General features: G+C 39.9%; 8 protein-coding genes and 3 long non-coding RNA genes across 27 annotated transcripts; 4 read left to right on the top strand and 7 right to left on the bottom strand.

The window, feature by feature from the left end:
• Positions 1-6,977: 6,977 nt before the first annotated feature.
• On the bottom strand, positions 6,978-13,466 carry cdc45 (CDC45 cell division cycle 45 homolog (S. cerevisiae)). The gene is made up of 18 exons (XM_054773693.1): positions 13,287-13,466; positions 13,076-13,135; positions 12,749-12,841; positions 12,532-12,669; positions 12,301-12,450; positions 12,142-12,200; positions 12,016-12,064; positions 11,872-11,933; positions 11,742-11,792; positions 9,635-9,754; positions 9,413-9,544; positions 9,241-9,339; positions 9,002-9,163; positions 8,794-8,932; positions 8,625-8,708; positions 7,861-7,979; positions 7,617-7,693; positions 6,978-7,277 (listed from the first exon to the last, which is right to left on the bottom strand). Exons 1-18 carry the CDS (start codon positions 13,335-13,337, stop codon positions 7,213-7,215), a joined length of 1,710 nt encoding a protein of 569 aa, XP_054629668.1. The 5' UTR covers positions 13,338-13,466; the 3' UTR covers positions 6,978-7,212.
• A 3,267-nt stretch (positions 13,467-16,733) lies between these two features.
• Positions 16,734-24,562, bottom strand: plpp5 (phospholipid phosphatase 5). Of its 3 annotated transcripts, XM_054774905.1 has the most exons (9): positions 24,424-24,530; positions 22,547-22,946; positions 21,827-21,945; positions 21,632-21,740; positions 21,466-21,556; positions 21,322-21,385; positions 21,093-21,217; positions 18,794-18,964; positions 16,734-17,413 (listed from the first exon to the last, which is right to left on the bottom strand). In XM_054774905.1, the coding sequence occupies exons 3-9, from the start codon at positions 21,895-21,897 to the stop codon at positions 17,244-17,246; spliced, it is 801 nt and encodes a 266-aa protein (XP_054630880.1). In that variant the 5' UTR covers positions 21,898-21,945; positions 22,547-22,946; positions 24,424-24,530; the 3' UTR covers positions 16,734-17,243. The 3 variants fall into 3 exon arrangements, with proteins under 3 accessions (XP_054630880.1, XP_054630878.1, XP_054630879.1); XM_054774903.1 differs by lacking the exon at positions 22,547-22,946 and having other exon boundaries at positions 21,827-21,948; positions 24,424-24,562; XM_054774904.1 differs by lacking the exon at positions 22,547-22,946 and having other exon boundaries at positions 24,424-24,558.
• A 523-nt stretch (positions 24,563-25,085) lies between these two features.
• nsd3 (nuclear receptor binding SET domain protein 3) lies at positions 25,086-48,886 on the bottom strand. Of its 3 annotated transcripts, none has more exons than XM_054774215.1 (25): positions 48,670-48,886; positions 46,559-47,421; positions 44,845-45,090; positions 44,612-44,774; positions 44,370-44,524; positions 42,910-43,530; positions 42,676-42,838; positions 42,491-42,591; positions 41,702-41,747; positions 41,480-41,610; positions 39,594-39,719; positions 39,346-39,472; positions 39,060-39,263; positions 37,764-37,943; positions 36,729-36,875; positions 34,099-34,255; positions 32,279-32,481; positions 32,078-32,190; positions 31,840-31,986; positions 31,639-31,761; positions 30,627-30,743; positions 30,402-30,543; positions 30,017-30,123; positions 29,714-29,918; positions 25,086-29,089 (listed from the first exon to the last, which is right to left on the bottom strand). In XM_054774215.1, exons 2-25 carry the CDS (start codon positions 47,375-47,377, stop codon positions 28,791-28,793), a joined length of 4,842 nt encoding a protein of 1,613 aa, XP_054630190.1. In that variant the 5' UTR covers positions 47,378-47,421; positions 48,670-48,886; the 3' UTR covers positions 25,086-28,790. The 3 variants fall into 3 exon arrangements, with proteins under 3 accessions (XP_054630190.1, XP_054630191.1, XP_054630192.1); XM_054774216.1 differs by having other exon boundaries at positions 36,729-36,752; XM_054774217.1 differs by lacking the exon at positions 36,729-36,875.
• A 3,205-nt stretch (positions 48,887-52,091) lies between these two features.
• On the top strand, positions 52,092-66,437 carry letm2 (leucine zipper-EF-hand containing transmembrane protein 2). Of its 3 annotated transcripts, none has more exons than XM_054774966.1 (11): positions 52,092-52,334; positions 52,912-52,973; positions 55,178-55,685; positions 57,419-57,562; positions 59,178-59,312; positions 61,622-61,825; positions 62,196-62,315; positions 62,457-62,576; positions 62,791-62,871; positions 63,216-63,284; positions 64,528-66,437. In XM_054774966.1, exons 2-11 carry the CDS (start codon positions 52,927-52,929, stop codon positions 64,582-64,584), a joined length of 1,485 nt encoding a protein of 494 aa, XP_054630941.1. In that variant the 5' UTR covers positions 52,092-52,334; positions 52,912-52,926; the 3' UTR covers positions 64,585-66,437. The 3 variants fall into 3 exon arrangements, with proteins under 3 accessions (XP_054630941.1, XP_054630940.1, XP_054630942.1); XM_054774965.1 differs by having other exon boundaries at positions 52,093-52,334; positions 52,871-52,973; XM_054774967.1 differs by lacking the exons at positions 52,092-52,334; positions 55,178-55,685 and having other exon boundaries at positions 52,871-52,973.
• A 503-nt stretch (positions 66,438-66,940) lies between these two features.
• On the top strand, positions 66,941-74,517 carry prnpb (prion protein b). The gene is made up of 2 exons (XM_054774969.1): positions 66,941-67,240; positions 71,209-74,517. The coding sequence occupies exons 1-2, from the start codon at positions 67,236-67,238 to the stop codon at positions 72,416-72,418; spliced, it is 1,215 nt and encodes a 404-aa protein (XP_054630944.1). The 5' UTR covers positions 66,941-67,235; the 3' UTR covers positions 72,419-74,517.
• Positions 74,518-76,752: 2,235 nt separating this feature from the next.
• Positions 76,753-78,361, bottom strand: LOC129180468 (uncharacterized). The gene is made up of 2 exons (XR_008570154.1): positions 78,272-78,361; positions 76,753-77,035 (listed from the first exon to the last, which is right to left on the bottom strand). It is a non-coding gene; the product is annotated as an uncharacterized LOC129180468 (long non-coding RNA).
• A 51,899-nt stretch (positions 78,362-130,260) lies between these two features.
• Positions 130,261-132,090, top strand: LOC129180469 (uncharacterized). The gene is made up of 3 exons (XR_008570155.1): positions 130,261-130,927; positions 131,472-131,486; positions 131,911-132,090. It is a non-coding gene; the product is annotated as an uncharacterized LOC129180469 (long non-coding RNA).
• Positions 132,091-138,066: 5,976 nt separating this feature from the next.
• On the top strand, positions 138,067-141,204 carry LOC129180470 (uncharacterized). The gene is made up of 2 exons (XR_008570156.1): positions 138,067-138,126; positions 138,877-141,204. It is a non-coding gene; the product is annotated as an uncharacterized LOC129180470 (long non-coding RNA).
• On the bottom strand, positions 140,452-152,395 carry rassf2b (Ras association domain family member 2b). 6 transcript variants are annotated; one of them, XM_054774971.1, is made up of 13 exons: positions 152,072-152,381; positions 147,924-147,997; positions 147,761-147,836; positions 147,483-147,634; positions 147,068-147,183; positions 146,843-146,985; positions 146,605-146,758; positions 145,168-145,289; positions 144,987-145,084; positions 143,089-144,909; positions 142,516-142,629; positions 141,645-141,829; positions 140,452-141,532 (listed from the first exon to the last, which is right to left on the bottom strand). In XM_054774971.1, the coding sequence occupies exons 2-10, from the start codon at positions 147,974-147,976 to the stop codon at positions 144,840-144,842; spliced, it is 984 nt and encodes a 327-aa protein (XP_054630946.1). In that variant the 5' UTR covers positions 147,977-147,997; positions 152,072-152,381; the 3' UTR covers positions 140,452-141,532; positions 141,645-141,829; positions 142,516-142,629; positions 143,089-144,839. The 6 variants fall into 6 exon arrangements, with proteins under 6 accessions (XP_054630946.1, XP_054630947.1, XP_054630948.1 ...); XM_054774972.1 differs by having other exon boundaries at positions 141,645-141,788; XM_054774973.1 differs by lacking the exon at positions 141,645-141,829.
• A 670-nt stretch (positions 152,396-153,065) lies between these two features.
• On the bottom strand, positions 153,066-211,121 carry slc23a2 (solute carrier family 23 member 2). Of its 4 annotated transcripts, none has more exons than XM_054774961.1 (16): positions 210,845-211,121; positions 182,547-182,595; positions 180,515-180,735; positions 171,767-171,862; positions 169,221-169,337; positions 168,866-169,023; positions 167,564-167,652; positions 167,381-167,451; positions 164,720-164,901; positions 164,175-164,295; positions 161,099-161,255; positions 159,756-159,903; positions 159,575-159,680; positions 159,162-159,429; positions 158,502-158,597; positions 153,066-158,429 (listed from the first exon to the last, which is right to left on the bottom strand). In XM_054774961.1, exons 2-16 carry the CDS (start codon positions 182,593-182,595, stop codon positions 158,152-158,154), a joined length of 2,157 nt encoding a protein of 718 aa, XP_054630936.1. In that variant the 5' UTR covers positions 210,845-211,121; the 3' UTR covers positions 153,066-158,151. The 4 variants fall into 4 exon arrangements, with proteins under 4 accessions (XP_054630936.1, XP_054630937.1, XP_054630939.1 ...); XM_054774962.1 differs by having other exon boundaries at positions 180,515-180,732; XM_054774964.1 differs by lacking the exon at positions 182,547-182,595.
• A 1,806-nt stretch (positions 211,122-212,927) lies between these two features.
• On the bottom strand, positions 212,928-250,927 carry kcnip3b (Kv channel interacting protein 3b, calsenilin). Of its 3 annotated transcripts, XM_054773453.1 has the most exons (8): positions 250,768-250,927; positions 236,099-236,273; positions 217,833-217,957; positions 216,046-216,115; positions 215,785-215,963; positions 215,566-215,670; positions 215,403-215,465; positions 212,928-213,792 (listed from the first exon to the last, which is right to left on the bottom strand). In XM_054773453.1, exons 1-8 carry the CDS (start codon positions 250,771-250,773, stop codon positions 213,745-213,747), a joined length of 771 nt encoding a protein of 256 aa, XP_054629428.1. In that variant the 5' UTR covers positions 250,774-250,927; the 3' UTR covers positions 212,928-213,744. The 3 variants fall into 3 exon arrangements, with proteins under 3 accessions (XP_054629428.1, XP_054629430.1, XP_054629431.1); XM_054773455.1 differs by lacking the exons at positions 236,099-236,273; positions 250,768-250,927 and adding an exon at positions 225,051-226,222; XM_054773456.1 differs by lacking the exons at positions 236,099-236,273; positions 250,768-250,927 and adding an exon at positions 220,001-223,388.
• Between the last annotated feature and the right edge of the window lie 1,140 nt (positions 250,928-252,067).

Below are 252,067 nucleotides of genomic sequence, written 5' to 3'. Positions count from 1 at the left end.
CTTTGCTAAACTTGAGCAATTTCGGTGGTAAGCAAAGTCCTTACAATGAAGGTATACGACTCTACCTTTATTAATGGTACCAAGGGGGTGTTTTTGAAATGTACCTTTCCCCTTGAATGGACCGACAACTCTCACACACTTCCCCATTTTCACGTCTCCTCTCCGCTACTCGCTTGAATTCCCAACTACAATAGAAGCCTATCAGCTGATGCTAAAAAAAAAAAAAACCTCAAACACAATTACAACCAATCAATATTCACTTTAGGGTGTGACTGACCAGTTTCCCACCCCCCAACAAATCAAGAACAAGAAGCCCAACGTCACATAACCCAACAAACAGCTCCCATTATGATGCAGTACACTTTTACAATACAATGAAAATAATAAACATATCACGTGTCATTATCATCTTTGTAAAAAGGTAGAATTTATGGTACAGCTCTTGCGTTGGATTGCAGTGTGTGTACCTGAGGAAGTGACCAGTGTTAGTCTCTCTAGTGTTGTATAATCAAGTCGTCATGCAGATGACTCCCATGCTTAATAGAGTCTTAAGTCAAGTTTTTACAGATTAGCTCATGAGAGCTAGCAGGTGCACATACAGGCTTTCCTGCTGGACAAAGCTTACTCACAGATAGCAAAGCCAAGAGTCAGCAGGTGGTTCAACACGGAGGACAAATGTGGTATTGTGTCGCGTCTTTAAACCCCCACGAGCCATTTGTCTGAGAAACAATGTGAGAGGCAACACAGTTACTGATGGAGATCAGGAGGGGAGAAAAAAAGAATCCCCTTGACAGGTTTACAGTGTTTTACTGCATGGTGACTCATGGGGTTTTGTCACGGCCCAGTAACACCACTGGACTTCCTGAGCAGTGGACAGTGGAACAGGAAACAGGAAGGGAGCGGGAGAGGCCAAAAAGTGAGTGTGTGTTTGTGAGGACAAACTGCAGCGCGTAATTTGTTTGATTCAACTGTGTGACCACTCCCACAACTACCGTATGTACCAGGCGTGTCCAAACCTTTTCCACCGAGGGCTGCATACTGAAAATCAAAAGATGCGAGGAGGCCACGTTGATATTTTTATGAATTTTTAAATTTGGCAAAAAGGCTAAATTTTTTTTAAAAATCTATATACTTCAAGGTTTATTTCCATCCATCCATCCATTTTCTATACCGCTTCTCCTCTTCAGGGTTGCGGGGGCATGCTGGAGCCTATCCTAGCTGACTTCGGGCGTGAGGCGGGGTACACCCTGGACTGGTCACCAGCCAATCGCAGGGCACAATAGTGCCAACATTTCAGCTTCTTCTATTTACATTTTTGTATTTTGTATATATATTTGTATTTTTGTCGGGTCTTTTGGTTTAATTATATTTCTACAATGTGTCATGGGCCAATTAAAAACAAGCTGCAGGTTGCAAATGGTAGAAAAATGGTAGAAAAAAAGTGAAATAATTTTAAAAAGTGAAATAATTATAAATGACAAATGGATGGGGTGGCCTAATGGTTAGCATGTTGGCCACACAGTCAGGAGATCGGGAAGATGTGGGTTCGAATCTTCGTTGGGCATTTCTGTGTGGAGTTTGCATGTTCTCCCCGTGCATGCGTGGGTTTTCTCCGGGTACTCCGGTTTCTTCCCACTTTCCAAAAACATGCATGTTAGGTTAATTGGAGACTCTAAATTGTCCATAGGTATGAATGTGAGTTTGAATGGTTGTTTTTCTATATGTGCCCCACGACTGACTGGCGACCAGTCCAGGGTGTACCCCGCCTCTCGCCCGAATTCAGCTGGGACAAGCTCCAGCATACCCGCGACCCTAGTGAGGATAAGCGACATAGAAAATAGATGGATGGACAAATGGATGGAACTGTTAATGCAGACTTCCCATACATCGTGACAAGATTAAATTCAAGTGTATGTCACCTTCCCTATCAAAGTGCTGGCACACGCAACTTTCTTTGTCCCCATGACAGGTTATTTAACCGTCGCACTCACTAAAAAAATGCACGGACAGTGAGTCGGCAACACACAGGGTTTGATTTAGGGGAACGATCCAGTACAGGGCATACAGACTAGTTTGTTACGTGCAATACTGTATGAAAGTCAAGGCCAAATTTTGGTGAAAATTTTACGAAAACCCAACGTACAAAAACTGGGGCGTACAAAAACAGGAGGTTTGACTGTACTTTATTTAGCAACGTGAGAGGACCAGAATATTAGAAACACCTCTCAGTATGAAGCAGTTCAAACCACAACCACAATAACAAACACTATTAAAATCATACCGCTCTAATAGTTCCAACAAAACTGGCAGGACTCTACTGTATTGGTAAAGGCAAAACATTTGGTTAAACCTTGTGTGTTATAAAGATTTACTTTTCAAAAGTTAAATAGTTACACAATACGGTAAATGAAAAAAGTGATGAGTGTCTGGTACTGCAAATAAAAGAAAAAAAAAAGTGATAAAAAGCAGGGAAAGGTAACACGCGCAAGGCACATACCGGAAGCGAGAGCATGCAGACATAAATTCAACCGTAAGCTCAGTTTGTCTTAATATTTATAAAATGAGTGCTCCACCATTTAACTCCTAACATGCAATATTTGAGAATCTATGAAAACTGTCTGCAAAAAAAAGTTGCGAAATGGCACACACAAGGAAGGTTTTATCTGCAAAATATGAGAGTGGAGAGTTCAAATGTGGGGGGAGTGTACTCCTTTTTGCATGAGTCATCAGAATGAAGCACAGGTGCACACACACACACACACAAAACTGTAGTGTATACATTAGGCAGTGAATGGCAGCTGCCTGCTGAGGTGGAGCACTAGTAATGGGGGATGTCTGGCTAGGATCACAACACATTGCCAATTTGGCACGCTCACAAAATTCTTTCAACATATATCGCCATGCCAACAATATAAATTAGCACAGGCCAGGGAGGGTTTTTTTTTTTGCATCAGTGTCAACTCCGCTGTCAACATAAAACACACAGGGAGGACATACGGGCATAAATTCCACTTAAATTAGAGCTCAAATGACAATTCACTGGGGTGTTAAACATACTGCACTGTAATACGTGTTTCAGCACATCTTCATATCAGGTCTGTATACATTTTAAAATTGGTGTGTTTTATTAAAGCAAAAAAAAACAAAAAAACAAACACAATAGGGCTTACTAAAAGCACTTTTAAACTGGCTAGATTTTGGCCAACGCATTTGAAACACAATGTTTTGGGACCACAGATATTTACTTTACTTAAAATTGTTGACAAATACTATAAGATGGGGCCTTAAAGTACTGTATATGAGTGAATACGACGCAACAGGAGAGCTGTATCAAAAATTCTGACATGAGAAAAACAACAACAAATGTACAGTAGCAAATGGCCGCAAATGACCTGAAAATAATTTGAAGACCAGTTGAAAAATTGCAGGAATTTATATTTTGCACTGTTGGATCTTAACGATGTTCTAAGCAGAGCTTCAAAATGCAAAACTAAGAAATTGAGTGAGACAAAAAAAAATTTGAGTAACCAAGTTATTGCAAACAAGCATTAAAATGAAATAGGCTGTTGAACAGCTGATCAAAAGTTTAAGACCACAGCCTTTAAAAGCCAAAATCTTGGCAAAAATGTGGATTCAATGTCATGTTCTGTCACATATTCACACTGTCATGTTCTCTTGATGGCAAAGGCAAAAAAGCTTTCGCTCTTTGAACGAGGTGGGATGGTTGAGCTGCATAACAAGGCCTATTGCAGTGTGCCATTGCTGCTGAGGTTCGACACAGTAAGACAAACATTTTAAACTTCTTCAAAGACCCTGAGTGTTATGGAACAAAAAAGTCAAGTGGTAGACCCAAAAAATGTCATTGGCCCTGAGCTGGAGGATTCTATTGGCTGGCCATCAAGATATGAGACGATCCTCGGCCCAAATAAAGGTTGTTACTGGTGCCGAGCGCATTCTAATAACCATCAGACAGCAAAAACGTCTTCTAAGGCCTCGTCTCCTTCAACCCCACAAAATTGCCCGTTTGGAATTTGCATGAGTGCACCAAACATGGGACATTGAAAGTTGGAAGAAAGTTTTATTCTCTGATGCGAAAAAAATGTAACCTTGATGGTCCTGATGGATTTAAACGTTACTGGCATGACAAGGAGATCCCACCTAAGATATTTTCCATATGGCACAGTGGATGGGGCACCATCATGATCTGAGGTGCTTTTTAATCAGTGGAACAACGGAGATTCAGGTTGTGCAGGGGCGTCAAACGGCAGCTGGTTTTGTGGAGATGATGCAGGGCGCATTGCTCATGACTGAAGGCCCTCGTCTGTGTGGTAATGACTGGGTTTTTCAACAGGACAACGCTGCAGTTGACAATGCCTGCCTGACAAAGTATTTATTCCAGAGGAATAAAGTCACACTTTTGGACCATCCTGCGTAGGGATCAGGAGTGTACTGTATATCTCTGGGCATTTTCAAATTGTTTATGATAATGTATATGTACAAGTACCATAAAAGTTTAAATAATAAAGTCATCTTATTGAGCTGCATTACACTGTCTTTAATATAGCCCATGAACTGGATCCGATTAGACTGTGCAGGTGTTATATAACACAAGTAGGATGATTGATAAGTTTGGTAATTACACTCGCCGTAAAACAAGCCATGTCAAAAACAAAAAAAAAAAACAACAAAAAACACAGAGCCATAAACACCACAGCCACCCTCCTCCCTCCGAGCCCCCACTGTGCAACTGTGGAATAAAAGCAACAGGACAGTCTGAGAGGCTTGCCCAGATCACTACATGGCTGCATGATCTTGCCTTGTGAGGGTCTATTTCCCCCAAGTGTGTGTGCTGCATGCCACATTCCTCACATGCAGAGTGGTGGAAAGGGCAGTGGCCCCTCATCGGCAGAGGTGTATAGAAAAGGGGAGTGTGAGTAGAGTGGCATAGAGGCAAATGATTGACAGCTGAGGCGAGACGACCACATGATGAGGCAAACAGGTGGATTTGGAAATACTGTAACTACTTAATTCTTGATAGCAATCATTTGTGGTTTACTTTTAGTATTTGCGCCTCCCAATGTGTTAACCCGCTTTTTAAAGTTGTTTTTACTCAAGTACAACAGGAAATAGAGTAATGTACCCCAACTGCTTCAATTAATGCTTCTGTTTAATTAATTAACTGCCAAGTAGCCTATAGTCGTCGGGTATTTAATAAACATTTCTTGGGGGCATTAACAGCTGTGGCTGTAGGCAACCATCCTATTTTTTCCCCCCACAAGATGACAGAAGCTGCATTTGAAGTATCATGAGTGGTCAGCATCCAGCAGCTTTATGTACCTAGGCATGTGCTACTCATTTGTGTTATACTTGTTGTGCTGTTATTTTCATCAGCGGTATTAATGCTGGCTCAGCAGTGTGCAACTTACCGCTATTACATTAGTTCTGATGCTGCTGTGTTGTGTAATACCTGCATACAGGGCTGTCAAACGATTAAAAATTTGAATCAGATTAATCAGTTTCAAATTAATTAATCACGATTAATCACCATTTGCAACTACGTCTAAAATATGCCCATTTTTACTGACAGATAAAAGACAGGACTATATATATATATATGAATGGATTAACAGCTCAAAATTAACTGAAAATTTAAATCAAGCTAAAAGATAGCATACATGTCTGAAAATCTATTTACTCAACACTAGTTTCTTTAATAGTACCAGAACATTTGAATCACGCTTTAACCATGTTATTAAGGGGTTGTGTTCTAAGACACCACGTCATTTAAGTTGAATTCACGTTTTGAGTGAATATTCTGAGATTTCCGAGCATACTTAAATGCAGCAAATTGTGCTTCCGCATTAAGAGTTACAAAGTGAGTGACAATAAAAGACATTGTTGTGCTGTTCGGAGTGTCCCTGAATGCATCTCGCGGTCATCTACTGACAATGACGAAGTGCCTTTCCGAAGCTGAACGGACGAGAGACGTGTTTGTGAGCTGGTGATACATATATGGTGTTGGAATTGTTGGAATAAAGTTATAAAAGAGAGTCAGCCTCTGTGTGACTCTTTGGGGACACTACACCGTGTCTGTCGTCATAACACAGAGGTGGGCTTGCCATGATGCGTTTGCGTTACGCTTAAAAATGTAACATGATGGATCCTCTTACATTGGGACTATGGAAGTGTGTAACTGCATAGGACTTGAACGATTAACATATTTTCAAGGGTAAAGAGACAGATTTCTATAAAGTAACTGTTTGCTCTGCACTGCTGGATATTTTTTTTGGTCAATTTTATTATTAATCTTTCAATACCATTCTTTTCTTGTGTACTTTACTATGTGAAACTTCAAAATATTGGTGGAACATATATGCAAATTTTAAGATGGTACAATGTATGGGTGTTTGTGATGAAAAATAATAAAAATATTTTGGGAAAAAAATTACGTAATGAGAGAAATTATGTATTGCCACTATTTTTGACAGCCCTAATAATTACTTGTATTAGACTGTGCGGGTGTAGCTAATATTTTGGCCAGTGATCAGTACCGTGTAAATCAGTTTTAGCTTTGTCAATCTCGCTCACCCATATGGAAGAGCGATAAGGATCCCAATTACCATTCTTGCAGCTGTTCCCCCTCCTCCTTTCAAGTGGTGCTATGGGCCGACATCAAATCAGCACCGGGACGTCTGACCTGCATTCTCGCTCTAGTGTGCAGCAAGGATACATGCACTCACCTTCGGCTTGCGTGAGCCGAGCTTAGATCAAGTTCATTCAATTTCAGTAACTCTTTCTTTGAGGTCAAGGCGTAAAATGAAGTGTATTGAAGCATTGAACTGTTAATAATCATTTGCGGTCAGGATGGATGGGCCTCGTGGCAACTTAAGGAAAATAAAATAATATTTTGTGTGAGTTTGTTACATCAAGGACTTAAGTAAGATCTTATGATTTATTAAACATTTAAAAATGTTACATTTAATGAAAGTCTGACAGGCAGACAAGAACAAAGAATGGCAAATGTTCTGCATTTAGGAGCACAAATAAAGACACCCACACATGTACAAACCCACTGTACAATATACACAGATTAAAAACATTAAAAACTAAAAGACGGATAAAATATTCAGATTAGTGCTACTCATATCACACCAGACTAACAGCATTCAGACTTGTACAAACATGTCAGTCACACTCACATACACGAAAGTCTCAGGACAAGAGGGTGATTAGCGCATCCAGGAACTTGCTGCGGTCTTCTGTCTTCAGCTCAATGACTGCACAGGAACAAGGATCAATGAGTTGTAAGCTTAGTTTGCACATTTGTACAAGTAAGGAGTACATGCCACTTGGGCATCAACACGTTTATATGGTGTCTTTAAATGAGGATACTGATGAACATTCCGGCTATATAATTATTCACTTATAAATAGTCATAGTAATAAAATAGAGAGGGGGTATATGAGAATTTCCCTTATTTCCAGGAACATTTCCCTATTTTATAACGCAAATGTTGACAGGTATGCGCATTGCATTGCTTTACTGTGCTAGACAATGCTGCCCCCTAGTGTTCGATAAAGTCTCAAATCAGCAAGAAATGTTAGGTTTTTGCTTACTGGACGTGTCAAAGTGGTCATGGAGAGTTCTGGAGCTGGTGCTCTCTGCAGCTTTGTCAAATGCTCTGCCAAAGAAACTGAGGAAAGAGTGGAGAGATGAATTACAGTAATGCATTGACAGAAAAGGTAAATGTATACTTACACGAGCTAAATAGATCCTATACAAGAATTTTATCTCAAATTCTGTCTGAAGGCAACTACAACCACAGTTTTTTTAATACTTACTTGTCAATTGGAAACCTACTTTTTCTTGTCAGAGGTCTCTGACTCAGGTGGGATTCCCACAATGAGGATGGTCCCTTTCTCCACATCTTTCGGGGCAGCCATGATGAGAGGAAGGAGTTTGCATCGCTTATTCCTCGTCTGACAAAAAAAAAAGGGGTACAAGAAAAAGCACTGACTTTAATCACATTGAGAGGAATTCCCCTGAAGATGCACAATTCAGAATCAGACCAAAATTTGTCTTAAAACGGCACAAACTGAACCAGCATTGTGCATGATGCCACCCAAGAACTGAGCATATCTCAGAAACTTCAGCACAGGGATCCTCTCTATCAAAGATTAACGCCATAAATTTGTGTGATGCCGCCATAAAAGGAGAGTGGTAGACATGTCTCTGTCCTGGCTGATCAGTACAATATGGCGACATCAATCAATATTTAAAGAACAGAATGTTTCGTGTTAATGTGAAGAGACTCATCTTCCAGAGTTAAAAGTGAATAAACAAGCTGTTGTTTAAACCTTCATTAGAAGCTTCTAATAGTTTCATTTCTTTTTAAACTTATTTGAGTTGCGACTGCTAAAAAGCATGATGCATGACGTCACTCCATATTCAGAAGTTGCAACATGTCCAACATGCACACACAGATTTTATTGTTTAAAGCTTTTTATGCTGCGGTTAACTTCTTTTTACACTTGTATGACCGGAAATAACTAAAATGAGAGCTGTTTTTTCCAACCTTAGTGGTTCCAGTGTAGCTTTGGTATGGGTAAGAGTGAGATACTCACTGAATGGACAAATGCTTTAAGGAGGTACTTAGAAAGCAGAGTCAAAGCCATGGGCTTTGAAAAGAGCTTGACATCTGGGGTGCCCTGCACATCAACAAACAGGATTATTCAGTGGAGGTTGCTGTGCTGCTAGCAAACAATCACAGGCACGATGGTGGGTCAGGTGTACCTCCATGAGGTAGCAGTAGAGGAAAGGTCCCTGGGACAAAATGAGGTTGGTGCAGATGCAGCTGGCAACAGTCTGCTGTATGGCCATCAGCTTCTTCTTAGCCAGTTCCATGCCTGAGTGTAGACGTTCCAGGTTACTCCTACAAATACATCAGACATCAGTGGTGGGGCAATCATCTTAAATGAAGTTGAGGTCAACATATTCCTACCTTGAAAGAGAGTCCAGAGCCTTTATGAAGTTGTCTGTGTCATTCTCGTCCTTCTCCGTACTCTCCAGTAGCGCTGTGGTAGCGTGCACCATGTCGCTGGCCAGGAAACGGTTCTTGAAGCCGAAGTGGACACCAAATGTCTGGATACGGATATCTTTCATGCTGTCATTGTGATTGAAAAGAGTCAGTAAATGGATCCTTGCAGCACCAATACTGCTTCATCTTCACCACATCCCTACCCATATTTATTAGAAGACTCTTCAATGACGTCCCGCAGGTTCTCTTTGATGGACATGTCCATGGAGATGAACTTTTGCCTCACTTGTTTCAGAGGTAACCTGTTACAAAGAAGCACTGTCAGACAATATTGGCTTCTCTGGTGCATCAGCATTTTGTTGTGGACAACTTTACCCCATGTCAGCCAAGAACTCCTGCAGCTTCTTCTGGCCATTTAACGTCCAAAGCTTGAAGTGGCAGGAGGTGTAACATGAATTACAGATGCTCTCATACAAAGACCAGTGCTGGTAGAGGGTGAGACGCAGGCTGAAGAGGAAGGTTAAGTACTACAAAAATCTAAAAGTTGGGAGAAAAAGACTCATATGCTAAAATCCCCCTCAAATGAATCAAGGATACTCGTATTCAAAGGAGATCCTCACGCAGTCAATGGAAAGTGAGTTTTCCTCATCCTCGTTACGGTGGTTATGTCGGGAAACATGTCGCTGCATCGTGGCAATGTCGGTCACATACTTCATACTAACAAACAGAGCGAGAGAGCGAGAGAGAAAGAGACCAGTACCAAGTATCTGTATTATAAGACACACAGGTCAAAATACAGAGCATACATTTGCCATTCAACTATGAATTGCCATGGGGGGGGGACGACAGCAAAGAAACAGAAATAAAAAAAAAAAAAAACGAAACTTGGATATACTGTATTTATTTTTTTTTACATTTTTTAATTAACGATTAATCTGACGCTTATTGTTTTGATTGCGTAATCGGTTAGGCCCTAGATGGACCAAATCAATATGAACCAAACACAGTTAGTAGTTTACTCTGCGACATATCAGAAAAGACGTAAAAATGTACATCACTATTTTCCCAAAGTCAAAGTTGATGTGTGTTTTTGCCTAAAACACAAAGATAATAGGCCTGCTGTCATGGATGACTAAGGTAAGTAAATACTATTCACATTTGAGAGGTTGAAATCACAGGACATTTAATTTTTTTAATTAGAAAAAAAAACACAATAAATCGAATACCAAAATAGTTGTCGATTAATTGGATAATCGAATAATCATTGATTAATCAATTAACTGTTGCAGCTCTAGTTGAGTAGTCAGTGTAAAGCTTGTATAGCAGTGTATATTTACTATATACTAAAACTGACTTCACACATAGACATTATAGTCCAGGTATTGTCAGGCACAAGCACGCACACGCACATAAGTGGACGTACGCTGTGTGTGTGTGTGTGTGTGTGTGTGTGTGTGGGGCCCGTGCAAACGTGCACACATGCAGCACGCAGCGTAGCCGACTGTACTACAATCGCTCCACCAATTATATTTCACACCTTCATAACTGAAAGCAGTAGAAGACTGCAAATTAGTTCTAAGGAGTCAAAATAAAAAAAGTGCCATTTAATTAATGCGATCGCTCCTCTGCCTTTGGTTAGGGGTGTCCTGATTACAACTTTTTCCACTTCGGATCTGATACCGATATTGCAGGCTTGAATATCGGCCTATACCAATATCAGTCCGTTATCAGCACGAATCATTCATACTCGTATTACTTATTATGTAGTGTGGAATGTGAGAAAAGGTGTGATCAAGTGATATTACTCCGAGAACAATAATCAGCAACAGTAGCTATGAGAAAACTGACCCATTTACTTTAGTTTTATCAAAATTATAGAAAGTTGTTTCCAAAATATATTTGAGGCTGGGCATAATATAACAAGGTTTGAGGTGCTGAATGAAGTTTAAACCCACCTTGACTCACCACTGACAGGGGCTGGTCATCTTTTCTGTTATAGCTAATGACTTCTTGCCGCCCCGTGGGAGTTTCCTGTGTGATGCTGCTTGAAATGCGCACGTGCATAACAACTTTTGCACACAGCTTCAATGTCTTTTTCGGACTTTAACAAAAAAACACACACAGCCGACATCACGCCTACTTCTTTCTACTCGGTTAAGACGTTAGCACAGACTGTGATCACGTGGGCTCCATCTGGCCTGCTGGGGCGGAGCCTGAAATTGACTGCTTGTATCGGAGTGCCAATATCGGAGATGCAGGCCGGATAATACGATACTGATTTCTTTGCTGATATCGGCCCGATATATAGCAATATTGGATCGAGACACCCCTCCGTGATACGACAGAAAATGAGGAATTGTAAACACAACCATGAAGAGACAGAAATGGCATGCTGTTGTGTAGATAAGATGAGGCTACTTAGTTTGTTTAATAAAAGAACAATGTGTAGACTTGCGGTTCTGCATGAAAAGTATGCATGAAAGCTGCCGGCGCTGGGGAACTACAACGCATCGAGGGAAAACGGAAAATATAATAAAATAGTTGTGGAAATGTGAGGTGTCTACTAATAATTGCCATATCTCCATTTCATGTTGTGAGTTATCCTGCGATTCTGACCCCAAATCTGACTACCGCCATCTAATAAACTATATGGTACGCAAACACTACGCAGGTGTTTAATGTGGGAATGAAGAACATTGCTCACTGTGTGACTTTATCGTGAACCCACTGGTCCGTTAGTCCGATGACGGCCCACCTGCAAATCAACAAACAACTCTGTCTACATTTCTGTGCAATTCAGCTCACAGTAATTTATAATTCAAAAAGTGACTTACCAGAGCATGTCTTTAGTGTCTTTAGTCAACATCCAGGCCAGCTCAAAAAACATAATTGCTGCCTGACATAGGCAAGATGATTCAAAAGTCATATCTTGTTCTGAGCACATGCTGAAGAAATATGTTTAAAAATGGTTTACTCACAGAAGTCCCATGGTATTCATATTGCTCGTAGTCAAACAAAATTTCCCTCCTATGATTAAAGCAAACATTAATGCAAATATCCTGTGTTTGGCAGTACATTGTGCAAATACTGTACAAATGATTTGCCTTCGTGCTTCCCATTCCCTCTTCTCTCGCTGCCTCTCTATTCTTCTCTCAACTGCCCCCTGCAAAAAACACAACACAATGTCAAGCACATCAGCATATTTTTTTTAATGTTTGAGCTTGAATCTTGGTTCAATAACTGTCGAACCGCACGTACCGTACCTCATCAAATCTCCTCCGCTTGCCAGACGGCTCGGAGCCTTCGTCACTTTCATTTCCAGAATCGTCTCCTTCCTCATCGTCATCGTCGCGGAAGATTTCGTCATAGGGGGGCACACCCAAGTCGTCGTCCTGTTTTATCAGCAGTTTTATCTGCAGAAAAAAAGACATTTACACAAAGGCCGACCTAAGATGAATTGTAGTCCAACTCAAACAATTATTATTACCAATCACCTGAGTATCATTGTAGACGTTAACAACATCCACAGGCCGGTGAGTGTCACAAATGAAGAAGATGGAGTCGTCGTCTGGCTGTAGCATCTCCAGAAGGTCAACGTTGGCACCGCAGTTGATGAGAACAAAGTATTTGAACTATAACAGAATAAAAAACAGATATAATATTATTTATCATGAAGAGATTAAGTAATTTATCATCAGAAGAGCTTCATACTTGCTCTTTGTGTTCAAGGAAGGCAGTGCCAAGGTCCTGCCATCCTGCCACTGGCACAAGGGTATATGGAACCTGATCGCAGTGGAACAAGGCCTAAAGAAACAACCATAGACCAACTTTCACTGTGACCTCTTGCCAAAGGATGCAGAACGAATATGTATGCAAAATTGTAAAAAGTGCAACATGTAATTCCCCCGTATTAGAGAACTCTAAGTACTTCCCTGGCATTAGCTAATACTGTTTTTATTTTACTAAGTGCCAGTGTAAACAACCAGCCAAAACAAAGTACTTCTGACAGGAGCTGATGCTTGCTAGCCGCTAACTTACCTGAAGTATTTTACAGGCGCACAAAGCATCGATATCTGATGCCACCAGGAGTGCCACTCTCTAAGGAAGAATACCACAAAGTTAGGAAACCACAATGTTTGGAAAAGATTTGGACATTTCATATATCGTAAATTATATTTGAAATGAGCATAAAACGATGGCTGTATTAGCTAACGAGTAAGCTAACGTTACAGTTCGCTCAACAACATACCTGGTTGGCAACAACTTCATAAAATTCTTTCCGTATGTCCGTGACAAACATCGTGGCGAGCAACAACCAGGAGTGGAATACACAGTTTAATTGTTCAATTACGCAGGAAACCCGAGGATATATACCAAAAATCGTACTGAAGAACGACTTTTCAGGGTTTTGTGTCAAGAGTCCGCTGCTTCCCTTCTTGGAACTATGGCGCCAAATGTATGCGTCACACAGCTAACCAATCACTGAAGGAAATCGCATTTACGTCACACAAGTGAAGCCACTCCTACCAGAACTCGGAAAGATTCTGCCCAAAACAAGAAGGAATGTACCCCTCACTTAATGTTTTGTTTTACATTATTTATTGTATTAGTAGCTGTATTTATTTATGTATTTGTAAGTTAAGTTTTTTTTGGTCGCTATGGCTATACGTACTGTACTACCGTCATCGATTATTTATTTTCATTAAAATAAAAAACACGTTGTAACCAGTTATTTTGACCATGTCTTATATTTTCTTTGTTCTATTATTTTTAATGTATGATATATAATAATAATAATAATTATTATTGTTATTATTATTGTTATTATTATACAGTATAATATAATATGCAGTATTTGAAGAATAATTAAGGCTCGTAGGTTAAATAAGGAGTCTGACCGACTACTGTGTGAGTTAAGGTTTTGAAATAGAAGGTATGCTACAAACACACACATTTTGAGTTGTTTCAAACAGCTGTAAGTGCTTAAAGATTATCTGGAGTACATTTTGTGGAGATTTCGGCTTACCTCAGACTTTGTTTATGAATGCAAAATCAGTTAATTTTTTCTTTAAACATAGCTGGTTAGCTTAGCGGGTATGAACAATGGTTTTCTTCTCAAGCTGCTGAACCTTCCCAAAAGTCTTCCAGGGGAACCCAGCCTCACACTCACACCCCTGGTCTAATACACTGGGACATAATATACACGTCATATAGCCATAACCGCATTAGGCACACCTATACAGTCTAATGTCAATCAAAAATTAGCAGTCTTATTTGCTTTTATAAAGTACAGACAGACTGTGCATCGGTCTGTTGTGGTTAAGAAGGAACTGAGCCAAAAGGCAAAGCTCTCAATTTACCGGTTTGGGTAGTGACTGAAAGGACAAGATTGCAGGTACAAACGGTTGAAATGAGTTTTCTCTGTAGGGTGGCTGGTCTCTCCCTTAAGCAATAAGGTGAGAAGCACTGACATCTGGGAGAAACTCAGAGTAGAACCGCTGCTCCTCCGCATTAGCGGCACCAGATGATGTGACTTGGGCATCTGGCCAAGATGCTTCCCGGACAACTCCCCAGGGAGGTGTTCAGGGCACATCCGACCGGTAAGAGGCCTCCGGGAAGACCCAGGACACGTTGGAGAGACTATAGTCTCTCAACTGGCCTGGGAACGCCTCGGGATCCACTGGGAGGAGCTGGACGAAGTAGCCAGGGAGATGGAAGTCTGGGCTTCCCTGTTTAGGCTGCTGCCCCCGCGACCCGACCTCAGATAAGCAGTAGAAGATGGATGGATGGAAGTATAGAATCTCATTAGATAGTGCAAGTGTCCAGTGAGCAAAGTTCAAATCAGAATCATTTAATCATAAGTCACTACCTTTTGCTAGTATTACTACACAACCCAAATCAACAGAGCTCATACAAAAGATGGAACATGTATGTAGGAACATGATTTAGCTTGACCAAGACATCACGGCATAATTCAATCAGGTGAGTGTATCTGCATTAAATGGTTGCTACATGTTCCTACAAGGCAAACAAACAAAAAAAACACGCCTGACCAAAAAAAGCAAAATTGTATACGACTTAACAGTCAGGACAAACAATATACATAATAAACACCCACATAAAAACTTACTGAAAAGTACATCCTCATTGATGAGGAAACACATGTTTGTATATTGAGAAACATTCCAGATTTTAGAGCAGTGGCGATTAACAATCTAGCCAAAACACCAGTGTGCCTAACATGATCACATTTCGAGCAAACACTGAAAATTCAAGTACGGTAAAAGTCCTGCATGCCCTAAATGAAATACAACACTGATCACATCGGCTCATTAAAAAACTGGAATGCTAGAATTCAATAAAATCATCTATAAGGTCAAAATAAGGTTATCCCCTTTTCAACCCAAAAAATAATAAAATTTCTGCAGAAGTCCCATCAACATTAAAACGTACGCATGCCACATTTAAGTATCATGAATCCTCTTTACATCTGATTTATTACCACTGAAAAAACATAAAAACTGAATTTTTGCGGAAGAAAAAGCGACAACAGACTAACATTAACTAATGTTGTAAAATAAAAAGGCACTAAATCCCGGCCAAGTTTGGTCATTAAAGTCGCTGCGATCCAGCCGATTTAAGGCGGCTTCGCAGAAACCAGCAAAGTGCTTTTTACCCTGCAAAACTTTGGCGGGTTACACACAAAAAGGCTTGATTAATTATTTTCTTCTCACTGTTCTAATATGATTATGCAGAGAAACAATAACAGGTATCTACAACATACTGTCTGCTGCCGCTGTTAAATGATACTACTCACAATAAGTTAGCGATATGCACAGCTGTTACGTTTGAGAACAGCAAGTTGCGCGTTAAGCATTGAACATGTGCATTCAAAGTTAGAGAAGCTCAAATTAAGTTCACCTGTAAATTTTACATTTTAGGTTGATCCTAAGAATGTATCTGAGATATCCCTAACTTCCTGTGAGTAGTATAAATTGGTGAAAAATTATATGAAATATAAAATATGACAAAATATGGTACATACACAAATATAACAAATAATGACAAAAAAATGATATATATGAACTATATGCTGACAAATATGAACAGGATATGAACCCTGACCAGCAGGAGCACTGGGATGCTAGCACCATCACATGGAAAAGAAGTAACTCAACACAAACTCTGTATGTGTCCCAATGATCTTCTTTCTTTGTGTTAACATTGTGACAACAGCCACAGCTAGGCCGTCATCAGTTACACTACCAACAGATGGATGGACAGATGTGCAAACAAAACACTGGCGAAAAACATACAGCTCAGGTTATTACAGCTGGCTCTGCACAGTGACCCTGCTTTCTCAGGACAGCACATATTTCAGTAACAGTCCATTTAAACGACGGTTCTATTGGAAATAAGCAACAGGAAGACCATGATATTGAGGCAGAAATAAAAAAAATAATAATGCTAACAGTGCGATTTCACTATTTTTCAAGAGATGTTAGTTGTCATGTATCAGAGATGCACCAGCTGAAGGGCTGATTATGACTGCTTTTATCTGCAGTTTGGCAAATATTTCCCAAGAAAACAAAAATTCCCAAAAGTAAACATAACTTGTAAGTCCCTGACAGATGTGTGAAAGCAGCTGATTTTTCAAAGGACAGCTCTTCCCCCCCCCCCCCCCCCCCCCCCCACCCAAAATACTCATCTCCCACTATTAAGGTATGTTTTTTTTTTTTTTTTAACCAGTTTCTGTGGACACTGACATGTTCTTAATTGGCTCAAGTCCTACGCAAAACACTTATGTGCTTGCTGGTTTAGCCAAAACATTAGCAGACATTCATGTTATTGATCCACAAACCATTTCATAATTACACAAATGTACTGACATCATGATTTAAGATTAAGCACTGTGATTTAAAAAAAAGTATTATAACCTACTTTACTAATATGATCCAATCGTAATCATACAATTACTGATCTCAAATAAAAAGTAGCATATGGGATCAGAAAAAAAGAGATAGTGGGCTTGTGAAGTTGGTCCTGCTCTCTACGGAGTGGTTGTTTTAGCAAGTCTCCTACTCCAAGTGTCCATTTAGTGAAGAAAATAACCCATGTACCACCCTTACATATTACACATCCATGTTGGATGCTTCAAATGTTACCAAGCCCCCATTAACAAGGATGCAGTTCGGGCGGTCGTGTTTTACAGGGGCAGGATGTAGTTGGAGTTGGCCAGTTTGCGTTCCTGTGCGGCGGGGACACCCTCTCTGTGACTCAGGGGTCGGTGGCAATCGGGGTCGTGAAGCGCGGGGTAGTGCTGCCTGTAGCACAGCCAGGCGAACAACAGGCCCAGCAGGGAGCCCACCAACACATCTACAAGCAGGAGAGGCATTCAGCATTGTCATTATTTATCAATCAGGTGTGGGCCCATTAGTAATAAGATGCTTTCACACAGAAATTCTGTAAAAAAAATAAAAACAAATAAATAAATCCGGCCAGCAAAGCAGGGTATTACTGTAACTGCGTGCATTTTAACACAGCAACAGGGCATCCTGTAGTTAGATCATTTGATAAATAACAAGTATAAAATACAGGTCAGACAGTAACAATTGCTTCCGACAAAACTCTTCCGGCTTAGATTGTGTAAAGTACGCCCCGAGTACCAAACACACGTGTATTCGTTATGTTTGTTGTTAGCTCATGATAGCGATGTGGCAAAGTTTAGCTACTAAGATTAGCTATCACTGAATGTAATGTAACATGTAACAACATGAATTTAAATTGTTGGTCATCTCTCTAAGCCTGCTTTGGTGTGTGTATGTACTACGGACAGCCAAGAGTAACAGCCATGAACGGCAGTTATTTTATTTGGGTCGAATGGAAATTTATCTCACAATTGTACAATCTGTTCTTTTAAACCACTATTGGCAACATATGGTATCTAGTGCTGGTATTCTTATATTTTTTGGCTGAAAAACATTTACCCTTGAGCCAGTTGCATACGGTCCCTTTAACAGATTCCCTAACTGGTTGGCAGGAACACAAAAGTGAATCACGAACCCATTCTGCGCGGGTCACAGACATCTAGTCAAAAATAACATGAAAATATTTCATATTCAGCTGACATGTTTTTTTTAATGAAAAATCAGCAGTAATTTTACAAGAATAAAGTAAAAATATTAAGAAAAAAAGTGGTATTCTTTCAAGAAAAAAAGTCAGTTTTATGACAATAAACTTGCAATATTATGAGGAAAAATAATTTCAGTAGCATAGAGAAAAAATATGTTATTTTAAAAAAATCATAATATTATGAGGAAACAAATAAAATAAAAGAAAGTTGTATTTTTGGAAAATTAGGTTGGTGAAAAAAAAGTTACAATATTATGGGAATAAAGTCAAAATATTAAGCGAATAAAGATTTAATATAATGAAAAGAAAATTTCCAAAGGTTGTTTAATATTTTATTATATATATATATATATAACGTTGAAATATTTGAAAAAAACAACTGAAAAATCTGAAAAAAAGAGCAAAGATGGTACTAATAATAGGCTTTTTCACCTATATCAAAAAGCTGAGATGCAACTTTTTCTTGAACTATATTTAACTTCTCAGCATATCTACATGTGTTGCTTTGCAAAAATATCAAAGTGGCCCTTGCATCCTTTCATTTTTCACTATGTGGCCCTCCCCTAAAAAAGTTTGGACACCCTGCCTTAAGTATTTATGCTTAAAAAGACAAATATATGTGACCTTGCCAGTGGTGTTTGTAGTCGCAGGTTCTGGAGAGAGCGATGGTCAGCGCTACCATTAAAGGGGTGAGAAAAGCGCAGAGTCGCCACGCTCTGCCTTGACCTGCTGCATTGAAGCATCGCAACTTTCCGGCAATGTAGAAGGCGGTGAAGCCCAGCCCGGCAAAAGCAACTATAGAAAGACAACACAGAACACTGAAGATCACTTCAGGAAAAAAACACACTCTTACATGCTTCTACTGTATATTAAAAAGATGGATATTTTTGGGCTGCACGGTGGCCAAGCGGTTAGCATGTTGGGCACACAGTCAGGAGATCGGGAAGACCTGGGTTCGGATTTCTGTTTGGGCATCTCTGTGTGGAGTTTGCAAGCTCTCCCTGTGCGTTTTCTCCGGGTACTCCGGTTTCCTCCCACATTCCAAAAACATGCATGTTAGGTTAATTGGAGACTTTAAATTGTCCATAGGTATGAATGTGAGTGGGAATGGTTGTTTGTCTATATGTGCCCTGCGACTGGCTGGCGACCAGTCCAGGGTGTACCCCGCCTCTCACACAAAGTCAGCTAGGATAGGCTCCAGCATACCCCCACGACCCTAAGGCGGATAGGCGGCATGGAAAATGCATGGATATATATTTTTGCTCCCTGACCTGCTTTGTCTTGTTTCTGTGGACCAGCTAAGAACAAATTTAGAACTGAATTAGTGACTGCTGTGATATGAAGAGGGGGTAGGATTTAATTAGCTCTGCTTCTTCCTACTCCTTTTAACACATGTTGTTGAATGTTGAATTATGGGCATATGATGTATTTCTGTTTAACTTTGCATGCATGTTCAAAATAAACTAAACCAAAGTACATTAATTAATTAAAGATAAGTAGTAGCTGAGGAACAAGCATGATTTTGGAATGTGGGAGGAAACCATAGTAGACAAGCACTGGAAAACATGCCAACTCCACACAGATACAAGAGAGAGACAAGCTGATTGCCTGCCTGTAACATAGATGTGCTAACCCAGGAGTGTCCAAAAGTACGACTGGGGGTCATTTTCTGCCTGTGGCTGTTTTTTTTAATTTTATTAATTTTTTTTACTGGCCTTAAAAATACAATTAATCAAGAAAATGAAAGAAACCCAGCAAAAGGGAAAAAAAACAGCAGCAATAAATATATTTAAATGATGTTGAACTATTAGGAGAATAAAGTCATAATACTACATGAAAAAAAGTTACAGGTTTACAAGAGTAAAGTCATTATATTAGGAGAATAAAGTCATAATGAGGAAGAAACATATTTCAGGTAAAAATTAAATAACTACATGACATTAAAAACAAAATTAATTAAAATTAATGTTGAAATATTAAAGAAAAAAAAAAGTTATTTTCTAAAGTTATCATACTATGTGAAACAAGCAAAACAAAGAATGAAGTTGCAAAATTAAGTTGGGAAAAAGCTAGAATATTACGTCCAAATATTAAGTCCAAATATTATGGGGATAAAGTCAGAACAATACAAGAAAATGTAAATATTGAAATATTTGGAAAAAAACAAGCAAAAAAAGTTCAAATAAGGAGAAAACATTCATACTACTAATGTCATCCGTGAGTTAGCCAGCATGACAGTATGTTTTTCTTCCCTTTCGATGCCTTAGTTGCTGTTTCAGACCCTTATTTTGTAGCTACTTCCTGTTTTGTTCCAATCTGTGTTCATCCACCTTGACTTCCCTGCCCCGACGCACCTGCTTGTCATTCTGTGTTTGATTATTTAGTTGAGCCTGTGACGTCTGTCTGCGTCAAAGCATTGCCACCGAACTGCTCCTTTTTAAGATTCCTGCTGCTGCATAGCAGCCTTAAATAATTAAGACTTTTACCTGCCTTTGGGTCTCATCTCTCGTATCCTGGTGTCGTCACCACAACTCCACAAAGCCAGAACGTGACAAATAACATGTTTTTTCACCCATGTCACAAAGTTGAGTTGCAAGTGATTTATTTTCTTGAAATTGATTTAACTTCTTAGCATTTGTCTGTCCATCCTTGGAGTTTTCAGTATGCGGCTCTCGATGAAAAACGTTTGGACACCCCTGTACTAACCAAATGTGTTGCCATATTTAATATTTATTGTGGTTGACTTCCACATAGCCCAAAGTTGATGCTCATGTAGTTTTTTACATGCATTTTGGGAGTGTGTGCATGCGGATCATTTGAAAATAAACATTCATTCATTTTCAGTCAAAAAATGTGTTCTGTGAAACCAGAATTTGACACCTGCAGTGTAAATCAAGCCTAAGTGTCCATAAGAGGGCCTTACATGAAGAGTGCCCACTGGGAAAGCTCTTTCTACCCTCCATGATCACATCGGGGTCACCACTGCAGCGTAGCTCCAGGTTCATCTGCCCGTCTGGGAAACAGCGGTAGAAGAAGTCCGGCCTGGGCCTGATAAACAGACAATTTTTTACTACCAATTACTTTACTACTGCTAATTACTACTAGGCTTTGATTTGCGTTAAAGTAACATTAACCTATAACTGAACATGTACCTGCCCACAGCAAGTTTGATGGCATTGGTGAAAACGCCGTTCAGCACCAGAGTCAAAGTCACGCCTGGATGACAGAAGGAAGGAATGAGGAAAAAAAAAACACCGGCTAAACAAGTATTCTAACTAGAGAGATTTGTATCTCACCCAGTGACGCTTCCTTTGCGTCTCCTCGCTCTGACTTTGTCATGAAGGTAAAAACCAGGATGACAATCAGTGGTGTGAAGACAGTGATGCTCTGAAACAGCAAATAAGAGGCAGACCAAGATCATTAAGAGTTAAATATACAATACCTGGCAACTGCCTCACTTACAAACATGAGCGACGTGGGTACATGATCCTGCTCCACGCGGTGAAATTTATACAACCACATCTCCTCTGCCTGGATCTCACGGTAGAAAGGTGGAAGCTGCTCTGTCACGCTGAGTGAGTGAAACACAACAGTTTGGCTTTAACCCTAATCTTAAATAATGAATCCAAAAGGGATGCATATGGTGGACGCACTTACAGGAAAACCACAAAGAGGGCCAAGCGGATGGAGATCTCCGACAGGAAACCACGAATGAGCCGCCTCTTCATTTTGTCTCTCAGTCATGGAATTCAGGCAGCGCAACACATCACCTCTCCCTGCTTTGTTTGGAGAAGATATAGCTATACTGTTCCATTTTATATTGCTATTCAAAATGAAGTGTCTAAATGTCCCATATGATACCTATTTTGAACGATCAGTCTCAAAGTGGTCCCACAATAGTGTATTGGAAGTGTGTTGTCCTAAATCTAGCCTTGATGCTGGAATTTAGACAGTTTAAAAGTTCTTTTAGCAAGCCCTACTGGGAACCCACTATTTTGCGTGTCTGTAGCTTTAATGCTAATGAGCTGTGTTTGTCCACACCTGTCTCTGACAAGAGCTCCAAATAGCGCTACTGTGCACTTCATCCCCTTTCACATATACACTGTACCTCTATACTTGTCCAACGGATAGGTTCCCAAAATACCCCGCACTAAGTGAAATCTGCAAAGTCGCCAACTTCATTTTTTTTACAGTTATTATATATGTTTTAAGGCTGTAAAACCCCTCACCATACACTTCATACGCTTTTCCAAGACAGGCAATAACATATTCTCACATTTGTCTCTTGTTTAACCACTCTCAAAAAAGTTCAAACCTTCGTTTGAATTTGAACGATCAACCTACAGGTCGGACACAAGGAATTATTGAGTCACTCACATGTATTTCACTCCTGTGACCGTGCCTTTTTGTCCTAGCGCCGTTCCGCTGTACTACAGCGTTTTTGTATCCTAGTTAAAACATATTGCTGCACTCCTCCTTTGAACCGAAGATTCATTTACAAATTAGCAAGCAAGCAAGCCTGCGATGACACAGGAGACACGGCAGGGTGGCACAAAGAAGATTGATTGACAATGGTCTACAGCCAATCAGCAGGCAGAAAACAATGGGTGGTGCAGACAGACTTCCCACGACGCAATTCTTCTTAAAGGGCCAGTCTCGGCCTGTAACAGCGTTCATATGCTGCCATATAACATAATAGAAAAGAATCACACAAAAAAATCCGCAAAACATTGAATCCGCGAAAGGTGAACCACGATAGAGCAAGGAACCACTGTATCTGAAAAGAACAGAAAAAAGGTTTTCTGTTGATTTTTAACCAATATAATAGAACATGATAGAAGTGGAATATGTGTATTTAAAATGAATAAAAACAATAACTGAATTATTTCTAAATAAATAAACAAAATGCAGCTCTTAATGCAGTCTACAGTGGCTAATTCTGCGACTCATGTCACAAGACAACACACAATACACAATATTTTCTTACTAAAAAAAATGTCATTTATTACAGTACATTTAAAAGGTCTTAACATTTCAATTACAATATTAAATATTCTTGAGAAATATATATATATATTTTTAATACAGTGTACTTGCATTATTATGCCATATATTACCATCACATGAATGAAAAAATTGTCTCAAAATAATGTTGACAATAATATCGTTTATCGGCAATCACTTGTGGGACAATTATCGTCCAGCAAAAATTGTTATCGTGACAGGCCTATGCATGCGAATAACAAAGAAACCTATTGTAAATGGAGTAAATGTTCTAAATGTGCATCCCTTTGAACAAATCTTTCACGTGAGTAAAATGTATAGTTTGTCAATTACTGTATTTTTTTAAGATTCAACGTGTAGTGTCAATAAATGTTTGTTTACACCACAAGTGATTAATTGATGACATTTGTGAATTGGGACTTTATAGGTTATGATACTCGCATGTCGAAAAGGTAGTTAAATAGTGTCATGTTCTTATATGTTAGTTAGAGTGTCCCAAAGAAATACACGCTAAATCCACACGCTACGGGATGCAAAACTCTACAAGGGCACACGTCGTGCCACACCGGCGCCGCTTGATGCTAATGAGGCAATTATATAAAATTCTATGTAAAAAAAATGATTGTCCTTTTTTAATGTAAAATTTTTGACTATTGTTGTTTATTCACCATATTTATAAGTACAGTATTGCTTCAGACTGGAAGGCTATGGGCTACTACTATTCTTTTTTAATGTACAGTTACATCTTGGCAGCTGGTACTGCAATTTAAATTGTGTAGATGAGAGATGTTCATAAATACTTCAGTTTGAAAAGGTGAATTTAATTTTTTTTTTATCATGGTGTCGTGGTATCGAATAATAATGATAATGGTTACGACTATTGAAATTCTGGTATTGTGACAATCTTATTCTCTATATATGTCCATAGATATGCTATCATTGGGAGAAAATGAAGCAGTCATACAGAATTGTTTATTAAGGTGGCTTAAAACAACTGTAGATGTTGCAAATTGCATGTCCCCATGCTATGCCTTGCTATTCACTCCGATGTTATTGCATCTCAAATCAATAACTTCGACTGCAAGAGATATAGGAGAGCCATTCTAACTACAAATGACAACAATGTGTTACCATTGCCTGCCTGTGGACACAAGATGCTAACAGCCGAAGCTTAGCTAGCTAGCACATCTGTCAAACAAGACACCTGACACGCTGTCGTCAGAAACACAATTTGCAGAATAAAGACTCACCTTAATTGTGTCGTTCCTTTATCTGTCTAACTTCATGTTAACACGGCTTCTTCACAATTAGTCTGCGGCATCTTCAGCAAATTAAGACTATGTCTAGGAGAGAAGACGGCAAGCACAACAATAAGACAGGAAAAAACATTTCCGTTTATGTTTTCAAAATAAATGTATTCTGAAGCGTGGCGATCGTTTAGACTCTCTTACGGAAAATGTATGGTATCAGTCAATTGTTCTTTAATACTGCGTTGAATATTTAATCTATAAAGCCAACGTACCGATGATATAGCAGTACTCTATTGGCACTATGATACAAATGTTGATATATTTTGAAAACAAAAATGGTAATTAGGTAACTTTGTCTGTCTTGACACGTGGATACGAGAAGCCACGTCATGTTAATCGAACTATCAAAATAACTATCAACTACTTTTATTTGATTATAATCATACCTATATACTTAAATATGTTTTTGTTACATGAAAGAATTATCAATAGCTGTTGAATATATGTCGAAGTTCATATAATCACTTCCAGTGGTGGAGCCAGAAACTTTTCATTGGGGTGGCCAAGGTGAGACCATTATATGGCCACGTTGCTCCGCCACTGATCACGTCTCAACTTAACTGATGTAAAACACAAAAATGTATTAAACACACAACACAATGTTTCACTGAGACAAGAGTACAGCTTTATTAAAGTCAAACTTCAGGCATGTCTGAACTCTTCCAACTCAACCTTTGAATGAAAAAAGGACATAATCCATATATTCAAATAAAAAGACGGCCATGTACAAAAAGAGTGTCTTCCCAACAGTCACGCACATTTAGAAGCGGAATTGTACAAGCAAGAAAATTAAAAATAAAAATAGCACGCCACAGTAACATGATTCTATGCAAATACAATGCAAGACTATTTACAAGTTTGTCAACAATATGCAGTAACACAGGTTGAACAGCAATCGACATGGTGGTCGTGTTCATCCACGATTTCATTGAAGCAACACCAAGAGAGATAGATATGACCCCAGTTAGTAACTGAAAGTAATCCTACTACAAAAAGAATTGAGTGCTTTGCAAGTGAGTTTTTGTTAAACTACGACATTTTTGCTCCTCTGCCAATCAAAAAACCAACAGAAGTCAGCAAAGTTGCACCAAAAAAGATGTTACAGTGAACTGAAACAGTCTTTGAAGCACTAGAGGGGTTGTGGATGCTAACTGTAATATACAAAAACAAAAACAAACAATTCCTGGATGTTTTTTAAGGGTCACTTACATGGGAACAAACATGCTGCTGTTTTTTTCCACAAAAATGGCACCAATAAACAAAATACATTTGGGTTTTTTTACGCAAATGAAATGATGCAACACACAAATGAAGCGTTCTAACACAGTACTGCCAACTGCATCAACAGTGAGGGCAAAAATGGCACTGAGCGACATCGTCATGCAATCAGTGTGTGCAAATAAAATACAGGCTGTTTGGTTTTGCTGCCGTTATTAAAAAATGAGAATAAAGACATTTCAAAAAGGTGAGGCCTTTTAAGACTAACTGAGTGCTAGAGACATGATTTGTGCTGAAAGTATGAAGTTCAGCTGAAAAGACCAGTTATATGAGTCACCAGTAAAGCAAAAAACAAAGGCTGTGGTCCACAAACATGAATAAATAACATTCAAGTTTGGATGGCAACATGCATGTAGACCGATTTAAGGATGAAAATAAAAGTGCCTTGATGACAAAGTATTACGGTTTGGTAGTAACATTTGTGGATGCAAGGTGGCTAATGTGAGTGGCCAAGGTGAGAGGAAAGTGTTGGGACAAAAGCAAGTGTCTCACTGAAGGGACCTTAAAGACAGCACATGCAAATGATACATTTGCACTGAAATATGCAAGTTAAGTGCAAACAGAACATGGAAATATGGTCAATCTGGCTGGGTTGTTTTTGCCCATATATACATCCATACCTTGTTTTCCCCTCTTCTACATACTTTCCATAAATGCGCCAATTAAAGCCTTGATGCAATTAACGTCCGAGTCTCTATTGGCTGGGTGCATGGACTACAAAACCAAATAACCGCCATTCTTTAATTAGCACCAGGTTAAAAATAAACGCCATTAACAGATGTGGCTGATGGCAAAAATCTCTTCATATAGTGTGATAGTGAACAAAATGAAAGTACAGTAGCATTTCACCAAGATTGGTCAGCATCCTGAAGCTTTATCTGCCTCTGCATGCGCTTTAAAGTGTCGGTTGCACTACCGAACTGTTTGTGTGAAACTTGTGTATTACACTTGCCGTTCTGTTGTTTATAATGAATGCTGGCTGAGAAGTTTGCTGTTGGTTCAACAACATTGGTTTTGTTGGCGCTACGTAGTACAATATATTGTTTAAAAAATGATCACATGGTTAAACGAAGCTATGTTTTCATTCCACTTTCTCAAGCACTTACTCAAATACATTATCATATATACTGTAGTGAGTTTCCAAATTTCAAAAATAAAGGCCTCGCTCCAATTATTGCCTGCTTCCAATTTAACTCCCAGTACTCTTTGCGGTTTAGGTAAATATACACCGTGGTTATAATTAGAGCATTTATGGTAAACAACTCTCAGGTCGGAAGACTCCCCAATAAACTGATCTGTATTGGCACTGATCACTTTGGGTGGCTAAAAAAAACCCCAAAAAAATAAAAACACAGGAGGATGACAACAAAAGGCCAGAGAAGGGGGAGGAGCATCCTCTATCAGAACTAAACTTTCCAATAGTGAACTGCTTCACACTGCTTTTAACAACAAAATACAGTGAGTCATCAAATGTGGAATCATTACACTAATGTAGAAAAACAAAGATATAATACATTAACCCCTCCTATTTCCTGTCTTTTTTTATTTATTTTTTTTAAACGAGAGGGAGTCAAGATTACTGCACTGATGTTCGAAAAACAAACTGGTATAAAATGTGGTGCAATAAATACAAAAAAATTTGACAGATGAGCCATTAAAAACACTGTACAGTTTGTATTTTGTACATTATACTGGACTGTGGTATCCCCACTGTGTGTCACAATATCGATTCAAATAATTCAACATGATTTCTTAACACGAGAGGCTGGCAGTCATTCCTATTTTTACCCCAAAAAGCAGCTATGCTATTTTTTTGTTAATTTTTTTTAGACTGAGGAAAAATAAAAGATTACAACACAGTTTAAACTCTTCTGTCACAACCAGAGGAAGAGGTATCCATTTTCAAAACACTTATGTTCTTTTAATATACATTTCTGTATATGTATGACCTAAACTAAATAGTATAGTGACAAGGTGTGTGAAAGTGCTTTTCAGAGAGTTTTGGCAAAAATTAAAAAAATAATAATAAAAAAGGTCACAGTACACAAACATTACTGAATCTGGGCAGTAGTTCCTCCAGCCACAATGGAACCCTTAAGGCTGATTAACTTCCCTCTACATGACCACGCACAACGGCTCAGAGAAAATGTAGAAAAGTCAGTCAAAACAAAAACGTGTAGATGGCAGGCGACATACCTCCCTGCCTGTTGGTAAGTACTTTACAATATGATACCAATTATGTACACGTGAATGAGGAAAAATAAAAAGTCACAAGTACTTGTGTAATGTCATACCAGTACGCTATATATACCATTATACAGTATTTCACCTTAATAGGACAATTTTCACAAGGAGGTCTGCGCAACACCTAAACAAAGAAATACACCACTCACCGAGATGACGTGAGGAAGAATCTTGCCTGTAAACATTAACAAACATAGATACGTATATAATTATATTCATCTATACTCATAAGTATATTAAAAAACATGATTAAAAGGAATGTTGGAATGTAGTGTGGTCCTAAAAATTAAAATTGCACAAAAATGTTGCCCCTCCTGTTCTGCAAAGACCAAGCTAGATGATAGGTCACACGAGGAGTGGCAGTGGAAGTGTGTGTGTGTGTGTGTGTGTGTGTGTGTGTGTGTGTGTGTGTGTGTGTGTGTGTGTGTAAAAGACGCTCGCCACACAGCGTACAGCAGGTAAACAAGAGGAGCAGCAATGTGGCGTCCCCTCCCACCACCTCACTTCCTTCAAAGTGCCAGCGACTGACAATACTTATAATCCAAAAACGGAACAAAATGAGGTGTTGGTCCAGGATTTTGGAGCGGTTGGATTTGTTATATGGCGAGGGGGTGCACGTTCTCATCTGGTGGTGCTCCAATCGCACTCCGTTCGCCACAATCACCATCCAGGAGTTTGTCGTCCTGGCTCTGAAGGTCCGACACGCAAAAAAAGTGAAATATTCCCTTTAGTGAGCACAGGTGTACAGCAGCCCGGGCGGCAGGGTGGAGTGCCAGGAGTGCACTTTACAGGGAATGAGGTAACGAGGGCGCCACATCGTCTCTTTGTGGTTCCTCTTTGACTGTGACGGGGCTCAGAGAGGAAGGTGGTAGTGGCAGCAGCAGCGGCTGCTTGGTGGAGCCGGGGTTGGAGCACAGGGGACTGAGGGGGTTGTGGCTGGAACAACAGGGGCGGCCCTCCAATGAGGAGGCGGTGAGTGCCCCTGCCTCATGATCTTGGCAGAAGGAGCGAGGACAGAAGTCACAGAGCGACGAGGCCTGACCACCACAAATACTGCAGTCGTGCCATGGACACTCCCAACGCCCTGTTGACAGGAAGAGGTGTTGCAATTAGCGATTGGCATGAAAGAAAACTAAATGTCAAACTAATGTCAAATTTATGACCGTATTACCCAAATATTAGATGACCCTCTTTTTCAAGACCTGTTTTAATAATATTTTATTAAAATAATAATACATGTTTGTTATTATATACAGGGGGGTTGTACAGTCGGGCCAATACGGTAACTGAAAAATATTACTTCTAATGTGATAGGATCGTAATGTTTTGAACTCCTGTTTCCATACCAGTGTTGTATTGATCAGAATAATTCTGACCAGAGGAGATGCCTGCATGGATGTAGGCCATGTTGATGCTGTGTTAGTCTTCTATAGCAAACTAATTAAGACTTGTGCCTGTGGTGGTTGCAGCCAAGTAGTGCGCCTCATTTTCCAAAAGTCTGGGTTTTCCATGCTCCAAGTACAAAAATATTCCATTTATAAATAAGGAATCCCGCTTCACAGAAATTCACTTATCACGGCCGGGTCTGGAACCGATTAACTGCAATAAACAAGGGATGACTATATAGCCAAATGCGCTATTAATTCCGCCCACCTGATGAACACAGATTCTGCATTTAAAGACAGTTTAAAGACGGTTTTATCATCACCGTATGGCGGCTTGGTGAGGTTGAGACACAGCAGGTGGTATGCCTTGGGACAGTCCTTCCTGTCGCACATCACCAGCTCCCCACCCTCTCCACAGCAAAAACAGAAGTATTCGTGCATGTGTTTGCCCTCCAGCCGCAGCTTCCGCTTCTTCTGCTTCAGCTTGGCGTTCCTTGCCTTCTCCTCTTTCTCCATCACCACAGCACTCTGGCGGAAGGTTAACAGGACAGTGAAGACATGCTAAAAATATGCAAAAAAAAAAACAGACTCCAGACAGGTGACAGGGACTAGACAGATGCGCTTACGGTTGGCTGCACCCCGAGGAAACCTGAGCAGTTATCTGATCCGCAGTGGCAAGATGCTTTTCTGTTGCCCACACAATGCAGGTTGTAGTTGAACGTGAGCTCGGTGCCTGAAGGCCGAGACAAGAGGCATGTAATTTAACATCTCTGCACTGGAGCATGGACACACTTTATTAGGTACACCAGAACACATCTAATCAGACCCACTACAAGAGCTGTATCAAACATATGCAAATAATAATAATAATACATTATACTACACAAAAAAAAATTACCATCTTTTATTGGCATTAATATGGAAATAATGCTTACTTTTGGAGTATTATTGTAGATTGTAGTAGTTTGCTGTGGCTGAGAACGAGAGGTGCATTTCATTAGAATCACTCACCAGCCTCAATGTCGCAGAGAGCAAAGAGTCCGATGCGGACGTCCCCGTTAACCGTCCACTTCTGGGTTTCACAGTTTGGGCTGCAGCTGTGGTTCATGAACCGAGCAGAATTCCCTTTGGGACCAGCGTCTATCACACGATCCTGGAAGCAAAGATGGACAATAAGACAATGTAAGTTCCTTTGGTATATTTAGGGGGGGGACAATGTGTGTTTTTCACCATTACCTTTGTAAGCGTTAGCATGTAGAAGTTTGTTACATGGTTTTCATGGGCACGTTTGATTCGCTGCTGGCACTCCTCAGAGTCAATAACTTCTCCAACATATTCAGTCACAAAGTCACCCTGCAGAAAACATTAGCATTGTAATATTTAATTGTAATATTTACTTGAGATACGTGGAGTAATTTTATGCTGCGTATTATAAATTAGGGATGGCTTAATTTAATTCATTTAAAAGAAATGTTTTGTTAATTTTTACTTATTTATTTGAGGTTTTGTTACAAGACAAAAAAGTTGTAATATTCCTAAAAAAAATAGTCAATATTTTAAGAAACACTTGTAACACAAACAAAATGTCTTTTAAAAAAGTACATTTATGATGGTAATAATATAAATTAATTAATGTCAAATTCCAGGTTCTCTCTTATCACTGCAATATTTTTGTAAAAACATTATTTTTACATTTTATTCTAATTTTTTTTAATAATTCTTAAAATATTCAGACTTTACTCTTTTAAAATTGACTTATTACAGTAGACCTACAACTTTGTCATAATAAACATACAAGAATATTACCACTGTTTTTATTTATTAAAAATGCAAAAACATTAAAAGCGGAACAAAAAGCTCTGGGCAAAAACAAACAAAAAAACATCTTCCCAGTAAAATGTACAACATAATTTGCTCTTTTCCTGTTTAGTTCCTACCCCTGCCAATTTCTGTAGCAGCCCGTGTAGGTGGCAAACTAACTGCATCCTCTTCCGTTTTCTGCCAAGTGTGATGTAGTGATCTATTGTGGCTCCACTGATTCAAGACTTGACACTTCCATGCCATAATCTATAAATTAAATCCATCAAATTTCAAATTCTATGAAGTTACCTTTGCTCAAAATTGATAAATTCATTGGTCACTCTAGTAGACTACATGAATCAGCTCTACTTCACAACTCATTTAACCCATTTAAAGCTCATCGACAAGCTTTGATGGGACAGTTTGACAAGACTCCCATGACACCCACCTTCCTCAAAGCCTGATTGGTCCTGAGGCCCCATCCACAACCATCTGTCTTTATCACTTCAGTCTCAGTGTACAGACGCTTGGAAAAACACTGGTTCTCACAATTGTCTCCTGCAGGACAGACCTGTTTCACAAGGGTACAGACGTCAGAAGGGACTTTAAAATCGCTATAAAATGCCTCACAGAGCAATGACAAACAAACCTGAGGGTGACACTCATACTGCAGCATGCGGTTGAGACACTGAGAGTCCAAGCTACACGGACGTTCGTCTGTTGGCCGACAGTTGCAGCGTGGGATTTCGGACAAGTCTGCAACATGCATATGCACTTTCCCCACGGGTTTGTTGGACTGTCAGAAGAAATGACAACACCAGTGTAAGTAGGCTTCATGGGTACGTGGCTCAAATGTTGTTGTTTTGCTCCAGAAGATGTGGAATTACCTTGATACATTTATAAGGTGGAGGTTTGCGAGAGTTTCGCTCCTGTTCAAGAGCCTCCCTGCTCTCCCTCTGAGCCTTGAGCTCCTGAAATCTCCGGGCTGCTTCTTCCAGAGCTGAAACCACAGCAAACCAAACAACATTCTAGAAACCTATTCTGTGTTCTGCCTTTAAGTAAGCGATTCCTCACTTTGAGTTGATTACCTTTCTTGAAAGTCTTGTTGATGTTGATCTGACCCGTCACAAAGTTTTTGTCGTTCTCGACATAAGGGAAGACACGGCCCTGATTGATCCAGTAGTAGTCATGGGAACCGAAGAAAAAGACAGGAAAGTCACCGATGTCGTGGCGAAGGCTCTGGATGTTCGAGGGAACCAAACGAGGGTTGCAGATCTCTGCTGGCCACCACCTACAAGAGGAAACCACAAAGAGGATGGGGTGTTAATTGGCAGCAGACAATAATTGGAGAGAGGCTGAAATTTGAAAACTCATTAAAAACTCATGTATAACAACTGATGTTTTTTAACTTTAATAATGATTTGTATATTGTTTGGCCGCACGGTGGCCTACTGGTTAGCATGTTGGCCACACAGTCAGGAGATCTGGAAGGTTCGAATCTCGGTCGGGCATCTCTGTGTGGACTTTGCATGTTTCCCCGTGCGTGTGTGGGTTTTCTCCGGGTACTCCGGCTTCCCCCCCAGCACCCACATTCCAAAAACATGCATGTTAGGTTAATTGGAGACTGTAAATTGTTCATAGGTATGAATGTGAGTGTGAATGGTGGTTTGTCTATATGTGCGCTGCTATAGACTGGCAACTAGTCCAGGGTGTACCCCACACCTATCGTCTGAAGTCTGCTGGGACAGGCTCCAGCATACTCCTGCAACCCGAGTGAGGATAAGCGGCATAAAAAAATGGATGGGAGTTCATTGTAAACAACAGTACAACAAGTAATACACGAGTTTCACACCAACACCTGAGTATCACAACCAACATTTTCAAGCTATAACTGTCCAGCATTTAAGCACATGCTGAGGTAAAGAAAGCTGCCTGATGCCGACCACTCACTGTTTCCCTCGCCTGTTCCAATCTCCAGCAACAACCACACTTTCTCCTTATCCACCAATCACAGTCATATCATTTTAATTTTAATGTACTAACTGAGGATTAGGGTTGGCCATCACTTGAATTTGAACAATTCCGGTTCCGATTCCTTGTTTCAATTCCGGTTACTAACAATTTTCGATGCCGATGCTTTTTAAAGGCAGGGTCATAAAAGTTTGCATGGTTTAAATGAGGGTGCTAACCAGGGTTCTTTTTGGATGAAATGTCTGAACTTAAATTAAGTTTTTAATGATATGAACTTTTTATCAACTTTACTATGACTTTCTTACAGGGCTATTTTCAACAAGCATATAAATATCAAACTATTCAACTTGAATATAAATGTTATTCAGTTTCTTTTTACAGCAGTACACTTTCACAAAAGATGTTTACTTTTGAAAAGCAGTACACTTTGATTGCTGCCTCAATGTTGGTGTAAGCTATTTTTTATGAAACTTACACTCAGCTGTTAGTGCTTTGCCAGACTTGGGCCCAATTCCCCCTCCCTCTCCTAGCCCCCCACATCAAGATGCATTCATAAAACAGTGGAATTCCAAACACCGACATGTACAACACAACTACACGGTTATAGTACTCTTAAAATACTTTTGTTGTGATTTGGCTATATTAAAAAAAAATGTATTAAATGAACTTCAAATGCTGCTCCTGCTATTTTGTGGTGGTAATTAAAAAAAAAAATACATCAGGATGCTGCTTCCAGCCACAGCTGTTAATGCTAGTGTTTTTAATTAGTGACACTGGTGATTATTTGCTTTTGTGGACTGTGCCCCCGGCAACTATAGGTGACTGGCAATTAATTGAATAAATGCATTAATTTGAGTATTTACAGTATTAATACATAATATAGACATTCACATCACATTAGAAAGTCAAACCGTGTGCCTCTCTAATTTGTGCATACCTGTAGTTGCCCAGTTTGACCCAGACTATTTGTTTGTAATGAGGCTTCTTCCCGGCCCTACAGTCACTGCAGGACCATGGCCCCTCCGGCATCTCCATCTCCAGACACTCCGGGTGGAAGGAAGCAGGGCATGAGTCGCAGCACAGCAACTTGCCTCCTATATTTGTATGTGTGGATGGATGGACACACGCATGAGTGTGTGTGTGTGTGTGTGTGTGTGTGTGTGTGTGTGTGTGTGTTGTGGAAAATGAGTATGCAAAGAGAGGAGGAGGAGGGTATCATTAGGCAAAGGAAATTCATAACCTGGACAAACTCTGAATCTCATTTGCAGACAAGCCTAAGAACATTCTATAGTAAATCAAAAGAAAACAGCATCAAGTTACAGTAAACTATTCAAAGAAGAAGCTGCTTTGGAACATCTGATCCTTGTTATGAACTCATCAGGGCTCCTGTGAGGGCTCCAATGACAACTATGCTGCAGAGGAGGAGGCTGAAAATGGTTGCTTCATGTTACCACTTTAAATGCATCAGTTACAGCATGTCTGGCAATCAGATTCAGAGCACTGTACCAAGAGCCGGTCAATGGGATACACATGCAGGAGCAGCACGGGGCTCCAATCAGCCAGTGAGTAAACAACAGATCAGGGATTTATTATTTGAAAAAATCAAAAAGCAGGCATGCAGTCCTGCCAGTAAAGCAAACTGTCCCCATCACACATACTGCACCCTGCATAGACCAGCTTGTATGGAATCTTTAGTGCCAATTTTGTGCCAATATCACAACCACACTAGTGTCACTCTTTTTGTTCTTGACGACTCAGCATGCTATGTACAATGCAATTTAATTCCATCCAAGGCAGGTCAAAAAGGTGTAGAAAAGGGAAGTTGAGCCCAAAATGTCAATTTACCTGGCAAATTCAGTCAAAAATAAAACTTAATAAAAATTGGGGTCAGGGTAAAGAGCATGGGAAAGCTGGACATGGCCTTTTCGCATAAATCAAATAAGCCCACAGTGCTCAAGCAGAGAAGCAGTGCACCTTCACAAACCACAGACAAGAGCATGAACCAACGCAGAACATCCAGCATCAGAGAGCTTATGTACGGACCAATTAAGAGTCAGCAGAGACACATTCTTTCTGTGTTTGATAGCTAGTCTTACAATGGGCCTCATGCAAAAACCACATAGTTCACTGAGTGGTGTACGAGGACAACTTGTTGCATTCACCAGAAACAGCTACGAATCATCCGATGGAATCGAATAAATCCGAATGATTTCGACTTTCTAGCATGACTGCATGAGTGACCATAAATAGTGATAATAAATAAGCCAAATGTCTCACTCGTTTTTTGGGTGTACCACATTTTACTGAGTTATTATTTTTACGCTGGTACATGGCCAATATCTACCAGTATCGTTCAATTGATTGTCTTTGTATAAATGGATCAATTAAAATTACGCCACCTTTGTGTTTATTTGCTTGAATGATACGGATACAGTAATCCCTTGTTTATCACAGTTAATTGGTTCCAGACCTGACCGCAATAAGTGAATTTCCACAAAGTAGGATTCAAGATGAACAAACAGAATATTTTCTTAGTTAGAGCATAGAAAACCTCCTTATAAATGTCTTTTTACCATTATTAGAGCCCTGTAGAAATAATAATAACACACCTATCGTCACCCTTACACTCCTATTATTCTCTGTTTACACCACATTATGCAACACTAACACGCAGGCTACGGGATCACTGCGGGGACACGGCCGCCGCTCATAACATGCAAGCTACCGAGTTAACTAGTTAGCTTCCAATTTATTTATTCTAAATTTAAGAAAGTGTTTCAAAAAAAGAGTGGGAAAGAAGGACAAAGTAAGAATCCAAAAAAGTACCACTTCCACAGGAATGTAATGTAAAGTAATGTCTCATCAATGTAACATGACTGACACTTAGTGATCAGAATACTACATATGACTTGTCTTTCAATATTTTTTGACTAACAATGGGCCATAGCCAACCACAAAACAGCAATCACTTATTAATTATTTTCCTAAAAACCTGCTGTAGAGCGAGGGAGCGATGTTCGAAACGCGATGTAGAGAGGGATGACTGTACTTTTGACACTTTCCTGAGGAGTAAAGTATTTGTTATATTTTACTTTTATTTGTGGCGAGGCATTTATTTCTTCAAGTGAACAATATAATCGAGACATGGTGTCCATTAGGACATTTGTCACTATTGGAGGAAATACAGTAACTCTGTCTAGTATTATCGACAATGGTCAAGTCGTGATGGAAGAAGAAATGGAAATTTGCTTTTGGTGAATCCAACAGGCTGTTCTTAAACAAATTAAAAAAAAAGAATACCATTTTTTTTTGCATGCGGCCCAGTGTTATCTGTTAATTAAAAGGGATTTGGACTTGGGGTTTTTTTTTTTCTTTTTCTTTTTCCAATGCACAACTCTGCATGGCAATTAACTGCAGCTTGAACCAGTAAATTAAAATAGCACCTGAAGGCTTTTAAATTAAAAAGTGGCATTCAAAAAAGGGGGAAACTGATCAGGGTGGGAGCAGGCACAATACAAAACACAGACCAGTGGGGACAAAGGAGAAAGAGAAAAACTGTTCAGTTACCTTTCCCAACATTCTTTTTGGTAGCTGACGAAGGAGAGGGAATCATAGGTAATTTCAACTCAGCACGATTTGACTCAGTCAGAAGGTAGTGGGACTTATAGGCATATGAACTTAATATGGTGTCAGTAAGGTCTTGCACTAACAGCCCTACACAAGACACACAGGAAGAGACGGGGGTGAGCCGCAGGCAAACTCCAAAATAAATAAAATAAAATAAATAAATAAAGAGAAAGAAAACACACCGTCTCACACACACACGCACGCACGCACGCACGCACGCACACACACACACACACACACACACACACACACACACACTCACAACACAAGTAGGAAACAAGTCAAACAGTTTGGCCCAACACAAAGTGGACAATACACTCAACTTATTGTTTAGAAAGGCAACATTAGATGAGATTTGGACACATGATTTTAAAGGAGAATAAACTGCATTCTTTCCTTTATCAGCATGGATCTCATTCATCCTGACTGTAATTTTCTTGAGTAAAAAAACCCATTACATTTAGCAGCCCTGATAGTCATGTAAAACAGTACCAAACAGGAAACACAGCATGCAAGATGTCAAATATCGTGTTTCAACCATGCAGTTGTTTCAATTACATTGAAAGCGTAAGAAAATTGATGTGTACTACCCCACTTTTGACACCCTTCGGTCATATAAATGCTAGTATAGGGTAAAAGCCTTCCTTTTTATTGGTGGGTTAGACGTGTGTCTCATTGCTATAATATTGCACTATTTACGGTATGTCTACATACCAAGGATTAGAAACACAAGCTACTTTGTTCTAAAACATATCTTGGTGATCAAAACTGAACTGTACTGCATTGTGAAAACACGTCTAATGTATGGAAAGTTAAAAAAAAACAAAATAAGGCCAGGACCGAAAAAGAAACAAACTACAACCTACAATCATGGAGGGCAGTTGAAGTGAATTGACAACGCTGATTGTTTTAAAATCAGCCAAACAATAATAGGGAGGCTGCAGGTGCGTTTGTGCGAGTGGGGGCGGAACTTACCTCGGGCACACAGGAAGCACCAGCCCACGTTGACAGGGGAGGTGAGGAGGCCGTTCTTCCTGGTGCTGCCGTGGCTGCTGCAGATCATGATGTGATGTGTGAGAATGACGCTGCCCGCCGCCACGCAGCTGTCGCCCGTGTGATACGTCACCGGACAGCGGATGCAACGCATCAGGCGACCTGGGCAGGAAACATAGGAAACGAATAAGAAAAATTTAAAAAATTAGTTGTATTAAATTTGAGAATAGATTAAAGGGTTCTTAAAAAAAAGCGGGTATTAGTCTGTAATTGTTAACTTAAATTAGCTATTTACTTCTTTTATATTCCATACAAATTATAATTTATATTTATTACATATGACAAAAAGCACCCGTTTTGTGCAAGGTGGTTGCTATCATTAATTACTTAAGAGAAAAGAGATAGCATTAATTAAATTCCACATCTTTATTCCACACACGAATGCAGTCGCAGGTGAGTGAGCTTGATGTGAATTTGACTATTGGATGTTGAGTCTTTGTATTTTATTTCTATTAAGAATTGTAATCATTAATTACCTGCAAGGAGCAATCGTATTACAGTCTTTCTATGACTCTGCTACGTTAAACACGCACATGTGCGCGTGCATGGAATTGTGCCATGCCCTAGGACGAGAGCCGTGATACCTGAGGGCAAATCAGTGCACTCGCACTAGCCATAGGTGCTGGACTTGGGAAGGGAAGTGGGCCCAGGAAAACTACAATTGTCCTAGTGGGAGTACACCCTTATATTCTTAGTCAGAACTTTTCTAACTGTCACTCACCAGTGTACTGCAGAGGTGCAGGCATGACACAAAGACACATTGGAAAAAAGTGTCTCAAAGATTGTTCACAAGTTAGTAAACAGAGGAGAAGTTCTGATGCTAATTTTACTATAATGGTGATGAATGAAACAGAGTCATGAAACTGTTCTAAAAACTAAGAAATATGATATCTGATATCACTCATAATGTACAACATTACTTTGTAAGAAGTCATTTTTGGGTTTTTTTCTTGGTCTTAAATTTTTTTCCCCAAAAACAGGACAAGAAAAGAATCGCTGTCTTAAATTCAGGGTGGTCTTATATTTAGTTTTTAAAGAGACAGATGACTAAACAACCATTATGTCAAAAATTATTACAGTGGCATAAACCCTTCCAGTTATAAGTTTTCCTTCAAGATTTATGTCTCAAATTATCAAGTGCAAATGGAATATTTCCACCTTTCTACGCTAATACACTGTAAGAGAAGAAAAGAGACAATGCCATAGTACTGTATTCACCTTTGCTAGCTCGCTGGAGGTCTCGCTCCAGACAGCAGGTGGCACAGCTGTGCTGGGGGCAACTGAAGCCACCACTTGAGCTGCTGGTGGTGGTGCCTGGCAGTTTACGGACACAATCCTCATGGTAATGACAGCCGCATCCGCTCACGGAGCAGCGGGTCACCTCCTGGCCTGCTTTCTTACAGCTGAAACACTGGTGAGTGCCTAGAACAGAGAGTTACGGAGAGGCCAATAGTGATGACCAGAACGCAAGAAGCAAGATGATGCTGAAAAGTGATCTGCTAACCATTTCTACATTCCAGGCAGGTGAACCGTCCTTCAGGTAAGGACGTCAGACCGAGACACTCCAGATGAAACTGCCTGTTACAGTCACCTTCACACAGCACCAAATTCTCACCGTACACCTCACAGATCTACACACACACACACACACACACACACACACACACACACACACAGACACACACAGATTCCTCAAGTAAATACATACATTTGGCAAGAGATTAAAACTGCGACATGTGGATCAGTGCAGACCTGGCAGACGGTGTCCCTCTTGCTGGTGCTGCCGTCCTGACGAGACAAGCCAGAGTCCACAGACTGAGTATCTGAGGCATCTGCGTCTGCAGCTGCTGGACTATCAAGACTTTTCCCGAATAAACCCTGCGACACAGATCAAGACTGAGCACCATGATGTGTGTGCAAAAACAGCTAAAGCCCAACTGTCATAAGACAAATATTAAGCAGATATTAATAGTCAATGGCCACCTGTGACGTCAGAGAAACCTTAGTTCCACCTGAAATGAACTTTTCACCTTACAAAAAGGCATTTTGGACATTGGGTATGGATGCTTCCAAATTTAACAATGTCTTGTATTTCGGGTCATCTTATACACTCTTGATCCAAATTTTGAGACCAATTAAAAAATTGCATGGATTTACATTTTGCACTATTGGATCTTAAAAAGGTTCTTAGTAGAGCTTCAGATTTGCAAAATTAAATGGGAGTGAGACAAAAAGTAAGTGATTTATTGCAATACGCATGAAACTCAAATAGGTTGTTCGTCACCTGATAAAAAGTTTAAAAGCCAAAATCTTGGGAAAAATGTTTTGTCATTTTCTGTCAGGCATTCGCGCTGATCTTTTGATGGCAAAGGCAAAAAAGCTGCCTCTCTTTGAACACGGTGGTATTGTTGATCTGCATAGGCAAGGCCTCTCAGCGTGCCATTGCTGCTGAGGTTGGACACAGTAAGACATTTCAAACTTCTTCAAAGATCCTGAGGGTTATGGAACAAAACCGTCAAGGAGTAGACCCAAAAATATTTCACCGGCCCTGAGCCAGAGGAGCCGATTGTCTGTATGTCAAGACATAGCAGGATCCTCAGCCCAAATGAAAATTGTTACTGGTGCCAAGTACAGTCCAATATCCATCAGACTGCCTCTGTGAGAAGAGTTCAAGAACAAAAAACATTTTCGTCAATGCGACAAAATTCCCCCTTTGGAATTTTTATGACAGCACCAAACATGGGACACTGAAAAGTAGAAGAAAGTTTTATTTTCTGATGAGAAAAAATTTGTAACCTTGACGGTTCTGATGGCTTCCAACGTTACTGGCATGACAGGATGTTTTCCACACTGCACAGTGGAGAGGGTACCATCATGATCTGGAGTGCTTTTTCCATCAATGGAACAAGGGAGCTGCAGGTTGTGCAGGGGCGTCAAACGGCAGATGGCTATGTGGAGAGGTTGCAGGAGGCATCCCTCATGACTGAAGGCCCTTGTCAGTGTGGTAATGATTGGGTTTTTCAACAGAACAACGCTGCAGTTCACAATGCCTGCCTGACAAAGAACGTCTTTCAGAGGAATAATGGCACTCTTTTGGACCATCTTGCATGTTCCCCGAATGTAAATCCAGTTAAGAACATTTGGGATGAATGGCAAGGGAAGTTTACAAAAATGGACATCAGTTCCAAACAGTGGATGCCCTCCGTGATACCATCTTAAGCAACTGGAGCAACATTCCCACTAGCCTTCTGGAAACATGGAAACACTGGCATCAAGCATGCCCAAACCAATTTTTGGGGTGATTCACAAAAATGGCGCAGCTACTCATTGTATTTGTATTTTAAGGGGATTTTTTTTTTAATTCACACTATGATCTTAATCTTTTGACTAGCTGATGTACAGCCTATTTCAATTTAATGGCTGTTTGCAATGAATTGCTTACTCAGAATTTTTTTTTTGCCTCGCTCCCATTTCTTCTTTTTGCATGTCCACGGTCTACTTGGAATGTCCTTAAAATCTAACAGTGCAAAATGTAAATTCTTGCAATTTTTCAACTGGTCTTAAAATTTTGATCAGGAGTGTATTCTCATCAATACAGTAAAAGAACATCTTTGTCTTGTGTGTACATCTAAGCCTACCTGTGGATCATTGAGGCCTCTCGAGTCTGAATCCGATGTGTCTCGATACTGGGATGACGCCATCTCTACATCTGTGGACGCTCTGCTTCGTTTCTTCAGAGGTTTACAGGCATCAGATATCTCACTGGCTCCTGAACCACGGCAAGAAGAAATTTAATAATGGAAGGATTTGAAATTGAGGGAAAGAGAACTGTGAGGGGGCACAATGATCTTATCACCAACCTTTCTGGGAACCTGCCCTCGGAGTGGCCTCTGGAGCCATCTCCGCCTGGGATAAAGAGGTGAAATGTCAAAGTTGTACAGTTACACATCACAGTGTTGCAAAGAACACATGCAGTTAGTCAATTTTAATAATGGGCAAAACTAAATAACAGCAGTGGATGGAGTACACGTCTATTACTGAAAATTATCATCAAATTTGTATTTAAGGTGAACTGTTGCACACTGAATGGTTATCTACTTTGACACTGAAACAGAAGCTGACAGTAGAAATGAAAAGAGAAAAGCGTACAGGAAATGTGTGGTCACTTTCTAAAAAAAAAAACTTAGGCTATATTTACATGACAATGACCTATATAAAAAAAAACAAACAAACAGTAAGTTCCATGTACAACCCATGTTCATATAGACCTGCAAAAACAACTGAAACGCTGTAATATGCATGCCAGTCCAGTAGCTGGTGATGTCACTGGTTGGAAAAAGGATGCGGATGTGCTTTTGTGTCATTTGAATACATACTTTGGTTCGTAATGTGCCTCCGTTGGACACAGTAACTGTACACTTTCTGAATATGCAGAATAAGGACGAATGTTACAACAGTGCTTTGTTCCGCAATTGTTGTTTTGACTGTATCACCCTCATGCATCTTATTGACATAAACGGTGACGCTGTAAAAATATATGCCTTGCGAACAGTCTCCAAAACATCAATGTCAGGTGAGCAAGCCGCCAAAACACCACCATATTTACCACTTATAAAACAGGTATAGAAAGACTGAACATGTGTTGATACCTGTTCCTTCTTGGTTTTCTTCTTAGGCACGGGGTCATTCCCTCTCTCGGACTCTGACCTGCTCCTGATCGATCGTCGCTGCAGCTTCCTCTCCTGAGAACCTGAAGAATTATGAAAACATTCCATTCTATTCTATTCTTCCATATTCCTTTATTCATTAAATGTCTTGTTAATCTTCTACAAACCATGAGGACTGCTGTGATGAGAGCCAGGAGAAGATGTCGGCTGCATTCCTCCCTCCTCGCTCCTCCGACTTGCAGGTGATTCTCTCCTCTCCTCCCCCTCTTCTTCCATGTCATCTACATCTTCCTCCTCCTCTGGGCTGGGTTCGGGTTTAGCTCTGCTGTCCTACTCACAACAAATTGTGTATAAGAACTCAGAGGAAAAAGAATCATGAGTGAAGACTCTACTTCACCGACCTCTGGCGAGCAGTAGCCCAAATCGGGCTGCCTGCCTTCTCCCTCCACTCTCTCCTCGTCATCATCATCCTTGTCCATTTCTTTCTTCGGCGAAGGAGCCATTTTCTTCTGCAGGAGAGGCCAGTCACACTTTGTGATCTCCACATTCAGCCTCTTCATGGTGATGGAGAGAGGCAGGAGCTTCCTTGCTGCCGCAGTTTTCCACGCCTTGACCGGCGGTGGAGAATCCTGCTGCGCCCCTGCATCTGAATCCTGTTTAGGAGAGTCTCTCTTATTCTGGTCCCCCCTCAGGTTCATCTTCTCATTTGAGGCCTGAGAGTCGTCCGTGTTGGAAATACTACACTGCCGACGTGGTAGCTGTCTTCTTGGTGGCTGCTCTCTGTCTGGCGACTTCACTCCGCCGTCTTCCTTCTTATTGGTAGAGCCGCTGGAGCGTCTGCTCCGCTTCTCAGCCCGCCCGTTGGCTTTCTTCGCAGACTGCGCCTCGTTGGGTGTCGGGTCGACGTAAATGAAAGTGTAGTTGTCGATGCGCTCCTGGCGCGTCATCAGGAAGGCGTCCTCCGCGTGGCCCACGCCTACTTCCCACTGAGCACGCTCCCTCTGAGGGATAGGCTTCAGGAGCTGGAAACCAACAAAAAACAAAAAACGGTCAAAAAAGGTGCTGTTCCTCTTCGGCTTTTAAACGGCTAGCATATCTTACCAATAGTGGTTTAAAAGAACAGACTGAACAAATAGATGTCTATATTTGTCACAATTTGAAGTTAAAATTTTGTCTGACCTGAATAAAACGGCTTTCACTCACCACTATCTAATATTCACATACATATCCATCGAGTGTGCACACACACACAAAAGGGGTCTTAGATAAGCAACCGACAATGATAGCTAACATTAGTAGTTAACATTTGCCAAATCGCTATCATTAACACACAAACATAACTAATACCCATACGTATGTGTTACGGGGGCCGTGGCTTGCAACGTCAGAGCAGAAAGAGGTTGGAATATACACATTCGAAAGTTAGCGCCCTCAATGTAGTACATAACCAGGGCAGACAGCCCCTTTAATTGTGTGGTACCAACTGGACGCTTTGTTATGTATACTTGCAAAGTTAAGGGGTTGTAGAAAATTCTGCATTTACAAATATAATGCAATAATAATAATAATAATAATATCATGCAAATTTATGATTGACACTTTAATTCGTACTGTAAGTTTATTATTGAGGGACTAGTTTTAGGCAAAGTATTAGGAACACCTCCTGGTATGATGAACCGCTGCTAACTACAACCACAATTATAAACACAGTGTTAAAAGAACTATCGGGTGATGCATGGCAATCGATTGTGCAAGTGTAACTAATTTAGTGGTCAGTAAGTAAGCAGTAAGTATATATCTTTGACATAATAAAAAGTGTGCATCCAGTTTGAGGTGATACTGAACTACAAATGCAACATACTTTGTGTTTTTCCACAGGGTTTGTGGTCTTCCGTAGCGTCTCAGTTTGGAGTTCATCAAACTGTTCCTTGCCCTGGTACATGACGATCCTCTTCTCGTGGATCCACGCTCGCTCTGCTACGCTGCCAAAAAACTGGACGTGGTATTCCCTGTGACCTGAACAGCAAATCGGAAGCTGAGCATGCGCTCACTCTTGTTCTTCAAACTTGCGAAATTGAAGCTTGTTAAAATGTATGTGCTTACCTCTGGTGTTGATACGCGTGTGGACCTTCATCTGTGGGTCGGATGACACCATGCAAGGCCACCAAGGGTAAGTACCCACCTTGGACCACACTAGATCTCCAATCACAAACTCCTTACAGAATCCAGTCTCTTGGATCACAGAAGGTTGATTGACTTTCGGAACCTATAAAACCAAAATGTCTGTTTTAAAATGTTTGCCATTCAATCAAGGAAAAGGAGATAAGGGCTCGTGCCTTTGCTGTCTTTGGCTCAGTTTTGATAACGGCCTTCTGAGGCTTTTCTGTCTGGGTCAGTGGTACTTCTCTTGGCTGCGGCAGGACGTAGGTGTCTTCTGTCTTGCTTGCGGTAGCTGCAAGGCCTTGGACGTGCTCCAGACTCGCCTCCTGGATGTGTAGCTGGAGCTTGGTAGTCTTTTTCCTCTTCTCTTTCTTCCTCTCATGTCGGCGCTGCACCTGAGCCGCCTCGTTCTTCTGAGATTCCTTCAAAAGACATAAAAAAAAAAAAAATGATGAGAGAGAACGGAAAACAAAAGTGAGACATCAATTAACTTTTGGTTCTTTTGAAGCAAATTTGGCTCTGCCTCTCTGCACATATCAAACCTTCCTTTAGAAATGATTAGAAGCTTACAATTCAGCAGCATTTTAAAGCAGTCTGTCTCACAAATAGGGCATTTTATTACATTTCCTGGACTGACTATAGGGCATATTAACAAACTATTCATTGATTAATTGTATTTTGTTGTTACTGGAATTGAATCTCTCTGACTGTTTTGAATCTCTTTCGATGTCATATTGTCATTCTGCGCAGAATGACGTTGTCAAGAGGATGTCTTTATGGCTGTATAGCAACATCCCATAGCTTTATTTGTTTGTTTATTTGAATTTGCAATTATAAGCAATAAACTGGACTGTTTAATAATCATGTGTTGGAACATCCATCCGTTGTCTGTACAGCTTGTCCTCACTAGGGTCGCGGGTATGCTGGAGCCTATTCCAGCTGTTTTCAGGCGAGAGGCCGGGTACACCCTGGACTGGTGGCCAGCCAATTGTAGGACACATATAGACAAACAACCATTCACACTCACATTCACAGCTATGGACAATTTAGTGCTAACCACTAGGACACTGTGCGGCCCTGTGTCGAAACAAGTGAAGCAAAATGGAGTGCAGTACTTGGCTAGAACCTGTTGATTCAGTCTAGTTTAATCAATATAAATCATGTCAATAATCAATTCCACACAATTATCGTTTGGTCAATTATGTTACGCAGACAAGCTGTTTTGCTTATGTCCTGTATTTGGATGTATTACTGTTATTACTGTAAACAATAAACCAAAACAAAAAAAGTGTAAAAATATTGAGTCATTGGTAGTTAAGAATGAAATGGATGCAGAAGTGTCGAAGCAACGGAAGCAAAATGTACTGCACTACTCGGCTACAACCAACAGAGGCGCTGTTGACTCAGTCTCCAACGGTTTGCAGTCTAAAGATGTACAAAATGCTAGTTAAACTAGCTAGTGAAACTAAATCAACGCAGACCTCAGCTACGCCACAACAGCAGATCAATACATATAAATAATAAATATTAATTTAATCTAGTGGTACGCAGACGCCATCTGTTGGTAATCAGGAACAACAGATTTCCTTTTTTAAGTATTATTCAAATTAGAAAATACATACAGTACATTAAATATGTATGAAATCATTATTCAAATAAAAATGTATGAACCAACAATTTGGTGAAAGAATTTAAATTACATTTTCCTTTGCTGAAATATTAATGTCGAACTCTCCTCAGTCAATTACCTGCAAGTACAAGCCACTTGTTTTAAGCTGAAATGACGACAAAAATGGCAGTAGTTGCAAAGCAAATCATTCTGGAGGTGGTCGTTTGTGTAAAAGTTTGAGAACTTTACAAGTAATACTAAAAAATAACATTTTAGAGTACCTGCAGTTCTTGCAGTAAGTCTCCACACAGTGCAGATTCAAACAACTCTTTGCCATTCTGATACGTCTTAATGATCTTCAGCTTGATCTCCGGGGAGCTGGTTTTCTTCAGCACCCCTCCCGGGACGCTGGGTGTGGGGGGTTGGACAGGCTGCGAGGAGGGGGTACTGTCCACGAGAGAGGGGGGTGGGCTGGACGAGGGCAGGTGCAAGGATGGAGGAGGAGGCAGCGTGTGGGTCATGATGTGAGGCGTGTGGGGCAAGTGGTGCTGAGTGGGCAAAGGCAATGGCGGGGGGCTCTGCGGGTGGCTTTGGATGTGGGGCGTGTTTGACAGGAAGTGGTGTGCGTGGTGATGGTGGTGATGATGGTGATGGGGGTGGTGGGGGTGCAGGTGCGGGTGATGCGTGGGCAGCGGAGGCGAAACGGGAGAGCGTGGTCTTTCCTGGAGGCCAGGGCCCCTTAGAACTGTCCCCTCTCCAGGCATGAGAAGGCCGTGCTCCGCGTAGCTGCGTATGGCCCCGTAGCCGTTAGCAGAGCCGTTGGGGAACTGCGAGTACATGGAGAACTTGGACTGTGGCTCGTACATGCCCAGACCAGGAGGATAGCCGTTGGAGACATGTGGCAAGTCCTCTGACGCGGAGGACGGGTAAGAGAAGTCTGCATCCAGGGCCGCATCGTAGGAGGGACCACCATCCTCGCCCGGGTCACTGCCGGTGTCGCAGGTGCCGTCCTGTCTGATGTTGGCTGAGTCAATAAGCTGAGGGGGTTGCTGAATTGTATTTCCCATGATCCCTTGCATGAAAGAGAAGGAGAAATCCATTGTTGGGCTCCGGCATCCTTAACTGTCTTTTTCTTTGACTGGACCTGTTGACAGAGAAACATGCAATTAATCATTTTATAGTCATAGTGGCTGAATAAGTGACATATAAACAAAACACTAAAATGCCATATTGTTCATTATAATGCTCAAAAAAGCGACACCTATCTTTACTAGTTAATCATTTATATGCACTTGTCATGCATACACACTTAAAATCAAAGCCCAAATCAGCAAACCACTCAAACATTAATTTAAAATAATACCCTTTTCACAGCAATAGTATTAAAGCTAGGCAAAACATACACTCTAACAAGTGGCATTTTCCCACATTTGTAACATTTTAAACACTGAATCAACGCAGCCCTGCACCTAAATAGACAGCAAGCAAAAACGTTCATTATGATGAAAATTACGATCAAAACGAATCATAATGGCTTATATTAGTAAGTGTGGCCTCCTATTTGCATCTCCAACGTGTTTTTAGGTGAGTAGCACTAACACATGGCGGTCTGCTCCAGCCAAACAAAGCAAAGAGCAGTGGCCGGTACCTTTTTCACACCACTATTAACAATTTGTCTGTGTTCTAAAGAGTGTGAATGTTAAGCAGAAGCGTGGGAGATACACTCTATTTAACATATGAACCCTAGCAAAGGTACATAATGGTGATGTAAACATCCGTATAGTGCCGTTTAGCACTCACAAAAACATGAAATGTAGCCAAAGGGATTGTTTTTGAATGTTGCATAGCGAGTTAAACATTAAGATTTTGTTGCAGATGTGTGATCTGATTCGGAAAAAAAACATCTGCGCAGACACAATTGTTTCAGTCAATGATCTTACAGCCTTGTGGGATGCTAGCTTAAAAGCTACTTAGCTATAAATTGATTGTCCTGGCCCATTTGGGGGGCTTTAGAGCCGCATAAACACACACGGGAAACAGTGGTAACACATTTAATGTAGCCATGGGTGCGTTACATGCGTGTAATTGGTCTGTTTGAGCACATAATAAGCGGAATGAGATGAAAAGATGAGAATGCTAACGCTAGCGAGGCTAACGGTACATTGCCAATATGGCTGCCTGTCTGGCGTGATTATTCCTCCATCACTGGCGCTTTGGGAAGAATGTGGCTGAAAAATCAGCAAATAGTACACTGGCTATGGAAGGACAAGCGCATTCAGTGCATCGGTAACGGTGCAAAAGCAAAACATGCAACAAAAAAGGAAGAGGGCTAATGAGCAGCGTCAATTTTGACGCCGAGTCGCGAAATGCAGGCAAATAAAAATGTCAATACCTTCAGCGTGTCCCATTCTAAACACATACACCGGCCAGCGACGCGTCCTCGTTTAATATAGAAGTAAGAAAAACTAAACAAAAACAAAAAACTACTGTGTTCTGTTATTTTGTCAAAGCGCAGGGCCTTTCCTTTTTCGTTTTAACGCAATTCTCCACAGAGGAGGAGGGGGGATGTTACGCTATATGCTCTCTACCCAATCCCAAAGCTAGGCTCTTCTTTAGTCACTGGAGGAACTGGAGATTTGAATGACACCCTGCTCAAAAGAAGACGCTTTCCATTCCCGACTTTCTTATGCTTGTACCTCAACGACAAAAAGAGCACGTTTGAAGGCAGGGATGGTATGAACTCTGCAGGGCTCGTACTCGCAGCCGCAATTGTGTGTAGTTTGCTATTTCATTTGATCATTGCAGCTTCCAACACATCAAGACAGCCTGCGCTGAAGTGAAAGAGGAAATGTGAGCTACGTGGGCTGTCACTGCTTGACCTGTGGCCTGTGTTTACTATTTTATAACTAAAGTGAGCCGGTGGACGTTTTCTTTTGTTATTTTAATTGATTTGACACCCCCTGGAAGCACCCTGTAAGCCTCATCTCCATTGCTGGTCACCTTAATTGGGGTGGATGACACTGCAAATATTAAATACAGGGCCGGTATTGCTTGTACCGATAGTATTTACTTGAACAATTTCAAATGTCAATGATTTTTGCCTGTAAATGGTTGATCATGAATACATGGTGGCCAACAGAAGTAAACGCGCAGCAACATCCAAACACACAAACACCATAAGTCAAATGCCACTGAAACATGTTGCAATCACGTAAACACTGCAATGTCAAAAACACTTGCAAAATAAAAATTCCGCAAATGCCAAAACCAAAACCCCCAAAACAACTGCGTGAGAGAAATGCTGCAAGATCAAGCAACAAAACGGAAGTTAGCCAGGCTACCAGCTGAGCCAGACTTGAGGAATGCCCATAAGAAAGTTGTCTGAATTTTAAAAAGGCAAAGTCAAACGATGCATTTTTCTTTGTCTTTGTTAAACACTTGGCCTGATAGGTCTCAATCTGATGTTAACTATTAGGGGTGTCACGAGACACTCGATACATGAGAGCGGGTCTGCGAGAAAGAGACAAGACACGATTTTCACATTACTTTTAAGAAAAGTACAATATATGATAATATATTGCAATCTACTAATTTCATTTCTACTACGTTACACTCTTCCACAGTGTGTCTATGCTACCTACCGGCCCCACCTCCACCCACCGGGATATAGAGACTATATGACTGACAAAATGGCTCACCCCGTTCATGCTGTTGTTCTATGGAACAAACGTGCCAAGGTGTTGAAACCAATGCACAGAGTGAATACTGTTTGGAGGTGAGCGACAAGGAAACAGACACGCACGCACATGGCAATATATTGAAGCTGGCAAAATTATCAAGTTTGTTTACATTTATTATGTGATTAATTCAGTTATTTCTTATCGTCCCAGACCTAATGCCCACAAGACGAGAAATCTTGCCACGTTTTAATCTCGCAAGACACAACATACCCCTATTAGCCGTGTAAACTGTTTGGTCTTTTTTTGGCATTTGCAGCATTTTTCTTTCTTTCTTTCTTAGGGACAGTGCATACAGTGCATACATCTGCAATAAATGCAGCTGCAAATACAGTATGACAGAGTAGCACAACTGCTCATTTCTGACTGTTGCCGCTAGGCAGGTAACAGAGAAATAACAATACGGACACAAGGCTCAAATCAAGACATTTCAAACAGGCGAACATTAAAAATACGAGCTTAAAGGTAGTCACAGACTTGATTTTGTTCATCCACTTTTTGAGATTTGTCTTGAAGGTTGCATATGTTTGAGAGTCTCTTATTGTAAGTGTTGGGTTGTTCCAATAATTAGTCACTTTGAAAGACAGCACTGTTTGTCCAAATGTAGGTACTGTACAATGTAACAATATCAACAATATAATACAATTATTTCCTTCTTCCCTTACGTATTACATATAATTGTTAAAAAGAAGTCAATAGTGCAAAATAACTCAACTAAAGCAAAAACTACTATTGGTTCTCATTCAAACCCTTCAAAGCCCTCTTGTATGCAAGGACTTTTTCCCAGAGTTTGTAAACAATATGCTTGTACGGTACTTACAATATGATACTTACTTTTAATATATACAATATTAGCAATGTACCATTATGAACAGCACAACAAAAACACAGATATTTGCAAACAAAATAAACATAGAAGCCAACAGAAAAATGGAAAAGCCAACCTCATCACGTTTGTATCAATCTGATACAGATACGGCCCTTGGTATTGATACTACTCCCTACTCGAAATGCTTACCTTTTGTTGTTATGTACACTACTATATGTAAACATTATTACATGATGGTGCACCACACAATAAAATGTAATGCTTGCCCTACTGAAATAACTAATATTACTGGGGATTTATGTATGTAAAATTATATGTTATACGCTTGATACACAATACACAACAAAGTGATGAATATCAGAGAGGTTCCTCCATTTGTTTTTATGGAAAACGTTTGGACATTTCTGAGGAGGTTTCTTTTAAGAGTTTTTTTGTCTCGTAACCTGCCCAGTAAAATCCTTCGCACCCAATGTTAGTTTCTGTATGAGTCATTGTGGCCTTTTTGTTGCTCTAAACCTGCTATCTAGTACATTACTATTTACAGTTTGTTGTATATTGTTTTGGTGTGCTTGAATATGCTGCTGAACTACTTTTCAGTGTTCTACAACAGTGAACAGTGATTATAAAGTATAAAACTGTAAAGGATTCAAATATGGTATTAAACAGTCGTTCTGTTTTTTCTGTTGGACTTCTTTTTTTGCTAAATAAAGGACTCATATTTTCTTTGCAGACTGGAAAGTGTGGCAGCTTTTTACACTCGTAGTGGCGCATCATACACAACATCTAATTGTTTGCATTAGTGCGTGTATCAAATTTGTTGCAAAACAATTTGCTGCAACAATTCTGGTAAGAAGCTGTAAATGATCTGAATATTTGAGTTGTTTATTGTTTAAACCCTCAAAAAAGACTCACTTTTTCAGTTGTACTTATTTTTGAGCTGAATAAATAAATCATCCTTCCTTTTATTTTTTTAAAACCAGTAGATTCGTATCATACACAACAGCTATGATTGTTACTTTTTGTGAATTTAAATTGCTTGAATTATTATAAATCATTTTTTTAATTGAAGCCTTGAAAAAAATCATTAATGTCACAAATATTTTTCTTTTGTACTTACATTTGTTGGTAATTAAACAAATAATTCATTTTTCAGAATAGGAAGCGTGCCTGCTTTTTAAACGAGTAGCGGAGCATCATACGCAACATCTATGATCTTCGGCTCGCAAACCCACAACATTGACGCATGTTCAGTATGAGCTCAGCTCATCAGTGCAATCGCCTACGTCGGCCGCAACGGTCGGAGTCAGACGACGACGGTGGAGGAAAACACGACCAGAAAGCGATTAATGGATTTATCACCACTCCGGCTGATGACTTTGTTGTCCCTGTGTACATTGGCTGCATGTTGATAATGGATTATGTGTTTCACGCCTCACCGAGAAGCCTTTTAACGCCCAGTCAGCAACCCGAGTTCGGTCACTGACGCTGGAGGTTAGTGGGCTCGCCATTTCACTCGCTAGCTTAGCATAGCTAGCAAGACAAGCTAATGGGCTAAAGGCTAAACACTGACATTTGGTAATCACTTGAATATAAAATATCGAGTATATGTTTTAAGGATAGCTGGGGACAATTAGCGTTGTTGTTGACCACTGTGTTCGATATTGTCCAAATATCAAGTGGACATCGATTAGAAAATAATCAAAAATTGCGAATTTCCTACTAGTGACTTCAGCTTGGGAGTCCAAGTTATGTCGCTTGATCAAAGACTTACTTGACAAGGAGGCTTGTTATTGTTCGATTAAAACAAGTTTAACTTTAGTTATACATTTATTGTAACAGAAAGGCCAACTTTTCCAATATTTTGCTATCAGCTAATATACTAACCGACTGGCGACGTGACTTGCCCTTTTTTAATGTTATGCCAATCACGCTTATCATTAAGTAGTCAGTTTGCCATAGCTTTTACAATAAATGCACTTGACAGACCAATGTTGTGAAATATGTGATTTTCTTTTTTACTTGTAAAGCTGCTCAAGTTGTAATAAGATACTCTCATGCTCCTGGCCAGTGATCTACCCTTGCAATGGCAGTCTTCAGCCACCAGGTGCTTTTTGCCGTGACAAGATCCAGGTAAGTGTGCACAGCATCCACCACAAGTCACAAGTAAATGCAGAACCTGTCTCCTTCATTGTTCCTTCTGTTCAACAGTTTTTAACTTAGTTTTAGGCAGTTTTTTTTTAAATTAAAATGCATTTTAGTTTTACTCCTACTTTAGTAATTTAGTCAATTGATGTAGTTTTAGTTGACTAAATTTTAGGGACGGCCTAGCCAGGGATTTATGCTGCCGATTCCGATCATCCATGAGTGAAATTGTCCGATACCGATCAATGGATTAATTATAATGTTTTCTATTTATTTATGATGCTACTGGCCAGGGGTGCCGTATAAAGGGGAAAAGTCAGGACAATTCCAAGGTCCACAGCAGCTGAGAGGCGCATGTAAACACTGTGAAACACATACACAACAATGAGCATGGGAGAATTGTGATGGGTGAGAAAGTAACACCGATCGATTCTGAGGTCTGATTAAAAAAAATGCAAATGTATTACTCTTTTATACGCATATTGTTTTGAGACGCCAAACTCGTTACTTAAGTGGCCTCACCAACTAACCATAACTATGTTCCTCATCACCGTAATCCGATCAGAACTCTGCTCACGAGACGAAGTTGTGGCGTTGGGGTGTAAGTCACTGCTGATGGGGATGTCATACAACTTCATGTCAAAAAATCCCTTTTAACATTTTTTTGTTCTGCTTTCACTGTTTGAATTCTGGCTGTGTTTCGATTTGTTGTGTTCAAGCAATTAGGTTTTTATTGCATTGCATTTATTGCATTATGCTTTGTTTTTAAATAACTTTATGGCTTCATGGGTTCAACTTCTTGAAAGGAGCAGGTGGCTCATGATTCAGAGTATAAGAGATGCACGTAAGTAGAGGTTACATAACTCTCCGTGGTTCTATAATGCTACCCAACAACAAGACACTTAAGATTTGAATGATTTGTGACTTGTGTTTGAGACCAATCTTGTGTTTGTATTGGGACAACTTCTCTATTGTCACAGCCTCTGTTCACTGAAGACGCTGTGTTTGGCCTGCAAATATACAAATAAGGCATTCAAAAGACGTGATATGAAGTGTAATACAGTACCTTTTGACTTGTTTGTGGCTTTAAGAAACAGGGCCTGCACAGTGACGTCAGCTTGTAGGGTTGACTGTTAGCTGAGTGCTAACATCAAGTTAGCAGTGTAGAGTTACCGACAGCAGCTCCTGTGTGAATGTTGACTGCATGTGTTCTCTGCTTGTTAATAAAGTGGTTGAAGTGCATCGTGGGTCTCTTCTTAATCACAAACAGCGGCAATGGTAGTAGTATTGTACACTGGTTTGTACGCGTCAGTAACGTTACATTGATGAGACGACAGGCACCAGGAAGTACTCCTTTCAGTGCTAACATGAGTATCTTATTTATGTCTAAGATGGCTTATTTTCTGTTATTATGTCTACTATATGGGGTAATACAAAAGTAAAGATGACTATAGGGGTATTATGTCATGTCTAGAGAGCTCTAATAATGTTAAAAATCAGATTTAGATAAGCAGGTTTTCTATGATCTGGCTACAAATACCCATTCACCTTTTTCCACTTCCGATACAATACCGATGGATATTGCAGCCTTGAATATCAAAAAAGACAATGCAGCTGAAGTCAAGGCAACATGTTAAAAAGGTTTTTGCAATGGGCACATTTTCCAATTATTCATGAAATAATAGTTTAACAGGCAGAATTGTATAAAACATGCATTTCTATAATGGATGCAAAGCAAACAAAACCATCAAACCATTGACTGTTTTTTCTACATAGCTAGTCGTTACAAATGAACGGATAACTTCTGTTAGATATAGGCATCTTACCGACGAGTTAGTTTACCCGTCATCAGAATAATAAAGATGAAAGTTGCATCTCTGTGTGTAGCTTGAGACGTCTGCTCACCACTTTATCTTTGCCGCGGGAGGAGCACCAGCGAATCAGGAGGGGAGCTTAATGTCTGCTGACTGATGTCATATGACATCTACAAAGTAACATTTATGCGATCGATGTAATGGGCACCACTGGTCAACATTATTATAAAATGGGAAATGTGAGTGGTCGCACCCCATACATTTGGCATTTCTCCTAGAACCCAGTAGCCCAGTAACCAGACACCTAAATCCTAGCTGGAGAATTTACTACTTTATGCTGTTTCATGATATCTGAGCAGTTTTTCTTGTCCTCTACAGGGGATCATATTTGTTATCCAAGCGGCACAGCTGCGCTCCGCTATCTTCCAGAGCCTACCTCCATATCGAACCTCCACACAATATCTCTTCAACAAACCCACTCAGGCACTCCCGCTATGGACACCCCCACAGTTACCAAGGCCACAACTTGGGCTCTGTCCCGCTAGCCCGCTCTCTGCACAGTTCATGCATTTGGCTCCAAGAAATAAAACACGACGAGAGCAAAACGCCGTCCCCGGGCCAGAATTCAGTATTGGACGAGAAAAAGGACACTGCGTCTGCTGTAGCCCAACCACAAACGGCATCGACATCCACCGCTGCTGCCGCCACTGTGCCTGCAGCACAGGAGAGGGCCGTGGTGAAGAAGGCTCTGTATCTCAGAATCGTTGATGAGCTGAAGCATTACTATAATGGCTTCCGGTTGCTTGGCATTGACACCAAGGTTGCAGGCAGGATGGTGTGGAGGTTGCTGCACGGACAGATCCTCACACGCAGAGAAAGGAGGAGGGTAAGACATCCTGCATTTACAGACCCCTTGTGCATTACCCAGCAACGTGCAGCAGTAAATTTTATATCAGCGTTTGTAGCCAACATTAAAAGACCTGTCTGTCCACAGCCCTTTAAAGCCTTTCAAATGTCTTTTACTGGGCTGTTGTCTGGTCAGGTCATGCCCTCAGGTCTCCCATTTAGTACATTTACATGCGCTAAAAAAGTCTTAGAGATTGCTTTTACTGTCTGAAAGGCTGCTGCACAAGTAGTTACTCCCTGTTGTCTTGCTGTCATTCTTCTTTTGGGTGGATTACAGGAAAGCAAGCAGTATATGGCCTTAAGCTGTCACACATTTACACGTCAATAAGGAATGCGCAAGTGCTGTGGCGAAGATTTATTGTCGGTCTGTCCTCAACCAATATTAGGGGTGAAATGAATACTTGTATTTGTATTCGGGTGGAATTGATACACAGCTGTACCAAACCGAAAGCTCCGTACCAATTTGTCACTCTGTACACATTTGAAGTGAGGGGCTGGAAGTGTACATTGAGCGTTGCGATGCACCTCCACAAGCCTGGGTAGTGTGACAAAAAGTGGACTAAATTTTTTTTATTTGAGAATTGTATTTATTGGAGAATTACCCACCACTAATTTGCATTTTCATGCTTCATTTTAAAAGCTAAGCAGTTGTATGGTTTGCGTTTTGTTCCCTTACTGTACTGATAATGAACTGAACTGTGGCCTTAATACTGAGGTACGTATCGAACTGTGAGGATGCTGTACTTTTACACTCCTAATAACCATGAATCATATTCAGTTGCATTGTCTCTCAGTGTTTCTAATTGTTTATATTAGTTCTTTTAAGAGATTACATTACACTTTCTATTGTCTACAAGTCTAGACTAGATCCATCTCCTGGAGTTGAGTGCAGTTTTAGTGGTTTTTTTTCTTTTAGCGTATGAACGTGCATCGTGTTCTGTGTCCTGCTTGGCTAAGGGGGAACCCACCCATTGTGTTCAGCGTCCCTATTGGCTAAGGAGAACCCACCCATTGTCGTCTGCGTCCTGATTGGCTCTAGACCATTGGCACTCAATCTCCTTCGTGCCGAACTGCCGCGTTTCCTGTTGTCTGATTGCTAGCAAATAGTTTGCCTTGCAGTGTGACTTGCAAGCTTTCTCCCTGACAAAACCCACAATGTCGATGAAACGTTCTGAACCCAAAAGGCAGAGGAAGATGCTAACCACAAAAAGTTGGACTTGTGGACAGGCTGAAGGTAGGATGCCATTACAGAATACTGTAAATGAATCGTTGGTTGGAGGAGGAGGACAAGGATACAGAAACAATATTTTTTGACAAGGATACAAAAACTCTTAATCAGAGCGGTGCCATGATAAGGAATGGTCAAAGGAGTGAAATACATGTGAGTCACGTAACAATTTCTTGTGTCCAACCTCATAAGTTGGGCATTAAAATTCAAACTCATAATAAAGTTGGCTACTTTGCGGATTTCACTTATTACGAGCTATTTTGGGAACCTGTCCCCTGCGATAAACGAGCGAACAATGTACAGATTTTCTTAAAAACAGTTTCAACCTATTATAAATGCAATGTAGTTTGTAGTGCACAGAAAATTCCACCCAAGGAGAGACATGGCGAAGGAGAAGACTGCGTGACTCTTTGAAGCACATGAATGCAGTCATGTGGACATATTTACAGCTCGTACATGCCGTCATGGTGTTATTGTGTTCACAGCTGATGAGGACCTGCGCTGACCTCTTCCGTCTGGTGCCCTTCATGGTGTTCATTATTGTGCCCTTCATGGAGTTCCTCCTTCCAGTCTTCCTCAAACTCTTCCCAGAGATGCTTCCCTCCACCTTCGAGACAGAGTCCAAAAAGGCACGTGGTCATGCACGCACACATACACACACAGACTCATGCAACGAGACACCGGCATGGCCTCCCAGCCGGGTTCACTCTTCATTATGTAACTTCAGATATAACTGCTGGTACAAGTACGTCTGGTCTCACAGGCAGCCGACTGATCTTATCAAAGCAATTTTCTTTGTAGGTTGTCGCACATTGTGGATGCTCAGAATTTCTATTTAATCTTTTGGAAGTTATAAGCAGCACGGCGATGATTGACACAGCTCAGTGGCTTTCAGATATGCACAGCCCTCTTCTTGGAGGTGTCTGACCTCCTGAGAACACTGTCTGTGATAACAACATGTGATGGTAGCAGAGTTCCACAAACAGATCCAGTTGCTAATGACAACATTTTAAAGTACCCGTGACCTTTTATGATTTAGCGGCCCTGTGGGTATTTACTGCCGTTTCATAATTACTATAAATTAGGGATGTCCCGAGCCCTTTTTTTGGCTTCCGATCCAGTATCGATCCTTTTTTTGTTGTTTTTATAATAAGCTTTTGTTATAAACATGAATTTGTGGAATTGAATATGGTTATGAAAATAGCTCTTCACAACATTAAAAATGCAACCAAAGTATTGCTGAATTTACTCTTTTATCACACAGCATGACCAACAAAATTGTTTGGCTTTTGTAACAAACCTCTGAGTCAGGTCCCTAATCCAATAAAATATAAAATTGGAAAAAATGGGCATGCAAAATACTTTTAGGGTAGGACTAATCATTTGACATGGATATAGATCAGTTTGTGGTGTGATTTAGAATATATAACATTAAAAAAAAACTCTTAGGGCCCTATGAAATCAGTTTTATTTTTTTCCAAATTCTCTTTTTTACATTTTTCTTATTGTATCAGCATAGAGAGTGTGGTATTTGGTTAGTAAGTAAAATGTCCATGAATGAAATGCAGAAATCTTTACATTTATTGATGCAGTACATCATTGGCCTATTTTGTACAGTAATTCTGAAATGGATGTAGCTTGGCTAACTTTTGTAATGGGATGTCAGCCTCAGCACATTTTGCGACAAAATCTTCAACAAACTGTAATGCCTGTGCTTGTGAGTAAGGAGGATGTAGTCACAGATGCTCTTAGAACAGATTGCTCTTATTTTGGAGGACGGAAATGTGTTGTGTGGTGAGAATGGCAATTGATGTTTATACGAGCTGGGTGCAAGAGAAAACGTGCCTCTCGTCGAACAAAGTGGGACTGGGCGCTACTCGCAACAAACAACCTATACACGGGCTTTGCAACTGTATATTATTTTTTAAATTAAATAATGGCCCATATTTCCAATATTGATATGACTTTACATAAAATGTATTTACAAATATATTTTTTTAAGGGTTTTTAAATTTTTTTTTATCATTGCACCTGAAAGCTTCCCGCCCGTTTTCCGTTTTGGCCCCACCCACAGGCCGGTACCGGGCCGCGGCCCAGTGGTTGGGGACCCCTGCACTAGTGGCACCACTGGGGGGAAATTATCTCGTGTGATGTTTATTAAAAGCGCCAATTTGATACATTGCATCAGTTTGAACAGAGGCCACTTTGTGAGAAAATAAGGAATATCTGTCATCTACTCTGCAGGAGGAGAAGCAGAAGAAGGGTTTGGCTGCAAAGCTGGAACTTGCCAAGTTTCTCCAGGAGACCATCGCTGAGATGGCTCGTAGGAACAAGGCTACGGAGGATGAGACGCAGCGCTTCTCCACATATGTTCAGCAGGTACTGTAAACATCCATCCATCCATTTTCTATGCACCTTATCCTCATTAGGGTCGTGGGGGTATGCTGGAGAGCCCAGCTGACTTCAGGCGAGAGGCGGGGAACACCCTAGACTAGACGGTACAGTAAATAATGGAAAGCTATTTCCTAAGCCAGGGGTCATCATCTTGTGGCTGTTCATCCTCGTTGTTGTGGCTCCCTTCACAATGCTGAAGTATTTTTTTAACACCCGAGTGGGGACAATGCACATGTTTGAAAAGAGTTAAAAGTATCCAACTTTCTGTAAGACCGTGAGGTATGCTCCCATCAGGGTTTTGTGCTGCCGATTCAGATACCCATCATCCATGAGTGAAATTGACCGATACTGATATTGATCACAAGGATCAATTAAAAATGTTTCAATTTATTTAGATGAGTGCTATTGGCCAGCGGTGCCGTAGAAGGGGGGGAAAAGTCAGGACAATTCCAAGGTCCCCTGACTACCCTGGGGCCCAAAAAATTGGTAATTACTAATAAAAAGTAATACTTAATAAAGGGGTGGGGGAGAGACATCAGACATGATTTTTTTCATGGGGCCCCACAATTCCTGGCTGCAGCCTTGCTATGTATGGCCTTTATGATATGAAAAAGGAATCAGAAAATGATCTAAATTTAGGCCGCACGGTGGTCTAGTGGTTAGCACGTTGGCCAACACAGTAACAGCTTGGAGATCGGGAAGACCTGGGTTTGATTCTCCCCTGGGCATTTCTGTGTAGAGTTTGCATGTTCTCCCCGTGTGCGCGTGGGTTTTCTCCGGGTACTCTGGCTTCCTCCCACATTCCAAAAACATGCATGTTAGGTTAATTGGTGACTCTAAATTGCCCATAGGTATTAATGTGAGTGTGAATGGTTGTTTGTCTCTATGTGCCCTGCAATTGGCTGGCGACCAGTCCAGAGTGTACTCCGCCTGTCGCCCGAAGTCAGCTGGGATAGGCTCCAGCATGCCCCCGCGACCCTAATGAGGAAGAAGCGGTATAGAAAATGGATGGATGGATGGATATTTGGCTTAGTTTTTCAAGAGAACATACAGTACATCACTTGTGAAACATACAGAGGATGAGACGCCTTCTTTAAGGAGACTTTGGATGTACATTGGTGGAGCTCTAGGACTTCCAGATAGCACATAGGTGGGCTCCACCGCTGACAAAGGGTGGTCGTTTCGTCTGATGAATTCAATTATTTTTCAGGTTATTTGCTTAACATTCTGACTGTCACGCATATATGGGCGAATGTTGCCCAGCATTTTGGCTGCATTAGCTGTCGTTTGACTGATGATCACACCGTGAGCCTCAAACTCTCCATACTCTGTCAAGTGTTTTTTCATCAAATGCAGTATTAAATAAAACCTTTTTAATGTTGGCAGGTAAGTGCCACACAGCAGACATGTTTATTTTGTTTTGGCACGCCTGTGCAGTGTGAAGGAAAGTAGGAGGGCGCTATCCAAGACGTTAGCGCAAGACACTACACTACACTACACTGCACGCAGGGATCGTTGCGGGCTGCAATAGTACTAGCCACAGGTGATCGTCATGGAAAGCCATTTATCGGCATACGCCGATCACATGCTTTTTCACAGAAATCAATGCTGATCAGGGGCATCCCTACCGTGAATGTATCATGGCTGAGTTCTGACTGGTGATTGGATGGGCACCAGTTAATTAGTTTTGGAATGGGGGAAAAAGAAACCGCACTACCCGAAGAAAACACACGCACACATGGGGAGAATATGCAAACTCCACACAGATTCTAACCCAGATCTTCCAGATCTCCTGACTGTGTGGCCAACATGCTAACCACTAGGCCACAGTGCAGCTCAACGATTAGCATATCCCCCCCAAAAAAGAAACATCTCAGAAGAAATTGGTTTTCAATTCTGCACGGACAGATTCCTTTGTCTTCTCTGCCAATGATTACTTGAAAAGATATTTTCAAAACAAGCACCCATTTTCTGAAAAGTAGTAATTTATTTCAAAGTAGATCTACATGTGTAACAGTAGTAATCTTGCAGTACAGACACTGGGCTCGAACCGGCGACTACATAAGTCCACTGATTAATAGTTAAGTTGTGCAACATTAGCCAGCGAGCTAAAAGGAACAGGCTACCTGTATGAATTCACTGTGCTGCACATTTCTCGAGCCGTCAGGTTGTGAGGTTTAACCAGTGTACTATCACAACCCCACTAGGCAAAATGGCTCTTGTGATGGTAACGGTTACCGACCCCTGGACTATGCTGTTTTGTTTAATGTTCACTTCATGTGTGTTCTCGTTAGGTTCGGGTCACTGGCGAGCAGCCCACCACGAAGGACATAGTCCGCTTTTCCAAGCTGTTTGAGGATGAGCTGACGCTAGAGCACCTGGAACGCCCTCAGCTGGTGGCTCTGTGCAAACTACTGGAGCTGCAGCCCATCGGCACCAACAACTTGTTGCGCTTTCAGCTGATGATGCAACTCAGGACCATCAAATCAGATGACGAGGTGAAAGTTGAATGACAGGCCTTTTATGTAATAGTTATTTCCCAACATACCACTCTCTGATGGGTGTCGTTATGCTTCAGGCATACTCACTGAAGCAGTCTATTCCTGGTATTAGGCTTCAGTGTCAACTTCTCAGTATTTGGTTTGGTTCACTAATAGTTCAACATGTTTCATTCTAATACTTCTTACGGCAAGGGAGGCATAACATCTGTGCCATCATATGAACTATATAAATGTCTATCTGTATGTCGAAAGGTAGTAGTCGTGATGGTATTGCTGTTGTTAATTGATCAGAGTGTGCAGATGTTGCACATGCATTCCTTTGGTGTTTGTCTGAATGAAATTTTAAATTTTCTCGTATTTTGTAAAGATGATTGCAGCAGAGGGTGTGGCAGCTATGAGTGTGTCAGAACTGCAGGCAGCTTGTCGCAGCCGTGGAATGCGATCTCTAGGACTCACCACAGATCAGCTACGACTGCAACTGCAGCAGGTAAGCAAAGCAATTCCTCAGATCACAGTGCCTTTTCTAATGTGACTGTGTAGCCAGGCATGAGAAATAATCACTACATCTATCACATCAAATTCAGTGGCTCATAATATAGACTCCCATTGCTGTCTCTCCTACATCCAGTGGCTGGACCTGCACTTAAACGAGAACGTTCCTCCATCACTGCTGCTGCTCTCCAGAGCCATGTACCTGACTGACCTCAAACCCAAGGCCCCAGTCATCCCGCCTGTACCCAAACTTGAGGTCTGCCTTTTGCAAGCTACTTAGTGTTACTTTAATCACTTGATCGCACAGATTACAGAAAGGGGTTCAAAGTGCTATGTTAAGTAGGTGTTGGTATGTTGGTAAATTATGTTCAAGCACAGCACTGGGTGTCCCTCTCACTACTTGTTTTTTCAAGACACAACATACCGGCTAGATGTAAGAGACATTCATTTTATGGGTGTGATTTTTACAGAAAGCCACAGTGGCGAAAAATGGGAGCTCAGATAATGCTGACATCCTGGCGGACCCTGCACTCATCATCAAAGACACAACGGTTTGTACCATCCTTAAACACACAATAGAATCAGACGAGATGAGCTTGACATTAGATGCACCTAATATGGGAAGCATCACTAAAACCATTGGATCACATCTACAATCAACAGATAGATATACTGCGAGAGTTTTATCACAACTTAGAGTATTTACTATTTATAGATTTGGTTGTAATTTGTAACGGTTTACAAGTGAATTGGGTCACACTGAGAACTGTTTTAATATTTGCATCTTATTTGGCTACATAAGAAGTCTGGAAGTGAGAATTTATTAACGGTATATTAAACTATTGTGTGTGTGATTGTTTTATTTTATTTATGTGTCATCATCATTGTCATGTAGACCGAAGAGATAAGGAACAAGGCTCCTGTCATGTCGGACAAACCTCTTACTGCTGCTGAAGTCCTCCAGGTGAGCAGAAAGCAATACATTTAAACTATTAATTGTAGTTACTGTAAGTTTGGATTGTAAAGTCACTACTGTGGTGTAAGAGAAACAAGTAAATGGATGGATTGGCAACCAGACTGGGTTTCCCCCAATCCAATTAGTCCTTCCTTGCTTTGGGCTTTCGTACATGACGTTCTAATCGCTCAAATTAGACCACGTTTACTATTTTGAATTTAGCAGCTGCCCTATATAATGAAAATAAAACACTAACACAGTGTAGAATCCTGAGGGTGGTGGGTGATTGTTTAAATGTTGCTGGTGTAACAATAACAATGTCTACTAGCCCAAGAGATCCTTTGATCAGTGTGAGATTTTAGAAATAGCTATTTATAGACCTGAGCTGTTGCGCACACTCAAGTCTAATGTGTGTCTTGCATGTTACTTTAACTCCACAAAGTCCTTCCTAATGCTAAATCCCTTATTCCCAAAACACAATTAAAGCTACTATGTAGATCCTTTAATGACCAAGGTTGTCAATCCGTTAGCCCGAACGGAGCTTGTCATTTCTCTTGACTCTTAGTTTGGGACACTGACTCATCAAGTAACAGACATCTAAATGACAATTCTGTTAAACAAAATTTCCATTCCATATACAGTACCAGTCAAAACATTTGACACTTTATTTATAGCAGCGTGTGTCCAGACATCTGACTGGGACGTTTTAAATATAACCACAGCTTTTGCGACTTGGATGCAAATAATGTGCAACGTCAGTGAAGCTCATGGACGTTGTCCAAATATTGCTGAGCCACTGAAAATGGAGATGATGGACATAAAATTTTTACCTGCTGTTTGTTTTATTTAAAATCTTTTGGTGAAGTGAAAATCATAAGAAAATATCACTTGTATTATAGTTGTACCGTCCAAACATTTATTTGATGGATTTTTATCCAAGTATTAAAAATGGTGGTTATATTATCGTGACTAGTGAAATGATTGGACACACGTATTTACGGCTACTAATGCTAACTTTTGGCTGTTACTGTATACAGGTATGCACGCACAGTCTAGAAACTATTATGTGCCATTTGACACACTATATGGTTTAATTTCATTGTGTTAAATCGGCCTTAAATCATAATGCACGATTCCTTAACGACTACAGTATTTCTAATTAATTTTGGTGTTGTGTCAATTCACTGATATAACAAGGAGCATCGTATCGCCGATATTGTTGCTAAGCTTTTTATTGTTGTTTCTGTGGCAGGCTAAAGCAGCCACTGAGGTATCCCAGAAGAGCAAAATGAGTGCCAATGGTGTCTGAGGAGCATGAGCATCTGGACTGAAAAGGAGCAATTAATTTAAGCATCCATGAGTCCACAGTGTGTGGAGATGACAGGCATTCTGATGTCAGTGGACAAGCAATCAATTGTTTACATCATTCTAGCTCCTATTTGATTTAGAGAGTAAGTCGTCGCTGTGTCTTTTCGCCATCGGTGTTAATACTAGATGATATAAAATGGAAGTTGCCACGTTGTCATACCATCAACTCCACAGATTTCACATCCAGCCACTCTTCAGTGCTCCGTATTCCTCCTATCATTTTAAGAAAATCAGCTTGATTCATTGAAATGCTCCCTTTTGTTCCAGACGGCGTCTTCCTTGTGTACATTTGTATATGTAGTGTATAGTTTAATTTCTGTGCGTTATCACAGCAGCAGCTTTGTACAGTTTGCTATGTAAACTCATGAAATTATCAAGTTCCCTTTGTTAGCATTTCTGGTGCACCCAGTAACCGTTCCATTCAACGTGTAACAAAGGCTTGATCATCCACTTTTCAAAAACACTTTTGGTTCACCTCCATCCGGTTTCTCTGCTAAGTCGGACCATGTCCAGATCTGGAGCTTCCATCATTATTCCATGTCATTTAGTTGACTGGAACAGAACAGTAGCTAGAAAAATAAGATTGGTGTGTTTTTAAAGAGAGAGCTAACTCCTTTCACATGGACAAGACTGAAAGTGCAGTCTTCATCCTCTGGTTCAAATGCCGCTTTACACTTCAAAAACAAAACATTATAATACAGTGTATGTATTGTGTTTTATTGCTGTGATGCTTAGATTTCATTAAGCTGAAGAGAATATACTTGATGTTATCCATGAAGAAATTATATTTATGAGAGAATCTTAAAAGCTACAAACTAATATTCAAGGCATTATTTTTTTATGTGCTTTTACAAAGATAGAAAAGTGTAACAATATGACTGATTCATTCAGTTACCCTTTGCATTACTATCTTAAACATACTAAGTTGACCACGTAGTATATTCTATGTTGATGCAGTTTTTTGATTTGGCAAACCCTACCTGCGTTCATTTAGAATGATCACTACTAGATTAAATATCTCCTGTTATTTATCAATAGCCACCTACCAGCAGTGGATTCCATAGATGAAATGTTTTTTTGGGAAATGAAGATTGATGTTTTGGTTTTACAAATGTGCCTAAAGTTAAAAGGCTTTTGGTTTCTTGGTTTTCATTATTGTATCTGTGACTGTATTCAAAGCGCCATTTGCACCTTTTTCCTCTTTGTCCCAAGTACATCCTTTATGAACTGTTAAGTACAGTGCCTTGCAAACGTATTCACCCCCTTGGATATTTGATCCTTTTATTTGCTTTTATTAATTTGTCAATTAAATTGTCAATTAAAAATACAGTATATAGGGTACAGTAAATGACTGCATAAATATTCACCCCCTTCAAGTTACGTAGTATACAAGCGACCCACAAACACGCACACCTGGGCTTGTACTTAGCCACTCTAGTACATTTGCCTTTTTGTCTTTTACTGTAGCTTTAGCAGTATGCTTTGGATTATTGTCTTGCTGGGAAATAAACCTGCTTCCAAGGCGTGGTTCTCTTGCAGGTTGAAACAGATTATCGTCCAGGATTTGCCGATGTTTCTGCGTTCATGTTCCCCTCAACCTTGACAAGTCTTCCAGCGTCTGCTTCTGAGAATCATTTGCCTGGAACTTAATTGCCACAGTAAAAAATGATGAGGTTCTACCCTGTTTGCAGGCTAGTTCGCCTTCATTTCACGCATTTGCTAAATCATCTTATTAATGCTTAACGTTACCATGGTAAATACAACATCTTGATTAAAATCACGATACCCCCAGCACACGTGTGTCATGTTATGTGTTCTGTTTACCCTCTAATATTTTTACAATAGGGCTATTAGCTTTTATAATAGTATGTGCACAATCTGATATTCTGTACGAGAGATGTATGACTGTTCCCTTATTTGCGAACAATTTTGATTTTTCGAATACTCTAATACGCCTCACTATTTGTGCACATCATTTTCCATCCATTCATTTTGTATGCCGATTATCCTCATTAGGGTCGCCGGTGAACATAATTTTTTAAATCCTATATTAATCGCAGTTTATAATACTGTACTGTATATAGTACATAATTTGACCATCAGATGGCGCTACGTATCTTTACGAGAATGCGTCCCGTGCGACAGCTGAAAAGGTTTCTTTTTGAAGGGTCGACAAATATAAACATTTTCCATATCTTTACATGAGCTATTTGAAATGATTCAATAGTTTTATTAAAAATAAATTCGATTTACAGGTTGAATTGAGAATGCAATTTATGTAAGTTAAAATGCATAATTACAGCATTTGTATTTATCCATACCTGAATGTTTTCCATAGTGTCCATTTTAGTTTATTTTAATGTGCGGTGACGTGATCTTAAGAAGAAGCCTCTACAGTATAATGAAATTTATAGACTAAAATAAAAACTGAACCACGGCCCAAATAGATACATCAAACCACGCCCACACCATTAGTTCGCAACACAGCACTCAGGTCTGTCGTCACGTGCAACTGACACTTTACAGAACACCGTCGACCCTCCGGCAAAGGAACCTCATTAAAACAGAACAAACACAAGAAAAAGTCATCACATGCGGTAAGGCTAATCATTCATTTACAAAACGACTATGCGCCGTCGTCTGAGGAACGTGTGAGAAATGTTATATTTACACATTCGGCGACTGCATTGGCGAGTAACGTATGCCAGGCGCCATCTTTAAAAAGATGAAAGGGAAGCCATTGAATAGCAAGCAAGTTATTAAATGTCATCTAAGGTGTGTGTCTAAGAATATAGTGTTAATTGGAGACGTTCGAAGTGGTGTCATAGATCTTACCAGAGCAACTTGTTTATTATCTTTAACCTTGCCAGGTTAGCTGTACATGTACCACACCTAATAGCAGGGCCGTGATAAGAAAATTCGGTGACAGGAGTTCTACTTATAGCCCCCCCCATAAGACAGAAGACCTTAGTTTTAATGTATACTACTACAGTATTTCATTACTTGCTGCTTTATAGTGATAGTAGAAGTTCTGAACACAAGATAAATTAATATTCAATAATATTCATGAACAGAAACTATGAAACACAATGAATAGCTAAGATATAAAACGAGAAAGTGGAAAAGTATGTAATGAAACCCTGTACTTGTAAAATCCTATCGTTTACATTGCAGATGATACATAAGGTAATGTTAATTGCACAGAACTCCGTCGCTTATTTATTCTTCAGCCACTATTATGTTGTGAAGGTTATCTGTATGGGATTCCTCAAAAAAACTATGTCATAAGTACAGTTACAAAGATGCTCGTTGATAGTAGATGATGTCATGATCCACTCAGACTTAATGGAATGAGATCCTTTTCCCTCAAATGGGTGCGGTTCCACTGTCACTGTCTATTCACCCACTACCAGTGTTTTTCAGTAGGGTTTTATAATATAAGTAATATATATAATGCATGTTTTTCATTTAAGGCGATTTCTGTTTGTCTGATGGAAACTGTTGCTTTAGCCCACAGAGAGCCAGTATATGTCTGATCAAATGAAGAGAAAAGTCCTTTGATTGTTAATCGGAATACTAAAATTCCAACGACAGAATAGTCACTTGTTTATTTCAGACCATTAAGGAACGTGGTAATATTTACACAATTCAACATTTCTGAAAAGGTGTAGGAAGAAGCAGTGAACCCCCTCTCCATGTGTATTTTCATAATTCATTCACATTGGAACTTCTAAATGTTGATGCTTAAAATATTTCACTTACTTTCATTTTTACCTAACCATGTACATTTTATTCACTTTCTGCATGAAAGAAAATATCAAGAAGCAAAAAGGAGTTAAAATAATGACAAAGGAAGAAATAAATAATGGAAAAATATAGATTAAATAATGATTAAGATTGATAAAATAGGAATAAATTGTTAAGAAATAAGAATAAGTTACAATAAGTGGAGACATTAAATACAACAAATCAAAACATTGAGTATATATGGATCATTCTCCTGAAACGGGTACCAAAAGCGTGACATAGCATGCATAAATTAGTTATTTTCTCACCAATTTGCATATTAAAATAAAGTATCACTTGTTCTGTTTCAGTTTATGAAAAAGAACATGAAAGAAAATACCACATTTTGATATATTTCATGGCAGCCGGCCGCTGTTTACTGAAATCTCAATTATAACATTTACATAAAAAATGCTCCAATGTATTTACTGTTTTTTGATAAATGCTTGATGTGCACTTTGCATGAGTAAATAAATGAATTTTAAGTCAAAGGTTTTGTAAAAAAAGAAATTTACATTTTCACATGTGTATCTCAAATGTGATCTGCATACACATAAAAGTATGCTGTAACAGAACTAGTGGATGGACCCTGTTTCATACTCTGCGAGACTCGCTGTGTTCTTCAAAGCATTATTAGTAGCACAAAAGTAAGACACCTTCTGCATAAGCATGATGTGAAACAGCAGTTTCCCAAAGTGTATTGATTAGAAGAAATATATCAAGCATTATTAGTAGCACAAAAGTAAGACACCTTCTGCATAAGCATGATGTGAAACAGCAGTTTCCCAAAGTGTATTGATTAGAAGAAATACATCAAGCATTATTAGTAGCACAAAAGTAAGACACCTTCTGCATAAGCATGATGTGAAACAGCAGTTCCCCAAAGTGTATTCATTAGAGGAAATACATCAGTACAACACCGGATCGTAATGCCTATCCTAGACACTATGCCATATTTCTGATTTTGAATCAGTGCCACTTTTGTTATTGTGTGAATTTTGACAAAAAAAACAGATAAATAACCTGGAAATACTCTGAAGTTCACATTGTATGTCAAGGCAGAGATCAGCTCATTTGCATATCGCCTTTCTTATTTAAATTTTGGTTACAATGTGTGCGGACTACGCTGTTTACGTTACCGACACGTAAGGTTTTGTCGGCTGGTCAAAGTACAGGTTTTGGTGCAGAATGAGGTGTTACTCTTTGGAAATCACAGCAGCTGAAACGTTCAATTCCACCAACTTATATGATTTTTTTTCATCATCTTTGTGACACACTTCAGCATGTCACAAAATGGCGATGTGCAAATGGTCTGAAATTGACAAGTTCCACCTTTTTATATGTTTTCTTTCATCGTCTTTGTGACACACTTTTACATGTCACAAGATGGCGAGGGCTGAAATTCATATCAGATCATGTTTTATACACAAAGAAAAAATATACAACAAAAGATGGTGAGAAAACTTCAATATTGAATAAAGCAAAATTTGTTCTTGATCAAAAATCACTCCACACTCTTTACTGTTCTATGGTATTACCATACCTAACTTACTGTGTGGAGATATGGGGCAATAATTATAAAAGCATTCTTCACTCACTCAATGTACTGCAAAAAAGATCGGTGAGGATAATTCATAATGCCGCGTATAGAGAACATACAAACCCTTTATTTTTAAAATCACAGATATTAAAATTTGCTGATTTATTATATTTTCAAACTGCTAAAGTAATGCATAAAGTTAACAATAACTTCTTACCCAAAAACATCATTGAGTAAGGAACTCAAACAATGCACCGAGATGAGCAAATTCAAAAAACAATACAAGCAGTTGATGTTTGCTAAATATAAGGCACAAGAGTCTTGATCATTACACTGATTGTTCTGTCATGCTTGCTTTTTTTTTGTATGATTTATTAGTTATTATTATACTGATTATTATATCAAAAATATAACATGGAATGCAGGAAGTGAATAATATTTACTGTACATGATGTGGAATGGATTGGGGGTAGGATTCAATAAGCTTTGCTTCTTTCTACTCCTTTTGGACATGTGGAACTGTGAAATGATGATTCATGAGATGTATTCCATTGTAACCTTCATGCATGTTCAAATAAAATGAAACCAAACCAAGTATTCAACACTGTTTCCCCTGTTTATTTAATGTATTTGTAGTGTATTTTGTAGTCTGTGTGTTTAAAATAAAATAATAAAATTTTTAAAATATATATACAATCAACCCTTTCTTAGCGGCCACCTTTATAGAACGGCCACCTGCCTATAGCAGCCACTGAAAAATCCCCTGCAGCAAATTTACATGTTATAGACCCTGTGTATAGCAGTCACCTGTCCAACGCAGTCACCTGTCCAACGCGGCCAGCGGCCACCCATTTTGTCTCCCTTGGTCAATATCTGACTGCATATAGCGGTCAAATTACCAACTCAAGTAGAAGCTTCATGCACAAAAAGTTCTGTTTTTCAATCAATGAAGGCGTCGTGTGTAGACTTTAATTACTGAGTCCTAGCTCAGTCACAATCATTCACAAGATCCACACAAACTGTCAGTTGTTCCACATAAAAAAGCCGTCTTCTTTTGAGCTTGCTATTTCCTGGTCAAACATGTAACTTTGTAACATGTAACAACCTCTATTCATGTTGTAATTAATACACCACTATGTCCAAGCAAAATCTCATGAAAGATTTGCCTTATGAAGGAACAGTGAGTGGATCAACTGATTAAATTGCAATGTCATTTTATTGCCCACCCCCTCCATGCAGGGTCAAGATGAAGTGGTCTTCATTTGCCGTTCTGTGTCTGACACTTTTCTATCATTTGTCTTTGGCCAAGAGAGGAGGGGGAGGTTTTGGCAAAGGCTTTGGCTTCAAGAAACCCTCCACATCGAACCGAGGCAGGACCCACACTAATACTGGTAACAAAAACAACCAGGGCAGCAGTTCTCAAGGTTTGTCCCCAAAACATCCCACACAAAACAATCAAGGAGGCTACAATCAACACCCAGGCAGACCTGGCAGTTACCCCCAGCAGCCAAGCGGAGGAGGTTACCATAACCAGTACCCAGCACATGGAGGAGGCTATGGTAGTTATGGTGGTCATGGGTTTGGGGCTGGTAATGGCAGATATGGAGGTTATCCTAGTGGATACATCAATCACAACCCAAACAACCCCATCCTGAACCCTCGCTATGGCAGCAATTTTGGATACCAAGGCCAAGGGTTTGGGGGAGGCTCTCCATTTTCACGTTCTGTTCAGGCAATGAATGTGATGCCCAACGATAAATCCAGAGGTTTTGGACACAGTGCGGCCATGGCGGCAGCGGGTGGGGCTATGGCTGGAATGGCTTTGGGCTATGGTTTGGGAACGTTTCCCCGTCCTCACTTCCACTTTCGCAACCCCACAGAAGAGTACTATTATAACCACTATATGCACAGGAAATACAATATGAAGTCTACAGATGCAAATGATTATGGTAGAGACTTCAGGAACAGACCACCCCCTAAGTCCTATGATGACTTCATGGGATCCTGCATGAAGAGAACGGACATTCTGCCTCCAGCTACAAATCAAAACAACAAACTGACAGCTACTACTGCAGCTATGCTCGTGACTTCCTCTCCTGATACTGACGTAAGAGAGACCAACAACACCAGTTCTAGTAACTCCTCAGCATTAGCACCTCTCTCTCCAAATCAACCTCAAGCCGATCTGGTGTCTCCCTCTCCAAAGACAGTCAGCAGTGAAATATATGATGACACAGTCAGTATCGTGGAGATCGGATATCCAGCATTGATTGAGCAAGTTAAGGCCAGGAGATGCTTGGAGCGCTACATGCTTTACTCAGAAAACTACACGACAGGACAGACTGGTGGCACATCCGGGCTGGAGATGTCCATGAGCAAGCTTTTAATTGTTCTCACTAGCGCTTTAGTGGTGCTGCTTAATAGTACCACAGGAATCCATCTGCATTAGTGGCTAAAATGTTCGAGACTAGATGTAGATTTTGTGGTGTTTGTTCCTATTTGCTTCAGGAAACCTGCTGTATGCTCAGCGGCAACATAGGGCTCTTACATTTATTGCTTGATGATGTGACGTGTACAAGGTAAGGTACAGTATGTACAGCATATCACATTGAAGCAACATTATACAGGTATGTTCTCAACTTGGAATGCAGTATATATTTTCTCTCCTCTGAAATCGTCTAAATAACTGGCAGCACAAGTGATTGTCATTGTAATCTGATTGGATGGATGGACATAAATATTTGTCCATTGTGCTATTTAGAACAGCAGCAGGAGTTGAGCACTTAGCGTGTCCCAGGAGACGTAACCGGTTTACCTGGTGCGTCACAGTAATGTCAGAGTTTTAATTTCACTAATCTGAATGCAAGTAAGAGTTATTGTCTCAGAATGTTTGTTTTATTGGTTCCTATTCACAAATGTTGTGGTCCCCCAACCTATGGGCGGACCTCAGTTTGAGAATCCCTGCTTTATGCATATTGCCATCTGTTTGCGCAACGAAGGAATGCTATGATATGATTCAACTTCAATGATCTCAACCCTATTAGTCAAGCATCTTCTCTCTTTAAAAGTGGAAATACGGTACAATGTAGCAAGTCCTATGAAATACACTCACATATTACTGTGCCTCTATTATTAAGCATACAGTTGTGCCGTCACGCCATAAGAATCTATTTTTCAGTATAAAGCAAAGGCTCCTTTATTTGAATGCTAATGTATGTTGTGTCTTTCTGTATCACTGTACGTGTGTTTTTTAATGCGTGTTTTTATATAACCACCTCAACTTCCTCTGTGGTGTCCGCGCAAGTGCTCTTACATTAAAAGCCTCCTGATGCACTGACATTTTTCCAATGTGAGTTTATGCTTTGGTACATTTGGATTGGCGCCATCCATTTTATAAATGTGAAACAGTAATTTTGATGATGAATGTTTCAACTTCACTCCTTTTTCAGTTGAATGGAATATTTATATAGAAATCGCAAACCTTGGACAAGATAGAAAGATTGTCTACAACAGGGGTCACCAACGTTTTTCCTTGTGAGAGCTACTTTTAGAAAATGAAAATGGCCACGAGCTACTCATTTTTGTAGAAATGATTTTCATACCTTATTTCAACCCAAACAAATCAAATATGCTTGTTTTACAAAAACATTAACAAAATGCTGGTATCCACAACTCACATTTTATGTTTCAGAATACATTTCTTTGTAGTGTTCTCACATTATTAACTGAAAACCTGAATGAAAAGCAGGCCTGCGGGCACCTCATGTGGTCGTAGGGGACTACCTGGTGCCCGGGGGCTACCTGGTGCCCGCGGACACTGTGTTGGTGACCCCTGGTCTACAATATATCAATGCAAAGGATTTGTGTCTACCTATGCCATCACTTTATAACACTGCAGTACTGCAACTTTCCTGACTTGTTGGATTATTTATAGTTGTTGTGTTGAGTTATACTGCGCAAGGTAACATAACTGGGAGGAAGAGTGATTACATTAATCATGCAAAATGTCTTGACAGTTGTTTTCCAAGCTTTTCCCTCATTGTCACTTTGCTGTCTGGCCTCCATTTTCTAAACTGAGTGATGCTGTGACCACAGGATACTGTACTTTAATGTGCAATGAGCCTTTAGTTTACATGACATGTTAAAAGTGTCATAACATGCAGGCTTTTTGTTAACCTGTTTTCTTCTTTGAATGTATTTGCAATGCATACCATTGGGGAAAATGTCACATTTTTGCATGTGCCTAGCACAATATGTACACTCTATGTAAAGTCCTTACTGCCTCCTACAGTATTTTAATTTGGGAGAATCTCCAAAAATGTCAGTGTTAACAATGTTAATACATACTGTAGCATGCTAACAAGAAGCTAACAAGAAGTATGAGTGGCTGCATTTCTCTGCATGCAGGCCTATAATGAAGGTTGATAAATAAACGTTGATAAATGAAACATTATTATAACAATAAAAATGCAAATATTCAAACCACAGGAACTAGAGTTGCGAGGGGCTTGGGTCACCTGGTGTGGCTTGGTAGAGCGCCCTCTTGTCGGGCACATTCAGACTTTTTTTTTTTTAAGTAACTACCGGTACTTGTATTTCACATCAGATAACAAGTAGTACATTGTTAATAGATGATCCATCTTTAGGAAGTGGAAGGTTCTTCAGATATTCTACGTTTCTTTTCGGTTGTAAAATGATACTGAAATGTGGCATCAGACTGTTTAAGGGACATTTACTGTCTGTTCACTTGTTCTGGTAATCAGGACTCCAGATAATAGGTGAGGTGTTGCTTTTCAAGGTCAGAGAGGGAGACGCTTGGACATATCAGCTGTGACGTAGTGGTGGGAGTATATCAATTCTGTGTCATTGATGTGACTATACTAACAAATGAAAAAAGCGCATGTGTCACTTTCACATCTTTAATGGTAACTTGACTACAGACAGGCTTTTGTGCTGCTGTTTTCATCATAAATACCAGATGTTTCATCTCAGAATTTTAACCTTTATGATCAAGACTGAAGTTGATCAAAATATATGAAAAATATTATAATTTTTGAAGGGGACATCTTTGTCCGTTAATGGTAGCAATTCAACTATTTACGTTGCACTGTGTGAAAGTATTTTGTCATGTGTTTTATTGGGATAAGAAAAAAAATGCATTAAGTACTGGTGTCAGTATCTTAAAAAAAATTGCCAAAGTGGTAATCATTATTGTAGTGAATCAAAAAATTTGGTATTGCCCATCGCTACTCTGAATGCGTGGAAAAGGCCTTTTTAAAACCGTAGGCCCCTCCCACCAGAGCACAAAAATACAAAAACAAATTAACAACTGTGTGACGAAATACACATCTCATTCTGCTCCAAGCAGAAATTGGTCGTGATGTGTGGATTGATACTAAAATATCGATACCTCCGATACCATATTTTTAGGCTCTAAAATCAATTCTCAAATCAAAATATCGATACTTTGATACTTAAGTCATTTGAGGTAATGTATATCATATCAAGAGGAACACAGTGGAAAGTAAATTACTGAGACCTTGTCTAAATGATATATTAGATAGATTAGCTATACCATGCTATGATTTGAAATACACAAATTTACCCAACATGTTGGTGTATTTGCACAAAGTATCGATATCTGATTGGTATCTCTGAGACCGGCTTTAATTTTACTCAGTATCAAATCTGAAAAGAAATCAGTGGTATCGCACATTACTAGCATTTGCAAAAATTCTGAAAATACTGTATAGGAAAAATAAATAGGTACAGCGACAAAATTGTGTCCTTTGCAAGTTTGCAAAAAATAAGTGGCAATGGCGACGTCACCTACATGAGCCTGCCATTGATGCTTTTTATGGTACACCGGTGACTATGGACTATAGTTTGACTATGGATACTGCAGAAGTGATAAGGTAAATTTTGTATATGTCGTTGTTGGGACCAAAAATTAAGATTAGGGCGGGAGCATGGTTGAACACACTCATGTGTTGGAGGAGTTGGTTGGTTTGGGAGTTTGTGTGTGTTGCTCACATGTTCCCAGACTCTGCCATCACTTGGAAATACTCGGCAAGAAAAAACAAAGCGACACAAATCTACAAAGTAAAGTTGTCAAATACTTGCTCTAAGTTTAGATATTGTTAGCTAAAATTAGGATGCCTCCCTGGGAAGGTGTTCAGGGCATGTCTGAATGGTAGGAGGCCTCTGGGAAGACTCAGGACATGTTGGAGAGACTTATGTCTCACAACTGGCCTGGGACCGCTTCAGGAACCGCCGGGAGGAGCTGGACAAAGCAGCCGCAAAGAGGGAGGCTTGGGCTTCTCATCTTAGGCTGCTGCCATCGCAACCTGACCTCGGACAAGCAGAAGATGGATGGATGGATGGATAAAACAGTACCAATGAATCTGGTGCAGCGAATGGCGTCTTTTGGAAATGTGAACAGGCTTACTCTGTCCACTTGAGTGTTGGAGCAAAGCACACAACAAGCAGGCATAATACCAAAAAATATATATCACGACAACAGAAAATAAAAAATCCACCACAACAATATGAAAACAATGTATTGCATGCACACTTCAATAGAGGGAGGATTCTTGAAGTAACGTTTTTCCATCTCAGACAGGATTGTATTTTGGTGGCAAAAAATGTAAAAAAGTGTAAATGTGTCAACATTTGAGCACACATCTAACACAATATGCCTTTCAATGTTGTTTTTTATATTGTTCATTTTGTGCTTTGTGTCAATGAGCATTTTAAGTGTGAAAAAAACTGCTGCTGTTGGAATGCTTTGCTAGACTTTATTTGGAACTTTGGATTTTTCCACATCATCATTATAATAATTATGATGATTATATTACTAGCGTCTCATTATACGAAACATGTCGTCATTGTCGTCATCGTCATCGGGTCGCAAAAAGGTGCCCTTGTAGTTGCCATCATTGAGCTTGGCAGGATGTGAACCTTTTGTAAGGTAACCTGGATGCCCAGGGCGGCCTTCTGAGGTGGGTGTCACTGCAGCTAAAAGCAGCACACACAGGACCAGGGTCATCACTTTGGACATGTTTACCTGGAACAACACAAGGAAAACTCTTTAAAAACACTTTAACTGTTTAACTCTTTAAAAAATGCACATAGCTTTTAGTACCATTTTTACTGTAACATATCCACTTGAAAATGTGCAATGGAACAAAGTACCTGCCCTCTTAAGACAGAAATTTTAAATAAATTTAGTCACCGTAACTTCAACATGAGGGACAGATTGCTTTTCAAAAAGATGAACATTTGAGCCTTCTCAGCTGTAAATCTGCTCCTCCTTTCAGGAATAATGCAGGCTATGCCGAAGAGCCTCTCACCCTCAACACTGTGAAAGTGCACACAGAAATCTTCCCAAACGACAGTAGCTTAAATGACTGTATGCTGGTATACTGTATATACAATGTGTGTGTGTGTTCGGCCGAAAAGGGGGGCGTGGCGCTAATGGCTGTCACTCACTGCTTTTTTTTTTGTTTGAGAAATTTGTTAAGTTGAGGGGGGGTTGGAAAGTCGCCAGATGTAGCGACAAAATCGCCAAGTTGGCAACGCTGACTGTATGTGTCATATCTTTTTACGTTTGGCCGGATGTAGTACTTTCGAATGCTAGAGCCCCCGACTGCAGCACCCAACCATGATGGACAAGCACCTTTATACCTAATCAAATGTTGACTTAATACTTTGTCTTGTGTGAATGTGGCAGGAAATACTGCTCTTAATTGCAATAATGAGCCTTTTGTAAAAACTCGTGGAAGTGCTCAGAAAAAGGGGCACCTATGCAATCCCATAATAATGGTGGTCAAGTGGTGCATTTTTGGCTTTTTACTTTGTCCTTCTTTCCCACCCCATCTGAAACACTAAAGTTTAGAAAAAGTAAATTGGAAAGGCTAACTCGTTAGCTTGGTAGTTTGCTATATGCTATGAGTGGTGGCCGTCTCTTATGACTCACTAGCCTGCAGAATGTGGTGTGAACGAAGAACAATATGAGTGTAAAGGTGACTATAGGGGTGTTATTTTATGTCTACAGGGCTATAATAATGTATTCATAATTGTTTCTTTTAGAAAACAGAACAGTGCTAATAATCTTGGAAACATGAATAGTTTTCCATTCTTGAGATTCCATTTTGCATACTTTTCCAGACCTGGAAATGTATAAAATCAAGTTCCGTACTCTTCCACACTTCCTTACCATGTTTCCAAGGGCATAAACTTCAGCAATTTTGTAATGGATTAAATACTTATTTCCCCCATCTATGTCTGTGTGTGATCTTACCACTTTTGGAAGAAAACAGTCGTTGAGATGATGCTCCACTCACTTCTTCCCTCCACAGGCTGATGCTGAAGCAGCACGTTGGCGTTGGAGTGACCAGAAAGATGCTGTACCACTGACAGTAAGACTTTTATACCTGTTCTAATGTTGACTTAATATTTGAATTGGCCAATGCTGGACTCTTATACAAATATTATTTTGTTCTATGCATGATTAATGTAATATTAATGTGTTTGACTAAGCTGAGATGCTAAGATGTCATCATTACTAAGCCATTTTACCAGCCACCAGGTTAACGGAGGTTAACAGAATGGCTCCTGCAGTTACTACGTAGATTAAAGAATCCAAAGATATTTACATCCATGATCACTTTGCCTGATACTTTTGTTCATATAATGAAATTACTTGCCTGATTAAAAAAAAAAAACACACACGTTTTGAATAATTAAGTGAACCAACATTTATTGTATTTATTTTTCTTACAAGTAACACTAACACCCTGCACAAGAGTTAGAGTGCAATGCAAGACTTTTCTGACTCTTTCCAATTTTTCTCAATTAGTGAGTGATCATTACAGCGTTACTATTTTCCCCACATATGTGGATCAACAACATGCTCTTTGGCAGCCTCAGACACATCGGGGTCATGGATTTTGATAGTTGCCTTGTTGTTAACAGTAGGTCTACATGTACGTTTGGCCTCTGAGCCGGATGTCATTGTGGATAAGAGCAGCACACACAGGGCCAATATCAGCAGTCTGGACATGATTGGTTACCTGTAAGGGCAAAATATTAGAAACAGCTCTCAGTGCACCACTTGGCCATGAAACTACTTAAGACCTAACCCCCCACCCCCCAACCATGATGATATATATATGTATATATACAGTATATGTGCATATGTGTGTGTGTGTGTGTATATATACATATTATTTTGTAGGAAGTAAAGTAATAAGTGATATATATTTCAAGCTTTGTGTCTAAATACAAAGCTTTGTGTCATTTTGGTTGTTTGCGTCAACATTTCAGCCATTTCTCATTGTGCCTTTTGCTCTATTTTTACCATGGCTGTTGCCATTTTTGCTCTTTTTACAATTTTATTTTGTTTCTGCGGTGATACAATGACAAATGAGCCATGGGCCACGGATGGCCCATGAGCCGCACTTTGGTCACCCCTACTTTTGTGAATCTTCATCTGGGTCAGGCTTGTGGTGTGGCTCTATGAGCAAACTTGGCTTGTTGGCTCACTGTTGTGGGTGAGCTATGGTGATTTGGGACAATAGGCAGCCCTTACCGAGCCGCAACTTGAAGATTATTTTGGAGGGGCACATCTATGGAGTTTTATTTGTGCCCTAATTTTGAGGTAGCAAAGGCAGATGTTGTGCCATATTAACATGCAATAACTACTGTTGTCTGCTCAGGCACATTGTTGTTGAAGGGCGAGGAGAGGCGGTATACGTGCGCTGGGACCCCCGGCCGGGTTTTGTGGACTGGGCTCCTGACTGGAGCTGCCAGGTTGCGTGCCTGGGGGGAGGCGAGGCATACGGGTGTGTTAAGAGGTCAAAAGGCGTGCAGTGGGGAAAATAAGTATTTGATCCCCTGCTGATTTAGTTAATAGTTTTTACGGTAGGTTTATTGTATGAATAGACAGAATGTAAAAAAAAAAATGTCCAAAACACATTAAATAAAGGTTACAAATTAACTTGTATTTGATTGAGGAAAGTAAGTAGTTGATCCACTACCAACCAGTAAGCATTCTGACACCCAGAGACAGGTTATGTACCCATGAAACCCACAAATTTCCGGTGTATAAGCCGCTACTTTTTTCTTAAACGTTGAACTCTGCGTCTTATACAGCAGTGCGGCTAATTTATGACCATGTTATAATCTTGTGACATCTCCCGCACTTCAGAACTACTACTAATCGTTTAAATACTGTGCGTTTCTAGCTCTTTCTTTAGCAGGAGCCAATCAGGAGACAGTCACACGACTGAACACAAAATGCAGTTTTTAAATGAAACTTTTTATTATTAAGGAAGGAAAATCCAAACCTACATGGCCGTGTCAAAAATGGATTACCCCACCTGATAAAACATAACTGAGATTAACAGTTCTATCAGTCTAGAAAAGGTTATAAAGCCATTTCTAAAGCTTTGGGACTTTAGCGAACCACTGTGAGAGCCATTATCCACAAATGATGAAAACACTGAGATGCTGTGGCATGACCTTAAAAAGGCGGCTCATGCTAGAAAACCCTCCAATGTGTCCGAATTACAACAATTCTGCAAAGATTCCTCCACAGCGCTGTGAGACTCATTGCAAGTCATGCAAACGCTTGATTGCCGTTGTTGCTGCTAAGGGTGGCCCAATTAGTTATTAGGTATAGTGGGCAGTCATCTTTTCACACAGGGCCATGTAGGTTTGGATTTCTTTTTTCTCCCTTCATAAAAGTTTCATTTAAAAATACATTTGGTGTTCATTTGTTGTTGTCATTGACTAATATTTAAATTTGTCTGATCTGAAATATTTAAGTATAACAAACATGCACTTTTTCACACCACTCTACAGTGTTCCCTCGTTTATTGCCAGGTTCCCAAAATAGTCTGCAATAAATAGTCTGCAATAAGTGAAATCCGCAAAATAGCCAACTTGATTTTTTTTTTACAATGTTTATATCCAGTATGTTTTAAGGCTGTAAAACCCCTCACCATACATGATACACTTTTCTCAGACAGGCAATAACATTTTCTCACAATTCTCTCTTCTTAAAACACTGTCAAAACAGTTTAATAATCAACCTATAGGTCAGACACAAGAAATTATTAAGTCACTCACGACTATTTCACTTTTGTGACCGTACCTTTTCGTCCTGGCGCCGTTGCACTAGTGTAGCGTTTTTGTTAAATATACATATTGCTGCAGTACTCCTGCTGTTGCAGTCCTCCTCCTTCGAACAGAACATTCTTTTACAAGCTAGCAAGCTGGTAGGATGACACAGGAGACACGGCAGGGCGGCATGAAGGAGATTGATTGACAATGGTCTACAGCCAAGCAGGACGCAGAAATCAAAGGGCGGTGCAGACAGATGAGAGAAGGACGAGAGAGAGACACTCAACTTCCCACAAAGCAATTATTCTTAAAGGGCCAGGCTCGTAACAGGGTTCATATGCTGTAATAAAAAAAGAACCACATGAAAAATTCAGCGAAAGATGAACCACGATAGAGTGAGGGAACACTGTATCTCCAACTCACACACATCTGTAGTCTGTTTATCTGTTCATCAACCAATCAGAACTGGGGGCCTGCAAGCTGGTTTTGAGGCCAATCAGAAATCGAATCAGAAATCTGATTGGCTAAAAAAAACAGCCCCATTGCTGCTGTGTATGTGACAGTGACCTCGCTGGGATGTCCAGGAATTTGATTCTGAAGGTCTGGGCAGATTACATTGATATGGCAACAAATAGAAGCTGAAATCTGATTGGACAAAAGAAATTTAATCTATATGTAAACTACTGGAAGCACTGCAATTAAGAAACACGCAACAAAATGAAGATAATAGAAAGTTGGGAATAAATTAATAGAATTTAATGGAACAAATGCTACTACGGTTGAATCTGAGTTTATTTAAATTCCACCATCAAGGACAGATTCTGGCCAACACACTTCCAACACACTACTTATGGGACCTCTGAGACACTGAGCTTGAATGACTGCTGCACCAAACCGGTTCCGCCCATGAAATGTAGTCTAATTCCGAATTGTACACCGAATAAGAGCGTCCGACTTAAGACGTTCCACTACTGCACAAGCCTTTTTGTACAGTCTATGAGTTACAGTGTACAGTTTCTGTAGCCGGGCATCCCAAACTGGATATACTGTCCCACCTGGTGAATTAGAGGGGACACACACACACAAGCACAAAAGAAGCAAGGCTAAGAAGTGATTTTAGAGGTTTAAAATACAATACACATTTTTTACCAGGTTATAGTTCGTGTTTTGTGTGTTTGTGTGTGTGTGTGTGTGTGTGTGTGTGTGTGTGTGTGCAGGAGCAGTTCTCGACAAACTTAACCAGAGGGGCACATTAAAACATGGTAACAAATAATATTTAAATATTATAAACTTCATTTGTCATTACATCTTATAAATATTAAATGAACAAAACTACTCCAGGGTACAACAAAGTGCATTTCCTATGAGAAATGGTAGCTCCTCTCACCAAGACTTGTTGAGCTGTCATTCACCGAGCAGCACCACGGCAGGCTGCAGTGTTCGGGTACACCACTGTAATTTACCCGCGTAGAACGCTGTGTTGCATTAAGCCTCGTTTACACTTGCACGCATTTTGTCCCCGTATTGGTACGCAATTTTGCATGCCAATGAGTAAACTGGCCCTTAACAGGTGTGAAATATGTGTATACTGTGCAGGGCTGTGTGCCAGTGTACAAAGAAAATTTAAAAATGTTCAAAATTTGTGGCAAGCATAATTTCCATGAACAAGTTGAGAATGCAATGTGAACGCACCGTGACCACACAGCAACTTATGTGCAAACAATACAAATAATTCCATAACTGCATCACAGACGTAAGTGGTGGTGACAGTGCATACCCATGTGGAAACAATGCGCGATGCGCGTACTCTTGTCATGCACGAGACGTATGCAGTACTTGACAAGGTGTAAATAAGTTGTGTGGGAGCGTGGTCAATTCATACAAATAACTGACATGTATTGCCACGTCAAATTGTGGGAAAATGCGGAGGCAAAATGCGTGCAAGTGTAAAGGCCACGTTTTTGGCACTCTCGTGTAAAATCATAATAAAGTCCTAATTTTATTTGGTCAGCACCCTATGGCCAGGGACATATCTATAGAGGCACTGGCCACCCAAGGCATCTAGAACCACCTATGCTCTCTTCTCTCTCCTTTCTGTCTTTCCTTTTTGAAAATCAGATTTTATTTTAGTATGTGAAGCATTGTAGCACTCTGGTTGCTACTAAGCACTGTCAGTGGTCTGTGCGATAAGGTGCGACCAAAGTATTTCACACAGATATAGGGGGGTGGTCGGTCAATATGGATGTTTACTTTTTGGTCAATGTGGATATTTAACTTCTACTGCCAAAAAAAACAAGTAAAAGCAAAGAGATTGTTTTTGATCATTTTCTAACTGTATTTGAAAAAACCCAGATAGTAAAAAAAATATATTTTCATTTTTGCTTATGCTAATGCTCCACCATAGCCATACACAGGGCGGCTCGGGGCAGAATGGCTTCCACTAGCTCTTTTACCCACTCTGGGGGTACTGCTCCTGATAAGGGGCGGCCTTTTTGCAGAACTTTTCCTCCACCATCTCCTCCGCGTCTGGCCTCTGAGCTGGATGTCAGTGTGCAAAAGAGCATCACAGAGTTTACACAGATGGTTTACCTGTAAGGGCACCGAATATCGTCCGATTTCCGTAGAAAAAACGTGATCGCCGTATGCCAATAAACGCCTTTCAAAGCCGATCAGAAAAAACAATGGGCGTGTGGCTGCAAATACTACATGTCTGCTGTGTCACGTACTGTTGGGTTGCCAACAAAATAACGCGTCTTGTATTGAGCGTGCCACAGGCTACGCCAATTGATACCAGCATGTTTGATCACTCCCTTACCAAACGTATCTCGGTCCGACTATTCTTGCATCTTTGTTTACACATTTTGTCTTGCTGCCACTGGCTGTACTTTGCATTGGTAGCAGCTAGCAGCTAGCTAGCTATCCACCTAGCTTCTGGTCTTTGGACTTCTAATGTAACTTTTTAAAACAAACCAGCAATGCGGTTTGTTCCGAGCTCATTTTTGTCTAATGGGGAAGCCACAAGTGGATATCACGTTCATGGGGTACGTACTAACTTTTTAAAGTGTCAGTGAACAACTTGACTCTCTTGTTGTGTGTTTCTTATTTGTGTGTGGTTGTTTAATGAACGTAAACACATACTGTGTCCAGCGATATGATGGTGATACTATGACAGTTGTCTCCTAGCTCGCCAGGTGATTTTGAGTAGCTCACCAAAGGGTCAGAGAATATATGCTTCAACTCTTAGTATTTTTTTTATTACTGTTCTTACTGAGATTTACCCCCCATTTGGTCTCCTAAATCCAGTTCTGGTCAGATTTGTGTGATGAAGAACATAGTTCCACTTAGTTGCTGGGGACAATTAAGTAAAGAGTTTGGCTTCTCAAAACAATATGCGTTGAAAAGATGAATACAATTGCATCACAAAAACGCCTTCTCAAAAAAATCAGACCTCACAAAACGCTTGGTGTTGCGGAGCGCCGCGGCCATCTTGTTTACGTATATGTATTCCACAGCGGAAGAAGATGCGAGCGTCTTCGTCACATGAACGCACAGGCGACAATTTGCAGGGATACGGCGGGAGACAGATATAACGCCGAGCGTTTGGTGAGGTTTACGTTTTTTTAAAGGCATTTTTGTGATGCAAAAATGCTGCTACTAAGCACCTTCAGTATTCTGTGCAATAAGGTGCAACCAAAGTATTTAATCCAGATATAGGGGGGTCGGTCAATACTGTATGAATGTTTACTTTTTGGTCAACATGGCTATTTAACTTTTACTGCCAAAAAAGAGTAAAAACAAATAAATTGTTTTGGATAATTTTCTAACTATATCTGAAAAAAAACTCAACCCAGATAGTAAAATCATATTTTAATTTGTACCTATTTTTTGGAACCCCTGTCTGTCAAGGGCCCTTGGAATTGTCCAAACTTGCCCCCTTCTTAGTGGGCCCATATCCTCCGCCATAGCCATACCTACGGTCAGACCTCAGAATGGTTTCTCTGATGGCCCCCTCTGCTCCAACTCCTTCACCCACACTGGGGCCACTGATAGGTGGCCTGATAGGAGGCGGTCTTTTTGCAGAACTGTTTTCGCCACCTCCAACCCAACGTCCCCTGTAGCCTCCACCCACTCCTCCTCCACCACGTCTGGCCTCTGAGCTGGATGTCATTGTGGATAAGAGCAGCACACACAGGGCCAATATCAGCAGTCTGGACATGATTGGTTACCTGTATGGGCCAAATATTAGAAACAGCTCTCAGTGCAGTGCAGTACATCACTGCAAGCTATTACCACAATAATAAACATACTGTTACATTCATACCTCAGAACTGAACATTAATATTGTTTTAATCATATGGTAAATGTTAAACTGCTAACTGATTGATAGTTTAATTTTAATTCCAGAATGTGATCTTTGGCCTACGTGATCTTACCAGTTGGAGTAGAAAACAAAGTCGTTGAGATGATGCTCCACTCACTTCTTCCCTCCACAGGCTGATGCTGAAGCAGCACGTTGGCGTTGGAGTGAGCAGAAAGATGCTGTACCACTGACAGTAAGACTTTAATACCTGTTCTAATGTTGACTTAATACTTGAATTGGCCAATGATGGACTATTGCATTAATAATATTATTTTGTTCTATGCATGATTAATGTAATATTAATGTGTTTGACTAAGCTGAGATGCTAAGATGTCATCATTACTAAGTCATTTTACCAGCCACCAGGTTAACATTTTCTCAGGTGTTAGATAACAATCTTTTTTCCACCCCACCTTCAAATGTTAATGACTTCTAAGCTGGCATGGCTGTCATCCCTCTGTAAGCGCTAAGGTGGCCACAAAACACTCCATTGTAACAGGATGTGTTTCAATTGTTAAATGAACATAATAGTCAGCATAGGCAGTAGTGAATATCAATGTGTAATGTTGACTACCTTTTGTGAGTCTACATAGAAAAGTATTTCCTTATTTCGGATAAATGCTGTATGAATTCACTTACTGCAAGATGTTGTATAATTACTTTAACTGATTGGAGCCATAGTACCCCTAAAGCTCACATCCCAGAATGGCTTCTGCAGTTAATAGCAATACACTATGTAGACTAAAGTATCCAAATATATTTTCTTCCATGGTCCCTTTACCTAATACTTTTATCCATATAATGAATTTACTTGCCTGATAAAAACACACACCTTTGGAATAATGAGATGAACCCTGCACAAGTATTACGGTGCAATGTAAGACTTTTCTGACTCCTTCATGTGATCAAGATTGTACCATTCTGACTACATGGGGGTGTCCACGGCTGCGGCTGACATACAATGACTTTGATTTGTATATATATATATATATATATATATATATATATATATATATATATACTGTTTTGACACAAATCCAGCTTCATTTGTGTTAATAAATAATTAAAAATGACGTGTGTTTAACAGAAGACCAATAATACAAGATGGCAGCGCTTCCAGATTTTCAGTTTTGTCGTTACTATATTGCTCACATTGGGTTTGGTTTAAAATCTTACACTGCAGAAGAGCTCTTGAGATTGTCGCAACAACACTATTTTGCAAATATAAGTCGCCTTATCTTTGGATACACAGTCACCATTACGCCTGACTTAGATTACTTCTAATAACTTTGAGTAAGTGACGAATTTCGGTCGGTACACCAGTGCTTGTAAACAGGGCGCTTAGCCAAATTTGACGAGCTTAAATAGAACGGCTCGGTGATTAAAGGTTCAGACAGCTACAAACATCTACGGTACATCATCATTTGAAGCAGTTCACAATCTATATTGATGCAATCACATGACCAAAATATATAATATACTGTACCTTTTAAGTAAAATACATCTACTTAAGTAACCAGAGATTTCTCCTCAGTCAGCCATTGTGGGCGTAACTTAATGTGCGTGTGAGTTTTGCTCTGATCAACCAATAATGTACTGGGGGGGCTGCAAGCTGGCTTTGAGGCAAATCAAAAGTTTGGTTTGGTTTTGGGGCCGCACGGTGGTCTAGTGGTTAGCACGTTGGCCAACACAGTAACAGCTTGGAGATCGGGAAGACCTGGGTTCTATTCTCCCCTGGGCATTTATGTGTGGAGTTTGCATGTTCTCCCCGTGTGCGTGTGGGTTTTCTCCAGGCACTGTGAGGGTGAATGGTTGTTTGTCTATGTGTGCCATGCGATTGGCTGGCGACCAGTCCAGGGTGTACCCCGCCTGTTGCCTGAAGTCAGCTGGGATAGGCTCCAGCATGCCCCGAGACCCTAATGAAGATGGATGGGTGGTTTGTTTTTGGTTTGGCTTAGTTTATTTGAACATGAAGGTTACAATAGAATACATCTCATGAATAATTTTTTCACAGTTCCACATGTCCAAAAGGAGTAAGAAAAAGCAAAGCAAAAAGTTGAATCAGAAATCTGATTTAAGAAAAATAAACAACAGCCCCATTGCTGCTGTGTATGTGACAACGAGAATAAATAAATATAATTTAATGGAACAAATACTATGAAATGTAGAAATGTTTGAATTGAGGGTCAGTGCTTCTTGTAGTGGTTAGGCCAGCAGGGAGGGCTTTGCTGGCCCTGACTGCACGTCACTGCTTGCGTGTTATGTTGCTCGTCTGGTGGTAGCTTTGTTTTTTTCACTCTCTCCCAGTAGGGCTTACTACAAACACTTTTAAACTGCCTAAATTCCAACATCAAGGCTAGCTACCGGCCAACACACTTCCAATACACTGCTATGGGACCTCTGAGACACCGAGCTTTAACGACTGCTGCACCAAAGCGTTTTTGCCCACAAAATGTAGTCTCATTCCAAATTGTACACCGAATAGGAGCGTTCGACTTAGGACGTTCCACTACTGCACAAGCCTTTTTCTACAGTCTATGAGTTACAGTGTACAGTTTCTGTAGCCTGTAGCCAAATACTATGAAATGTAGAAATGTTTGAATTGTGTGTGTGTGTGTGTGTGTGTGTGTGTGTGTGCAGGAGCAGTTCTCGACAAACTTTAACAGAGGGCCACATTAAAACATGGTAACAAATGATATTTAAAGATGATAAACTTAATTTAACTTTACATTGTATAAACATTAAATGAACAAAACACCTCCAGGGTACAACTAAGTGCATTTCCTATTTATGGACAGTTGAGACCAGTTCCAGTTGTTAGTTAGTTCGATATATCGATATTTCGTCAAACTCCTATTTGTTTCCCTCACTGGAGCAAAAAAGAACACTGGGCCTCATTCATGAAACATTTTTACGCGCAAATGTGTTCTTAAAGCCTTCTTGCGAAGATTTTTGGCATTCACGAAACGTGTTCTGAACTCACAGTTCTTAGATCTAAGAACAAATTCTACGAACGCTCAGGAGGACTCTTACGCACAAGCAAAGCTTGCACTTTCAATGCGCAATCGCCCTCATGATGGATTTTGCAACCTGATCCCCAAAAATGTAGTGCAAATAAAATATCCCAACAATTATTTATCATCAAAACAACTAAAATATACCCCATGGATAAATATATATTCAAATCCCAATTCATAAAAAAAAAAAAAAGTAGCTGGCTGGATGTGCGCTGCGCAGAGAGAGAATGTAAAGGGACCATTAGATTTATTTGCTGAAAGCGACGAATATTTGATGTTCCGCTTCAGGCTTCAGGCTTCAGGCTTCCCTCTCTGTTCTTGCAGGTGTGCAGGATCATCAGAATAACATCGCAATGAAACGTGGTGTGCCTATTTCGCATGAGCACCCCCAGATAACGACATGCGCCCCCAGCCACGTCTTGAGCCAGAGCACGGGGCTGCTGTATTAATTAGGCAGCGTCTAATCAAATGTAACCACAGAAAAAATAAATAGTCACACACAAACTATGTATTTTGACTTTATTTTTCCATCATGATTGTGTAAATATTTTCTAGAGTTTCCGAAATGGTTTGGTTTCTGATTGATGGCCCACCTCCCGTTTCCTCCAGATCCCTCCCGTGCAGTCCAATCTTTTTTTTTTTTTGTCTATTTTAAGTCAAACCACTTCTTTTTAACCTCTGCGGTGGTGCGTTTCTCCGTGGAAACGGCATTTATGTTTCCTGCAATGGTGCTCCATGCCGACTCTTTTTGGAGGGCCTGATGACCGGTGGATACACGTGAAAATAAGGTGGTCTTGTGTTCGGTCACTCCTTGTAAAAGCGCCTCTATTTCAGTAGAATTGAAGTTTTTCTTTCGTTTGTTGTCCAGCTGCTCCTCAGTCTTGCCCTTGCACGTTGCCATCTCCGCCTCCAGCTGCCAGTTGCGCACGGCACATTTTTGACCTTATATAGGAAATAATAGGCGGTGACCTATGCAAATTAGGGCTCACATGCACGGGCATCGCAGTTGGCATTCATCAAGCTAAGAACACTGGTGCGAACGATTATCCCTACTTAAGAACGTGTCGTGAATGTGCCGCAGTTTCCAACCCACGCCTTCTTAAGTACAGTTCTTAAGAAGACTTTTAAGAAGATGTTTGTGAATGAGGCCCACTATGCTCATCCCTCGTTTCATGAAGGTAAGTCACCTTCGAGTCTTGCAACAAGAGAAATGGTAGCTCCTTTCTCCAAGACTCTCTGAGCTGTCATTCACCAAGCAGCACCACGGCAGGCTACAGTGTTTCGGTACGCCACTCTATGCTTTCTTCTGTCTCCTTTCTGTCGTTCCTTTTTGAAAATCTGATTTTATTTTAGTATTTGGCAGCATTGTAGCACTCTGGCTGCTACTAAGCACTGTCAAGGTATGTGTGATAAGGCGCAACCAAAGTGTTTCATCCAGATATAGGGGGGTGGCCAGTCAACATGGATGTTTACTTTTTGGTCAATGTGGACCAAAAACACTGCCAAAAACTAATAAAACAAAAAGAAAGATTGTTTTTCATCATAATTTTGTAAATTTAAATCACAAAAAAAAACATTCTCAACCGAGATATTAAAGTCATAATTTAATTTGTACTTATTTTCTGGAAACTCTGGCTTTGGAAATGGCATGTCCACCCGCGTCCCCACCCCCACCCCCACCCCCACTCCCACCATACCCCCCCACAAGTACACCTCCAGCCCCACTCCCACCCCCACGTCGACCTCCACCACCTCCTCTGCCTGAATGACATCTTCCACTGTAGCCACTGCTCTTAAATTGGTGTAGTCTTCTTGCAGAACGGCCTCCGCTGCCTCCAGCTGAACCCTCTCCGTAGCCTCCATCACTTTGACCACGTCTGGCCTCTGAGCTGGATGTCATTGTGGATAAGAGCAGCACACACAGGGCCAATATCAGCAGTCTGGACATGATTGGTTACCTGTAAGGGCAAAATATTAGAAACAGCTCTTAGTGCAGTGCAGTACATCACTGCAAGCTATTACCACAATAATAAACATACTGTTACATTCATACCTCAGAACTGAACATTATTATCGTTTTAATCATATGGTAAATTTTGAGCTGCTAACTGATTGATAGTTTAATTTTAATTCCAAAATGTGATCTTTGGCCTACGTGATCTTACCAGTTAGAGTAGAAAACAAAGTCGTTGAGATGATGCTCCACTCACTTCTTCCCTCCACAGGCTGATGCTGAAGCAGCACGTTGGCGTTGGAGTGAGCAGAAAGATGCTGTACCACTGAAAGTAAGACTTTAATACCTGTTCTAATGTTGACTTAATACTTGAATTGGCCAATGATGGAATATTATACAAATATTATTTTGTTCTAAGCATGATTAATGTAATATTAATGTGTTTGACTAAGCTGAGATGCTAAGATGTCATCATTACTAAGTCATTTTACCAGCCACCAGGTTAATGTTTTCTCAGGTGTTAGATAACAATCTTTTTTCCACCCCACCTTCACATGTTAATGACTTCTAAGCTGGCATGGCTGTCATCCCTCTGTAAGCGCTAAGGTGGCCACAAAACACTCCATTGTAACAGGATGTGTTTCAACTGTTAAATGAACATAATAGTCAGCATAGGCAGTAGTGAATATCAATGTGTAATGTTGACTACCTTTTGTGAGTCTACATAGAAAAGTATTTCCTTATTTAGGATAAATGCTTTATGAATTCACTTACTGCAAGATGTTGTATAATTACTTTAACTGATTGGAGCCATAGTACCCCTAAAGCTCACATCCCAGAATGGCTTCTGCAGTTAATAGCAATACACTATGTAGACTAAAGTATCCAAATATATATTCTTCCATGGTCCCTTTACCTAATACTTTTATCCATATAATGAAATTACTTGCCTGATAAAAACACACACCTTTGGAATAATGAGATGAACCCTGCACAAGTATTACAGTGCAATGTAAGACTTTTCTGACTCCTTCATGTGATCAAGATTGTGCCATTCTGACTACATGGGGGTGTCCACGGCTATATATATATATATATATATGTATATCCTGTTTTGATACAAATCCAGCTTCATTTGTGTTAATAAATAATTGAAAATGACGTGTGTTTAACAGAAGACCAATAATACAAGATGGCAGCGCTTCCAGATTTTCAGTTTTGTCGTTACTATATTGCTCACATTGGGTTTGGTTTAAAATCTTACACTGCAGAAGAGCTCTTGAGATTGTCGCAACAACACTATTTTGCAAATATAAGTCGCCTTATCTTTGGATACACAGTCACCATTACGCCTGACTTACATTACTTCTAATAACTTTGAGTAAGTGACGAATTTCGGTCGGTACACCAGTGCTTGTAAACAGGGCGCTTAGCCAAATTTGACGAGCTTAAGTAGAACGGCTCTGTGATGAAAGGTTCAGGCAGCTACAAACATCTACGGTACATCATCATTTGAAGCAGTTCACAATCTATATTGATGCAATCACATGACCAAAATATATAATATACTGTACCTTTTAAGTAAAATACATCTACTTAAGTAACCAGAGATTTCTCCTCAGTCAGCCATTGTGGGCGTAACTTAATGTACGTGTGAGTTTTGCTCTGATCAACCAATCAGGACAGGGGGCCTGCCTCTTTGCTCTGATGAACTGGGGGCCTGCAAGTTGGCTTTGAGGCAAATCAGAAGTTGAATCAGAAATCTGACTTTTAAAAAAAACAACAGCTCCATTGCTGCTGTGTATGTGACAACGAGGATAAATAAATATAATTTAATGGAACAAATACTATGAAATGTAGAAATGTTTGAAATGTGTGTGTGTGTGTGTGTGTGTGTGTGTGTGTGTGTGTGGGTGTGTGTGTGTGTGTGTGTGTGTGTGTGCAGGAGCAGTTCTTGACAAACTTAACCAGAGGGCCACATTAAAACATGGTAACAAATGATAGTTAAAGATGATAAACTTAATTTAACTTTACATTGTATCACCATTAAATGAACAAAACACCTCCAGGGTACAACTAAGTGCATTTCCTATTTATGGACAGTTGAGACCAGTTCCAGTTGTTAGTTAGTTCGATATATCGATATTTCGTCAAACTCCTATTTGTTTCCCTCACTGGGGCAAAAAATAACTTGATGCCCCTCCCTTGTTTCATGGGGGTAAGTCACCTTCGAGTCTTGCAACAAGAGAAATGGTAGCTCCTTTCTCCAAGACTCTCTGAGCTGTCATTCACCAAGCAGCACCACGGCAGGCTACAGTGTTCGGGTACGCCACTCTATACTCTCTTCTGTCTCCTTTCTGTTGTTCCTTTTTGAAAATCTGATTTTATTTTCGTATTTGGCAGCATTGTAGCACTCTGGCTGCTACTAAGCACTGTCAAGGTCTGTGTGATAAGGCGCAACCAAAGTGTTTCATCCAGATATGGGGGGATGGCCAGTCAACATGGATGTTTACTTTGGTCAATGTGGACCAAAAACACTGCCAAAAACTAATAAAAACAAAAAGAAAGATTGTTTTTGATCATTCATCCATCCATTTTCTATACCGCTTCTTCCTCATTTGGGTCACGGGGGCATGCTGGAGCCTGACTTCGGGCGACAGGCGGGGTACACCGCCAGCCAATCGCAGAGCACATATAGACAAACAACCATTCACACTCACATTCATACCTATGGACAATTTAGTCACCAATTAACCTAACATGCATGATTTTGGAATGTGGGAGGAAGCCGGAGTGTCCGGAGAAAACCCACGCGCACACGGGGAGAACATGCAAACTCCACACAGAAATGCCCAGGGGAGAATCGAACCCAGGTCTTCCCGAACTCCAAGCTGTTACTATGTTGGCCAACGTGCTAACCACTAGACCACCGTGCGGCCCTTGATTTTGATCATAATTTTCTAAATATAATTCAGAAAAAAAAACATTCTCAACCGAGATATTAAAGTCATAAATAAATTTTTACTTATTTTCCGGAAACACCTGGCCTTGGAAATGGCATGTCCACCTGCACCCTTCCCCCTGACCCCCTACCATACCCACCCCCATCCCCACCCCCATCCCCATCCCCATCCCCACGTCCACCTCCACCCCCACCACCTCCTCCGCCTGAACGATATCCTCCACTGTAGTGAAGTCTTCCTGCAGAACGGCCTCCGCTGCCTCCAGCTGAACCCTCTCCGTAGCCTCCACCACTGTGACCACGTCTGGTCTCTGAGCTGGATGTCATTGTGGATAAGAGCAGCACACACAGGGCCAATATCAGCAGTCTGGACATGATTGGTTACCTGTAAGGGCCAAATATTAGAAACAGCTCTCAGTGCAGTGCAGTACATCACTGCAAGCTATTACCACAATAATAAACATACTGTTACATTCATACCTCAGAACTGAACATTATTATCGTTTTAATCTTATTTTGAAGTTTAATCATAATTTTAAATTTTGATCTGCTAACTGATTGATAGTTTAATTTTAATTCCAGAATGTGATCTTTGGCCTACGTGATCTTACCAGTTGGAGTAGAAAACAAAGTTGTTGAGATGATGCTCCACTCACTTCTTCCCTCCACAGGCTGATGCTGAAGCAGCACGTTGGCGTTGGAGTGAGCAGAAAGATGCTGTACCACTGACAGTAAGACTTTAATACCTGTTCTAATGTTGACTTCATACTTGAATTGGCCAATGATGGACTATTGTATTAATAATATTATTTTGTTCTAAGCATGATTAATGTAATATTAATGTGTTTGACTAAGCTGAGATGCTAAGATGTCATCATTACTAAGTCATTTTACCAGCCACCAGGTTAATGTTTTCTCAGGTGTTAGATAACAATCTTTTTTCCACCCCACCTTCACATGTTAATGACTTCTAAGCTTGCATGGCTGTCATCCCTCTGTAAGCGCTAAGGTGGCCACAAAACACTCCATTGTAACAGGATGTGTTTCAATTGTTAAATGAACATAATAGTCAGCATAGGCAGTAGTGAATATCAATGTGTAATGTTGACTACCTTTTGTGAGTCTACATAGAAAAGTATTTCCTTATTTAGGATAAATTCTGTATGAATTCACTTACTGCAAGATGTTGTATAATTACTTTAACTGATTGGATCCATAGTACCCCTAAAGCTCACATCCCAGAATGGCTTCTGCAGTTAATAGCAATACACTATGTAGACTAAAGTATCCAAATATATATTCTTCCATGGTCCCTTTACCTAATACTTTTATCCATATAATGAAATTACTTGCCTGATAAAAACACACACCTTTGGAATAATGAGATGAACCCTGCACAAGTATTACAGTGCAATGTAAGACTTTTCTGACTCCTTCATTTGATCAAGATTGTACCATTCTGACTACATGGGGGTGTCCACGGCTGCGGCTGAGCATACATTTTTACATAGAATGACTTTGATTTTATGTATATATATATATATACGGTATATATATATGTATATATATATATATATCCTGTTTTGATACAAATCCAGCTTCATTTGTGTTCCTAAATAATTGAAAATGACGTGTGTTTAACAGAAGACCAATACTTATACGAGATGGCATCATTTGAAGCAGTTCACAATCTATATTGATGCAATCACATGACCAAACTATATAATATACTGTACCTTTTAGGTAAAATACATCTACTTAAGTAACCAGAGATTTCTCCTCAGTCAGCCATTGTGGGCGTAACTTAATGTGCGTGTGAGTTTTGCGCTGATCAACCAATAATGTACTGGGGGCTGCAAGCTGGCTTTGAGGCAAATCAAAAGTTTGGTTTGGTTTTGGGCCGCACGGTGGTCTAGTGGTTAGCACGTTGGCCAACACAGTAACAGCTTGGAGTTCGGGAAGACTTGGTTCGATTCTCCCCTGGGCATTTCTGTGTGGAGTTTGCATGTTCTTCCCGTGTGCGCGTGGGTTTTCTCCGGGCACTCTGGCTTCCTCCCACATTCCCAAAAACATGCAGGTGAGGTTAATTGGCGACTCCAAATTGTCCATTGGTGTGACTGTGAGGGTGAATGGTTGTTTGTCTATGTGTGCCCTGCGATTGGCTGCCGACCAGTCCAGGGTGTACCCCGCCTGTTGCCCGAAGTCTGCTGGGATAGGCTCCAGCATGCCCCCGAGACCCTAATGAGGATGAAGCGGTATAGAAGATGGATGGGTGGTTTGTTTTTGGTTTGGTTTAGTTTATTTGAACATGAAGGTTACAGTAGAATACATCTCATGAATCATTTTTTCACAGCTCCACATGTCGTAGGAAGTAGGAAGAAGCAACTGTCCAGGAAGGAGTAGGAGTAAGAAGAAGCAAAGCAAAAAGTTGAATCAGAAATCTGATTTAAGAAAAACAAACAAACAACAGCCCCATTGCTGCTCTGTATGTGACAACGAGAATAAATAAATATAATTTAATGGAACAAATACTATGAAATGTAGAAATGTTTGAATTGAGGGTCAGTGCTTCTTGTAGTGGTTAGGCCAGCAGGGAGGGCTTTGCTGGCCCTGACTGCACGCCACTGCTTGCGTGTTACGTTGCTCGTCTGGTGGTAGCTTTGTTTTTTTCACTCTCTCCCAGTAGGGCTTACTACAAACACTTTTAAACTGCCTAAATTCCAACATCAAGGCTAGCCTCTAGCCAACACACTTCCAATACACTGTTATGGGACCTCTGAGACACCGAGCTTTAACGACTGCTGCACCAAAGCGTTTTCGCCCACAAAATGTAGTCTCATTCCGAATTGTACACCGAATAGGAGCGTTCGACTTAGGATGTTCCACTACTGCACAAGCCTTTTTCTACAGTCTATGAGTTACAGTGTACAGTTTCTGTAGCCTGTAGCCAAATACTATGAAATGTAGAAATGTTTGAATTGTGTGTGTGTGTGTGCGTGTGTGTGTGTGCAGGAGCAGTTCTCGACAAACTTAAACAGAGGGCCACATTAAAACATGGTAACAAATGATATTTAAAGATGATAAACTTAATTTAACTTTACATTGTATAAACATTAAATGAACAAAACACCTCCAGGGTACAACTAAGTGCATTTCCTATTTATGGACAGTTGAGACCAGTTCCAGTTGTTAGTTAGTTCGATATATCGATATTTCGTCAAACTCCTATTTGTTTCCCTCACTGGAGCAAAAAAGAACTATGGGCCTCATTCACGAAACGTTCTTACGCGCAAATGTGTTCTTAAAGCCTTCTTGCGAAGATTTTTGGCATTCACGAAACGTGTTCTTAAATCACAGTTCTTAGATCTAAGAACAAATTCTACGAACGCTCAGGAGGACTCTTACGCACAAGCAAAGCTTGCACTTTCCATGCACAATCGCCCTTATGATGGATTTTGCAACCTGATCCCAAAAAATGTAGTGCAAATAAAATATCCCAACAATTATTTATCATCAAAGCAACTAAAATATACTCCATGGATAAATATATATTCAAATCCCAATTCATCAAAAAAAAAAAAAGTAGCTGGCTGGACGTGCGCTGCACAGAGAGAGAATGTATAGGGACCATGTAGATTTATTTGCTGAAAGCGACAAATATTTGATGTCCCGCTTCAGGCTTCAGGCTTCCCTCTCTGTTCTTGCAGGTGTGCAGGATCGTCAGAATAACATCGCAATGAAACGTGGTGTGTCTATTACGCACGTAGCACCCCCAGATAACGACATGCGCCCCCAGCCACGTCTTGAGCCAGAGCACGGGGCTGCTGTATTAATTAGGCAGCGTCCAATCAAATGTAACCACAGAAAAAATAAATTGTCACACACAAACTATGTATTTTGACTTTATTTTTCCATCATGATTGTGTAAATATTTAGTAGAGTTTCTGAAATGGTTTGGTTTCTGATTGATGGTCCACCTCCCGTTTCCTCCAGATCCCTCCCGTGCAGTCCAATCTTTTTTTTGAGTCTATTTTAAGTCAAACCACTTCTTTTTAACCTCTGCGGTGGTGTGTTTCTCCGTGGAAACGGCATTTATGTTTCCTGCAATGGTGCTCCATGCCGACTCTTTTTGGATGGCCTGATGCCCGGTGGATACACGTGAAAATAAGGTGGTCTTGTGTTCGGTCACTCCTTGTAAAAGCACCTCTATTTCAGTAGAATTGAAGTTTTTCTTTCGTTTGTTGTCCAGCTGCTTCTCAGTCTTGCCCTTGCGCGTTGCCATCACCGTCTCCAGCTGCCGGTTGCGCACGGCACATTTTTGACCTTATATAGGAAATAATAGGCGGTGACCTATGCAAATTAGGCCTCACATGCACGGGCATCGCAGTTGGCATTCATCAATCTAAGAACACCGGTGCGAACGATTATCCCTACTTAAGAACGTGTCGTGAATGTGGCGCAATTTCCAACCCACGCCTTCTTAAGTACAGTTCTTAAGAAGACTTTTAAGAAGATGTTTGTGAATGAGGCCCACTATGCTCATCCCTCGTTTCATGAAGGAAAGTCACCTTCGAGTCTTGCAACAAGAGAAATGGTAGCGCCTTTCTCCAAGACTCTCTGAGCTGTCATTCACCAAGCAGCACCACGGCAGGCTACAGTGTTCGGGTACGCCACTCTATGCTCTCTTCTGTCTCCTTTCTGTCGTTCCTTTTTGAAAATCTGATTTTATTTTAGTATTTGGCAGCATTGTAGCACTCTGGCTGCTACTAAGCACTGTCAAGGTCTGTGTGATAAGGCGCAACCAAAGTGTTTCATCCAGATATAGCGGGGTGGCCAGTCAACATGGATGTTTACTTTTTGGTCAATGTGGACCAAAAACACTGCCAAAAACTAATAAAAACAAAAAGAAAGATTGTTTTTCATCATAATTTTGTAAATTTAAATCACAAAAAAACCATTCTCAACCGAGATATTAAAGTCATAATTTAATTTTTACTTATTTTCTGGAAACTCTGGCCTTGGAAATGGCATGTCCACCCGCGACCCCCCACCACCCCCACCATACCCCACCCCACCCACACCCCCACGTACACCGCCAGCCCCACTCCCACCCCCACGTCGACCTCCACCACCTCCTCTGCCTGAATGACATCTTCCACTGTAGCCACTGCTCTTAAATTGGTGCAGTCTTCTTGCAGAACGGCCTCCGCTACCTCCAGCTGAAACCTCTCCGTAGCCTCCATCACTTTGACCACGTCTGGCCTCTGAGCTGGATGTCATTGTGGATAAGAGCAGCACACACAGGGCCAATATCAGCAGTCTGGACATGATTGGTTACCTGTAAGGGCCAAATATAAGAAACAGCTCTCAGTGCAGTGCAGTACATCACTGCAAGCTATTACCACAATAATAAACATACTGTTACATTCATACCTCAGAACTGAACATTATTATCGTTTTAATCATATGGTAAATTTTGAGCTGCTAACTGATTGATAGTTTAATTTTAATTCCAGAATGTGATCTTTGGCCTACGTGATCTTACCAGTTGGAGTAGAAAACAAAGTCGTTGAGATGATGCTCCACTCACTTCTTCCCTCCACAGGCTGATGCTGAAGCAGCACGTTGGCGTTGGAGTGAGCAGAAAGATGCTGTACCACTGACAGTAAGACTTTAATACCTGTTCTAATGTTGACTTAATACTTGAATTGGCCAATGATGGACTATTGTATTAATAATATTATTTTGTTCTAAGCATGATTAATGTAATATTAATGTGTTTGACTAAGCTGAGATGCTAAGATGTCATCATTACTAAGTCATTTTACCAGCCACCAGGTTAATGTTTTCTCAGGTGTTAGATAACAATCTTTTTTCCACCCCACCTTCACATGTTAATGACTTCTAAGCTGGCATGGCTGTCATCCCTCTGTAAGCGCTAAGGTGGCCACAAAACACTCCATTGTAACAGGATGTGTTTCAACTGTTAAATGAACATAATAGTCAGCATAGGCAGTAGTGAATATCAATGTGTAATGTTGACTACCTTTTGTGAGTCTACATAGAAAAGTATTTCCTTATTTAGGATAAATGCTTTATGAATTCACTTACTGCAAGATGTTGTATAATTACTTTAACTGATTGGAGCCATAGTACCCCTAAAGCTCACATCCCAGAATGGCTTCTGCAGTTAATAGCAATACACCATGTAGACTAAAGTATCCAAATATATATTCTTCCATGGTCCCTTTACCTAATATTTTTATCCATATAATGAAATTACTTGCCTGATAAAAACACACACCTTTGGAATAATGAGATGAACCCTGCACAAGTATTACAGTGCAATGTAAGACTTTTCTGACTCCTTCATGTCACAATGTGCTAGTGACTACCAGTTGTTGTGGTTGTCACTGCGTGGTACCTGCCTTCTTCTGGCTTGTTTCTCCTGTATTGTTGCAGTTACACCTTAAGCGGGCTGGAGGCGGGGACGCTGGGCACACCTGCGGCTAATTACCCAATACTCATTTAAGCCGACTACCCACAGCTGGCAGCCGCTGGTTCATTGTTTCGCCTCTGCTGGCAACACACCCGAGTGCTTCTGCTACCAGTCGTTGTTCCATGCCCATTTGGACCTGCCGCCTCCCTGCCGTCCAGCTAACTCCAGTGTTTGTACTTTTCTTCATGGTGTAACTTTCATTTGCCTTTTGTCTCTATTTTTGCCACAACACCATCGTTTTCCGTTTTTGGATCTACTCTCTCGCACTTTTTGTCATTAAAAATCCTGAATTACCACACGAACTCTAAGCCTCTGCATCTGGGGTCCTAACCACACCGAGAACCTGACACTTCATGTGATCAAGATTGTACCATTCTGACTACATGGGGGTGTCCACGGCTGCGGCTGACATACAATGACTTTGATTTGTATATATATATATATATATATATATATATATATATATATATATATCCTGTTTTGATACAAATCCAGCTTCATTTGTGTTAATAAATAATTGAAAATGACGTGTGTTTAACAGAAGACCAATAATACAAGATGGCAGCGCTTCCAGATTTTCAGTTTTGTCGTTACTATATTGCTCACATTGGGTTTGGTTTAAAATCTTACACTGCAGAAGAGCTCTTGAGATTGTCGCAACAACACTATTTTGCAAATATAAGTCGCCTTATCTTTGGATACACAGTCACCATTACGCCTGACTTACATTACTTCTAATAACTTTGAGTAAGTGACGAATTTCGGTCGGTACACCAGTGCTTGTAAACAGGGCGCTTAGCCAAATTTGACGAGCTTAAGTAGAACGGCTCTGTGATGAAAGGTTCAGGCAGCTACAAACATCTACGGTACATCATCATTTGAAGCAGTTCACAATCTATATTGATGCAATCACATGACCAAACTATATAATATAATGTACCTTTTAAGTAAAATACATCTACTTAAGTAACCAGAGATTTCTCCTCAGTCAGCCATTGTGGGCGTAACTTAATGTACGTGTGAGTTTTGCTCTGATCAACCAATCAGGACAGGGGGCCTACCTCTTTGCTCTGATGTACTGGGAGCCTGCAAGTTGGCTTTGAGGCAAATCAGAAGTTGAATCAGAAATCTGATTTAAAAAAAAAACAACAGCTCCATTGGTGCTGTGTATGTGACAACGAGGATAAATAAATATAATTTAATGGAACAAATACTATGAAATGTAGAAATGTTTGAAATGTGTGTGTGTGTGTGTGTGCAGGAGCAGTTCTTGACAAACTTAACCAGAAGGCCACATTAAAACATTGTAACAAATGATATTTAAAGATGATAAACTTAATTTAACTTTACATTGTATAAACATTAAATGAACAAAATACGTCCAGGTTACAACTAAGTGCATTTCCTATTTATGGACAGTTGAGACCATTTCCAGTCGCTGTGTGATATATTGATATTTTGTCAAACTCCTATTTGTTTCCCTCACTGGGGCAAAAAAGAACTTGATGCCCCTCCCTTGTTTCATGGGGGTAAGTCACCTTCGAGTCTTGCAACAAGAGAAATGGTAGCTCCTTTCTCCAAGACTCTCTGAGCTGTCATTCACCAAGCAGCACCACGGCAGGCTACAGTGTTTGGGTACGCCACTCTATACTCTCTTCTGTCTCCTTTCTGTTGTTCCTTTTTGAAAATCTGATTTTATTTTAGTATTTGGCAGCATTGTAGCACTCTGGCTGCTACTAAGCACTGTCAAGGTCTGTGTGATAAGGCGCAACCAAAGTGTTTCATCCAGATATAGGGGGGTGGCCAGTCAACATGGATGTTTACTTTTTGGTCAGTGTGTACCAAAAACACTGCCAAAAACTAATAAAAACAAAAAGAAATAGATTGTTTTTTTTAAATCATAATTTTCTAAATATAAGTCAGAAAAAAAAACATTCTCAACCGAGATATTAAAGTCATAATTTAATTTTTACTTATTTTCTGGAAACTCTGGCATTGGAAATGGCATGTCCACCCGCGCCCTGCCCCCTGACCCCCCACCATACCCACCCCCACCCCCACCCCCACCCCCATCCCCACGTCCACCTCCATCCCCACCACCTCCTCCGCCTGAACGATATCCTCCACTGTAGCCACTGTTCTTTAATGGGTGAAGTCTTCCTGCAGAACTGCCTACGCTGCCTCCAGCTGAACCCTCTCCGTAGCCTCTATCACTGTGACCACGTCTGGCCTCTGAGCTGGATGTCATTGTGGATAAGAGCAGCACACACAGGGCCAATATCAGCAGTCTGGACATGATTGGTTACCTGTAAGGGCCAAATATTAGAAACAGCTCTCAGTGCAGTGCAGTACATCACTGCAGGCTATTACCACAATAATAAACATACTGTTACATTCATACCTCAGAACTGAACATTATTATCGTTTTAATCATATTTTGAAGTTTAATCATAATTTTAAATTTTGAGCTGCTAACTGATTGATAGCTTAAATTTAATTCCAGAATGTGATCTTTGGCCTACGTGATCTTACCAGTTGGAGTAGAAAACAAAGTCGTTGAGATGATGCTCCACTCACTTCTTCCCTCCACAGGCTGATGCTGAAGCAGCACGTTGGCGTTGGAGTGAGCAGAAAGATGCTGTACCACTGACAGTAAGACTTTAATACCTGTTCTAATGTTGACTTCATACTTGAGTTGGCCAATGATGGACTATTATATTAATAATATTATTTTGTTCTAAGCATGACTAATGTAATATTAATGTGTTTGACTAAGCTGAGATGCTAAGATGTCATCATTACTAAGTCATTTTACCAGCCACCAGGTTAATGTTTTCTCAGGTGTTAGATAACAATCTTTTTTCCACCCCACCTTCACATGTTAATGACTTCTAAGCTGGCATGGCTGTCATCCCTCTGTAAGCGCTAAGGTGGCCACAAAACACTCCATTGTAACAGGATGTGTTTCAATTGTTAAATGAACATAATAGTCAGCATAGGCAGTAGTGAATATCAATGTGTAATGTTGACTACCTTTTGTGAGTCTACATAGAAAAGTATTTCCTTATTTAGGATAAATGCTGTATGAATTCACTTACTGCAAGATGTTGTATAATTACTTTAACTGATTGGAGCCATAGTACCCCTAAAGCTCACATCCCAGAATGGCTCCTGCAGTTACTATGTAGACTAAAGTATCCAAATATATTTTCTTCCATGGTCCCTTTACCTAATACTTTTATCCATATAATGAAATTACTTGCCTGATAAAAACACACACCTTTGGAATAATGAGATGAACCCTGCACAAGTATTACGGTGCAATGTAAGACTTTTCTGACTCCTTCATTTGATCAAGATTGTACCATTCTGACTACATGGGGGTGTCCACGGCTGCGGCTGAGCATACATTTTTACATAGAATGACTTTGATTTTATGTATATATATATATACGGTGTATATATATATATACAGTATATATATATATATATATATATCCTGTTTTGATATAAATCCAGCTTCATTTGTGTTACTAAATAATTGAAAATGACGTGTGTTTAACAGAAGACCAATACTTATACGAGATGGCATCATTTGAAGCAGTTCACAATCTATATTGATGCAATCACATGACCAAAATATATAATATACTGTACCTTTTAAGTAAAATACATCTACTTAAGTAACCAGAGATTTCTCCTCAGTCAGCCATTGTGGGCGTAACTTAATGTGCAGAAGAGTTTTGCTCTGATCAACCAATCAGGACAGGGGGCCTGCCTCTTTGCTCTGATGTACTGGGGGCCTGCAAGTTGGCTTTGAGGCAAATCAGAAGTTGAATCAGAAATCTGATTTAAGAAAAAAAAAACAGCCCCATTGCTGCTGTGTATGTGACAACGAGGATAAATAAATATAATTTAATGGAACAAATACTATGAAATGTAGAAATGTTTGAATTGTGTGTGTGTGTGTGTGTGTGTGTGTGTGTGCAGGAGCAGTTCTTGACAAACTTAAACAGAGGGCCACATTAAAACATTGTAACAAATGATAGTTAAAGATGATAAACTTAATTTAACTTTACATTGTATAAACATTAAATGAACAAAACACCTCCAGGGTACAACTAAGTGCATTTCCTATTTATGGACAGTTGAGACCAGTTCCAGTTGTTAGTTAGTTCGATATATTGATATTTTGTCAAACTCCTATTTGTTTCCCTCACTGGAGCAAAAAAGAACACTGGGTCTCATTCACGAAACGTTCTTACGCGCAAATGTGTTCTTAAAGCCTTCTTGCGAAGATTTTTGGCATTCACGAAACGTGTTCTTAAATCACAGTTCTTAGATCTAAGAACAAATTGTACGAACGCTCAGGAGGACTCTTACGCACAAGCAAAGCTTGCACTTTCAATGCGCAATCGCCCTCATGATGGATTTTGCAACCTGATCCCCAAAAATGTAGTGCAAATAAAATATCCAACAATTATTTATCATCAAAGCAACTAAAATATACTCCATGGATAAATATATATTCAAATCCCAATTCATCAAAAAAAAAAAAGTAGCTGGCTGGACGTGCGCTGCACAGAGAGAGAATGTATAGGGACCATTAGATTTATTTGCTGAAAGCGACGAATATTTGATGTCCTGCTTCAGGCTTCAGGCTTCCCTCTCTGTTCTTGCAGGTGTGCAGGATCATCAGAATAACATCGCAATGAAACGTGGTGTGTCTATTGCGCACGTAGCACCCCCAGATAACAACATGCGCCCCCAGCCACGTCTTGAGCCAGAGCACGGGGCTGCTGTATTAATTAGGCAGCGTCTAATCAAATGTAACCACAGAAAAAATAAATTGTCACACACAAACTATGTATTTTGACTTTATTTTTCCATCATGATTGTGTAAATATTTTCTAGAGTTTCTGAAATGGTTTGGTTTCTGATTGATGGCCCACCTCTCGTTTCCTCCAGATCCCTCCCGTGCAGTCCAATCTTTTTTTTGAGTCTATTTTAAGTCAAACCACTTCTTTTTAACCTCTGCGGTGGTGCGTTTCTCCGTGGAAACGGCATTTATGTTTCCTGCAATGGTGCGCCATGCCGACTCTTTTTGGATGGCCTGATGACCGGTGGATACACGTGAAAATAAGGTGGTCTTGTGTTCGGTCACTCCTTGTAAAAGCACCTCTATTTCAGTAGAATTGAAGTTTTTTTTTCGTTTGTTGTCCAGGTGCTCCTCAGTCTTGCCCTTGCACGTTGCCATCTCCGCCTCTAGCTGCCTGTTGCGCACGGTACATTTTTGACCTTATATAGGAAATAATAGGCGGTGACCTGTGCAAATTAGGCCTCACATGCACGGGCATCGCAGTTGGCATTCATCAAGCTAAGAACACCGGTGCGAACGATTATCCCTACTTAAGAACGTGTCGTGAATGTGGCGCAGTTTCCAACCCACGCCTTCTTAATTACAGTTCTTAAGAAGACTTTTAAGAAGATGTTTGTGAATGAGGCCCACTATGCTCATCCCTCGTTTCATGAAGGAAAGTCACCTTCGAGTCTTGCAACAAGAGAAATGGTAGCTCCTTTCTCCAAGACTCTCTGAGCTGTCATTCACCAAGCAGCACCACGGCAGGCTACAGTGTTCGGGTACGCCACTCTATGCTCTCTTCTGTCTCCTTTCTGTCGTTCCTTTTTGAAAATCTGATTTTATTTTAGTATTTGGCAGCATTGTAGCACTCTGGCTGCTACTAAGCACTGTCAAGGTCTGTGTGATAAGGCGCAACCAAAGTGTTTCATCCAGATATAGGGGGATGGCCAGTCAACATGGATGTTTACTTTTTGGTCAGTGTGTACCAAAAACACTGCCAAAAACTAATAAAAACAAAAAGAAAGATTGTTTTTTATCATAATTTTGCAAATATAATTCACAAATAAAAACCCATTCTCAACCGAGATATTAAAGTCATATTTTAATTTTTACTTAATTTCCGGAAACTCTGGCCTTGGAAATGGCATGTCCACCCGTGCCCCGTGCCCTACCCCCCCACCACCACCATACCCACCCCCACCCCCATCCCCACGTCCACCTCCAACACCTCCTCCGCCTGAACGATATCCTCCACTGTAGCCACTGCTCTTTAATGGGTGAAGTCTTCCTGCAGAACGGCCTCCGCTGCCTCCAGCTGAACCCTCTCCGTAGCCTCCATCACTTTGACCACGTCTGGCCTCTGAGCTGGATGTCATTGTGGATAAGAGCAGCACACACAGGGCCAATATCAGCAGTCTGGACATGATTGGTTACCTGTAAGGGCCAAATATTAGAAACAGCTCTCAGTGCAGTGCAGTACATCACTGCAAGCTATTACCACAATAATAAACATACTGTTACATTCATACCTCAGAACTGAACATTATTATCATTTCAGTCATCTGATACATTTTGATCTGCTAACTGATTGATAGTTTAATTTTAATTCCAGAATGTGATCTTTGGCCTTCGTGATCTTACCAGTTGGAGTAGAAAACAAAGTCGTTGAGATGATGCTCCACTCACTTCTTCCCTCCACAGGCTGATGCTGAAGCAGCACGTTGGCGTTGGAGTGAGCAGGAAGATGCTGTACCACTGACAGTAAGACTTTAATACCTGTTCTAATGTTGACTTCATACTTGAATTGGCCAATGATGGACTATTATATTAATAATATTATTTTGTTCTAAGCATGATTAATGTAATATTAATGTGTTTGACTAAGCTGAGATGCTAAGATGTCATCATTACTAAGCCATTTTACCAGCCACCAGGTTAATGTTTTCTCAGGTGTTAGATAACAATCTTTTTTCCACCCCACCTTCACATGTTAATGACTTCTAAGCTGGCATGGCTGTCATCCCTCTGTAAGCGCTAAGGTGGCCACAAAACACTCCATTGTAACAGGATGTGTTTCAACTGTTAAATGAACATAATAGTCAGCATAGGCAGTAGTGAATATCAATGTGTAATGTTGACTACCTTTTGTGAGTCTACATAGAAAAGTATTTCCTTATTTAGGATAAATGCTGTATGAATTCACTTACTGCAAGATGTTGTATAATTACTTTAACTGATTGGAGCCTGAGCACCCCTAAAGCTCACCCATCCATCCATTTTCTATACCGCTTAATCCTCATTAGGGTCGCGGGGGCATGCTGGAGCCTATCCCAGCTGACAGCTGATTGCAGGGCACCTATAGACAAACAACCATTCACACTCACAGTCACACCTATGGGCAATTTAGAGTCGCCAATTAACCTCACCTGCATGTTTTTGGGAATGTGGGAGAAAGCCGGAGTGCCCGGAGAAGACCCACGCGCACACGGGGAGAACATGCAAACTCCACACAGAAATGCCCAGGGGAGAATCGAACCCAGGTCTTCCCGATCTCCAAGTTGTTACTGTATTGGCCAACGTGGTAACCACTAGACCACCGTGCGGCCCCATCACATCCCAGAAATTCCAATATCAGTGACCTCTGAGCTCACAAATGTTGTAGAAAGTCTTTTCCAAAGGAATGGAAGCTATTATAGCTGCAAAGGGTGGAGGTCAAATATATTTTCTTTCTTGCTGATTTTTCCACTTTCTGTAGTTGCAGTGATCACATAACCCAACACGTTTGTCAGTATGGAGTAGTTTAAGCTAATGATTTTGCTGATTTCCATCCAAAATACACACATTTGTACAGTATACAGTCATCACTGATATTGTGTTGTGATAACTATGTCATAACACTGTGCACACTGCAAAATAAATGACCAGTGAGCAGTGATCGCTGCTTATTTAGTCCTGGAATGAGCCCCCATTGTATTAGTCTAAAATTCCTGGAATACATCTCATAAAAGAAATATTGATATACAGATTATATGGATGGAAATTCTAAAGAAATATATAGCCTACTGTATATGGATTTACTTAGAAGACAACTGGTGTTCCCGAGAGAGATCATAACAACTACTCTCAGACCAGATATTGTCATGTGGTCTGCAGTGGAGAGATCAGTCCACTTGATCGAGCTAACCATCCCCTGGGAAGAGGGCATGACAGCAGCCCACAAGAGGAAACACCTCAAATACTCCGAGCTGGCGGCGGAGTGCCGAGAGGCTGGCTGGAGAGCCAGGGTACGCCCTGTGGAGGTCGGAAGCAGGGGCTTTGTTGGTATGACGGCAGTCCAACTGCTCCGCAGAGCTGGGACAACAGGGACAAGCCTGTGGAAAGCGTTGAAGGAGCTGGGAGAGGAGGCTGAGAAGGCGAGCTACTGGCTGTGGCTTCGGAGGAAGGAAAAAGGATGGGAGCTAACACCCCCTTGAGGGCAGCTGCAGGGAGTGGCGGGGAGACACCCCCATACGCCACTGCCCCCCCGCCTGGAGATGTACTGATGTAGGGGGCGAAACATCTGTGAATGGCGGCCTCCAGCTGACGACCCTGCAGCTGCCTGCATTGGCACCGGAGGAGGTGCGACAGGCCGGAAGGTCGAAGCAGGAACCAACAGCTGACCTGTGCAACGATCATTCTATTTTTGGCACTCTGGTGTAAAATCATAATAAATGTATAATTTTATTTGGGCAGCACCCTGTGGCCAGGGACATGTTTATAGAAGCACTGGCCACCTTAGGCCTCCGTGTAGAACCACCAATGCTCTCTCCTCCTTTCTGTCTTTCCTTTTTGAAAAGTGCTCTGGCTGCTACTAAGCACCTTCAGTAGTCTGTGCGATAAGACGTGACCAAAATATTTCATCCAAATATAGGGGGGTTGGTCAATATGAATGTTTACTTTTTGGTCGAAGTGGATATTTAACTTTTATTGCCAAAAACAAAGTGATAGTTTTTGATCATTTCCTAACTATAATATAATAATTAAAAAAAAAAACATTCTCAGCCAAGATAGTAAAATCATATTTTAATTTTTACTTATTTTTCTTAACTCCTGTCTGTCAGGGCCCTTCTCCCAACTCCAACTCCTTCCACTGTTTCCAGCCCCGAAACCATATCCTCTGCTCCTTCCACTGTAGCCCCTGCTGCTGATAGGGGGCAGTCTTTTTGCAGAACTACTTCCACCGCCTCCAGCCGAACCCCTTTCGTAGCTTCCACTACCTTGACCATGTCTGGCCTCTGAGCTGGATGTCATTGTGGATAAGAGCAGCACACACAGGGCCAATATCAGCAGTCTGGACATGATTGGTTACCTGGAAGGGCCAAATATTAGAAACAGCTCTCAGTGCAGTGCAGTACATCACTGCAAGCTATTACCACAATAATAAACATACTGTTACATTCATACCTCAGAACTGAACATAATTATTGTTTTAATCATATGGTAAATTTTGATCTGCTAACTGATTGATAGTTTAATTTTAATTCCAGAATGTGATCTTTGGCCTACGTGATCTTACCAGTTGGAGTAGAAAACAAAGTCGTTGAGATGATGCTCCACTCACTTCTTCCCTCCACAGGCTGATGCTGAAGCAGCACGTTGGCGTTGGAGTGAGCAGAAAGATGCTGTACCACTGACAGTAAGACTTTAATACCTGTTCTAATGTTGACTTCATACTTGAATTGGCCAATGATGGACTATTATATTAATAATATTATTTTGTTCTATGCATGATTAATGTAATATTAATGTGTTTGACTAAGCTGAGATGCTAAGATGTCATCATTACTAAGTCATTTTACCAGCCACCAGGTTAACGTTAACTCGGGTGATAGATAACAATCTCAACCATGAAGTCACAGTAAAGCCAATAAAGTGACATATTTACAACAATAACACAATAACATTCACTGATATTGTGTTGTGATAACTATGTCATAACACTGTGCACACTGCAAAATGACCAGTGAGCAGTGTTCGCTGCTTATTTAGCCCTGGAATGAGCCCCCACTGTATTAATCTAAAATTCCTACAATAGATCTAGTAAAAAATATGGATATACAGATTATATGGATGGAAATTATACAGAAATACAGTATACCTGTATACTGTATATGGATTTACTTACTGAAACTGACAGATGGACTGCAAGGCAGGCTAGAAGGACAAGTGACAGCAAACCCTGTTTTGCAATTCACGTCTAGAACACTTACGGGTGACCACGGAAACCAGCTGCAAACACAGCCGTGGATGCACACAAAGCACGTGACATACCTTTACTGTATTCACAACAATAATAACATTCACTAATATTGTGTTGTGAGGAGTATTATATGTTTTACTGGCAGTGATAGCCATAGCTCTGAGCTTGCTCTGCAAACTGCACAGAGCTGAAGACAACTGACAACAATTGTTGTTTATCAAACAAGTTGTCCTGAAAGCCCATATAATTATTCTAAGATTCGTAGTGATGCTGTAATCAAAGATGACCCTTTAGCCGCTTTGCTAGCACATCAGAACAAGGCAGATAGGAATTAGCACTGCATTAGCGGACAGCGCTAGGCTGGTTACTATGGAACAGCAGCAGAAGAAATGTAGATTGACTTACCGAAACGCTTTTCCACAGTCAAACGTCTTGTGGGTTTTTGACATTTTATTTTGTTTTGGGTAACATTAGTACCATGAAGGTTGGCGACGCATCTGACAATGACAATGGTGTCTTTTAGAAATGTGCTATGTTAAACAAAACTGCATTGGTTACTCTGAAAAAATTATTTTAAACAACAACAATAAATAAATAACAACAGGTTTCTGCAGCAGAAGCACACCTTCACAACTCTCCTGTTACAGTGAAGGATTTTTGGGGTTTCTGCAATATCCATACAATGTGTTATGACTCTCATTCATTTTTCATACTAGGCTCGTATCGATGTTATTTTCCGCGCTCTCACAACAGACTTCTGTCACTACTTTCCCTCGAATTATCTTTGTTTTGTCAGGTAATGTCACGTCACATTTATGCTTTTGACCAGCGCTACAGTTTCAGAGCATATGAGACACAGCGGTTTGGCACTGGAGTCTGGAAGAATGCATATATATTGGTCTGTCCATTCACTTTTAAATGTTTGGTTTTCTTACTTTTGAGCAAGCCATGGTTCTCTTATTCACTTCTTGCAAGTAAACAAAAATTTCATTGGCTCATTTTCAGTGACGGCACTGCATTTACATTACGTATTACGTAACCATAATAAATTAAGTAATTATGCCCACAAACTCCCGCTGCAATCAGTCCGGCAGCATGATTATATGTTATTATTCTATTTCCCATTCACTTTAATTGGTCACGAGTCCGTAAAGGACCATCACTGGATCCATATCTGGTCTGAGGTCCACCATTTGGTGATGGCTGCTTTAGTGTGTATCATTGAAATTCTAATGATAATAATAATAATAATAATAATTATACGTTTTATTTTGAAGCACTTTTCTAAAAACTCAAAGGCACTTTACACTTACTTTATAAGGCAAGCAATTAAATCAATACAATGTACATCAATACAATGTACAATAAAGCAAAAGAATACACAACATACAAAGTAAAATGAGAATAGCTCAGCTTTGAGTAAAATGGGAGCATTAAACATCATAAGCAAGTCTGAAGAGATGGGTTTTAGCACGAGTCTTAAAGGCGTACAGGTCAGTGCAGGAAGGTAGTTCCAGAGGCAGAGGGCAGCAAAACGAAAGGCTCTGTAGCCCCAGGTATGTGCACTTTTTGAGCTACACTATGCACACTACGCTGCTGTGCAATTGCACATCACTGTTAATGACAGTGGGAAAATAAGTATTCGATCCCCTGCTGATTTTGTGAATAGTTTTCATGGTAGCTTTATTGTAACAAGAAACAGACACATGACTGTCACTTCCTCCTTTGTGTGTGTGTGCATGCAGGGGCAGTTCTACACAAATGTAACCAGTGGGGCACATTAAAACTTGGCAACAAATGATATTTCAAGATTAGGAACTTTATTTTATTTTACATTGTATCCTCTGACCTCACAAATTTTGTAGAAAGTTTTTTCCAGAGGAATGGTAATGGTAATGGCTTAATTCATTTTGAACATGCATACGAGTTACACCTGGGAACATCACACAGTGCAGTTCACAATTCCTCATGTCCAAAAAGGAGTAGGAAGAAGCAAAGCTTATTTAATCCTACCCCTCATTCGTTTCACATCAGTTGCAATTCATTTGTTCACCTCTTGTTTTCTTTGTGGATACATAGGAAAGTGGTCAGTGTAAGAGCGTTGTATGTTAAGTATTGTACTGTATGCATCTTCCTTGTGCTTTATAAACATCAACTGCTTGTACTGTTTCTTAAAATCACTCATTTGAGTGCATTGTTTGAGTTCGTTATTCAGTCTGTTCCACAACAGAAATGTGATTCCACATAAAATATGTGGCTATACTGTGGCAGTATAGTAGTCCATCTGTGTGAATTTCTCTTGGAGATGAATAAAGTATCTCTGTCTGTGCAGCTTGTGAGAACGGGAGAAGGTGCGTTCAACGATAGTCAAACAAAGTGGGACAAATCGCCGTTCGCATTAAACATTAAAAAACTAGGGGATTCCTGACTGTATATTATTTTTGAATAAAATAATGGCCCATATTTCCAAAATGTATACATAAAATTTTATGTAGTTAATAGTAGTTAGTAGTTAAAGAGGAAGGAACCTACCTAACCCTAACCACTACTCATTAGTTACTCATTAGCTCTTCAGTTGTTCCTCAGTAACTACTTAAAATGTGCATGCCTTGTTACTCAGTAACTACTCTACTCATTAGTTCTTCATTAGTTCCTCAGTAATTAGTTTAAATTTATGTGACTTAGTCATTAGTTCCTCATTAGTTCTTCATTAGTTCCTCAGTAACTAGTCTAAATTCATGTGTCTTAGTAATTAGTTCCTCATTAGTTCTTCATTAGTTCCTCAGTAACTAGTCTAAATTCATGTGCCTTAGTCATTAGTTCCTCATTAGTTCTTCATTAGTTCCTCAGTAACTACTGTATTTTGATGTACCGTATTGTAAAGTATGACCAAATTATTTTGGTGAAGTGATGGCTAATTTAGAATTAACAAACCGAGTTTACAGTATTTGTAGTTCAAAACGTGTTTTTCAAAGGTGTTTTAATCAGCTTCACATTACAGAAAGGATGCTTTCTGTTATGATGTGAAGCTTATCCTGTTTCTCAAGAAACAGAAAAATGAGGCACTTGTTTTTTTTTATGCCAATCTTCAGTAAAGACACAACTCTTCTGCACATTGTAATTTGTGTTTTGTTTTGTGGTGTTTTGTTGATGTTGTGTTGTCTGATTTTAAATTGTTAGAAATTTGCATGCAGAGATTTGACCTTGTCTATTGAGACGGGTCTTTGTTTTTGTATTTTATAATATATTATTATTTTTTGTAGTTGTCATTGAGTGTGCCCTGTGATTGGCTGGCGACCAGTCCAGGGGGTACCCCGCCTGTTGCCCGAAGTCAGCTGGGATAGGCTCAAGCATGCCCCGGCAACCGTAATGAGAATCGGCATAGAAAATGGATGGATGTTCATGGAGTATTTAAAGAAATCAATGTGCTATCATGTATTTTTAACATGAGTAATTCATTTTACACAATACACATCATTTGGTAATAAATTAAGACAAAAAAAATCTCAAATCATCCAGATACAGGGGGGTGCCTGGTCAATATGGATGTTTACTTTTTGGTCAATGTGGATCTTTACAACAACAACAAAAATATGTTTTTGATCATTTTCTAACTATAAAAAAACATTCTCAACTCAGATTGTAAAATCATATTTAAATTTTTACTTATTGTTTTGAACCCTTATCTGGCAGCTAGCCGCCTTCCCCTCTGCCCCCCTCCACCATTGCTACTGCTCCTCATAGCGGCCCGTCTTTTCACAGAACTGCTTTGGCTGTCTCCACCCGAACTGTTAACGTAGCCTCCACCACGTGTTCTTTGACCATGTTTGGTCTCTGAGCTGGATGTCATTGTGGATAAGAGCAGCACACACAGGGCCAATATCAGCAGTCTGGACATGATTGGTTACCTGTAAGGGCCAAATATTAGAAACAGCTCTCAGTGCAGTGCAGTACATCACTGCAAGCTATTACCACAATAATAAACATACTGTTACATTCATACCTCAGAACTGAACATTATTATTATTTTAATCATCTGATACATTTTGTGCTGCTAACTGATTGATAGTTTAATTTTAATTCCAGAATGTGATCTTTGGCCTACGTGATCTTACCAGTTGGAGTAGAAAACAAAGTTGTTGAGATGATGCTCCACTCACTTCTTCCCTCCACAGGCTGATGCTGAAGCAGCACGTTGGCGTTGGAGTGAGCAGAAAGATGCTGTACCACTGACAGTAAGACTTTAATACCTGTTCTAATGTTGACTTCATACTTGAATTGGCCAATGATGGACTATTGTATTAATAATATTATTTTGTTCTAAGCATGACTAATGTAATATTAATGTGTTTGACTAAGCTGAGATGCTAAGATGTCATCATTACTAAGTCATTTTACCAGCCACCAGGTTAATGTTTTCTCAGGTGTTAGATAACAATCTTTTTTCCACCCCACCTTCACATGTTAATGACTTCTAAGCTGGCATGGCTGTCATCCCTCTGTAAGCGCTAAGGTGGCCACAAAACACTCCATTGTAACAGGATGTGTTTCAACTGTTAAATGAACATAATAGTCAGCATAGGCAGTAGTGAATATCAATGTGTAATGTTGACTACCTTTTGTGAGTCTACATAGAAAAGTATTTCCTTATTTAGGATAAATGCTTAATGAATTCACTTACTGCAAGATGTTGTATAATTACTTTAACTGATTGGAGCCTGAGCCCCCCTAAAGCTTACGTCCCAGAATGGCTCCTGCAGTTACTATGTAGATTAAAGCAGTGGTCTCCAACCCCCGCGCCGCGGCCCAGTACTAGGCCGTGAGTCACTTGGTACCGGGCCGTGGGTCATTTGGTACCGGGCCGCACAGAAAGAAAAAACTATTTCCATTATTTCTTTTTTTTGGATGTTTTATTTTGAAAAGTGGCCGGATTCTCTCTGTTACATCCGTCTCACTTGACGCATGTCCATTCTGCGTGTGCTAACTTTATCTCTTGCCTCACAGATACACTACTATATTTTTAGCATTTTTCTTTCACCTCATATTTGGTGTCAAATGCTGATACTATGTGGGAATGCATAAAGAAGGTAAGTTTTGATGACTTATTGAGTGCTAATGTGCACATTTGTCTCAAGTTAATTCATGCTAGCACACTGCCTCTTACCACACACGTCAAACAGGGATGTAATAATCTCTCTGGAAACACTTGGCTGGAACTTGAACTGGTGGATGGTGGCTCGGGATTCATTTTGTGCTTTTAATTTGATGTTATTCGTGTCTTAGTTTTACATAATAAGTAAGATAAATTAGATCGCTATAATGTACGAACCAACCCCCTGGGTCCGCGGGAGATTTGTTGTGGGAACACAAGCAGGTCCGTGGGTCAAAAAAGATTGGGGACCACTGGACTAAAGTATCCAAATATATTTTCCTCCATGATCACTTTGCCTGATTCTTTTGTCCATATAATAAAATTACTTGACTGATAAAAAAAAACACACGTTTTGAAGAATGAGATGAACACCAACATTTATTGAAGAATTAGTGTGCAATGCAAGAATTTTCTGACTCCTTCCATTTTTGTTGAATTAGTGAGTGATCATCATAGCATCACTATCTTTTTCTTTGTAGGTCATCAATTCGCAGGTGGGCAACTTCAGACTCATCGGGGTCAAAGATTTTGAAAGGTTCCCCACCGTTAACAGTAGCTGTACGTGCACGTTTGGCCTCTGAGCTGGACGTCATTGTGGATAAGAGCAGCACACACAGGGCCAATATCAGCAGTCTGGACATGATTGGTTACCTGTAAGGGCCAAATATTAGAAACAGCTCTCAGTGCAGTGCAGTACATCACTGCAAGCTATTACCACAATAATAAACATACTGTTACATTCATACCTCAGAACTGAACATTAGTATTGTTTTAATCATATGGTAAATGTTAAACTGCTAACTGATTGATAGTTTAATTTTAATTCCAGAATGTGATCTTTGGCCTACGTGATCTTACCAGTTGGAGTAGAAAACAAAGTCGTTGAGATGATGCTCCACTCACTTCTTCCCTCCACAGGCTGATGCTGAAGCAGCACGTTGGCGTTGGAGTGAGCAGAAAGATGCTGTACCACTGACAGTAAGACTTTAATACCTGTTCTAATGTTGACTTAATACTTGAATTGGCCAATGATGGAATATTATACAAATATTATTTTGTTCTAAGCATGATTAATGTAATATTAATGTGTTTGACTAAGCTGAGATGCTAAGATGTCATCATTACTAAGTCATTTTACCAGCCACCAGGTTAATGTTTTCTCAGGTGTTAGATAACAATCTTTTTTCCACCCCACCTTCACATGTTAATGACTTCTAAGCTGGCATGGCTGTCATCCCTCTGTAAGCGCTAAGGTGGCCACAAAACACTCCATTGTAACAGGATGTGTTTCAACTGTTAAATGAACATAATAGTCAGCATAGGCAGTAGTGAATATCAATGTGTAATGTTGACTACCTTTTGTGAGTCTACATAGAAAAGTATTTCCTTATTTAGGATAAATTCTGTATGAATTCACTTACTGCAAGATGTTGTATAATTACTTTAACTGATTGGAGCCATAGTACCCCTAAAGCTCACATCCCAGAATGGCTCGTGCAGTTAATAGCAATACACTACGTAGACTAAAGTATCCAAATATATTTTCTTCCATGATCACTTTGCATGATACTTTAGTCCATATAATAAAATTACTCGCCTGATAAAAAAAAAAACACACGTTATGAAGAATGAGATGAACACCAACATTTATTTAACAATTAGTGTGCAATGCAAGACTTTTCTGACTCCTTCCATTCTTGTTTAATTAGTGAGCGATCATTATGGCAACATCATTATGGAATTAGTAGTATTTTATTTATTATTGCATAGCTTCAGTAAAACAATGTTATTCAAAAGGAATACATTCAGAAGCTAAAAATTGGTGGTGTTGCTTGAAAATGCATGCATTTAGTTGTATTCAGTGTTAAAAATATTACAGTATATGGCGCTCATGGAAATACATTTTCAAATATGTGGCTTTCATGGCTCTTTTAGCCAAAAAGGTTCCCGACCTCCTGCACTAAATGAATACGGAGCCACCATCCACCAGTACGAGCCTGGACTTGTTTTTGTGAAGTCGTTTACCAAACAAATATGCACATTAACACTCAATAAGGTCATCAAATCTTACCTTAATGCATTTCCAGGTAGTATCAGCATTTGGGAGCAAATATGAGGTAAAAATACAGTATAGTAGTCCATCTGTGTGTGTTTCTCTTGGAGATGAATAAAGTATTTCTATCTGTGCAGCTTGTGACAACGGGAGAAGGTGTGTTCAAGGACTGTCAAACAAAGTGGGAAAAAATCGCCGCTCGCATTAAACATTAAAAAACTGGGGGATTTCTAACTGTATATTATTTTTGAATAAAATAACGGCTCATATCTCCAAAATTTATACATAAAATTTTATGTAGTTATCGTTGTAGTTGCGATATTTACATCCCTACTTATTATAGATAAAAAACCTTCTTTTCATCTGCGATTAAATGTGAATAATTATGAGTTAACTATGGACAAAATGCGAATAGTCTTGATTAAATATTTTAATCGATTGACAGTCCTAGTCAGAACATGTAATGGAAGAACATTGAGTGATAAGTTGAAGAAGTAGTCCTAACTGCAAGATAAAAGGTGGAGAATGGAGGCGAGTCTGAATGTAATCATTACGCTGTCTAGACTTTGAGAAGTGCTGGCCGAGACAAAATATTAAAATGATTTGGTAAAACTTTACAAAAAGGTACACAAAATTACAGTAGTTACTGAGGAAGGAACCTACCCAACCCTAACCACTACTCATTAGTTACTCATTAATTCTTCAGTTGTTCCTCAGTAACTACTTCAAATGTACGTGCCTTAGTTCCTCAGTAACTACTGTACTCATTAAATCCTCATTAGTTCTTCATTAGTTCCTCAGTAACTACTGTATTTTGATGTACCTTATTGTAAAGTTTGACCAAATTACTTTGATGAAGTGATGGCTAATTTTGAATTAACAAACCAACTTTATTTGTAGTTCAAAACTTAAGGTGCTTTAACTCAGCTTCACATCATAACTGAAAGCATCCTATCCTGTTTCTCAAGAAACTGAAAAATGAGGCACTTGGGTTTTTTTAATGCTAACCTTCAGTAAAGACACAACTGTTACCTGGTTGCTGCTTTTTCTTTTTGTTCTGCAATTTGTTGTGTGGTGTTTTGTTGATGTTGTGTTGTCTGATTTTAAATTGTTAGAAATTTACATGCAGAGATTTTACGTTGTCCATTGAGACAGGTCTTTGTTTTTGTATTTTAATATACACTAAGTGTCATGTTACGCAGGACAGGAGCGAGTGTTTCCTGTCCTGCGCCCTTATTTTGGCGAGGTGTACTTCCGGTGTGGTGGAAGTTAAAGCCGCTTCATGCCTGGTGTCCGCACAGCTGCGGACAATTTGTATTAGCGGCGATTAAAAGGCCAGCACCCTCGTACGTGCGGCGCTGGTTTATTGTTTATGTCATGGTTGATGACCCTCGTTGCTCTGCCAGTGCTGTCACCTAGACTTACCATCTCAGTTACTTTTGAATTGTTTTTCCTTTGTCACTTTTAGTTTTGTTCCTGTTGCCTTGTGCAAATAAACTTATTTTTATTTCTGCACCTTGCTGCCTCGTCTCTGCATACCGGGGGTCAAGTCTTCGACAGCAGCAACCCCAGTCATGACACTAAGTCCCCAACTTACGAACATCCGACTAGCGAACATTCGGAGATACGAACAAAGCTGACTGGTCTATATTTTCATGTATTTTGCCTTAGAGGGCACTGTGACACTGCTAAATGGAAAGCTACATTGTCGCTGTATGATACAACCCGGACAGAGCGTGTGATTAAAGTTTATGAAGTTAAAAGGCCTGCTTAATTCTACACCACCCACAGGAACACTACCTCTTTTAGAAGAGTGTAATGACGACGACCATTTGTCCTTTTTTTCAATAACTCCTCCTCCTCCACCACAAAGGTGGTAAATAACATTTATCATTACGTATTATTATATCACTTTTATTATTGTTTTTTCATTAATTATCCTCGTTTAATATTACTACTGCATCCAAACTCATATTTACATACATACACATATACTGTATATGTATACACGTACATGTAGTACCTATATCATTGGTAATATTACCTTTTCCCCTACTTAAGAACAATTCGACATAAGAAAGGTCGTCTGGAACCAATTGTGTTTGTAAGTTGGGGACCTAGTGTATATTATTTATTTTTTTGAAGATGTTCATTGAGTATTTAAAGAAATCATTTTCAATAGTAAACATTTGCTATCATGTATTTTTAACATTAGTAATTAATTTTACATAATACACATCATTTGGTCATAAATGAAGAGCCACTTGGGAGCCGAAAGAGGAGGCTCTTTTTAGTGAGCCGAGCCAAAAGAAGCGGCTCTCTAAAAAGAGCCGGAATTTACAACTGTTAACTACTGTCAATGTTCTGTGTGATAAGGCGCAACCAAAGTATTTCATCCAGATACAGGGGGGTGCCTGGTCAATATGGATGTTTACTTTTTTGTCAATGTGGATCTTTACAACAACAACAAAAATATGCTTTTGATCATTTTCTAACTAAAAAAAACATTCTCAACCCAGATATTAAAATCATTTTATTTTTTACTTCTTTTTTGTAAACCTTATCTGGTAGCCAATCCTCCCCCACCACTGCTACTGCTACTCATAGGGGCCCGTTTTTTCACAGAACTGCTTTGGCTGCCTCCACCCGAACTGTAGCCGTACCCTCCACCACGTGTTCTTTGACCACGTCTGGCCTCTGAGCTGGATGTCATTGTGGATAAGAGCAGCACACACAGGGCCAATATCAGCAGTCTGGACATGATTGGTTACCTGGAAGGGCCAAATATTCGAAACAGCTCTCAGTGCAGTGCAGTACATCACTGCAAGCTATTACCACAATAATAAACATACTGTTACATTCATACCTCAGAACTGAACATCGTTATCGTTACCTGCTAACTGATTGATAGTTTAATTTTAATTCCAGAATGTGATCTTTGGCCTACGTGATCTTACCAGTTGGAGTAGAAAACAAAGTCGTTGAGATGATGCTCCACTCACTTCTTCCCTCCACAGGCTGATGCTGAAGCAGCACGTTGGCGTTGGAGTGAGCAGAAAGATGCTGTACCACTGACAGTAAGACTTTAATACCTGTTCTAATGTTGACTTCATACTTGAATTGGCCAATGATGGACTATTATATTAATAATATTATTTTGTTCTAAGCATGATTAATGTAATATTAATGTGTTTGACTAAGCTGAGATGCTAAGATGTCATCATTACTAAGCCATTTTACCAGCCACCAGGTTAATGTTTTCTCAGGTGTTAGATAACAATCCTTCCTTCACATCTTAATGACTTCTAAGCTGGCATGGCTGTCGTCCCTCTGTGTAAGCGTAGTTCCTCATTAGTTCTTCATTAGTTCCTCAGTAACTACTCTAAATTTACGTGCCTTAATCATTAGTTCCTCATTAGTTCCTCAGTAACTAGTCTAAATTCATGTGCCTTAGTCATTAGTTCCTCATTAGTTCTTCATTAGTTCCTCACTAACTAGTCTAAATTTATGTCCCTTAGTCATTAGTTCCTCATTGGTTCCTCAGTAACTAGTCTAAATTTATGTTCCTTAGTCATTAGTTCCTCATTAGTTCTTCATTAGTTCCTGAGTAACTAGTCTAAATTCATGTGCCTTAGTCATTAGTTTCTCATTAGTTCTTCATTAGTTCCTCAGTAACTACTGTATTTTGATGTACCGTATTGTAAAGTATGACCAAATTATTTTGGTGAAGTGATGGCTAATTTAGAATTAACAAACCGAGTTTACAGTATTTGTAGTTCAAAACGTGTTTTTCAAAGGTGTTTTAATCAGCTTCACATTACAGAAAGGATGCTTTCTGTTATGATGTGAAGCTTATCCTGTTTCTCAAGAAACAGAAAAATGAGGCACTTGTTTTTTTTTTATGCCAATCTTCAGTAAAGACACAACTCTTCTGCACATTGTAATTTGTGTTTTGTTGTGTGGTGTTTTGTTGATGTTGTGTTGTCTGATTTTAAATTGTTAGAAATTTGCATGCAGAGATTTGACCTTGTCTATTGAGACGTTTTTGTTTTTGTATTTTATAATATATTATTATTTATTTTTTGAAGATGTTCATTGAGTATTTGAATAAATCAATTTCAATAGTAAACATTTGCTATCATGTATTTTTAACATGAGTAATTCATTTTACGCAATACACATCATTCGGTCATAAATGAAGACAAAAAAATTCTGAGGAGCCACGTGGGAGCCGAAAGAGGAGGCTCTTTTTAGAGAGCCGAGCCAAAAAAAGTCGCTCTCTAAAAAGAGCCGGAATTTACAACTGTTAACTACTGTCAATGTTCTGTGTGATAAGGCGTGACCAAAGTATTTCATCCAGATACAGGGGGGTGCCTGGTCAATATGGATGTTTACTTTTTGGTCAATGTGGATCTTTACAACAACAACAAAAATATGCTTTTGATCATTTTCTAACTAAAAAAAACATTCTCAACCCAGATATTAAAATCATATTGTAATTTTTACTTCTTTTTTGGAAGCCTTATCTGGCAGCTCGCCTCCCCACACCCCTCACCTCCACTAGCCAGCATAGCCACTCTTGCTCTTAGTGGCCCGTCTGTTTGCAGAACTCTTTTCGCTGCCTTCACCCGAACTGTTATCGTAGCCTCCACCAGATTTTCCTTTACTACGTCTGGCCTCTGAGCTGGATGTCATTGTGGATAAGAGCAGCACACACAGGGCCAATATCAGCAGTCTGGACATGATTGGTTACCTGTAAGGGCCAAATATTAGAAACAGCTCTCAGTGCAGTGCAGTACATCACTGCAAGCTATTACCACAATAATAAACATACTGTTACATTCATACCTCAGAACTGAACATTATTATTGTTTTAATCATATGGTAAATGTTAAACTGCTAACTGATTGATAGTTTAATTTTAATTCCAGAATGTGATCTTTGGCCTACGTGATCTTACCAGTTGGAGTAGAAAACAAAGTCGTTGAGATGATGCTCCACTCACTTCTTCCCTCCACAGGCTGATGCTGAAGCAGCACGTTGGCGTTGGAGTGAGCAGAAAGATGCTGTACCACTGACAGTAAGACTTTAATACCTGTTCTAATGTTGACTTAATACTTGAATTGGCCAATGATGGACTATTGTATTAATAATATTATTTTGTTCTAAGCATGATTAATGTAATATTAATGTGTTTGACTAAGCTGAGATGCTAAGATGTCATCATTACTAAGTCATTTTACCAGCCACCAGGTTAATGTTTTCTCAGGTGTTAGATAACAATCTTTTTTCCACCCCACCTTCACATGTTAATGACTTCTAAGCTGGCATGGCTGTCATCCCTCTGTAAGCGCTAAGGTGGCCACAAAACACTCCATTGTAACAGGATGTGTTTCAACTGTTAAATGAACATAATAGTCAGCATAGGCAGTAGTGAATATCAATGTGTAATGTTGACTACCTTTTGTGAGTCTACATAGAAAAGTATTTCCTTATTTAGGATAAATGCTGTATGAATTCACTTACTGCAAGATGTTGTATAATTACTTTAACTGATTGTAGCCTGAGCACCCCTAAAGCTCACCCATCCATCCATTTTCTATACCGCTTAATCCTCATTAGGGTCGCGGGGGCATGCTGGAGCCTATCCCAGCTGACTTCGGGCGACAGGCGGGGTACACCCTGGACTGGTCGCCAGCCAATCGCAGGGCACCTATAGACAAACAACCATTCACACTCACAGTCACACCTATGGGCAATTTAGAGTCGCCAATTAACCTCACCTGCATGTTTTTGGGAATGTGGGAGAAAGCCGGAGTGCCCGGAGAAGACCCACGCGCACACAGGGAGAACATGCAAACTCCACACAGAAATGCCCAGGGGAGAATCGAACCCAGGTCTTCCCGATCTCCAAGCTGTTCCTGTATTGGCCAACGTGGTAACCACTAGACCACCGTGCGGCCCCCCTCACATCCCAGAAATTCCAATATCAGTGACCTCTGAGCTCACAAATGTTGTAGAAAGTCTTTTCCAAAGGAATGGAAGCTATTATAGCTGCAAAGGGTGGAGGTCAAATATATTTTCTTTCTTGCTGATTTTTCCACTTTCTGTAGTTGCAGTGATCACATAACCCAACACGTTTGTCAGTATGGAGTAGTTTAAGCTAATGATTTTGCTGATTTCCATCCAAAATACACACATTTGTACAGTATACAGTCATCACTGATATTGTGTTGTGATAACTATGTCATAACACTGTGCACACTGCAAAATAAATGACCAGTGAGCAGTGATCGCTGCTTATTTAGTCCTGGAATGAGCCCCCATTGTATTAGTCTAAAATTCCTGGAATACATCTCATAAAAGAAATATTGATATACAGATTATATGGATGGAAATTCTAAAGAAATATATAGCCTACTGTATATGGATTTACTTAGAAGACAACTGGTGTTCCCGAGAGAGATCATAACAACTACTCTCAGACCAGATATTGTCATGTGGTCTGCAGTGGAGAGATCAGTCCACTTGATCGAGCTAACCATCCCCTGGGAAGAGGGCATGACAGCAGCCCACAAAAGGAAACACCTCAAATACTCCGAGCTGGCGGCGGAGTGCCGAGAGGCTGGCTGGAGAGCCAGGGTACGCCCTGTGGAGGTCGGAAGCAGGGGCTTTGTTGGCATGACGGCAGTCCAACTGCTCCGCAGAGCTGGGACAACAGGGACAAGCCTGTGGAAAGCGTTGAAGGAGCTGGGAGAGGAGGCTGAGAAGGCGAGCTACTGGCTGTGGCTTCGGAGGAAGGAAAAAGGATGGGAGCTAACACCCCCTTGAGGGCAGCTGCAGGGAGTGGCGGGGAGACATCCCCATACGCCACTGCCCCCCCGCCTGGAGATGTACTGATATAGGGGGCGAAGCATCTGTGAACGGCGGCCTCCAGCTGACGACCCTGCAGCTGCCTGCATTGGCACCAGAGGAGGTGCGACAGGCCGGAAGGTCGAAGCAGGAACCAACAGCTGACCTGTGCAACGATCATTCTATTTTTGGCACTCTGGTGTAAAATCATAATAAATGTATAATTTTATTTGGGCAGCACCCTGTGGCCAGGGACATGTTTATAGAAGCACTGGCCACCTTAGGCCTCCGTGTAGAACCACCAATGCTCTCTCCTCCTTTCTGTCTTTCCTTTTTGAAAAGTGCTCTGGCTGCTACTAAGCACCTTCAGTAGTCTGTGCGATAAGACGTGACCAAAATATTTCATCCAAATATAGGGGGGTCGGTCAATATGAATGTTCACTTTTTGGTCGAAGTGGATATTTAACTTTTATTGCCAAAAACAAAGTGATAGTTTTTGATCATTTCCTAACTATAATATAATAATTAAAAAAAAAAACATTCTCAGCCGAGATAGTAAAATCATATTTTAATTTTTACTTATTTTTCTTAACTCCTGTCTGTCAGGGCCCTTCTCCCAACTCCAACTCCTTCCACTGTTTCCAGCCCCGAAACCATATCCTCTGCTCCTTCCACTGTAGCCCCTGCTGCTGATAGGGGGCAGTCTTTTTGCAGAACTACTTCCACCGCCTCCAGCCGAACCCCTTTCGTAGCTTCCACTACCTTGACCATGTCTGGCCTCTGAGCTGGATGTCATTGTGGATAAGAGCAGCACACACAGGGCCAATATCAGCAGTCTGGACATGATTGGTTACCTGTAAGGGCCAAATATTAGAAACAGCTGTCAGTGCAGTGCAGTACATCACTGCAAGCTATTACCACAATAATAAACATACTGTTACATTCATACCTCAGAACTGAACATTATTATTGTTTTAATCATATGGTAAATTTTGATCTGCTAACTGATTGATAGTTTAATTTTAATTCCAGAATGTGATCTTTGGCCTACGTGATCTTACCAGTTGGAGTAGAAAACAAAGTCGTTGAGATGATGCTCCACTCACTTCTTCCCTCCACAGGCTGATGCTGAAGCAGCACGTTGGCGTTGGAGTGAGCAGAAAGATGCTGTACCACTGACAGTAAGACTTTAATACCTGTTCTAATGTTGACTTCATACTTGAATTGGCCAATGATGGACTATTATATTAATAATATTATTTTGTTCTAAGCATGATTAATGTAATATTAATGTGTTTGACTAAGCTGAGATGCTAAGATGTCATCATTACTAAGTCATTTTACCAGCCACCAGGTTAACGTTAACTCGGGTGTTAGATAACAATCTCAACCATGAAGTCACAGTAAAGCCAATGAAGTGACATATTTACAACAATAACACAATAACATTCACTGATATTGTGTTGTGATAACTATGTCATAACACTGTGCACACTGCAAAATGACCAGTGAGCAGTGTTCGCTGCTTATTTAGCCCTGGAATGAGCCCCCACTGTATTAATCTAAAATTCCTACAATAGATCTAGTAAAAAATATGGATATACATATTATATGGATGGAAATTATACAGAAATACAGTATACCTGTATACTGTATATGGATTTACTGACTGAAACTGACAGATGGACTGCAAGGCAGGCTAGAAGGACAAGTGACAGCAAACCCTGTTTTGCAATTCACGTCTAGAACACTTACGGGTGACCACGGAAACCAGCTGCAAACACAGCCGTGGATGCACACAAAGCACGTGACATACCTTTACTGTATTCACAACAATATTAACATTCACTAATATTGTGTTGTGAGGAGTATTACAGTATATGTTTTACTGGCAGTGATAGCCATAGCTCTGAGCTTGCTCTGCAAACTGCACAGAGCTGAAGACAACTGACAACAGTTGTTGTTTATCAAACAAGTTGTCCTGAAAGCCCATATAATTATTCTAAGATTCGTAGTGATGCTGTAATCAAAGATGACCCTTTAGCCGCTTTGCTAGCACATCAGAACAAGGCAGATAGGAATTAGCACTGCATTAGCGGACAGCACTAGGCTGGTTACTATGGAACAGCAGCAGAAGAAATGTAGATTGACTTACCGAAACGCTTTTCCACAGTCAAACGTCTTGTGGGTTTTTGACATTTTATTTTGTTTTGGGTAACATTAGTACCATGAAGGTTGGCGACGCATCTGACAATGACAATGGTGTCTTTTAGAAATGTGCTATGTTAAACAAAACTGCATTGGTTACTCTGAAAAAATTATTTTAAACAACAACAATAAATAAATAACAACAGGTTTCTGCAGCAGAAGCACACCTTCACAACTCTCCCGTTACAGTGAAGGATTTTTGCGGTTTCTGCAATATCCATACAATCTTTAGTGAACACTCATTTCCACGTTGCTGTGCTTTAAATGAATGTGTTATGACTCTCGTTCATTTTTCATACTAGGCTCGTATCGATGTTATTTTCCGCGCTCTCACAACAGACTTCTGTCACTACTTTCCCTCGAATGATCTTTGTTTTGTCAGGTAATGTCACGTCACATTTGTGCTTTTGACCAGCGCTACAGTTTCAGAGCATATGAGACACAGCGGTTTGGCACTGGAGTCTGGAAGAATGCATATATATTGGTCTGTCCATTCACTTTTAAATGTTTGGTTTTCTTACTTTTGAGCAAGCCATGGTTCTCTTATTCACTTCTTGCAAGTAAACAAACAATTTCATTGGCTCATTTTCAGTGAGGGCACTGCATTTACATTACGTATTACGTAACCATAATAAATTAAGTAATTATGCCCGCAAACTCCCGCTGCAATCAGTCCGGCAGCATGATTATATGTTATTATTCTATTTTCCATTCACTTTAATTGGTCACGAGTCCGTAAAGGACCATCACTGGATCCATATCTGGTCTGAGGTCCACCATTTGGTGATGGCTGCTTTAGTGTGTATCATTGAAATTCTAATGATAATAATAATAATAATAATAATTATACGTTTTATTTTGAAGCACTTTTCTAAAAACTCAAAGGCACTTTACACTTACTTTATAAGGCAAGCAATTAAATCAATACAATGTACATCAATACAATGTACAATAAAGCAAAAGAATACACAACATACAAAGTAAAATGAGAATAGCTCAGCTTTGAGTAAAATGGGAGCATTAAACATCATAAGCAAGTCTGAAGAGATGGGTTTTAGCACGAGTCTTAAAGGCGTACAGGTCAGTGCAGGAAGGTAGTTCCAGAGGCAGAGGGCAGCAAAACGAAAGGCTCTGTAGCCCCAGGTATGTGCACTTTTTGAGCTACACTATGCACACTACGCTGCTGTGCAATTGCACATCACTGTTAATGACAGTGGGAAAATAAGTATTCGATCCCCTGCTGATTTTGTGAATAGTTTTCATGGTAGCTTTATTGTAACAAGAAACAGACACATGACTGTCACTTCCTCCTTTGTGTGTGTGTGCATGCAGGGGCAGTTCTACACAAATGTAACCAGTGGGGCACATTAAAACTTGGCAACAAATGATATTTCAAGATTAGGAACTTTATTTTATTTTACATTGTATCCTCTGACCTCACAAATTTTGTAGAAAGTTTTTTCCAGAGGAATGGTAATGGTAATGGCTTAATTCATTTTGAACATGCATACGAGTTACACCTGGGAACATCACACAGTGCAGTTCACAATTCCTCATGTCCAAAAAGGAGTAGGAAGAAGCAAAGCTTATTTAATCCTACCCCTCATTCGTTTCACATCAGTTGCAATTCATTTGTTCACCTCTTGTTTTCTTTGTGGATACATAGGAAAGTGGTCAGTGTAAGAGCGTTGTATGTTAAGTATTGTACTGTATGCATCTTCCTTGTGCTTTATAAACATCAACTGCTTGTACTGTTTCTTAAAATCACTCATTTGAGTGCATTGTTTGAGTTCGTTATTCAGTCTGTTCCACAACAGAAATGTGATTCCACATAAAATATGTGGCTATACTGTGGCAGTATAGTAGTCCATCTGTGTGAATTTCTCTTGGAGATGAATAAAGTATCTCTGTCTGTGCAGCTTGTGAGAACGGGAGAAGGTGCGTTCAACGATAGTCAAACAAAGTGGGACAAATCGCCGTTCGCATTAAACATTAAAAAACTAGGGGATTCCTGACTGTATATTATTTTTGAATAAAATAATGGCCCATATTTCCAAAATGTATACATAAAATTTTATGTAGTTAATAGTAGTTAGTAGTTAAAGAGGAAGGAACCTACCTAACCCTAACCACTACTCATTAGTTACTCATTAGCTCTTCAGTTGTTCCTCAGTAACTACTTAAAATGTGCATGCCTTGTTACTCAGTAACTACTCTACTCATTAGTTCTTCATTAGTTCCTCAGTAATTAGTTTAAATTTATGTGACTTAGTCATTAGTTCCTCATTAGTTCTTCATTAGTTCCTCAGTAACTAGTCTAAATTCATGTGTCTTAGTAATTAGTTCCTCATTAGTTCTTCATTAGTTCCTCAGTAACTAGTCTAAATTCATGTGCCTTAGTCATTAGTTCCTCATTAGTTCTTCATTAGTTCCTCAGTAACTACTGTATTTTGATGTACCGTATTGTAAAGTATGACCAAATTATTTTGGTGAAGTGATGGCTAATTTAGAATTAACAAACCGAGTTTACAGTATTTGTAGTTCAAAACGTGTTTTTCAAAGGTGTTTTAATCAGCTTCACATTACAGAAAGGATGCTTTCTGTTATGATGTGAAGCTTATCCTGTTTCTCAAGAAACAGAAAAATGAGGCACTTGTTTTTTTTTATGCCAATCTTCAGTAAAGACACAACTCTTCTGCACATTGTAATTTGTGTTTTGTTTTGTGGTGTTTTGTTGATGTTGTGTTGTCTGATTTTAAATTGTTAGAAATTTGCATGCAGAGATTTGACCTTGTCTATTGAGACGGGTCTTTGTTTTTGTATTTTATAATATATTATTATTTTTTGTAGTTGTCATTGAGTGTGCCCTGTGATTGGCTGGCGACCAGTCCAGGGGGTACCCCGCCTGTTGCCCGAAGTCAGCTGGGATAGGCTCAAGCATGCCCCGGCAACCGTAATGAGAATCGGCATAGAAAATGGATGGATGTTCATGGAGTATTTAAAGAAATCAATGTGCTATCATGTATTTTTAACATGAGTAATTCATTTTACACAATACACATCATTTGGTAATAAATTAAGACAAAAAAAATCTCAAATCATCCAGATACAGGGGGGTGCCTGGTCAATATGGATGTTTACTTTTTGGTCAATGTGGATCTTTACAACAACAACAAAAATATGTTTTTGATCATTTTCTAACTATAAAAAAACATTCTCAACTCAGATTGTAAAATCATATTTAAATTTTTACTTATTGTTTTGAACCCTTATCTGGCAGCTAGCCGCCTTCCCCTCTGCCCCCCTCCACCATTGCTACTGCTCCTCATAGCGGCCCGTCTTTTCACAGAACTGCTTTGGCTGTCTCCACCCGAACTGTTAACGTAGCCTCCACCACGTGTTCTTTGACCATGTTTGGTCTCTGAGCTGGATGTCATTGTGGATAAGAGCAGCACACACAGGGCCAATATCAGCAGTCTGGACATGATTGGTTACCTGTAAGGGCCAAATATTAGAAACAGCTCTCAGTGCAGTGCAGTACATCACTGCAAGCTATTACCACAATAATAAACATACTGTTACATTCATACCTCAGAACTGAACATTATTATTATTTTAATCATCTGATACATTTTGTGCTGCTAACTGATTGATAGTTTAATTTTAATTCCAGAATGTGATCTTTGGCCTACGTGATCTTACCAGTTGGAGTAGAAAACAAAGTTGTTGAGATGATGCTCCACTCACTTCTTCCCTCCACAGGCTGATGCTGAAGCAGCACGTTGGCGTTGGAGTGAGCAGAAAGATGCTGTACCACTGACAGTAAGACTTTAATACCTGTTCTAATGTTGACTTCATACTTGAATTGGCCAATGATGGACTATTGTATTAATAATATTATTTTGTTCTAAGCATGACTAATGTAATATTAATGTGTTTGACTAAGCTGAGATGCTAAGATGTCATCATTACTAAGCCATTTTACCAGCCACCAGGTTAATGTTTTCTCAGGTGTTAGATAACAATCTTTTTTCCACCCCACCTTCACATGTTAATGACTTCTAAGCTGGCATGGCTGTCATCCCTCTGTAAGCGCTAAGGTGGCCACAAAACACTCCATTGTAACAGGATGTGTTTCAACTGTTAAATGAACATAATAGTCAGCATAGGCAGTAGTGAATATCAATGTGTAATGTTGACTACCTTTTGTGAGTCTACATAGAAAAGTATTTCCTTATTTAGGATAAATGCTTAATGAATTCACTTACTGCAAGATGTTGTATAATTACTTTAACTGATTGGAGCCTGAGCCCCCCTAAAGCTTACGTCCCAGAATGGCTCCTGCAGTTACTATGTAGATTAAAGCAGTGGTCTCCAACCCCCGCGCCGCGGCCCAGTACTAGGCCGTGAGTCACTTGGTACCGGGCCGTGGGTCATTTGGTACCGGGCCGCACAGAAAGAAAAAACTATTTCCATTATTTCTTTTTTTTGGATGTTTTATTTTGAAAAGTGGCCGGATTCTCTCTGTTACATCCGTCTCACTTGACGCATGTCCATTCTGCGTGTGCTAACTTTATCTCTTGCCTCACAGATACACTACTATATTTTTAGCATTTTTCTTTCACCTCATATTTGGTGTCAAATGCTGATACTATGTGGGAATGCATAAAGAAGGTAAGTTTTGATGACTTATTGAGTGCTAATGTGCACATTTGTCTCAAGTTAATTCATGCTAGCACACTGCCTCTTACCACACACGTCAAACAGGGATGTAATAATCTCTCTGGAAACACTTGGCTGGAACTTGAACTGGTGGATGGTGGCTCGGGATTCATTTTGTGCTTTTAATTTGATGTTATTCGTGTCTTAGTTTTACATAATAAGTAAGATAAATTAGATCGCTATAATGTACGAACCAACCCCCTGGGTCCGCGGGAGATTTGTTGTGGGAACACAAGCAGGTCCGTGGGTCAAAAAAGATTGGGGACCACTGGACTAAAGTATCCAAATATATTTTCCTCCATGATCACTTTGCCTGATTCTTTTGTCCATATAATAAAATTACTTGACTGATAAAAAAAAACACACGTTTTGAAGAATGAGATGAACACCAACATTTATTGAAGAATTAGTGTGCAATGCAAGAATTTTCTGACTCCTTCCATTTTTGTTGAATTAGTGAGTGATCATCATAGCATCACTATCTTTTTCTTTGTAGGTCATCAATTCGCAGGTGGGCAACTTCAGACTCATCGGGGTCAAAGATTTTGAAAGGTTCCCCACCGTTAACAGTAGCTGTACGTGCACGTTTGGCCTCTGAGCTGGACGTCATTGTGGATAAGAGCAGCACACACAGGGCCAATATCAGCAGTCTGGACATGATTGGTTACCTGTAAGGGCCAAATATTAGAAACAGCTCTCAGTGCAGTGCAGTACATCACTGCAAGCTATTACCACAATAATAAACATACTGTTACATTCATACCTCAGAACTGAACATTAGTATTGTTTTAATCATATGGTAAATGTTAAACTGCTAACTGATTGATAGTTTAATTTTAATTCCAGAATGTGATCTTTGGCCTACGTGATCTTACCAGTTGGAGTAGAAAACAAAGTCGTTGAGATGATGCTCCACTCACTTCTTCCCTCCACAGGCTGATGCTGAAGCAGCACGTTGGCGTTGGAGTGAGCAGAAAGATGCTGTACCACTGACAGTAAGACTTTAATACCTGTTCTAATGTTGACTTAATACTTGAATTGGCCAATGATGGAATATTATACAAATATTATTTTGTTCTATGCATGATTAATGTAATATTAATGTGTTTGACTAAGCTGAGATGCTAAGATGTCATCATTACTAAGCCATTTTACCAGCCACCAGGTTAATGTTTTCTCAGGTGTTAGATAACAATCTTTTTTCCACCCCACCTTCACATGTTAATGACTTCTAAGCTGGCATGGCTGTCATCCCTCTGTAAGCGCTAAGGTGGCCACAAAACACTCCATTGTAACAGGATGTGTTTCAACTGTTAAATGAACATAATAGTCAGCATAGGCAGTAGTGAATATCAATGTGTAATGTTGACTACCTTTTGTGAGTCTACATAGAAAAGTATTTCCTTATTTAGGATAAATTCTGTATGAATTCACTTACTGCAAGATGTTGTATAATTACTTTAACTGATTGGAGCCATAGTACCCCTAAAGCTCACATCCCAGAATGGCTCGTGCAGTTAATAGCAATGCACTACGTAGACTAAAGTATCCAAATATATTTTCTTCCATGATGACTTTGCATGATACTTTAGTCCATATAATAAAATTACTCGCCTGATAAAAAAAAAAAACACACGTTATGAAGAATGAGATGAACACCAACATTTATTTAACAATTAGTGTGCAATGCAAGACTTTTCTGACTCCTTCCATTCTTGTTTAATTAGTGAGCGATCATTATGGCAACATCATTATGGAATTAGTAGTATTTTATTTATTATTGCATAGCTTCAGTAAAACAATGTTATTCAAAAGGAATACATTCAGAGGCTAAAAATTGGTGGTGTTGCTTGAAAATGCATGCATTTAGTTGTATTCAGTGTTAAAAATATTACAGTATATGGTGCTCATGGAAATACATTTTCAAATATGTGGCTTTCATGGCTCTTTTAGCCAAAAAGGTTCCCGACCTCCTGCACTAAATGAATACGGAGCCACCATCCACCAGTACGAGCCTGGACTTGTTTTTGTGAAGTCGTTTACCAAACAAATATGCACATTAACACTCAATAAGGTCATCAAATCTTACCTTAATGCATTTCCAGGTAGTATCAGCATTTGGGAACAAATATGAGGTAAAAATACAGTATAGTAGTCCATCTGTGTGTGTTTCTCTTGGAGATGAATAAAGTATTTCTATCTGTGCAGCTTGTGACAACGGGAGAAGGTGTGTTCAAGGACTGTCAAACAAAGTGGGAAAAAATCGCCGCTCGCATTAAACATTAAAAAACTGGGGGATTTCTAACTGTATATTATTTTTGAATAAAATAACGGCTCATATCTCCAAAATGTATACATAAAATTTTATGTAGTTATCGTTGTAGTTGCGATATTTACATCCCTACTTATTATAGATAAAAAACCTTCTTTTCATCTGCGATTAAATGTGAATAATTATGAGTTAACTATGGACAAAATGCGAATAGTCTTGATTAAATATTTTAATCGATTGACAGTCCTAGTCAGAACATGTAATGGAAGAACATTGAGTGATAAGTTGAAGAAGTAGTCCTAACTGCAAGATAAAAGGTGGAGAATGGAGGCGAGTCTGAATGTAATCATTACGCTGTCTAGACTTTGAGAAGTGCTGGCCGAGACAAAATATTAAAATTATTTGGTAAAACTTTACAAAAAGGTACACAAAATTACAGTAGTTACTGAGGAAGGAACCTACCCAACCCTAACCACTACTCATTAGTTACTCATTAATTCTTCAGTTGTTCCTCAGTAACTACTTCAAATGTACGTGCCTTAGTTCCTCAGTAACTACTGTACTCATTAAATCCTCATTAGTTCTTCATTAGTTCCTCAGTAACTACTGTATTTTGATGTACCTTATTGTAAAGTTTGACCAAATTACTTTGATGAAGTGATGGCTAATTTTGAATTAACAAACCAACTTTATTTGTAGTTCAAAACTTAAGGTGCTTTAACTCAGCTTCACATCATAACTGAAAGCATCCTATCCTGTTTCTCAAGAAACTGAAAAATGAGGCACTTGGGTTTTTTTAATGCTAACCTTCAGTAAAGACACAACTGTTACCTGGTTGCTGCTTTTTCTTTTTGTTCTGCAATTTGTTGTGTGGTGTTTTGTTGATGTTGTGTTGTCTGATTTTAAATTGTTAGAAATTTACATGCAGAGATTTTACGTTGTCCATTGAGACAGGTCTTTGTTTTTGTATTTTAATATACACTAAGTGTCATGTTACGCAGGACAGGAGCGAGTGTTTCCTGTCCTGTGCCCTTATTTTGGCGAGGTGTACTTCCGGTGTGGTGGAAGTTAAAGCCGCTTCATGCCTGGTGTCCGCACAGCTGCGGACAATTTGTATTAGCGGCGATTAAAAGGCCAGCACCATCGTACGTGCGGCGCCGGTTCATTGTTTATGTCATGGTTGATGACCCTCGTTGCTCTGCCAGTGCTGTCACCTAGACTTACCATCTCAGTTACTTTTGAATTGTTTTTCCTTTGTCACTTTTAGTTTTGTTCCTGTTGCCTTGTGCAAATAAACTTATTTTTATTTCTGCACCTTGCCGCCTCGTCTCTGCATACCGGGGGTCAAGTCTTCGACAGCAGCAACCCCAGTCATGACACTAAGTCCCCAACTTACGAACATCCGACTAGCGAACATTCAGAGATACGAACAAAGCTGACTGGTCTATATTTTCATGTATTTTGCCTTAGAGGGCACTGTGACACTGCTAAATGGAAAGCTACATTGTCGCTGTATGATACAACCCGGACAGAGCGTGTGATTAAAGTTTATGAAGTTAAAAGGCCTGCTTAATTCTACACCACCCACAGGAACACTACCTCTTTTAGAAGAGTGTAATGACGACGACCATTTGTCCTTTTTTTCAATAACTCCTCCTCCTCCACCACAAAGGTGGTAAATAACATTTATCATTACGTATTATTATATCACTTTTATTATTGTTTTTTCATTAATTATCCTCGTTTAATATTACTACTGCATCCAAACTCATATTTACATACATACACATATACTGTATATGTATACACGTACATGTAGTACCTATATCATTGGTAATATTACCTTTTCCCCTACTTAAGAACAATTCGACATAAGAAAGGTCGTCTGGAACCAATTGTGTTTGTAAGTTGGGGACCTAGTGTATATTATTTATTTTTTTGAAGATGTTCATTGAGTATTTAAAGAAATCATTTTCAATAGTAAACATTTGCTATCATGTATTTTTAACATTAGTAATTAATTTTACATAATACACATCATTTGGTCATAAATGAAGAGCCACTTGGGAGCCGAAAGAGGAGGCTCTTTTTAGTGAGCCGAGCCAAAAGAAGCGGCTCTCTAAAAAGAGCCGGAATTTACAACTGTTAACTACTGTCAATGTTCTGTGTGATAAGGCGCAACCAAAGTATTTCATCCAGATACAGGGGGGTGCCTGGTCAATATGGATGTTTACTTTTTTGTCAATGTGGATCTTTACAACAACAACAAAAATATGCTTTTGATCATTTTCTAACTAAAAAAAAACATTCTCAACCCAGATATTAAAATCATTTTATTTTTTACTTCTTTTTTGTAAACCTTATCTGGTAGCCAATCCTCCCCCACCACTGCTACTGCTACTCATAGGGGCCCGTTTTTTCACAGAACTGCTTTGGCTGCCTCCACCCGAACTGTAGCCGTACCCTCCACCACGTGTTCTTTGACCACGTCTGGCCTCTGAGCTGGATGTCATTGTGGATAAGAGCAGCACACACAGGGCCAATATCAGCAGTCTGGACATGATTGGTTACCTGGAAGGGCCAAATATTCGAAACAGCTCTCAGTGCAGTGCAGTACATCACTGCAAGCTATTACCACAATAATAAACATACTGTTACATTCATACCTCAGAACTGAACATCGTTATCGTTACCTGCTAACTGATTGATAGTTTAATTTTAATTCCAGAATGTGATCTTTGGCCTACGTGATCTTACCAGTTGGAGTAGAAAACAAAGTCGTTGAGATGATGCTCCACTCACTTCTTCCCTCCACAGGCTGATGCTGAAGCAGCACGTTGGCGTTGGAGTGAGCAGAAAGATGCTGTACCACTGACAGTAAGACTTTAATACCTGTTCTAATGTTGACTTCATACTTGAATTGGCCAATGATGGACTATTATATTAATAATATTATTTTGTTCTAAGCATGATTAATGTAATATTAATGTGTTTGACTAAGCTGAGATGCTAAGATGTCATCATTACTAAGCCATTTTACCAGCCACCAGGTTAATGTTTTCTCAGGTGTTAGATAACAATCCTTCCTTCACATCTTAATGACTTCTAAGCTGGCATGGCTGTCGTCCCTCTGTGTAAGCGTAGTTCCTCATTAGTTCTTCATTAGTTCCTCAGTAACTACTCTAAATTTACGTGCCTTAATCATTAGTTCCTCATTAGTTCCTCAGTAACTAGTCTAAATTCATGTGCCTTAGTCATTAGTTCCTCATTAGTTCTTCATTAGTTCCTCACTAACTAGTCTAAATTTATGTCCCTTAGTCATTAGTTCCTCATTGGTTCCTCAGTAACTAGTCTAAATTTATGTTCCTTAGTCATTAGTTCCTCATTAGTTCTTCATTAGTTCCTGAGTAACTAGTCTAAATTCATGTGCCTTAGTCATTAGTTTCTCATTAGTTCTTCATTAGTTCCTCAGTAACTACTGTATTTTGATGTACCGTATTGTAAAGTATGACCAAATTATTTTGGTGAAGTGATGGCTAATTTAGAATTAACAAACCGAGTTTACAGTATTTGTAGTTCAAAACGTGTTTTTCAAAGGTGTTTTAATCAGCTTCACATTACAGAAAGGATGCTTTCTGTTATGATGTGAAGCTTATCCTGTTTCTCAAGAAACAGAAAAATGAGGCACTTGTTTTTTTTTATGCCAATCTTCAGTAAAGACACAACTCTTCTGCACATTGTAATTTGTGTTTTGTTTTGTGGTGTTTTGTTGATGTTGTGTTGTCTGATTTTAAATTGTTAGAAATTTGCATGCAGAGATTTGACCTTGTCTATTGTGACGTTTTTGTTTTTGTATTTTATAATATATTATTATTTATTTTTTGAAGATGTTCATTGAGTATTTGAATAAATCAATTTCAATAGTAAACATTTGCTATCATGTATTTTTAACATTAGTAATTCATTTTACGCAATACACATCATTCGGTCATAAATGAAGACAAAAAAATTCTGAGGAGCCACGTGGGAGCCGAAAGAGGAGGCTCTTTTTAGAGAGCCGAGCCAAAAAAAGTCGCTCTCTAAAAAGAGCCGGAATTTACAACTGTTAACTACTGTCAATGTTCTGTGTGATAAGGCGTGACCAAAGTATTTCATCCAGATACAGGGGGGTGCCTGGTCAATATGGATGTTTACTTTTTGGTCAATGTGGATCTTTACAACAACAACAAAAATATGCTTTTGATCATTTTCTAACTAAAAAAAACATTCTCAACCCAGATATTAAAATCATATTGTAATTTTTACTTCTTTTTTGGAAGCCTTATCTGGCAGCTCGCCTCCCCACACCCCTCACCTCCACTAGCCAGCATAGCCACTCTTGCTCTTAGTGGCCCGTCTGTTTGCAGAACTCTTTTCGCTGCCTTCACCCGAACTGTTATCGTAGCCTCCACCAGATTTTCCTTTACTACGTCTGGCCTCTGAGCTGGATGTCATTGTGGATAAGAGCAGCACACACAGGGCCAATATCAGCAGTCTGGACATGATTGGTTACCTGTAAGGGCCAAATATTAGAAACAGCTCTCAGTGCAGTGCAGTACATCACTGCAAGCTATTACCACAATAATAAACATACTGTTACATTCATACCTCAGAACTGAACATTATTATTGTTTTAATCATATGGTAAATGTTAAACTGCTAACTGATTGATAGTTTAATTTTAATTCCAGAATGTGATCTTTGGCCTTCGTGATCTTACCAGTTGGAGTAGAAAACAAAGTCGTTGAGATGATGCTCCACTCACTTCTTCCCTCCACAGGCTGATGCTGAAGCAGCACGTTGGCGTTGGAGTGAGCAGAAAGATGCTGTACCACTGACAGTAAGACTTTAATACCTGTTCTAATGTTGACTTCATACTTGAATTGGCCAATGATGGACTATTATATTAATAATATTATTTTGTTCTAAGCATGATTAATGTAATATTAATGTGTTTGACTAAGCTGAGATGCTAAGATGTCATCATTACTAAGCCATTTTACCAGCCACCAGGTTAATGTTTTCTCAGGTGTTAGATAACAATCTTTTTTCCACCCCACCTTCACATGTTAATGACTTCTAAGCTGGCATGGCTGTCATCCCTCTGTAAGCGCTAAGGTGGCCACAAAACACTCCATTGTAACAGGATGTGTTTCAACTGTTAAATGAACATAATAGTCAGCATAGGCAGTAGTGAATATCAATGTGTAATGTTGACTACCTTTTGTGAGTCTACATAGAAAAGTATTTCCTTATTTAGGATAAATGCTTTATGAATTCACTTACTGCAAGATGTTGTATAATTACTTTAACTGATTGGAGCCATAGTACCCCTAAAGCTCACATCCCAGAATGGCTCGTGCAGTTAATAGCAATACACTACGTAGACTAAAGTATCCAAATATATTTTCTTCCATGATCACTTTGCATGATACTTTTGATTGATAAAAAAACACACGTTTTGAAGAATGAGATGAACACCAACATTTATTGAAGAATTAGTGTGCAATGCAAGACTTTTCTGACTCCTTTTCATTTTTTTTTAAATTAGTGAGTGATCATTATAGCATCAACATCTTTTTCTTTGTAGGTCATCAATTCGCTGTTGGGCAGCTTCAGACTCATCGGGGTCAACGATTTCGAAAGGTGGAACAAGATGGAACAACACATTTGTTTTCCGCATGACTAATGGAATATTCATGTGTTTGACCAAGCTGAGATACCAACATCTCATCATTGCACAAATAATGTCACCAGTCATGTGGTCAACTCTTTTCTCAGGTGTTTGTAACCATTGTTGCGCCATGCTTTCCCACCTTTGCATGTTTATTATTTGCGTGTTAGGGTTGTGAACGATAAACCGATGCTACCGGATATCCGGACAACCAAGAGATATGGCTGCATCGTTAGCAGCCTCCTGGATCGATGAGAATCAGCCATAAATCCTTAGATTAATCAATTGTAGAGACATGCACCAAGTATCACAACACTAGCAACCGATTTGTTTTTAACAACACCAGAGCCTGGGCTGCCGCTTCGTCGCTTACTGTGACTGAAGGCGAGAATGGATGTAAATAGTAGCAACACGCTAGCTAGTCACTGGGAAAGATTTTCAACACGTCAGCAAAACATACGTACATGACAGCAATCTAATTTATCTTCGTTATTATGTATTGTGTAAAACTAAGACAGGAACAACATCAAATTAAAAGCACTAAATGAATACAGACCCACCATCCACCAGTATGAGCCTGGAGTTTGTTTTTCAGAGAGGTGCACCACACAAATGTGCACATTAGCATGCAATAATGTCACCAAATCTTACCTTTATGCATTCCCAATAGTATCCGCATTTGGGACCCAATATGAAGTGAAAGGGAAAAACAGGGAAAAAAAACATTATAGTAGTCTTATCTGTGCAACAGGAGAAAGTCAGATGGTGCGTTCAAGGACCGTTGAACAACGTGGGACACGTCACCGTTCGCAACACTTGCAAACTCTGGGATTTGTAACTATATTATTTTTTGAATAAAATAATGGGCAAAATTTCCTAAATTCATATCAATTTATATCAAATTTGATCAAGTTATTTATAATGATTTTATTTTTTTAAGTGTTTTATCATTGCGCCTGAAAGTTTCCTGCGGCTCTGTGGTTGAGTGCCCCCGTCTTACAGCACGCTTGGGGGATCTGATGTGGTCTTGTACACATTTGAAAGTACTGCAAGAATGACACTTTTATACAGATGGCTTCTTTATTTTATAATGTAAGACTAACGTCTCAGTCACCAAATAGAATAGTATCGAATCAAATCGGTTTTAAACTATAGCTTCTTATTGTATCTTAACCTGAGGATCTACAGTAGATGCGTGTCAAATATTCTTTGACATCCCGAGGTGCAGGTTTTCGTGACGTCACTTCCTTCATTGTGTGCGTGCTTGTGCAGGTGGAGACAGAAGCATCTGTGAGGTAATCAGCTGCAGGACACACGAGACCAAATTCTTTCAGCATCATGATAATTTTGTTAAGAAAAAAAGCCATGGACATTTAATTGACATTCTTCACATTTGTCCCAATACTTTCTGGACAATATACGATGCTCTAAATGGCCATAATGAGCATTTGCTACAACCTCTCTGCGGTCTCACTGAATAAACACACAACATTTATCGTTATTTAATTTTTACTTAAAGAATATCCCCAATATAGTAATGCACATTTTTATTATATGACACTTTTTTTTTCAAAACAAGCATTGTACTGATTGGCTGAACAAACGCAATGTTTTGTAACTTGACTATTATCACTACTATAGATATATTTAGTAAAAAAAAAACAACCCACTTTATTTATAAGTTTTTTTCTACCGTTATATCAACATAATAATGTTCAAATATGTATACTATTTTTATTTACTTTTATATTTATTTATGTTCCCATTTTGATATATACTGTATTATTGTTAGAATTAAGATATGAAGAAAATGCATTTTATTGTATTACATTACAGTATGTATAATTATATAACACAGCTATTACTATTATTATTATTAGTAGTAGTAGTAGTAGTATTGGTAGATTGAAGACAAAAAGCGAATGGCCACAATGAAGCATAGATTGCAATTTATATTCTAGGATCTACTGCAATGTCAATCTCGTAGGTGAAGTTTGTGTCCACACGGAGGCGCAGTTCCGTCCAGAGCATAAATAGCCATCAACTGGATTGTTCTCAGCCTGCAGCTTTACATGACTGCCCCCCAGTGGCCAAGCAGCAGAGTGAGCAGGGAGCCGATAACAACGATGATGCTGTTGTAGATGGGTCCACTTGAGGCTCCAGTGTAGTACTCCATATCTCCAGAGCCCTCTGCCTCATACGCAGATCTGGAGCCGTACACTCCACCATGTCTCGGGTAGCCGTAACCCCCTCCAAACCCGCCATAGCCCCCATATCCTCCATATCCTCCATAACCTCCGTATCCTCCACCATAGCCATACCCTGGGCGGCTCAGAGCAGACCCCAGCATGGCTCCTCCAATGGCCCCCGCTGCCGCCGCTCCAGCTACTTTACCCGCACTGGGGCCGCTGCTCCTGGGAGGGGGCGGTCTGTAGGCCGGCCTGCTTCCGCCGCCTCCACCCCAGCCCCCTCTGAACCCTCCACCACGACCACGTCTGGCCTCTGAGGTGGGTGTCAGTGTGGCTAGCAGCAGCACGCACAGGACCAATGTCAGCAGTCTGGACATGATTACCTGGAACAACACGTTTGTTATTGTGCTAGCATTTTCCAGCAGTGTACAACTACACTGCATCAGTTATATTTTGGTTAGTAGAGCATGCTAGACCTTTTTTGTCTGTATATACCTCATTCCCTCAAATACCCTTATTCCCTCCAATAGACGCCATCTTTTGTCCCTCAGGAAAAAGGTAACAGGTGTTGCCATGAGGTGACTAACTCCTTGTACTGTAACTGAACAGTGTGACTGTAAAGATTCTTACACACACTTCCTGCAGAGAAGACATGGCATCTGTAAAGCTGATGTTTCCAGCTGCGTTTAAAGAGAGAAAAAAAAGTACGCTCTGACTTTACTCCGCACAACCACCTAGTTTCACATGATGTATGTGAATGTCACATAAGTATCAAACAAGTCATTTTTGTACCATCATAATATTCGTATCAGAGATTTGAAAGGTGTATTTTTAGCACCATAATCATTTTAATAATTTTCATATACTCTGATGAATACAAGTACAGTCATGTGATGTTTCTATTTAATAATATTATCTCATATAAGACAAATTTCACTGAATACTTGCTAATAAATGACCATGTGGTCAAGGAGAGCTACACTTTCCTTTCCACTTTATCATGCACTACAATTAATGAATAAAGTTAATAAAAATGTAAATGGTATTGCCTGCTTCCAATGAACATGAATTTCTCTTTGTGGTTTAGGTAAATAAATGCGGATATAATGAAAGCATTTATGGAATGCATATGATATAGAAGTAATATCCATTTGTACACATAAATGCCTGCAACTAATAAATGCCTAGCACTCTGCAGTTGAGTAACACTGATGGTGACACAACCACATACAAGATGTTCTCGGGACACATATTTAGCCCCACTGCATGTTATTTTTACCATGCTAGCAAAGAATGGGCTCCTAATCCTTTTAGAGCGACAGACGCATTTTACACAAATGGCATCACTGCTGTAAAGTCACTTGACCTGGCGCACGTTGGGGGATCAGATCACTTTCATTAGCTCTAATGTCTTTCATTGAAGGCTGCATTCAAGAACAGTTCCACACCACTAATAGGGCCCATTCTTTTCTTGAACAGCCTAATGAGAGAATGAGAGGGATGAACATTTTTGCACATGAAGTTAATGACATCATTTGTTCAACACAAACACATGCAGTGTTGTGGCTATAATTGCCCTGGGACATTCAAGCGGGGAATAATCCAATTACAGTAGTGTTCATTCACAAACATGGGGGAACTTTCCAACACAAAACAAATGTGATGTAGTACGTTTCACTGTGATTTACATGTCAGCTTATTATTTTTAACTACATTACTAAGCCATAAAAACTACAACTAACAACTTTTTATTGCAAATATGTCATCGAAATGATGATCTGGAAAGATGCTACCATTTACCAGACACTTGCACTTGCACAATCAAATGACATCCAGTAATTTAGCTTCTGTTTAATTTAAATGAGTACTGTATAGCATATTTTTGGCTGGTGTACCTTGTTTTGTTTGGGGAGTGTGAAGAAGAATTAGGTTGACTTACTTGTTTGGGAAGAAATCCAAGATCCTCAAGTGATGATGCTCTTTTTGCTTTTTTTCCCCCCTCTTCTCCAGAATTGTTTGTGTGAGAGCAGTTCGAACCCTAATGTCCCGTATAAATGTGATGTATGTTTGAGGGTCGGCCCGTTACCCTTCAGACAGTCACATCCAGGGGATCACAGTTTCCCGCGTGGCCATTGGCTGAGTGAACAGTAATCTGCTCTCGCACTGACAGTAATACTTAAATACCTGTCTGTCTGTGTGTGTGTGTGTGTGTGTGTGTGTGTGCTGCCAGTGTTGACTTAATACTCTTAATTGTCCAGTGAGGGAATAACACATCTTGTCCTGAGCATGACTAATGGGATATTGGCAACATTACACAACATTTTCCTCAAGTGTCTTTTTTTTAATTAAATTACAATCATTGTTCAATACATTTTCATATTATCATGAGGTGTTCACATGTCAAGGACTAAAATAGTTTTCAGTAAGAAGTCATACAAAAGCAGGCGAGTGTCAAAGGAAAAACATGCACGTACTGGTACCAAGAAAAGAAACAAGATGACTGAAAGACGTCGTCTTGATGAGAGTGTCGTTGGCGTGCAGGACAGCACCTTGAAGCAGCTTAAATGTGTCTCAGTCAGCAAATATTATTCACTTAACAGCAGGCGCACACAAACATGACACATGCGTTACACTCACGCTGACCTACTTTCACTCAAAATGTGTGAGTGTGTAAGCTGCGTGCAAGTCACTGTCTCCTGTGCGTCGTCGTGTGTGCTGTTTGTACCAGGCTTAACACAACATTCCAAATGAATGTGCTTTTGAAATGTCAACATGACACCAATATCCTTTCATAGGGTTCATGCCATCCTTGGCTGCTGGTTCCTTCGCTCATGTAGCACCTTTTGACCTGATTGATGATGTAGTTGTATGATGCCACGGAGGGGAAAATAAAAGGAGCTGGGGATCAAACCTACGGCTTATAAGTTGAGGAACGATCATTCTGCCACATGTCTGATTGAGCCATTTTAAGGACTCTGCAGTAAACACCATTCTTTATAACAGGAGCGCTCTGCTGTCGTTAAGAAATTGCTGTAATAATGTTATGTCAAAGATCCTTTATATAACAAGAGGGCTCTGCTGTTTTTAGGAATCTACTGCAAAAATGCTAGTCCAAGAGCTTGTATAGGACAGGAATCCCCTTCTGCTTTAAGGAACCTGCTGCTTAAACACTAGTCAAAGACCCTCCATATGAAGGACACTGCTGTTTTTAAAGATCTATTGCAAAACACCTTGTCACAGGTCGTCCCAGTATTTCAGGAGTTTTCTGCTGTTTTTAGGAATCTGTTGACTCTCCCGAGTCTTGAACTGAACATGCGGGCCGGTCTGGTGTCACTGAAGGGCTGTATTTGGCCCACGGGCCAGCAGTTGAATAGGTCTGCTGCAGAACCAATTGAGTCCATTTGGTTACAAATGGAACAGGAAGGCACCCAGTGCAAGGTGGGAGACAATGGAGGCGCCCCCACCTTTGTGCTCATCATCTATGATTTTCATATAGACTTAATGTGATCATTGCTTGCTTGTTTGTGCTTGGAGGGTTTTTAGCAGGCACTTGACTCAAAGCATATGCCGGAATGCTTGTGCTTGAAATGAATAGTTAGCATGAGACAACCGCTGTCACACTGTGTTGTAAATTGTCCACACACAATGTAACATTCAACGAGAATGTTCACGATGATGGTACCTGCTAGTTCACATACACGTGGCCCCCTCTGGCAGACAGCCCAGCTGCTTCTCTATGATGCAGCGCAGGATGTTGTACCTGCACCACATGAGGACATATGTGTCAGCCGCTTGAGTGGATGCAACACTAGTTTGACTCTTGGACACTTCTTGTACCTTCTCCTTAGTTTCTGCACCTCTCTGTCCTCCTCTTCCTTCAGCTTGGTAATAAAACTCTGCAAGACTGGCATCTCAAACTTGATATACTGCGCCACCTGGAGGGACGGAGGAGACAAGACATGAGAGAGAACAAGAAGAGGTGAGGCTCATCCTCATGGTGAGTGATGAAGATGTTTACGTCATAGGTGACTTCTTCTCCCAGGTCCTCCTCCATGAGGAACAGCTTGCACACTTGCTCACATGGACCCTGCATTATTCTCAACACCAGTGGGAAGTCGCTGCGCTTCAGCTTTGCACGCTCTGAAACACATTAGAGCAGTAAAGACACATGACACATTTTATTGGTGCACCTGCCTGGTATAATGATAAGACATTTAAAAGAGCTAAGTGACATTTTAACATTATTTGTCATACACGTGTAAAGACAAGTTACAGTAACTACTGTATAAGAAGCCATGTAAATAGAACTAGGTGTTGTGTAAGGAAGTGAAAAGGCTGAAGGCGAGACAACATTTTGCCATTCTTAACCCATAAGAGATACTAAGGAACATTTTGTGCCATTCATTTTTTTGGCTGTGTTGAATGGATTCAGGCCAAACCTGCCAGGGGACATTCGTTTAGAAATATCTGTTCCTTAAATGAGCCTAAAATGGCAGAGCTGCACAAAAACTGACACATTTGTGCCTAATGAGAGAAAATGTCAGCGTCATCAATTTGTGGTGGGCTGCCACAAATAAATTTGGACTGCCACAAACTGCCAACCGTTCGCCCTTGCTCATGAACACATAATGGGACTGTCTATGACTCTAGCTTGTCGTTACAACTCAGTACAGTAGGTGGTGGTACACATTGTAACTCCAATTCTTGACATGTGCTGACAGGGAATAAGAAGTCGTAGCAAGAGGGATCACTGCTGCCAAATTAGTGACTTTGTCGCTATATTTAGCAAGTACTCAGAGCCCTCTAGATTGGGCTGGATGTGTGGTGTATGGTTGCAACTTTTCTCCACGATAAAACCCACAATGTCGACGAAACGTTCTGCACCCAAAGGGCAGAGAAAGCCAGCCATCACACAAAAACCTGGGACTTCTGGACATTCTGACAGAAGGCAGAAGTTACCTGGCTGCAAAGCGCCATTACGGAATACTGTAAATTAATCTTCGGTTCATGGAGGATGACGAGGAGAAGTAAAATAACATGTTTGAACAAGGGTACAGAACAGCTGAACGGCTTCAGGTATAATAGGCACGGTCAGATGAGTGAAATGTGCGTGAGTCACTTCATAATTTCTTGTGTCCAACCTAGTAGGTTGATCATTAAAGTGTCGACAATTACAGTGTTTAAAAATGTGAGAAAATGTTAACGCCTGTCTGAGAAACGTGCATAACGTGTATGGTGAGGGATTTTACAGCCTTAAAACATATATAATAATTGTAAAAAAAAATTTTTAAATTTCGGATTTCACTTATTGCGGGCTATTTTGAGAACCTATCCCCGGCGATAAACAGGGGAACACTGTATCAGAAAAAAAACAGTCTGGCCCTCCCAGACAATTTTTGCTAACTCAATGATGACGTCATCTACTGTGCAATGGTGTAATGAATTGTGATATTACCTCCACTAGCATGGACGAGGTAAAGTGCAAAGTCATCGGGGCTGTTTTCAATCTTAAACTTGTTGAGAAGAACTCGTAGCACCTGAGGAGTCGTCATGCAACTGTTGATGCGTACGTTGGTCACGGAGCCGTAAGCGGGAGTGAACACGGCTGTCTGAGACACACAAATGTATGATCAAATCATCTGTATTTATATGATTTTCTCCTATAGTTTTCATTTTGGGGGAGCTGTGGGCACCTTATGGTTGTAGAAGTGTCCGTTGATGGAGAAGCGATGGCGTCGGATCTTCCTCTGGTCGCTTGGGGAGCGCCGGTGGGCCCGCCTTAGAACCCCGGCATCACTTTTGGTTCGAAGGAGCTGAGCGGCGTTCTCACTGTCTTCTTCGGAATCAGTGAGGAAGACACAATGGAATAGGGTCAGTTACATATGTTGTAGTTTTCACACTGTTGACAAAGAGCTCACCTTCTGTGTGTTCCTCCATCACACCGTTGTTCTCTGACTGGTTGTTAGGAGGCGTGACCTCCATAGTAGGTGGAGTCATGTGTGGCGTCTGTTGACCTTCTGTGCTGTTCGGGGAGCTATGGATGACAGAAAAAAAGGATAAATTCCTACTCTGACTTTTTGTCTGCATCCTTTTTTCCCTATTACTTCTAACTGGACTCCTAGGCCACAACATTAGGTACACCTAGACAACCTAATGCAGCTGAGATAATCAGAATATTAGAAACACAAATTTTTGTCAAAGCTTTTCTTATTCAAGCCTATTGAGGTGTACCTAATGAAGGGTCCGTCCAGTGTATATTTGTCCCCAGTGACCGGCAATGCATCCACGTTTCCGGTCAGTGTGGCGTAACCTGACCCTGTGTGCACGTCTTACCCTTGACTGTCCAGAATGCAACCAGAGTGCCAGGATGTGGAGGAGGGAGGCGGTCGGATCCGCTCGTGGTCGTCCTGCATCTGAAGCCTGATTGGACGACGCAGGCCCCAAAAGATGTTCAACAGGCCTTCAACGATCAGCTCCCCCTCTTCCTGGTAGGGATCGATGAATTACACACCATGGACAATCATTAAGGCCTTTCAGATCGGATGACTGCAAGGGATGTAAAATGGAGCAACACCATGGCGACACTGTGACACACACACACACACACTCACCTCTCTGTGCCTGAGCTGTAGGTTCTGTCCTTCATAGTAAAGGTTGTATGTCTTAAGATGTGAGAGGATAGTTGCCCTGGAGACAGAGATGATGTATGGTTAAATCTTAGACTGTCATTCCGTTTACTTTTTTAGATTAGAATGGAAAAAGTGAGTAGCTTACTTGCTGATGAACTTGTTCTCTCCAATCTGAACCCCGTTGTGTATGTCATCCATGGTCAGACAGCATGAGAGGTGCTGAGAGGAGAAAAAAAACGACAGAGTTGATCACTTTTAGCAGAGTCTCATGGCTCCTCATGACCAAGCAGCAGCAACCAGCACAGACGTGAAGATGCGGGCCAAAAACAAGATTGATTGCATGGCAACTATTTCCTCTGAGAGACAAACATTTTTGAGTCCACACATACACAGTTGGATGTCATGGCTTTCTCTTTCTTCACATCCTCCTTTGTGTCCATGTGCTTGTGTAGGGGTGTAAAAAGAAGCTTCTGTGAGGGAGAACAGGTGCACGACACAAGCGCAACCCACTGAGCCAAAGTCTCCTTGCAGCTGCTCCAACATGGACACATGCAGCCATCACAAGAAGTATGAACAACAATGGGCACATCCAGTCACACTAGAGCTGAAAGTACTGAAACATGTGAAAGATTAGGAATTCTCTGGATGCTTTCACTCACTCATTTGGCTGCATGCTAAACACATTTAGATATAATCAGAGAAGCAGCAAAGACATGGAAAGCAGGCATTAGCATCTGCCAAAAGGGTGAAGTATTTTAAGTGGTTTTCCAGTACTTAGTTCAAACAGCAATAGTCTCAACTGCTGCCATGATGTGCAGAGGGTGATTCCGCCAGATGTTGTTAAGCCTCTTCTTTTCATTTGAATCCCCAACCATGTGGGTTGTCACAAGATCTCGTAAGATTAAAATGTGACAAAATTTCTCATTAAGAAAAAAAATGTCTTGTGGACACTTGGCCGGGGACGGTAATGAATGAATTCATCACACAATAAGGGAAAATGGAGTCGATAATCATTATATCGCCATATGCATGCTTGTCTGTTTTCCTCATCTGCCGCTTCCAAACAGGCAGAAGAGGGTTCCCTGTGCATTGGTTTTAGCACCTTGGTGCGTTTCTTCCATAGAACAACGGCATGAACGGGGTGAGCCCTTTTGTCAGTCCTTCAGTTTCTTTGTCTTGGCGGGTGGAGGTAGGGCCACAAGCATACACACACAGGGCTCCAAACTGCGACTAAATGGTCGCATTTTGCGAGTAATATATGAGACATTGCGAGTACATTTTTCATCTGCTCGCGCATGTGCGACGAGACAAATTTACACGTCCCGTATTGAATTGACAAAGGACACACAAGAGACGACAGCTTGTCACAGTCTAAACCTATCGATGCCAGTGTGTGTGATCGCTCACATTTCAACCTTATTGCAGGTTGACTTTTTTGTCATCTTTGTTTACACATTTTGACTGTCTCTCTCTCTCTCTCTGTCACTCACTCTCTTGTGCAGGTTCACGGCCGAGACCAGAGATCTTAGGCTCAAAAAGTTGGTGACCACTGCTTTAAATGGACATTTATTGTGATTCAAAGACACCGAGTATTTCCAATTAACACACAGCAGATACATTAATAATAAATACACCTGCGTACATACCAGTATGTATGAGTAGTGTAGTCATCCAGGTGTATGTCTGTGTGTTTTGAATGTGTCTTGTCCGGAGAGTGCAGGCAAACAGATAAGAGGCGAACACTGGTGTATAAAGGAAGCGCTCCCCTTCCGCTGTATCACTTCCTCCTTTGCTCAGCCAACCACACAGGAAACTGATGCACAGCCAAGACTTCCTCAATCCATGTCGACACGGATGAATTGGCACCCACACCCACCAAGAGAGTTTAGAATCAGCACTAGCATCAGACAAAACGTAGCTGCTAGATTATCTGAGCCTGTCAACCTTGCAAACAGGGCCCAGTTGTCATGATTGGATGAAATATTAAACAGCAATTAGCCGAGCGCTATCAATATTTCAGTGTGTATATGTCACGCCTGTCAAGCTCAAAACCTGACCTACTACAAAACGGAGGTGATTAGACTTCAATAACATGGCCGCGGTCAAAGGCAGCCATGCTTGTGTAGATGTTGGTACAGTTAATCTCCCGCAATGGTACAAAAGTGTCCACTGTAAATATGTGTCAATATGGCTTCCAACCACAAAAGACTTGTTGATGCATAATCATCCAAGTACAGTAGTACCACCTGTAGAGTAGATGCTGGGTGCATGGTCTACAAAAGCAAATAACCTCGGTGGTGTCCAATTAGTGCCAGGTCAAAAAACAAGTTTTTCTTATCCAAACAAGAAGCCACTAGCTGCATTTGATGTACCTTGAGTGCTGAACATCCAGCAGCTTTATCTACATCTGCATGCACTTAAAAAATGTTGGTTGCGCTCCTCATGCTTGGTACACTGGCCATACTGTTGTTTACAATAAAATGTTAATACTAGCTGGACAGTTTGCTTCTTACTGATATTACAGCACTGGTTCTGTTGCTGTGTTGTACAATATACTTGTTAATAAAACAAAAATCAACTTCACTCAGGTAAAACATTGGCATTGGCAGCTGTGGCTGTAGGCAATTTTCTGAATTATTTATTTTTATTAAGTCCACAAGATGGCAGTAGCTGCATTTGAAGTACCAAGAGTGGTCAGCATCCAGCAGCTTTATCTAACGCTTTGCAGTTTAGGCAAATAAATGCCCCGGCTATAAATACAGTATTTATGTTTATGTTTGAGTGTTTTACTTATTCTTGCACTTGTGTTGACCATGTTACTTAAATTTTTAGTACTATTTCCAAAGGGAGAAATGGTTTTGTACAACAATGTGGACCAGCGTCATGGACTGGATTGTGATTGTGACCTTTAGCAGTTCCACTGAGCTAACGGTTGAACTGTAGGTCTCAGCAGACTGACTGAATTCCCTGTTGGCTCATTACAAAGTCCTCGTCTTCCATCTCCCCCCACTCTCGTCATTGTCTACGCCGTCTCTCAAACCCCAAACTGTGCGGCTTTGCAAATATTTTCCTCTCGGATGCTTCTCCCAATGGAACTGTCTGCTTCTTGCCTGATGGTGAAATAGTGCAAACCAGCCTCCACGTAATTAAAACTCATGACCACCACTTCCTGGCTTCACAGCCCCTCCCCTGCCTCTCTAAGTGACACACATGCCTGCTTGTTTTCTTAATGCTTGCGTCTCTTTTACGGAGATGAATGGCTTTAAAAACCTCCTGCCAAACCCTTTTATACCTTATAGACACTAACCCCCAAATCTCCATATTGCTGGAGCTAGGGCCCCCTACTTCTATTGTCACTGGTGTCATAGCAACCCCCAAAACATGTCATATCAGCCACAACACCACACATTTACTTTTAAGCACATTACCATAAATTAGTAACATCGATATGTAAGATGCGCATTCGAGAGAATCAGAGTCTTGTGACTTTATCTAATTTCAGCTATGCTGCGTTGATAAATATATACTTTATGGCTAAACAATTTAATCTTCGCAGGAACTACTTTTCTTTCCACCTCATTACAGTATAAGTATCCATTTACTGTACATAATTTAATAACTTGTGTGTCTGTCTTGTCAACATCTCAATAGAAACAACTATGAGCATAACAAATTAGAATATGAAGTCCTAGTTAAACTAATACTTTGCTAAGCCGATCATCAAAAAACTGTAAGTATCAAACTATGTACTGAGGGTGTTTGATTTGACAACTGAAATTGATAGACAATTATTTGTCACAAAGTATCTGTATTGGCATCGGTGATATCAAGCACTGTTTTACTCGATCCTGTAAAACAATATGGGGTATCGTCCGTCACTACTATGACTGATTGCATAACATTCACCTACCACAAGACTTATGGGAGGTAGTTATAATGGACATATTTAGTAGAAGTAACACATCTGGCCGGCAAAGTGATGTTAGCTGAGAGGATTTTTTGTTACCATATGACTCGTTATGTAAGCAGAATGGCTCACACGCAGCACAAAGTCAGTCCCACTCAGATAGCGCATGTAATGAAATCCAAATGATGCGTGACCCAAGCTTTGGACTGAACCCACACTTTATGACCATTGGCTAGCATCCGCTTTTTACGAGATGTTCCGAGTTGACACAATATCTGGACGACTACCGTTTCAAAATACACGAAACGATGACAATAAATGTAAAAAAAAAGAAAAAAGGATTAAATGTATATTTTCCACGCACGTGATATTCACGAGAAGCTTACCAAAATACGACGACGTTGTCAGAAGCTTCAATGGTTTCTCTTCGGGGACACCGAAGGAGTGTCTTCGGTTCCCTCCCCCGCCAATGGAGGTGTAAATTGGATTTAGCTCGCGTTTGTCGGTTGGCCCACCCGGTTCGGTGGTTCGGTCTGTCGTCGGGGTGTTGGTCCTCCGACCCGAACTGGTCCATCTGTTGTGGCCGCGGAGCTCGCGCCTGCTCCCCGCCAAACCAGCCAATCAGCGCTCGTCTCCTCACAAGCCTTTTGTCCACGAGACGCTCACGCTCAAACAATGGGCGAGCTCGCGGACACGCACGCGCGACAGCTGCCAAATAGTGAGCTGCGCTTGTTGTGATTGAGGACGACCGAGTGCCAGAATAAGAGTGGAACACAATAATGGAACCTTCCTTACTGTATGTATTCAACACTCACAGAAAAAGTGTAACATGGCAGTGTACTAGCTTTTAATTTGAGTTATGAAACAGCTTGAAACAAATCAAAGAAACGCTTCATAGGAAACATGGAAGAAAGTCAGCTAGAAAAAAAACAAATCTGAACAAAAAAATCAAAATTAATGACATTTTTGACAACTAATTCATTATCATAGTGGGATAATATTCTTATTTGCGTACATAAGTATTCCACAGATCTGGTGGCAGATTTGCATAGCTGTCTGAGCTTTTTGATGAATAATACACCAAGTATCACCACAAAAATATTTAGCTTTGCAAGCGACACCATTTTTTCACCATCACGGTTTAGTTTCCAATATTTATGAGCTCAGTTGCATAAATATGATAAATATGAATTATTACATTTGAATTCAATTTTTGTGAATCTGTATTTGTACTGCTATTTAATATGCATATATATGTAACATAGTAAGAACAAAAAACAAACCTCCGGTATTCCTGAGTACCATTCGATGGAGTCCACGTACCACAGCTTGAGAATCAATGTTGTACTATGAAATGGCAAATGAAGACAAAAGACTCCGTACATTCTGTAACATCTTATTAAATATCAGGAACAAAGAATAAAACATTTGGTTGCTACAATTAGTTTACACGACTTATCTTCCAAAGTTCAATTTAAGCAGACTTGTTAAATCAACATTTTTGTTATTGTAAGTCTTAAGCCTGTTCTTTGATTTATTTGTGTTAATGAATGAAATACAAGCAATCTTAAGAGGTATAAAAAAAAAAACCTTCCTAACCCTAAATGGTTTCCGCAAAACACAGAGCTGAACAAAATGTTTGTTTTTCTAAAAATAAAGTACAACAAAACAGTGCACTTTCCAGCATGATTTAAGATTAAAAGTTATGATCTTCCTTACAAATGTTTGCTTGCAATAAAAAACATGTATATTTACATATATTTATGTGTGTATGTATGTGTATATATATATATATATATATATATATATATAAATATATATATATATATATATATAAATAACAGTTACAAAGATGAAACAGGTAGTACACCAAAGAATATTCTACATGTAGCGCCCCCATCATAAGAACTGAATGGGACAGATGTCGTTTTCCTCTGGCCACCTTATTAGAAACCACCTGCTGCTTCAAGTCAGTAAACAATAAAAGAGGTCCAGTTCTGTCAGAATAGATCAGCCAATCAGAGAAACATCTTTGCTATGTTGCGTTGAGACAGGTTTCCACGACAACCACAGTAACTTGCAGCTATAGCTCTTAATAAGGAGGCCGTCCTTAATCAACAGTACGACTTTCCAGCAAGGAAAAACGGGTACACCATACACTGCAGGACAGGAGAGGCAGGGTGTGTGTAATAAGTGCCACTTGCATTAGTGTGAGGCTGCGCGAATTGTGCGTGACGTTTGTTACATATAGTCAAAAGTTTCGTCGAACTTTTACCATGCTTTGTTGTCATGTTAACCAAGGATGGGCATAATAATCAATTCATTTGTTGATTGTGCAGAAATGTAATGTTTACCGTAAATGTTCCAATCAACACCTCTAGTCAATTAACCAGAGTTTCTGAGTGTGTGGTCTACCGCTGTAATTAGCAACAGGTCAAAAAAAAAACTTTGGCATCGGCAGCTGTGGCTGTAGGCAACCTCCTTAAAAAAAAAAAAAGATGAACTCAAGACGGCAGTAGCTGCGTTTGAAGTATAAGTGGTCAGTATCCAGTAGCTTTATCTACCTCTGCGTGCGCTTAAAAAGGTTGTTTGAGCTAATCAGCTGTTGGTGCAAAATTTATGCACGTTACACCAGCTCTACTGTTGTTTGTAATCAACTCAGCAGTATTAATGCAGACTGAGCAGTTTACTCCTGACCGCTATTACAACATTGGTTGTCTTTCTGCTGTGTTGTGTAATGTACTTGTTAATAAATGACCATAAGGTCAAAGAGAGCAAAGTTTTTATTTCCACTTTCTCATGCGTTCTAAACCATTATTGAAGTTTAAAAATGTTGTTTTTATATACAGTAATCTCTCATTTATCATGGTTAATTGGTTCCCGACCTGACCGTGATAAGTTGAAATTTCCACTAAATGAAATATTTTTGCAGTTAAAAGCATAGGAAACCTGACACCTAGTGACCAATATAGAATACCACATTCACGTCATCTTAATGCCTTGTATTTGTATTTTAGTCAATTTAGCCATTTGTATGCTTCAAAATGCTTAATTTATGCAAAAATATGTAATATTCACTGAACTATACATATTTTTTGACTAATTATAGGGCATATTCAACCACACAACTGCATGACTCGAGAACGTGTGATAGAGCGAAACTGAAATTTGAAGCGCGAAGTGGCGAGGGACAACTGAGTTTTTACATAACCTCTCTCCAATTATTGCCCGCTATTAATTAACCTTCTGTCCTCTTTGCGGTTTAGGTGAATAAACACCATGGCTATAATTAGAGCACTTATGGTAAACATGTCACAAAGGAATTGGGTGCGACCAGTCGAGGGGCTGTTGAGTCAAAATGACAACAGTTATTTAACTTGAAAGAATTGCATAAATATGTCTGTGGAATAACACTCTTTAAAAAAAGTTTCAACCATCTAGGTAGAATTACAAAAATGAACATGAATATAGTTAAAGGCCCATCCTGAATATTAACATTGCTCCACACAAGTGGCCACTAACAGTCAGCATAATAAAGACTTAAGGCCCAGTAGTATAATGTGGTCCATTCTATCAACATTTTAAGGTTAACGAGAACATATTCTTGGCACCTTTTAAATGTATGAAGTCATAAAAGGCCCTGACATGAATAGAAAGAGCAGCAGCAGCAGCAGCAGCAGCAGCAGCCACGATGCCTTATATGGTAAACAATCTATAGCGGTTAGCTGAAGCTAAGGGTGGCTTGTTCTCATCTTTCTTTTTTATACGCCGAGACGAAGAAATCATAAGTTAGCTTTCAACATTGTGCAAGACAACCAGAGACATGCTTCAGCCAACCGAGCTAGACACACCTCCCATAAATAAATAAATACCTTAAAAAAAAGGAGAAATAAACAGTAAGAAAATATAGGACATAAAGGGGGGGACGTGTTGTGTTTTTTTTTTTGGTAACAGAACAAAACTAAAAAGCTAACTCACTTTTTGGTTTATTTGCCAAATCTCAACTGGATGCTTTGTTTTCAATTTGTGATATTTTAACCAGTTTTACATGTTGGTTATATTATTAATGTAAGATGGAAGTGAGTGAATGAGTGAAAACTATCAGCAAAAGACAATCCGATCAAGCCTGATGACAGAAAGTCAAATGCTCGTTACACAATCTACTTTGCACCTTTAACCCTAAGTGGTGCAGTTGAACAGAAGTTGTATAGTGTAGCATTACCCATCAAACACGTAACAGAGGATCCCTTCAAACAGATCATTTCAATAATATACTGTACAGGGGCCAGAATTTTATGTCATCTCCCTGCTAAGGCCACATTTCTGAGGTCCCATGTTGAACAGTTTTAGGAAGATTTCATTGGGACCACTTTAGCTGTACCTTCAAGGAGCTATCTTCACTTCCACAAACTGTATTTGTTCATATAATAAGACTAGAGATGTGGATTTTGTGAAATCAAATGTTGATTGATGTCTTCATTGAGGCAAACTGGAGTGCAGTACTTGGCTGCAGCCGGTAAAAGCTCAACTAGATTACTGTTTAAGGTCAACGTGATGCTGCAGTCACACAATCGCAACTCAGCATCATTCTGCTCAATGTGAGTTCAGAACATTCAGATATTACATTTTCCCACCTCACTAAAAATAATATTTTAAATAAATTACAGTTAATTAAATATTCTTTAATTGAATTGGATGCCCAGCCCTCGATAGACAAAACTGAGGAAAGTGCCAACACTGAAAGAAATATATATGAGAATAAAGTAAATATATTTGAGGAATAAAGTTCTATATTTACAAGTCTGTTTTTAAGGAAAGTCTTATGTGTTTGATTTTTTTTTTCCTGAAAACATTTTCCAGAAAAAACAAAGTATTTCCTGAAAAAATTATACATTTTCAACAAAAATAGTAATAATCTTATGAGATTCAAGTCATTTTTGATACATGGTAAGATTAAAGTATAATATTATCAAGAAAAAATGACAAATGTAGTAACCGGTGTTGGATAAATTACTTAAAAACATGGTTATTGTTACTTATCGCTAAAAAAGCAATTTGAATTAGTAACTGAATTATTCCTCAATGAAGTAGTTATTGTGTTTTTCTGAAAAACCTTCAAATGTCTGGCGTGTGCAGTTGAGAGCTTACCATATCAGTGCATTTTGTTCATGTTCACCACTCCGATGTCCTGTGGAGAGGACACAGAGATGGTGTGCAAGGTGGATGCTTGCCAGACTGTCTGACTGAGAGGAAACTACAATAATAATGTGCCACATTTCACTGTCCGTAACGGCGCAAAACATACAGTACGTAGGCAGAAGGGTTACTATAGCAGAATGGGTTGCTTATCAAGCTGAAGGCTAACAACATAGCAGCTTTTCCATCTCTTCCTCTATAATGTTCAACCACTTCCATTTATTTTCCATACTGCTTGAAGTAATTAGGGTCGTGGATGAACTGGCACTTTTCCCAGCTGACTTTGGGGCGACAAGCATTCACTCCAAGGAACAATTTAGAGTCTTCAGTGTACCTAAGATGCATGTTTTTGGACTGTGGGAGGAAGCCACAGAAAACCCACACAGAACATGAAGACTGTAAAAGAAGATGAGCTAACCACAGGTGCCACCATGCTGCCTGTGTATAACATTTGTGCTTACATCTTATTAAAGAATACTGGTAGTGGAAGTGAGGATAACTCCAGGAAGTCATGTGATAATGATCCTTTTAAAATATCCAAATGATAGAACAAAGGCATTCCGATTTTGGGATTCTGCTCATATACGGTAAATGTAAAATGTGGATAATGCCGAAACCATACACACGCACACACACATTCATAACAGTACCAGTCAACTTTGGACTGGCACTGGAAGTAAACCGTTAGATCCTCCTTGATGTAAATTGAGTGCTAGTTGAGTTTACAGTTGTTTGTCAGAAAGTGAGCCGACTTGCCAGAGAGTGGATTCTGGACTAAGAAGACAGCGTAAAGAAGAAAAAGTCAACAATCACTGAGCTAAGGGTGCCTGACAGCCCCTTTGAACCAAGCAGACATGCATCCTAGTGCTGCAGTGCTGTAAGCCTGTTTTTGTAGGGCTGTTAGTGTGTGTCCATGTACAATGTGCATGGCATTGAGACCTTTTTTTTTTTTTTTTTTTTTGCATAATTCTCGGTTGGCAGATTATAAAAGAAACGATTAGGTGCTAAAGAGTGATCATCATCAAGTGTTAAAGTGCCAGTGTAAATGAATGCACACATGCAGACACACCAACTAGTCTCAACATGGTGGCATCTTTTTGGGAGCATGCTGGCTGCCACTTGCTTTAAGCATGCTAAAAATAGCATAGCGGGAAGTGACACAAGAAAACACACACTTCACATGTTGTCCACATCCTGCACCATGCCCTCACATCCTTTTCTCTCAGTGTACCTTCCCTTGCTCCCCAAATTCACACACTATTTGGTCGGGCTATGCCAGACTCTCCCCCTGAGTGGCGGCTCCCTCCCCTCCTCCTCCTCCTCCCTTCCCCACATCCCTGTGTCCCGCCCTGCTCCTGTAGGCTTCCTGCAGACCCCCCCACTGGTAGCCGGTGAAGGTCGGGCTGATGGGAAGGTACTTGAAGACGGCGTGTCTGCGGATGAAGTCCATTCCAAAGGGCAGGTCGTATGAGCGCATCCCTTCCAGCTCGGCAGCACTCAGACCTGAGCCTCGTTTTAGCTTCCTGATGCCTCGCTCCTCAGGAGAGCCTGACCGCAGATAACATTAACCTTATTATCCATCACCCATTTTACCCATCTGTTGCTGGATAAATGTCTCACCTGGAATAGTATTGTCCAAAATAAAAGCCACTGAGCCTCCTACAAACATGGCCGTAGTGAGGAGCACATTCAACACTTGGTCAATCTCAACGATGCCTTTAAAAAATAAAAATGTAAATAGTTTAGTCACACCCTGTGAAATACCTTGCTAGTGTAATAAGGCCAGACTCAAAATTTCTAAGTAAAATTACAATAAGGAAGTGATTATGAAGTGTTTATACTAGTGTGAAGTGTTTATACTCATAACATGATGATTTTATTCTCAAAATTATTTATTCATAACACTACAACTTTATTCCTGTAAAACTAACTTATTTCTGATATTGAAGCGTTATTCTTGTGAAATGGCCTTTGCTCAAATATCAACTTTTTTTTTTTTTTTTTTTAAATGCTATCTTTTTAAATCAACTTTATTCTATACTTAAAATTTTTTGTAAAATTCTTTTATTTTTGGTTAAATTGCGCCACCCCTATGAAATTTGTTTTCAAATGTAAAAAAGTAAGTCACTGGTCATCTTAATGACTTGATCATCTGAGGTGGGTTATGTTTCATCTCATATGTGGGTTCATCCAATCTTATTAAACAGCAGCCTATATATGCAGGGGAAAAAAAAAGAAAAGTTAGACCTGCTACACATACTGTACATCTTCACCACCCACCTGTGACCAGCGGGTTCTGTTTGAGGTAGCTGGGCAACATCAAACCAAAGAAGATGGAGAAGCCCAGAACAAAGAGGTTCCTGGAAGAGTTGAGATCCACAAACTGGAGGTTGGACAGCCCCACCGCCGTGATCATACCGAACAAAGTGCAGAACAGTGCTCCCAGCACTGGGTCAGGCAGAGAGGCGAACAGGGCGCTGAATTTACCCACGAGCCCCAGGAGCAGCATCATGGCAGCTCCGTACTGGATCACACGCCTGCTGCCCACCTGGAAACCATGCAGAGATCAGGATTAGAAAGGTGGTTAATGTGCATTAATACCACACAAGCTTTTCTTCACCACAGCTCTATCTGCTGGATCATTGCCCTACTTGGCCCCAATACCAGCTGATTGTCACAGTGAGGTGCAATACCTTTGTTATTCCCAGAACACCTATGTTTGGACTGGAAGAGGTGGAACCATTGCCCGTCCCGAAAAGCCCATCCAGCACACAGGAAATGCCCTCAATAAATATGCCCCTATGGAGACAAACCAATGAGGATGTTCCACATCACAAAAAAACTGGAGTAAACGAAGTAGAGAGTAAAGCTTACCTATTGATGGCATGGATGGGTGGTGGAGGGGCGCAAGACAGACGTGCGCAGGCGTAATAGTCGCCGATAGACTCGATGATGCTGGCGACCACCGCGCTCATCATGCCGATCACACCTGCAGCTGTTACATTAGGAACCCCCCACTGGACTGAAAGGGTAAAGAGACATTTTTGTTGTATGGGATTCCAACTTTCATTGTTGCACATCAGGAAATATGCAAACATACAACACACAATCTAGAGCAGGGGTCACCAACGTTTTTCCTTGTGAGAGCTACTTTTACAAAATGAAAATGGACAAAAGCTACTCATTTTTGTAACACAAACAAAGCGAATATGCTTTTTTTACCAGAACATTAACAAAATGCTGGTGTCCACAACTCACATTTTGTATTTCAGAATGCATTTCTTTCTACTGTTCTTTCATTATTAACTGAAAACCTGAATGAAAAGCAGGCTTGCGGGCACCTCATGTGGTCGTGGGGGGCTACCTGGTGCCCGCGGGCACCACGTTGGTGACCCCTGATCTTCAGCTTCTCAGTTGGATTTCATTTGATTGTTGTGGATGCCGAGTGTATTGCCGAGTGTACGCATGAATGTCTGTGAATGTCTGTATGTGTAGCGCTTTATGGAATGAGAGATACGAGTTCCTTTGCATCTAAACTAAATTAATATGAAGCCAATTAAAACTATGAAATACTTATTTTTCTTTTTTTTTTAATTGTAAAATAATATGCATAAGATAAATAATGTGAAATACATATATTGAAACTACATTAGTGTGTATTTAAAGGAACTTTTAACAAGTTAATGGTATATTTTTGTAAATTTAAATGACATTTCATCATCTGAGGTGATGAGTGATGGACATTTCATGCTTTCCGGTGCCCTTCAAATAAATGCCAATTAAATTAAAAATGTCATTAAACACACAAATGTCTTGATTTTTCTTTTTTAATTTGTCTAATTTTAAATAGTTCCTATATATTTTTAAAATATTATATTTCACAATTTAATCAAATAAAACAATTCCATAAATTATTTCACATATAAATTAAATGACATTTTAATTATCTATTTAATTCACTTTACATTTCATTTTGGCACAAAAACCTCCACAGTACCACCATTAGAGGGCGCTGTGGTGTTTTTTTATATGATGTCTTTCATATTTAATACAGAGAAGGGATTCAATTAGAAAACTTATGTGCATAAACAAAAATGTCTCTAAATGATTGGTTCAGAATCATGTCTATAACTATGTTTCTACCATCTCTCACTCCTTGCTTTGCTCTGTAGGGCAGTGTAGACCTCTGCTCAAAGTGCTAAAAAGGAAACACTCACAGGGATACGGGATCTTGAACCAGGGCGCAGCTGAGAGGATCCCTTGGCGAGAGTCTGTACGGGCGTAGTAGCCATATTTGTCTTTCACAGTTGGGAAGACGTCCGTCACCGTGAAGATAAAGCACAGCAGCCATGACACCAGGATGGCCATGATGATCTGCAGTAGGTGTATGACAAGTGGAGACAACCATCAGACATAACAATAGGTGGTGTAGAACTGGACTGCATCCTACTGAGCCATGTTTCTAATATCTTGTCCTTTCGCACAGCCAAATAAGATACTGGAGATACAGTGGTGTGAAAAAGTGTTTGCCACCTTGTTAAGGTCATGCCACATTCATGTCAGGACTTTGATTAGGCCACTCCAAAGTCTTCATTTTGTTTTTCTTCAGCCATTCTGAGGTTGACTTGCTGGTGTGTTTTGGATCATTGTCCTGATGCAGAAACCAAGTTGGTTTCAGCTCGAGGTCACAAACAGACGGCCGGACATTCTCCTTCAGGATTTTTTGGTAGACAGCACAATTCATGGTTCCATTTATTACAGCAAGTCTTCCTGGTCCTAAAGCAGCAAAACAGCTACTTGTTGGTATGATGTTCTTTTTCTAAAATGCGGCATTATTTTTATGCCAGCTGTAGTGGGACACACGCCTTCAGAAAAGTTAAACTTTTGTCTCGTCAGACCACAGCGTATTTTCCCAAAGATCTTGCGGATTATCAAGATGTTTTTTGACAAAATTGAGACAAGCATTAATGTTCTTTTTGTTCAGCGATGGTTTTGGTCTAGGAACTTTTTGACCAGTGTCTGAGTCATGAACACTGACCTTAACTGGAGGCAAGTTCTTTGGATGTTGGTGTGGGGTCTTTTGTGACCTCTTAGATGAGTTGTTGCTGTGCTCTTGGGTTAATCTTGGGTTAATTTTGGATGGCTGGCCACTCATGTTTTCGCCATTTGTGGATAATGAGGGTGGGGTGGGGGTAATCACTTTTTCCCCACACAGGGCCATGTAGGTTTGGATTTTTGTCTCCCTTAATGAAAATAGTTCATTTAAAAACTGCATTTTGTGTTAGCTTAATGTTTAATTAGCTTAATGATCTGAAACATTTAAGTGTGACATACATACATAAAAAAAAAAAAAAATCAGGACGGGGACAAACACTTTTTCACACCACTGTATACAATATCTTTGTAAAAATCTCTTGTTTTGTATCACACACGCAATGTACAAGTGTACTAAATGTGGCCAGAGAGACAATCCCCTACGTACAACCTTCCAGAAGGCTGTTTTCGATAATTTGCCATCTTTCTATTACCTTTTTTTTAATCACTATTTTGAGAGTCAAAAAAAGTGAGTGAAATTAAAATAAAATAAAAAAAAATAAACATGATTTTTGGTTGCACAATTGAACAGCTAATAACAAATAATGCTGTTTATTCTATGGCTAACTCTTATAGCACACTCTTCTGGTGAATATATGTAATAGCAATTCATTTGCACTTTCGATGGTAGAGCTCCACATCATGGCTTGTGACTGACAAGCGGACCTGTCAACAGCACCCGCCGCTGCTCAGCGAGAACATAAAATGCAAAACAATACGTGCTTTTATCATATTAGAAAACTCATCAACAAAGTCTCCCCAACAATGTCAATAATAAGATTTGTCGCTAGTCGCTTTTGAGAAAATATGTCGTCAAGGGGGGTTGGATGGCGCCAGACAAAATCGCCAAGTTAACGCTGGTCGCATGCCATCTGCGTCATTACTGTCACTTCGTAGGCGACTACTTTTGTAGAAAAAAAAAGTCAATTGTTTCATGGCTGCGCTTCGCGTCATGAACTCTACTAGCATAGAAATGTGTTTTCTCCAAGTTCGTTTATTAAACTAGGATTTCACGACTGTCTTTTGCATAATCCATTTTATTTTATTTTCATATATTATGTTCTGTAATGTTGTATAGCAAATGCTAACTGGAGGTAATACATGATGAACGCTACGTAGCTTACATACACTTTCACTTACATATTACTCAGTTTATGTACACAACTATTGAGGAATTATGTATAATTATCTTTATTGGTTTGAATTGTGAATTACTGAATGCTATCAACTATTTTGATCACCTGTAAACTTTGAAACTGTGACTGTGAAATACTAATCTTTAGTATTTAGTATACTAGTTGCAAAGTTTACCGCTTAGATTTTATATATGCTATATGTTTTATAGTACAAGGTAGATCATTTTGATTGTGTGATCCTCTGATATACATGTACAATGTACATAAATACTCATATTTATCAATAAAATTAATACATTTATATTCTCTTATTATAGTGGGGAGGTAGATCTTTGGGGCAAACTAGCCCACAGGCTGAAAAAGTGTGAGCACCCCTGTGCTAGATACATGTATAGCCTATTATGTACATATTGACCACAATTAACTTGAAATCAAATATCATAAAAACTACACTTTATTTTGAAGAACATGCACCGGAATCACCTGTCTGCCCTGTTGGCACTTGACAGATAAGGAGTGGAAGAAAAGGCTGAGAGAAAGGCATTTAAAGTTAATTAATGCATTTATTATTGAAGCCTGTGGAAAAGACCCTAATGCTGACATTATTACCGACAGTAAAACCGACAGCGACGCAGCAACGGCACGACACAGCGGCGGCAGTCTGCCTCCCATGCAGCCCACCACCACAGATTCAAAAAATCCTTGGGGAAACCCTGACATTACTACATGTACAATACGTTACAAACTGACGCTGAGGGGATGGTGCGTATGGATTGCGGCAAAACATCACACCACATTGGAAGAAGTATTTTAACTAACATGGCAGTCTGTATGTCCAAATGTTCATAAGTAGTAATCTATGCAGTTGCTTTATGCCTCTATGGCCAGCAGAGGGCAGAAAAAGCCTGATGTTCATTCTGCTACATGATGGCACACTTGAGGACCTTTCCAGCTCTCAAAAGGAATGACAAACTATGTTAAACAATGTATACGTATAATCAATATTAAGTCAATTAGAAAAGAGGTCAGATATCCATTTATTAAGAGTTAAGGGTGCACTTACTGGGAACATTTTAAACACCTGCAGCCTATAGGTAGTCCAGCCTTTCTTTGCTTTGTAGACAGGCAACGGGAAGTGGACATTTCTGGCATACTGGGAGAAGAGAAGAACCAAAAAAATAGTCCTGCAGACACAAACAATGATCCTGAGTTTAAGGGAACAGAGTGTAGCATATATGATGTTTGAATTGCACTGCACTAACAACTAAACAGAATAGAATAATTAAAAACCCTAGGTCAATAGTTAGGTGGAATGTACTGTATACACATGCCATAATGCTCAAATGTGGCTGTGATTGATTATAATGTACTGATTTTATCAACAAGCTCATCTCATCTGGTCTAAACATATTCCATTTCCCCTTGCTATATCTGGAAAAAGGCCCCAGAGGCTACAAAGACAAATCAATTGTCTTAACTGCCAGAGAAAGAGCAAGTCAGTGGTAATTACAAAGCCTTTTGTGTCCGTGCGGCCCTGTGGCTATGACACAAACAGCCATGATGACACAGCAGTGGCCTGAGCAACACATCTTTCGAGTGTGAACTTACATTATAGCGATGCCCCAGTGTTTGCCCGCTCTCTCCCCTGCAGCTTGGAAACCAGAGAGGCCGATGAGGGCCACAGTGGGGGTGATGGTCAGAGGCCCAATATACTTCAAGAGGAGCCCAGGCAGACCCAGCGCCCCAATACACACCTCCACCAGAGACGACACAATGATGGCCCCTTGGATCTGAACCAAAATGAAACGGGGGTCAAACATGCTTTTCATATTGTTGAATTAAGAACATTACCAAAGCAGTCACAACTCTCACACAATTGTAATAATCACTTTAAAAAGGTCCCGTATTATGCTGTTCAACAATTTGAAACAAATAAGGTCACACAAGTGTGTTGTCCAAAATGATGATGCTGGAATTTAGACAGTTTAAAAGTTCTTTTAGTATGCCCTGCTGGGAATATGCCATTTTGTGCATCAGTAACTTTAATGGTAAGGAGATGTGTTTGTCCATGCCTGTCTTCAACACAATGTGTGGCTCCAAGAAGCGCAATTGTGTACTTTATCCACTTTTTACATATACTGTACCTGTACACTCTAACTCTGCACTTGTCCACTGTAACAGATGACGTATAGCACACACAACATTAAGGAGCGGGACAGGAGGACACAAACGTTAGCAAAACTAGCATACTACAGTCGAGTGCTCAGTACAGTGCACCTGCAATGTGTCCTATCACAACTATGTAGATGACACTCAGATCTACCTGTCTCTGACGGCAGGTGAACATGGTCCTGCAGATTTACTTTGTCACTGCACCAAACAGATCAGTGTGTGATGCAAAACAACTTTCTCCAGCTAAACTCAGACAAAACTGAAATCATTGTCCGTGGCCCACAGAAACCAAGGGAAAGTGTTATTAGCTATCTTGAGAGTCTTTCTCTAAAACCTAATCATCTACTTAGAAATGTAGGGGTAATAATGGACTCAGATCTGAACTTTAACAGCCACATTAAATCAATAACATCAGCAGCTTTTTTCCACCCCAAACATTGCCAAAGTTAAGGGAATAGTGTCTAAACCAGATTTAGAGACTAATCCATGCCATTCTAATCCATGCCATTCTAATCCATGCCGTCTCCAGCAGGCTAGACTACTGTAACGGCTTTCTCATCGGGCTCTCTAAACGAGCTGTAAAACAGCTGCAGTACATCCAGAATGCTGCTGCTCGAGTCCTGACTAGAACCAGGAAATATGACCATATTAGTCCAATTCCCAGGTCTCTGCAATGGCTTCCTGTCCATCAGAGAATAGACTTTAAAACAGCTCTGCTTGTGTACAAGTCTTTTCATGGTCTTGAGCCAAAGTACATCTCTGACATGTTAAGGCCACATAAACCATCTCGAGCTCTGAGAAGCTCAGGGATGGGTCTCCTGTAGGGGCCAGAGTCATGACTAAACACGGTGAGGATGTGTTTCAGTTTTATGCTGCCAAAATCTGGAACCACCTTCCGTAAGATGTGTGACAATCCTCAAATTGGCAATGCTCAAATCCAGGCTGAAGACGCTTCTATCCAACTGTGCATGACAAGTGAAAGTATTTTATCTGCACTTTTAATTTTTTTTAAATTCATTTTTACTTTTTATTGTTTTATAGAATGATTTTATGGAATCTTATGTCATGATTTTAGAGTGATTTTAATGTTTTATGGAATGATTTTATCAAGTGATTTTACCCTTCTTTTCTGTAAAGCACTTTGAATTATCTTGTGTACGAATTGTGCTCTATAAATAAACATGCCTTGCCTTGCCTCACCTTACAATCACATTTTAACAGCATCATGCTAGGTTAGCATATTCACTGAAGAAAACAAAACGATAAAACTTGCAGCTCCCACGTCTGTACCTGACTGACGGATAGTTGGCAGAGATCCAGGCTTTAAGATTCTGTGAAGCCTGCCTTTTGTGCAATATTAGGCGTATACACGGGGCAGGCTCATCTAGCCAAGGGTGGGTCACATGCGGTATTATGTCCACGAGGAAGGACATTTCTAGTTTATGATGCACACATTAAAAGCAACAGGCCCATTTGAGCGCCTCTTCAGGTAGATGCTAGATTTTTTTCTCACCTTTGGTGCTCCTACAGTAAACAGGCTCTCAGGACACCTATTACTGTTACAGCATAATTATAGTGTATTTTGCATAATAGGGGATTAAAAAGTGTACTTTGGACCATAGGGGAAAATACGCTACGCTTCGGGGGTTTTCTTATTGGTTTTGCCCTCATTTGTTTTAATCTTTTCTTCTACCAGGACATTCCCGCTGTTCCACATACGATAAGTAAATCTATTCGTTCTAGCCTGATTGGTTTCATGTCAATTATGGGGTAGAGAAAACAGTTAATCAGCTGTGTACAAGCAGAAAAGGTTAATGCATATCAACAAGTGTGACTATAAATCAAGCCCTGAGACCATTTTAAGTCACAAGGCTGCCGTTGGAAAACATCTTATGAAGTGGCTCGCACTTGGCCGCTCTTCAACTTTAGTTGAGTAAGCAGTTATCCAAGTAATGTTGAATAACATGTTGCTGGAGGGCATGTTTGGGCCTACATAATATCATTTTCATTTCTTGTTTTGCTGGCCGTTTCACTTCCAACCACTTCCCCAGCTTTCAAGTGTGTGTGTTTAAATTTTGTTGCCTTGTGTTGTCTCACTTCTCGTATCCTGGGATGCCAGATGTGCTCTGTGTGGAGGATCTCCGTGCTGTTTGTCTCTAATAGTATCTCTAAAGAAGGAACAAACAAGAATATGATGAGTATAAAAGGTAATTCTCTGCAAGCTCGATGGTGAACAGTAGGTTATTATATCAGGTGATCTGTACCAAAAACAGGCCTTACCTGTGTTGTTACACTTCCATTTGTCCAGTGACAGAATGGCTCTGGACGGGGCGAGGAAGGCGAAAGCACTGGCCTGGAACAAAGGCAACCTGGACACCAAAAAGCATATACACAAAATAATTGGGACCTTAGCTCCATCTGAAATGGGAATGACCAGTGATAGCATCAAATTGGCACAAATTATTAACTCCTACAAGTTCAGGAGCTGAAATTTTGACCAAAATTACATGACCAACCATAGCGACAATCGATTTTCCATTTTTGAGAACATATTTTTAAATGGGATGGAAGAACATCACTTAATGTTTTCAACTCCCGTTTTCATCTCTTCATGGATGTATTGTAGCTCAACTTCCCATAGCAGATGTGATGTTACAGTATTTCTTCAGACAGCAAACTAGTCAACACTGAGTCCACAGCCCCTCTGCTGGTTGAAGCCAATTAGTAAACTCTAATTTTGCCTCAGTTGCTTCATGATGTACTCAACAATCATTGCCACAAAGTTGACTTAGCGGCCTATTAATCAATTATTATACTCATCCCTATTATTGACAGTGGGCAAACTCACTCCAGTCATTTTCTCTCTGTCAGTTGTTGTAAGTACATAAGGTAATGCAGGTACAGGTGGTCCTCAGATTATGGCGTTCCGTGTTACGGTATTTCATGGTTACGAACACGCTCCCATAAATTCATTAAAAACTTAATGTTGGGCCATAAACACTCGACCTGCTCGAGAACTAGTTACAGATGTAATTCCAATTTCGGTGCAAGTCACATCTTACACCTAAATGAACACCTAAGTCACTCACACTGTACACACGAAACTCTGTAACCTGAGGACAACCTGTATGTGTTTGATTGACAAAGTAGTCATAGGACATTGTGCATCCAAACAGAACACGGAACAATATTATCTTCGAAAATTGTTGACACTGCGCATGAATTGGATCATACTAGACTGTGCTGGTAGCCGGGAAATGTACAAACGGATAAGAAGAAAAAATGTTTTTAAGTGCTATTATGGGTCGATAACAATGGATTTGGGATTTTCAGACCCTCCCGTTTCTCACGCTACCTGCTTGGAGTCACACAGGATTAGGCTGCACGTCTATGTGCCTCTAAGGATTAACATTTGTTAATGTATCCTTAGGAAAGCACTCACTTGAAGACGCTTTATAATGACATGAAGATTGAAAAGGGGGGAAAACGCCAAAGACATCACTGTTGAGAGCTTAAGAATGGAAGAACAGGGTTTGAAGTGTATGTGGACGGATGTTTTGAGTGTTTTGTGAGTGTGTGGACCTGCAGCCCAGTGTGGTCTGGAGGAGGGTGGTGATCCCCACACAAAAGAAGATGGTCCCTATGAGTTGGCTTGTTGCCCACTGGTCAAAGCCAACACACATGGCTTCAGCGAGAAGGAACGGCACGGCTATGGTTCCGCTGAAACATGTTAAATAGTGCTGGAAAACACAATACAGGGTGTTGAGTTGCGTTAACACTGTATGTTGAAAAAAAAATTGTTTTTTACTGCTACAAGCACTGCTTCAAACATTCAATGCAACCAGGATGCAACATACCATTAAACTCTCATAAAACAAATACTAATAAGACATAATATGATAAGCGTGTTAGGTAAAAACAAAGATTGTGTATTTACCTGTAGCCCTAAAAACACACACAGGTACCAAGGCGGAGTGTCTTCTATAATATAGATCATGTCCATCCTCCTCGCATCCGTACTGTCTGAGCTGTCCAACGTCTCTGACATTGAGCTCTAAGCACACACACACACACACACACACACACAAATAATCTTATTGCCTTTTTCACATGCCAGTGCTTTTCAAATAGTGGGGCAGTGAGGTGTCAGAGGGAGTGTGAGATCATGATGCAGGGGGGACTCCTCATAACATTTCTTCAAGGTTTGCAGCTCTGTTAGTGTCTTTGATACTTGAACGATGCTGGTGCCAGCAACGCATACAGTGGTATGTACAGGTACAGTAAATAAACAAATATGATCAGATTCTTAGCAGCATTTCAAATGTGGAGTGTGTAAAAAAAATTATATTCCCTGGGGGTGGTGGGGGTTGGGGCATGACAGAAAATAACAGAACCACTGGCATACGCTTAAATGGCCAAAGAGACACTGTATATTCTCTTTTAATTACATAGTTCACTTTAATGATCAACTTCTCGAATGTGTCAAAGAAGTACAAGAGGGTTTTAAAAAAATGTATGCGACATTAAGGGACAGTTTGCGACCCCCACATGTGATTTCACTTTCTCAGAAAAGTGCACTGTCACAGTGACACCATGAAAAGTGCATTTGAAAGAGGGAGGTTTTGTCCACAGAACCTTTTCTTTGTCCATTTTGATGCAGCTGTTGTGTGTCAACAGTTCATTATTTTTACTGTAAAATGTTTGAAAGTCTTCTTGAATTACTCAGAAGACTAATCAAAAGACTTCTATTATGGATTGATAAATAATACATTCAATACATGCAATTCTATTGCATAAAGCTGTATACAGTGGAACTTTGTTTTTGTTATTAATCTATTCAAAAATGTCACATAAAAACTGAAACATACGTAAACAACAATTTTTCCAATTGTAAGTAATGCAAAAATAAGAATAAATACATTTGAATCAAGAATAATGATAGTTTTACATGCAGAAAACAATGCAACATTAATGAGAAATGATGAATGAAATGAATAAACATACATTTAACATCACATTTTAACATTTAACATCACATTTGCCTTTATTGAGAACTCTTGTTGACGGCAAGGTGAGCAGCCATGAGGAGTGGAGAGGGAGTTGTGCTCACACGACTATTTACATCAACTGATGCAATTACATGCATTTACGGTAAATCACATGCATTTACAGTACACAAAACACCGCTTTATGGCACCACACGTCACACAGTCGTGATGCTGCCATATGCTACACTTGCATAAGAAACAGTATGCTATACCACACAATTTCCCCAGTCAATATTTCAAGAAATGTGTCCGCATTGGCTTCATGAGGTCTAGTCCCCACGGGGACAGGGCAGGATTTCATCAGCATAGGCCCTTCACACGTGCGTGCGCGCGCACACACACAAGCACGCACACACACAAGCACGCACACACACACACACACACACACACACACACACACACACACACACACACACACACACACACACACACACACAACCGTTGTTCTTAGTCTCCACTCACACACGTTTGCTTCGAACCTGCCTACACCAGTCTGAAGTTGGTTGAGAGAGAGATTCAAGGAATCCCTTTGAAGTCATCATGGCCTGTACATCCTGCAGATAGGCCATGCGTACGGCATCTTCATTGTGATCTTTCTCACATTCAACGCAAATCTTTCTCAAATTCAATACTGTTTTTCACCTTTATCAAATTTGCTGACACTTTCAACTTTCTGTGGTGGGTTATTTAGCAGTCTCACGGCCAACCTCACATCACAGAAAGGGAGTCACCAATGCTCAGGGTGTTTGGTTGGAGGCCTCGATTTCGTGGAAAGATGCAGTACAGGGCAAACGGACTAGTCCGTCACGTGCAATGTTGTAAGATACAAAACCGGGGGCAAAACGTTGGCAAAAAATTAATCTGAGACCAAATCTTACAAAAACTGGAGCACTGGAAAACCAAGGCGCCACTGTATTATGTGACAGTCTTTAAATGTAAAAAAATATGTTTGCATTTACAGTTTTTGGCATGTGCCCTGGATTTTAGCATGAATCTACAAGGTTAATCAAGATGTCACACAGACCGCCCATTTAAAGATAATTACAGAGCTCTAATGAAGTCACACTGTAATTAATAGGGTTATATCTGTAAATTTGTGTTTAATTTGATGCAGAGAACATTCTGGATCTGTATTAAACTTTATCTCCTCTTAGCTATTAAGTCATCACCCACTGTATTTTATATTTAGGGGAAAAAAATGTAGTTTTTTGTTGGGTCAATAGTATCAGAGACAAAAGGGAGGACCACCCATATATGCAAAACATTAGAACATAAAATGCACAGCACTGAAAGAGGGGTTCAAATAAAAACAAGTGAATGATGACCAAGTTCCAAGACTATTAAGAGCTTGCAACATGTGGGTTGGGTTAGCATTTTTAAAATGTGACTGCCAGTCACCGTGATGACATTCCAGAGGTAAACACAATCCAGTTACCTTTTCCGCTCCCTGAACTTTAGCATAGATGGCCATCAGCTCGGTGTTCTCTGTATCCTGGTCTCCATTGGCTCCTCCCACTCCATTTACCACCACCTGCCCACACAAAATGATGTCTGACATTTAAAAAGATAAAAAAAATATCCGGATTACAGTTTGCTGACTGGGCTGTATGTTTGTGATTTTAATGTTTTGTACTCTCTTGGTGCATATGGCTGCTTTAAAATGTTTATTTTCCCTCACGATCATTTAAAGTACTTATGACACCAAAACACATATTAATCATGTTATTTTTGCTGTGAATAACAACAATGAAAGGCATATTTCCTGTGTTATATGTGTGCTCAAACCACAAAAAAAAAAAAAAAAAAAAAACGGTTGGAGACTGGAGAAGGAGGAATATGCATGGAATACAGTGTTTTCATATTGTTGTGGTGCAGTTCATACATCTAAAGTGGTGTGCCAACTTCCTGATTTCCTTTTTTTTTTTGCATGTGTGTAACACTTAAATGTTTCAGATAATCAAGCAAATTTAAATATAAGTCAATGACAAAACAATTAAAAAATTAGCCGCATCAGATGCACATTTCGAGGACAGTTTAGATAATGTGCCTCAAACAAACATTTGGGCATCAATAAGTATTACTAGAGGGTGCTTCTACTATCAGCTATCTCTCCTCAACCCAGACTGGGAATTGTGCGTGAAAACGCAACAGAATAAGTTCGACCATGGAAAAGCGTGCCAAGTGGCAGTAATGAAATTCAATTTTTTTCTACTGGATATATTCAACGAATCTTATCAAATAATATGGGTTTCGTGTTTCATCTTGTATCTTGCAGTTTCTGCATAAATGTATCAGTGTCAATCACTGCCAGTCAAGCAACATACCGATTTTTTTTTTGTATGTGTTACATCAGATGCTCAATGTTTCAACAACAAACGGATACAGCTCTGACTTCCAAAATTGATATAGTGCCAGCCGATAGTGTTTATTCTGTAAATGTTGAAAAACTACAATGTATTCACCACTATGCATCACAACACAATATCAGTGAATGTTCTTGTGAATATTTCGCTTTCTTTTCTTTGCTTTGCTTTGCTATGCTATGCCATGGCTCAGAAAACTTGCTCGGGGGTGTTTGATAATCACAACTTCATTTGACTTGTATTTCATAGTTGTCTACTGTTGGATGACAGCAGTGAATTTTAGTGTCATGAGCACTTTTCATTTAATTCAATTCAATTCAACTGAACTTACTTATATAGCGCCAAATCACAACAGCAGTCATATCGTGTCACTTAACACATGAAGGTCACATTCATAAATGAAAGAACGGAGAACCAACTGAAACCCCAAATGAGCAAGCACTTGGTGACGGAGGCAAGGAAAAGCTCCCTCTGTGGAAGAAACCTTGAACAGAACCTAGGCTCTGTAGGGCAGCCGTCCGTCTCACCTGGTTGGGTTAAGATATAAACATACAGGGATAGAGGGTCGATCAAGCCAGAAGTCTTAGTCTTAGTCCAAGGAACATAGAGGAGTGAGTGTCTGTGATACATATCAGCGTATCAGGAGTCAGTTCTAACTACAGTATACGCTTTAGCAAAGAGGTAGGTTTTGAGTTGAGTTCCTTTAATGCCATGTTCTAATCTCTGTATTAGTATTATTATATATGTATTATTTGGTGATCAATTGTATCAAATAGGGATGTCCTGAACCACCTTTTTTGGCTTCCGATCCAATCCGATATCGATCGTTTTTTTTGTTAGTTTGTTTTTTCAATAATTAGCTTTTGTTCCAAACATAAATTTGTGGGATTGAATATGGTTATGAAAATAGCTCTTCAAAGCATTAGAAATAATGCAACCAAAGTATTGCTGAATGTCCTTTTTATTACACAGCATGACCAACAATATTGTTTGGCTTTTGTAACAAACCTCTGTGAGTCAGGTCCCTACTCCAATAAAAGTCCATTCAATAAAAGATAAAATGGGGAAAAAAATGGGCATGCGAAATACTTTTAGGGTAGGACTAATCATTTGACATGGTTATAAATCAATTCGTGGTGTGATTTAGAAGATATGACATTTTTTAACAAACTCTTCATGCCCTATGAAATCCGTTTTATTTTTTCCCCATATTCCGTTTAAATTTTTTAGAATTCAGTTTTTTACCTTTTCCACTTATTTTACTAGCATGGAGTGTGTGCTATTTGGGTTAGTGAATAAAATGCAAAAATCCTTCCATTTATTAAGATATTTTAATGACACCCTTATTTCATCCATCCATCCATCCATTCGTCTTCTACTGCTTATCTGAGATTGGTTCGCGGGGGCAGCAGCCTAAGCAGACTTCCCTCTCCCCGGCCACTTCGTCCATCTCCTCCAGGCGGATCCCGAGGCGTTTCCAGGCAAGTTGGGAGACAGTCTCTCCAACGTGTCCTGGGTCTTCCCCGAGGCCTTCTACTGGTCGGACTTGCCCTGAATACCTCCGCAGGGAGGCGTCCGGGAGGCATCCTGACCAGATGCCCAGGCCACCTCATCTGGCTCCTCTCAATGCGGAGGTGTAGCGGTTCTACTCAAAGTGTCTCCCTGAGGACAGTGCTTCTCCTTATGTCTAAGGGAGAGCGACACCCTTATTTTGTTTACACAATTAGACAAATGTGACAAAGAGTGCTCTTATTTTAAAGTCCGGAATGTGCTGTGTGTGTTGAGAATGGCAATTGACCGTTTATACACGCTGAGTGCAAGAATAAACGTGCCTCTCGTTTTTCACTGACAACCTGCACTTCGTCAGTGGGCATTGTAAAATGGTCCTTACATTAAAGCAGTAAAACATAACACGGTGAAGTCGCGCACACACACAGCTGCACTAGCTAAACTAAGGGAAGCCTGCTAGCTTCCATTCACGCAACATAACAGGAGTTTCCAAGGCTTTTCGGCGCCATTTCGACATGTTTAGTAGTGTTTGTGTGGTCCCTATTATAAGCAACCAGAGCGGCTCTTCCCCTGCGAGGTCCGTACACCATGACGCAGCAGTCCGGGCACAGTGAGAGGGAACTACTGCTGTAGCTACAGAGCCTAATATCCAACGTGAAACTAACTTCACCACGGTACACCGCGGACATGTCTGCATGGTGGTGTATTATCTTCTTCTTGCGGGTGGCACGAGTTGAGTAGCAACCAGCTTTGAGACGCATTGCAGCACCTACCATGTTGGGAGTGTGGCTCAGAATTATGAACGTGATACGGCAACCGGATCGGCCCGATGTTGTGGCGGAAGCCAATATTATCCGATCTTCACAAATACAGTGGATAAGCAGCCGATCCCGATCCTGAAAATTGGATCGGGACATCCCTAGTGTCAAATGCTACTGTAAGTTCTAATAAAACTAACGGATGCCACACATGGGAGGCGACATCGATTCTGCTCCATTCATCATCCCCCCGTAATGTTCTGAGACTTACTGCATTCATTTTCAGTGGAACCTGCGTGATAGGGCGACTTCATCATTGTCGCCCTGACGAGGACCAATCAGCGGACCGGATGCTAATCAGTACGCTCTTGCAGGTAAACATGAGTCAAAAAGTAATACTTGCCATTCTCTGAGCTATTTGACATTTCTAAAAAAGTATATAGAGATTTAAAAAAAAAACAAAAAACAAAAAACTCACCTCGTTGCCGCCAGAGTAAACACATCTGATAAGTTTTCATTTCCAAGACATTTATGGAAGTTTATCTTCAGTACTAGCAAGAGTACTTGATCAACACCGGACGGTTTTCCTCATCTGAACTACTTTAATACGCCCAAATTCCCTCCACACTTGACAGTCAATCAAAACCGTGGGATACTCATACAATTTGCTCTGGATGTGAACGCGTCGCTCACCAGTGTAGCTGGTCACAGCTGCTTGTCGGCTCCATTGTGCGGGGTTTGCTACTTGTTGACGATGAGTTTCACCAAATGCAGTTGTTTGTCACCTCCCATGTGTGGCGCCCATAATACAGAAACGAGGCCTTTGAGGCGGTGAGGAGGGCTAAGTCTTTCTGTTTGTATGGCTATCATATCTTATCAGTAATCTCTATTCTATCTAATATAAACTAATCTACTGGATCAAACATTTAATTTCATTTAATCCGTCATATCTGCCTTTACTACCTAGCTACATGTCTACCAATTTATCCATCTACCAATCTATGTACCCGTCTATCTACCATCTACCTACCCATCTATCAATCTACCCACACATCGACCAGTCTAGATATCCATTTACTTACAGTATCTGCCTCTGTTCATCTATCCATTTACCTATGTAAAGCTGGGGTGGGCAAACTTGTTGACTCGAGGGCCGTATTGAGTTAACAAAACTGTCCGGATGGCCAGACTATATATTTGATATACACACACTATTTTACGCTTATAATTCTAACAGTCCATCTGTCTTATTTTATCTGTAAAATGTCATCCAATCTGCTAAATGTGCTTGTGTCCCTTTTTCCAGGAGCACTTTAAACATCAAACCACATCAAATAACATTAATTGACTTTTACAGTTTTTCTTTTTACTGAATAAGACACCCATAATGTACATGAATATGAACAATAAAACATTGACTATTAAACAGTATGTGAACGTTCCTCCTTTTTTACTTCCCAGACAGTGCAGTGGGTAGGTTTAGTTGACTTGTTGACACATTTGTTGACTTGTGTTTGTTTGGCACCATGGATGAGGTAGTTGTCTGGATCGCTGCTTGTGAAAAGCTACTTAAACCATTAAAAGGTTGTCTCAGCTTGACTCTGACTACTTGCATGTCATGTTGCCAGTTTATATGTTAAAATTTAAATTAAATACTTTGGAACCAACTAGCAGGCCGGATTCAAATGCTTGGCTAGCCGGATGTGGCCCCCGGGCCTTAGTTTGCCCACCCCTGATCTACGTCACTTATTTACACAACTACCTACCTGTCTGCCAACCTACATGTTTATCCATCTATCCATATCACCCCATCTACCAATCTACTTAACTGTAGATATAGTATATAGCTACCTAATGACAGACATCAAAGTGATGTGTGACATGTGAGTGACAGTATTAAGAGAGCATGTTGTAATTGTCATAGTAGTAGTGCAGGGCCATTCATCATGTTTCTGTACCTGCAGACGAATTAAGGTACACTGTATGGTGTCAGAATTATTATTATATTATTGACATCATAGGTATGAATGTTGAGTGCGAATGGTTGTTTGGATGGATATTTTTGACATGTGCACGTGAGACACTTCCCCCTAGTTTGTCTGTAGACATGCAGATGTTGATCACATTTAAGGAAATAATAAGTGGAAGCTTTGGTGTCACAAACATGTCTTCACAATCCCACAAAACCACCAAGGAGGAAACTAAAAATCTGTCACATTTCCTTTCCCTTTGTGATTTTTTCAAGCAGCAGGACATGGTGCAGGACATCAAAGCAGACAGGATTCACTGCCACTTTTGTAATGTAATCATTAGGGCACTGGAATAACAAAATACCAGGTCAGCGTTTAGAGGGAGGCCGGGAAAAAAAAAGCTCTAAAAAGGTCTATTTTTTTTTTTTACAGTTTTTGTTTATGATTGGGAATTTTATTTAAGTGCAATTTTTGCAGTCCATTTTATTTTTATTGGGTTTTTTTTGGTCTTTTTTTTTGTTTAAATTCATTATGTTGTTTAATTTATTTTATTTTAAATCTCTTGACATTCCAATTACAATGTTAAATACTCTTGAGAAATTAAAATGTATTGCTTTTGATACGATGTATTCACATTATTATGCCACAATAATATCGATTATCGACAATAATTTGCAGGACAATTTTCGTCCAGCAAAATTTGTTATTGTGACAGGCCTACTTGGGTGTGTTACTTTGCCTTTATGTATATTTTCCAATAAAAAAAATCATAAAGAAGTTATTTGAGCGGTTGGTCATGCAGATTATTAAGTCCATGCTCCCTCCCTCCCATGACCTGTTTCAGTTTGCATATTAGGTCAAACAGCACCAACTATGGATGTCCCGATCCAATATTGATATCAGATATCTGGCAGATATCAGCGAGAAAAAAAGAAAACAATATTGGATTATATCGGCCTGCATCTCCGATATTGGCACTCCAATACAAGCAGTGGATTTCAGACTCCGCAACAGCACATCTATCCAGCAGGGACTGAATAGTGCTCATGTGATCACAACAACAAGTGTTTGCTAGCGTGCTAATGAAGTAGCAATGAGCAGGAGTGATGTCAGCCATGTGGCAGTAAAAAGATGTTCCAGCTTAGTGCAAAACCTGTCATACACAAGTTTCTCATGGTCGCACACAACTGTGAAAGTTTGATTTAACAAACATCATCGCGAATATGAAGCGGCATCACATGGGAAACTTCCACAGGACGGCAAAAAGTCATTAGCTTTAACAGAAAAGAGCGAGGCCCTGTCGGTGCTGAGTAAACTCAGGTTTAAACGCTTCACTGAGCACCTCGAACTTCACTAAATTATGCTACTACATTGTGGATATCACTATACCCACATGCATAAAGAAATAAATGGGTGAGTTTTTCCTCATACCTACACTGTTGCCGCCTATTGTTCTGTTTGAGTAATATCACTTGATCAAGCCGTTTCTAACATTCCACACTACAAAGTAAGTCATCAAAAGTATGTATGATTGGTGCTCTTCTAATATTCCACACTACAAAATAGATAACAGTACATATGATTTGTGTATCGGGTGATATTCAAGACAGCAGTACCAGTATGGTATCGGATAGGAATGACCCGATCCACATTTTTTGGCTTCCGATAAGCTTTTGTTACAAACATAAATTTGTGAAATTGTATACGATTATGAAATTAGCTTTTCAAAGCATTAAAAATAATGCAACCAAAGTATTGCTGAATTTACTTTTTTATTACACAGCATGACCAACAATATTGCTGGGCTTTTGTAACACACCTTTGTGAGTCAGGTCCCTAATCCAATAAAAGTCCATCCAATAAAAGACAATTGGAAAAAATGGGCGTGCAAAACACTTTTAGGGTAGGATTAATCATTTGGCCCTATGAAATGCGTTTTTTCCCCCCAAATTCTGTTTTTTCCGTTTTCATTTTTTAGAATTCAGTTACCTATTTCACTTATTTTACCAGCATAGAGTGTGTGCTTTTTGGGTTAGTGAATAAAATGTCCATGAATGAAATGCAAAAATCATTAGGCAATACATCATTGGCCCATTTTGTGAAGTAAATGTTCCGAAATGGATTTATCTTGGCTTTTCTAATGGGATGTCAGCACAAAATTGCTACAAAATCAACAAGCTGTAATGCCCGTGCTTGTGATTAAGGAAGTTGTAGTCACAGATGTAATTCAGATTACGTTATTAATGCAAGATATTTTTAGGACACCCTTATTTTGTTTGCATAATTAGACAAATGTGACAAAGAGCGCACTTATTTTGAAGGCCAGAAATGTGACGTTGACACGAGCTGGGTGCAGGAATAAATGTGCCTCTCGTCTTTTTTTTCCCCCCCCACTCAGAACCTGGACTTCATCAGTGGCCATTATAAAATTTTATTTCATTTCATTAAAACATTATAAAACAGTCCTTATATAAAAAAAAACGGTAAAACAACACGGTGAAAATATACTCATCCGGCCAGAGTCGCACACACTCACACACAGCTGCACCGCTAAACGAAGCTAACACCGGTAGCTTCCATTCACGCTCCGTAACAGAGGCGCTACGGAGCCGAATATCCGACGTCCACAGTGAAACTAACTTTCATTTCATTCGAGAGTCGAGTGGCAACCAGCTTTGAGGCGCATTAGTGCACCTACCATGTTGGAGTGTGGCGCAGAGTTACGAATGTGATATGGCAGCCCGATCAACCCGATCTTGTGGCAGAAGCCGATATTATCCGATGTTCAAAATACAGCGGCTCGGCAGCCAATCCCAATCTTGAAGATTGGATCGAGACATCCCTAGTATTGGAAGTGAAAAAGTTGCAAGTTTGCGGATGACACAACTGTGGTGGGACTCATCTCCAATAATAATGAGGCCAAATACAAGAGCGAGGTGGGCCAACTAGCTCAGTGGTTGAAGGTCAAAAATCAGAGATCATTGTGGAATTTAGGAAAAGACCCCCACAGCACTCCCACACTAACCATCAATGGCACTGCTGTGGAGAGGGTGAGAATCACCAGGTTCCTGGAGGTACACTTTTCCCAGGATGGTGGTCCAACAAAAACACCAAATTGCTGGCAAACAAGGCCAAAACACGCCTCTAATTCCTCCCTCCGCAGGCCAAATCGAGCAAGAGTCCCCACCCACATTATGTGCTCCTTGTACCAAGGCACCCCTCTCACTGCCACTTAAGCCTCCTGCCTTCAGGAAGAAACTACCGGACCCTCAGGAAGCTAAATTCTGCCCACTACCAACCCCCTCCGCTCCTGGACAGGAACCCACCCACCTAACAAGAACTACTTGTACTTCTGATGTTTTTGCACAAAAACATACGGTTTTGCACCACAGCCTTTCTGCAACGCCTGTTTTTGTACCAACTAGTTTTTAGTCAGTTTTACTGTTTGGTTTTTAGCCGTTAATATTCTTTTATTTACCTAGCTTCAAAAGTACTGAGTAAGAGAGAAACGGTATCTTGATTTTGTAAGTCTTGCATGTATGGTAAATTGACAATCTTGAATCTTGAAAACACATGCATGTACCGGAATGGGGTAGAAGTCTGCTCCGTGTTTACTCTCCTCTTCATATTTCCCTCCCTCGCTCTCGCTGTCCATTGGCTTGGAGGAGGTGTTCTTGCCCACGCCCATGTTTGTATCACCACAGTCCACCCACTCTTCCTCCTTCCCGCCTTTGTCTCGCTCCGGCGTCAACACTGCAGATGAGTCCCTCAGTCTGATTACATCATCCAAAGACGTCTTGTCTGCTTGGAAGAAAACAAGACAGAGGATAAGCGGGATTAATATCAGGATTAAATGAATTCAAGTTCACGTCAGATGCTCCCAAGTTGTTTTTGTCCTCCTCAGTTATATTACACCAAAGTACAATCATTGTTCATCTAATAAAAATGCAAATGACATCTTTTGCGGTTTTAAAGCAGCTGTATGGACAATGGAAAGACATTCCAAAACATCTGTTGGGATTCTGAATTACTCATGAATATTTAAAGTACAGCAGAAAATAAATTGTCTGTGGAGGTACCAGGAGAGAGGAGATAAAGAGAAGATGCAGACAACGTTGGAAGTTAAGCAAGACAAACAAAACACAACATGCATAATAGTGCGAGCGTGAAAGATGGAAAACGTGCAAAACCCCCCCCCCAAAAAACAGTAGATACTCTGTTTGTCTTCATTCTCGTGTCACGGCAACTTTTATTTATGTAAAACGTGGCCTTGAGCTCTGTCACGTCCCTTCGTCAATACTGGTACTCAAGAGCCAGAGTCGTTGACAGGATTCATTAATAAATGGATTCAATGCCACAAGTGTAATATATTTTTTATTTAATCATTTAAACTGCTCAGAGGCCGCACGGTGGCCTGGTGGTTAGCATGTTGGCAACACAGTCAGGAGATCGGGAAGATCTGGGTTCCAATCTCCGTTGGGCATCTCTTTGTGGAATTTGCATGTTGTCCATGTGCGTGCATGGGTTTTCTCCAGGTAACACGGTTTCCTCCCACATAAAAAAAACAACAACATGCATGTTAGGTTAAATTGTCCATAGGTATGAATATGAGTGTGAATGGTTCTTTTGTCTATATGTGCCCTGCAATTGAGTAGCGATCAGTCCAGGGTGTACCCTGCCTCTCGCCTGAAGTCAACTGGGATAGGCTCCAGCATACCCGCGACCTTAGTGAGGATAAGCGGCATACAAGATTGATGGATGGACTGCTCAGAATTGGCAGCTTTGTAAAAAGCATTATGAGAGTCAGACTGATTGGTCTGCTGATCAGCCAGACAGTAACAGAAATAGGCAGTAAACCACACAGCAACATTCAAAGAACATTACTGGCCCCAAAACAAGGCTAATAAAGATAAGTCAAGTAGATTTAGCTACATGTAAAAAAAATTAAATAAAAATATATCTACTTTCTTTTGAGAGAGGAAAGTCTGAGGGAGAGCAGAAAATTCTAGAACAGCAGATATTTATAAAGGTTTTACATACTATGTTAAAACGTAAATGCGAGAAACAGGAAGCAAGTAACTTTTTTGGGGTTAGACCAACAAAGACCTTGAGATGATTAGAAATAATCATTGAAACTAGATTTTAGAGTTGTATTACAATTTTTTTATGTATATGAATATGTTGAAGTGTGACTATATAGTGTAAGAATTTGTGTCTAAAATCTATTTTATACACCTTTTCAAATATGTTCTTTTCATTTTTTTTTGTCTATCTTGACAACTGCATAGCAACAACAACATCAAAAACAATAATACACTATTTTAGAGTGTTTATAAGTGATTGAGAGTAGGGGAGGCGCTATGTTATTTTGATAAAGAGAGGCTCACCGTCTCACTTTAAAATCCCCTGCCTAAGGCACTAGACTTTAAAAAAAAATAAAAATAAAAAAAAAATTAAATGTAATTGCCATCTGTCACACAACAGGAAATGCAGTGTAACTTGATATTTGAATGCAGGGTACTAATTTGTGTAACTCCCCACTCCACTTAATTTCAAGCTTTTCCTAAACCAGTTTCTCTGTTTGCAGTGTGAAAATGTTGGGATAGGTGAAATACCTAGTTGACACATCCCATCACTCCTGTCAATCTGGACGGCTGGGAGCATCTGTGTGGGGAGCGAGACAGGGAGAGAGAGAGAGAGAGAGAGAGCGAGAGAGAGAAACGGAGGAAAACGAGTGAAAAGAGAGGAAGAGGGTGAGGCAGAAGGGATGGGTCAAAGACAGGAAGGAGCAGGGAAGTGAGAACAGTTAATTGGACACATGATTTATTAATAACAAAATTGATTAGTGAATGATTATTATTAGTGACTGCAAGGTGTATTTTACAGCACACAATGCTGAAATAATAATTAACTAACAGCGTGTCCATGTGATTTTTTTTTTGCAAAGTAATTTTAAAAAGGCTAGCAGAAAAGAAAAGTTGCAAGTTAAATGTTATTTTTACATTTCCTACAGTGGTAGTTAGCAGAATGTTGTACAATTCAGAAACAGACCAAAACTTTCGTCAAAATATGCCTCAAAAGTCTGTCTTTTGCTTCTTCTTTGAATTTTATACAATACTTGTTCCAAAAGAAGATGAGGAGAGAGAACATGAGAAGAGGAGGATCTTAACAAGGGTGAGTGTGTGGATTTTCATGTTGTACAGTGGATTAACTTCTTTTTACAACTGTAAAAATGTATATATATATATTTTTTTAAATCATCCATCCATCTATTTTCTATGCCGCTTATCCCTAACTAGGGTCGCGGGTTTGCTGCAGCTTATCCCAGCTGACTTTGGGCAAGAGGCAGGGTACACCCTGGACTGGTCGCCAGTCAATGGCAGGGCACATGTAGACAAAACCATTCACACTCGCATTCATACCTATGGACAATTTAGAGTCGCCAATTAACCTAACATGCATGTTTTTGGAATGTAGGAGGAAACCGGAGGACCTGGAGAAAAACCACGCATGTACGGGGAGACCATGCAAGCTCCACACAGATATGCCCAACGGACATTCGAACCCAGATCTTCCCGACATACAAATGAATGCAGTAGCTTGTAGCTACACGGTCACCGCTGCTTCCTCAAACTACGGCGTCGGCTGAGGGTCCAAACAGGGTGTGTGCACGTTAAGCACGCGTCAAAAATAATGGTGACGTTAACGGACACGCGTCAATTTTTTTTTTACTTTGACAGCCCTAATATAAATACATACAAATGAAAAGGATAAATGAACATTTAATAGGTTACTTTTACCTTCATTGAAAACGTGCAAAGACACAATTTGGCAGCAAGATCAACACCTCCCTCTTCAATACCACCTTCCTGTTTTCTCAGTTATTTATTGAATTCAATTTCTCACCTTCTTTATCAAAATACTGGCACTTGCAATTTTCTTTACCTCCTTTTTGTGTTATTGAGGTGAGAAACACTATTGAATTCAAGAAATAACTCATGACAAAACAGGAAGGTGTTGTTGATCTTCATTAATCAATTTATATGTTGTTTATAAATTGTAAACATGTATGTAAAACTATAAAAACATGTTTTGTTTTGACATTTCTGGCTTTCTGGAAAGGATTAATTGGATTAATTTACGTTTTTCTTGCACAAGAGACAAAAAGAGGTAATGATGCAATTCTCCAATAATACATGAACATTCCAGAGCACTTTTAAGCCGCAAAAATAGCTACAAGGTGGCAGAAGTGCATTTGATAAGAGCTGGGCAGGTATCATGTTAACCGACAAATCACACATGACAGTAAGGAGCAAGTGAAAGAGAGCGTGGAGGAGAGTAGCATGCAGAAGGTTATGCATTGTAGGGAAAGTAACACATGCAAACGCACACACAGTACAGTTCCAAATGCGAAAATTTATAATAGTTCATGGTGTTATATTTGTAAATAAATTGTTATTTTGATGCAAAACAACCCCTTTTTTGCGTTGTTTATGTTGTCCTATAGCTGTTTAGATATTTCAGCTGTCATAAATGCAAAAAAATATTTGTGTCAAAGTGAAAGTTATGCTTGAACTGTATCCTTTCACAAAGAGCTGGTTTTCTCATTTTTTCTAGCCGGGAACTGATATTTTCTTGAAAACTACAGTCAAACTTGTCTATAGCGGCCACTAGAGGGAGTCTGCAAAAGTGGCCGCTATAGACAGGTGGTCTCTATAGACAGGTTGGCGTCCAGTTTGAATGTTGACCACGAGGGAAAAAAAAGAAAAAAAAAGGGAAATAATAATAATAATAATGTTGACCAGTAGAGGGCACTGCGGACTGCGGATAAAAGTTGTACAGCACTACTAGGCTTGTTATTATCATGGTTCATGGTTCATGGTTTTAATTCATCCTGAACATGCATATGTGTCAAACAGTAGCACATCACATAGTACAATTCACAATTTTGCATGTCCAAAAAGGAGTAGGAAGAAGCAAAGCTTATTTAATCCTACCCCTCATCAGTTTCACATCAGTTGCAATACATTTATTCACCTCTTGTTCTTCCAAGTGTACTTTGTAGGTCTACATGACAATGTAGTGCAATTATAGCCAAGGTTTTTACTTACTAAAAGGAAGCTAGAGGCTTAATAATAACTGATAGAATATATCCACGACCCACAGAACAAAGCTGTGCTAGTAATGTCTTACGCTTGTTTTTAATATTTTACTTTTTATACGGCAGAGTCATTACAGCTTTAGTTCATCAGGAAGTGACGGGAAGTGACGGTGGGCGTCCCGAGCAGGAGAGCTAGGCTCAGTGCTAGCTGTGAGTTTGGAGAGAGTTGGGAAGTGTGTTTATGTTGGCGTGGAGGTAAAGTCCCGCAGTGTTCTCCGCTGTTAATAAAGCCATTAAAGTGCATCAACGACGTGAGTCTCTCCTTCCCCACAACAAGCGGCATTACAGTATTGACCAGTGCACACCAGGAAATAAACGGTGTCATTTCTTACAGGCATTGGCTGGACAGCTATGTAGTGGGGCTTGTTTAACCTTTGCCTTGTGGGCAAGCAGGAAGGAGAGACGATGCTGAGAGATGTGTGTGTGTTCTGAGCTGCTGTCTGGTGGCCGCGTTCAATAAATAAAGTTGGCAGAAGCAACAGGAGAAGTTTCCTTCTTTGCTTCGGAGCTGAATAACACTGTCAAGTTAACGGACTAGTAGCGAACGGAAAAGAAGACGGCTTTGTTTGTGTCGAATACAGAAGATGAGGACTTTCATGGATTTGTGGATGAGGATTGATGAAAAATAACGTGAGTACATTCTAAAATACTTCAATTAAGTACAACCCAACTCAGTTTTGCTCCTGCTGCCGCATGCATGCTAGCGTATGTTTTTTTTATTGTAGCGTCGCTGGGAGCACGTCCTGTTCCCAGCCTACTTTGCAGTAATGTTTTGGTGCAAATGCTTTTAAAGTTACATGTTTGACCAGGAAATAGCAAGCTCAAAAGAAGACGGCTTTTTTATGTGGAACAACTGACAGTTTGTGTGGATCTTGTGAATGATTGTGACTGAGCTAGGACTCAGTAATTAAAGTCTACACACGACAGCTTCATTGATTCAAAAACAAAACTTTTTCGTGCATGAAGCTTCTACTTGAGTTGGTATTTTGGCCACTATATGCAGGCAGATATTGACCAAGGGAGACAAAATGGGTGGCCGCTGGCCGCGTTGGACAGGTGACTGCTATACACAGGGTCTATAACATGTAAATTTGCTGGGGGGGAATTTTCAGTGGCTGCTATAGGCAGGTGGCCGCTAAGACAGGTTTGACTGTACCTATGATCTACTGCTGATTACCAGAGAAAGGAAAATGGCAGAAACAAGCGTTTTTCTGATGAAAGATGGGAGGTCTAAATCTTTCTTTTGGTAGGTTCCATGTTTATATAGCCATAGAACACAATATTCTGAGTGCCTTGAAAGATCCATCAAAATCGTCGAAAATGTACAAAATGAGTTGTCTTTTGAAAAATGGCTGTGATTGAATGAGATAATAATAATAAAGAATTTAAAAGAAAAAAAGTTTTGTCTTTAAACACAAAAAACTTGAAAAAAAAAATTGACTGAAATCGTAGTCTAAATACCGAGGTACAGACAGTTCCATTGGTTACAGTTACACCCCTAGCAGCGACAACATAACCAATGTTAGGTAATAGCGGTAAGAAGGCGGAACAGAGTGTGTTGAACCTTACAGGTATGAGTTAGTAGGCTTATTGGCCACCCATGTCCATGAATCTGCTAATTATAATCATTAACTCTAAAATATTAAAGTAAAAATTTCTGAATGGTAAAATTCAGTATTACTCAACCTTTTATTCTACTACTTTTTGTAGTGACTCATAAGAGTAATCCCTGTACAATGCCACTTCAGTAGAAAACAAAAACCTAAAACCTACGTTATTTTATGCCTGTTGATGGATGACATCGCATGAAGCAAAGGAGGAGCATGACACAGTCTAGTTGCCTAACAGAGCATCCCAGCAGCCTCTGGGTGTGTGAGCCTCTGGCGAGTCATGTGCAAACACCACTAATCCACTTCCGCCTGATAGGCAGAATCACTTTCAGAGTCTTCTGTGTGATGGGGTAGCAGCTGACAGGAAATTCATCCATGCACGAGACAAGTATGAGGAAAACGTGATGAGACCAAAACAGAACCGAAAGTGGGCATGTGTCATTGAGTAACTGAGGCAACAGCCATTGATTAGAGGTTAATAGATAGCCCAAAAAAGCAGGGGAACAGCTCAAAGACAGTTGAGCAAGGGCAATGATTAAACAAGGGTGTGGTGGTAATTTGACAAGACAGGCTGGCACACGTTGTCTACCTGGAAGTGTAACCATGGCAACTGGATGCTGAAGCATGACGAAGCATGACGAAGGACTTCACGCCAATGTTTGTGTTGGGTAAGTGGCACAGCAGTTTAAAAAGCCTGCCTACCCATCTTTAGAAGGATGCTGTAAAACCTCTGCCTTCAATGACAAAAGAAAATTATGCCTCCAAACTGCACAAAACTGTGTAGGTCAGTGTTAAATACTGTATAGTGGGTTTCCTAATGTTTCCATAGTTAGCAGCTGTAAAAGTCAGAGTGTTGACATCCTCCCACATGGAGTAAAAGTCAACACAAATACCTGCTGCAGTCATTTCAAATGCAGTGATCTTAATATAAGTGGATAAGGAAATTAGGGAGTGGTTCATATTTATACCCACAAGGCTCAACGGTAATCGGACGGCTATCAGTACAAACAATCACAATGCACGTCCCTGTATATATGTGTGTGGGTCTGTAACTTCACATCAAGTTAAGAGTCCATGTGAAGGCATTGTATTTCGCAGTGAGGGGGGAGACAAAACGGCTGCAAGGTCATGTTTACATTGATGAGCTCTCTGACAGTGGAGCAGAGGTGAAATATCTCACATTTTGTTAAAAGGACAATTTTAGCTGCCAATTCTATCCTTTAACCCTACGGTCCCAAACTCTCTGAGCTCATGGACCCGCTCTTGTTCTGTCAAGCCCCCAACGAACTGACCGAACGGGTCGAGGGTCAAAAGTTATAGTAATGTCATGCCAATCAATGTATAAAACAAAGCACTTGAATGAACAAAATTGAACAAAATGGATACTCACTCACCATCTGTACAATAATCATTTGGTTTGAAGAGACAGGTGCAGCGTGTTTTTACTGGATTGGAGGATGGAATGGCAACAATGTCTTCAATGCCATTGTGGAAAGCTCTGGGTAGTTACTTTTTTATCCAAAAAGACGAGACAACCAACTTCTCCCCACACACAACAAACAAACTTTTGTCGAGTCACTAGTCAACAATAGGAACACTCACAGATAATATTTAAGCTTACTAGACTAAATTAATATTAAGTCCCATCAAAAGGCAAACAAAATAAATCCATCCTATAAATCAAGCTCCTAGCCACGCAGCCTGCCCTTCACAAACATTAGGGCGTGTCACTGTAATAGGATACCACCATTCATGAAATTTCTTCCCTCCTAGAAAATCTGCGATCAATTCTAAGTGGTGTTATTGTAAAGTGGAAACGTTTAACAGACGGCTGCAAAGAGCAGAGTCCTCCTAACCAGGATTATGTAATACAGATACTATGTATCAGTCTGAAAGAAAAATCTGGAATGCTAACACCTGGAGAATGTTTTTCCGCTCCCCAATTGATCTTCCAATTAGCAATCAATAAACAATGTCTTACACAAACCTGCCAAACGTGAAGACATTTTAAAAAAACACCCCTGTGCCCATGGTCTGCATTTTGGACACCCCTGCTCTTTTTTTAAATTCTTAAGCCTGAATTATGCTGTAAACTACACAGGCTGACTCCTCCCCCTCTAAACTCTCTGGCATAGCTTGATGCACACCTCCAAAAAATTCCAACATTGCTGTCAGAAGGACCAGCATAGTGATGAGGCTGAAGCATAATTCAGGCTTTAGCCACTGAAGGTCATGGAAGGCGGGTGTGACACAATAAAAAAGGTATTTTTCTTATAATCCTTGTATTTTTAATATCATTGTGTTTGTTACCTGTTGCCCTTTGGTGACTGATCTCAATGTACTGTATGTCTTGCACACGGCGCAAAACGCGTGATGAGGCAGCCTAATAATGAGGCATGACTATCTCTCTCTCAAAAGCTGTCGAGAAATTTTTGTGATTTCCGAAACTTTTGAGGCAGTTGTTCAGCCATGGCACATAACACGTAACTTTTTCTGTAATGGATTTGGAGAAATATGGTGGTTCGCTTAGGACACACGTTGCAACACGCGCATCAAATAGATGAATGAAACTATGATGAGTGGCTAACAACACCGTCTCAACATCTTAATTTTACCTTCTAAATGCTGCCTGCATTGACAGACAACAAGGGGTGCAAATGCAGTCAAATAGCAGGAGCAGCAGAGGTGACTGGCTCCCGCTTGCTTTCAGATATTGACTGAATGGAACTGAACACGCGCACTCTGCACAGCATTTGCTAGGAGTGGCAGCTGCAAGAGGCAATTATAAAAGGGAGTGCTCTGATTTGCCCAGAGCTTGTTAGTCCACCTCCAAACTCATTGAATGCACAAAATACAACAAAATGCATACCGGGACAGCACTGAAGCATACAAGCATAATTAAAAGTCAAAATGCATGCCAAGTTTGAAAAATGCATATATGTTGCTTTCATTACAAGACTTGACATGTTTTACTTTATCTGCTGTATCATGTAGATATGGCAGCATTTTGTGTTTGTTTCATCATGCAAGCAATTTGGTTCATGCATTGCATGGCAGGGCAAGCTTTTTTCACTGAGGGCCACATACATTAAAATGTAACTTTGATACACATGTGCATTGAAGATGTTAAAATTCTATGTATGCTTTTTGTTATAAGTGACAACGCAAATTAGTGTAATATCTAATAGCATATCTTAGACCTGTCACGATAATCAATAAATCACACGATGAATAAAAATGAAGTCTATAATTTTATTGGCTTCAATATATTGACATGTGCATGCATGTTTGTTCTCCTCCTCCATCTCTACCAAACAGGCTGGATGACAAGAGGTTGCATCTGTCTCAATACCTGGACGCTTTGGTTCTATAGCGGAATGAACTGAGTGAGTGAACCCTCCTGTCAGTCACAGTCTCTTTGTCCCAGTGGGGAGAGGTGGGCCGCTAGCAAGTGTGCACTCGCTAGCTGTGTGTGACCTGTCCTACACGATTCGAATACTTTCTTTGTGCCCGTTGTGTATAAAACACAATCCGCTGTCAATTTCAGCCCGTTTGCACATCGTCATTTTGTGACATAAAAAAGTTTGTGACAAAGACAATGACATAAGTAATACAAAACGGTGGAACTTACATTTGAGTCCCTAAGTATAACACCTCATTGTTGCACCAAATATTTTATACTTTGACAAAACTCTGACAAAATGTTACACCCCATTAAATGTAAACAGTGTATTCCACATACAACGTTGCAAAAAGTCAATCAAGCAAGTGTATATCCAAATGAGGTGACGTCTGTATTGACACATGAACTTCAGAGTATTTCCAGCTTATTTCTCTGCTTTTGTCAATATTCAAACAGCGAAAGTCATACTGATTCAAAATCTGTGCAATTTAGGATTAAATAAGCTTTGCTTCTTCCTTTTGTCCTTTTGGACATGAGGAACTGTGAACTGTAATACGTGATGTATTCCAAAGTAACCCTTATGCATGTTCAAATAAATTAAACCATTACAATATGCCGAAGGCCAATTAAAGCGAGATGTGAGCCGAATATGGCCCACAGGCCAAACTTTGAACATCACTGCTGTATTGTCTATGAAAGAGGTACTGTATTTCTTTAAATTATTTCAATACTTCTGTTTATTGTAGTCCTATAAGCCTGTCTGTCTCTTTGTCATGTACGATGTTTAGTACACTGTCACTGAAAGAGATTGCTAGTAACAAAAAAAAAAAATTGGTAAGAAACTAGATAAATTTATTTCAGTAGAAATTGCATGTGAATGCTGAAGCTGAACTCAATTGTAGAATGAATGCTGAAATATCTTAGAAATGTGTTGAAATCGATACACCGACTGAGCATTGAACAAGCGACCATCAGGTTGGGAGATGACCACTCTACGACCTGAGCAATGTCAAGTTTTGCACTCAGCTGCAGCTCTTTTTTTGGGGACTTAAATACTGCCACACAACCAACATCACTCCTGCTCCTTACGAAACAGGCTGGCACATGCTGTTGTTGTGATCATGTGGGATCTGCAAGCTGAATAGAAGTGCTGCTGTTGGATAAAAGTTCTGCCGTGGACTCTAGAATGGAATGTTTGTATCGCAGTGTATCCGGAGTATTGGAGTTTATATGCAGTAGATGCAGGCCGAAAAAACTCAGAAACTCTAATATAAAATTCAATAAACTCCGATAGTCCGATGTTTTTTTTTTTTGTTTTGTTTTTTTGCTGATATCGGACAGGGAAACCCCCAACAGTAAAGGTAATTGTAAAATAATTTTCTACCAGTAGGGGGTGGCAAATAAATTGCCCATTCATTTTCAATGGGAAAATTGTCACAGAAAATATTAAATTACATTTTTTAAAGTCCTGCTAGACAGCAGACATGTATTGAATGAGCAGACTATTTTGAGCGTCACACAATAATATAATGCTGGTGTGGATGTAGTTAAACAATTTGGTGGATTAAGTAGATGCACTTTATAGTCTAAACAAGGTATTTCTTGGTGTTTACTGTATTTCAATACTATAAGCTTGTCTCTTATTTCAGTTGAATTTTACATTAATTTCAAATATTTGTTATGTGGGAGACGTTTCACTGTACAGTAACTTATTCAAAGTCTCCACCTGCTATCACTTCCTCTTCCTTGTGATGTATCAGCAGCCCATCAAGATTGTGAAGTGGCAAAAACAAAGATTCAAGAAGTGCAGACAATAGTATGTAAAAAAAAAAAAATTAAAACAACTGATTTCATAAGAGCACTATGTAGGACATGATACTACTCAGGTTACAAAGCCACAAGGCTCCTGCTAGCTCGTATGATGCCAACTTGGACAGCGGGTGGCCCTCCCATGCGGCGCCGTGCAAACATATACATCACATGGAGAAAGCAGCACAGTGGGAGAGATGCTCAGATTTAGATCAGAGATTAGATCAGAGGTACAAAAGATGCTCAACCTCTGAATGTTCCACTCTTTTCTCACAGCAACACCAACCCCCACACAGCATGCTGCCTGCTGCAAATAAATGAGCAATGAAGTCTTGGACACCTTTCTCACAGGCCCATTGGCCTAAAAAAATGTAACTGTACACTGTTCCTATAAGTTACCACTTGACCTTCCCAGGCCTTGACCCTCCCACAGAGCCCAGCAGGCACACTTAAGAGATAGATAGATAAAATCCTTTAAGCCTAGCTCGAAGCAAGACACGTCAACATGCATCATCACGATTGGGCGATAGAATTCAAATCTCTTGTCATAGGCCAAATTTATTGCTTATAAATCGCCCATTCCTAGACAGAAGTATCTAGACACACATCGCTTACCTAATTAAATCAATCAATCTGACCCAGTCTTTCCCCCTGAATGTAACAAAGCAAGATACATAGAGGCATCCTTGGACGAGTCTGGTATTGTGGAACCCTGCACAGAACCCTGACTTCAAGCCCATCAAAACACATTTGGGAATGAACTGGAACAACTATGGTGAGCCAACCAACGACATTTTCTTCAAATTTTCCCTTCCGGAATGTGCAGTGATGTTATGGTCCAACACTTTTCTCTATCTAGTGCATGGGTTTTCTAAGTGTGAGGTGCAGCATCTTAAGAAAAATAGAGAAAAACATTTTTCACACCTGATAACTCAGTTATGTTGAAGGAAAACTGAAAAGACTTTTAATTCCTTTGGTGAGAGAGCCTAGTCTACTTTGTCCACAGAGTCTAGACACAGAGTGTAGTTTTTCAGGGAGTAAGAGGCCCCAAATGTATTATATTTTAGGGGTAGGTTTACTGTGCCACTGAAAATCCCTGGCCTACTGTATTCAAGTTCAAAGACAGTCTTACAGTTGAGAACAAGAGATTACGACAACACAATAGTATTGTGACATGATGGATTTGCTCTTCCCGAAGGGGGAAAGCACCATTTTATGCTGTATGAATCCACAACGACTGACTTTAATATTAGTAAACCTAAACAGATTTTTCCCCTTGAAAGGCAGCAGACAGAGGAAGACACCATGATACTTTATTAGACATTTGTCCTACCTTTGAAATTAACCAACAACTCGGGAAAGTCAAATTGTTTAAATGGGTCATTGTGGTGCGTGTGTGTGTGTATAAAAACAAACAAAAAAAATTAAGAGATAAGGTGAGCTCTGGAGAAGGTCGATACTGAGGCGGGGTCTCCAGACTAGCTCAAGTGATACCAGAGCAAAGTGATAAGCAATGGAAGGCTTTGAACAACCAACAAGGTTACCCAGAGCAACATGGAAACATGACTCCATATACGCTGAAAGAACAATGAAGTGTTACACACATTCTCTTAGCAGCCAGGTAAAGAGGATACTAACCAATCGCAGGGCATATTTAAAACAACAAAATCAATAAATTGACTATCAACATGAATCAAAAGCATAGAAATCTAAGTATCCATCTTAAAACACAATTTATTTGCTTGCTGTGTGTATCAAATTTTGATTTAACAATTTTTTGTATATTTCATTTCTATTTTTTTCCCCAATGTTATATTTGATTTATTGTAATGTACAACAAATCATCACAACTTAAAAAAAAAAACTAGTGGGTACAAAAAAGACAAACTTAAATCTTGAGCAAGGAAAGCAAAATTGAGCAAGGAACACAAACAATGTACTAGAATGAGCCAATTTAAGAAACAATACAAGCAGTTGATGTTTACAAAGTACAAGGTAGAAGAGTCCTGAACCATTGTGTACAAAATGCTATGTTTAATCACTCTTGCACTTACCATCTCTTCATGTATTGTGAGTTCATTGTCTGTACTCAATCATTATCCAACTAGGTCTCTGTCAACTATTAACCTTATCAGTATATATAATTATTATGCCTGTTACCTAAATTCATTACAGGAATTATAATTCTTGACTCCTATTGTACTATATTGTTATACTGCTTTACTACTCATTTTGCATTTATAAGTGGCAAGGGATACATTTGGAATACAGTTGGTGAACAATTTCCTGTTTATTTCATAATTTTAAAATATTTTATGTTTTGTTTGCCAATTTCTCTTTTTAAATTTATTTATGCGTTTTCTACTACTAACTAGCCCTGTCACAATAATCAATAAATCAATTAACCACACGACAAATAAAAAAAAAAAATTTTGCCGGCCTTGATAAATTGACATGTGAATGCGTGTTTGTGTTTCTCCTCTCTCTCGACCAAACTGGTTTCACTCCGTACATCTGTCTCAAAACACCCGGGTGTGTTGGTTCTATATCGGAATAAACGGAGTGAGTGAGCCCTCCTGTCAGTCATCCAGTCTCTTTGCTGCGCGCTAGCAGTGCCTGTTGTGTATAAAACACACCCTGATGTCATTTTCAGCCAGTTTGTGCATCGTCATTTTGTGACATGACATGAAAAATGTTGGGGGACTGTCGCTTTCGCCGTGGGCGGCCTCCTTTCCGGTTGCGGAGATGTCTCTGGGCCTGCTGGTGTGTGTCCCCCGGTGCCCGTCTACCCTTGTGGGGTGTGATCTCTCGCCGGTCTCGGGGGTTGGCTGTCCTCCGGCCTGCCGGCGCCCTGTTTCTGGTTGGGATTTCCTCTCTGGGGGGCTGGTCTTGTGCTGCCTGCCCCTGTGGGCCCGGTGGCTTTCTGGCGGGGAGGCTCGGCCTGACTATGTGGGGCGGAGATTGCTGGGTGGTGGGAGGCGACTATCGACTATGGGTGGTGCATTCTCAGTGACAATTACACGCTCACACACTCGTGCACCTTTATATACATGAAGACTTGCACACATACAGAGATACCTGTAGACACATACATATGCACACTCACAGTACATACAGTACGTACAGTATTTCCCCACATTGTGTGCATTACAGTTATTGTCATTCTGATCACTATCATAGTTAATAATTTCATTACTACTATTATGTGTGACTGTTTCAATACAGTATTTTCAATGTGGTTGTTGATATTATTTTGCCCTTTCCGTCAGTGTCTTTATAGCCATCACAGACATTTGCTGATATAGTCCTGTTTGTTTCTGTTGTCACAATTGTTGTTGCTGCTGTTGTCCTTGTCAGTCTTTTTTGTCCCCCTCTTATCCCCACACCCCTCTCTGTTTTCTTTTTTCTTGTTCTGTATCCCCTCCTGCTCCGACCCGGCCGCTCAAAATTTGCATAACAACAATACATCAAAGTCTAATAATTTCTGTATAACAGGGGAAGTGTATCTCACACTTTCCCCTGGCAGAGCAAATCTGTTGAGCACGTGAGAGCATTTAGATCAACAATACTATCTGCCCTAATGGCTGGACAGGACAAAAAAAAAACAACTGAAGTGACACTGATTCAAAACCAGGAATATTGTGATTGTGATTTTTATTTAAGTGCAATTGCAATTTTTTTTAATTTTTACCAAAAGAGCTCGAGAGTCAGTTTTATTTTTTTAAATACTCGAGAAATTAAACTGTCTTGCTTTTGATACGGTGTACTCGCATTATCATGCCATATATTATCATTACATTAGTGGAAAAATGTTGAGGATAATCTCGTTTATCAGCAATAATTTGTAGGACAATTATCATCCAGCAAAATTTGTTATCGTGACAGACCTAACAACTTTTTTTCCTCCACTTACAGCAAGCAAGACAAATTGACATTTAAAAAAAGAAAACACAACACACACTTCGGGTGTGTGTATAGGGTAGATAGACTGATTTTTGATTTTAGTTTAGTCTTAGTTTATTCCCCCCCCCATACACATACACACACACACACACACACACACACACACGCACACACACATTTGAAAGATGGTGCCAAATGGACACAAAAAGACCAATTTCCCTGAAATGGAAAAAGAACCCTTGCAAATTAATTAGGGATGCACTTTTCTCGGGCCGCCATTGGTCCAGCCATCACAACAACTGATTAAACTTTGATGAGGTTCTAATATGACTTGTTCCGCTATTCTCCCCAGACTGATTGTCCTGAGGCGTTGCTGTGCAGCATTCAAGAGTCTGCACAAAAGTCTCAACTGTGGCTTGACATCAAACTGCAAGATTCAAACAACGCTAACCTGCAAAGATGCCAGAAGTGGAATTTATATTTAATTTTCTCATGAGCTGCATATAGCTATCGTGTACCAAAATAAAATGATTTGGCTTCACACAGTTGCAACAAAAATGGCTTTTGCATAACCTGCAGTCCTCTCAGTCCGAGTGGGAGTGGTAGGTTTTTTTAGGTTCTGTGTCCTTCTTCCCCACTCCATTTGAAACACTTTAAGTTTAGCTTGCTAGTTAAGCTCGGTAATGCTATGCTAGCAGCGGCCGTCTCTTATGTTCCTGCAGTGATACCGTAGCTTGCGCAATATGATGTAAACAGAGTGTAAATGTGTCTATTGGGGTGTTATTTCATATCTGCAGAGCTCTCTATTACAAGCTGTACATAGAAAGTCATAAACAGGTTTTCAATGCTCCACCTATGAAAATATTCTGTTTATTATTAATGACCCTTTGCGGAAATTCATTTATCGCGGTCGCGTCTGGAAATAAATTTTCCACGATAAACGAGAAATGCCTGTATTTTCATCATTGGATGTTACCTCACGGCTATTAAATAATGCACAAGCACAGAGACCTGCTCAACATGCGGGGAAAACAGAAATATGATTACATAGTAAGTACAAGTAAAAGCTGGAAAGGTTCTTAGTATTCTAGTATTCTTAATATTTGTTCTTAGTATTTGCAGTTTCCTGGAAGACGAGACGATACTCCCTGTAAACCTAAACATGCAAGAATACTGTAAAATGCTTGTTAGGCCAGTGGTAAAGAAATGATGTGTATCCTTTCATTAGTAATTGACACATTGCACTAGAAAAGCATTTACAACACAAACACTAGGACACAGATCTCTGGTATCAGAATTGTATCGGAGTCTGCAGATATCCAAATTAAGGTATTTGGATCAGATCCGAAAAAATGTGGATCGGGGCATTCATACTTGAACGTGACATTGCGCAAGAAGCGTCTTGGAAAGTAATGTAGCGTTCTGACAATTCGACTACATTGTTATTGGACAAAATTTGTAAATTTTCCTTATTTTTCAATTCCGGTGCAATGACCAGACATGTGCCCTCGTCGACTTTGCCACCTAGTGCAACTGTGCATGCGTATAACAAGGAAGCCTGTTGTAAATGTAGTTAATCTTCTAAATGTGCATTCCTTTTGAAGGATTCTTTCACGTAAGTATAATCTTTTGACTAAATAATGCTAATATGACAATAAGTCATTTAGCATATGTTTTACAGCCCAACATAGAGTATAGTATAAATGTGTTTTCCACTAGAACATATTAAACAATGACATTTAGAACTTAATAGGTTATGCTAGTCATGTCAACATGTCAAAAATGTGCTTTTATAGCATTATCTGCTTACACATTTGTTAGATAGCTGCATCGCTAGGGGAAGCTCGACAGGAGGGTACAGCTCGTTATTGCACAGGCAGTGTTTCAAAAGTAACAATTTGGCACCGGTTTCAGGCAATATGTAAACGACCGTTACTGGCATAAAAATGAGACATGTGTTCATATCAAGATCAGTTTTTCTGCCGAAAATGATATCAGCATGAGTGATAATGTCCTACTCCACACAGTAAGAAGCTTGCTAGCTCAGGATGTCCGCGGTCTGGAATTATTTTCAAATTTCGGCTTCGGATTGTAAATCAGCAATTTGCAATAAATGTAAAAGCACTTTGGAACGGGGAATAAGGAGTCTTAAATGCACAAAATAAATATGTCACTTCATAACTTGCATTTCATATCGCAGTATTTGTCTTATTGTTTTACAGTTTTTGTGAAATGCATCCAGTAGCATAACAGTAAAATAATCATGTGTTCATTTATTACACAAGCTGTGACCTGACAGTTTGAGGGAGGAGGTGCTGCCAATATCGGTATTCATAATGAAGTGCTGGGCAATATTGGTATATCTGGTATGTGTAAAAAAGCCAATATCGAGCATCTCTAAAAGACATGACACCCAACCACAGCGCACACTGCATACAATTGGTCTACATGGCTGTCATCCTAGAAAGAAACCTCTTCTAACAATGATGCGCAAGAAAGCCTACAAAACAGTTTGCTGTAGAGAAGCAGACTAAGAACATGGATTACTGAAACCATACCCTCTGGCCTTATGTGTGCGGTGGCAACCAGGTGAGGAGGACAAAGACAAATATCTCGCCATAGTCAAGCATGGTGGTTGGAGTATCATGATCTGGTGCTGCCTGAGTGTTGCTGGCACTGGGGAGCTACAGTTCATTGAGGGATATAAGAATTCCAAGATGTACTGTGACATACTGAAGCAGAGCATGATCCCCTCCCTTTAGAAACTGTGCCGCAGGGCAGTACTCCAATATAATAAGGACCCCAAACACATGTCCAAGATGACCACTGCCTAAAGAAGGTAAAGGTGATGGACCTCCAGACCTAAACCCTATTGATCTTCTGTAGGGTATCCTCCAATGGCAGGTGGAGCCGTACAAGGTCTCTGACATCCACTAGCTCCATGACGTCGTCTTGCACAATTGTGCAAGCCATAACACAACAGAATTGTCAGTCAAGAATACGTTTCACTTCCACACCCGACAGAATATGGAGAAATTAACCCGGCCAGTTTAACAACAAAACAAAGCCTGCGGCAGCATGACGATACATTCAATATATCTGGAGGGCCGGGCGGAGGACAGAGGATGGGAATTTAAACAGTTAAACTAATTGCATCAGTATGTGACTGAGGCCATTTGGCATTGATGTGGCAACAATTAATCTTCCTTCAAAAGGCAGATCAGATCTTTCCACTCATCTTGCATTTTGATTGTTGAGCTCATGCAGGTCTGCTCACCAAGCTGCTAAATATTTTATTTTTTGTTTTTGGTATTCACTGCTCAGTACCTCACAAAAAAAAATATACACCCATCACATTTGTACACATTCACATATATTTAATTGCAGTACATATTCTCGAGGGACAATACTATAGAAATGAAACTTAAGAGTAGAGAAAGCAATACAGAGGTTGAACAGCAGTTTCGATTCACTATCCACTGAAAATGAGTTAACACACAGCCATTATTGCCTAGGCGGTCAAGTATGGTTGTGGCAGAGTGATGGTCTGGGTCCGCATGAGTAGGGCCCTATGATTTCTGCGTTAATGGAAACAGACTGAATATAAAAATGGAATCTAGTGTTAAACGTGGAATCTTTCAGAAATTGACAATGTGAATGAAATGCTGTCATCGTGAGGAGAAGGAATGTTTGTGTGGGGAAATGATTTCCCAGTAGACCGTTCAATCGTGGTGTCCCAAATAAACATGTCAAAGTAGCCACCTGAAACACCGGCTAAGTTGGCAAAAAAAAAACGACTAATCTTACTCCTCACCAAGCCTGAGTGAAAGCTGGCTGGATTAGTTTAGTTTAGCAGAGCATGCTAGAGTGGCTGTGTGTGTGTGTGTGTGTGTGTGTGTGTGTGTGTGTGTGTGTGTGTGTGTATAAGATCAGGCCGTATATGTGTGGTGACTGTTGTGTTTTACCGCTTGTTAATTGCTACATTTTTGGTGGAATGTAATATCAAATTTAACAAACACCTCAAAAAAAGAGATTTTCCTGGGTCGGTTAGCAGTGCCATGCTGCCATTAAATATACCAAAATGTGATAATTTCTTGCAAGTTGTTTGTCAAAACCCGCCCCAGATCCCTCCTTACAAATTATTCATCCCCCTCCTCACATTGCCTACTTTTCAGTCCTTTATGGCAGCATCCTGATGTATAACACCTTTGACATTTAAATCGTTGGTCATCCCTGATGGCATTCCTAACGATTTTCTTACATATCTTACAATATCATATACCAATGTACTGTATGTGCATACATATTTTATTATTTGAAGTTAATCAAACATTGAATTGATTCTCTGTGTATTCTGTAGAAGTGGAAAAGGACTGTGAGTGGACTGAAAGAAAGCGGTTGAGATAAAGCAGCACCTGGTGTGTGAGGCATGACCAAGGCTTTCTCCCCACATGCGTGGGCTCAGGGCAGCTCCAGACAAAAAGCATATTCCACAGTCATCCGCTAAGCAGCCGCTTCCTCAACGGTCCACTACCGGAACTAGCTGTGACTAATATCAAAACTTAACTCACCACATCCATCTATGTCAATAACAAGAAAGCGGGAGAGTGTGGTCCGTCAGAGAGTGATCTCAAGTCTTGTAGTCTGCGGGTCATTTTGTTACTTCATCGGTGGTCGGGGGCAAGTTCCGCTGACATTGTTAAAAGGAAAACTGCACTTTTTTATGCCTGTTTTAGAGTAAAACTAATACTTAGGAAATTAATTGTTCAATAATATATTTTTTTGTTCAAAATAACATGATTAACAAAATAAAATTATGTAAATTTTTGATATAGAAATGTGTCCTGTATAAAGAGTATAAATTGAGAGTCCAGGGTCATAATAGCACAGGTGTATGCAACATGCAGCATTATTGCTACTTTGACAAAAACTCTACAACACCTGCACCACTTGAACCATGTATCACTATGTATTCTTTACTTGCGTATCTTGCTTGCTGCTGTAACAAGTGAATTTCCCTGCTGGGAATTAATAAAGTACAATACAATACAATACAATACAAAAAGCTATTTTATGTGACTTAACATTGTTTTGAAGTTAAATTTTCAAAGTGTGGCGGCTTTTATTTTCTCGTGGCGGGCCTGGGGAACCCTGGTTAATATTGTATTATTTAAGAAATTTCCTAAATTTTTTCCTGTGCTCCTAACTTTTTTCCACATTTAGAAGCACCTGTGCTCCTAGTGAAAAAGGTAAAAGTACAGACCTAGTTTTATCATTTACTGTATATCCAGCGACATTGTTCAACACTTGCTGCACACGTATTACCCAGTGTGCCATGCTGCCATAGAATATTTAATTCTAATTTAACTTTCACAAGGCACAAACAAAGTGAAGATTAGCAAGGCTCGCCATGCACCACATAGTAGGTCAAAGTTAAGCATTAGAAATGGAACACATCACAGTAAAGGCTGTGTAATTTAACAGCAATAAAGGTTTCTTCAGCAAACACTGTGCTAAAATCATCTCATGAGACACCCACCATGCAAAGCACCCACCCCAACGCCCCCCACTGCTGCACACACATACACACTGGTTCAGGTTGTACAGTGGGAGGACGTGGAATGACCCTGCACTACTGTGTAATCTCAGTCACATGCTGCTAGGAATAAAGCAAACACAGCCAGGAATCCATTTCTGCTGTACAACTGACTTATATCACTGTGCCTGTGCCCACTTTCAGTTTATATTCAAATGACCAAAGTGTCTTTGTTGCAGTGACAACTGGCGACTCATGTAGTGACGCGAGTCATGATGCCAAATGACTCAAGCACATTTAAATGACTTCATATCAAACATTAATTGCTGATCTGCAGACTTGTTATTTGTGCTTATATGCAATGAACTTTATTCATTTGGCCCACAATTTGCAATTTGGTGTTGTAAGTTGTCGCACTCTGATTATTTCATCAAATCCCACCCAAATACAGCACGTCGAAATACAGTAATTATGCAAATTAAATCAATCTCCTCAAAGGAATTGATTGCACTCGCAATGCTATAACCATGGTAGGATTAGATTTTGAAAACGTATTTTTTCAAAAGGGGGAGAGGTGGGGATCTAAAATCAACTTCAGTTTCAATGGTAGACATGACAAATGCATACCACTCAATCATATGGGGGAAAATACCTTCCTCATAAAAGAAAAAAGGGCAGAATGTTATCTTCAGGAGTGAGCACTTCCTTTCAACCCAACCAGCTCACTTTGGTTGTCATCTTTCATAGCTACCAAAGGCAGTTGCAAGACGAAAACATGTATCATGTACGAAAACATGTATCAGAGGCTGATGCGTGACTCCATAAAACCCTTGGCAGCTGAGGTATTTACTGTAGGTAACCTCCAGTAGTCTTAATGGATGTTTCTTATACCAGTGTGTAGTTCTGATGGGATTGGCGAAACACTCTTATTGTCTTATATGAGCAAAGGTTGGCCCATCAGCACTGTGTCAATGTTGAAAATACAGTCGTCCCTCGCCACACTGCGATTCAAATTTTATGGCTTCACTCTGTCATGGTTTTTCAAAAATATATACTCCTGTAAAATTTTAAGAATGGTTGAAAAATGGAAAGAATTAACATTTTGCACTGTTATTGAGTTTCTAAGTAGCGCTTAGAACAAAGAAATGGAAGTGAGACAAAAAATGTATGTAAGCAATTTATTGCAAACAAGCATTAAAGTGAAATAGGCTGTTCATCAGCTGATCAAAAGCTTAAGACCACAGCCTTTAAAAGACAAAACCTTGGCAAAAATGTGGATTCAATGTCATTTTCTGTCACATATTCACACTGTCATGATCTCTAGATGGCAAAGGCAAAAACACTTTTTCTCTCTGACTGCAGTAGGCTTGAGCTGCATAATCAAGGTCTCTCGCAGCATTTTATACTTCTTCAAAGATCCTGAGGGTTATGAAACAAAAAAAGGTAAGTGGTAGACCCCAAAAAATGTCACCGGCCCTGAGCCGGGGGATCCGATTGGCTGTCCATCAAGACACCGGACAGTCCTCAGCCCAAATGAACGTTGTTACCGGTGCCGAGTTTTAAAAACAAAAAAACATCTTCAAAAGCCTCATCTCCTTCAACACCACATACGTGCCCGTTCGGAATTTGCAAAGGAGCACCAAACATTGGACATCGAAAGGTGGATAGTTTTATTCTCTGATAACAAAAAAAATTTAACCTTGGCGGTCCTGATGGCTACCAACGTTACTGCCATGACAAGGAGATCCGATTTGAGATGTTTTCTATACAGCACAGTGGAGGGGGTGCCATCATGATCAGGGTTATTTTTCCTACAATGGAACAATGAAGCTTCAGGTTGTACAGGGGCGTCAAACGGCAGATGGCTATGTAGAGATGCTGCAGACATCCCTGACATGACTGAAGGCCCTTGTCTGTGTGCTAATGACTGAGTTTTCAACAGGACACTTTACACTTTACAATTCTTCCTGAGGAGGATCATCACTCTTTTGGACCATCCTGCGTGTTCCCCTGATCTAAAGCAAATTGAGAACATTTCGGGATGGATGGCAAAAGAAGTTTACAAAAATGGACATAATTGGATACCCTTTGTGAAGCCATCTTTGCCACCTGAAGCAACATTCCAACTAGCCTCCTGGATGCCAAACCAACTTATGAGGTGATTAACAAGAATGGCACTTTTAATCAGGTGATGAACAGCCTATTTCACTTTTATGGTTGTTTGCAATAAAAGGTTGTTCGCAATGAATTGCTTACTCATTTTTTGTCTCACTCCCATTTTATCCTTTTGAATTTTGAAGCTCTACTTAGAACCTCCTTAAGATCCAACAGTGAAATGTAAATTCTTGCAATTTTTCAACTGGTCTTAAAATTTTGATCAGGAGTGTATTAATTAATGAATCATGCTGTTTTAAGTAAATAAAAATCACAATCATAACCAAAAATAAAAAATAGACCCCGTCTCTGTTACAAAAAAAAAACCCACTCCAATAAAAAGCACACACAACAATAAATAAAATGGACTATCAAGTCTCTGTAAACAAAATTGCACTTGATTAAATGAGCATTAGGCATTACTCCTTAACAGGAAGACTTAACATATAGCGAACGACACTGTCTGTGAGCGTTTACCATTTTTCGCTGTTTTGTTTATATTTATTTTGCTGACCAAACGTCTCTGTAAGCGTTGACTGTCGGGTGAAGGCTCCGCTGCACCTTGAGCGGTAGTTTTTTTCCCCAGTTGGGAAAACTGGACAGGGTGGTTGTTTGAGATGCGCTATCCCCTTCTTCGTCGTCACACTTCCCAGCATATGCTACATACAAAGGTACATACAAAAAGGTTTGTCGGTGTTCATGCGCGCTCACCTTGTTAATTCTGTTTAAAGCCAAAATATTCCCACAATCGGGCTGTGGCATTTGGCTTAGAAACAATCGCTTATGTGCCTTCATGCATACAGTATATGCGTTTGCTTGCTCACGATGCTAACTTGTGCTAACACTAACCTGGCCTCTGTGTATCAACTCACTAGCAGCTGGCCTCCACCTACTGGAACAAAGAGGCTGAATAACAGAGGAGAGTTCACTCTCTCGGTTCACACAAATATAGAACCAACGCACGCAGACAGATGTAGTTTGAACCCTCCGGTCATCCAACCTGAGTGGGAAAGAGAGAGGCGAGAGAGGAACACAAACGCATGCACATGTCAATTTATCAAGGTTGGCAAAATTATCGACTTTGTTTTTATTTATCGTTTGATTAGTTAATTTACTGATTATCATGACAGGCCTACACGTGATTGGCATATGCCGATAAATGCCTTTCAAAGTCGATCACAAAAAACGATCGCAGTGTGGGGCCGACATGACAATTCATGACATGACAACACAAACGTGACAATATGAACGTCTGCTGTGTCACGTAGGTTTGCCAACATATCATATTGAGCCGACAAGGGATGCACTTAGTCCCGTATTGCAGCGAGTATCAACACTACTGTAGTCTGTAAAACCTCAATGGTTTCACTTTGACAGCTTCGTACAGGCTATGCCAGTCAATGCCAGCGTGTTTGATCACTCCCTTGTCAAACCTTATTGATGTTCAACTTTTCTTCCATCTTTGCCAGCTAGCTTGCTAGCTAGAATGATCCACCTAGCTTCTCGTCTTCAGACTCCAAATGTAACTTTTTAACCACAGTGACATTTTGTTTTTAAAACAAAACAAGCAATGCGGTTAGTTCGGAGCTCCTTTTTGTCTGACAGGGAAACTATGATGGCTGTCACATTCATTTGGTACGTACTAACGTTTTCTGTGTCACTGAACAATTTTGCTCTCTTGTTGTCATTATACTAATTATGTCTTGTCCTCAAAACACTATTAGTGTGTGGTTGTTTAATGACAATGAACACAGTGTGTCCAGCCTTACGAGGGTGCGCGACAGTGATTTTGAGTAGCTCACCAGAGGGTCAAAGAATTTTTGCTTCAAATCTTTTTTATTCTAAATGTTGAATTCAGGCTTTATACTGCCCTTATTCACAACTGCAGTGTCAGTAAAGTAACGTTGCGATGGGATGTTGTATCTGTGTTCCAAAGTGCGCAACAAAGCATGAAACCCCTGCTTCTTGACAACCGAATACGCCCACAAATCCTTCGCACTAAAAGTTGCGCCTGACTTTGTGATTCGCGTTGCCTTTTCCGAGTTGGGTGGAAAATTAGTTATCACCTGGTCGATGATTCTCTGGTTGGCAGCAACTTCAGCTGGCTGTTTTTCCTCCTGATTTGGGTAGAAACGTCCTATGTGGTTTTCTAATATTTGTCGTGTTCCCAAAATATTTTAAGCTTGGATGACAAAGCTTGCATATTGTCTGGCTCTTGTCCAGCTCATTTTTACCTTCAACTACGTGAAAATGCAAGCGCTTCCAGACACTCGCGTTAAGTCCAGAGGGTGCGGGTCGGAGTTTACGCTCAGCCATTGTGGTAGCGTCTTACACTTAGGTGCACCACCATAAACTGTCAGTGCGGCACTTCCGCTTTCCGTCTTTCTGTTCCGTTTTTTTTTGTTCCGTCAGCATAAGACCCTGGTTGTAGCATCCCTAATTCTAATTCAATATCACACCTAAAGAAGAATCACTCAGCTGGCGTACTTGAAGCAAAATAATGAGCAACGGGAGGCATGCTGAATAAGCCCATTTCATAATTTCAATGACTGCATTACTTTACTTTGTTGTTGTATGGATGTTTGTGCCACACAGAAATGTGTGACTTCGCATTGTGTATTTGCCAGAATTATTGAATTGGACTATTATTTGTAAATTTAGTCTTACTTGATTGTAGAAGAACATGTTATTTTAGTTAACGATTGGTCATGATTCTTAAATGACTTTTGTAAAATGTTCAAAATAAATGTTACTTTTTCTATAACTTACATTGCAAATTGCAATACAGTCGTCCCTTGCCACATCGTGGTTCAAATTTCAAGGCTTCATTTGATCATGGTTTTTCAAAATATATTAAATTACGGATCTCCCATACCACCTTTTTTGCCGATATCCAATATGCTGATATTGTTCAATTCCGATTCAGATATCAACCTATACCAATATGTGTACATCGCATCATCACATACAGTGGGTTGCAAAAGTATTCATACCCATGAGCAATACTCAATTTCTCGGCACAGAACAAAGGAAAAGTGTGTTTCCCCTGTTGGCATGAAAGGAAATAGCACAAACATGACAATGCATCACTGTTTTTGTTCATAAGCACTCTCTACTATAGATAGATTGCATAAGTCTGTATCTTTGTTGCAAAAGTATTCATACCATTGCACCAAAGCTGTCATTTTCAGTCGAAAATGATTGCACAACAAATACTATTGCATCAGTGTCACAAGCCTGCTTTTACATACCTGTGACTCAAAAACAGTGATACATTGACATGTTTGTGCTATTTCCTTTCATTCAAACAGATGAATCACACTTTTCCTTTGTTGTGCCGAGAAATTGAGTGTTGCTCATGGGTATGAATACTTTTGCAACCCACTGTATCTCCTGTTGTGGAAGGACTGGACTGGACTTATTATCTTATTACAGGGGTGGCCATTATGTAGATCGCGAGCTACCGGTAGATCGCCAAGGTAGTTTGGGTCGATCGCGTAAACGTCACTTTGTAGTTGTCATATGACATAAGTCAGCGGACATTAAGCTCCCCTCCTGATTTGCGCTTTCAAGCTACAGAACAAGATGCATCTTTCCTCTTTATTATTGTGATTATGGAGGAACTAACTCTGCGGTAAGATGTCTATATCTATAACAAATGTTATCTGTTCACTTGTAGCGGCTAGTTGTGTAGAAAAAAGTGTATTGTTTGATGGCTTTGCTTGGCGTCATGAACTCTACTACAGAAATCAGTGTTTTCCAAACGTTCGCTTCTTAAACTATTATTTCATGATGAAATTAAAAATGTGCCCATTGGTGAAACCTTTTCAATATGTTGCCTTGATGTCGGCTGCATTGTCTTTTGCATAATCATTTTAAATTCTTGTATATTGGTAATGTTTGCAAATGCTAACTGGATGTAATGCATGAACTGTGTGCCTAATGTGACTGACATATTACCAATACTCAGGTTAGGTACACAACTATTTAGGAGTTATGTGTAGTTGTCTTTAATTCCATATTGAAGTGAATTATGATATCAACTACTTTGATTACCTGTAAACTTTGAAAATGTGAATGTGAAACACTAATCATTAATATTTACAATAGAATTTCAGAGTCTAATGGTTACATTTTGTATATGTTATATGTTTTATAGAAAAACAGGTAGATCAATTTGACTTGTACTTGCATGCTGAGAAAGTGCATGCACTCCTGATATACATGTATAACGTACATAAATATTTTATAATAAATATAATAAATATATATACAGTACTTTCTATATTTATAGTAGTAGGTAGATCTTTGGGACTTGGTAATTTTAAAAGTAGCTCGCAGGCTAATAAAGTGTGAGCACCCCTGCCTTATTATGTATTATTATACCATCCATCCATTCTCTATGCCACTTATCCTCACTAGGGTCGCGGGGGTATGCTGGAGCCTATCCCAGCTGACTTCGAGCAAGAGGCGGGGTACACCCTGGACTAGTCTATGTATTATTTTTATTATGTATTATTGCACTACAAATTTGATGTTATCTGTTCCATATTTATTTATTCTTATTCTATTTTCTTATTTTTCTTATCTCTCATGTCGTGCCTTGGTTGTTTTATTTTGTGATTAACTTCATTATGATATTTTTACAGCGCTGCTGGAAATGTGAATTTCTCTTGGAGATTAATAAAGTATCTATCTATCCCTCCATTCCAACACACATCTGCTGTGAAGCAAATGGACACATCAGCAGTTAGCTTCTCAATGTGGACGTATACAACACTGCACAACTCACGCAAGAAAACGCAACCCCCCTCCACAACACCAGCGGTGCCACGACCCACCACGCCCTGCCACCCTGAACACGGCCAAGCAAAGCATCGGCTCAAGTATGTCCCACGTACGGACTGCCATTGCCGGCCGCACGCGGGGCCACAAAGTCCACAAACTCCCAAACTCTGCACAGAAACATGCCCACAAATGCTGCTCAGATTGAAGTTAGAGATGTCCACCATCTCCTGGTGTAAAGTATTGAGGCATCATGGCTATATCTGCTTTCATTATAGGAAAAAAAACGATACAGATATTATATTTTCATCCCAATGTCGTGCCGATAATATCGGCCCACCGATATTATTGGTCCAATAATAAACCGATATTATCGGTCCAATAATATTGGCCTGATCATAGCGGTGTGCCGATATCATCGGACATCCCTAATATTAATGAATAAATTATTGCTGTTTCATGGTTGACTACACGCCCTATTAGTTAAAAATGATGCATGTTTAAGCAAAAGTTGTGTATTTTTAGCCTAAATTAAGGATTTTCAGGCATAAAAATGAACTAAAATACAAATATACAGTTGTAGACTATTATTCTCTGAGCACTATCACTTGATCAAACCTTTTCTAACATTCCACACTACTAAACAAGTAATAAAAGTATGATCCCAAAGTATGATCTGTGCCGATATTGTATTAATATGGTATTGTGTCAATATCGGCCCCGATCATACTTTTGCAGAAGTGAAAAAGTTGTATCGGGACACCCCTAAAGGAATCCTACTTTGTGAAATTCACTTATCACGGTGGGGTCTGGAACCAATTAACCACGATAAACAAGGGATTACTGTATTTGTCTTATTTAGCTCAAACAGTGTTTATTCGTGAAATGCATCTAGTGGCATCAAAGTAAAAGAAACATAATGTGTTCATTCATTACACAAAATGTGACCTAGTTTGAGGGAAGAGCTGCCTATATCAGTATTGGTAATGAAGTGCTGGATAATATTAGTATATCAATGCCATACATCACATACAACATTGTAACATTAAGTTAGCGAAGCTATGTGAGCTACAGTGCTAAGAGGACAGCCACATTTTAATGGCAACATCAGCTCCAACTTCTGTCGCAGATTGGTGGCGAGTTGGCAGAACCCCAGGCTTTTAAAATGTGGAGCGAAGCCTGCTTTTACACAAAGCTTGTCTCCGGGAAGTGGCAAGCTCATCTTGCATCTCCTTCATAAGGTCATGAAAACACAGAACAGACTGTATAAGCAGCGCATTGTTTCCTTAAATTTGAAATTCTAAGTGAAGTCGATGTATTTTGTGCTTTGACTTGCAACACCTGATAATTTACTATTATTTTATTGTAGATTCTCTCTTTATGCTGGTTTGTTATTTAAAAAGCCAATTTATAGAGCAACAGTGTTGCCTCAGGTTGTAGCCATCATCATCAATGTTTACACTCTGATAACTTTGTTAACTTAGTTAACAAAATGTTCATTGCGAGGGAAAAAGGTGCTTTCTTCCAATAGGACTTGTTTGCATATGTATATATATATATATTCTGCATTTGAGTATACACAGCAATTAACTAAGTTTTATCCTTTAACAAAACAGTTGTACTGTGAAAAGAAAGTAATGGCATTCAAAGCATCTACTTGTATGGTGGTGGCTGTACAGTTCAGCACAACTACCATGACAATGATCTCAGTCCACAAACCTGTTGACCTCTTTTTATTACAACAATTTAATTGGTGGTGAATATGATGCCAAAAGCTGCGTTAGCCATAAAGAGGTGCTCATAAATGACTGATTAAAAAAACACACACACATGAATGAATCCTACTATGACTTATGATCTTCGTTATATTGCAGGTGCACAGGGGGTCGTATGAGCCACCATCAGCCTCATCATTGGTGTCATAATTACAAGGTGACTTTCATCCTCATGTATTTAACGTCTTATAAATGTGTGCTTGCGATGCCAGCAGTCACACATCTGTTTGGCTGTTTCCAGGGCAAAGTCAGCACCAGAAGCCAATAAATCCTAATGGCCAAATAATCTGATGGTGGCTATGTGGTTAGCTGCTAGTAAGTATACCATCTTCTTTCATTCGAATGTTATAGGAATTATTTTTAATGTATTTACAGTACGTAGACCTTGACATCAAGGAAATTAGGTAAAAAAAGGACCATGCTCTAATGTATTAGTGTGAATAGTGTTGCGAAGCCCGGTAAGGGAGAGAGGCGAAAGGGATTGGAAGATCAGGAATGACAGATTGGGCCTCTCACCGTCACACAGCATCACCGCGCGCGCACACACACATACATACATGCATGCATACATACATACAACATACATATATATATATATATATATACATACATACATACATACATACATACATACATAAACACACACGGTGACGCCGACCCACTGAGTCCAACCGTGTGGTACACATTTCGAGCAGAACGGTGAGGTGACTTGTAGAATACACTTTGTGTAGAACGACTTGGGATATTTAAAAATGAATCTTTTATCTCCACACTTACCTGCCTGACGAAAAAGAAGACGAAACCCACTTCCCTGCTCGGCTACGTCCGCTGGCTGGTGCTGCTGGAGCGGCGCAGAACAGCGGGGCTCGAAGAGGGAGGTAGGGAAGACAGCCTTTACTTGAAACCGGAATGAAGATCATATACAAGCGGATAAGTTGATAGCGTGTCTGCCCGCCCAACTGAGCCAAAACGAAATCCTCCTCTCGCCGACAGACAGGCTTTAAAACCGCTGCCCGCGGAGGGATTTGGTCTTTCATAAAGCCACGGGGGCTGATGTCAGCCTTCGCGCATGCGCACATCCAGCGTGACGTCTGGCACCAACCTCCCGCTCGAGCCCAGCCAATCAGAGTCGACGCATTGATGACGCAACTTTTCCGCGATACCGACTCAAGAGTCAACCGACTCTGTCCTTATTTCCACTATTGTCTTATTAAAATATTTTACAACATAAGTTTATCCTAAAACTAATTTATATTGTTATTCAAATTATTTTTAAAATGATTATATTGTTTTATCTTTTGAGGGCACCATACTGACCTCTAGAGCTGCCGTAAATGACGACAGCGCAACAGTGCATTCAGACAGTACTGTAGTCATGTTGCAGCCTCGTGTTATTCAATTAACCTCCACACTTAAAAATAAAAACAGACATACTACACCCAATATGCTCATACCCCAGTATGTCAAAGCATTAAACGGAAACATTTTAACGTGTATTAAAATAGAACATGTACATGTCTTTGTTAAAAACTTGTTTTAAGTTTTTTTTTAGATTATTTGGAAATTATACAGCAGCAGCAAAGTGTTAATTCCCTTTTTTCTTGCCATTTGTATTGCCGCAAATTACTTTCTCCAGTATAATGCTGTTCAACTGATGTTCAGGAGGGTATAGTAGCAAGTAGGCCTACTTGGAACACCTGTAGGAATTAGTTGCACCAACTGCCAAGGCTTGATCTGCATAACAGCTTTAAACTGTTGACCCATTTTGTGGTCCCAGAAACAGGCCCTTTTTGTACTGAAATACACATGATTTTTCAGTTTTGGGTAACTTTACCTTTTTTTAACCTCTGACACTTCACCACTTACCTTTGTATAATTTCAAGCTATTCATTGGACTTGAACGACTTGAATTTCAATAAATAACTGGAAAAATTGGGGTGTTCTAAAACCTTTGACCGGGCAGTGTACATTAACTGCATATACAGCAAGGTATGAAAAATGAGAAGCAGCAGTGTACCTGGTTACAGTACACAAATGATATATGCTATGCCGGTATGTGAATGGTAACTGTACATGACTAAATAAAACTCCTGCACATTAAGAAATAAGTATTATATATGCTGATGTGAATGGCGCGTGTACATTTGGGTATTCAAAGTGTGGGATGAGACTCCCCTGGCTGGCACAGCAGCTTGAAAAAATCCAGAAAAACGAATTTTTCAAAAACTACTAAGGTAATTTCAGTTATGTTTAGCGGTTAAATTGTTAGATAATTAGTTTCCACAGTCAGAGGATAAACTGAGCCCAATAGTATTATATTCTGTGGGGGAGGTTCATTGTGCCACACATTGAAAAAACAGCTACAGTACATACTATAGGTTTTATGCTATGAACTACCCTCTGCTGGTGAAGATGGAGAACTACACCAAAGTTACCAGGCTAACTCCAATAAATATCTAAAATGTGGGACAAACCTTGACTTCAACAATATAAATAGATATAATATGCCTTGGAAACTGCATGCCACTTTAAATGTTTCTTTCATTCTTCCTCATCTCAGTGTTGCAATTGATGCATTCATGCAAGCAAACACAAAGCTGACATTTCAGCCACATAAATCTGTTTGGTTGGTTTGTTCTGAACTGTTTTATTGCAGTGAAATACGGTGGGCTCCAAGAAATTCCAAACTAATTAACCCACATGCATCCATCACTTTGCATTCGCAGACAATGGATGTTACATTTTATTTCTCTTTCACCCTGTCACACTTGTCCTGTGTTAGCTTATTAGCTCGTTATGTGTGAAGGATGCCTGAGCACTGGAGGGAAATGCCATGAAAAGAGGACACTCAAAGCAGAGGTCACAGCAGTCGCCAGCATCTTTATTAACCCACGTCACAAAGGTCCCACTGTACTGTACATTATACTGTGGCACTCATCATGCGAGTAGATACTGAAAAACCAACATAAAGCCTTCATTCAGCATTAAAAAAAGCCACATTTACAGTCCTTGTTTGTCACACTACTGCACAGATACACTGCCATTTTGGCTCCATTTTCAATATAATCTCAAAAAACTACAAAAGAACACAATAACTAAGGAATAATCTGCTTTGATTCAATAGGGAACTGTCACTAAACATTATTTTTAAAATAAACATTTACTTGTATCGATCAGATCCATCAGCCAGTGCAGCAACGTAGCTTTACATACCCTATATACACAAAAGTCCCCTCATTTGTGCACCAGGCGTATCAACATTAAACTACAGTGCAAGCTAATTCCACGTCACATATTCAATAACAAACATGCTTTGTTTCTCTTTTTCAGTGTGGTCAACATGACTGACTTTGTACACTGCGTGTACAAGAATGAAAGAGAATTAGTGAGTCCAAGCATTTGGGGTTGGTGCTCATGAGTTCAATCTTTCTAGTTCTTTTGTGCAATTTATTGAGGACACAAAACACACACAAAAAGATGTGTGCTCTATCCAGGAAGCTCATCGTCTGTCAGTGACAGTCCTTTATATCCACAATATCTGCAAGGTGCAACTGAAAGAAGCATGGTGACAGAAAAAAACCCTCTTTGTGTCTTTACAGTACTTATATTAAGTGAGTGATGCTATTATTTGTGTGTGTGCTTGATGAAAAAATATCTCCAAGCAGCATCTTGATTTGTTATATCACGTTTTCAAACAGCTGCATGGAGTTCATGATGTTCTCATCCTGGGAGAAAAAAGATAAAGCACTGTATGAGACAAATAAAACTGTTTTAATTAGAATTTTATCAAACAAAATTACGAGATTGATTTATTTTCATTTATATGATGCTAGATGTTTTTTTAATTTCTCATGATTTAATTTTTCATGTCAAATATAATTGTTATTTTTTTGTATTACATGACATTTTCAGAGCATTATGTTTAAATAAATAAATAAATATTGCATGGGTGCTCAAAGTGCAGCCCGTGAGCCATTTGCTGCGTGTGGCTGTTTTTTTTATTGGCCCATGGCACATTTTAATTGTATACATTAACTAAAAAACTCAAAAAAAAAAAAAACAGCAAAAATGGAAAAATGTAAATATTAAGGAAAAAAGCTGTGGTCTAACAACAAAAACGTTATATTTGCGAGAATGTTTTAATATTAGGAGGAAAAATAACATCACTTTAGTATTAAAATTCGAGTCAAAGTCAAAATATTATGGTGCTAAAGTCATAACTAGAAAGAAGAAAATTTACAAGAAGAAAGTTAAAATAGTGGGAAAATAAAAAAAAAGCAACAGCAGAAATGAAGAAAAAAATTTATGAGGATAAAGTCAAAACATTAAGATGAAAAAGTCATATTCTAACGACAAAAAAGTAGTAATTTTATGAGAATAAACACAATATATTACAGGGAAAAATAATGTCATTTTAGTAACAGACTTTAAATATTAAAGAAAAAATAATTTACTTTTTTAAGTCGTAATAGTATGAGAAACAAACTAAAAAAATCTAGTTGTAATTTTTGGAAAATTAGGTTGGGGAAAAAGTTATAGTATTATCTGAATAAAGTCAAAATATTATTGGAATGAAGTCATAATATTAAAAAAGAACATCTACAAAAATTATTTAAGAAGAAAGTTGAAATATTTAGAACAAAACAACAACAGCAAAATGGGAAAAAAAGAGCAAAGACCAAAGTTCATACTAATAATAGGCTTTTTTTTACCGATATCACAAAGCTGAGACGCAGTTTTTTCTTGAAATATATATAACTTCTTAGTATATGTACATGTGTTGCTTTACAAAATATCAAAGTGGGCCTTGCTTCCTTTATTTTTTTAGTATGTGGCCCTTAATGGTCCAGGTCATTGTGTGTGAGTGACAGGAAGAAAACGTTTGGCGCCACCTGCTGGTTTGCATTTATAAATCTCTAGACCCCAAATATAAGACAACCCGCCTTTTGGACAGGTTTTTGGGTGGAAAAACGGTTGTCTTATATATATAGTATATACAGTACAGGCCAAAAGTTTGGACACACCTTCTCATTCAATGTCTTTTCTTTGATTTTCATGACTATTTACTTTGTAGATTCTCAAAACTATGAATGAACACGTGGAATTATGTAAAAAAGTGTGAAATAACTGTAAATATGTCTTATATTTTAGACATATTTTATGTCTTTTAAATATTTTTGATAGCGCTGCAAACCTTGGTGTTCTGGTGTTGTATTCTGTGTATCCAAACTTTTGGCCTGTACTGTACACACACACACACACACACACACATACATATATATATATATGGACATTAACATCTATGTTGTTTGTGAAACATGTTACGTTTGGTCACCTTCTGGCAGGTCTCGATGAACTCTTCAATGGTCACGACACCATCTCGGTTTCTGTCCATTTTCTGCACAACACAATAAGCAAAGGTACACAGGAGCAAAAGTTCATAAGAGAGAAGAGGGAAAGAATGGAGAATTTGTGCTATACTATACTATACTGAGGACCTGGAAGAACTTGTCCACATGTTCAGACGGCGCCTCTTCTCGCACACATGGGTAAGTGTACCGGCCCATCATGTCATAGATAGACTTCATTATGGCCAGCATCTCCTGCAGAATAAACATGATGCATTATGAATTTATAAGTGTGTAAATAAAAGCCACTTTACAAGCAAAACATGAGTCAGTCAATTTAACATGGGTTCCTTCACAACATGCTCGAACCTCTTTGGTGATGTAGCCATCTTTGTTGATGTCATAGAGGTTGAAGGCCCAGTTGAGTTTCTCAGTGACAGAACCTCTGAGCAACACGGACAAACCGATGACAAAGTCTTCAAAACGAATGGAGCCATTTCTGTCGATGTCGAAAGCGTTGAAGAGGAAGTGAGCATATGTGGTTGCGTCTGTGTGGGGAGCAAAAGACAAGTTTATGATAGATCATTATCAAAGCTGAGAGATAACATGGGTAGAACACGGACAGCTGACCTCCTTGGGGAAAGAACTGAGAATAGATGGACTTGAACGTCTCCTCATCCACCAGCCCACTGGGACACTCCTGGGTAGAGGAAATAAAGCATGCATCAGTAGAAAACTGCAAAGTGGGAACTGAACCCATTCTGGCTGCATGGAAGTGACATGTGCTTCCTAACACTGCCATTTTTTGTCATGTGATCTATGTGTAGATTCTCACATTTATTTTGTGAGAAACAATCTATTTAAAAACTAATAAGAAAAAAGTAATGAAAATAATTCTGCGATAAAAGTCTGAGAAGAAAAACTGTTGAATAAAGCCTAAACATTCAAAAAACCTTTTCAATATTCTGAAATTAAAGTGGTCTTTTTGCGAGAAAAATGCGGAATAAAGTGAAACATTATGAGAAAAAGTCAGCATAATTACGAGATTACAAGGTTGTTATGAAAATAAAGCTGCGATAGTACAAGAAAAACAGTTGAATAATGCCAAAACATTCAGAAAAAGTTTGAATATTCTTAAAATGAAGTTGTTTATTGAGAGAAAAAAGTGACACTATAAGAAAAAGTCAGGGTTGTTATGGGAATAATGTAACATTGATTAAAAAAAAAATCGTAATTTTCAGGAAAAAAATGGAACCAGAATATTCAGAGAGAAGTGATAATATTACAAAAATAAAATTGTGATAACGTGAGTACAAAGTGGTACGAGAAAAAAGTGAAATAAAGCCTGAAAAATGCTGGGAGTCATAACATTGTGATTACCATTTTTTTTTACGACAATAAAGTTGTAACATTACGATGAAAAAACTCAAATCAAGCCAGAACGTTAAGAGAAAAAGTCATAATATTATGAGAAAGACATTGTCAGTGGAATAAAGTTGCAACATAATGAGAAGAAGTTGAATAAACCAGAAGGCTACGAGAAATGCATCCTAATACTACAAGAAAAAAAAAACATTATGAGAAAAGTCATATTATTACTAAAAGTAATAAAGTTGTAATATTTCAGGAAAAAAGTTCGGTCAAGACACAATACGAGTTGAAAAAGGTAGGTAGGAATGAGCGAGTACGCCACACTTTTTGTTTGGACTTGCTGTTTCTCCTGCATTTATGTTGTATTACTAGTTGGACTAAAACCTACTCAAGCGTCTCGTCAGGTGAGCCCAGTTGCCTCCCCAGCCTTCCGGCTCGGCCACCTGTGAATTGTTCTTGTGGTGCCAGTTTTCTGTTCACACTTCACGCACCGCCACCTTTTGTTACCAAAAAGAACTATTAAAAGCATTATCTCTGCATCTGGGGGTCCAGTCCTTTTTCAACAGGTCACAATTCATTTGTAAAATTACGAGAAAAAATGCCAGAACATTAGGAGAAAAAAGTTATTATATTATTAAAAAAAAAAGTCCAATAAAGCCAGTAAATTGCAAGTAAAGTCAAAATATCATGGAAATAAAGTTGTGATATTGTAATAATATACAATTATGAAAAATGTAAAAAAAAATGTAAAAAAAAGTTGTATTAGTTCAGGAAAAAAGCTTCATGATGTCAGAACAGTACAAGAAGAAAGCGTTAATATTACCTGATGAAGGTTGTTACGAGAATACATTTGTACAATTGTGAGAAAAAGTCATAATATTATGAGAAGAAAGTCAAAGTGAGAACATGATAAGAAAACTTGAAAAAAATCCAACTTGATATATTGTAGAAACTATTTGATTAAGGATGTTGCAAACAAATGCATGACAAATCACCACCATGGTAAAGGTAACGATTGCAAAACAGTGCCGATGTGCTTTACATACATTCTTAAAGCCTCTGTAGAGAGACTGAATCTCTTTCCTGGTGAACTTGGTCTGAGCCTGCAGCTGGTCCAGGCCTTCCGGCTGGTGACGCACCGTCGACAGCTCCAGATCACTGTCGCTGCTGTCTGTGGGACAGAGAGAGAAAGAGAGAGAAGGGACAATAGAGAGAGTGATGCAGAGATGGGCCGATGAGGAGAGAAGCAGGGGGCATGAGGGGCAGACGTTGAGTGCGTGGATACAGGCCAACTTTCAGGGGAGGCTGGGGTTACACATTTAAGAGGAAGCAGGTAAACAGGCAAAAACTTCACAGGCAACAGGAAGGAGGGGGTACTTTCTTTATGGCGGAATTGACACCTAACTCATTGTGCTTCATTGATTTTGATCGCACTCTTGGTTGCCAGTTCACACACACTAAGAGAAAGCACTGCATGGCCGGGATAAATAAAATATTATTCATTCAAAATACAAACAAAAGGGGAGTGACAAGGAGCGTCCAGGACATTTGGATGTTAGATGGACTTCCAACCGTCTCCATACTCACCATCTTTAGACAGAGAACAGAGAAGGAGGAGGTGCGGGCACCAGAATGGAGTGAAAAAGAGTTGCAGAGCAATGCAGGGAAAGTGACAGTAAAGAGGAAGAAACAAAAGAAAGAAAAAGAGTCAGATCACACACTCGAGATGTTTCTAGAATGGATGGGAGTAGACGGTGATGATCTCAGAAGCTATGTCTCAAATAAGCATATTTACACATTCACAAAGGAATACACTCACCAGCCATAAAAGTGGGTACATCCGTGACATTGACATTGCATTGCATCATACTGAAAAGCATTTCTAATATTTTGTTACCTTATGCAAGGGTCTAATGATCACAAACAGCTCTCAGTATGATGCACAACAGTTGTACACAAATGCCAAATGCAACTACAATGATAGACATATTGTTAAATTTAATTAAAACTTCTTTGACGGTGTCAAGTGTACCTAATGTTTTGGCCGGTGAGTACCTTGCTAAAACACAAAGCTGCAGCCGTTGCCACATACTGCACTATATACAAAATTTATGCCAAAGACCTTTGCATTACAAAACCACCCGATCTCTTTTGCATTCAACACAAAAATGAAATCTGATTCTTATATAAACGTGGTTATAAGTACTTATAATCATAAAATGACCATATTGACCCAAATATAAGACTTTTCCCTATAAATAAGCCTGAAAAAGACATATATTTGGGGTTTCGCGATTTACACATGCACTAGAGACATCTCCGCAAGCAAAGTCAGAGCTTTTCTTCCTGTCGCCCACACAGACAAAGTGTTTCAAAAGCTGTTAGCAAAGTTAGCAAGTTAGCAAACAACAGAGAAGTAATGATGCTAATTTTAAGATCATGCTGATCAATGAAGCAGAGTCATCAAACAACTATCCAGCAGCTACTAAATATCCATCCATCCATTTTCTATACCTCTTTTCCTCTTTTAGGGTCGCGGGGGTATGCTAATATTCAGTGTTGTCTTATATTGGGGTCAATACGGTATTTCAGAGACATTTTACAGACAGTATTTGTTCTTGTCCTATACATTGGTGTGTTCAAAGTGCTTCAGTATACAGAAACCACTTTCATTAGATTCATTATATCAGCAAGAAAATGGAACAAAAGCCAAATTGCGGCAGCGCTTTTCTTCCTGTCACGCACACAAACACACCAGTCACCTGGTACGACTGTACGACTGCGACACAAGCAAAAATGTGGGCAAGTTAGCAAACAACAGAGGAGGAGTTATGATGCCAATTTTAAGATACTGCAATGGTGATCACTGAAGCAGAGTAGAACAGCAAAACAAGATGAATAAAATCTGAATTCACTGTTTTTGCCTTAAATTTTGTTTTCAAATACATTTTTCCAAATCGGTTCTTGAAAAGGATGTGTCATCTTATATTCAAGTCAATACATTATTTCAGTTTTGTGCTAAAAACAAATCACATTTCAGAGACGCTAGCAATATGTGTTATCGTCCTATACGCTGATGAGTGCCAAAGCACAAAGTCAAAGTATTAATCTAATAACAGCATTGTATACTGTAAAGTACAATCAATCAATGAAGAAAATAATGACTCTTTTCTCGTCATACAACCCTAACGTACGAGTGATCCTGGTCCCTCACCGGTCTCAGTGATGTCAATGAGGCCCAGCAGGTGCATCAGTTTGAGGAACATGATGACAAGACACACGATGCCAACCGTTTGAAGGCCCTCTGTCTCCCACCGTACGCTCATCTTGTGCCCTCGTCGTCTATATAACTTTCCTTGCACAGTCCTCTCGGTTGGGTTGCTCTGATGTTACCTCCTCATGATTCCATTTCTTCTCATCACCATCCTGTCACCCGCTTTGCTTGTCACTCTCTTTCTGTCACACTTTTTCCCTGACTGCGTCCCTTTTTAGCGCTGCCATTTTAATTGACTGCCCCTTTTTTCAGCACCAGTGGATCTCGGGAGAGCATTTTTGCACAGGGAGCGATAATCCGGCTCCTTTTGTTAAGGTCAAGTAGATCCAAATATTTATAAGAGAGAAAAGGTTTAATCAAAAAGTCTTGGACTTTCCCCCCCAATCTATTGAGCAATTTAGGCAAAGGCTACGTTTCTATCACTTGCATCCAAACAAACTATCATCAGTTTTTAGTTAAAAAGTCAACATATCCCCTTCATCCCATCTCCCAGGCAGCTCTGACAGTGACCCACTTTGTAATTGTTCCACTTACTGGGACCTAACAGCACAAAGTGGATTCCTGACACACTCTTATAGTGTAATGGAAAGGGAACTGGGACCACTCACTCCCTGGGGTCGTGTTACACTTGTGCACACAACTTAGTGGCTTATTGTCCGAGGAACATGGCACTCTGCTGTTCTCTAGTGGAGACCCCTCAAAACAACAGAAAAAAGACTTGCACTTTTGTAGCGGAAAATGCAAATACAGCAATTTACTCCACCAGTTCCATCATGAGCGTGAACGCATAGGGATGAAGTTTTCAAACCAGTCAGAAGAAGGATAGTCCTTTATTCATGTTTTTCTGGCTAGACTGCAATACTTACACCTTGGCTAACGAGTGTTTTTTTTAAATGCGAGCCGTCTCTCGGCTGATTTTTTTGCTTTGAACTGCGAGTTAAAAGTTGGGTTACGAGCTGCTATTTACCGGCAGGCATAGCAAAGGACAACTGTTTGGGGGCTTGTGTCAATGTGACCATGGCTGATGACGAGAATGGATGTAAATAGCATTAGCATCACACACACACATTCCCACACACATACACACAAAACTGGAGGTATTACCTTATTATGTAATATTATCTATCTGTCATCGCTAGCATTAGCAGCGCACTAGCTAAAAGATTTTCAACACATACACATACACACAAAACATACGTACATTAAAGTATCTAATTTATGTTATTTATTTTGTATTGTGTAAAACTATGACAGAAACAACATCAAATAAAAAGCACAAAATAAATACAGACCCACCATCCACCAGTATGAGCCTGGACTTTGTTTTTCAAAGAGCTGCACATTAGCACTCAATAAAGTCATCAAAACTTACCATTTTGCATTTCCATTTTTGCATTTGTCATCCTCTGGAAGTTTCAGAGTCGTATACAGTCATGGAAAAAATGATTAGTCCACCCTTGTTTCTTCAGTTTATTGCTCCATTTCAATGCCTGGTACAACTAAAGGTACATTTGTTTGGACAAATATAATGATGATAACAAATATACTGTAGCTCAAACGAGTTGAATTTAAGAGATGATATCTAGCATCTTCCATAGTTTTCTTGATCATAACCAAAATCACGTACGTTCTTACATGAATAGCTATAGCATTGTACTGTCAAAAAAATGAACTCTTATGAGCTATTTTTGTTGTCATTGTTATATTTGTCCAAACAAAGGTACCTTTAGTTGTATCAGGCATTAAAATGAACAAGAAACTGAAAAAAAGAAGGTGATCTAATAGTTTTTTCCATGACTCTATGTTGTCGAATGTTTTTGTCTAAATTAAGGTGATTTTTATGGTTCCTTTTTTCATATCATATCGCCAGTAGCAACGGTGCAGCAAGGAATCGGAATGTACCGAAATCGGCAGCATAAAACCTTGATCGTAGCATACCTACTTATTATATCAATACTTCTTTCTATCTGCGATTAATTGTAATTAATTATTCGTTAACTATGGAAAAAATGTGGTTAATCACGATTGACAGCCCTAGTAAAAAAAATATTAATATATAATATTTTACAGCAGTTTTTGGGAAGCTGACATTAGGAACAGATGTGTGAGTACATTTAAAGGGTTTCTTGTGTTAAAGCAGTTAAAGTTAACAAGCTTTAAAAACAAGTTTTTCCCTCCTCCGTGTAATAAGATCTACCCACACCCAAACACGGAAACGTGCAAACAAATCCATGAAGGAGTCAGTAATGTGGTAAAAACATCAATCGCTGATATGCAATGCAACTCAAAACATCACTGGACCCGACCCAAAAGTGACATCATAGTCGAGCGGACCAGACTGAGACAACGATCACTGTCTGTGGCTTTCTTTCATTCATTTTCTCACTACAGTATCTTCCATTTTGCACTCACTTGAGAGAGATTACTGTGACTTACGCTGAATGTGTGGATGATTTATAATAAGTATAAACGCTAATTTCATACGAGGTATCTGGTGAATGATGTAAACAAATTAGGATCTTATTGGTCAGTCGGTATCCAGTTGCTTTCAATTTCCTTTGGTTTTAGACCAAAACATTTGAAAGCTTGTTCCCAGAAACATGACCACAGTGGTAGGAAAAAAGTAAAAGCTCATGGAGGGATGGTATGAAGTATGTAACATTAAGGAAGAGGAGAAATTTTGGAGGCTACTGAGGGATGACGAGTGTCCTTCAGTGCCCTGGAGGTGTTCTCCGGGGGTTCCATATTTAGGCGATCTTAGAGAAAACCTGTTCAATACCACATGTATAATTAATGTGAAGTAATGCTAAACCGGGGGTGTATCACTACAGGCTCAGAAGGCGAGGGACAGAGAGCTGATGCGATTGAAAGGAGTGATTAATAATAAAAGAAAAGAACATTACTGGGGCTTTTGTTGAATTTATTACTTACTGATGCTGAGCATTATTACAAACACTAATGTGGCGCCTGTCTTGCTGTAATTGTCTTGGCATGCTAACGACAAGACATTCTGATCCAAAGACCAAAGTCAGAAAGACTGATATGGCTCAAGAAGATCTGCTCACCTTCTATATAACCAAACTTTATGAAAATGTCCCTCAAGTGGCAAATATGAACATACTGTATTTAACCTGATTGGCACACCATGCTAGGACATCAATCGTATATATTTAACTATAACTATCTCCATCAGCACATTTATACAGTGACTCAATCATTAAACAAACCCATCCAACTTCTTAAACTTCTACCCACTGAACTGGCTACAGTGGCTATCATACATCTGCACCCATCTAGTCATCACACAAACCCGGCTACAACTATCTATCATACATCCCTCCGTCCACCCACCCCATCATTGGTCCATCCGAAACCTGGCCCAATCGCTCACCCACCTAGGTACCATACACCTATCTACTGGGACCACCATGCAACCCTCTACTTTCCCTATGTGGCCACCTTTATACCCATTAAGTCCATTCATCAACCCAATGGCAATATCACTGACCAACCTTCTGGCTATAACTATACCTACCATCCATTCAACCACCCCTACATCAGACCAGGCCAAAGCAGTAGCACATAGTATTGGAGTTTTTATAGCCATGAGATTACGTCCATATTCAGTTGTTGAGAGCGCCGGCTTTAAGTACAGTCATGGAAAAAATGGTAGGACCACCCTTGTTTCTTCAGTTTCTTGTTCATTTTAATGCCTGATACACCTAAAGGTACCTTTGTTTGGACAAATATAACTACAAAACAAAAATAGCTCATAACAGTTACATGTTTTGGCGGTACAATGCTATAGCTATTCATGATAGAACTTAAGCTATTTTGGTTATTATCAAGAAAACCATGGAAGTTGCTAGATATCAGCTCTTAAATGAAACTCTTATGAGCTATATTTGTTATCATCATTATATTTGTCCAAACAAATGTACCTTTAGTTGTACCAGGCATTGAAATGGAGCAATAAAGTGAAGAAACAAGGGTGGCATAATCATTTTTTCCATGACTCTATATGATTAAAGTTCTTGGACCTCGCTATGAGATAACATCACGTCCTCACTTTAGCCAGAAAGTTACACCAGCACTTTATAAAAAAGCTAAAAGTGATGTCGTCAACAAGCTATCACACGCGCAACAGAGAGCTATTCAACTGCAACTGTCCATTACATTTCGCCACAATGCTTAAACAATTGTTTAAATACAACAGTTTTTATTGTATTTTATTATTTTATTATTATTTTTCTATTTAAAAAAACGTATGAATTATTATTACTTACTAATTTATTTGAAATATCACCCAAATGGGTCGATTTTATTTATTTAAAAAAAATTATGTTTGCATTTTTTTTAAAATAAAAGCATTTGAAATAATTTTTTCCTAGCCTCGAAATAAGTACTTAGCCTCCATTAGAACCCACGACGCATTGGACCACCGACCCATTCACCTACCTCCCATCCAACCACATACCCATCTAACCAGGCCCATCCTTGCCTCGGCCACCCACCCAACAACCTTGCCTACCTCTCTATAACTATATACCATCCAGACATTCAACCCACTGTTGGTCCATTCAAATTCACCCTCTCATCTACCTACTATCCATACAATGACAACATTCACCATCCCCTACCTGGCTACCTCGATACCTATTCAGTCCATTAACCCAATCACCCACCGACCAACCAACCAACCTACTGTATAACTACCATCCATCCATGTGACATTTTGCTGCTGGTGCTCATATAAGGGAAACAACAGGCTAGCGATACATTACGTTACATGTAATTTAATAGAAATGCACTTTCATGGAAACAAATAATAAAAAGTAAAAGCCTACAATAACAGAATGTCGCCTGTTGTTCTCTTTACAAGTCTACCCCAGGCTTTGTGCCAGTCCACTCTTTTATTTTTTTCCCCAACACTTTGTAGGTCAACTTTGCAGTGGTTGACAACACTGAGGTTTTTGTGCCATGGTGTTACCTTCAAAAGAAGACATGGGTTCCAGGATGCCAAACTGCTTAAGAACTGCCATAAAAAGAATGATGACCACTCCAATGGCAAACAGCTCCATGCCTTGGACCTCCATGGCTGCAGAGGAGGGGAGGGGGGGGCCAAGCCTTGAGGATGAAAGACCAGGCCGACCCGGGTCACGGTAGGCCGGGCCGCCCTGTGCGAGCAAGTGTTCTCACCAGTGTTCAGTAGCCTGACAGGTGGGAGACTGCATGTGTTTGTATCCAAGACACCAACAAGCGGCTTGTAATGTCAACACTGATGCTGAAGTGGAAAAAACGTGGAAGCCGACATATATGGACAACCTCCCTGTCTGGATCCAGGAGGGAAGACGGGGCCATTTATCACAGCGCATTAAAAGAGACGTTTAAAGTCACTTTCCTGCAAATTTCTCCTCGTAAGGCAAACCGCTATTATCAGTCCTCACGTCATCACGTAACACTAAATCACATGTTGTGTACAGCTGAAGACGGACAAGTGCACTTTTTGGAGCTCTTTACCTCCATTTCTCTAACAAGACAGAAACAAAGTCTGCTTTACCATCCATGCTTTAGACTGCAGCAGACTGTTGGCAATAAGAAATAAATCACCCCATTGCATGTAGAAAAAGACAAAACACAACAGAAAACATCATTTCTGAGGTAATTTGTCTAAATAATGTCAAAATTTGCTACAAAGCTGGAAATGTTCTATCGAGCAGCGATCATCCAGATACATGAAGGACTTGTGGTGCTCCAAATAAGCCAAAAACAACTTTAACATCCTCTTTCTGCTCTGCTTCTGGAATCAATAATCCAAAATCATCCACCCATGCATCTTTTGGTACAGTTCAATGATGGGTCCCTCTGTTCAAATCCAGGTCCACATATGAAAGAGTCAGCGAAGGTACAATTATAGCGGTGCATCCGTGGAGTGGAGGGATATCCTGACAAAGTGAGGGAGGCGACGACCTCCCCGGCACATACTTGCATGACTCCGCCCCCTCTTGCACCTCGAGATTCACAACCAAACATTTTAAACCTCTTTCTATTCCTGCTTTCCTGTGGGCTCAATCTCCTCCTCTTCCTCCTGCTTTCTCTCTATCTCAGTTGCTCAGTGCCTCCTCCCTGCATCTCCTCGGCCATTCCATAACTTTGGTCAACCGCACACTTTTAACCCCCTCACTCACCGCCACCATTACCCCTCCCTCTGCTCTCCCATCCAGCTCTTCTCCTCATTCTCACCTTCCTTGGGCACAAAAGCATTGGGTGAAATTAAAGGTTTGCGTTTATATTGTACATGTATGCACAGGTATGGTATGCTTGTTTCAGACATACATTTGCACTACTCAACATGTCTAAAAAAGTAGGAGCAGAGCTTATATTACTGTCAATTCATTCATTCACACCATAACTTTTACATGTTGACGCTTACAGTATGTCACAGGCCTATGTTTTTGTCATTTACATTTTGTTCACTTCCTGTGTGGAAAGAAAGGAGGGTTAAAATATATATATATATATATATATAGTCCAGTACCTTGAGTTCCTTGAGGTACACTCACAATAATTAATAACCTGGCCAAATTTGGAGTTAAAGTGGTTTGTTATTTTATTTAATGGGTATATATTGGCTGGTAAATTTGAAAAAGACTGTAAGAAGTTGTGTTAAGAGATATTATTGAAAATGATTCGCAATTTTCATTGTTTCTTTGTTTTGAAAAATATTAATATCCCTGCCAGTTTTGAGGAAACGCATCTTTAGCATCATTAAAAAGGATGCTGGTCACAACATTACGTACATTAAGAACGCTGAATATGAACGTGTATTCAGCAAAAAAGTCTGAATAGTCCAGGTTGTACCCCGCCTCCTGCCCAAAGTCAGCTGGGATAGGCTCCAGCATACCCCCACGACTCTAGAGAAGACAAGCGGCGGCATAGAAAATGGATGGACGGATTTTATTTGTATTTAAAGTATAAATGACAAATATTTGTTGTAATTCCACTATAATAGGAATCATTTGGGCTGTTCCTATAGACGCAGACTGGTGCATGATAATTAGTGTTGAAAAGGAGTTCAAACATTCAATGGGACTTTATAGCTAGAAATTTTGCAACATTCAGTTGGACCAGTTGCACTGACAAGATGGCAACATAGCCGTTTATTCATAAGCACAACTGAATGCAAATTGTTATTTTAGCATATGTATATTTGTTTTATCTTTTTCAAAAGAGCATGCTCCAAGATAATTCTCCTCCCACAAAATTTTAAAAACAAGTATGAAGCAAATTATAAATGAAACTTCAGTTTATTCACATTCATTCCCATAAATTCCTATCTGATTTTCATGGAAGTTTTGCAACTTTGAGAATCCCTCTCTGTACACGCTCCGTAAATCCTCAACACCTCGTCTTGCATCTTTTGCAATTTTGTGACAGGTGGTGACAAAAAACTAAACATTAACCACAAAAAAACCCTTTCAAACGATGCAACAGCTGGCCATAGCTATAGACAATAGAAAAAGTGTTGCAGGTCAAGAGAGGATAACTGATGACGCCGCACTTGCTAATGCATCCAGATGGGGGATCAGTGTGTGTGTGTGTGTGTGTGTGTGTGTGTGCGTGCGTGTGTGTTAATGCACTGACTTGGTTGAATAAAGGAGACACAAAAAGAGAGGCCAGAGTCAGCCCGATCAATATCGTTGTGGTGAGGCACTGCTGGGGAGCTTCCCTCCAGTTTTTTAACCACTTAAGCAGAAAAATAGCATCAAGCAATGACATCATCGGTCAAGCTACACTGCCCTTCCTGTCACTCTTCTTCCTCACTCAGCGTGGTGTCAATTTTTACAACTCCTGCATGAAGGTCAAATTTAGATTTTACTCTCCTTTGCACTTTGTGAGCGGATCATAGTACACATGCTGAAGAATTGTGTGCATACTGCTGCTTTATGGCAGATTTTCACTGTGTATGTGTGTGTGTTAGCCATTAGGGCACTAACAGGTTTTTAAAAGGAAGGCTGGGCTTTGCCTGCTGACACAACAGCCAGGAAAGGCCTATGGAGATCACATCACCCTCAGTACAAGCCAAATGCAAACTTCTTGAATGCACCTCTCATGAAACTACCCCTGGTTTTTATTTCATTTTCTGTAAAACCCATTTTTAGTTTCACACAATATGTAATTCTTGCCACTGGGCTGCAATTCAATAAATATTACATTGACGAGTGGTATATATTAATTCATTTATTTTTCATTCATTCATTTTCTACGCCGCTTGTCCTCACCAGGGTCGAGGGGGTATGCTGGAGCCTATCCCAGCTGACTTTTAGGCGAGAGGCGGTGCACACACTGGACTGGTCTCCAGCCATCCCATCGCATTTATTTATTATACTAGCTGTGAATACTGCCCCCAAGTGGTTGGTTGCGGTATTGGTAAGACATACCGACCTTGTAATTTAGAAGGGATTTAAGGGGAAATAATTTAGTTTGTGCTTGTCATACGCATCATTGTTAACTATATGCTATCTTTAATAAATATATTTGCTTTCATTTATGCATTTGATGCAATAAAATGGGGCTTAAAGCTATTACTCATGGTATTTTGGGACTGAAAGGATTTATCGATAGGTTGTTGTGCAAAGTCCAATTTCTTTTAAATTATAGATGAAAAGATTTGGGAAATTAGAAATAAGTATACAAGTCGATATACACCATAAAGTAATCTACACCTGCAAGTACACCTGTATTACCTACAAGTAATACACCTGCACATTGATGCACAGTTTGGATTGACACTCAGAGAGATTTTAATGTTTATTATTGCCTGTTACTGCTTATTAGGTGCATTTTGGTCACCTTATGCTTCTAATGTACACATATGGTTATATTAATACAGACCAAAATTTGAGCACTTTTATCAGAATTCCATTTGGATCTCTTTACATTGTGCAGGTGTACCTAATGTAGCCTACTATGACTCCAGTCACTAATAACAATGAGGATAAGTCTCAGCTCCTACCTGAGCGATGGTACCTGGCCGCACTGTGTCCACAGTGCGAGAGGCAGGTGGGCCGAGAGAGACGCCTGCGGGCCTCCACAGAGAGAGCGGCCATAACAGCTCCCATCATGCAGCTGAACTACACGACTTACTTCTAGCTGACTCCTCTTGAGATGCAAATGTTTGATCAGACCCAGCGAGAGCAGACAAGACAAGTCCAAACTTTAAAAGGACAAATGTGAAAAGAGAGATGGTAATCTTTAGCGTGATGGATGAGTGGCCATGGAAGTCTCAGTCTCAGCCTGGTAGCCAACAACAGAGCACAAAAAAAAAAAGCTCACTTTTACTGCCTGCCGGTGGGGGGGGACCACATTTGAAAATCTGTTTGAGCCTCTGGCCCCGACGTCAGAGCCAGGCGCCCAAATAGAACAGAGCGACGGATCAAACAGCTATACACAGCTTGTGACCTTTCACATCACACGGTGTCGCACACCTCCGCTTTTCTTTTCTACTCTGCCTGAATCTTTCCCTCGCCTCTGACCCCGCCTCCCTGTGCATGAAACATAAAGCATGCACACTGACTCTCCAATAAGGTGTTAAAACAATAAAACTGATGTCATGTATCATATTGACCCGAATATATGACAACTCTGAATATATGGTGGCCCCTTCTAAGACAAGATCAAATCATGTTTTCAATACCAATTAATTAACTGCTGGTAAATTATCTTAAAATGAGCATTATAACACCTCCTCTGAGCAAGTCGCCTGGCTGCATCTCTCCAAGTCACTTGTGTGTGTGAGAGACAGGAAGAAAAGCTCTGGCTTGCTTGCGGAGAGGTGGCTTGGTGCTTGGTTTTGAGTTTGCATTTTTCCTCTCTGCTACCTTTTTGCAGCACATTTTGGTTCTAGATTTTCCCTGCTTGTTTTTCGTGCTTGCAGCGTCTTTTGTTCTTAGACTTTTCTTGGTGACTAGGAAGTTTTTTGTTATACTTCGTGGTTTTGTGTTGTACTTTGTATTTTTGTATTTTTTTCCACCTTGTGATCACTCTCTGTTAATACATTTTTGTTACACGGGATGTCTCGACTCTGCAATTGGGATCCAGTGCTCTTGGGTTCAGCCAATAGCAGTGGCCAGAGGAGACACATTTTTTCCTATTTAAGTTTTCACTTGCTGCACGGCTTTAAGATCATGCTGGTGTGAGTATTATTATACATCACTGTGTCCTGTTTTTGTTTCGTAAATTCCTTGCCAAGATATACGCTGTCCATGATGTCACACAATTACGATGTCCCATCTGTGTGAACCCTAACCGAGTCAGGGTGTAGGGTACTGAAGCGAACTGTGCCGCTTGGTGGAAACATGGATACAGTAAAAGTAATTACAGATCCATGCTGTCAATTTTTCCTGAGGGGAAAATTAGGTATTTATTTGAGGTGATTAATTTAGAAATGGCATCTATTAGAGCGCAGACCACTATTTTAGGATATAAGCTACAGTGTGCACAATAAACCAAAATAATATGCAGATTCTTCCCTAACCACATTAATACAATCATTTCATACCAAGTGCATGATGAGGTTAAACAATTACGTTCAGTAAACGAATTACGCGTATTATGCAACGCTTATTGCAAAATTATGCAATCCTCTCAATTACAAATTCCCAGATGCATGTCATACCTGCTGTGACCACCAGAGGGTAGTAAAAGACTAAGAATGTCACATTGCATAGAGCAGGTGTGTTCGCACATTTTACACTGAGGGCCACATATTGAAAAATGAAATCATGCAAGGGCCACATCGATATTTGTTTCCGTTTTTTCTGATGCGTTTTTTTTTCAAATATTTCAAATTTCTTCTAGTAAATTTTCTTCTTGTAATAATGACTTTATTTCCATAATTGTTTTACTTTATTCCCTTACCATTAGGCAAACACAGGCAATTGCCTTGCGCCCCAAGATTTCCAGGGGCCCACAAAACATCTCATAAAAACGGATTGATTTTTTTTCTTCCATTTAAAGTACATTTTACTGCTTTCGTCTCAATTCACATGCTTATAAACTACATCAAAATGTGTAATCTATCATGAGCGCTTCGACTGCTCCCCTCTCCTTTCCCATGCAATGGACTATTCCATGTTACTGTGCAGATGGATTCCGGAAGATGGGAGCGAAACAAACTTGTTGGCACGGTTTGGAGAAAACTGATGCAGAGTTACCCCAGTGCAGTGAGGAAGAGAAGAAAGTGAGAGGGAAACAAACAGTTCTTTTTTTAATCATAACTACCAAAGGTAGACAGCCAGAGGCTCTTGACAGCAGCACAGCCGAGAAGAATGCAGTAGTTTTAAGGATGAAGCTGAGAGTGACACTTTTCATCACAAAGATGTAAGTATTAAAATGCTAAACTATATTATATGTTGCTTAAACTGATGGATAACTGTAACAGATTTCAAAAGCAAGAAAAAAGTGGCATAAATGACATATTCACCTTTTGTAAAAACTTCAATTAAAATAAATGACAACATCTGTCAGTGCAGTACAAGGATGTGAAGGGCCCCAATGGCTGGGCTGGGTTTGCCTTAGGCCCCCAAATGACTAAATATGCCCCTGCTTCTTCCCTAACCTCATTTTCCAAAGATTACCACTTTATTCTTTGTTTCGTTTTCAAGTTTATGCTACTAAGTTTATACTACTAAAATGACTCTATTTTTCCTCATAATATTACAAGTTTATTCTCTTGTTAGAATATTACTTTGTTCTCTTAATATTTTGACTTTATTCTCGAAAAATGTTCATTTCTGCTGATGTTTTAACTTTCCAACTAACTTTCTTCATGTAAATTTTCTTCACGTAATGACTTTATTCCCAGAATATTTTGACTTTGTTGTCATAACATATGTTTTTCCGCAACCTGACTTGAGGTAATTATAACTTTTTTCGGTTTTCTCATACCACGACTTTAAAAAAATAACGTTTTTATTCTTTGATATTTCAATTCTATGCTACTAAAATTGTCATTTTTCCTCATAATATTATTCTTGTAAAATAACTTTTTCTCGTTAAATTACTACCTTTTCTTTTAATATTTTGACTTTATTCTTCTAGTTAACTGCTGATTTTGCCATTTTTGCTGTACTTGCTGGGTTTTCTTTGATTTCCTGTTGAATTTTATCTTTTGAATGCGCTTCGGGGGCGATAAAAAACAGGCACGGGCTGCAATTGGCCCCCGGTCAGCACTTTGTGCACCCCTAGCATAGAAAGACAGCAATTACAACACACAAAGGAGATACAAGAAAAATACCAAAATTGCGTATGGCTGATTGTGCATAGATACAAGGCATGAATTGGAAAGAAACTGAACAATGAATGAGCAGGAGCAGCATTGGAGAACAGCAGGCACCACTCATGTCCTTTTTGAAATGTTCTTAACATGACCTACTGTACCAGCCTGCTCCAGGGAAAGAAGCGTTCATGACGTAGAGTCGTGAAACACAGCAAAACCTAACCCCTTGACGTTTTTACCTTCCGTCCATCAATCCATCTTTAGCCAATGGCAATGGCAATTAAGACCAAACCATTCCAAGTGACATCATCTCATTTTTCATAAAGCTTCCCCCTTAGCCTGAGCTACTAAACTAGCCTGAGTAACTAAAATCAATTCTGTGATAAAACTCTCTCACCTTAATATTTCTCTGCCTCTGACGGCCCCTGAAGACTTGGCTAATACATCAGTGCAGACGTGAGCGTCCACAGCTACATTATGAGGTTCAGAAATACCATAAAATAAAAAGTGACAAATAAAATAAGAAGCAGACAGGACGGCTTAAGGTGAGCGCTGTTCAGCCGGACAGAGGTGATAGGATAGACTTTCAATCAATGACCAGCGGAAGGACATGCGAGACAATGCGAAAAGGAAAGATCTGATGTCATCCATTAATTTCCTCGACTGCTTGACCTATTCAGGGTCACGGGTGAGCTGGAGCCTATCCCAGCTGACTTCAGAGAGAGAGGTGGGGAATACTCACATTTTTGGGAGGGAGGAAACCCACACAAACATGAAGAGTGTGTGCAAACTCCACACACAGCCGCATCAAACTCAGAACCAACAAACTGTGAGGCAGACGTGCTAACCAATTCAAAATTCAACCTAAACCTTTGAGAAAACACACAACCCCAAAGTTGTCTATAAGTCGATTCTGTATGTCTTCACATGAATCTTGCAAGACTTCAGCTCAGTGTGCATCTACTGGATTAACTTTGGCTTTTAAAAGAAGATCAATATAACAACAATCACCATAGACCGACAATTGCAGTCCACAAAAGCATCTCTGGCCTGGCTGCTCAGTATATCATGGCTGTAACTAATAATTTGGACAAGGAAGAAATGAGCAAACATTAACATTAAACGCATTGACTGTACAGGTAACAAAGATTTTATGATGGCAGCAGTTTGACCCTGGAACAGATCATTTCTATTCCCAGTACTTCCTATGGGAAACCAGCATCTTGGGGCTGGATTTGTTTTCAACATTCCACTGTATATTCCTTCATTTGATTGCTTTTGCTCTGACATATTCCGACAGCAGTCCAAGTCTTCTTCAAGAAAGCAACACAGTATTTAATAAGGACTTGAAATCTTGAAATAAAATTGTAGGATGGCGACTACCTTGAAGGGGCGTCCCAGCAATGAAGCCAAGAAAGCAGCACAGCAGTCTGTTGAGTTTCTTCTTACACTCTGCCCTGCAGGAATTCATCCTTTCCAACATTTGGGAAGATGCAAATTGGGCTTTCATAAGACCTAAATTAGTCCAATGACTTGCGCATCCATTAAGTTGAACCCATTTCAAATAAAAGACAGCAGCTATGCAGCCTTCCTGTTTCAATAGATGTTCTGATGGTTCCTCCTCTCTACTCTGTCACTTGTCTCCTCCACTTGTGCCAACTCACTGGAGGTGAACTCTCTGACATGATATTCTGGCCGCTGTCACTTTAACATGACCTGGACTCAACTACATGCTCATCAGCTGCCATAACGCAAGACAACCCCTCCCATTTTCACCTGACTTGCATCTAATCCGACTCCTATTACACTTTTTACATTACATCCTCCCATATACTGTATCCGTATTGCTCTCTGTGACACATCTACCATGAAAATGTGGAGCTCGCATTTAACTCATAGCTTTAATTAAGAGGCCAATGCCAAGTCATGCGGTAAACGTGTAATTTAATGGTGTTTATTTTTTTTTTTACACCCATAATATCTAATAATGTACAAGCTGGAACCCTGAATGCTGCCACAACCTAAACAATCTGCTGTGCAACCCCCCCCCCATACACATCTCCATCTCAATGCCTGCTATTTATAGCTGCCTGACATTACAGAGGTGTAGGGCTTACCCGCAAACAATGCCTGAATCCTGCGAGGCACTGCTGGGATGAAATAGATGGCATCACAGGCGAGCATGCTCTTGCTGTGTGACTTGTGAGCTGCACTACTCATCAACCGGGGGTATTTCCTTTCCACATTTCTGCTCAATGATTTGCTCACAAGACGAACAAAACAAAGGATGGGAGGAGGCCTGATTGCCAGTCTGAAGGAAAGTTCAAAGTACAAGAAAGGAAAAGGCATACAAGACCACTTCAAGATTATTCATCACTATTATTAGTGATTAGGGGTGACACGAGACACCCAACTCACGAGACGAGACGATGCGTGGGGTTGGGTCCGCGAGACGAGACGAGATTTTAACATTAATTTTAAGAAAAGTACAATGAAAAAATATGACTGGACAAACACAGCTTTTTGTATAACTGAGTCACAAAACAATGCAGGCGCATTTTGAAATGCTTATTGTGCCACAAATTGACGCTCAAAAATATTGTCAACATTTTTTTTAGACCACTGTTATGATAATACATAATAATAATAAAAATAAGAATTACAATAATACTACAGCTACTGTTTTTCTCTTGTCTTTGTCTTTGTCTATTTAAATAATACACTTATTTATTTATTTCCTTCAGGACTGTCCAGGGGTACTTTGATATTTATAATTTAAAAAAAAAAAAGTATAACAAAAAACATTATACATATATTTAAAGACAAATCTTTGTGTTTTTATTACTTATCATTACCAACATTTGAGCTTTGTCTAGTTACATGATGCCAGTTTGCTCTATTTTTCCACTTTTGCTAGGTTTTTTAAAATATTATTTCTGCAATGAGCCACGTTCCACAGATGGCCCTCAGTACACAGTATACAGTATACTTATATACACACAGTACAGGCTAACGCTGGCCCATATGTCAGTTTAACACTATTGGAAACCTCAGCTATGAGAAATAGGTCATAGTCACATTCACAGTGCATACTTTTGGTGGCAATGGTGAGTAGGTAGCGTGCAGTCGAGAAGGTTGTGTAAAAGGAGCTAAGACGTTATATAGAAAATGAAGGCAGCAAGTCGCGAAGGAAAGAAATGAGGGAAGGAACAAAGAGAAAGGGAAGTGGAAAAAAAGCATGAATGAAAGTGGCGGTAATGACACCAGAGGGGGTATGAATAAGATACGGTGGAAAGAACTGAAGTTCTAAGAGCTAAAAAGGGAAACAAGGATTTTCTTCTCCCTCGGGCAAACAAGTAATTGGATGCTGGAGACCACTAGGTGGGGCACCGAGACAACCAAGCACTGCTGCTGGTGCCTTGTGAATGAAATAAAAAAAGTGCCTTCACAGTAAGTTCCATTGTGTGTTTTTGTGAAGATCAATGACGAGACAGGAAGTGGAAGATAGTGGAAGAGAGGCAATTTGTTAAATAGGCTTAGCGACTAAATGATCCCCCAGGTACTTGACCCTGAGGTCGACTGAGCAACACAATGAGCCTCTCCCCTCATCTGGGACACAGAGAGTCATGGAAGGTCCAGCAGATCAGTTGGTGGATCAATTGGAATACTGTTAGTCCTACTTGTTGTGCAATCACCGTGAAGTCAAACCATCCACCCGTGTAACACACAAACACTCAAGCTGGTCTTGTCCAACTCACCTTTGTCCTGCGGCTGCGTGCTGGCAATAATCCATTTGACCAGGCAGCATTTCATCAGAGCTTTGCGGGAAAACCTGGGCTTCTGCCACTTCCCAGAATCCTTGGCTCTGCCTGGCGCAGGCTCCACGCCATTGGCATCTCCCAGTAGGCTGCCGTCAACCACTTTACCATCAGCCTGCAAGGAACGTGGGAGGCGGGGAGGGAGGAAGGAGACACAGACAGACAGAGAGAGTTCAGGTCAATATGGAAATGGAAGAAAGCCAAGGAAGAGATTTTTGGTATGAAGCATTCGAGAGCTTAAAAAATTAGCCTTGGATCTGAAGTTAATTCACTAACGCTTTAAAAAGGCTTAATAAGAGTTCAGCTGCAGGCCATACAATGCATGATCTATTCATGCATATACCTATACATACAGTTAAGCTTCATTTTATTCGTAACCGTGTTGTTCAGGCTGGTGCGTCATGATATATCGCATTAACTTGAATATAAGATGGCATTTTTTTTCCATAGAAAAAAAGTCGATTAAAAAAAAAAAGTCACACACCAGCGACCAGAGAGATCCACAGGGGTTGTGTTATATTCAGGGCTGTCTTATATACAGTATTGATCCCTGCAGTAATTGAGCTGTTTTCATTATTATTATTATTATTATTGTTGTTTTCACATTTTTCTATATTCAAAATTATGTTCTAGATTGTTTATTTTTGATTTTTTATGATTTTTTAATATATGTTTTCTCAAAATTTTCCTAAAATCTCAGTGCAATGAATAATTTCTAAAATGTAAAAAAACACTGTAAATATTGTGTAAAAAAATGTTAAATATTGTTCTGTAATATCACTTCTTCTTATCTTACATCTTACAGCGTTCTGTTACTTTCTTGTGTCATTTGCAGCTAAAAGACACACATTCAACAAATAAAACTTCTATTTTAACTCTAAAGGTTATGAATGACTTTTTTGAACTGTATCTCATGTCTCAAGATCACATATGAGAACTGTTCATATATCCGATACAGTCCTCCCTCGACACATTGCGGTTCAAATTTTGTGGCTTCACTTTATCTATTTTAAAACAATACATTAATTAATAAATCATGTTTTTGTGATTAATATGGCCCATTATTAATCCAAAATATGCATATTTTGTTTTTTATTTTCCTCAATTAAGTATTTTCAAGCATACAAATGGGTAAATGGGTAAAATACGAATATATATTTGTATATGACTTGATGCTATGTCATATTCTACATTGGTCATTTGGTCATTAAGTGCTAGAAATGTTCAGAAAGACACGCAGGTGGCCAGACTTGATCGCTGGAACAAGAGGCTTTTATTGCAGGTTTGAATGATCTCACGGCGGGCACAATAATGATAACATAATAATTGTAATAATAATAATCATTATAATAACGCTGGGCAATGCTGCAGCCGTAATCCTCTCAACTCTGAACCCCTGACGTTACTTCCTGTCCTCCACATGTCCGGAACACATTTATTGTAATGAGCACAAGCCTTATCTACAGTATGTCATAAATGGCTTATTTTTTCTTATTATGTCCACTATAGGGCCGCACGGTGGTCTAGTGGTTAGCATGTTGGCCACACAGTCACATTCAGGAGCTCGGGAAGACATGTTCTCCCCGTGCGCGCGTGGGTTTTCTCCAGGTTTCTCCGGTTTCCTCCCACATTCCAAAAACATGCATGTTAGGTTAATTGGAGACTCTAAATTGTCCATAGGTATGAATGTGAGTGTGAATGGTTGTTTGTCTATATGTGCCCTATGATTGGCTGGCGACCAGTCCAGGGTGTACCCCGCCTGTCGCCCAAAGCCAGCTGGGATAGGCTCCAGCATACCCCCCGTGACCCTAGTGAGGAGAAGCCGCATAGAAAATGGATGGATGGATATTATTAGAGGGCTCTAATAATGTTAGAAAAAAGGTCATAAACAGGCTTTCTATGCGCTAACTACGAAAAATATTTTCATATAATTTATAAATAAGGAATACTACTTTGCTGAAATTCACTTGTCTCGGTACAGTTAACCGCGATAAATGAGGGATTACTGTACAAGGGTTATGGCAAGCTTTACAATACACAAACAATATGTCCTGAATGAACAGATCACGTGCTCAAGCACATGTCTTCACCTGGGACATTCACATGTGCGTCTTCCACAGCGTGTCCAGTGACCGAACTCAGGCTCCGATATCACCTCTTGTCTCTAAATGTAAATAAACATGCATGTGCGCATCAATAATTTCAGATACAGAAACTGTGCCTTGTTGATGATTAATAAAATAGCTTTCAACATTTTACTCCGACCCTATAAAAAAACGACCAGTGACATATTTTGGGTCGAACCCTACTGTAGTGTATTTCCTTTGACGTTGAACTGGAATTTCTTGGGCTATCTTTTAATACTAAATGACTATAATTGATCCACAAGATCTTGTAAACATTTCAAAAAGCTCCAAGACACCAAAAGACATGTAGGAACAAATGCATGTTACTGCAATGCGTACATGTGGTGGAGCCTGAACACACAGAGGCTGTGTTGACTATGCTGAGGAGAAGAAAGCAGAGCTTAACAAAGGAAGATGAAGGAAGAATGTAGTGGTGATTTTCAACAGCCATTTAATCCCATGGGTGCAGGGCAACGCAAATGTCTTCGCATGGGTGAGAGAGAAAATAGAAAGCGTGCAAGAGGGAAAAAAAAGTGATATGAAGGCTACAAGGTCTGCTGGCGTTCCTGGAAGAACTAAAGTCAATTAGCATAATGAATCCAGGCCTTATCCGAGAAGAAGCGCAGAGGGCGACTGGAGGACAGGGAGCTGGAGATGAAGATAAGGAAGCACTTTGTTACACAATAAAAAAAAAACATTGATAACATTCAGTGTGTTCGTCTCACTGAAATCGCAGCAAATCAGGTGTCTTACTAATTGAGTTAACACAAGAGGGTAATGTGCTTCCAAGCTGTCTTTTTAAACATAAATACACATAAGTTACATGTGCAATGTGTATTTCAGAGCACATTATTCAGGAACTGAGGAATAAAGTCAAATTATTGCACAAAATTAGACATTTCACTTAATGCATGAGACAAGCTCCATTGGTCCTGAGGGCCTTGACTTAACGTCTTAACATGACTTATCATATTGACCCGAGGATATTTTTTCCCAAGAAACAGTCTGAAAAAGACAGGTCATCTTATATTCAGAGTCAAGAGATCTACACATGCAAACCAACAGGTGGCAGAAAGTGAGCCAGAGCTTTTCATCCTGTCACTCCCACACACCAGTGACCTTGAGAGATACGGCCGAGACACAGAAACGTGTGAAAACGTTGGCCTATCCTTCAAGACCCGTGTACAAAAAAAAAAAAAAAATCTGTACATTGTGGTTCAAACATTGGTCCCTCACTCTTATCGCGGTTTTTCAAAAATGAATAAACAAATGATTGCTGTTTTGTGGATGACTGTGGCCTATTATTAGTCCAAAAATATCAAAAGACAAGTCATATGTAGTATTCTGGTCACTCGGCATCTATAATGTTCCATTGATGAGAAATTACCTTAGCTTACATCACCATAACACTACATGGGGTCAGCCATCGAATGTCTGACATTATAGATTAAAAAAAAGTTCTCCTCCTATGCTGTGTGGAAGTGGTATGTTTTTGGCTTCTTACTTTGTCCTTCTTCCCCATACTAATGAAACACTTTAAGTTTAGAAAAAATAAATTGGAGGATAGCTAGTTAGCTCGGTAGCTTGCTATATGCTATGAGTGTCTTATGTCCCTGCATTGATTCCATCGCCTGCGCAGTGTTGCGCAATGTGGCGTAAACAAAGAATAACAGTAGTGTGACTATAGGGGTGTTATTTCATGTCTACAGTGCTCTAATAATGTTAAAAACCGTAAGTCATAAACATTTTTTTTAGCAGTGACATAACTGGTAGAGTACAATAAAAAATGGATATCCATAAATATACCCGACAGTTGTTGCCTGAGACAAGCCCACTCTGCAAGACCCATTTTTGGACAAAAAAAAATCACAGGCAAGTTTTCAAAAAATGTAATATTGCAATTTTTAAAAAATCATATTTTTTTTACCTGCCCCACAGTTGTTTGATGACTCTGATTACCGTTATCTTAAAACTAGCATTTTTCCTCCTCCTCCTTGTTTGCTAAAGTGCTAATAACCTTTGTGTGTGTGTGTGTGCGTGTGTGTGTGTGTGTGTGTGTGTGTGTGTGTGGGAATGAGTGACAGGAAGAAAAGCTGGGTTTGGGTTTGCCTGCACCTGTTGATTTGTGTGTATGAATCTGTAGACCCCTGATATAAAACAGACTTTTAATCCCATAATACCGTTAAATTGGGGTCAAAACGGTAATTATGTGTGTGCTTTCCCATCAGTCTACTACACCTAAAACATCAATGCACACAGTGCACAAATGACATACCAATAAAACAGAAATGACCTTCAAAAAAGAGGAATTAAGATGGAAAACGGTTTGATTCATGCATTCATTCCCACATCAAGACTGGTCCAGCACAGAGTAGCAACATAGGGACAAAAAAGCAACACAAGTCCAGCTGTGCAACGTCTTTTGAGAGCGATATTCTCCAAAGGAACAGAGGAGGATTGGAGGCTAACAGATGCAGCTCGACATTGTTTGTAACATTGGAAAATTAGTCACACGCCACTGAACACGCAGACGTACAGTACTTTGTACAGCGATAACACACACTCACTGAGGACATTATGCATTTGCATTACTGCTTAGCTGAACCCAAACAAAAATCTAATCATATGTCTGAACCATTAAAACGTCCCCGCTGAATTAAATGGAATGTTTTAAAACGTGATGCCCACAGGGAGATGTTTAAAAGAGTACACACACACACACACACACACAGTTACAACTTGTTCCCCCTTGACGCTTCAGCTAGCTTTGTGCTAGGGCAGCACTTCTCTGTGTGATGTCTGCACAACACACGCACTATCTCTATATGGTAGAACATACAGTATACGCATCATGCTCACAGCAAACAGAGCAGCAAAAAAAGGCGCACATCAGTGTGTGTGCTCTGCTATAAATGATTAAATATCAGCGGCTGTGTTGTTGCTTCAGTGCGTGTTGGTTTATATGAAGCGTGAACTCTGACCTCATTACTTACCACTGTTAGTGCTTCAGCTACAACAACTAGGATTACTGCACATTATTTGGCCGTGGATGTTCTGATGCTCTGAAGCCCCTACAAGCAAATCAGCAGCTGCTCCTCCTATTTCATTCAATTTCTTATTTTACCACGTAAAAAACCCATTGAGATCAACATGTAATTTTCAAGGGTGACCTGTCAGAGAGAGCAGCAGCAAATAAACAATAACAATAAATAAGAAGGTTTGTATAATATACTGTGTATAACGTAGAGCAGGGGTTCTCAAATGGTCTCAACCAGGGACCCACATTTTACTGTGGTCATTAAGCCGCAGACCACTTTAATTGAAGTCATTTTTAATCTTTATTATGGGCCTGCAAGCAAAGCTTAGCAACCCATTTTACTATTCCTAATTTATTCTTTGTTTATTATTTTTATACCTTATTCTGCCGCGTCTAATAGCGGATGAGCCCCAGCATATGTTACATCATTGGAGAGGTCTTGAAATGGAATGAAACAGAATGTAGTACGCCATGGAGCAGAAAGTCCGCCATTATGGTGAGCAAGAGAGGTGGGCGAGGCTAGGCGGACAGTAGCGTACAATGTAATGTACAGCATACTGTATGTACTAGCTCTGAGCTGAGTATAAAATAAAGTTATACGCGGTGCACACACTTTGATATAAAGGATGAATGTTATTTACTGAACACAATGAACTTATATTCTAAAGATATTGACAAAAAATGGAGGGATCGCTCTCTGTTAAATAGCAACTCTTGTTTTTCCACACCATTACACCAACATACTAATACAGTGTTCCCTCGTTTACTGCGGGGGATAGGTTCCTGTCTTTACCTAGTGTGTTTTGTCACCGAGCCTTTTCCTCTGTCGCCTTCTGTTTTCATTCCTGTTCCATTGCGAGTACCTGCACCTGTTCGTGCTCCATTAAAGATTTTTGTTTTTCGCAAGCCGCCGCCTCGTCCCTGCATACTGGGGGTCAAGCACTCGACAGCCTCAACCCGTTCTTGACAGACCGTGACAGGAATACAGGAATACGTGTAATACACTAATAACACACTTGACAAATCTTGATACGTCTTTCGTCCTGCAGACTAATTTCAAAGCATAGAAAAAGGTGGGTGGAGCGATCGCAATGTCGACATTACCGATACAGTGGGCAAATCGATGACCTGTAAGGATACAACTCCGTACCCGCAACTCCGTTGGGTGTTTTTGCAAACCTTTATTCAATGATGTTAGTCACAATTATATTTTGTGATATTATTACAAAATATTGTGATATTATTTGCTGTGAGTGATGGGCAGTTTACATTATCAATGTCCACTTGTTGCACATTGTTTGCTTTTTATACACTGAGGTCCATTTTGTGTTGAGCTGTTTAAAAAAAACGAAGAATGTTTAATAAACAAAAATGAGCATAAAGCAAACATGTTCATCCAGTCTCATGTTGATAAGTGTATTAAAATGATCTTTCAAAATGTACAATTATTACAGGTAAAAACCTATTTTGATTAATTACATGTGATTACATGTGATTAATTGCGATTAAATGAAATTAATGATATGATGAAATGAACATGAAATTTATATATTTTTTTATTTTTTGTGTACTATTTGCATAGTTGTTGTAATAACGACATACCATTCTTTGCCATTAAAATAAGACTTTATTGTTTGCTGTTTTATTGTTTCTTACGTCTTAATATTAACAGTGGTTAACTTATTTTTACACTTCCATGACCAAAAGAGGGTAAATATGTGACTTGCATGGACATTTGGCTAAATTGTCCGGATCGACTATGAGGAATTGTAAATTGTTTCACTCTGTCGTTCTTGTTTCGATAGCAAACTAGCGCGGACTGAATCAACAGCGCCTCTGCTGGTTGCAGCTAAACAGTTCATCTATTTTCCCTACAAAGTGTCACCAGTGAATCTCTTCATGGTAATCCAGTCATCGTACTTGAATTGTCACGATGCTTACACGGTGGAGGCAGGTTTGTACATTTTGTATTCAGATGTTAGGGAAGTCAACCAAAAGTCACAATCCAATTTGTTTTGCGTTTCAGTGCCACTGAAGCGAAGTTGGCCGAGTACATTAGTGGAGCACCAGAGATGTTGTAGATGTTCTGCTGTGGCCTGGTAGAATGTTAATAACACATCTTTTATTAATGGAACCTCTCATGCACTAATGTGACATTACAAGAGCACGGCTCTGTCCTTCAGTCTGTCTCTGCTTTACATCACTTCCCTCTTCATTAACGCTCTTTTCCACTGCACCCTGTCACTACCACTACATTCAAGTTGCCTCGACAACCCCCTTGCTTACTCTCCTCTGGTATTTTCATTTTGAACAGAGTCGAGTCTGTCACCGTTCACTTACAAATCTTTGGCTCGTCAGGGGCAGTTTCTGAGGCCTCCTAAATGCCTTTACACTTGAAAGGAATATGGAAACTGCTTGCTGCTACGTATGTAAATTAGTGTCGAATTGAATTTATTTAAATTAATTTAATTTAATGAAGAATATTAAAGGCTTCTTTGTGCAATATGCAAATTAGCATGAATACTAATCAGTGTAATTAGGATTTCCATATGCGCCAACACGAGCTTTAAACAATTAGACCAGAAATAAATATAATTAAAATGTATCACCTAAATATATGTGATTACTCCAAATGCTCCAATTAACACCTATGTTCAATGTGCCTCGGATCGAACAACAACAACCTCCTGACGTAGTCTTTATTAACTGCGGTGGCTGCATTTGAATTATGATGAGCGGTATCTACGTGACTCGGCTTTTGGCGGGAAACCGACACGTGTTACACTTGCCCTACTGTTTCTGTTCCATTTTCTCATGCGCCCCAAATCATTATTAAGGTTAAAAATATATGAGTTTTCAATTTTTTGCAATAACACCCTCTCTCCAACAAGGGCCACATCCTCTTTGCAGTTAAGGTAAATATTTTCTCCGGCTTTAATAAGAGCCTTTACTGTCAAAAAAAAAAAAATACTGTATTTGAATACAGCTCCTGTATTGGATGTCATTCGATAGTGCAGGTGTACCTAATGTAGTGTCCAGTATATGGTGGTACCGTATTGACGTAGTACAGATGTCTCAGTGGGAGCAGCTGCATGGAGGAGAGCAAAGAGGCACGGAGGCTGATGGTCGAGAGCTGATACTATTTGTGTTGGACAGCTTGAGCTCTCAGTGTAGTGTGGCTGTCAGTGTGAATCAGTGCAGGGAGAAAGGCTCCGTCCATATGGAAGACAAGCTGTGTGTGTGTGTGTGTGTGTGTGTGTGTGTGTGTGTGTGCGCGCGCGTGTGTGTGTGTGTGAGCAAAAGAAAACTATATGTATGTGAGTCCTCACGTGGAGACAGACTGAATCCTCTAGGAGGCCATGTTCCAATTATCAGCCGTGTGCACAGAAGGACATGTGACGTGCACGGGGTGTCCTGTCACTGGTCTTGCAGGGCCACGTATGAACATTCATTGATTAGGCATTGATATTTTATGGCGGGTGTTTTTCCACCTCGCTGGGCTTTCTTTCCTCGTGGGTCGATAACACCCCTCACTGCTTTCTGTGCTTCTCCATGTGCATGTAAAAACCATCAATTTAACACGCAACTGCTGTTTGCTGTCATGTTAAGTGTGTGTGGTTTAGGGGGGAAAGAGGAGTGTGACAGCCAATGGTAGATACAGTTACCAGGTCTGTTTAAATATTCAATGCGTCTAAACTTACAAATCACGCCTCCTATCGAACAGGTGGCGCCATCAGACACCGTGGAAGGTGCAACATGACCGCCCTGCCCTCATGTTGTATGCTATACATTATGATGCCTGCCCCGTTTTGGAGGGAAAGCGTTTCAATTTCAAGTAAAATTCAGTGTGTGTGGTGCATTGGATTATGCGGGACATACAACTTCTGTTGTAAACTACACTCCCTTCAAGAAAAAGAACCAACGAGTCCAAAGACAGCACTCAGGAGAATGCTAAGCACTGCCAAATGCCACACACCTGTATTCGGTCTCCTTTGGGGGCGCTAATGTCTGCCCCTTCCCTTCACAATGATACATACCAAATATAAGACGTGTTCAACAGACCCCTGCTTTTCGTGGGGGACCACTAGCGGATGGCATAAAACCGCAAGTAATTGTGACTATTTTTGGCCCTCTGCCCCGCTAGGTTGACACTGACGTTCTCCTAACATTTAACATTTAAGCCAAATATGAGACTGTATTATTTTGCTAGGAAAAAAGTCTGAAAGAGACAGGTTGTCTTACATTCTATTTCTAGAGATTTACACATGCAAACCAACAGGTAGCGCCAAGCAACCTCTCCCCAACCAAGTCAGCGCTTGTCTTCCTGTCACTCGTGCACAACAATGACCTGGAGAGATACAGCCGTGACGCAGGGACCCGCTGGAGAAAACAAAGCGTCTAAAAGGTTGTTAGCAAGTTAGCAAAGAACAGAAGAGGAGCTATGATGCTAATTTTAAGATAATGGTGAGCAATGAAGCAGAGTCACTAAACAACAGTCCAGCAGCTAAGAAATAAAAATGATATCCTTTCTTTATTGTAATCAACCAGTGGTTATTTTACCAACATTAAAAACATGGCTTTATATTTTCTTTTTTTCATTTTTTGGCTTAATTTGTCTTAAAGGGCCGCACGGTGGTCTAGTGGTTAGCATGTTGGCCAATACAGGAACAGCCGGAGATCGGGAAGACCTGGGTTTGATTCTCCCCTGGGCATTTCTGTGTGGAGTTTGCATGTTCTCCCCGTGTGTGTGTGGGTTTTCTCCGGGTACTCCGGCTTCTTCCCACATTCCCAAAAACATGCAGGTGAGGTTAATTGGAGACTCTAAATTGCCCATAGGTATGACTGTGAGTGTGAATGGTTGTTTGTCTATATGTGCCCTGCCATTGGCTGGCCACTAGTCCAGGGTGTACCCCGCCTGTCGCCTGAAGTCTGCTGGGATAGGCTCCAGCATGCCCCTGCGACCCTAATGAGGATGAAGCGGTATAGAAAATGGATGGATGGAATTTGTCTTAAAGGAAAATTCATATTTTTGGGGGAATTTTGCCCGTCATTCACAACCCTGTCAAGTCACAGTCCAGGATGTACCCCGAAGTCAGCTGGGATAGGCTCCAGCATAGCCCCCCTAATTAGGATAAGCGGCATAGAAAATGAAAGGATGGATGGATTCACAACCCTTATGTGAAACATAAGCACATTTTGTGCGTTCTAACGAGAGAAAACGAGTTAGTATGAGCCAGCTAACAATGCACGTCATGGGAGGTACCTATTTTGACGCTAAAGCCCTAACAAAAAAAAAACAAAACCCCACCAACAGAGTTCCTTTTACATAACTGACCTCTATATTAACCAAGATACAGCCATATTCTTATCGTAGCCGCTAACCCAAAAAACTATATTTATCTGGCGGTGGAACACGACGCCTCGCTCGTCTGAGTGTCACTCACAACGCCTCAAGCCACTGCAACGGGACAGACGAAAGAATGCATACTACTTGCTCTCAATTTCGCAACGAAGACTTAACAAGATGCTCGTTTGCTGTCAGCATTTTTTACCTGAGAACTGGAGCGCAAGTCTTGTGCTAGAAGACACGGCCATCCCAATGAGAGCCGGCATTGTAAGCGTCGTCGCTGTTTCTTTTTGACGGAAGTAGCGTTCGCTCGATGGGCTATGTCTAATCAATGCGTGTAGAAAAGAAGTTTTGTTTGGCTAGATGCTGTAAGTATGACATGTTACCATCAATGTACCTGTTAATGCATGATCACAGCATGTATATAAAACAATAAAACATTATTAGAGGCTTTTTTAGGGCTTCACAGTTGAAACAGGTACCTCCCATGACTGCAGTAAAAGTCATATCTTCTAAATCACAACACAAATTGATCTATAACCCTGTCAAATGATTAGTCCTACCCTAAAAGTATTTTGCACGCCCATTTTTTCCATTTTTATTTTTATTGGATGGACTTTTATTGGATCTTTTATTGGATTAAGGACTGACTCACAGAAGTTTGTTCCAAAAACCAAACAATATTGTTGGTCATGCCGTGTAATAGAAAAGTTGCATTATTTTTAATGCTTTGAAGAGCTATTTTCATAACCATATCCACTTCCACAAATGCATGTTTGAAACAAAAGCTTATTATTGGGGCGGGGGGGAAGGATCGGTACCGGATCGGATCAGATCGGCAAGACTATAATCAGATCAGAAGCCAAAAAATGTAGATCGGGACATCCCTATTTGTCACGGTTTTCCAGACCGCTGGTGTGTGTGAGTGACAGGAAGAAAAGCTATGACTTAAATGCTATTTTTTTAAAAATGGGTCTTGAAAAAGAAGTTTTGTCTTACATTCAGAGTCATCTTATATTTGGGTCAATACGGTAACAAGATTTACAGAGGAGTAGTAGTATCATACCGTATATGACTGCTGTACATCTCAGTATATACTATCTAAGTAATAACATCAAAATATGCACATGTTCTGCTTGCCTTTGCCGACACGTAGACCAGCAGGCTGCCAAAGGGGTAGTGAGCTAGTGGCAGGGTAATGTTTGCGGTGGGTGATGATAGTGATAGTCCCCTTTGTGGTTCCTCTCATGCAAAGAGCCACAAACCAACACGAAACGAAAACAACAATCATGACTTTCCATTGTGAGCGTCCTGTGCCAGCCCCGCCGAAGAGCTTCCATTGGTTTGGTATACAGTCTAACCTTGGTTAGCGTCATTAATTCGTTCCACGAGGTCCGACACCAACTGAAACGGACGTTACCCAAATGGATTTTTCCGATAACAAATAATGTTAATCCAATGAATCCGTTCCAGAAAGCCAAGAATGTTAAGACAAAAAACATTTTTATTATAGTTTTACATGTAGAGAGCAATTTGAAATACATAAATGATGAAGGTTACTTTTACCTTCATTCAAGACGCGACTCTTGACGACTGTTCCCAAACGAGATCAACCACCACCACCTTCCTGTTTTGCCATGAGTTTTGAATTCAATCGTGTTTCTCACCCCAATAACCCAAAATAGAGCCAACGACAGTTGTAAGTGCCAGCATTTTGACAAAAAAGGTGAGAAACACTATTGAATTCCAGAAAGAATTCATGGGGAAACAGAAAAGTGTTGGTGGGTAATCTCGCTGCCACATCGCATCTTTGGGAACAGTCACGCTCGAGAGTCAACCGCAAAACGACGTTCACCGCAAAACAAGCTAACCCAAATTTCACTGTATTTGGCAACTATTTGTGGACAGCAGTGGGCCTCCTCGGCTCTGAGGCTTTATCAGGCTCACACACCGTGGATGGAAGAGGATGAATTCTAGTCTCTTCGGGGACACGCTGTACATGAATCAAAGTAAGCGCTTTGTCATTATTGTATATTAAAAAAGCACTTCTCATCAAAGTAAATGTGTTTAACGTTCTTAAGTTGTACAGTTACAATGTTAGTTCAAACGAGTTGTCCGTTTAAACATTTCATGTTGTCTAATGCTTACTGATGGAACACATTTTCTATTTTCATTCTTTTTTGAGGGAAAATTCATTTTAAATGCCGTCAACAATGAATTGTACTCAAGTTTTGTCCTAAAGTGAAATCATCCTGAGGTCATAGAATTCGGAACCCAATCAAAAAGTAAAAAGAGATTAAAAGAGTGCAACTTTTTAACGGCGGTTAACTTCTTTTTACACTTGTGTAAATTTTAAGAACGTTAAAAAAAAAGACACAGCGGAAAGTAGCTCAATTATTGAGACCTTGCATCGGAACACTTACACTTTTCACATCATTCATTGACGTTAAGATCGGCCTTCTGCCGTACGCGTGTGTTTTATTGTAAAATGACGTGGCTGCACGTTTGACTATTAACGGTGGTTAACTTTGCTTTACACTTGTGTGGCTGTTAAGAATGTTAAAAAAAACAAACATGTATAAGAATAACAACGTTCCTCACCATTAAGATTAAGACTGAATGTTTTATTGGTTTTCCGTTTTAATATTAACAGCAGTTAACGTCTTTATACACGTGCATGACAGTTGGGAATGTTGGAATGCCATTTAAAAGCTGGACAGTTAATTAATAAAGGCTTTAGGCCTGTCCTGTTCTATTGTATATTCTTTAGAGCTGCTTTAAAACAATCATGCTATAGGGTGCACTAATGAAGCCTCTTAAGAGCCTTCCCAAGGTGTTAATCAGGTCAGGTCTTTTTGTTTGCAGATAGAATGACTTTATTGACAAAGGCATCAATTTAATTGATCATCGTTTGCAGCTTAATGGGGAATGTGCATCCATATCTCTGTTTAATGATGTGTTTGTGACTGAACGACATCCTCTACTACAGCGGTCGGGAACCTTTTTGGCCAAGAGCCATGAAAGCCACATGTTTTCAAATGTGTTTCCGTGAGAGACATATATTTTTTTAACACTGAACACAAGACCAAAAATACAATCGAGACCATTAAAGGAGGGAAGTTTACTCCTTGACCTCTCAATGACCCAGGTAGGCTTCCGCATTATCCAGTAATCATCACATTTTGGTGTCTGACCTGGAAAATATCGCAAGGACAGCTGGCATTGGCTCTGGCCACCCGCCTTGCGGTAGAAAATGGATGGATGGATTAAAATGCATGAGAAATGTTATTTCCAACACTGATTTCTCAAATGTTTACTTTAAAATGTCAGCAATAAATAAATAAATAGGTTAAGAAATGTCTGAGAGCGGCACAGAAAATGGACGGATGGATGGGAGTGTCTGAGAGCCAGATGCGGTCCTCAAAAGAGCCACGTCTGGCTCCCTAGGTTCCCTACCGCTGCTCCACCATCAGCATGCATTACAATGTTTAACATATGTAGCGTTTTCGTGTCTTATTGGTGGTGTGGCGCCATGTAAGCAGGAGCAGGTCACTGTGTGATGTCTTGGAGCACAAACACATCATTCCCTGAGAGTGTTTAATGAGCAATTCCCCTCACAAAGGTGCTGAAAGTCACTTTGAGGAGGCCGGGCTTTCACTTTGCTGTCTAATTACTACTTGATTTATGCTATGAGGCTGCATCACTTGCAGTCACTCAAGCCAACAGCAGAAAATGTGTTGGGATCTCAAAGCTGGACGGTTGGTAGATTTTAAAGTCAAGTCAGTGCATGGTAAGAGAGGAAAGTGAAAGAAGAAGAGGAAGATGCTAAGTGACACTTGCTGGTGAAGCGTCTGCGGGGATTTCTGTGCAGCAGCTGCAGCAGCAACAGCAGCGCTACAAGCCAAGCGTCTCATCAACCGGGGTGCAATTACATAACTTCACAGAGCCGCGAAATAAGTCGCGAATTTCTCATTTAAAACGTAGACCAAAAATGTGTATGGAGCGAAAGCGCACGCAACCCTTCTTTTAACCTGCACAACAATAAACCTTCACTTCCTGTGTCTATTAAAATGTTAATAAAAGACGTTTTTGTTCTTACCTGCATGATGAGACGTGCTTCTTCGTCGTGTGTGTCCTCTCTGCGCGCACCTCAACCTCCGACTGAAGCGCCAGTGGGTGCGAAGGAATGCACACTCTCACACACACACACACACGCGCGCGCGCGCACACCCTCTCTGTGCATGTGTGGAAACGAGTGGATTTTCATCAGTGGGAGTGTAGTGACGTGGGAACGCTTGGAGTCAACAGGCGGGCTGCGGTCGCAATGACTGAGCCTCCGACATCACCTGCAGAGGTTTGGAGCCACCATCAACCGGATTATAATGTGGACAGGTTAAGGAAACCTACCGTGGAAAGGCTGTGCTCAGTAGGACACGAAAAAGACCACAACATTAGGTACACCTGCACACATAAAAAACTAACTTTATACAGTAAAAATAATAATGCTCACTTTTGACGGGTATTTATAAAACGTGTTAATTATTGTGTTTGCTGGTGTCTCTTTCGTCCCAGACGTGTAGCTATGGTAACCAATGGTGGTGTGCTTATATGTGCCTTGATTTGACTGGGTCTTGCCCTGACCCTTGGGTTTCCTCCAATCAGCTCTCTCCTCCCTCCAGGTGTGTCAGTTCCTAGTTTTCTGTCTCGTCTTTCTTCCGGTCGTCATGTTGTGGTGAGTCTGTGTTGGTTTTGTAGCGCCTTGTATGTTTTTTTTGTGTTCTGGACTTCAAGCTTTAATTGTTGTATTTTGGATGCTGTGTTTCTGTACCTTGGAATTGAACCTTTTTGAGCAACATTCCACTCTTGCCTTCCTGCTTCCCTGCACGTGGGTCCACCACGCCTTGCCCACACATTCAGACAGTGATAGAACCATGTCATAACTGGAGTGACCTTATCGTCTGTCTCATCACTGAAGGGAATCGGATTCAGAAGCAGTACAAAAAGGTACAAAAATGCAGTCATTCCCACAACACACATAACTACTCTGCAGCCAGCTAGACATCTAGACCTGACGCATTTCATACCCGTCATTGACAAAACAGTTGATGCCCAACAGAGACTGTGTGGCCAACATGCTAACCGCTAGGCCACCATGCAACCCACCTTGATGAGTTACCAACCGGATAAAGTCTAAAGTCTGTGCTGAGCAGTTTGCTACCACAACTCACTCCTCTACTTAGCATCTCACTTCAGACTGGAACATTCCCAAAGGCCATAAAAACTGCTGTCTTCTGGAGAAGAGCACCTGAAGAAGAGCAGTCTTGACGGCACAGTACTGAACAACTATCGGCCCATATCGAACCTTCTTGGGAAAACTCTTAAAAAAGGTTGTACGCCAA

Source organism: Dunckerocampus dactyliophorus, chromosome 4 (assembly GCF_027744805.1).
Source record: "Dunckerocampus dactyliophorus isolate RoL2022-P2 chromosome 4, RoL_Ddac_1.1, whole genome shotgun sequence".
Classification (NCBI taxonomy): Eukaryota; Metazoa; Chordata; class Actinopteri; order Syngnathiformes; family Syngnathidae; genus Dunckerocampus; species Dunckerocampus dactyliophorus.
Note: the sequence above shows the minus strand (reverse complement) of the source record. Positions and strands in the feature narration are given on the sequence as shown.

Coding starts and splice junctions, on each gene's coding strand:
- kcnip3b (XM_054773453.1), bottom strand. Junction 217,958..236,098: donor CACGCAGCCGCAGGACAAAG/GTGAGTTGGACA, acceptor TCTGTCCCACAG/ACAGCAGCGACAGTGATCTG. Junction 216,116..217,832: donor TCTACAGAGGCTTTAAGAAT/GTATGTAAAGCA, acceptor TCCTCTACCCAG/GAGTGTCCCAGTGGGCTGGT.
- plpp5 (XM_054774903.1), bottom strand. CDS start 21,897: ATGAAGAGGCGGCTCATTCGTGGTTTCCTGTCGGAGATCTCCATCCGC. Junction 21,386..21,465: donor CGCAAAGGAAGCGTCACTGG/GTGAGATACAAA, acceptor TCTGTCATCCAG/GCGTGACTTTGACTCTGGTG. Junction 18,965..21,092: donor TCCCAGTGGGCACTCTTCAT/GTAAGGCCCTCT, acceptor GTCTTTCTATAG/TTGCTTTTGCCGGGCTGGGC.
- slc23a2 (XM_054774961.1), bottom strand. CDS start 182,595: ATGCTCCCAGCCGTCCAGATTGACAGGAGTGATGGGATGTGTCAACTA. Junction 159,681..159,755: donor CCCATCCATGCCATCAATAG/GTAAGCTTTACT, acceptor TTGTCTCCATAG/GGGCATATTTATTGAGGGCA. Junction 158,598..159,161: donor ACAGAACCCGCTGGTCACAG/GTGGGTGGTGAA, acceptor TATTTTTTAAAG/GCATCGTTGAGATTGACCAA.
- rassf2b (XM_054774971.1), bottom strand. CDS start 147,976: ATGGATGACATACACAACGGGGTTCAGATTGGAGAGAACAAGTTCATC. Junction 147,184..147,482: donor TGCATTCTGGACAGTCAAGG/GTAAGACGTGCA, acceptor TGTCATCCATAG/CTCCCCGAACAGCACAGAAG. Junction 144,910..144,986: donor GTGCAGAAACTAAGGAGAAG/GTACAAGAAGTG, acceptor CATGTGGTGCAG/GTACAACATCCTGCGCTGCA.
- letm2 (XM_054774966.1), top strand. CDS start 52,927: ATGGCAGTCTTCAGCCACCAGGTGCTTTTTGCCGTGACAAGATCCAG. Junction 59,313..61,621: donor TCTCCACATATGTTCAGCAG/GTACTGTAAACA, acceptor TGTTCTCGTTAG/GTTCGGGTCACTGGCGAGCA. Junction 61,826..62,195: donor CCATCAAATCAGATGACGAG/GTGAAAGTTGAA, acceptor TATTTTGTAAAG/ATGATTGCAGCAGAGGGTGT.
- nsd3 (XM_054774215.1), bottom strand. CDS start 47,377: ATGGATTTCTCCTTCTCTTTCATGCAAGGGATCATGGGAAATACAATT. Junction 37,944..39,059: donor CCTCCAGCGAGCTAGCAAAG/GTGAATACAGTA, acceptor TTTCCTGCCCAG/GTCGCCTGATGCGTTGCATC. Junction 32,482..34,098: donor GTCAAACTGGGCAACTACAG/GTATGCACAAAT, acceptor TTCCTCTTGTAG/GTGGTGGCCAGCAGAGATCT.
- cdc45 (XM_054773693.1), bottom strand. CDS start 13,337: ATGTTTGTCACGGACATACGGAAAGAATTTTATGAAGTTGTTGCCAAC. Junction 12,201..12,300: donor AGCGGAGGAGATTTGATGAG/GTACGGTACGTG, acceptor TGTTTTTTGCAG/GGGGCAGTTGAGAGAAGAAT. Junction 8,933..9,001: donor GCTCTGGACTCTCTTTCAAG/GTAGGAATATGT, acceptor ATGTATTTGTAG/GAGTAACCTGGAACGTCTAC.